Here is a 234,250-nt window from a genome sequence, read left to right as displayed (position 1 = left end):
GCACACAGTGAGCGCTCAATAAAGACCATTGAATGAATGAATGAGCCCTATGTTGGATAGGGACTGCCTCTATATGTTGCCGACTTTTACTTCCCAAGCGCTTAGTACGGTGCTCTGCACACAGTGAGCGCTCAATAAAGGTGACTGAATGAATGAATGAGCCCACTGTGGTGTCTCTATGTGTTACCATCTTGTACTTCCCAAGCGCTTAGTCCAGTGCTCTGCACACAGTGAGCGCTCAATAAATATGATTAAATGGAAATGAATGAACTTGTACTTCCCAAGCGCTTAATACAGTGCGGGCAGGCGGCCAGGGGACACCGAGGACGGCGAGTGGCCCCACCGCCGGCCTCAGCCCCGGGGTCGCCGTCCGGCCGCCTCAGGCATGAGGGAAGGCGGGAGGAAGGGGCAGGAAGGACGGGGCCGCCCCGGAGGACGAGGAGGCCGAGGCCGAGGCTGAGGAGGCGGCTCCGTCTCCCCCAATATGGCGGCGCGGCCTGATGTCACCGGAGGATGGGGCACAGGCCCGCCGGGGCGGGGACCGGAAAGAGCGGCAAGCCCTCCTCACCGACGGGAAGCCCGCCGTTGTTCCCAACTTGTCCTTCCCCAGCGCTTAGTACAGTGCTCTGCACACAGTGAGCGCTCAATAAAGACCATTGAATGAATGAATGACCCCTATGTTGGATAGGGACTGCCTCTATATGTTGCCGACTTGTACTTCCCAAGCGCTTAGTACGGTGCTCTGCACACAGTGAGCGTTCAATAAAGACCAATGAATGAATGAGCCCAATGTTGGATAGGGACTGCCTCTATATGTTGCCGACTTGTACTTCCCAAGCGCTTAGTACAGTGCTCTGCACACAGTGAGCATTCAATACAGACCATTGAATGAATGGTGAGCCTGCTGTTGGATAGGGACCGCCTCTATATGTTGCCGACTTGTACTTCCCAAGCGCTCAGTACGGTGCTCTGCACACAGTGAGCGCTCAATAAAGACGACTGAATGAATGAATGAGCCCACTGTTGGGTAGGGACTGTCTCTATGTGTTACCATCTTGTACTTCCCAAGCGCTTAGTCCAGTGCTCTGCACACGCTCAATAAATACGATTGAATGAAAATAAATGAACTTGTACTTCCCAAGCGCTTAATACAGTGCTCTGCACACAGTAAGTGCTCAATAAATACAACAATGAATGAATGAATGAATGAGCCCACTATTGGGAAGGGAGTCTATATGTTGGCAACTTGCACCACACAATGAGGGAGGGCGGGCGGCCAGGGGACGCCGAGGACAACGAGCGGCCCCACCACCGGCCTCAGCCCCGGGGTCTCCGTCCGGCCGCCTCAGGCATGAGGGAAGGCGGGAGGAAGGGGCAGGAAGGATGGGGCCGCCCCAGAGGACGAGGAGGAGGAGGCTGAGGAGGCGGCTCCGTCTCCCCCAATATGGCGGCGCGGCCTGATGTCACCGGAGGATGTGGCACAGGCCCGCCGGGGCGGGGACCGGAAAGAGCGGCAAGCCCTCCTCACCGACGGGGAGCCCGCTGTTGTTCCCAACTTGTCCTTCCCCAGCGCTTAGTACAGTCCTCTGCACACAGTGAGCGCTCAATAAAGATGATTGAATGAATGAATGAGCCCGCTGTCGGGTAGGGGCCGTCTCTATGTATTGCCTATTTGTACTTCCCAAGCGCTTAGTACAGTGCTCTGCACACAGTGAGCATTCAATACAGACCATTGAATGAATGAATGAGCCCGCTGTTGGGTAGGGACCGCCTCTATGTGTTGCCGACTTGTACTTCCCAAGCGCTTAGTACGGTCCTCTGCACACAGTGAGCACTCAATAAAGACCATTGAATGAATGAATGAGCCCGCTGTTGGATAGGGACTGTCTCTATGTGTTGCCAAATTGGACTTCCCAAGCACTTAGTACGGTGCTCTGCACACAGTGAGCATTCAATAAAGACCACTGAATGAATGAATGAGCCCGCTGTTGGGTAGGGACCACCTCTATATGTTGCCGACTTGGACTTCCCAAGCGCTTAGTACAGTGCTCTGCACACAGTCAGCGCTCCATAAAGACGATTGAATGAAAATAAATGAATGAGCTTGTACTTCCCAAGCGCTTAGGCCAGTGCTCTGCACACAGTAAGCACTCAATAAAGACGATTGAATGAATGAATGAGCCCACTGTCAGGTAGGGACTGTCTCTATATGTTGCCAAATTGTACTTCCCAAGTGCTTAGTACAGTGCTCTGCACACAGTAAGCGCTCAGTAAAGACAATTGAATGAAAATGAATGAACTTGTACTTCCCAAGGGCTTAATACAGTGCTCTGCACACAGTAAGCACTTGATAAAGACAATTGAATGAATGAATGAGCCCGCTGTTGGGCTTGAGTGTCTCTATATGTTGCCAAATTGTACTTCCCAAGCGCTTAGTACGGTGCTCTGCACACAGTAAGCGCTCGATAAAGACGATTGAATGAAAATGAATGAACTTGTACTTCCCAAGCGCTTAATACAGTGGTCTGCATACAGTAAGCGCTCAGTAAATACGACTGAATGAATGAATGAGCCCACTATTCGGTAGGGACTGTCTCTATATGTTGCCAAATTGTACTTCCCACGCGCTTAGTACAGTGCTCTAAACAGTAAGCTCTCAATAAATATGACTGAATGAATGAACGAGCCTGCTATTGGGTAGGGACTGTCTCTATATGTTACCAACTTGTACTTCCCAAGCGCTTAGTATGGTGCTCTGCACACAGTAAGCGCTCAATAAATACAACTGAATGAATGAATGAGCCCGCTGTTGGGTAGGTACTGTCTCTCTATGTTGCCAACTTGTACTTCCCAAGTGCCTTGTATGGTGCTCTGCACACAGTAAGCGCTCAATAAATACGATTGACTGAATGAATGAATGAATGAATATATACTTGGGAAGTAGAGCGAGAGTTGTAGAGACACATCATCAGTCGTATGGATTGAGCGCCTACTGGGTGCAGAGCACTGGACTAAGCGCTGGGGAAGGACAATCCGCCCTCCTCACCTTCCCCCCGGGCGCCTGGCCCTCCCCACCCCCTCGACACACCCTCTCCATGGCACTCTCCATCTCCCCGTCTCTCTCATTCATTCAGTCAAGCGTATTTATTGAGCGCTTACTGGGTGCAGAGCACTGGACTAAGCGCTTGGGAAGTACAAGTCAGCAACATGTAGAGACGGTCCCTACCCAACAACGGGCTCAAAGTCTAGAAGGGGCAGACAGACAACGAAACAAAACATGTAGACAGGTGTCAATACCATCAGAATAAATAGAATAAGAGATATATACACATCATTATTCATTCAGTCAATCATATTGATTGAGCGCTCACTGTGTGCGGAGCACTGGACTAAGCGCTGGGGTAGTACAAGTCGGCAACATGTAGAGATGGTCCCTACCCAACAGTGGGCTCACAGTCTAGAAAGGGGAGACAGACAACAAGACAAAACGTGTGGACAGGTGTCAAAACCGTCAGAATAAATAGAATTACAGCTATATGCACATCATTAACAAAATAAATAGAGTAGTAAATATGTACAAGTAAAATATGGTAATAAAGGTGTACAAGTAAGATAAATTTAGTAATAAATCTGTACAAACATTCATTCAATCGTATTGATTGAGCACCTACTGGGTGCAGAGCACTGGACTAAGTGCTGGGGTAGTACAATCAATCAATCAATCGTATTTATTGAGCGCTTACTGTGTGCAGAGCACTGTACTAAGCGCTTGGGAAGTACAAGTCGGCAACATGTAGAGACGGTCCCTACCCAACAACGGGCTCACAGTCTAAAAGGGGGAGACATGCAACGAAACAAAACAAGTAGACAGGTGTTAATACCATCAGAATAAATAGAATTAGAGATAAATACACATCATTACTCATTCATTCATTCAATCATATTGATTGAGCGCTTACTGTGGGCAGAGCACTGGACTAAGCACTGGGAAAGTACAAATCGGCAACAGAGACGGTCCCTACCCAACAATGGGATCACAGTCTAAAAGGGGGAGACATACAATGAAACAAAATAAGTAGACAGGTGTCAATACCATCAGAATAAATAGAATTAGAGAAAAAATACACATCATTATTCATTCATTCAATCATATCGATTGAGCGCTTACTGTGTGCAGAGCACTGGACTAAGCACTGGGAAAATACAAATCGGCAACAGAGACGGTCCCTACCCACCAACGGGATCACAGTCTAGAAGGGGGAGACTGACAAGAAAACAAGTAGGCAGGTGTCAATACCATCAGAATAAATAGAATTAGAAATATATACACATCATTATTCATTCATTCATTCAATCGTATTTATTGAGCGCTTACTGTGTGCAGAGCACTGTACTAAGCGCTTGGGAAGTACGCGTTGTCAACATATAGAGACGGTCCCTACCCAACAATGGGCTCACAGTCTAGAAGGGGGAGGCAGGCAAGAAAACAAGTAGACAGGTGTCAATACATAATGATAATGGTATTTATTAAGCGCTTACTATGTGCAAAGCACTGTACTAAGCGCTGGGGAGGTTACAAGGTGATCAGGTTGTCCCACGTGGGGTTCACAGTCTTAATCCTCATTTTACAGATGAGGTAACTGAGGCACAGAGAAGTGAGGTGACTTGCCCAAAGTCACGCAGCTGACAATTGGCGGAGTCGGGGTTTGAACCTCTGACTCCAAAGTCCGTGCTCTTTCCACTGAGCCCCGCTGCTTCTCAATACCATCAGAATAAATAGAATTAGAGCTATATGCACATCATTATTCATTCAATCATATTGATTGAGCGCTTACCGGTTGCAGAGCACCGGACTAAGCGCCGGGAAAGTACAAATCGGCAACAGATGGAGACGGTCCCTTCCCAGCAACGGGCTCACCGTCTAGAATGGGGAGACAGAAAACAAAACAAAACAAAACAAGACAAAACAAGTAGGCAGGTGACACCTCCGGGTGTCTAGGCTGCGGCCGACCTAGTTCACTTGGAATAATAAAAATAATGGTATTTGTTAAGCGTTTACTTTGCGCCAACCGCTGTTCATTCATTCATTCCATCGTGATGCCTGTCTACTTGTTTTGCTTTGTTTTGTTCATCATCATCATCAATCGTATTTACTGAGCGCTTACTATGTGCAGAACACTGTACTAAGTGCTTGGGACGTACAAATTGGCAACATATAGAGACAGTCCCTACCCAACATTGGGTTCAGAGTCTAAAAGTAATAATAATGGTATTTGTTAAGCGCTTACTATGTGCAAAGCACTGTTCTAAGCGCTGAGGGGGAAACAAGGTGGTCAGATTGTCCCACGGGGGGCTCACAGTCTTAATCCCCATTTTACAGATGTGGGAACTGAGGCTCAGAGAAGTTAAGTGACTTGCCCAAGGTCACACAGCGGACATGTGGCGGAGCCGGGATTCGAACCCATGTCCTCTGACTCCAAAGCCCGGGCTCTTTCCACTGATCCACGCTGCCTCAGTTTTGTTTTGTTGTCTGTCTCCCCCTTCTAGACTGGGAGCCTGTGGTTGGGTAGGGATCGTCTCTATCTGTTGCCGAATTGTACTTTCCAAGCAGTTGGTACAGTGCTTTGCACACAGCAAGTGCTCAACAACAACAACAACAATAATAATAATAATAATAATAATAATAATAATAATAATAATAATAATGGTATTTGTTAAGTGCTTACTATGTGCGAAGCACTGTTCTAAGCACTGAGCACTAAGCTCAATAAATACGACTGAATGAATGAATGAATGAATTTATTGAGCGCTTACTCTGTGCAGAGCACTGGTACTAAGCGCTTGGAACGTACAATTCAGCAATAAAGAGGGACTAAATAAATAATCCCTGCCCACACCGGGTTTAGGGTCTGTTTCTAATTGCTGGGATGAGGCAATCCCTGCCCACACCGGGTTTACGGTCTAGTTCTAAGTGCTGGGGTGAATACAAGCAAATGGGGTTGAACACAGCCCCTGTCCCACATGGGGCTCACAGGCTCAATCCCCACTTTCCAGATGAGGGAACTGAGGCACAGAGAAGTGAAGTGACTAGCCCGAGATCACACAGCAGTCAAATGGGGGAGCTGGGATTAGAACCCATGACCTTCTCACTCCCGGGCCCTTGTTCTGTCCATTACGCCATGCCCCTCCTCTAACTTGTAACTATTCCAGCGCTTAATAATAATAATAATAATGATGGCATTTATTAAGAGCTTACTATGTGCAAAGCACTGTTCTAAGCGCTGATAATCAATCAATTGTATTTATTGAGCACTTACTGTGTGCAGAGCACCGTACTAAGCGCTTAATACAGTGACTGGTACATAGTAAGCCATTAACAAAAACAATAATAATAATAACGAAATATAAAGCGGTAGGGATCTGTTGTGCGGTCAAAAGTCACAGGGAAAAAGTGTCTTTGAGGCCCAAAGGATTGACCAGAGAGGCAAGCAGGGGCTGCTGGAAGGTTATATGAGTTTTTTTGAATGGAGTTTGTTATGTTACTTGTTAAGCGCTTACTTAGAAAATATCTCCATCCAGTCGCTATGAATCGGAAACTATTTGACGGCCCTTGATAATAACAATTAGCTCTTACTGTGTGCCAGGCACTGTATGAAGCGCTGGGGTGGATACAAACAAATTGGGTTGGATGCAGTCCCTGTCCCGCCTGGGTCTCACAGTCATAATCCCCATTTTACAGATGAGGTAACTGAGGCACCAAGAGGTTAAGTGACTTGCCCAAAGCCACCCAGCAGACAAGTGTCAAAGCCGGGATTAGAACCTGTGACCTTTTGACTCCCACGCCCGCGCTCTGTCCACTATGCCACGCTGCTTCCCTTGTTAAATTCATTCAATCGCATTTATTGAGTGCTTACTGTGTGCAGAGCACTGTAATAATAGTAATAATAATAATAATGACATTTATTAAGCGCTTACTATGTGCAAAGCACTGTTCTAAGCGTTGGGGAGGTTACAAGGTGATCAGGTTGTCCCATGTGGGGCTCACAGTCTTAATTCCCCTTTTACAGATGAGGGAACTGAGGCCCAGAGAAGTGAAGTGACTTGCCCAAAGTCACACAGCTGACAGTTGGCGGAGCTGTACTAAGCGCTTGAATGCTTACTATGTGGCAGGCACTCTACCGAGCGCTGGGATAGATACCAACTCTTCAGGGTCCCAATCCCACGTGGGGCTCACAGTCTTATTCCCCATTTTTACAGATGAGGTAACAGGCACAGAGAAGTTATGCGACTTGTCCGAGGTCACACAGCGGAGAAGCGACGGAGTTGGAATTAGAACCCAGGTCCTTCTGCCTCCTAGGGCCGTGCTCTATCTAAGCCATGCTGCCTTTTGCCCCAAACAGCGTCTTCAGGGTTTTCGAGATGGAGAGGCGTCTCAGAGAGATTCGCAGTCCTGTCGGCCTTGAATTGATCGCTGAAGGCAGCAGGTCGCTACGATTCACCGCCTACCAGTTGGCAAACTTATCATCAGTGTTTCCCCTTCATCATCAGTGGTATTTATTGAGCGCTTACTGTGTGCAGAGCACTGATCAAAGCACTGGGAAGCGTACCATGCAGAGTCGGTAGACACGTTCCCTACCTTACTTGCCTTCCCAGTAAATGTCAGGGGCTCTGGACCTTCCAGAAAGTGACAGTATAAAGAATGGTTACTGTGAAGCATTTGAAGAGTCATATGGGGGATTATTTTATTCTACAAAGAATCTAAGTAAAGATAAATAAGGCAGGTCAAAGAGAAACTGAGCGTGAGGTCAACCTTTGCCCCTTGCAACATAAGCTCATTATTCGTGTGATAAAGTTTCAAAGGTAGGCTTCTTGTGTAGACAGTGTATTTGTTTGCAACACTTCATTTCTACCGTATTTGGTTTTCCGGGGCTCTGTTCATGTGTATTTCTTTCAATTCCATTAAAACCCCCTTAGCAATAAACTACCATAGGCAGTGTGCCCCACCTCCCTGGGAGGCTTTTCCCGACCGATCACCCCAATCGGTTAATCAGGGGTATTTGTTGAGCGCTCACTGGGTGCGGAGCACTCTATTAAGCAGTTGGGAGAATACACTACAACACAACTGGTAGATCATCATCAATCGTATTTATTGAGCGCTTACTGTGTGCAGAGCACTGTACTAAGCGCTTATTCAGCAGGACCTTACGGTCTAGAGGTGGGAGACAGACTTTAAAATAAATATGTACGTAAACACTGTGGGGCTAAGGGCCTCTGACACCCCATGGTTCCTGAGCTCTCCCTGGGAGGATGGGGCCCCCAAGGGTCTGGGCCCCAGGGTGTTGGAGTCCAGACAGGAAGGCAAGGGGGTACCAGTAGAGTATTGGTCATAGTTGGTGGAGGGAAAAAAGGGAAAAGATTTAACCTTTCAACTCTTTGAAACTCCCTCCTTGTGGGCAGGGAACGTGTCTGTCTACTCTGTTGTACTGAACTCTCCCAAGTGCATAGGGCAGTGCTCTGCACACAGTAAATGCTCGATAAGTACCACTGATTGATTGATTACAATAAACTACAGGCAAGGGAAGCAGCAGACAATAAGGATATGCACCTAGGGGCTGTGGGGGTGGAGTGGGGTGAGAATCAAAGTTTTTAGAGGTTACAGATCCAAGTGCAAAGGTGATTCGGAAGGGAGAGTGGGAAGCGGTCAGGTACATATTGTCCAGGTGTGGATGGTCTGGAGGTAGGGAGGGAAGAGAGGAGAGTAAGCACACAGTAAATATGATTGAATGAATGTTAGGATGGAGCTTCCACACTGTCCCCTGCTCCAAAAGGAGTCCCAGCCGAGTTACTCAGACCTGGCCTCGCCGCTCCCCTGTCCCTCACAGAGACAGCCCTGAGTAACAGCTGAAATCCTGGGGGAGGGAATGATTGAAATTGTGCTTGCCTTCCAAGTTGACCCCTCTAGACCGTAAGCTCATTGTGGGCAGGGAATGTGTGTGTTATACTGCTGTGTTATACTCGCCCAGACATTTAGTACAGTGCCCTGCACACAGTAAGCACTTGATAAATATGATTGATCGAATGCATTAAAGGTCTCAGCTTAGTCTAAACCCACCGTTTAGTGCAGTGCCCTGCACACAGTAAGCGCTTGATAAATATGATTGATCGAATGCATTACAGGTCTCAGCTTAGTCTAAACCCACCCTGTGAAAATGTCAGGGAACCTTGTTGAAATGGAAGCATTGCAAGATAGAAGGTCATTTGCTGGTTCCTGGTAAGCGGGAGAAGGAATTCCAGGAAATTACCTGTATGCCTAATGGAAGCATTGCAAGATAGAAGGTCATTTGCTGGTTCCTGGTAAGCGGGAGAAGGAATTCCAGGAAATTACCTGTATGCCTTACCATTTCCTAACTGCGGGAGGGGAAAACTGGGAATCAGCAAAAAGCCAATGGCTTTGGCTGATTGTCATCTTGTGTTTGACCCACTTGCAGGAAATGGCAAAAGAGAGAATGTAAAATAATAATTGTGGTATTAGTTAAGACCAAGCCAGTCACTACTGAGCACTGGGGTGGGTATAGGTTAAGCATATTGGACACAGACCCTGTCCCACATGGGGCTCACAATCTAAGAGCAAGGGAAAACAGGCATCACCCCCATTTTTACAGCTGAAGATACTTAAGTGACTTTCCCATAGTCAGACAGCAAAGGAGTAGAGAAGCAGTATGGCCAAGTGGATAGAGCATGGGCCTGGGACTCAGAAGGATATGCATTTTAATCCCAACTCAGCCATTTGTCTGCTGTGTGACCTACTGCAAGTCACTTAACTTCTCTGTGCCTCAGTTACCTCATCTGTAAAATGGGGGTTAAGACTGTGAGTCCCATGTGGGAGAGGGACTGTGGCCAACTTGATTAACTTGTATTTTCCCCAGCACATAGTACAGTGCCTAGCGCATAGCAACTGCTTAACAAATACCATTAAAAAAATAGAATTAGGTGACTGACCTGGGATGAGAACATAGGTCTCAATCCACCCATTATTAAGTTCTCTTGACTCAATCCCATGCTCTTTCCACCAGGTCACACTGCGTCATGCCATGACTGAAGGTCTGTGAGTATTTCAAAACCTTGTCTATAGGTACATTCCTCCCACTTCTCCCCACAATATGGAAGGAAAAAGCCACCCTCTTCCCCTCTTTCTGATCTTCTACCCCACACCCATCACTTTAGCCCTGGGTTTCCTCTTTCCTGCCTCTCCGCTTGCCATGACTCCCTTTCAGAAGTCACTGCCCTCCATGGAACAAGGGGTGGCTCTTCCCCCTCTTCCAATGTTCTCTGTTGTTCTTCAGGAAAAGCTCAGCACAGCCGCCCCAGGGCCGGGCAGCTTGCAGTAATGTGGACACCCACTCATCATCATCATCATCAATCGTATTTACTGAGCGCTTACTGTGCGCAGAGCACTGTACTAAGCGCTTGGGAAATACAAGTTGGCAACATATAGAGACAGTCCCTACCCAACAGTGGGCTCACAATCTAGAAATCTGGGTCGAGTTTGTATATATGTTTGTACATATTTATTACTCTATTATTTATTTATTTTACTTGTACGTATCTATTCTATTTATTTTATTTTGTTAGTATGTTTGGTTTTGTTCTCTGTCTCCCCCTTCTAGACTGTGAGCCCACTGTTGGGTAGGGACTGTCTCGATATGTTGCCAACTTGTACTTCCCAAGCGCCTAGTGCAGTGCTCTGCACACAGTAAGCGCTCAATAAATACGATTGATTGATTGATTGATGAGGCGTTGGATGGGCAACCATTGGAGTCTCTTGAAGCAGCATGGCTCAGTGGCAGTCTCAAAAGGTTAAGATCAAAGGCGGAATTACCTTGGTTCTGGGATAGCGGGATGGCTTGCGGACTTCCTTCATGCTCACTGTTGGACTTAGGTGGCCGGAAACTGAACAGAGGCAGAGCCAAAAGGAAGCCAGAGGTGGGAGAGGAGCAAAGGGATACAGATGGGAAGAGGGTCGGGAGGGGGAAGGGAAACTGGAAGAGGGGCAAAGGAGAGAAATGGGATGAGAGCTGCAGGTCTTCCTCTGCCATTGTCTCTTCCGCCACTTTCACTCAATCCACACTTGACCCCGGATGGGCCAATTCTCCCCGTTTTCAGCCCTGTGGTAGTCCTAGCACAAGCTTGTCAAGATGGCTCCAGGACCACGGGCCGAAAGCTTGCATAATTTGGGCCCTCAAGGATGAGGTGAGACTGCCATGGGCCTAGGGCTTATAGAAGTAGCATGGCTTAGTGGATGCTAAGAGCACAGGCCTGGGAATCAAAAGGACCTGGGTTCTAATCCCGGCTCTGCCACTTGTCTGCTGTGTGACGTTAGGCAAGTCATTTCACTTCTCTGTGCCTCAGTTACCTCATCTGGAAAGTGTGAGTCCTATGTGGGACAGGGACTTTGTACAAACCAATTACCTTGTACTTACCCAAAGCTTAGTACAGTGCCTGGCACATACGAAGCACTTAAGAAATACCACAGTTATTATTATTACATGACAAGGGTTGCCCTCCTGTCATCCTCCTCGGCCCTTCCTTCTTAAGGGATCCCTTCCATCATCTTAGACATCCAACTTCATCTCTCTCCTTTAGGTTCTTAAGGTTTAAACCCCTAGACTGTGAGCCCGTTGTTGGTTAGGGACCATCTCTATATGTTGCCAACTTGTACTCCCCAAGTGCTTAGTACAGTGCTCTGCACACAGTAAGCACTCAATAAATACAATTGAATGAATGAATGAATTCTGAGTCCATCCAACCTAAATCTTCTCACCTACTACTGAACGTCCATTCTTAGTCCTCCCCTCTCTACTACTCTGTTAATCTTTTGCCTTTTTTATAAGCAGATGCTAGTTAGGGTTATCACAAGGGAGAACTCTGGACAGCTTCAAGAGGAGGAAGTACTAGTAGATAAAAAAAGATTGATGAGAAAACCTCCAGAAAAGGCTTCTTGGTATTTTGCCATCCGTTTCCTCTCTTCTTCATTCATAAAGTTCTCATCCAGCTTTCCTAGTTCCTTAAACCTCAAGAACTCATTGCTTTCTAATCACCTGTGTATATGTTTTGTTGTCTGTCTCCCCTTTCTAGACTGTGAGCCCGTTGTTGGGTAGGGACCATCTCTATATGTTGCTGACTTGTACTTCCCAAGCGCTTAGTACAGTGCTCTGCACACAGTAAGCGCTCAATAAATACAATTGAATGAATGAATGAAAGTAAAACCCACAATTCTCTAAAATTAGAGCACAGAAGAGGAGTCGACAGAGAACAAGTAATCCATTAAATCTAATCTTCCTGAATTGACCCTTCACCTCTGAGTCTATCAAGAAGTCACATGAGAGGTCACGTTGGAATTTAATGTGCTTAGGTGCTGCTATTCACCTCCATCTACCTGGTAAGGGCCTCACTGGCTCCTCTGTCAATAATAATAAAGCCTTCGATGGGTAGAGCGCTGTTATTTTCCCAAAGGCTTTCACATTCATGATTGTATTTTTTTTCCCAACCATATCCCCGTGAGACGGAGAGAAGCGAGCATTAATTATCCCAAGGGGTGCGAAGTTTCCATTCTGAGCATGGAGAAGGCGCATCGGCAGGGTGGGTGTAGGGGTTGGGCACAACGCCTTCTGCCCAGTCCTCGAAACGCCACGAGGAAGACTCCCCATCTGATTCTCCCAGGCATCCTAGTGGGAGCACTGGGGTGGGCCAGGAGCCGGCGTTCAAGGGCTGGCACTGGCCCTCAGTGGCTTCTGGTTCGAAAGCCACAGTTCTTTGGCTGCCCCCATCATTCATTCATTCACTTACTGTATGCAGAGCTCTGTACTACGCGCTTGAGAGAGTCCACTATAAAAATAAAGACACATTCCCTGCCCTCAATGAGCTTACAGTCTAGAGGGGGAGACTAGCATTAACAAAAATACATCACAGATCTGTACATAAGTGCAGAGGGGGTAGGAGGGGGGATGAATAAAGGGGGCAAGTCAGGGCGACGCAGAAGGGAGTGGGAGAAGAGGAAAGGAGGGCTTAGTTAGGGAAGGCTTCTTGGAGGCGATTTGCCTTCAATAAGGCTTTGAAGGGAGGGAAGTGATTGTCAGATATGAAAAGAGAGGGTGTCCCAGGCCAGAGGTAGGAAAAGGGCAAGGGCTTGGTGACGAGATAGATGGGATCAAGGTACAGTGAGAAGGTTAGCATTACAGGAGCGAAGTGTGTGGGCTGGATTGGAGCCAAGTGAGGTAGGAGGGGGCAAGGTGATTGAGTGCTTTAAAGCCACTGGTGAGGAGTTTGTTTGATGAGGCACCGTACCTCGTTCTCGCCTGTCCCGCCATCGACTCCCGGCCCACGTCATCCCCCGGGCCTGGAATGCCCTCCCTCTGCCCATCCGCCAAGCTAGCTCTCTTCCTCCCTTCAAGGCCCTACTAAGAGCTCACCTCCTCCAGGAGGCCTTCCCAGACTGAGCCCCTTCCTTCCTCTCCCCCTCGTCCCTCTCCATCCCCCCATCTTACCTCCTTCCCTTCCCCACAGCACCTGTATATGTGTTTGTACATATTTATTACTCTTTCTATTTATTGATTTATTTTACTTGTACATATCTATTCTATTTATTTTATTTTGTTAGTACGTTTGGTTTTGTTCTCTGTCTCCCCCTTCTAGACTGTGAGCCCACTGTTGGGTAGGGACTGTCTCTATATGTTGCCAACTTGTACTTCCCAAGCACTTAGTACAGTGCTCTGCACACAGTAAGCGCTCAATAAATATGACATTGATTGATTGATGGATTGATGAGGCGTTGGATGGGCAACCATTGGAGTCTCTTGAAGCAGCATGGCTCAGTGGAAAGAGCCCGGGCTTTGGAGTCAGAGATCATGGGTTCAAGTCCCGGCTCTGCCACTTGTCAGCTGTATGACTTTGGGCAAGTCACTTCACTTCTCTTGGCCTCAGTTACCTCATCTGTAAAATGGGGATGAAAACTGTGAGCTTCTCGTGGGACAACCTAATCACCTTGTAACCTCCCCAGAGCTTAGAACAGTGCTTTGCACATACTAAGCGCTTAATAAATGTCATTGTTATTATTACTATCAAGGAGTGGGGAAACATGGCCTGAATGTTTTCGTAGAAAAACAATCCGGGCAGCAGAGTTAAATATGGACTAGAGTGGGGAGAGGCAGGAGGCTGGGAGGTCAGCAAGGAGGCTGATACAATAATCAAGGCTGCTACAGTAATCATCTCATCTCTGGCAGGTCCCCCAGGCTGCCTGGGTGCAGTGGGCAGGGGTGAGGTGGATAATAATAATAATAATAATAATAATAATAATGATGGCATGTCTTAAGCGCTTACTATGTGCAAAGCACTGTTCTAAGCGCTGGGGGGGATTCAAGGTGATCAAGTTGTCCCATGTGGGGCTCACAATCTTAATCCCCATTTTACAGATGAGGTAACTGTAATCTTATTTAATCTTCTTTATCTTACTTATTGATCAAATCAATCTTATTGAGCGCTTACTGTGTGCAGAGCACTGTACTAAGCGCTTGGGAAGTCCAAGTTGGCAACATATAGAGATGTACATATCTCTACACTGGGCTACAAGGAGGGGCCTCCAGGGAAAATGTGCAACCAGTCCCGGTTCCTGGTGAGGACCCCAAAATCAGCAACAGTCGTGGTGTCCCCTTCTTCCCTCTCTTGCTGGGAGCGGGCAGAAGGTGGGATCACCATCTTGGCCCTACCACCTGTCCTACTCTGACCCCAAGTAGGACCGGGCCATAGTCTGGCTTCAGCTGCCCACCTTTCCTAAAAGCTATGGGGGGGAGAAGCCGTTATCTTCACCGCTCCAGTGCCAACCCCACGGGCAATCACCCCCGTGGCCCCCACGGAGTTGGGACCTACGATTATGTTCATTCTACAGGCGAGGAAAAGGTGTCTATGTGTGTCCTCTCTCCTTTGGAGCCCCACGTGGGACAAGGACTGTGTCCAACCCAATTTGCCTGTGTCCACCCCAGCGCTTAGTACAGTGCCTGGCATATAGTAAGCACTTAATACTATTATTATTATTGTTGGGAGGCCTGTTCAGTTGGTTGAGAGAAAATCTGGTCCTCATCCATTTTAGAGTTCCCTGGAGTCATCCTATTGGGTCTGCAACAAAGCAGGGTGTCTTGATACAGGGTGGAATCCACCAAGAAAGGAATAATCTCCGTGAAACAGATAATGCTAATCGAGATCTTCCTGCACTGAGTTCCTCAGCTTTTTTTTTTTAAATCTAGTTTTTAAACGAGACCAGTGTAAAACTGCTACATGTTCTTTCATCATACCACACATGCTCATGCTCTTTTAGACTGTGAGCCCACTGTTGGGTAGGGACTGTCTCTATATGTTGCCAACTTGTGCTTCCCAAGTGCTTAGTACAGTGCTCTGCACCCAGTAAGCGCTCAATAAATACGACTGATTGATGCTCATCTTTAACTGTGCTTTAATTCCTGCACTCAAATATAGTACAGTGTGATACAAGTAAACTCCAGTTGTACATACAGTAAGAAAAAGCAAAATTTACACAGATTACTGCCCCAACAGCTTATTCCTTTAAAAAAATAACAGGCAAGTTTAGAATTCAATTAAAGCTAGTTGGTATTCAGTGTAACACCTTAGAGGTATGAACAGAAATCCAGGGTACTATATACTTTAAACCAAGGTACATTTTCAATCTTGCAGTGCAGCATAACAAAGTTTAATGGCCTCACTAACTGTTCAGGGTAAGCATTTGCCCAAGTTCCCATCCTGTATAGAAATTTCCTTTAATATATAAATCCATTTAAAAATTTTGTACACAAATACAAGGTATAGAAATCTGATTGCAAATATAAATAACATAACTGTCATGATTTAACAATAGTTTAATCCTTTTCCTTCTGGACAGCAATAAAAAAGTAGAAAACATCCCTCTGCACATAGAACTATTTCTAATACAATGGCAACAACTTTCTGACTTTAAATGGAATGATTTCTGGAGCAAAGAGCAGCAATCCAAGCATTTATGAAATTCCGGTTTATTGAAGTCCAAATGCGGTATAGGCTACTGAATAAATATTCACCCTATAATACGGTAACAAAAGCTAGCTAGCTCCATAGTGTGTCGACGGAAAAGAATGTGTGAAGATTAGTGCTGGCTTAAGAAAGCTCTTAACTGGTCTGTGAAGATAGCTGAGGAACGGGTAGATTTAAAAATAGCTACTGCAAGCATAACACTGTCTCCAATATTAAGATGCATAAGGCAGAACAAGACTTGACCTTTAGTTTGGCACCCAGCTGCGTGAATCTCATCATCCTCTCAACACAAGGTCTCTCCAACAGACTGAGAAGTCAGAGCTGGGAGACTAGCGAACAGCGTACTAAACGTTTAGAAGATGGTTCAGTGCAAATTTAGAAAGTCCTCTCAGCAACAGCTTAAACATTCCTTATGGCTGTCCTTGAGCAATTCGACTACAAGTTTTGATTAACATCGAGCATTTCGGCAGGGTCCGCACTGGCTAACGCACACAGAGAAAGATAAAATATTCAATCTGAAACCTCCTCCTAAAGTCAAAGCGCCATCTCTTCTTGTGAGAGTTTTTTGCAGGAGGAAATACTGGTCCTTACAAAGTGTGCTCTTCCACATTTTAAAAATATAGAGTTTACATAGCAGGGAGGTGGGCGGGAGGGGAGAAGTTGTCAGTCATAATACATCTCTTCTATGGCTTTTTAAAAAATCACTGAGGTACTGTATGACATTCAAACATTTGATTCTAATGTTCGGAGGTTTTCCTCATTTGCCAATGGCCACATCCTACTGTCTGTAAAAAAGACAACACCGGTAGACAATTCCAGGGTCGCCACCAAGGGTGACGCCTCTTAATGCTCTAGTAATGGAGGTCTTCGGTATCAGTGCACTCTAACTGGAAATGTTCAGCTATTGCTTCAAAGCTAGGGCCACAGAGGGGAAAATTAAACCTCACTCTACTGATGGAGGTTTTCAGGGCAAACTCCAGTTTCCCAGTCCAACAAGTAGAATTAGCAGCAAGCCACTGGGGACTGAGTGTACCAAGGCAGCACAGTGTGTGTGTGTGTGTGTGTGTGTGAGAGAAAATGGTCCTAAATGGAGTGGAGTCAAGTGGGCAAGAGTGACAGGCTTTGGCCTGGAGCCCCCCAAGCCCCTCCAAAGCGGATCTCGGAGTGCCTGTGCAGCCACCAGCTCCCCGGGGGGAGCATAAAGAAGGGATGAGGATTCAGAACACTGCAAGCTGGGTGGTGAAGACAGACAGGGATGGATACATCATGTGCTGAGGGCTCAGTACACCTTTCCATAAACGTTTTGGTCTTCCTCTCTGCCCCCAATCTAGCTCTTTCGACGCACTGCTCCCACCTCCCTCCCTCGGGATGTGTCTTGTTCCTAACTGAGGGTGGCTACACAAAACTGATCATTTTTAATGACTGGGTAATTCTCTTGGCCCAGAAGGTTTGTCTTTTTTTTTTTTTTTTGGAAGGGGACGGCATCAAGAGTAAGAATATCTTGCTCACTCCTTAGCCATAATCCAGTCATCAGTGATCTTCCCTGGAGTTGTTTTATAACACTGCCATACGCAACAGAAAAGGTGTGATCCTATTTCTACGTCAAGCTGTAAACTCTCGCAAATAACTCAGGTTCCGTTGCATAGACTTTCCCCAACCGGGTTAAAAATGAGAGCCGGGTCAGCCTGGTGTCCCGGTTTTAAAATGGAAGGGTACTAGCTAAGGAGCCCCGGCACAAAACTCACCCCCCACAGATGAAACTACAGGGGATCCATTTAGTTCAGAATTCCAACTTGTTTGACGCTCCCTGCATCTTCACCCAGACTCTCCTTCTGTACAGTTTCCGGGAAGTTGAAGGCTTTCGACTACACATCACCTAGATCGACAAACTCATCTTCTCTCTTGGCTAAATCTTCCTCATCTCCCTCATCTCCCAAAGCTTTCCGAGAACCAGTGGGCAATACAGGCTTCCAGGAATGTCTCTGGAGTAAAGCAAAGGGGAACAAAGAGGACAAGCGCGTAGACTTCCTCAGGAGTGAAACGATGTCAGTTTGAAGGGATTTTTGACTGTTGTGTTTCTCGTCTATTTTCTTCTGCAGGCTCTGAACTTCTTCCATCATTTCCAAGACTTTAGCTACTGTGGTGACCATACCACCTCCCAAAATCTGGGCCTCCGGAATCCAGCGCAGGTATCGCTGGGCCCAGACTTTGATTTCTGGTCCTTCTAGATGAGGAAGCAGGAGTCCATGGTAGTCGACGGGTTTGCCGTGCCAGGTGTCATAGAACTCTCGGAAGTTATTTGGAACCTCGTCGGAGGAATTAATTAATTTGCTAATTCTCTTGCCCAGGATGTTTTTAATAAAGTGATCTGTTTCTTCCCTGAAAAATCCTTTTTTGGGAGATGACTTGGTTTGGGTGAGTGGCAAAGAAAGCTGTCGCTGATGCTGAAAAAAAAATATACATACCTTTGGTTAACAGAGGAAGCGCAGTTGAATCTGTATTACCTATTACCTCCTGTGAAATGTGTTTGCCAAAAGTTGGAGAGTAGTGTGTGTTTCTTTTAAATCCCCACTCCTCCGCATCTCTATTGTTCTTTTCAATTCTCAGGAACTTTGGGTGGCCCTCTTCACCATCATCCTCCTCCTCCTGCAGCTCCATTTTCTCCACCCTCCCCACGCCCCCAGCCCCACACAGGGCAGAACGAAATGCTTTCACTTGTGGTCAGCTCCAAATCACAGCCCGAGAGTCTTGGAAGAGAACTCTTCACATGGATAAAAGATGAGCAAACGCTTCCTCCTCTGATGGAAACAGTAGTTATCACATTATATGTGCCTTAAACTGCCTGATTGGGAGTTGTACCTAACCAGTAGTTGCTTTCAACTGCTTGGCGGTCCCTAACCGGAGACACATTCAAACTATCTCTCTGAATAGTGAGATAAGCAGTCTCCTGAGGGTGGCATGCAGCAGGAGTAGCAGAGTGCCCTCTGACCCTCCTGACATGGCTACTCCTTGGAGCTTTCAAGATGAAGGTAGACACCCCACCTCCCCCGCAGCCTGCCCCGGCCATCAAGATAGCCACCTCACATGCAGAGTCCCCACTGCCGGCCCCATCTTCTATCATATGAGGGGCAAGCTCGTTTAATTTTCTATGGAGATCCTCTGCTTCTCCATCCTTCCCCCAACAATCCTAAAGGGCTACCCCCAGAAATAAAATGGTTTGACTTTTTTTCTTAAGCGCAGGGAAGCCTAGGCTGGTGGGAAGAGGTGGGGTACACAGAGGCAGTGCTGTTTGCTATTTGGCCTGGAGGCCACAAAAATGGGGTGATACTTGGGGACCCAGAACGGTTTTCTCTGTCGGGACTGGCTGAAAAGCACCCTCCGCCAACCACGAGCTCCTAGGCCTTGGTGAACCGGTCTGCCTCCCTCTGTCCGGGGCTAGGCTCGGCTCTCCCCATTTTTGGGGAGGCGGGCGGGTGGCCCACGGGTCGACGAGGCACCCATGCAGTGAGGGGGCATATAGGGACGGCACAGAGTCAATGGAGCACAGAGCCAAGGAGAGGGGGTGCAGATCTTTCTGATCTCCCTACCTCATGTCTCTCTCCACTTCAGCCTATACTTAACTGCTGCCCGGATTACCTTTCTACAGAAATGCTCTGGGCGTTCAATCGTATTTATTGAGCGCTTACTGTGTGCACAGCACTGTACTAAGCGCTTGGGAAGTACAAGTTGGCAACGTATAGAGACGGTCCCTACCCAACAGTGGGATCACAGTCTAGAAGGGGGAGACAGATAACACACCTGGGGGGGTGTCACACACCTCCTCAAAAATCTCCGTGGCTGCCTATCAACTTTCGTATCGAGCAAAAACTCCTCATTATTGGTTTCAAAGCTCTCCATCACCTTGCCCCCTCCTATCCCACCTCCCTTCTCTCCTTCTGCAGTCCAGCCCTCACACTCTGCTCCTCTGGTGCCGCTAACCCCTTACCGTGCCTCGTTCTCGCCCGTCCCACCATTGACCTCCGGCCCACATCCTACCTCTGGCCTGGAATGCCCTCCCTCCACACATCTGCCGGACAATCGTATTTATTTATTGAGCGCTTACTGTGTGCAGAGCACTGTACTAAGTGCTTGGGAAGTACAAGTTGGCAACATATAGAGACAGTCCCTACCCAGCAGTGGGCTCACAGTCTAGAAGGGGAGACAGAGAACAAAACCAAACATATTAACAAAATAAAATAAATAGAATATATATGTACAAGCAAAATAAATAGAGTAATGAATATGTACAAACATATATACATATATACAGGTGCTGTGGGGAAGGGAAGGAGGTAAGACCCGGGGGATGGAGAGGAGGACGAGGGGGAGAGGAAGGAGGGGACAAGCATAATTCCCCCCCTTCAAAGCCCTACTGAAAGCTCAACTCTTCCAGGAGGCCTTTCCAGACTGAGCCCCCCTTTTCCTCTGCTCCTCCTCCCCTCCCCATCGCCCAACTCCCTCCCTCTGCTCTACCCTCTTCCCAGCCCCAGAACACTTGTGTATATATCTACATATTTATTATTCTATTTTATTAATGATGTGTATGTATCTATAATTCTATGGATTTATATTGATGCCTGTCAACTTATTTTGTTTTGTTATCTGTCTCCCCCCTTCTAGACTGTGAGCCCATTGTTGGGTAGGGATTGTCTCTATGTGTTGCCGAATTGTACTTTCCAAGCGCTTAGTACGATGCTCTGCAAACATCCAACTGAATGAATGAATGAATCAGCAGCAGGCCAGGGGCTGAGATGGAAGGGATGACTGGGTGACTGGTAGCATCCAGGACCACTGCGTTTCCATGCCAAGTGAGAGCATCTCCAGAGGTCAGAGCGAGCGGACATCACAGGCCAGAGGCTCTAACCACACTGCTCCGCTGCCGCTCCCGGCTCAGTCGCAGGGAGCAGGGGAGTCTGCCGGGAGTGACTTCTCCCAGTGCCAGAGAAATTCCCCAGATCCGGGTGGCACAGCTTCTCCAAACTGGCACGAAACCCTGCGGCCTCACCAGGAGCCCTAGAGCAGTTTGGCAATGCTAAATGAACGCCACTCTCTTCTAAGTGACGAGACTTGTTCACTTAGATGCTGCAACTACAAAGGGGTTTTAAATGAGGTCGTGAATCTTGGCCTCACCCTCTCTCCACGGAGATTTGAGAAGCAGCATGGCTCAGTGGCAAGAGCCCGGGCTTAGGGGTCAGAGGTCATGGATTCTAATCCCGACTCCGCCACTTGTCTGCTGTGTGACTTTGGGAAAGTCACTTAACGTCTCTGGGCCTCAGTTACCTCATCTGTAAAATGGGGATCAATACTGTGAGCCCCCCATGGGACAACCTAATCACCTTGTATGCCCCCCAGAGCTTAGCACATAGTAAGTGCTTAACAAATGCCATCATCGTTTGGCTCTCTGGCACTGCTGCCAGTTTGGAGCCCTCCCAAACAGCAACTGTCCTCCCCAAAACAGAGTTGAATTCAGATTCATCCAGCAACGCATATGGATGGACTGCCAGACGCCTTGTGGATAAGGGAGATGCCACAGAAGTGAAAGCAACGTGCTCTGTGGATCAGGCTTCTTCCTGTATTGGACCAAGTCCTCCAATTCATTCATTCATTCACTCAACTGTATTTATTGAGTGCTTACTGTGTGCAGAGCCCACTGTTGGGTAGGGACTGTCTCTATATGTTGCCAATTTGTACTTCCCAAGCGCTTAGTACTGTGCTCTGCACATAGTAAGCGCTCAATAAATACGATTGATTGATTGATTGATTGATTGCAGAGAACTGCACCAATCTCTCGGTAGGCATTGGGCAGGTACCACCCCAACTTCAGGCCGGGAGGGCTGAGAGTTCTTTACCAGCAGGTAAAGAACTGTGTGAACCACTCGGCACTTGTGACTGCCCTTGGACGCCCCGCAATCTACTTTCTTGCATTTCAGATAGAGTTCAACTGTCTCAACAGAACTAAGCAGGCAGCAAACCAATGGCGGGAATCCTTTGGACTGGAGAACCTCTAATTTATTTACTTATTTATATGAATGTCTGTCTCCCCCTCTAGACTGTAAGCCCACTGTGGGCAGGGAATGTGTCTTTTTGTTATAGTGTACCACTCGACCTTGTATCTTCCTCTGTGCTTAGAACAGTGCTTGGCACACCTTTTAGACTGTGAGCCCACTGTTGGGTAGGGACTGTCTCTATATGTTGCCAACTTGTACTTCCCAAGAACTTAGTGCAGTGCTCTGCACACAGTAAGCGCTCAATAAATACGACTGATTGATTGATTGATAGTAAGTGCTCAACAAATACCATCATTATTATTACCAAGTGCATAGTACAGTGGCTTGCACACAGTAAGCACTCAATAAATATGACAATGAATGAATGAATGACCGTAACATGTTGCTGTAAGCTATGACTCAATGGTATTTTACAAACAAATGGCCACGGCATCCATTGTTCAATTAACCCTTTGTGGCTTTACACCAGGTATAGGTGCGTCATAGTTTCCATGACAATGCTACATGGATTTTTCACTTTTGCTGGACATCATGGCAGGCCGGACACTGGACACAACTCCTAGCCAGGTGTGTCTCACTCTTATCCTGGAGGATTGGGTGAATTGAAGTGCTCCAGACTGGAGAAGAAGGGCAGGGACGGTCATTGTCAATTTTAGGGACGAGGGGGCACTTTTCACTGTGAGGAAACCATTCATTCATTCAATTGTATTTATTGAGCGCTTACTGTGTGCACAGCACTGTACTAAGCACTTGGGAAGTACAAGTTGGCAACATATTCATTCATTAAATCGTATTTATTGAGCGCTGTCTGCAGAGCACTGTAGTAAGCACTTGGGAAAGTACAAGTTGGCAACATATTCATTCATTTAATCGTATTTATTGAGCACTTACTGTGTGCAGAGCACTGTACTAGGCGCTTGGGAAGTACAAACCAGATTCAAAGCATTAACATCACAAGGTGTCTTTCCTAGTCAGTCGTATTTATTGAGTACTTACCATGTGTAGAGTGCTGTACCAAGCGCTTAGGAGAATACACTGTAAGAATATAATGGACACATCCCCTGTCCACAATGGGTTTACAGTCTAGAGCAGGATACAGACATTATTATCAATAAATTACAGATCTATACATACGGGTTGTGGGGCTGGGAAGGGGATGAATAAAGGGAGCAAGTCAGGGCAATGCAGAAGGAAACTGAAGAAAAGGAAAAGAGGGCTTAGTCAGAGAGGGCCTCTTGGAGGAGACTGGCCTTCAATAAGGCTTTGAAGGAGGTGGGGAGAGTAATTGTCTGTCAGATATGACTGAGGGAGGGCATTCCAGGCCAGAATCAATCAATCGTATTTATTGAGCGCTTACTGTGTGCAGAGCACTGTACTAAGCGCTTGGGAAGTACAAGTTGGCAACATATAGAGACACTCCCTACCCAACAGTGGGCTCACAGTCTAGAAGGTGGGCTCACAGTCTAGAAGAAGTACAAAATGGGCAAGGGGTTTCCCAGTAAACACCAGGGTTGGGCAAAACCCTGACCCTGAGTGGTCCTGGCTGGCCACTGATACAGATCCACATACATTCATTCATTCAATCACATTTATTGAGCCCTTACAGTGCGCAGAGCACTGTACTAAGCAGTTGGGGGAGTACAATAGTACAAGGCAAATCCCTGAGCTGCTGGATGGGGTGGGAACCGAGGGGTGTATGGAGGGCAGCCTGTATGTGGTAGGTTCAACTCTTCGGAGCTCTGCTGGAAACACACTCGTTCCCACCGCTGAAAAACTTCTCTCCCCACTCTAACCTGTGGCAACAGCCCAACAAGTTTGCCAAACCAGGTAAGTGGGGAGGTAAAACTGCTCACCCCTGCAGCCCCAGGGGTTGCTCCAAGAGACTAACCAATCCAGCTCAATCTGATCTCAGCCCAGAGGACCCAGAAAACCAGGACAGTTTGGGGTTTTTTCTCCTTTTTTGGGCTTATTATATACCAGACAGTGTACTAAGTGTTGGGATAGATTCAAGTTAATCAGGTTGGACAGTCCATGTCCCACATGGGGCTCACAGTCTTAATCCCCGTTTTACAGATGAGGTGATTGAAGCACAGAGAAGTTAAGTGACTTGCCTAAAGTCACGGAGCAGACAAGTAGGGATATGATTAACTGATTGATAAATATGATTGACTCGCGCATCTGGGATTAGAACCCAAGTCCTCTGAGTCCCAGGCCCATGCTCTATCCACTCGGCCATTTTATTTACTATGGTTCCCGGGGTCTTACATTGCGGGAAGAGGGATGCCTGGATCAAACTGGATTTCTGGCCCACCCAAGAGTTTAGGGCCAAGCCGGGAGGCTGGGTTTTGGCTGGCTGCCACACGCCTCTAGGATCTCCCTAACCAGCAGAATGGCAGCTCCTGCCACTTGTAGAGCCACCATAGTTCCACCATAGACGGGCACTTGTCTCTAAGAATTAGCAGCTCTCAGGAACAGCCGAATGCATGCCGGTCACGATGCGCTGCTGAGTTCTGCCTCCTCAGAAATGAGCCAGGGGTCAAGACGGGGGTCATGGCAGGGCTAGAAAGGATCTGAAACCTCCTTTGAACAGGGTTCCCAAAGGCCTCGGGGCTAGGGCTGAGTGGGACATAGCCAGAAGCTTGGGTGGGACTGGCCTTCCCAGGAAAAGAGAGGAGGCAAGTTTTCCTGGTGGCTTCTTGGAGCAAATGTCACACCCAGAAACACCACAGGGAATGGCAATTTTAAAAACTAGGTTTACTCCTGAAGTCAGGGTAAACAAACCACCCCATGTTTGCTTTTCTTTTTAAGGCACACTCAAACTGAGGGGAAAACAACGGCCTGTGTCCCCTTCTAGACTGTGAGCCCCCCTTCTAGACTGTGAGCCCGCCTTCTAGACTGTGAGCCCCCCTTCTAGACTGTGAGCACGTTGTTGGGTAGGGACCGTCTCTGTATGTTGCCAACTTGTACTTCCCAAGCGCTTAGTACAGTGCTCTGCACACAGTAAGCGCTCTACAAACACGATTGAATGAATGAATGGGCTATAGGAATAGCAGGAAAAGGGATATAAGCCACACTTCAGGAGTTAAGAGGCATATCAATTTCAGGGTAGGTGTGAGGCCTCTCCCTGCTCTTCCTTAGGGCTGCGGCAGATTCCAGTCTTTTTAGCGGCACATTAAAATGGAGCTGATTTTCACCAGTGCAAAATGATCTTCCAGATGCAGAGTTCTAATGAGGCCCTTTAAACCCTGTTGCCGGTCTTGGCTCAAGGAATGGACAGCATTTCCTGCCAACGGTAAGATCTACAGGACCTGAGCTACATTCGGCTCTTATGATTTCTGGACAGACAAGGGGAGTTCAGAAACTTGGGCGAGCTTACCTTGAAGGGTGTTGCTTTCTTCTGGCTTCTTTCCAACTTGGGCTTCTCCACATAAAGAGGGTTGTTGAGCAGGGACAGGGCCTTGGGTTCAAACTGCACAGACCAATCCCAGACAGAGAGGAGATTCAAAGGCCTGTTTTGTGCATCCTGGCTTTCCCCAGCCTGCCAAAACAAGCACAGGTTAAGTCTGCCAAGGAGAGACAGAGAAAGGGCCTGAACAAAATTTGACTGGGCAGGAATCAGGTCAAAATTCCCTTTCCATCATGATTTTATGCATTTTACCATTTATAGAACGCTTTCACATTTGTCAGTTACTCATTGGAAGCAAGAGAGCAAGGAATGCAACTTCCCATCATTTACATCGTCCCCGTAGACAGAGGGTGTCAATGGTTGGTAACCTGGGGGATGCAATCAATCGATAAATTATTGAGTGCTTCTGTGTACAGAGCACTGTATTAAGCGGTTGGGAGAATATAATGTACAGAGTTGGTAGCATGGCATAATGGATAGCGCCGGGCCACAAGCAGCATGGCCTAGTGGACAGAGCACATGCCTGGGAGTCAGAAGGACCTGGGTTCTAATTCCAGCTCCTGTCTGCTGTGTGGCCTTGGGCAAATCACAACTTCTCTGTGCCTCAGTTACCTCATCTGTAAAACGGGGATTAAGACTGAGGGCCCCATGTGGGACAGGAACAAAATCCAACCTGTTTAGCTTCTATCTACCCCAGTCCTTAGTAAGGTGCCTAAGCACCACAGTAAGCACTTAAATACCTTTTTTTTTAAAAAAAAAAAGGAGCTACAATCTAGACAATTCACAATGGTTTTTGCATGTGGTTTTGCTTGTGCTAGTCAGCTGACCATCACACAGCTGAATTAATGAGGAAAGGCACAGAAAACTTTTGGCATGATTTCACCAAGAAAAAGCTGCTTGTGGGCAGGGAAAGTGTTTACCAACTCTGTTCTACTGTACTTTCCCAAGTGCTTAGTTTAGTGCTCCAAACACAGTAGGAGCTCAATAAATACTACTGGTTGATTCACTGATGATATCCCTTACACAAGAGTGGGGGGTAAGAGATCCGCAGGCACCTTACCCTGTGCCACAGAGCTGAGCATAGAACAGGCAGCCCTCTTGCAGGCATTTTCTTATATTTAGCCTGCTTGGGAGATTAATAGGACTCATCAAACAGTAAACAAAAGCCCAATTCCTCACTCCCCCAATCTTCCTGTTTTCTACCTCTATAAAACTCCATTTAGCAGAGTTCTGAGTTCCTTCACTGACTTATAACTTCAAGTGCAAGTCCTCAGTGAGTACAAAAAAGAGAAAAGTCTGTCGTGCCGAGAGTGTGTTTTACCACGTATTTTAAAGGGGGAAAATTTACAGACGACACATCTAGTATGCTGGATCTTATTAGCAACGCCTACCAGATTACTATCCTTTTGACAAGGCGAATTGAAGAAGAAGGTGCTAAAAATCGGTATGTACAGGCTATCCGACAGAACGGTCAAGTAAGTCTCCGTGAATTCGAACGCCGGAGGATACTGTTGTACCAACTGCCAGACACAATCCAAGAAAAGCAGGAAAACAGGAACCTAAATGGAAACAAAAGAAATCTGAAGACAGCAGGTCCATAAAGCAATCACAAGCCAGGGGAAATGGTGACATCAATAGGTGAGGAAGAATTTCTTCATGTTGTGCTTGCTGGCAAATCCAACCAGGCAGTGCTTTATCGATGTCTATCATTTTTGCAAAACACTTGCTACACACCCATTCCCAACCTGTAAACTCCTCCTCTAAACAATCAATCAATCAATCGTATTTATTGAGCGCTTACTATGTGCAGAGCACTGTACTAAGCGCTTGGGAAGTACAAATTGGCAGCACATAGAGACAGTCCCTGCCCAACAGTGGGCTCACAGTCTAAAAGGGGGAGACAGAGAACTGAACCAAACATACCAACAAAATAAAATAAGTAGGATAGAAATGTACAAGTAAAATAAATAAATAAATAAATAAATAGAGTAATAAATATGTACAACCATATATACATATATACAGGTGCTGTGGGGAAGGGAAGGAGGTAAGACGGGGGGATGGAGAGGGGGACGAGGGGGAGAGGAAAGAAGGGGCTCAGTCTGGGAAGGCCTCCTGGAGGAGGTGAGCTCTCAACAGGGCCTTGAAGGGAGGAAGAGAGCTAGCTTGGCGGATGGGCAGAGGGAGGGCATTCCAGGCCCGGGGGATGACGTGGGCCGGGGGTCAATGGCGGGACAGGCGAGAGCGAGGTACAGTGAGGAGATTAGTGGCGGAGGAGCGGAGGGTGCGGGCTGGGCTGGAGAAGGAGAGAAGGGAGGTGAGGTAGGAGGGGGCGAGGTGATGGACAGCCTTGAAGCCCAGGGTGAGGAGTTTCTGCTTGATGCGCAGATTGATCGGTAGCCATTGGAGGTTTTTGAGGAGGGGAGTAATATGTCCAGAGCGTTTCTGGACAAAGATAATCCGGGCAGCAGCATGAAGTATGGATTGAAGTGGAGAGAGACACGAGGATGGGAGATCAGAGAGAAGGCTAGTGCAGTAGTCCAGACGGGATAGGATGAGAGCTTGAATTAGCAGGGTAGCGGTTTGGATGGAGAGGAAAGGGCGGATCTTGGTAATGTTGCGGAGCTGAGACCGGCAGGTTTTGGTGACGGCTTGGATGTGAGGGGTGAATGAGAGAGCGGAGTCGAGGATGACACCAAGGTTGCGGGCTTGTGAGACGGGAAGGATGGTAGTGCCGTCAACAGAGATGGGAAAGTCAGGGAGAGGACAAGGTTTGGGAGGGAAGACAAGGAGCTCAGTCTTCGACATGTTGAGCTTTAGGTGGCGGGCGGACATCCAGATGGAGATGTCCTGAAGGCAGGAGGAGATGCGAGCCTGGAGGGAGGGGGAGAGAGCAGGGGCAGAGATGTAGATCTGGGTGTCATCAGCGTAGAGATGATAGTTGAAGCAGTGGGAGCGAATGAGGTCACCAAGGGAGTGAGTGTAGATTGAGAACAGAAGGGGACCAAGCACTGAACCTTGGGGAACCCCCACAGTAAGAGGATGGGAGGGGGAGGAGGAGCCTGCAAAAGAGACTGAGAAAGAACGACCGGAGAGATAAGAGGAGAACCAGGAGAGGACGGAGTCTGTGAAGCCAAGGTCAGATAATGTGTTGAGGAGAAGGGGGTGGTCCACAGTGTCAAAGGCAGCTGAGAGGTCGAGGAGGATTAGGACAGAGTATGAGCCGTTGGATTTGGCAAGCAGGAGGTCATTGGTGACCTTTGAGAGGGCAGTTTCCATGGAATGAAGGGGACGGAAGCCAGACTGGAGGGGGTCGAGGAGAGAGTTGTTGTTGAGGAATTCTAGGCAGCGCGTGTAGACAACTCGTTCAAGGAGTTTGGAAAGGAATGGTAGGAGGGATATGGGACGATAACTAGGAGGTGAGGTGGGGTCAAGAGAGGGTTTTTTTAGGATGGGAGAGACATGGGCATGTTTGAAGGCAGAGGGGAAGGAACCAGTGGAGAGTGAGCGGTTGAAGATGGAAGTTAAGGAGGGGAGAAGGGATGGAGCGAGAGATTTCATAAGATGAGAGGGAATGGGGTCAGAAGCACAGGTGGCCGGAGTAGCACTTGAGAGGAGGGAGGAGAGTTCCTCTGAGGATACCGCTGGGAAGGATGGGAGAGTAGCAGAGAGTGTTGAGAGCCGGGAGGTTGGAGAAAGGGGGGAAGAGACTTTGGGGAGGTCGGACCTGATGGATTTAATTTTGTTAATGAAGTAGGAGGCCAGATCGTTGGGGGTGAGGGAAGGAGGAGGGGGAGGAACCGGGGGCCTGAGAAGGGAGTTGAATGTACGGAAGAGCTGGCGGGGGTGATGGGCATGGGTGTCAATAAGGGAGGAGAAATAGTTTTGTCTGGCAGAAGAGAGGGCTGAGTTAAGGCAGGAAAGGATAAACTTGAAGTGGACGAGGTTGGCATGGTGTTTAGACTTTCGCCAGCAGCGTTCAGCAGCTCGAGCATAAGAGCGAAGGAGGCGGACAGTGGCAGTGATCCAGGGCTGTGGGTTAGTGGTGCGAGAGCGGCGAAGGGAAAGGGGAGCGAGCGAGTCTAGCTGAGTAGAAAGGGTAGAGTTGAGAGCAGTAATCTGATCATCAAGACTGGGTAGAGAGGAGAGGGCGGCGAGGTGGGGTGTGAGGCGCTCCGAAAGATGGGTGGGGTCCAGAGAGCGGAGATCTCTAGACTGTAAACCCTTTGTGGGCAGGAACTGTGTCTAACAATTCTATTATATTGTTCTCTCCCAAGCGCTTACTATAGTGCTCTGCATAAAGTGCTCAAGAAATGACTGTTTGTGCATGTGTCTGTGCGTGCTTGCACATGAACTCCCACACAAGGCTGTCTTCAGGACTTGCATATGCTCTCACATCTGTTACAGCGGGGTCTCCCCTCCCCACCTCGGATCAATCAATCAATCAATTGTATTTATTGAGCGCTTATTGTGTGCAGAGCACTGTACTAAGCGCTTGGGAAGTACAAGTTGGCAACATATAGAGACAGTCCCTACCCAACAGTGGTCTCACAGTCTAGTAGGGGGAGACAGAGAACAAAACAAAACATATTAACAAAATAAAATAAATAGAATAGATTTGTACAAGTAAAATAAATAGAGTAATAAATATGTACAAACATATATACATATATACAGGTGCTGTGGGGAAGGGAAGGAGGTAAGACGGGGGGCATGGAGAGGGGGACGAGGGGGAGAGGAAGGAGGGGGCTCAATCTGGGAAGGCCTCCTGGAGGAGGTGCGCTCTCAGTAGGGCCTTGAAGGGTCCTCAGGATTCAGCTCAAACTGTATTTTCCTTAGGCTATGAGCCCCACACGGGATAGGGACTGTGTCTGACCTGATTATCTTGTATCTATTCCCGCACTCAGTACAGTGCTTGGCAAATAGTAAGCTTTTTACAAGGAGCAACATGAGCTAATGGAAAGATTATGGGCCTAGGTTCTAATCCCAGCTCTGCCACATGTCTGCTGGGTGACCCTGGGCTAGTCACTTAACTTCTCTGTGCTTCAGTCACCTCCTCTGGAAAACAGGAATTAAGATGATGATGAGTGTGGTATCTTAACTGCTTACTTTGTGGGAGGCATGGCATGGAGAAGCAGCGTGGCTCAGTGGAAAGAGCACGGGCTTTGGAGTCAGAGGTCATAGGTTCAAATCCTGGCTCTGCCAACTGTCAGCTGTGTGACTTTGGGCAAGTCACTTAGCTTCTCTGTGCCTCAGTTACCTCATCTGTAAAATGAGAAGCAGCAGTGGCTCAATGGGAAGAGCCCGGGCTTGGGAGTCAGAGGTCATGGGTTCAAATCCCGGCTCTGCCAATTGTCAGCTGTGTGACTTCGGGCAAGTCACTTAACTTCTCTGGGCCGCAGTTACCTCATCTGTAAAATGGGGATTAAGATTGTGAGCCCCACATGGGACAACCTGATCACCTTGTATCCTCCCCAGTGCTTAGAACAGGGCTTTGCACATAGTAAGCGCTTACCAAATACCAAAATTATTATTATTATTATTAAAATGGGGATTAAGACTGTGAGCCCCCCGTGGGACAACTTGATCACCTTGTAACCTCCCCAGCACTTAGAACAGTGCTATGCACAGAGTAAGCGCTTAATAAATGCCATTATTATTAAGTGCTGGAGCAGATACAAACAGATTGGGTTAGACACAGTCCCTGTCCCATATGTGGTTCACACTCTTAATCTCCGTTTTACAAATGAGGTAACTGAGGCCCAGAGGAGTGAAGTGACTTGCCCAAGGTCACACAGCAGATGAGTGACGGAGCCAGGATTAGAACCCAGGTCCTTCTGACTCCCAGGCCTGTGTTCTAGCCACTAGGCCATGCTGCCCTAAGACTGTGTGTCCAACCTGATTACCTTGTAACTACCCCAGCTCTTCATACAATGCCTGGCACATAATAAGTACTTCATAAATACCATTAAAAAAACCCCCCAAAACCCAAGTAAACAAGTACCATTATTATCACACTAGTGGAAGTCAAACCCAGCACTGGAATTGGGGAAGGATAGAGAGGGAACAGCAAAAGACTCTCAAGCATGTGAAAATTATAACAGAACTGTTTCAGCAGCTGAACACCTCTGGAAATGGAACTAAGTGGTAATAAGAGATTTGGAAGACTGCATTCATATTAATTCAGTTACTATACTCGACATTTACTGTCTCATTTTGTCCTTAACATCCCACTGAGGAAGAAAGGAGCAGCTATGATCCCGACTAACAGAAAAAAAGTTGAGGAACAAAATGCCCCAATTCTCATCAATGGTAGAAACAGGGCAAAAATACCTATCTCCTAGTTCCCAAATCATCTGTAAACCCAAAAGCTACCATTTATCAATTATGCATTTTATTCTTACCTACAGCATTTATGAACATATGCATATTGTCATGTTCAATTATTTATTCAGTTCGTTCCTCCTGATATAGTTGTACAGTTTCCCGCTCTATCCTTGCTTCTTCCTCTCCTCCATCTATTTGTATATATATGTTTTGTTTGCCTCCTCCTTTCAGATAGCAAGATCTTTGAAGGCAGGGAATATATGTCTTGCTTGGTATGGGGCTTTGCTCTCAGGCCACTGTTTGATTGTTCTTTTCACTTGGAAGTATGGACAGCAAGTTTAAGAGTGGAGTAGCCAAGTTCATGCTCATTTTTGCTATTTTTAATACAAAAAGCCCCAATCGTCCATCTACCCCACGTGCTGACTGAATCCTTCCCCCAGTACAGGTGACCTGGATTGCCTTTGCCCCACATCTTCCTTTCCGAGGCCAGCAGACAAAAATCAGACTGGCTCCAAGATCCAAAGACCTGGCCTTGGACATAAAGGATTTTAATTACAGTTGATCATCATCATCATCATCAATCGTATTTATTGAGCGCTTACTGTGTGCAGAGCACCGTACTAAGCGCTTGGGAAGTCCAAGTTGGCAACATATAGAGACAGTCCTTACCCAACAGTGGGCTCACAGTCTAAAAAAAGTTGATGATTAGTAGCCACAAAGATGGCGGTGCTTCAACCTTAGAGTGTGAGTTTTTCTAAAAATGTACAAGCCCACAGAATTCACCATTCTTTCCCAGACATTAAGGTGAGCGTACGTTGGTTCGCACAGCCGAGTGAATCGACTGGTAATTGCAGCCTCACCTTCAGGGACGCCCTGGGCCCTGGCACTGCGGACACCTGGCCTTCTCTGCCTGCCCCCCAGCATCGTGTGCGTCGGGTCGGGTATAAGAGCTGCTGCTGTGTCTCTCTGGACACTTTTCACCTCCAACCAAGCAAAACATCTGGTAATTCTGAGCCTCTCCTCCCCGCGCATCCTGACCACAGTGATGAGGAACCCCCTGCCTGCCCCTGGCATGCTGGGTGTCAGCGAAGTACCACCTTGAGACCTGACCCTGGCTCCCCTCTGCAGCTTCAAGGAGACCCCATCCACTCTGCGTTTCACCAGCCCGGAATAAAAGGGAACATCTACAGTATACGGCCTTTTTCTTACCTCAGAAAGCCTAGTGGCCGTGGTAGCCACTTGTTTTCTAAATGGTATTTCTTAAGCGCGTACTATACGATGGGCACTGTACTAAGCACTGGGGTAGATATGAGCTAATCAGGTTGGACACAATCCATGACTCACAAGGGGCTCACAGTCTCAATCCCCGTTTTACGGATGAGGTAACTGAGGCGCAGAGAAGCGAAAGGACTTGCCCAAGATCACACAGCAGACAAGTGGCGGACCGGGATTAGAACCCAGGTCCTTAATAATAATAATAATAATAATAATAATAACGGCATTTATTAAGTGCTTACTATGTGCAAAGCCCTGTTCTAAGTGCTGGGGGGATACAAGGTGATCAGGTTGCCCCACAGGGGGCTCACAGTCAATCCCCACTTTACAGATGAGGTAACTGAAGCACAGAGAAGTTAAGTGACTTGCCCAAGGTCACACAGCTGGCAATTGGTGGAGCCAGGATTTGAACCCATGACCACTGACTCCAAAGCCCGTGCTCTTTCCACTGAGCCACACTGCTTCTCTCCTTCTGATTCCCAGGCCTGTGCTCTATCCGGTAGGCCACTCTGCTATGGCTTCACTGTATATCATGCATTCTGAATCACGAGGAGCCTGAAATTCCACATCCCCAGCCACACCTCCTTACCAACTTGTTTTCATTTTGTGTACTATTTGTCCCTTTCTCTTATACTGCTTTAATGTTCACTGTGTCTTGGCTCCTGATGTGTCCATCTCAAACGCTCTCCCCAACCTTTAATCATAAATTGTGAACCCCTTGAGGAGCAGGATCCATGTCTAATTCCCCCTTGTATACTCTTTCCCAATGCTTAGTGCAGTGATCTGCACAAAGTGAACACTTAAATACTACAGCTACTACTACTTTGAGGCTGACCAACTTTGCTGTCATTCTTACCCGGCCACTGCTAGCTTTATTAGAGGGTTTCAGACTATACTATGGATTAAAATTGTTAAAATCAAATATCATTGCAATGTCAGTGATTAATGAAATAAGGATAAGTGATATTGGCTCTCCCTGCCTCTTAGACTGTGAACCTCATGTGAGATAGGGACTGTGTCTGATCTGATTAACCTGTTCCTAACCTAGAGTTTAGCACAGTGCCTTGGCACCAAATATTTTTTTTATGGTATTTGTTCAGCGCTTATTATGTGCTAGTCACTCAACTAAGTGCTGGGTAAATACAAGACAATCAGGTTGGACATCTATGTCCCACATGGAGCTCATAGTCTAAATCCCCATTTTACATACGAAGTGAGGCACAGAGGAGTTAAGTGACTTGTCCAAGGCCACACAGAAGACAAATGAAGAGCCAGGATTAGAACTCAAGTCTTCTGGCTCCCAGGCCCACATACTCTTTCCACTAGGCACAATGCTTTTCATTATCACTATACTACCACTAGTAGAACACTTCATAGACAATTAAAAAACTTTTTTAATGAAACTGCTTGTGAGCAAGGAACATTATCTATCAACTTCATTGCACTATACTCTCCCAAGCACTTAGTACAGTGCTCTATACACAGTTAGTGCTCAATAAACACCACTGACTAATCGAATAATGAAGAGAATGTGTACAACTGTCAGGAAACTTGCTTTAAAACCACTGTACACCCTTATTTCCAGACATGATATCACTTTCCCTTCATTCATATATTTAGAATGGCTACTTTAAATGGATTCGGGGCTGAGGGGGGCGGGCGGTGAACTTGCAAAGAAAATAAAATCAAAGGAACTTTTTTCTAAATCATTCCAACCACTGAAACTATTCACACGCTGCCCAGGAATTATAGGGGAACAATTTTCCTGGAATCCAGAAGAACGAAGCTCCAGATTTGGATGAAATAAGTACTCAAGTGGCGAATGGTAAAGCCCTTAAACGGAAACTGTTCAGAGTGAAGGTAACACAACAGAGACAGTGTATGTCTTCCCATTACATACAACCTAGAACACATTACACCCAAGTGCTGGATCATGTATTCTGTAAGCTCCCTCATATATTAAGCAGGAACAGTAAACAGGGCACTTACCTCCTCTTTTTCATTCTGGCGGAGGTGGTTACAGCGATCCAAGAAAGAGTGGGCTCCCATTACCCATTCCTTCTGGATAAGGCTCTGAAAACCAAGCTTGGTTCTGCAATATGGGTCCATCATCACTTGCACCAGAGAGGATATTACGCAGCATATATCAGATGCATTCTCTTCTATGAAAAATCATGGCAAAGAGGTAAAGGCATTAAGGATGAAGCAGACAGCACTGAAAAAAAAACTTTTTTAACTTGTAATCTAGGAATTTTGGATCATCCTGATAGCTCTTAATTAAGAGCTAACAAGGCACCTCTAACCAAGAATTACTGTTGCCCGTGATCAAACAACAAGCCCTGAAAAGTAAAGGGATGCTTTTTGAAATTTCCAGATTTAGTTAGATGCGCTACCTTTTCCTACATTCCTACAAAGACAGCATTGAGGAGAGGGGGAAAAAGAGCTGGTTCCTGAAGGGAAGGACATCCGAGCTCCGAATGTGGACATTTGATTTGGTAATGTTCATGAAAGGTTCAAAGAAACCAGGGGGAGCTCAAAGGTGGTTTTGGATTTTGAAAGCTCTGTATTTTCCCAAGCCACCCTACAATAACCATTGCATAGGACTCTCCCCCTCTTATTAACAACTGCCACTCAACTGAGCAAACTGAATAAGGGAACTGAGGGTTTAATGGGTGGGGGATTTTTACTCTTGCTTTTCGCATTGTATCACAGCTTCTGGACAGGTTTTGCTTTTATAGATTCATTCATTCAATCGTATTTATTGAGCGCTTACTGTGTGCAGAGCACTGTACTAAGCGCTTGGGAAGTACAAATTGGTAACATAGAAACGGTCCCTACCCAACAGCGGGCTCACAGTCTAGAAGATGGATGTCTCTCCCAGGGACTGGTAGGACCAGACAGACTACAACCCTCCTTCTTAACGAGAGCTCACATTCCCTTGGCTGAGACAGTGAAGCAAGACATTGCGACTTTAGCTGGGGCAGAGACTTCATCAACTCAAATGGCCTAGATGGTGGGGTTACAGTCCACATCAGCCAGGAAAAATCAAAAGAGAACTTTACTGCCCTAGAGTAAAGATGCTGATTTAAATAAGAAATACCTCAGGCAGGCAGAATACAGTATGCCTTTGTAAAGCTAGATCATGTAGCCAAAACTCTAGAGAAAGAGTTTCCCTGCTCTGCCAATTGTCAGCTGTGTGACTTTGGGCAAGTCACTTCACTTCTCTGGGCCTCAGTTCCCTCATCTGTCAAATGGGGATGAAGACTGTGAGCCCCACCATGGGACAACATGATCACCTTGTAACCTCCTCAGAGCTTAGAACAGTGCTTTGCACATAGTAAAAGCTTAATAAATGCCATTGTTATTATTACAAAGAGAATCACGGGCTCTACTTACCAGAGAGCTACTACGGTAAGCAGGCCACAATCTAACTTAGGGAACCCAGGCTTTTTTTCTTTTTTTTTAGCAAAATGTCTTCAGTTGCTACAAAGCTTGGAGAATTTAGACAGAGAAAAATGCATTTCCTTCTACTTACTGCCTGAATTCCCAAGCTACTGCCTCAGACACTGCATCTCATAACCTTCAAGGGCAGGAAGTCACGGCCCTGTGAAACCGCTATGAGGAAAGCCTCAAACACAGCCTTTTCTGGTTATCAGATGACCCCGCAGCAAGATTCTTTTAAGCACGTTACTAGAAATCCTGTAGACTTCTAAGCACCATCATTTTTAGAAGCCCAGTTAAAGTTCACCCTAGAGCTTCTCCTGCCCTCTGAAAAAATTCTACCACAGGAAATCAAATCCACGACCTGCTTGGCTATCTGGCAGAGGTCAGAGGAGAAGCACCATTCTTTATAGAATGGAAAGCTCTTGAGTTAGGCAAACAGGAAAGCCCAGAAGAGTGGCAATCCTGCTACAAACAGAAAATTAGGTGAGCTAAGAGTTTGAAGAGCACATGGTAAGGGTTGCCAATGTTAGAAAACGGATTGTTCAGTAAGCCACGTATATGCAACCAGTTGGATCATCTGATAACTATGAGCTAAAGACTCCGGAAAATTATAAGCTCCTTATGGGCAGGGATCCTTTCTATCAACTCTGTTGTATTGTACTTTCCCAACTACTTAGTATGCTCTGAACACAGAAAGTGCTTAATAAATATCTTTCTTTGAAAAAAGGAAGGAAGGAAGGAAGGAAGGAAGGAAGGAAGGAAGGAAGGAAGGAAGGAAGGAAGGAAGGGAGGGAGGGAGGGAGGGAGGGAGGAAGGAAGAATGGGTGGGTGGGTGGGTGGGTGTGTGTGTGTCTTTGTGTCTGTGTCTTACACTGAGGAAAACATTAAGGATTCCCAAATCCAGATTTGTTTAGAAGTAGATTCAAACCCCGGCTCTGCCAATTATCAGCTGTGTGACTTTGGGCAAGTCCCTTCACTTCTCTGTGCTTCAGTTACCTCATCTGTAAAATGGGGATTAAGACTGTGAGCCCTCCGTCGGATAACCTGATCACCTTGTAACCTCCCCAGCGCTTAGAAGACTGCTTTGCACATAGTAAGCGCTTAATAAATGCCATCATTATTATTAGATAAGTCATAGAAACTGGATAAAATTGTGGTAACCACCCAGGTTATTTTTAAAGAAATCATACGGGCCACATGGCACCCACACAAGAGCTCTGGAAATATTTGGAGAAGACTTTACATAATTCCTAATAAGATTATATAACTTATTTCAAATGATTACTGTCCTGAAAGACTAGAAGACTTCCAGTTTAATTCCTGTTATTAGGTGGCTTCCTGAGGTGGCCCTGGAAATTATGTATTGTGATTTTTCTTATAATTGTTCTTGAATTTTTTTTACACTTGCTTTGTGATCTCTGTCAATATGTCTGATCCAATGCCCATCTACCTTTTCCTAGTGCTAAGAACAATGCTTAGCCCAGGGTGAGAATTAAACTAACCCAATGAAGAATAACAGTATGAGGAATCATGCCACACTAAGCTGCTGGCATTCTTTAAGGGGTGTGGAGAAAGGGGTACCAAAACATATTTAGATTGTCAAAATACTCTTCAATAGGGCTTCACACCAAAAGGTTTTTAAAAACTGAGGATAATCATGGGATCGGAGGGAATATTCAGTCCTGGATATGAAACTGGCTAAAAATGGAAAATTAAATGATATAAATGGCTGCTTTTCACTATGAAAAAGTGAAAAAAAAAATGAAGCCTCCAGAGAGATGGTGCTATAACAAATTCCATTTAATATCTTCACAGGTTGTCTAAAAGTAGGACTTGCAATGAAATCTGTCTGCAGATACACTAAGTCCTTTGGGGTGCTGCACCATTATGAAGACAGGAATATATTGCATTAAGACCTCACCATGTTAAGCATGTTAAGGGGCGGTGAGAGTGGTAGCTGAGAGTCAGTGGGAGCAAATGCAAAGGTGATGTACCCAGAAAAATATCATACTGAGCTAACAGTGACAATTGTTTGACAGTGATTCCAGAATCACTGTTGTCTTTCTGAAATCATTGGCAGCAGCCAAACCTTGGGCATCATCAGAAAGGGGATGGAAAAACCAATAAGACATTGCCTTCCCAATACCTAAGTCATGAATACTGGCATCTTGAGCACTTATGAGCAATTCACGTCACCACATTCTGGGAAGGAAATAATACAGCTGCTAGAAAATGTCCTTATACTATGAATTTTGGTTAGCATGCTGGTGGGAATTAAAGTCTTTTTGAGTATGGTGGACACGGTGCCATGTGAATGCTCAAGGTGTAATACACTACAAGTACTACCTGAGTTTTCCTTAACCCAGGGTGCTGTAAGAATATGACCCCTGCATTTAGAGCCCAGCTGGTGTTCACAAAAAGGCAACCCAGATGATCAGTGACTTGGAGAAACTTTTGTGAGTGGATGCGGTTTGGCTGAGTGGGTGTGAATAAGGGTATTACAGGATTGTGATTTGGTGACTGCCACAAAGCTAGTTTCTGAGAGGGCATCCACTGAACTTTAAAGGTGGAGAAAAGGAATGCTTCTTCATATGGCTGATGGTAACAAGAAACTGTAAAGGCAGAAAACATCAGTAGACTCAAGAAGAGGGTGGATAAATTCATAGGTCACTAAAATAAAAAAGCTAGGGATATACACCCTTCAACACTGGTAAGGCAGGCCGAGCAACCTATTGTCAGAGACACAGGGATGGGCTAGGTGGACCGCTGGTTAGACCTATTAATGGCATGGGTGTTTCTATGTTCTAAGAGACTGTGTTAATTCAATAAAATTACAATCAACCTTCTGCCTCTCCCTGCTCAAAGCAATTCCATCTTGGGTCTAGAACTGTCTGCCAAATTTCAGTTGGGAAGAATTTATTTTTAACTACAGCATTAAAACTCCACACAAGAGAGACTTTAGGGCCAAGACTGAGCTCAGCAGAAAGGACTATTACAACTGCATGACCTTGCCACAGTTGCTTTCTCTTTACTTAAAGCAGCACCTTAACTTTAGGAAAAGGGAAACTACACATTTTCCTTTAAAATAGGAACTTACCTAAAAGGAGGATATTTATGTTTTGTCCTTCCAGGTACTCAGCAATCTCTATTGCTTTTTTCAAGCAGCGTCTGAATTAAGAAAACAGTTGGATAAAATGCTTAGGCAAAGGCTGGGCTACTGAATGAGACATTAGCTTCTATTTTCGGAAGTTCGTTCATTCATTCATTCAATCGCATTTATTGAGCGCTTACTGTGTGCAGAGCACTGTACTAAGCGCTTGGGAAGTAAAAGTTGGCAACATATAGAGACGGTCCCTACCCAACAACAGGCTCACAGCCTAGAAGGGGCAGACAGACAACAAAATAAAACATGTAGACAGGTGTCAAAATCAGTTGGAACTGCTTTTCCTGTTACCTCCAAAGACAAATATTCTGGTAGTAAGGAATCACATACCAACACTTAAAAGGGTCACAAAGTTTCTGGAAAGGTATTTCCTAAACACTTCCATCAGATGTTTACTCTAAGAGCTTGCTCAAGATTCCCATAATTGGAATATATCTGGAGAGTTTTTTGAAAGTGCCCAGCTTTCTAAAGAACATTCAGTAGTAGTTCCCTGATTACTGTAAATGCCCTCTTGAATGAGAATATGTATAAATTTCCTAAGTAATAAAAACAGTAAAACACAATCTCTGCTCACTAGGCATTTATAATTTAATGAATAAAACAGAAATATAACATCAATTTACCACATGCCTAGTTATCACTTGTCTTTCTCTAGATTGTGAGCTCGTTGTGGGCAGGAATGTGTCTGTCGGTTGTTATACTATACTGTCCCAAGCACTCAGTACAGTGCCTTACACACATAGTGCTCAGTAAATACAACTGAATTCTTCCCCCCGCCCCCCCCCCCCCACTACTACTACCAGGGACTAAGCTTTATACAGTTCCCAGCAGTGTGGTCATGTGTGCAAAAAATAAAAAATAAAAATGCAAATAATCCCTGGATTCATGGATTCCGAGTGCTAAATTGTTATATTTAACACAAGGAAAGCCAATTAACCAAATAAATTAAAGCAAGAATGATTCTAATGAATTAGCAAACCTTATGATGTCAAGCCAGTTGCTGTTTTCCAGTAATGAAAACCATTTTACATCTGTGTCCCAGAACTCTGAAATATTGTCTGTAAAGATAGAGAAAGTCACTGGTAAGCAACATTACTAACGGTATAACTCAGGAATAGATGCACCATGCTCCCAGCAATGGGGTTTTCCCTTTAGAAAAGGCCTTTGCTCTTGGATTCTTAAGTGGTGATAAATTCCCAGCCATAGTTTTGAGTTGGGAGCTCCTTAGCAAATATACAATTTAATAACTCCCCTATCAAAAAAAGTCAAGAAGAGGAGCTCATTTACCCATGAAAAATTCATAGCACTTCCAGGTTAATTTAGCCAATTTAACCAGTTCTCTAACACTGACTTCACAGGAAAAGGCTTGTAATCATCGAATGCATCGGAAATATTTATCCAATCTCCCCGACTTGGAATGCTTTCCTAGACCCTAAACTGAAAACAGGCTCTATTTCCCCAAGTGAAGCAGAAACCTCAAGCTGCCAATTGAGAGGCACCAACCTGTCATTTTACTTTACTTTTCTGTAATGGTGGGGAGTTGAAGCAAACCTTTGTTTTAGCCTTGACTGTGGGCCATTTCTCACACCCCCATCTCATCCTCCTAACCCATTCTGCTCAGCCTTGTCTCCTCCATGCTCCCCACCAGTGTCAGCTGCTGGAGTAACACATTCTGAACAGGCAGCTCTCCAACCCAATCACAGGTTTCTGACGGGAGCCGCAGGTGGGACAGGGACTGGGACACGATTATCTTCTATCTTCCCAAGTATTTAGTACAGTGCTTGGCACATAGTAAATGCTTAACAGCCTATGAGAAGCAGCGTGACCTAGTGGAAAGAGCACGGGCCTGGGTTCTAATCGGCTCCACCACTCATCTTTGGTGTGGCAAGTCACTTCTCTGGGCCTCAGTTCCCTCATCTGCCAAATGTGGATTCAATACTTGCTCTCCCTTCTACTTAGATAATAATAATAATAATAATAATGATGGCATTTGTTAAGCGCTTACTATGTGCAGAGCACTGCTCTAAACGCTGGGGAAGATACAAGGCGATCAGGTTGTCCCAAGTGGGGCTCACAGTCTTCATCCCCATTCTACAGATGAGGTAACTGAGGCCCAGAGAAGTTAAGTGACTTGCCCAAAGTCACACAGCTGACAAGTGGCAGAGCCGGATTTTGAACCCATGACCTCTGACTCCCAAGCCTGGGCTCTTTCCACCGAGCCACTCTGCTTCCCCCTGTGGAAGAACCTGATGATCTTGTATCTACCCCAGGGCATGGTGCTTGATGACTTGACACCTGTCCACATGTTTTGTTTTGTTGTCTGTCTCCTCCCTTCTAGACTGTGAGCCCGTTGTTGGGTAGGGACCGTCTCTATATGTTGCCAACTTGTACTTCCCAAGTGCTTAGTACAGTGCTCTGCACACAGTAAGCACTCAATAAATACAATTGAATGAATTAAAATAGTAAGTACTTGACAAAACCCACAATTATTGTTATTACTGTCATTAGCAACTACCACAACTATTATTATTATTTTCTTTCCCATTCAGGAATTCACACCCAGGACTCAGCTTCTAAATTGTACACCACACATAACCTCAGCAGTGGCAATTAGGGACATCTGACTGTCCTCATAAAGATGTTCAAGAAGCACTTTCTCTTTGTTCATGCTGCATCTTTCCGCACTTCAAAGGAAAATTTTGCTCTTAATTGAGCTTACCTATCAGAAAAAGCTGTTTAAATTTGGAATATGCAGTCTGGATTTCTTGTAAGGATAGGCTGTTTGATAGGTCTTCAGTTTTCACCATTTCATAAGGTGGCTTGTGAATTGTCTTGTATATGCTGAATTACAAAAAAAAATCAAGGGATTATATCATTAGGCATGAATCACAGTAGCTGCCAAAACATAGGTCTTCCCTAGTAACAGAAATGGATGCAATTCAAAAGTTATATAGCCTCCTTAAGGAATAAAGGGAGTTTCATTCCAAAGAGTATTACTATAACTCGGAAGAAGAAAGCAAATAAAAAACAAGTCACGAAAGATAACTATTACTGACCCATCTAAGAAGGCTTTTTGTATCTGCAAAGTGCTGTCATCTGGTTCTCTGGGGAAAGCTGACATCTTCAGAAGAGCACAGCTATTATGGCAAGACCAACACCAAATCTACAAGAAACAGGAGAAAAAATTCCCAAAACAGCCAGTTTGGGAGGAGTTCATGAATCCATCACACAGTATTGCCAAATGGGTACTGCTCCCTGAGGTTCCTCTCGGAAGACCCCTTCCCACCTTCATTATGCAGGTTTGAGCATACGTTCAATGTCTATCAAGAGTGTAGTCACTTCAAATTTCTTTCCTAGGCAGAAACTCATACTACTAAATTCTTTTGGTGAGGAAAAGCATGTTATCATTTCCTTATAGAATTTAGGATTCATTAAAATTTAAAAAGCAATCAGAACAGAGTGCCAAATTAATGATCTGGGAAAGCTTGGCCCCCCCCTTTTCCAGACGAAGCCCCCCTTTCCCTCTGCTCCTCCTCCTCTGCTCTACCCCCTCCCCGCCCCACTTGTATGTAAATATGTACATATTTATTATTCTATTTATTTTATTAATGACGTGTATGTATCTATAACTCTATTTATATTGATGCAATAGATGCCTGTTTACTTGTTTTGATATCTGTCTCCCTGCCTTCTAGACTGTGAGCCCATTGCTGGGCAGGGATTGTCTCAGTTGTTGAACTGTACTTCCCAAGCACTTAGTATAGTGCTCTGCACACAGTAAGCACTCAATAAATATGACTGAATGAATGAATAATACTCAAATCCCCAAACTGAGGCAATAGAGGCAAAGGCCACAGAAAGGCTGTGTGATTAATTGTGTGCGCATACATTCTAAATACATCTCTGGTTCTCCTATAAATGGGAATTGCATTTTTACAAAACCCCAAGTTATGGAAGGTTTGTTTTGCAGTACTCAATGGGTCATCTACTACGCGTAACACATTCTTTCTTTCAACACCCTGGCTCACTGTATCCAACAGACTCCATTTGTCAAATCAACATTCCCTAAATTTTCTAACAGCTTTCTAGCCAAAACACACACTAAGGTAGGTAGACCAAAGTTTTTGTGGGTTTTTTTTTTAATGATACTTTTAAGCATTTACTATTGTTCAATTTGTCAAATCAGCATTCCCTAAATTATCTAACAGCTTTCTAGCCAAAACACACATTATGGTAGATAAACCTAAGTTTTTTGGGGGGGGGGTTTTAATGATACTTTTAAGCATTTACTATGTGCTGGGCACTGTTCTATGTACTGGGGTAGATACAAGATTTTCAGGTTGGACCCAGTCCATGTTCCACACTGGGCTCACAGTCTCAATCCCCATTTTACATTTTACGGATGAGGTAACTGAGGCACAGAGAAGTTAAGTGACTTGTCCAAGGGGACACAGCAGGCAAATGACAGAGCCAGCATTAGAACTCAGGTCCTTCAGACTCCCAGGCCTGTGTTTTAACCACTAAGCCATGCTGCTTCTCTGAGTGCACCAGAGATGGGTTTTCTGTTGGTTTCGGCAAAATTACTCTATAGACTTCTGATTCAAATCTTCTTTTGCTAACTTCAGTTTTTACCACCACAAAACCTAGAACGTGAAGAGTTTTTTCAGGATGTCTTCTTCAGAGAAGCAAAGTTTTAAGATTGACAAGGACAGTTTTCATAGCTAGTCTGTTGGGCCTTACTGCCCCTGGGGAGAGCTTCTACGTTAATTTCGGATTCCAGTTGGAATAAGGCCAAACTACTGAGCTTGAGAGAGACAATTCAAAGTCCTAAAGGAAAAGCTAAGGAAAAGCCAAAATGTGGTGACATTTTCCATCCTGGCATTTCCTGAAACAATCCCTACTTTCTCAGCTTCTTGAGGTTTCTTTGTTTGCTTACCGGTACGCCTTTTCCTTGGAAGCGTGAGATGTCCTCTTCAGGAAGAGAGATCGGAACAACGAAGTATGCTGGCAACCTAGTGGATGAAACAGACAGCCTGTTGCAACCCAAAGTGCAACCCAAATCCTCAACGCCATCTGCCAAGACAGGGTAAGTTTTCTATGAGTACCTCAGACCTGGGTTCTAATCCTGCTGGGTGACCTTGGGCAAGTTCTGGGCCTCATTTGCAAAATGGAAATTCAAACACTGGGCTCCTTTCCCTACTTAGAATGCAAGCCCCACATGGGATCTGATTATCTTATATCTACCACAGCACTTTGTACATTGTTTGGCACGGACAAAGCGCTCAACAAATACCACAATTTTTATTATCTTACCCTGCATCTGTGTTGAAAGGTAGCATAAGTGCCAAAACCGTCAGTCATTGGGGAATATCACCCTCTCTCTCTCTCTCCCTACCTCCAAATCCTCATGCCCTCAATATACAAAATACTTGCACAACTGGTTGTAACTAAACAATATGAAAAGAACTTAATAATATGCATTGAATCTGCAGAGTTCTCTGTGTTCTTTGAAGTCCGCACCCCCGTTAACGTCATTTCAGACTACTCAGAAGGCAGGGAAGAGATCTATTAACTGATATTGTGCAGTAGTGTATGTACTTATTATACACCATTAAGTAGTAACTATTTTAGGAAAATCTGCTAGCAGGAATCAGAAAGACATACTCCAGGCCACCCTAAGGATTAGTTTACAAATGTTGAGCTTTGTAGAGGAAAAAGATTACATAATTATTCAAACAAACAGTACCTATGGCTGAAGTTGGCAATTTCATCTAGTCTAACATCCAAGGGAGGCACGATTTAAACTTGATTTTTCTGTAGTGAGATAAAGTTCACTCTATTTGCACTTATTTCAAGGCTCTAGAAACTTAGAAAAACACTGTAGGTGCTTACTTTTCACAGATTTTGTAGCCTTCATTGGCACTCACTGCTTTATACTTCATATTTCCTCTGGTGCGCTCCAACTCCTGACGCCAGTCCTTAATTGAGTCAAACATCACAGTTTGATTTCTCTTATCTGTGACTAACACACACAGAAAAATTAAAAACACAACATTAATAGAAGATCTCCCTGAATCACTGATAACTTATTTCATGAAGGTCATGGAATCTTAAGGGCTTTTTCCACATCACGTGAAATGCTTCAGGAAACCAAATTAAATAATTTCTGTTTATGCAGAACAGATTCAGCACTACTTCCTAGCCTTGTCCCATTTTCTTTTCTAATAATACTAATAATTTTTTAAAAAGACTGGAAATTGTTCTTTTAACATGCCAAGAAAGACATTCTAGTTCCAAATCTTAGCAGTCCTATTTACACACAGTCTAAATGATAATTCATGCGATTCAAAACAAATCCCACTGACACCGATGCTAAATTATTAAATCTGATATTTTTAGCAATACCAACAGAAGAGTGATTTAGGACAGTGTGTTCCTTCGATGAAACACTCACAAAACAATGATAATAACAATTGTGGTATTTTTTTAAGCACTTACTAATGTGTCAAGAACTGTTCTAAGCTCCCATTTTTCCAACTGGGAGCTGTTTACGTAAACACCCCATTTTAGGGCTCCAACTAAGCTGGCCAAAACATTTCCTGTCATAAGTTTTTTTTTAATAACTGGAAAGACAGAGTGATCTCCACTGACCAGCAGATAACCTAACTGCCTCTTCTGCCGTTCTGTAAACCGCCCAGGAAGGATCTGAAATCTTAAAGGATCTGTGCTTAGAAGCAACATGGCTTACTGGAAAGGGCTTGGGAGTTGGAGGTCCTGGGTTCTAACCCCGGCTTTGCCTCTTTCCTGATTTGTAACCTTGGACAAGTCCTTAATGTCCCCGAATTTCTCAATTTCCTCTCCTTTTAAATGGGGGTTCATTCACTCATTCATTCAATTGTATTTATTGAGCACTTACTGTGTGCAGAGCACTGTACTAAGCGCTTGGGAAGTATACCTATTCTCCTTCCCCATCACTCAGACAGTGAGCTCCAGGTGGGAGACAGGAACTGTGTCTGATTCACCTACCACAGTGTTTAAATAGAATGCCTAATGCATAGTAAGCACTTAATATATTTTTTATTATTATTATTTCTTCTTCCCTCTCCTCCTAGTGATTCCAGGCAGATAACTGCATTTCCACAATCATCCTGCGTGCCTGCTTGCTAGTGATGAGTTCTACTTTTGGTAGACAGCTGGAAGTCAAAAGTGCAGGACACCATATTAAGCACTGGAGGGTAAATTAATCATGGTCCCTGGTCCACACAAGGGCTCACAGTCTAAAAACTGTCGGGGAGGGAAGAGAAGACAGACACACAGCGAAACTGAAATGACAAAATAGCAAAATGGCAAAAGAGAACAAATAATAATAATAATAATAATGACATTTATTAAGCACTTACTATGTGTAAAGCACTGTTCTAAGCGCTGGGGGGTATAAGGTAATCAGGTTGTCCCAAGAGGGGGGCTCACAGGCTTCATCCCCATTTTACAGATGAGGGAACTGAGGCCCGGAGAAGTGAAGCGACTTGTCCAAAGTCACACAGCTAACAACTGGCGGAGCCGGGATTCAGACCCATGACCTCTGACTCCAAAGCCCAGGCTCTTTCCACTGAGCCATGCTGCATCTCCAAAGACCCAACACTGAGACCTAACAAAGACCCAAAACACTGAGAATGACCCTAAGTTATGGGCAAGAGGAGGTTTTCAGGTTTTTCATGGCCGAAGCAGACCAATTCAGAGTCTGACAGGTTCAACTGTTGCGACATTCTTAATATTTGTACAATTCCTCATCTTCTCCATTCAGTGGTGTCCAGGGTAGTGGGGAGGGAAAGTATCACTCAGGTCTCGGCACTCCACCGGAGTTGGAGCAGGAAAGAATGAATGGTGCTTCTCTTCTCTGCCCAGGCAGACAGGAAGCATCCTGACTGGATTGATGAAAATAGCTACCTGAGAAAGACCAGGGGATCCAAACACTGACCTATTCTCTGCATCAGGCAGAAACTCCTCACCCTCAGCTTCAAGGCTGTCCATCACCTCGCCCCCTCCTACCTCACCTCCCTTCTCTCTACAGCCCAGCCCGCACCCTCCATTCCTCTGACACTAATCTCCTCACCGTGCCTCGTTCTCGCCTGTCCCGCTGTTGACCCCTGGCCCATGTTATCCCTCTGGCCTGGAATTCCCTCCCTCCGCACATCCGCCAAGCTAGCTCTCCTCCTCCCTTCAAGGCCCTACTGAGAGCTCACCTCCTCCAGGAGGCCTTCCCAGACTGAGCCCCCTCCTTCCTCTCCCCCTTCTTCCCCTCTTCATCCCCCCCGCCTTACCTCCTTCCCTTCCCCACAGCACCTGTATATATGTATATATGTTTGTACGTATTTATTACTCTATCTATTTTACTTGTACATATCTATTCTATTTATTTTATTTTGTTAGTATGTTTTGTTCTCTGTCTCCCCCTTCTAGACTGTGAGCCCATTGTTGGGTAGGGACCGTCTCTATATGCTGCCAACTTGTACTTCCCAAGCGCTTAGTACAGTGCTCTGCACACAGTAAGCGCTCAATAAATACGACTGATTGATTGATTTAATGCCTGGCAAAGTGATAGAAACTCAAAGCAAGCAAAGAAGATAATAACTAAAGCCAAGACTGAAGTTCAGAGAAGAACTTCGAAGTTCAAAGAAGAACTCAGAACCTGTTAACTAAATGGTGGAAAGACATTCAAAACTGACGGCGTTTGCCCATTCTGGCAGGGAGTCACTTGGCAGGTGCTGAGCAACCTTGTGCGCTTCCTCGGACTTGCGTGCCACAGGAGGGTTTGGGCGAGCCCTGTGCAGCAACAAGGCCTAGCTGGAGCACGGGCCTCGGAGTCGGAAGGTCATGGGTCCTATTCCCGGCTCCGCCACTTGTCTGCCCTGTGACCTTGGGCAAGTCACTTCTCTGTGCTTCAGGTCCCTCACCTGAAAATGGGGATTAAGACTGTGAGCCCTGTGTGGGACAGGGGCTGTGTCCAACCCGATTACCTTTTATCTATCCCTGTGCTTAGACCAGTGCCTGGCACATAAATTAACAAATATCTTAATTGTTATTTTTCTTACTCCCCTTTAGACTGTAAGCTCCTTGAAGGCAAGGAAGATGTCTATTGACTCTGCTGTACTCTCTCAAGCATTTAATACAGTGCTCTGCACACAGAAAGCACTCAACACCACTGATTGACTATAATAATAATAATAATGATGGCATTTATTAAGCGCTTACTATGTACAAAGCACTGTTCTAAGCGCTGGGGAGGTTACAAGGTGATCAAGTTGTCCCACAGGGGGCTCACAGTCTTAATCCCCATTTTACAGATGAGGTAACTGAGGCACAGAGAAGTGAAGTGACTTGCCCAAAGTCACGCAGCTGACAACTGGCGGAGCCAGGATTTGAACCCATGACCTCTGACGCCAAAGCCTGTCCTCTTACCACTGAGCCATGCTGCTTCCCCACAAGAAGTGACTTAGTGACTATCTCACTAAAACTTCCAAGTATGTATGGTGTCTTTTACACCTCAATAGTCCCAGCACCCCAGTATCACCCCAAGAAACATAAATTAGAGATGGTAGGCTAAATTGTCTCTGGGGTAATAACTTCAGAAGTATCACTTCACTTTCCACCAAAAGAGGTCACTGAAATTATCACCTTTACTTGACTCCTCATTACTGAGGTGCCTTTCCTAGATAGTATGGGTTTCAACTATTCTGGGACCCAAATGATAAATCCTCACTGTCTAGATTCTGTAAAAAGCACCAAGATCAAAATACATCTCTTTTATATGGGATTCCAATGAGGAGCAGCGTGGCCTAGTGGAAAGAACATGGGCCCTTCTCTGAGCCTCAGTTACCTCACCTATAAAATGCAGATTAAGACTGTGAGTCCCATGTGGAACAGGGACTGTATCCAACCCAGTTTGTCTGTATCCACCCCAGCGATTAGAACAGTGCCTGGCACATAGTAAGCATTTAAGAAATATCACAAGTATTATCATTATTAATAATTAATAATTATTAAGCTGTGACTGTCAGAAATATTACGGAAGATTCTTCTGTAGTGTGATTGATAGAATTACAGCTGTCCATCAACATTTAACACTAATTCTTGATGGGAGGGTGGCCCTCAATAATGGATCCTTTTGAGGTTCAAAGACAGCATTCAAACACTTTCCAAATATTTCTATATAGTTACATCAGACCACCAATAATGTACTTGGAAAAAAAAGTAGATGAAAATCTATTTCATCTTAGGTTTCAGGATACAAATAAGACCTCTTCAGCCACAATCATCAATATATTGGCATTCAGTGGGCACATGGCAAGAGTAGCCCAAGTGAAAAATAAAACTGTTGCTTAATTTGCAAACAATTCAAACATTTTCCATACTCACTCATTGCCAGGTTGTACTATGGGGTTAAAGGCCCTCTTTTTACAGACTCAGACTGTAAGCTCATTGTGGGCAGGGAATGTGTCTGTTTATTATTGTATTGTACTCTCCTAAGCACTTAGCAAAATTCCCCACATACAGTTAAGCGCTCAATAAATAAGAAAGAAGGAAAGAAAGAAAGAAAGAAAGAAAGAAAGAATGAATGAATGAATGAATGAATGAATGAATGAATGAATCCAGGAAAAGGGAGAACAGCAAAATGGCATGGTTATTTCTCGGTCTACTTTCTGGGCTTACATCTTTGGCTCCGAAGGGGTAAAGGAGAAGGAAAATCACACTTCAATCACTAAGACAGCAAATAGGCAGTTCTCTGTGATACTGTCTTCTAGGCAACTGTTGATATATTGGGCACAGCCAAAATAATAATAATAATAATAATGGCATTTATTAAGCACTTACTATGTGCAAAGCACTGTTCTAAGCGCTGGGGAGGTTACAAGGTGATCAGGTTGTCCCATAGGGGGCTCACAATCTTAATCCCCATTTTACAGATGAGGTAACTGAGGCACAGAGAAGTTAAGTGACTTGCCCAAAGTCACACAGCTGACAATTGGCAGAGTCGGAATTTGAACCCATGACCTCTGACTCCAAAGCCCGTGCTCTTTCCACTGAGCCACGCTGCTTCTCTAAGGCAGCACCAAGAGTGATTCAATGCCAAGGACTCCGAAATTGAGTGCTTACTGTGTGCAGAGTACTGTATAAGTGCTCGGGAGACTAAACCATAGTTGGTGGACGTGATCCCCATCCTCTAGTAGCTTAAATCCAGTGGGGAGCACTAGCACAATCATCTCTTCCTCAACATACGGAACACTGATGAAATACCACAGGATCTCAAAGATGCCACCATCTTCTTCAAGAAGAAAGGCAAAACGTCCAGATACTTCAGTTACACTGCTCTCCATTAAGAGCCGATCCTAGACAGAGGACTCCGGAACAGGCTACGGCAGAATTTAATCCATCACACACTCTTGGAATCATAATGCGGCTACAGACCAGAGAGTGGCAAAGTGCACATGAACTTAGATGCGCGTTAGATACAGGAAAGTACAAGAGACAGTAACTTCTAAATTGTACCAATAGAACATACCAAGATTTTTGATACTGTCAGTCAACCTGAGGTCTCGAAAGCACTAAACAAATCTGGCTGCCCTGAAAAAGTTCTAACACTACTGTATGACCCTATGGGTGGATTAGGGGTCAGGACCGAGGATGCACCTCAAACATATTCACGCACGAACAATCTCAAGAAAGATGACTTCTTGAGAAGCCATGTCTACCAACTCTCTTACATTGAATTCTCTCAAGCGCTTAGTACAGTGCTCTGCACTCTGGAAATGCTCAATAAATGCGATTGACTGATTGACTGAGAGCCCTTAGTTCAAGATCACTCCACTTCGAGATGGAATTTTACCCAAGCAGCCTCAAGCTTTGAAAGGGTGAAGTGCAGCATTGAAACCTTAGAATCACTTCTGCATAGAAATGTTTACTCAAGTTGAAGCAAACTTTGTGTATTACCTATATGTGAGTATATGAACAGCTGCCTGGAAGATAAAATATTCTCAGCCCCATATTACATCATGAACTACAGGGGAAGTGGGAAGGAGAAACATGGACGCAGGGTAAGGTGAAAATCCCAGGTAAGCAATGAAGAATGAAAAGCTGAGCTCCTTCGATTTTAACGTTTCTCCCAGCTCATGAATCACAGATGAAAAACCACAAGGCTTTTTTTTTAACCAAAGCCATTCTCCAGATATCTTTTCTCCCTACTTTCCCAGAATTTTCTGATTATCCAAATGTTTGCATTCTAGGAGACTTCTTAAGGTTCTACAGAAACTTCTACAACCACATTGAAAAGGGAGAAATAATCCCAATAATGACACTGAGCACTATGGAATAAAAAGCTACGATCTATTCTTTTATGCTTTTTTCTAAATCAATAACAATCTGCTAGAAGCTAAAGATTAAGACAACACACATTTGGGAACTGAGGAGACACCTACTTGCTCTTGGATTTATGCTGCTGCTTGGGACCAGAAACTGAGCTTTCAAATCCAAAAAGAGCCAGACACAAAAGCTCAAGATGACAAAGAGGTAGGAAAGAGTAGCATTTTCTCACTCACTTCCAAAAATAGAAACCAAAAGATGCTTACCTGCATTGCTTGGTGCGGCAGTTGCATAGGAAAATAGAAACAACCGTTTAAGTAATTTAGGAGCCTGGGTATGATGAATTATGCCACTGACAATCTAGGAAAAAACCAAATAAACACAGTTATTAAACTGAAGAGTACACAGAATTGACATTTGAAAAGGAGAGACTAGAAGAGGCAAGCTCAGAACTCTGAACTGACAGCATGATTAATTTTTTGCAAATACAGCATAGGAGTCCTACAGAAAGTTAGTTTGCTATATATGCACAAATATCAATAGCACCCAACTTTCCCAACCATTACTCAAATATCAGATTTCTAGGTATCTGGTCAAAGATTTCTGAGACCAGCAATTTGTGGGCACATTTTTAAAGTCTAGGAAGATGTACAACTCTTAAGCCTGCAGAATGCAAATAAAAAAGGAATGACCTCTTTTGGTAAGATTTTCTCAGCAGTTGGCTATTGCAGAAGAGACACCTAATCAATCAATCAATCAATAACACTCATATCTCAGGATACTATTTAACAATGCTTAAACCAAAGTTTTTAGAACAATTAACCATAACACAGAGTTCAGAGTCCCAGACTATGAATGATTTGCACCCCAGATCTGATGTCTTTAGAGAAAAGAATATTGGAAATGGCATGAGGAGATAAAAGATGCTTGACCCGCTCTGCCACGAAGTACCTGGGTAACTTCAGACAAAATACAACCTCTGGACCTCAATTCTCCCATTTGTAAAAAATGGGGATTGAATATTTTGCTGTTTTCCTGAGATGAGTAGATGAAGCAAAGTGCTTTGAGCTCCAAAGTGCTAATATATTAAAATGTATTTACAGCTCTAATATTAGCAAAATGGAGATATGGATTAACTTTTTCTTTCAGTGAATCTCAACCTAATCCTAGTGTACATTTTCTTGGCTCAGGTGCAACAGTCTGCCAACCTATTACAAACTCCTCGCAGGCAGGGAATATGTCTCGCCTCCGTTGTACTTTCCCAAACACACAGGATAGTGCCTTGCCCTCAAAGGTGCTCAAAAATCATTACTATCAACAAATTGGTATCTCAAGTAAATTTAGATCTATATTAAGTTAAATTCATTCAATCAGCAGTATTATTGAGCACTTATTGCATGCAGAGCACTATTCTAGACATTTGTGAAAGTACGACACAATAGGGTTGGTAGACATGATCACTCCCCCAGGAGATTACAGTCTACAAATGAACAAACTTACAGGTCATGGTAATATTCATTCTTGGGGATTTTCCAGGCCGGAAATTATACCCCCTGACCGGTTCTCCTGAAGGACTAATGACTTTGTTGTTGGACTGCTTTTTGCTGTCCTCCCTGCAGAGGTTCAACTTCTGGAAAGCTAGGGACAGTGGTAGAAACGGGAGCAGTGTCTCATCTGCCCCTCCAGTTATTGCTTCTCCACTTCAGTTGAACTCTTGGCACATCTCACCAGGCATCCTTGTACCCCTGGTGGGAAAATCTGATTGAAGTCCTAGGCATTTTATCTTCTCTTCCACTGCCCCAACTCTACAGGTTGTTATTAAATAGGGAGAGGCGAGGAAACCTAAGTCTCTGTGTTTTGACCCTTGCTAGCAATTCCCTCAAAATGATAAGAGCTATTGGTTTAAACAGGTTTGGGGGTCTACTCTGGATTATTGTTATCCATCCTACACGTCTCCCATTAGTATACCAAACTAAAACTTGGCTATAGAATGTATCAGTTCACCCTCCTCCTACCCAGACACACCTGCAGAACACAAACATGACAGCATGTGCATAATGCACATCATCAAAATAACTCAGAGGAACTTGACTCACTTGTACTTAGAGAGTCCCATACACAGGCTCAGCATGTGAGCAGTGAAACGCTGCGGGGAAATGTTCTCAAATTTCCCTAACGATTCAACACAAAGAACATAGTGAAATCGACTCTGATTCATTGTTTGCCCCAAATTACAATACCTTAATTTTCTCTGAGAATATGAAGGCATTTGATCTCAAGAAGCCCTAGTCACCAAATGTGTAGCTTCAAAATGCATCTGACCTCTACACTGTAAGCTCATTTTGGGCAGGAAACATGTCTGCCAACTCTGTTGTATTGTACTCTCCCAAGTGCTTACTACAGTGGTTCACACATAGTAAGCATTCAATAAAAACCACTGATGATGATGATGATGTGTACCGCCTCCAACATTTCTTGCCCTAAACCTTTGCGTCTTCTCACTGGACTCTTAAGAAGTCCTTTACTTCAGCCTCTTGATGCAGTGGGAGCAAATTGTTGAAGGGCTGATTCTGACCCTTTCCACACTCAGCAACCTTCTCTATTCCATCGTCATTCTCACTCTGCCTGGTCACTTGCCTATGTACTCTGAGGTTCGAGAAAGCACACAACATAGGAGAGACTCACACTTCATGCTAATTTAGCGAAGTTCTATTTGCTACCTGGGATCTCCCTCCTCCCCCTTCCCTTTCCTTTCCTTCCTTTGAAGCCCACATTATTCGCCTCTACCACCCCCTCCAGATTCTTGTAGCCATCATCTACCACCCCCCCGGCCCCACCTCCAACTTCTTCAATGATTTTGACCCCTTCCTTCTCTCCTTTTCCATACCCACTCTGATCCTCGGAGACTTCAACATCCACATGGATATCCCTGGTGACTCCTCTTCTATCTCTCCTTGATGCTGCCAACCTCCTGCTCCACCCCACCTCACCCACTCACCAACTTGGTCACACCCTCGACCTCATCATCTCCCACCGGTGCACTATCTCCACCCTCACCAACTTTGAAATCCCTCTCTGATCATAACCTTCTCACCTGCCTCCTCACTCACACTCCTCTCCCCTGTAAATCTATATTACTACCTCACAGAGACCTCCACTCTCTCGACCCCATCCATCCTCCTGAGCACATCACACCCCACCTCACCTCCCTTTCGTCTCTACCCAATCTTGATGATCAGATTACTGCTCTCAACTCTACCCTCTCTACTAAGCTTGACTCCCTCACTCCCCTTTTCCTTCGCCGCTCTCGTACCACTAACCCACAGCCCTGGATCACTGCCACTGTCCGCCTCCTTCGCTCTTATGTTCGAGCTGCTGAACGCTGCTGGCTAAAGTCTAAACACCAAGCCAACCTCGTTCACTTCAGATTTATCCTTTCCTGCCTTAACTCTGCCCTCTCCTCTGCCAGACAAAACTATTTCTCCTCCCTTATTGACACCCATGCCCATCATCCCCATCAGCTCTTCCGTACATTTAACTCCCTTCTCAGGCTCCCTGTTCCTCCCCCTCCTCCTTCCCGCACCCACAACGATCTGGCTTTCTACTTCATTAGTAAAATTAACTCCATCAGGTCTGAGCTCCCTAAAGTCACTCCTCCCCCTTCTCCAACCCCCCGGCTCTCAACCCTCTCCGCTACTCTACCATCCTTCCCAGCAGTATCCTCGGATGAGATCTCCTCCCTCAAGTGCTACTCCGGCCACCAGTGCTTCTGACCCCATTCCCTCTCATCTTATGAAATCTCTCGCCCCGTCTCTCCTCCCCTCCTTAACTTCCATCTTCAACCACTCACTCTCCACTGGTTCCTTCCCCTCTGCCTTCAAACATGCCCACGTCTCCCCCATCCTAAAAAAAACTCTCTCTTGACCCCACCTCCCCTTCTAGTTATCACCCTATCTCCCTCCTACCGTTCCTTTCCAAACTCCTCAAACGAGTCGTCTACACCCGCTGCCTCTAATTCCTCAACGCCAACTCTCTCCTCAACCCCTTCCAATCTGGCTTCCGTCCCCTACATTCCATGGAAACTGCCCTCTCAAATGTCACCAATGACCTCCTGCTTGCCAAATCCAACGGCTCCTACTCTATCCTAATCCTCCTCGACCTCTCAGCTGCCTTCGACACTGTGGACCATCCCCTTCTCCTCAACACGCTATCCAACCTTGGCTTCACAGACTCTGTCCTCTCCTGATTCTCCTTATCTCTCTGGCCGTTCATTCTCAGTCTCTTTTGCGGGCTCCTCCTCCCCCTCCCATCCCCTTACTGTAGGGTTTCCTCAAGGGTCAGTTCTTGGTCCCCTTCTGTTCTCTATCTACACTCACTCCCTTGGTGACCTCATTCGGTCCCACAGCTTCAATTATCATCTCTAGGCTGATGACACTCAAATCTACATCTCTGCCCCTGCTCTCTCTCCCTCCCTTCAGGTTCGGGTCTCCTCCTGCCTTCAAGACATCTCCATCTGGATGTCTGCCTGCCATCTAAAACTCAATATGTCCAAAACTGAACTCCGTATCTTCCCTCCCAAACCCTGCTCTCTCCCTGACTTTCCCATCACTGTTGACGGCACTACCATCATTCCCATCTCACAAGCCCGTAACCTTGGTGTCATCCTCGACTCTGCTCTCTCGTTCACCCCTCACATCCAATCCGTCATCAAAAACTACTGGTCTCACCTCCACAACATCGCCAAGATCCGCCCCTTCCTATCCATCCAAACCACTACCCTGCTGGTTCAATCTCTCATTCTATCCCGACTGGATTACTGCATCAGCCTCCTCTCTGATCTCCCCTCCTCCTGCCTCTCCCCACTTCAATTTATACTTCACGCTGCTGCCCGGATCACCTTTGTGCAGAAACACTCTGGGCATGTTACTCCCCTCCTCAAAAATCTCCCGTGGCTACCAATCAACATATGCATCAGGCAAAAACTCCTCACTCTTGGCTTCAAGGCTCTTCATCACCTCGCCCCCTCCCATCTCACCTCCCTTCTTTCCTTCTACAGCCCAGCCCGCACCCTCCACTCCTCTGCCGCTAACCTCCTCACTGTACCTCGTTCGCGCCTGTCCCGCCGTCGACCCCCGGCCCACATCCTCCCCCTGGCCTGGAATGCCCACCCTCCGCACATCCGCCAAGCTAGCTCTCTTCCTCCCTTCAAAGCCCTACTGAGAGCTCATCCCCTCCTTCCTCTCCTCTCCATTCCCCTGCCCTACCTCCTTCCCCTCCCCACAGAACCTGTATATACGTTTGTACAGATTTATTACTCTATTTATTTTATTTGTTAATAGGTTTTGTTTTGTTGTCTGTCTCCCCCTTCTAGACTGTGAGCCCGCTGTTGGGTAGGGCCCGTCTCTATATGTTGCCAACTTGTACCTCCCAAGCACTTAGTACAGTGCTCTGCACACAGTAAGTGCTCAATAAGTACGATCGAATGAATGAATGAATGAATCTAGAGTGACATCACATCTTCTAGAGCCTTTTATGGTTTTTCTTCTGCAATTACCACACAACAGTGAAAGCTAAGCACAGAAGAAAGGGGAAAATCTGAAGAGGAAAAAAAAAAGGGGGGGTATAGTAAGATGAGGACAACAACCCATTACTAGTTACCCTTTTAACTTCCTCTTCCTTCGTGTACCTCAAACAAAAGTGAAACACTCGGAGATCTTTACAGTGGATTATGAGTTTCTCTGGGTATTTCTTCAGTTGTCCCAACAAAGATTTCTTTTTCTCGTCAAACACTACAAAAATAAGAATCTATGTCAGAGAAGCAGTTAGAGGACTGGGGTTAGGCCTGCAGTGGACTCAGATGAGGGGCTCCGCCTTGTCAGAATCAGTGGAGGCTTGGGTGGGGGGTGGGGAGGGGGAAGCGGCATAATGTCCCTGGGAACCATCTTCAAAAGTGAGTGCAGGAAAAGCATCTATTTTCAGAATCACCATAGGCAAAAAATTTTCAACTAGGAGAAGAAACCTCATTGCCGAAACTAAATGGCCTAGTAGGAAAAAGCATGAGCCTGGGATCTAATCCAGGCTCTGCCCCTGGACTGATGGGTGGCTTTGGGCAAGTCAATTCTCCTCTCTGGGCCTCAATTTATTCATCTGTAAAATGGGGACAAAATAACTGCTCTTCCTCATTTTGACATTGTGAGTCCTTTGTGGAATGGGGGGATTGGGTCAGATTTTACCCCATCTCTAAGCACAGTGCTTGGCATCCAGTAAGTGAAAAATCTAACAATAATAATAACAATAACAAAAGGGGAAAAGGAGTCCTCTTGGTGTCCCAGGGAATAAGTTTCCATTGGCTGAGGGCCTTCAGAGTGAGGGTCTGGCCTGGCCTGAAGATGGCTGACCTTCCTCAAAAGGCAGAAAAAGATGGATGGGGACAGGGTAATCAGTCCAAAGGTTCAGCCACAGAAAATTCAAATCGAGACTACTCAAAAGTCACAACATCTGGACAGACTAGTTAACGTCACTCAAGAATGAATGTTCAGTAGCATTTGTGCTGGATACCACACCGAAGAGCAGGTCTTAAATGATATTCACGTGAAGACTCAAAACCTCATAGAAAATAGACACTTACCTCCATAGATCTGGTCGACACAGTGGAGAGTAATATCATTTTCCCCTAAAACTTTATTTTTAAATTGGAGTTCCTGAAAGCAAAACACCCAAAAACAAACAAAAATCAAGTTATGAGTTCCCTGCTTTAACATTGAGAGATTTACAAAGTAGAACTCAGTTCAATCCTTCATCTTCTCTTTCAGATTAAGAATGATGATGAGAAATGGCCAAGGTAAATGGCCTTACCTCCTTCCCTTCCCCACAGCACCTGTATATATGTATATATGTTTGTACGTATTTATTACTCTATTTATTTATTTTACTTGTAAATATCTATTCTATTTATTTTATTTTGTTAATATGTTTTGTTTTGTTCTCTGTCTCCCCCTTCTAGACTGTGAGCCCACTGTTGGGTAGGGACCGTCTCTATGTGTTGCCAACTTGTACTTCCCAAGCGCTTAGTACAGTGCTCTGCACACAGTAAGCGCTCAATAAATACGATTGATTGATTGATATCCTTTAATAAGGCATTCTAAACCAGAATATTGCTGCAAATTTTAATACAGTCTAAGTTAATGTACATAGCCAGAAATTCTAACAGAGTCTAAGTTAATGTACACTGCTAGATCTCGTACTAGGTGCCAAGCTAACAAGACACCTGTTGGCACACTGCCTCCTTTTTCAGAAAACAACAATGTCAGAGGAAACACAAACCGGTCTGTAGTACAGAAAGTGAAATGGAGGCTAGTGTTTTTCTGGAACGCCAGCATTTGATGATTCATCCCATAGCTATTGTCTTAGGAACATGTCTACCAACTCTGCTGTGTTGTACTTTCCCAAGCACTTAGTTCTACGCTCCACACCCGATAAGTGCTAAATAAATACCACTGATTGATTAAGGGAGAATATATTGATAATCCAAGCTTCTGGGGCAGGCCTCCTGTGTTAGACCTGATACTTCTGAACAAACTTGGTGAGATGGTGCACTCTGAGCAAGCCCCAGAGAAAGAATTGCCGCTAATAATAATAATGCTAATTGTGCTGTTTATTAAATGGCTTACTTCGTGCCAAGCATTGTGCTAATCAATCCATCAGTGGTGTTTATTGAGTGCTTACTATGTGCAGAGCACTGTACTAAGCGCTTGGGAGAGTACAATGAATAATAAGAATAATGATGGTATTTGTTAAGCGCTTACTATATGCCAAGCACTGTTCTAAGCGCTGCATGAATGAACGTGCATGTTCCCTATCCATAACGAGTTTATAGTCTAGAAGGGGAGAGAGACATTAATATGAATAAATGTCATTAACAATACCCCTTCCTTCCTCTCCCCCTCGTCCCCCTCTCCATCCCCCCATCTTACCTCCTTCCCTTCCCCACAGTACCTGCATGTATGTATATGTTTGTACATATTTATTACTCTATTTATTTATCTTGTACATATCTATTCTATTTATTTTATTTTGTTAGTATGTTTGGTTTTGTTCTCTGTCTCCCCCTTCTTGACTGTGAGCCCGCTGTTGGGTAGGGCCTGTCTCTATGTGTTGCCGACTTGTACTCCCCAAGCGCTTAGGACAGTGCTCTGCACACAGTAAGCGCTCAATAAATATGATTGATTGATTGATTGATCGGGGAGCATGTGGGAGCTGTCAGATTGGTGATTCCTCCAGGAGCCCTGGCCTTTAGAAGGTCTATTTAAGACCCTCAGCCCCACACCAAGATACTTAAGTTAAAACGAGGAAGAGAAGCTGTCTGCCTTTACATGCTGTTCTACAGTTTGGCCGCAGAATCAAAGCAACAGAGGTACCCCTGGATCCCATTTCTGATCAGGAAGTGCCCCTCATTCTTATGCAACTTCAGAGTGTCCCTGTTTTCTGACCCTTGAGTGGACTTGGGGAAGTCCCCTCCACCCTCAAACGCAGGGTCAGAAAACAGGATCTGGGCATTCCTGTAGTTTAAAAACAACTCCAAACTCCAGCATGATATGGAGAAGTGAAATGTTCAGTACACGGTAACTGCTAGGCAACCTTCCTGATACACTTAACATTTACATGTTTAGATACCAGGGTACGAAAACTAAATGTGACTACAAATGAAAAAAAGAGTCAAAAAGGATGACTGACGCCTCAGCGCATTGGCCAATTTCCCGGGGCCAACCTCCATGAGATTAAACTCTTATAACTACCACAATTCATACTACTCCAAGTTTTACCTGCCATTACCTGACTGTTCTGACAAATAATAAAGATGCCTCAGTTTACCTGACTGATCCATCTCATTACTTGTCTCATTTCTGAAGCTAGTGATTACATCGCAAGGCTGCTGTAAGCAACTGGGGCTGAGTCACGAGAGGTGAATTTCATGTCAGATGGTAGAAGCTGTTCAAAAAAGCTGAGAATTATGGCACCAACGTGTACTGCCAACACTACCCAGCTTGAGATCCAGTGCTTAGTAACAGGGAAAGAACTTTCTCCTAAAAGGGAAAGCACGGGTGGGGGTGGAGAGGGGAGGAGGAAAAGGAGAAGCTATCTGTGCACTTATATAAGACAGGGTGAGGAAAAAGGAGGAAGGACCCAAGAAGGATACTTTCAAGAATGAGACATCAAGTCCTCTCGCCCACCTAGCCAGACCCAGAAATATTCGTACATTTTCCTCTGACGCCGACTCATCGCCCAGGAAAGCAATTTTGAAGTCTGTACAAACTAGTCTCCCGCAGATTCCGTGTTGGCAAGAATCTTCCTGTATGACCTTCACCACCGTATTGGCTTCACAAAGCACCTGTTCTCCTAAATGAAACAAAAATAAGGTCTCACGATCCTCAGGGAAGACTTGGACCATCAGACAACAGAACACGATTTAAACCATCCGACCATTAAGTTTGCAATACCCACCCATCACCTCATCCAGTCGCTATGTCCTGAGCAACTGATCTGTGGTTTTGGTTGACTGGGATGAGGTCTGGAGGGACTGAGCAGAGCACCTTAGTACAGAATAATCAGAGAGAATAATCTGGGAGAGGCTGTGTTTCCAATCAGCAATGGCCAAACACTTTGGGACTTTCGTCATCAGCATTCCCCACCTACACTCCCACCTTTGGATCTTGTACGCTTAGCTCTGAACCATGGACTCTTAGTTGAATCTGCTTTCATAACAAGTGAGAGAACAAGATAACCAGTCATTCCTCGTTTCCCAGCAGAGGGATGTTTCACAGGAATGGCTGCACACTTTCCACTCCCTAGGTAGTGGTAAGCAGAAAAGTGCTTGCAAATATTTTCCGTACTCTTAATATTTCAAAGCCATATGTCCATCATTTCGTACATGACTGTTAAATCCTTGCAGCTAATAAAGATAAGGGGCCCTGAAACTTCTTGCAGAATAACCACAGGCACTTTTCGGGCAGCTCCCAGCACGAGCAACAAAATGCATTCCTAGAATAGAGAGCTAAAACACTGCCCAGGAAGCAGAAGAGCTCATATGCTTTCTGGGTGCTTGCATGTGGTGCAGGAAAAAGGAAGGATGCAAAAGATCTGGAGGGTGGGAGGAAATACAATGCAACTGGGGAAGTGAGAAGATGAGAGGGAACAGAGGGAACGACAAGGCGGCCAGGAAGCCACAGATGGGGAAACGGGGAGTCTTGGATGGTTCTTATCTCCTGTGCAAAAGCAAATGAAAGGCAGCAAATGCACAGTTCCCTCTGGTGAACTGGGTTGAGACACAGAGGAATAAAATGATGTTTAAACCAGCAGGTATATTTCTGGCGACTACAGGATTTGAAAAAAAAACCAACAACAGTGAGATCATAGCTTAATTCTGGATTCAAAACAACTTCGGATAGAGCTCTTGAACAAAGCCGACGGTGGAAGCCACGTGAACAAGACTTCCTGCGTTCCACTCTGTCAAAATGAAGCAGTTTTTCTAAAGTCACCAGAGGGGCACTTCCTCAGGATCAGACAGGTCGCATCCTGTTGGTTTAAATCTTTGAGATTAACAGGAATATAAAATCAGCATTGTGAAACAGCCAATTCTGCATTTCTCTGTGGGAAGAATTTCTAAGCACAGCCTGGAGTTATGGATCATCGCTCATTTAATGGGAGTGGGGGTGGGGGGATAGGGGAAAAAAGGGACAGGCAAGGAGAGGAAAAGAAGAAACAGTGATTTGCGAGGAACATCTATGGGGTGTGAGCTACTTTCAGATTTCAAGCTTCTTAAAACTGGGCTTTACTTGGGTGAAAAACAAATATCTACAATGTAAGCTCCTTGTTGGCAGGTAGCCCATCTACCAAATCTGTTGTGTTGTACTTTCCCAAGTGCTTAAGTACCGTGCCCTGCGCACAGTAAACTCTCAATAAATACCTTTTTTACTGATGGAAGAAAGGATCAGGCACCCTCAAGTCAGTCAGAGAAGAAGAGAGACTCAAGGGATGCAAAGGCCAATGAATGGTTCAGAAATGGAAGTACTTCTCTCTCTCCGAGACAGCCAGAATCAGAGGGGTGAGGGGAAAAGTTCACCTCCAAGTGTGGACAGGACAAAGACACAACAAATTAACTGGTTCGTGGCCCTTGATTCTGAACTTGATGATGGGTTTGGAGAAAGAGGCCCTTTTCCTTAAAAGTAAGTTATACACACATAACGAGTGGCATCGGAACAGGCAAGAAGAACGTGGTTATTGATGAAAAAGGGAGGCCAACCTTATGCTGCAAAGGAGGTGCTTTCAGGCTCCCAATATTGGTCAAGTGCAATTCATCTTCAAATTCTATCAGTTAATGCTGTCCCATTGCTCAGAAAAGCAGGAAGGCTAGACACCTTCACTGAGTTGGGGAATATGCACACTGTCTCTCATCAGTAAAGGCTTTTTGTGCAGCCTCCACAAAATAAATGTAGACTCTTGGGAAGAAGGCAGGTGTGGGGGCTACCGGGACTGTAGCTCTGACTATTCAACTGAGCTGTAAGAGGCCAGATGCCTCTCCTTTACCCACAGCATCCTACTGCTTTTTTGGGTGGTTTTCATTTTTGCATGTATCCCTGTCCCTTTTATACTGTTTGAGTGTCTCTGTTGTTTCACCTTTCCTTATTTCTGCCATCAGTTACCTCTCCCACTCTAGATTGAGCCTGTGAGCCCCATGAAGGCCAGGGAGCTGGCCTATTCTCACAACATATTCTTTCCCAGCATTGACTGCCTTGCACAAAGAAGGCAGTCAATCACTACTAATACTAGTAAACATTAAGTATGGCATGAAGAAACTGGCATCTAGAGAATGCCTGCTAAGGCCAGGCAAAAGCAGTAAAGCAGGCAGTTTGGCGAGGGAAATGTGTCCACTTCCATATGTACTGCAGCTTATTTTGCTGCTTTTCAAACTTGAAGTACTATGGTATTCACAGTTGAAATATAAAGAATACGGAAACTTTCTAAAATGCTTTCTGAAATGCAGAATCTCCCTAAACTTTTAAACTCATATGAAAGTGAAAAAGGAAGTAGAAGCGAAGCAGCATGGCCTAGTGGATGGAGCTTGGGTTTAGGAGTCAGAAGGACCTGGGTTACCATCCCAGTTCTGCCACTTGTCTGCTGTGAGATATTGGAAAAGTCACTTAACTTGTCTGTGACTCAGTTACCCCATTTGCACAATGGGAATTAAGAGTGGGATCCCCATGTGGGACATGGACTGTGTCCAACTTGATTTGCTTGTATCAACCCCAGCACTTAATACAGTGACTGGCACATAGTATGTGCTTAACAAATACTTTTTTAAAAAAAGTGTTCCTTCAGGACATGGCGTTGCACTAATAAGCAAAGATAATTCCTCCTTTAAGTTATAAATATCCTGTGTGGTCACCACCATTTAATGTTATATAACAAAGAACCCCACTCAGATGTGCACAAGAGGTTAAATTTTCTGGAAATGTTGCCCATATCTAGGCCTTGATTTGTGATTACTAGACACATTGGTATTTACTTCCCAAATCTTTGAAAGCCAGAGGCTTTCGGCAGCAAATAAAAGTTATATTTAGCAACAGTAGAGATGCTGGAGTTTACTGTTGGCTTTGAGTTGTACAGGAATGCCGCGTTACCTGGTAGCAAACGAAGATTTACTTCCTTCTCTGCCGTTTCCTTCTCGCTGGTGTGCATTTCCTACAAAAGAGGAAAAAGTCAAAGGCTTGTAATGAGCGTTACCAGTCCATACTACTAAGAACCTGTATATTTTCACCCTAAAACGTCTGAGAAGTAGCCTGCTGGCTTTCAGTCAGCTCTGCAAACCGATTTTCACCCTGAGCAGCCAGGCAGCAGAGAAAGGGGTGGTTGCAATTAGAGTTACATTGGAAAGGTTCCGAACTTGGGTCCCTTTATGATTTGAGTTGACTAAAAGCAAAAACCCCAGCCTTCTCTATCCCAATCCACATCCGTGTTCTCTTTCTCTAGGAGGAAAAAAATGGGAACCCAGTCAATCAGCCAATGGTATTTATTGAGCACTTACTGTGCACAGAGCACTCTATTAATTCCTTCCATCAAGGAGCTGCAGACAAATAATAAAATAGCTCTTCTGGCAAGGCTTCCAAAATGCCAATATCAAGGCAACAGAAAGGGAGACTAAAGAACCATGTTGCAACACAGGTTTTGATTTAAGGCCTTCTTCCAATGATAGTCAATGTTGTGGAATCGGACCAGCAAACTTCACATCAAAACATGTTTTCCAACACAGAAGTAATTTAGATGTTTCCTCCCATCTACCTCCCAGTTCATATTAAGCTTGCTGTGGGCAAGGAACGTGTCTACCAACTCTGCTATATTGTACTCTCCCAAGTGCTTAGCTCAGTGCTCTGTGCACAGTAAGCACTCAATAAGTACTATCAATTAATCGATGAAGATTTTATGCCAGCGACTTTAACTAAATAGGGCACAAATTGGTCCAAGAAGTCCCACTCCCAACCAGATTGGGAGGACAAGGTCAGAACGTGACAGGATATTTAGAGCAGAGCAACTTACTAAAGGCCAGAGAAACAGCATTTCTTTCCAAGTATTTATTGAGGACCCGTGTGCATAGTACTATACTAGGCACCTGGGAGAGTACAACAGAAGTCCAAGACACGGTCTCTGCTCTTAGGCAGTTTACAATCTAATGGGTGAGGCAGGCAGACTTACATTTTAAACATGCAGTGGGAGGAAGAAAAGAAAATTCAACTGGTAATAAAGTATGGAAAAATAAACAGATGAAAGAAAAAATAGCATAAGTAAATGAATATTATACACACGTGCCAAGGGTGGCTGTTAAAATGAGAGCATCAGAGTGGAGGTAATTAGCTGGGGAAGGCCTCCTGGAGGAGGTGAATTTCTAGGAAGGCTGTGGTCTGGATGATTTAAATGGAGACAGGATTCCAAGAGATGTAAGATGGCTTAATTGTTTAAACAGTTAAGGATTGTTTAATCCCAAGCGACAAGCTAGGGTCTTGGAGTCAGTAGGTCATGGGTTCTACTCCCAGCTTTGCCACTTGTCTGCCGTGTGGACTCGGACAAGCCACTTCACTTCTCTGTGCCTCACTTACCTCACCTACAAAATGGGAATTAAGATTGTGAGCCCTATGTGCGACAGAGACTGTGTCCAGCCCAACGTGCTTGTATCCACCCCAGTGCTTAGTACAGTGCCTGGTACATAGTAAGCACTTAACAAATACAATAATAATAATAATGCTATTTAAGTGCTTCCTATGTACCAAGCACCATATCAAGCGCTGGGGTGGATACATGATAATCAGGTTGGATGCATTCCCTGTCCCACATGGGGCTCGCTAAGTGGGACAGAGAATAGTTACCAAATTCCCATTGTGTAGATGAGGAAACTGAGGCCTAGAGAAGCTAAGTAACTTGGCCAAGGTCACAGAGCCGTTGAGTGGTGGAGCTGCGACTATTAGAACTATCGATGGGCCTGTGCTCTTTTCACTAGACCACACTACTTCCCTAATTCAGAATGTGAGCAAAGTCAATGAGGCAAGACAAATACAGGAAGTTTAATAGAAAAAGGCTAGTTGGGCTGGAGCCAGGGAAAGTTGGTACCTAGTGGATATTCTAACCCAGTGACTAAACTGTTTCCCCAGGACTTCACCCAGAGACCAGGATCAAGTGCTGAAATTTAGGAAGCAGAATTTAAAATCCTCAACCTCCTGAGTGTTTGTCTGGTCTTTCAGTACTGCTGGGCAAGGTGAGAAGGAAAAAAAAAGTAAAATTCACAAGCTATGCAACTTCTATCTTATTGAGATTATTCATTCATTCACTCATTCATTCAATCGTATTTATTGAGTGCTTACTGTGTGCAGAGCACTGTACTAAGCGCTTGGGAAGTACAAGTTGGCAACATGTAGAGATGGTCCCTACCCACAGTGGGCTCACAGTCTCGAAGGGGGAGACAGAGAACAAAACAAAACATATTAACAAAATAAAATAAATAGAATAAACATGTACAAATAAAATAAATAAATAGAGTAATAAATAGGTACAAACATATATACAGGTGCCGTGGGGAGGGGAAGGAGGTAAGGCGGGGGGGAGGGGGAGAGGGAGGGGGGGGCTCAGTTTGGGAAGGCCTCATCATCATCATCATTAATCGTATTTATTGAGCGCTTACTGTGTGCAGAGCACTGTACTAAGCGCTTGGGAATTACAAGTTGGCAACATATAGAGACAGTCCCTCTATATGGAGGGCATTCCAGGCCAGGGGGATGACATGGGCCCGGGATTAGCCAGTGAGAAGTCTTTTCTACCAGCACTTCTTAAAGTAACATTTTTATGGCATTTGTTAAGCATTTGATTATGCAACAAGCACTGTACTAAGCACCGATGCAGACACAAGAAAATCCGGTTGGACACAGTCCCTGTCCCACGTGGGGCTCACAGTCTTAATCCCCATTTTACATTCAATCATATTTCTTGAGCATTTACTGTGTGCAAAGCACTGAATTAAGCGCTTCAGCACTGTACTAAGCGCTTCACAGATGAGGCAACTGAAGCCTAGAGAAATGGAGTGACTTGCCTAAAGTCACACAGCAGACAAGTGGTGAAGCCAGAATTAGAACCCAGGTCCTTCTCACTCCCAGGCCCATGCTCTATCCACTAGCCCACACTGCTTCTCATTTTTCTCAGCTAGAGGCTTGCTGAACAAACTGTTTCTTGACTACAAAGCAATACACTATTATAAGTAACAACTACGTAACCCGTCAGAGAGTACAAGAATTAAATGGGCTCCACATCCATCTGTTCCAAAAGCCTGGCATCACGCCTACCGATCAACTCACCAAGCCATTCAGCATCCTCCTGCCTCTAACCACTATGCCTAGAGGGTCTGTTTGTTCTGCTCTCTCACGTCTGGGGCCCATTCATTTAGAAACAAAGTCTTAAGAAATAAGGCAAAAATTGCTTTATCAGAATTGGGAGCTTATTGGCCAGACCAGCTGGGAGATCAGGCACTACCCACTTCCTCATCCCTCACTGAGGCAATCCTGCTGGACTTGAATCCACAATGCACATTTCTCCTACTCCTCAGTCCTTCGGTGCGGACTACGCCACAGTAGAAGGATTCATGCTCAAAAGAAGCAGTGTGGCCTAGTGAAAAGAGCATAGCCCTGGGAGTCAGAGGACTTGGGTTCAAATCTCAGTTCCGCCACTTGCCTGCTGTGAGACCTCAATTGCCTTATCTGTTAAATGGTAATTCAATAACCATTCTCCCTCCCCACTGTAAACGCCACGTCTGGCCAAGACTGTATTTTCCAACCTAATTATCCTGTATACATCCCAACACTTGGTACAGTACTTGGTATACAGTATTTAACAAATACCTCAATTATTATTAACTGTAGACCAAACACTACAAGGCAGGCATGTTGGGGAGGTGGGGCGGGGAGGTCAAATGTATTATACTTTGTGTTAATATTTCTGAAATGTTTTGTAAAATTTAAGTTAGAGTGTTAAACGATACTTGCTAATGACAAGACTGGGGAAGTGGGAGGAGAGCAAAAGGCCGCTTGCAAATTTATAAATTCCAAGTGTCTGACTGATTTAAAACAATCCACAGGAAATTTACAACAAAAAGGATTCAGCAGCTCTCCTTCCTTTCCACTTCCTGCATAAAGAACACCCAGAGTCCTCACACCTACGGACAAGGCTAGAGTCTAAGCCAATAATTCACCACTTGGGTCTTGGACTGGAAAAATGACTAAATGGAAGGGAGACTGAAGTAAGATCAGTTATTTACTGGGCATTCATTAAAATTAAAGAGCCACTAAGGTCTCACACAGTACAGCTGGAGTGAAGAATGACGGTGTGGGAGAAGGAGGTTTTAACCCAGAAACCCCCTGGAATACAACCCAGACCATCGCGTAACTAAAGATAACAGTTGTGGTACACGATTGCAGGCAGAGCATTTAAGTAATTCTCCCTTTGCAACTTGCCACAGCTCCTTATAATGTGCCCTTCATACACTATGAGTCCTCAAATACTGCTGGATAATTTACAAAGAAGATGGTGATGAATCTGCACACATAAAGAGGTAAGAAGTGTCAAAGAATTGTAGCTAGGCCTCATTCCAAACTTCATCTGCCAAGGCCTTGAAGATAAATATCAGCAAGGAAAAAAAAAGGCTCGAAAGTCTGGAAGCAATTTGGCTGTGATTTGTAAAATGCTGTCGAGTTGCAGGCAGCTGAGCTAACACAGACCAAAGTGGAGAAAGAAGTATAAAATGGGTAACGTGGTTTACCATGGGTAATGTGGTTTACGCGGAGTTGGTGGGATACGGACAGGAGGGTCTTGAAATCGGATTCTATTCCATGAGGTGCCCCTGCCATATTCTGGGACCATGAACAAGGCACAACCAAGATCAAAACAAACAAAACCACACACCAGAGTCTCAGACATAGACCGCGGAAGGAAACAGGTAATATACAGGACCACCCAAATGATAGCATATACTTGAATGCCTCCCAGGAGTACGTAATGTAATGTGTCAGGAAGAGAGAGTAAAACGATCCCCCAAATTTTAAAGTAAATCCATCCACACCTACGTCTACAATCTAAGACGATCCGCAAAGTAACCAAGGGTAAATGGGGGAGATAAAAAAAAAAAAACCAAAGAAAGGGAACAGAGGCTACAAATACCGAGTGAGATCCTTTAATGTGTCCCCTGAAGCTACAATTTAGCAATATGTGTCAGCAATACATAATGCATGCACAAGGGTACTGAGCCAACTTTCTTATTTCAAAGCCTAAAAGGAAAGTACCTTTGATTCAAATAGTACAATGTTTTACCAGTCCTGAGATGGAACACAGCTAGAGACCAGCCTCTGAGATGGTTGAACAAAAACTCATGATTTAAGATGTTTCCATCAGAGGGGGAGGGGCAAATGTCTAATTTTCAGCTCTACAGATGGAAGAAGCTCCCAAGGAGGGGATCCTTCTACCATTTCAGGGCAAGGGTGGTAACTGACCTACACTCTAAGACCCCTGGGGTTGTGAAGGTGAAAAAACCAACAGGTGAATTTGTGATTCAATCATCCAACGATCCCTGTCAAAGGTTTATAAAACCAGGAGAACTTTTCGTCACCCATCCCAGCGCTTAGCCTTCCTCTTCCCCTCGTCCCGCTCTCCACCCCCGCCATCTTACCTCCTTCCCTTCCCCACAGCACCTGTATATATGTATATATGTTTGTACATATTTATTACTCTATTTATTTATCTTACTTGTACATATCTATTCTATTTATTTTATTTTGTTAGTATGTTTGGTTTTGTTCTCTGTCTCCCCCTTCTAGACTGTGAGCCCACTGTTGGGTAGGGACTGTCTCTATATGTTGCCAACTTGTACTTCCCAAGCGCTTAGTACAGTGCTCTGCACACAGTAAGCGCTCAATAAATACAATTGATTGACTGATTGCTTTGCAAATAGTAAGCGCTTAACAAATGCCATCATTATTATCCTAGATCATCACAGTAAGCCTTCTGGAAGCACTCGTAATGATGCTACTAAGTTTGGCAACTAGAACCTGTCTAAATTGTAAACTCGTTATGGGAGGGAACAAACGTATCCACCTACTCATAGTGTACTCTCCCAAGCACTTAGTACAGTGCTCTGTACACAGTAATCGTTTAAATACCACTGATTGATTGGCACTTCCAAAGAAAAAAGTAGGTTGTGGAAAACCCCTGTTGGTAATGTGGAGTAGACACTAAAGTTAAATGCACAGAGAAGTTACTTGCCCAAAGTCACACAGCTGACAAGTGGCGGAGCTAGGATTCGAACCCACGACCTCTGACTCCCAAGCCCGGGCTCCACGGAGCCGGGATTAGATCCCATGACCTTCGGATTCCCAGGTCCGTGCTCCATCCACTAAACATTGCTGCTTCTCTAATTGCACTAACTGACTGATTGGATCAGATTGTCCAGGGAAGCAGCGTGGCTCAGTGGAAAGAGCCTGGGCTTTGGAGTCAGAGGCCATGGGTTCAAATCCCGGCTCTGCCACTTGTCAGCTGGGTGACTCTGGGCAAGTCACTTCACTTCTCTGGGCCTCAGTTACCTCATCTGTCAAATGGGGATGAAGACTGTGAGCCCCCCATGGGACAACCTGATCACCTTGTAACCTCCCCAGCGCTTAGAACAGTGCTTTGCACATAGTAAGCGCTTAATAAATGCCATCATTATTATTATTATTATTATTGTCAAAGGTGCAGCAGTCTTCTCAACCACCTCCAAACACACAGTTTGGGTCTCACTCTCAGCGGTGCCACCTCTGAATGCTGGAAGACCTATTTACCGTGGGTTCAAATCCCGGCTCTGCCAATTGTCAGCTGTGTGACTTTGGGCAAGTCACTTAACTTCTCTGTGCCTCAGTGACCTCATCTGTAAAACGGGGATTAAGACTGTGAGCCCCCAATGGGACAACCTGATCACCCTGTAACCTCCCCAGCGCTTAGAACAGTGCTTTGCATATAGTAAGCGCTTAATAAATGCCATCATCATTATTACTGTTGATGGTGGCAGGCGGGGAGCCAACTCAGCACCAGATCACATTCATTACCAGCAATTAATTATTGACACGGCTAGTGAGACACAAACCAGAACAACTGTAGTAGGAACTGCAAAGCACAATGCATGCAGAATTCACCCGGCTCCTTTGGAATCACTTTGCCAAGTTTCTCTAAACTTTCGTAGAAGGGATCAGTATCTTCGGAAAGAGTCCACTACAAGGTTTAGCCTTGTGGTTAATCAGAGGGGAAAGTACAAGATGAATCAGCTAGGAATTTAACGATAGGTCGCTCACCCTTTTTGGTAATCCTTACTTTTATCTCCTGCCCTGGACCCTCACTGTTCATTGTTGTATTGTACTTTCCTGAGTGCTTAGTACAGTGCTCTGCACACACTAAACGCTCAATAAATATGACTGAATGAATGGAGATAGTACACATTATGAAGTAGTCAGCTGTTATTTTTGACAAAGAATTGAAAACACACCCTGCAATTGTCCTCAAGCTGTTAGAACAGATGATCTTCGGGCTGCAAAGGGAAAGCAATGGCTAAGCCAGTCAAAAGCCCCGTGCTTCTCCAGTTTGTGGTGGCTTTCAACCGCAGATAAGGAGGACAGAAAGGCTGACAAGTTTCCTGCAGCTGCTAACTTCCTATTGTAATTGCAGGGATTTATCACATTTCCCTCAGTGATAGGGCTAAGGAAAGGGAGAGTTCAAGAGAACAAATTCCATCTGGGTTAAAAAAAATCAATGCAAAGAAATGGAATGTAAAGCTGAAGAAAATGTATTTGAGGTCCAGAGTGCTACTGTGAAAAACACAAGGATTCTGCTTCATTTGTTCTGAGGTGAGATCACATAAAAGTTTCAGAATAAGGTCAGCCGATACTGGTAGATAGCAGGAAGTACACCATATTCATTCCAGTGGATGCCTGGTTGTCAATCACTGGGTTGAATGGTATCCCAAACTACTCTGCAATATTGCCAGATTCATTCATTCAATCGTATTTATTGAGCGCTTACTGTGTGCAGAGCACTGTACTAAGAGCTTGGGAAGTACAACGGAGGATTTTCCAGGCCAGATGAAAAACATGGATAAGGGAGAGGTGATGAAATAGATGACACCAAGGTACAGTGAGCAGGTTGACATTAGAGGAGCAAGGTGTGCAGGTTGGGTTGTAGTAGGAGATTGGCTCTATCTCAATCTCATCTATCTCACCACTGACCACTCCCCCCCATCCTACCTCTGTCCTGAAATGCCTTTCCTCTTCATACCTGACAGATGATCACTATCCCCAACTTCAAAACGTATTACTAATGTATCAGTACTTTACTAGTTGATACCTGACAATCACTCCCCTCACCTTCAAACCCTTATTAAGAGTCCATCTCCTTCAAGAAGCCTAGCCTGACTAAGCCCTATTTCCTCTTCACCCACTCCCTTCTGCGTCACTCTTGCCCTTGGATTTGCACCCTTTAAGTCATCCCCCCTCAGCCCCACAGCACTTATTTACATAGCCATAATTTATTTATATTAATGTCTGTCTCCCCCTCTAGACTGTAAATTCGTTTCGGGAAGGACCATGTCTACCAACTACGTTATACTGTACTCTCCAAGCAGTTAGTACTATTGCTATTACAGAGACCTGGTAGGAGAGCAGGCATTTCAGCCCTGCTCAGGTCTAGACTGGTGCCATAACAAGAGTGCGGGTTTGAATTAGGGGTGGGAAAGGTCAGGAGGAAAGGCACATCTCCTCCAAGAGGCCTTCCCTGACTAAGCCCTCCTTTCCTCTTCTTCCACTCCCTTCTGTGTACTCTGACTTGCTCCCTTGTACCCCTCCCAGCCCCACCACACTTATTTCTAGACTGTGAGCCCGTTGTTGGGTAGGGACCGTCTCTGTATGTTGCCGATTTGTACTTTCCAAGTGCTTAGTACAGTGCTCTGCACATAGATACGACTGAATGAATGAATGAATGTACCGATCTCTAATTTATGTATATTAATGTCTGTCTCCCCTTTTAGACGGATAGCTCCTTCTGGCCAGGGAATGTGTCTGTTTACTGTTACATTGTACTCTCCCAAGCATTTAATAAGAGTGCTCTGCAAACAGTAAGTGCTCAAAAAATATGACTGACTGACAGAATAACACCTATCATTACACCTCCACAAAATCCCTTACACATACACCCCGCCAGCACCAGTCCCAAAGATGTGATCCAGTCCCGGGCAAACCTCCAATGTGCCCCACAGCTATTAAACTGGGTCAGTTTCGGGGCTACCACTGAAGTTTAGATTAGCTTGAGGGGCAAGAAGAGTTGGGAGACAAAGCATAGAGTATTTTTGATGTGATGATATTCAATCCTGAGACTTAGATTTTGTAGCTTCCAGAAATCTTACTATCTTTGTAAATAAGTTGGCTGCCGAAGGAGAAAAAAAAAAGCAAAAACAAAACAAAAGAACCCTATGAGAATAGGCTCCTTAATGTGCACAATTTACCTCCCAGATTTCAGAAGCAGAAACCACCCCAAGCCATCAAATGGGATATGCCATCTTGGTAGAGATGGGGTCCCTCTGCTCCAGCCTCTGACCAAAATGAGACAAAGGAAGCAAGCAGACATAGCCTACTCAGTTATTTTATTTACAAAGTGACTTTGACCTTCTGGGATTCCATCAATTTAAAACACATTCCCAAAGCCATTAAAAATGATGCTTTGGCTAAAAATGGAACAATTTCAATGGTAAGCTATAGGGAAACCAAAATAAAGGGTACGCTGGGATGAATAAATGCAGATTATAGAAAGAGGAAAATTTGGAAATTATTTTGAGTGATTCTCCCAAGTGCTTAGTACAGGGTTCTGCACACAGAAAGCACTTAGTTCAACTGACTAGCTGATTGGCTGGATAAGTCTGTGGCTATGAATACTACTATAAGCATGCAATTTACTGAAAAATAAAAAACCCAAATATCACCAAAGAGTTTGAAAAGACATTTGCAGTTTACTAGCAGATTCTGGTCTTGAAACATGGAAGTTTTCTGTAATCCTTCTCGCTTTCTAGTTTAGGCCAGCAGATTTGAAATGATTTCCTTTAAATTTCCACTAGAAAGGAGTGTGGTCAAAGGTGGCATTAATAGATATCAATCTTAGGCAAACATTCCCTTTGATACGAGGGCCTAAGAAAGTTTGAAACTACATTTGTTTAGAAGCAGTTTATATTTCTAGACTTTAATTTTGGACACTGGCATCACGCATTAAAATCAATACTGTACTGCAAATGGCATGACTGGTCACTCCTTAGAACCCCCATTTGAACATTCAAAGGCCTTAATATCACTGCACAAGTCTTTGGCAAATTCTGTGGATCTACTGTACTTTGGACAGACTTTCTGAAACAAATGAAACTATTGAGGAAAATGAAACTTACACGACTGAGGCTAGTACTTAAGAGTGCCTTAACAGAGCAAAGATTTTACACATAATAATAGGTCAACCCAACAGTCTCCCTTGGCATTTATATTTATACCAGGATCCCTAGAACTTATGTATACCCTCCATTCTGCCATAATGCATGTATTCAATTCATATTTTGGCTAGAAAGTGGTTTTGAGAATCAAGGGAACATACTTTGGACAATACAAAAGCAGCGTGGCTTAGTGGAAAGAGCACGGGCTTGGGAGTCAAAAGTCCTGGGTTCTAATCCCAGCTCTGCTGCTTGTCAGTTGTGTGACTTTGGGCAAGCCACTTAACTTCTCTGGGCCTCAGTTCCCTCATCTGGAAAATGGGGATTAAGACTGTGAGTCCCACGTGGGACAACCTGATCACTTTGTATCCTCCCCAGCGCTTAAAACAGTGCTCTGCACATAGTAAGCACTTAACAAATGCTATCATTATTATTATTATTACAAATCTGTTTGGGCTCAACATGTCCTATCAAAAGAACTACTTGCATGCATGACACTGGAATGGGTGACTATTACAGTGTGAGTTTTTCTTAATATGAGCTTTCACAATCTATCAAGCGTATTTACTGATCACCTGCTTTGTGCAGGGCACTGTACTAAGTGTTTGGAAGAGTACAATATACCAGAGTTGGTAGACATGTTACCTGCCCATTAGGAGCTTACCGTCTAGAAAGGGAGACAGACATTAAAATAAATTATGGATAATAATAATAATTAATAATTACGGTATTTAAGTCCTTACTATGTGCCAAGCACCGGGGTAGATACAAGGTAATCAGGTTGGCCCACGTGGGACTTACCCTCACTCCCCATTTTACAGATGAGGTAACTGAGGCACAGAAAAAATTAAGCAGCTTGCCCAAGGTTACACAGTAGACAAGTGCCGGAGCCGGGATTAGAACCCACGTCTTCTGACTCTCGAGCCCGTGCTCTTGCCACTAAGCCATTATGCTTCTCCAACGGCTGTGGGGCTGAGGGTGGGGTGAATAACAGTACAAATCCCAGTGTAATGGTGATGAAGAAGGGAGAGGGAATAGGAGAATAGAACAGAATAGAATAGAAATAGGAGAAATTAATAGGCTTAATCAGGGAAGGCCTCTTGGACGAGATGTGAAGACAACCCTCATGTTAGAAACTCAATAAATTTTAATGTACCCATTTTTATTTCATTTATTTTTTCGTTTAATGAATCTTTTCCCACTCCTGCTGTTACCAGGAGTAAGCTTAGTTGTTTTCCTGCCCCCGTAAATAATTTGTATTTACCTGTCTCCCCAATTAGACTGTAAACTCAAGGGTGAGAACAATGATTTTTGATTTTTATTTACCCTCCCAACTGCTTAGTACAACCTTGTTGCATTACACTGTACCAACAGTCTAACAGATTTGAAATCAAGCATCTGCCTGAATTAGGAGAGCTGGACAATTAACTGTTCACCTCTTCAGGGAGTAAAACAAACAAACCCATAGTTGCTTCATCCGTAAAAAAAATTTATGGAACATTTTTAAGAATACATACACTGGTTGACAACTTACATTTCTTGGGGTAAAATCTGTGCTTCTCACTCTGTTTTTTTTTTCCAAGAAGTCTCATTCTGTGCTTTAAGGTGGCCGCTTGTCCACTTTTACATTGGACAGACTACTTTTCAGCTGGCCTAACCTTTGTCGGGTTTTGATATGGAACCTGACATTTGTATCTTTGAAAATTTTCAGTGCTGCACCTTTCTCCAGTGCTCCTCCCACCAAGTTCCAGGGATAGACTCTGTATCAGACTTCCCACTGGCCTGGGAGGGGAGAGCAAAGGCTCTGGAACAAGTGATATAGTGTCCCCCTTCCCCCCAGCCCCAACAAAAATACTCTATGAACACACAAAATGTACATAGTTCTGGAAAACAGTGACAACACCATGTTATACTGCCTGTCAAATGCTGATGATATCATGTGCATTTTTATAGCATCTCTAGAATCCACCCTTTCCTTTCCATCCTAAATACTACAACACTAATCCAAGCACTTATCTCGCCTTGATTTGTTCATCAGCCTCCTACCAGCTTCCAGTCTCCTCCCTCTCCAGTCCATATTTTGCTCTGCTCCCAGATCATTCTTCTGGCTAACTGTTCAGTTCATATTTCCCCACTCCTCAAGAACCTCCAGTGGCTGCTTATTCACTTCCACAACAAACAGAAACTCCTTACCATCGGCTTCAAGGCACTCATTCAGCTTCTCCCTCATACCTTACCTCGCTGATCTCCTATTACAACCAAATTCCCACATTTTAATGTCAACCCAAATGAGATGTAACTCCATCTCATTTATTCCGCTGTCCACCCCTTGCCCAAGTCCTCCCCCTAGCCTGGAATTCCCTCCTGCTTCATATCTGACAGTCCACCACTCTCCCCACCTTCAAAACCCTCCTAAAATCACATCTCCTCCAAAAGGCCTTCGCTGATTAAGCCCTTATTTCCTCATCCTACTCGCCCCTCTGCATCACCTACGCACTTGGCCGTGAACCCCTTAAGCACTGATACTCACCCCAGACCCACAGTACTCATGTACATATCTTTGTATTCTACTTCCTCTATCCGTACTTTATTTCAATGCCTGTCTTCACCTGCAGACTGTAAGCTCTGTGTGGGCAGAAATCACATCTGCCAACTACTGTGCTTTCCCAAGTACTTAGTACAGTGCTCTGCTTACAGTAAACACTCAAATACAACTGCTTTATCTCCTAGTCTGGCATAAAGGAAGGCCACCAGTGCCATCCTGGCTCCAGGTGATTTCTGGATCGTACAATGAACTGTCCCTAAATTGCAGTGATGACCTGAAGCATGCAAAGGTAAAGGCCACTTTCCTAGCCATCACCATCACAACACCAACTTACAATGGGGCCACAAAATGTACTGCTGAACCACATTCAAATTTAGAGAAGTTAAGGACAAAGGGCCTTTACTCTCCTTACCAAGCAGAGATCACAGAGACTCCTCTGATTCCTTTACCAAAGCCCTGCAAATTCTTCCTCTATAAAATTTCACAGATCTGCCCTTTTCTCTCCCCCTTTACAAAAACTACCTTGATAAAAGCCCACACTACTTCCTTTCCTGTGTCTTTGCTTCTAGCCTCCCTCCTCTTCAACCAAGCAATCAATATTTATTGAGCACCTGTGTTCAGAAACCAACAATGATAGTAACAACTGTGATATGTTAAACACTTACTACGGGCCAATCACTGAAGCTACAAGGTTTTCAGGTAGAACAAGGTCTCTGTCCCATGTGATACTCACAGTCTAAAACTGTAATAATAATAATAATTGTGGTATTTGTTAAGCGCTTGCTATGCGCCAGGCACTGTACTAAGCTCTGGGGGGATACAAGCTATTCAGGTTGGACACAGTCTTAAAGACTGTAAGATAGCGCTGTGGGCAGGGAACGTGTCTGTCTATTGCTATATTGTATTCTCCCAAGTGTTTAGTACAGTGCTCTGCACACAGTAAGTGCTCAATGAATACAACTGAATTCATTCAATCGTATTTATTGAGCATTTACTGCGTGCAGAGCACTGTACTAATGAATGAATGAGTTAACTAAAGCACAGAGAAGTGAACTTGCCCAGGGTCACACAGCAGACAAATGGCAGAGTCGAGATTAGAACCCATGTCCTTCTGATTCCCAGGCCTGTGTTCTATCCATTAGGCAATTAAGCTTCACACGTACTAAGCACATGGGGGAGTACAAAAGAATTAGCAGACATGGTCCTTGCTCTTAGGGAGTTTATAATTTAGCAGGTGTGGCAGATGCTAAAAGAAATTAAGGAAAGGAGGAAGAAGAGGGCATGAGTTAGTGCTTAATTAAGAGGGTGTGTAAGATACGCAATTTTAACCTTCCCTAGCATTTAAGTGCTTAGGTGTAATGAAAGTGCTGAAGAGGCAACTGAGGAGATATAAGCCGGAGTAATTAGAATTTAATTGGAGAAGGCCTTCTGGAGGAGAAGTGATTTCAGAAGGGCTTTGAAGATGGGGAGAGCTGTGGTTTGGTGAATATGAAAAGGGAAAGAGTTCCAGGCAGGGGACAAGATGTGAGCAAGGGGATGAAGGCAGAAATAATACCCAGTGAGTAGGCTAGTTTAAGAGGAATGAAGTGTGCAAACTGGGGAGTAGTGGGAGAAGAGAATGGATAAGAAAGAGGGAGTTGGAGTAGCTTAAAGGAACGGTCAGGAGTTTTCCCTTGAGGCCGAGTGGAATGGGCAACCACTGAAGGGCAGAACATATCAGAAAAATGATCTGGTGTGATGTGATGGAGTGATGTATGGACTGCAGAGGAGAGAGACTGGAGGCAGGGAGATCAATGAGGAGGCTGATGCAATAGTCAAGGTGGGATATGGCAAGTATCTGCACCAGCAAGGTGGCCATTTAGATGGAGAGGAGGGGGTGAATCCTGGAAATGCTGTCAAGGAAAAACCAACAGGATTTGGCAACAGACAAAATATGGGAGCTGAAAAACAGGAAGGCGTTGAGTATAATGTCAAGGCTGAACGTTTTGGAAACAGGGAGGATGGTGCTGGTATCAATTGTGATAGGAGAATTATTCATTCATTCACTCAAACGTATTTATTGAGCGCTCACAGTGTGCAGAACATTGTACTAAGTGCTTGGAAAGTACAATTTGGCAAATAGAGACAATCCCTACCCAACAATGGGCTAACAGTCTAAAAGGGGGGAGACAGACAACAAAACAAGTAGACAGGCATCAATATATACAGAATTATAGACATATACACATCATTAGTAAAATAGAATAATAAACATGTACATATATACACAAGGGCTGTGGGGCGGGGCGGGAGGTAGAGCAGAGGGAGGGAGTCGGGGCGATAGGGAGGGGAGGAGGAGCAGGGGAAAAAGGGGGCTCAGTCTGGGGTAGATTGGTAGATGAGAGGATGTGGGAGGGAAGAGTAGTTCAGTTTTTGACATACTGAGCTTGAGGCATTAGTATAAATCTACAGAGGAACCAACGGCTCAGCCCAAACCATCACCACTACTGTAAAACCATTTCAAGAGCAAGCCCTGTGGGAAGCAAGGCCATGCCAACAGGCACAAATGATTTACAGGAGTAAATACAATATTTGAAGGAGTAAGAAGAAGCGTGGCTGCTGGCAATCCACTGTTACTATTATTTTCATGGCTCTACCCCTTTTCTAGATTGTGAGCCCCATTTTGGAAAGAGCCAGTGTCTGATCTACTACATTTGTTATTTCCCCCAGGACTTAGCAAAGTGTTTGGCCCGTAGAAAGTGTTTAATAAATACCATAATTAACTTTTCCCCTCTTAACCACTGGTGTCAAGGCAAGGCTCACCAGAATGGCAAGAGGCCACAAACTACGTGCTACTGTATTTTCAAATGACAACTCTAGGCCATTTTTTCAGGGTCAGGCAGTCAGTGATGACTAATCATTTCCAGTTGCTGCTACCGATATAAAATTTCATTCTGTTGTCAACCATCGGGGCCAATATGAAAAGCAGGCTACAAAGGCAACACACTGTAGGAGAGATGTAATCGACTAGCTGGTGACTGCTCTTTAAATCTCCAAGCAAAACTGGTCTGACTAGTTGTGACACATCTATTCCACTTTTTGTAGCACACTGAATGTGTGCTAATTTCAGACAATTATGTAAAGTGTCTATAAATGCACCGGTTGTAATTTATCAAAGTATTTTAGAGAGTACTTGTTACTGTCACAGCTAAGTGTTTTGACTACGACACCATATCCTGTTTTTCATGTGTGTGGTGAAGGGTGGAAATCTACCTATTCATCTATCAAATCCCTAATTTCAAAAGACTGAAATTTAATTAGGATGGCGACAGGAACACGAGTCAACCAATAACTCAGGCTGACATTCCACGGATCAGAGTGGGGGGGATCCATTCATTCGAAATCCCAGCTTAATTTTATAAAGACTCTTGGAACACAAACCCTATGATTCCCATCCCATCTAAAAGCAACAATGAGAAATGCAGAGCCAGAAACAATCCCTCAGGGATGAGCAGCTCGGCCAGACTGGACAGGGAAAGGAATGTCCAGCCATGAACAAGCTTATGATGGGAAAGAGGTGGACGCTACAGAATGAGTGAAAGTCAGCATGGCCCACAACATGGCACAAATCCCATTCATCTTTCAAGATCTCTCCTCAGCACTGTTTTTTATCCTTTAGAGAACAGTTGTGGAACCACTGAGGCCTCTGAAGAAACTGAGGTTCATCATCATCATCAATTGTAATTATTGAGCGCTTACTGTGTGCAGAGCACTGTACTAAGCGCTTGGGAAGTACAAGTTGGCAACATACAGAGACAGTCCCTACCCAACAGTGGGCTCACAGTCTAAAAGGGGGAGACAGAGAACAAAACCAAACATACTAACAAAATAAATAGAATAGATATGGACAAGTAAAATAAATAGAGTAATAAATATGTACAAACATATATACAGAGGTTGAAAGGCACAAGCCTGGGAGCCTAAAATGAAGACATTGACACACCCCAAACTAGACCAACCAAGGGCAATACAACTATCCATCATCAGGATTTTCATTTACTTTGAAGATACGACCTAATTGTCTGCCATCTGAATTCCCTACCCTCAGGTGGAGCACTACTGAAGGACTCTACTACATCAGCAATTGAATTTGATGTTAATAGTGATCCATATTCCGCCCCCTCTCTCAAAGCTGATCGAGAAGAGCTCTCTGACCTGAGAGCCTGAAGAATTCAAGCCCCAGCAATCCCTACTCTAGGAAGATTTCCTGAGACGGGATTCCCATTCCTCCAGCAGCATGCTACGGATGCATAAAGTAGGAAGGATGGCTTTTAGGAGGCACACTCGGTGAAATTTCAGCCATCACCCGGCTGGCTCTCCAGAGTGAAGCCATTTCAACAGCACTGAGAAAACATAAGCCACTGGGTGGAAAAGGGATGGACCTTCTATAAATGGAAGCAAAGACTTCAAATGCCTAACATTTCCAATTTAAAAATCTCATCACTACAACCATCAGCAAAGGGTGGGATGTAAAGATAAGCGGCATGGCCTAGTGAAAAAGAGAACAGGCCTCGGAGTCAGAAAGACCTGGGTTCTAATCCAGCCCCATAACCTGTCTGCTGTGACCCCAGGTAAATCATTTAACATCTCTGTGCCTCACTTACCTCATCTGCAAAATGGGGATTAAGGCTGATTCCCATGTGGGACATGGACTGTCTCCAACCTGATTAACTTGCATGTACCCCAGCACTTAGTACAGCGCCTGGCACATAGTAAGTGCTTAAATATCATTTTAAAAAAGGGGTTTCCTCTCGATACATTTGGTTGGGACACGTTACATGCTTTCAATACATGTTGTGGTTCGAACTCTCATGGAATGTTGTTCTGACAGCATGGGTCTGTTTTGCAAACAGCACATTGAAATACAGGTGTATAGTAGAAGTGACAGGTGACTTCCTAGGGTATGAGTTATCCTTAACACAGCATTTTGCAAGAAGGTAATCCTTGCATTATAGGAGAACTGGGTGAACTGGGAAGAAAACTGGCTGGGCAGCCCAAGGGAACCTAATTACAGCTCAACCTGATATCCCTTAAACAACCTGTCTCAGATTTGTTCACAAAATGGTTTGGAATCTTCAAACCACGAACACTTTTGATACCCAACAGAACCCAGAACATACTTGAAAATTATACCATATTTTGAAAGACTGCTCTGTCAAAAAAACTAAGGCACTGCCTCAGGACACGTTATGGGCATGGAATGTGTCTGTTTATTGTTGCATTGCACTCTCCCAGGAGCTTAGTACAGTGCTCTGCACACACTAAGTGCTCAATAAATACGACTGAATGAAAGACTGACATCCGAGGAGCAAGCATACGAATAAAAAACCCCCGAATATCACACTCTAGTCTAAACAAGGCATATCAATTTCCTGGTGGTGGAAGGTCACAAGATCAAATCAAATGTGTCTGGTCTTTAAGTTCCTCTCTTTAGACTCCCTGCTAGTCCTCTTTCCATAATGGTACTATTTCCAACTGCATATACATCCACAGTAGCAACACTCAGTAACCTCAAAGGGTCATCTAATCTATTCCCCTGCCTCCAGCGTATATGCAACTGACACATAACTGTCTAAACTTTACTTTAAATCTCCAGAGAAGGACATACTACATTCTCTCTGCAAAAGCTGTCCGACTGCTACAGTGAAGAGTTAATGTTTAGCCAAGAATAAGCAAAAAAAAAAGGGTGCCATACAGTGAATGAATTCACCTGCACTGAATGAGCATGAGAAAGCTCAAACGTTGAGTATGTAGAATTGGTGAGCAAGAGTTACCTGCTCTGCTCTTAGGGCAATGCAAAAACCAAAAGTCTAGCACAGTATATGTGTCTTGCATTCCCAGTAATAATAATAACAATAGTGGCATTTGTTAAGTATTTACTATGTGTCAGGCACTGTACTAAGAGCTGGGATGGATACAAGCAAAATGGGTTGGACAGTCCCTGTCCCACATGGGCCTCACAGTCTTAATAATCCCCATTTTACAGGTGAAGTAACTGAGGCACAGAGAAGTGAAGTGACTTGCCCAAGGTCACACAGCAGAAACAAAGAGGAGAGGTCCTTCTAACTCCTAGGCCCATACTCTATCCACTAGGCCACACTGCTTCTCCCGTCATTCATTCATTCAATCGTATTTATTGAGTGCTTACTGTGTACAGAGCAATGTACTAAGCGCTTGGGAAGTACAAGTGGGCAACAGAGAGAGACGGTCCCTACCCAACAACGGGCTCACAGTCTAGAAGGGGGAGACAGACAACAGAACATGTAGATGGGTGTCAAAATCGTCAGAACAAAGTCCATGACACATCACTGAGACAACTGGAGAGATTTATTTACAGGAAAAGTTCATCGGTCATCATCATCATCAATTGTATTTATTGAGCGCTTACTGTGTGCAGAGCACTGTACTAAGCGCTTGGGAAGTACAAGTTGGCAACATATAGAGACAGTCCCTACCCAACAGTGGGCTCACAGTCTAAAAGTTCAGTACACAGTAAGGTCTCAATAAATACAACTGCTTGACTGATTGAGGACAGAGTGCTTATGTGGTCCCCGAGGGCATAAACCCCAACATTTAAGAGGGTTCTCGCTCTGTCCTCCTTCCTGCCCACCTCCCCAAGGGCGGCAGCCCCCCTCAAATCCGGCCCAGCACGTCCGGGGTTCGCTTCCTGCCCAACTGGGGCTGGTCATAACTTTCTGCTGGAGCACGCCGAAACTGAGAGCTAGTCAGCATTTGTATAACACTCCATATAACCTGCTTCAGGAAGACCCAAATATTTTAGTATTAAACCAGAAACCCAGACAGCACTGTAGTCAGTGTCCCCATCATCAATGATACTCACTGAGCGCTTACTGTGAGCAGAGCACTGGACTAGGCCTTCGAGAACTCATTCACACACATGGCTTATTCTATTACCTCTACGTAGAGGATATCCATATCTACATCTCCAGCCCGTATCTCTCTCTTCCCTCTCGGCAGTCTTGCATTTCCTCCTGCCTTCAAGGCACCTGTACTTGGATGTGCTCCCATCAGCTCAAACTTAACATATCTAAAACAGAGCTTCTTATCTTCCCACCCAAACCCTGTCCTCCCCTTGACTTTCCCATCACTATAGATGGCACCACTATCCTTCCTGTCTCACAGGCCTGTACCCTTGGCTTTATCCTTGACTCTGCTCTCTCATTCAACCCACATATTCAATTCGTCACTAAATCCTGTTGGTTCCAACTTCAGAACATTGCTAAAATCCGCCCTGTCCTCTCCATCCAAACTGTTACCACATTAATCCAAGACAATATCCCGCCTTGATTACTTTACCAGCCTCCTTGCTGACCTCCCAGCCCCGTCTCTCTACACTCCAGTCCATACTTCACTCTGCTGTCTGGACCGCACTGTTTCTCTTCTTCTCAAGAACCTCCAGCGGTTGCCCATCCACCTCCGCATCAAACAGAAACTTCTCGCCATTAGCTTTAAAGCACTCAATCACTTTGTCCCCTCCTATGTCACCTCAATACTCTCCTACTGCAACCCAGCCCGCACACTTCGCTCCTCCAATGCTAACCTTCTCACTGTACCTCAATCTTGTCTATCTCACCACGGACCTCTCGCCCACGTCCTGTCTCTGGGCTGTAACGTTCTCCCTCCTCATATCTGTCAGACAATTATTCTCCCCCTCCCTTCAAAGCCTTATTGAAGGCACATCTCCTCCAAGAGGTCTTCCTTGACTGAGCCCTCCTTTCCTCTTCTCCCACTCCCTTCTGCATTGCCCTGACTTGCGCCCTTAATTTATTGTCCCCTCCCAGCCCCAAAGCACTTACTGATGTCTGTCTCCCCTTCTAGACTTTAAGTTCATTGTGGGCAGGGAATGTGTCTGTTTACTGTTATATTGTAATCTCCCAAGCACTTAGTACAGTGCTTTGCACACAGCACTCAGTAAGTACAACTGACTGACTGAGCACTTGGGAGAGTACAATATGACAGAGTTGGTAGATTCTTTCCCTGCTCACAATGAGCACCCCTGTAGGAAATTCAGACTGATGCCAGAGTCCAGCATTCCTAATTTCAAGTTGGTCTGCACTGTGCTGAGGGCTTCCTGTGCCGTACTGGGCAAAGGGGGTGCTAGTCTGGGCCCCATAATCATGAAATGGATCCTGAAGACCAATTCAATAAAGTAAGCCTCGAGTTTCTGTCCAAGGTATAACAAAACTAGGGTCGACTCCATTCTGCTGCCAAACCTAGGGAGAAGAAAATAAGAGGGGACCACAGGAAAGTTCCTTAACTCACTGCTGAGCCCCATTCATTTCTTGTCTTGGTAGACAGAACCCCAGGGCAACATGTGTGGACAGCAAAAATATTACCTCTCATATCAATCAATGACATTTACCGAGTGCTTACCGGGTGCAGAACTACAGAAGCACCCCAGAAAGAACAATACAGTAGAGTTGGTAGCTACAATCCCTGTCCCTGTTCACAGGGTGCTTACAGTCTACAAGAGGGAACAGATACTAAAATAAATTACAGTTAGGGGAGACCGGTATAAGGATATGTCATAGGTGCTGTGGGGCTGGAGTGAGTATGAAAGTACTTATGGGAAATGCAGCCAAGAGAATAAGCAATGCAGGGGGGAGGGCAGGATGGGGAAATGAGGGCTTAGGGAAGACTTTTTGGAGATGTGATTTTAGGAGGATTTCGAAGGTGGGGAGAGTGGTGGACTGCTGGATATGACGGGGGAGGGAGTTTCAACCTAGAGAGAGGATGTGGCCAAGGGCAGCAGCAGTATAGATGAGATCAAAAACCAAGAGTAGGTTTATGCTAGAAGAGTGAAGTGTGCACAGTGGGTTGTAGTAGTTCAGTAAGGTAACAAGGAGTTGGGGAGAGAGGAGGAAGATTTTTTTTGATGGTATTTCTTAAGTGTTTACTATGCAACAGGTGCTGTACTAAGCACTGGGGTAGACACAAACTAATCAGATTGGACACAGTCCCTGTCCCATATAGGGCTCACAGTCTTAATCCCCATTTCACAGATAAGGCAACTGAGGTACAGAGAAGTGAAGTGACTTGCCCAAGGTCATGAAGCAGAGAAGTGGCGAAGCCAGGATTAGAACCCAGGTCCTTTTGACTCCCTGGCTCTATCCATTAGGCCACTCTGCTTCTTGCCTGAGTGCGTTAATGCCTAAGGCAAGGAGTTTCTGTTTGATGAAGAGGTGGATGAGCTATGGTGTTTGAGGAGTGGGGAGATGTGAACTGAACAGTTTTTCAGAAAAATTATTCTGAGCAGCAGAGTGAAGAAGAGTGGGGCAGGAGGCAGGGAAGTCAGCAAGGAGGCTGATGCGCTAGTCGAAGCGGGATTATGATAAATACTGGGACCAGCACGATTGGACTTTGGATGGTGAGGAAAGACAGGATTCGAGAGATGTTGTGAAGCTAGAACTGACAGGATTTCATGACAGACTGAACGTGAGTTGAATGAGTGACATGAGAAAAGGAAAATGCCAAGGCTATGGGCTTGTGAGTCAGGGAGGATGGGGACTCTGTCTACAATGTCACGGGGAGGACAGGGCTCGCGTGGGAAGACTGATTTCTGATTTGGACATGTTAATTGGAGGTATTGGTGGGACATCCAAGTACAAATGTTTCAGACCTGCTTGTTGAGATTGGATGGGACTCCCCAGGGTAAAGGAGAGGGAGCGGCTAAAAACGAGGAGGGGGAAATCCAGGGACACCAATATTTCATGCTGTATAATTCTTGGGGCTCAAAATTATAATCTAACCCCACAAATTTAAGAGCAAATTTCTTAACCGCTCTATGCCTCAGTTCTTCCATCTGTAAACTAGGGATAATTATAAGTGCCTTTTCCGACAGATGAAAGATGTTATGAAGACAAATAGGAGCATATCAAAATATTTTGAGCACTCTGAAGGGAATCCAAGATGGTACAGTTAAATCGATTCTGCTGGATCATTTAAACAGCTGAAAAAGTGCTTGGGTAGAACATTTTTTTCATCTCTCCTCCCCAACCCCCACTGTATTCACCTATGATACGGCAAAGGTACGGCACAGAAAGCAAGGGGACGGGGTGAGTTCTAAATATGGTAAGGCCTCTAGAAAAAAACGAAAGAACGAGGGGAGTAAAGTCTGCATCAACTGTATAGAACTCCAACTAAAGAAAACATAGATTCACACACAGTCCACTGGGAAAATTATTTTGGCATTATGAGCCTGCTTTTCTCAAGGTGAGAAACTACCTACAGAGATTTCAGCGAAGAAACAAGTTCTGGAAGGGATTTGAGAAACACAAAGAGCCAAACAATGCCTGTTCCGAAGCAAGGTTTGGGGCAGTCTAGAAAAGGTAGTGAGAAAAGGTAACTCCAACAGAGAACTGAAAACTGAGAGAGGAAGGAACGGCAGAGTAGTCAAGACATTACTTTAGAACCAAAGTACTCATGGTCACACTAACACAGCTTGGCACAACCCAGAAGTTTCTGTAAGGTGAAATCCTGGTGCTTCCTGTGACCAAAGAACTGTTAGCCCCATTTACAGGGTCTTCGACTTACTAAAGCTTTGACACTAAGGGCAAAAATAAGTAGCCAATTCCACAAAGGCTTACAATTACATTCAATCAATCATATTTATTGAGCACTTACTGTGTGCAAAGCACTGTAGTTAATGTTTCCAGCTCCTTCGTTCTCAATTGTGGATGGGCAATCAGTATATTATATATGCAATATTTTAGGGTCAGGATGACCCTGATCTCAAGGAAAAAAAAAAAGAAGATTACAGTCTGCATTTTCCTTTGGGCCTCCTGATTGGCCCTGTATCAACTTGGAATGCTTGGAGCATTTTTGGAAATAAGCAGTACTCCTTTTACTGAAGGGCCAGCAGACTGTCTGGACTCTGGGAGGTCCAGAGCTAAAGGCTCCCCAAGCTAAAAATACTGGTTTTCAATACTAACTGGATGAGTTGCTGGCACTATTCCTAACACTTCCTCTGTGGGGATGAAGTGATATGAGAGCTCCAACTGCAAGCTTTGTAAAAGTTTTAATTAAGTCTTGGTGTAAGAATCACCAATTAAATTACTTGGAGGTAGCAAGTTTTCCTCTAAGTCAGCAGTAAGAAATGCTACAGAAATGTCAAAGGCCAGACTCTAATGAAGGGGGGGTGAGAGAGAACAAACCATAAACATTTTCATGAAATTACAAATCCAAGTATTAGATCAACATATTCCTACATGCACAAAGTTATAAAGAATGGAAAATGAACAATTATAGAAAGACAAATAAAACTTTTTTAAAAAAATCAGAACAGGGAAACCACTTTAGATTGAAAAGAATCTCTCACAAAAACTGACAAAGCAAAGCACGCCAATTTCCTTACTTTTTTTCATTCATTCATTCAATCGTATTTATTGAGTGCTTACTGTGTGCAGAGCACTGTACTAAGCGCTTGGGAAGTACAAGTTGGCAACATTGCCAACTGCATTTGAGATTTACAGAATAAGGGCCTTGTGTCAGTGATGAGAGATATTAATAGATATTAGTTTTCCCCTAGAAGAAAAACTATACCATAAAATCTTAAAATAATAGTTATGTGGAAAATTATCCCCCTTTCCCTATCATAAATATGCCCCAACCATTTACTACTAAGTAAAATTAATGGCACTTACTGAGCACTTGGAAAAGTCTAACAAAAGCAAAGAGTTTTATAATTACCTTCAAAATATTGTACTTTTTTCCTTTTTTTAATGGCACTTGTTAATTCCTTACTATGTGCCAGGCACTGTGCTAAACACTCAGATAGATTCAAGATAGGCAGGTTGGACACAGTCCTTGTCCCATATGCAGCTCACAGTCTTAATCCCCATTTTATGGATGAGATAAAAGGCACAGTGCAGTTAAGTAATTTGCCCAGGGTCACATAGCCAACAAGTGGCACAGCTGGTATTAAAACCCAGGTCCTTCAGAGTTCTAGGCCCATGCTCTATCCACTAGTCCATGCTGCTTCTCTTGTAAGATTTTTTTTTATTTTTGTTTAATGATATTGCTTTCATTACAATTGTCCCTTACCAATTACGGTTTTGCCTACTTCAATTCTGAACAACCATGCTCCATATTTTGTATAATATTTTGGTTACCACAGTAAAACTGCAATTGTGACCTTGGAAAACTGCAGTTACTTATCAATCGACTACTAGCCTTTTCAGTTTATCCACTCACTCCCTCACCAAGGCTTTTGAGACCCAGTTGTAGTGAATCTCAACTATTCTCTTTCTTATTTTTCCTTTCTATTTCACTACCTTTAATTATTACCTCTAAGCAAAAATTAGTGAGCAATTAATGAAGACAGCAAGGAAAGTGTTGTCTCAAAAACTTCCCAAGCACTTAGTACAGTACTCTGCACAAAGTAAGTGCTCAATAAATAGGATTGAATGAATGAATGAAAAAAAAAGGAGTTGTTGGGTCATTTAGCATCCATCTGAATGGGTTTTGATATGTACAAAGCCACCATCAGAATCACTAAGAAAAGTGAAGCTGTCTAGTGTGAAACAAAGCTATGGACCACCAAATTTCACTTGCCCAAAGTCTTTTGTCTCACCAACCAGTTTTGCCGGTCACCAGATGCTAACCCCAGAAGTTACTGAGGTAAAGCTGTAGTTCAATCAATCAATAGCACTTACTGTGGTATTTGTTAAGTGTTTACTATGTGCCAGGCACTATACTAAGCACTGGGGTGGACACAAGCAAATAGGGTTGGCCACAGTCCCTGTCCCAGGTGGGACTCACAGTCTCAATCCCCATTTTACAGATGAGGGAACTGAGGCACAGAGAAGGAAAGTGACTTGACCGAAGTCACACAGTAGTCAAGTGTCAGAGCTGGAATTAGAACTGTACTAAGTGCTGGGGTAGATACAAGATAATGAGGTCCCCCATGGGGCTCAAAGTCTAAGTGGGAGGGCGAACAGGAATTGAATCCCTATTACGCAGATGAAGGAACTGAAGCCCAGAGAAAAGTGATTTGCCCAAGGTCTCACAGCAGACAACTGGTAGAGCTGGGATTAAAACTCTAGGATTAGCTCCCAGGCCCATGATTTTTCCACTAGGCCATGCTGCTTTGCATTGTGTGCTTATAGTGTGCAGAGCACTGTACTAAGTGCTTGGAAAAGTACAATAAAATATCAATTAATCAATGGTATTTATTGAGGACATACTGTGTGAACAGCATTCATCCATTCAACTGTATTTATTGAGCACTCACTGTGTGCAAAACACTGTATTAAGCATACTAAGCACTTGGGAGAGTGTGATATGACAAAGTTGGTAGACGTTCCCAGCCCACATGGAATTTACAGACTACAAGGTGAGGGAGATATTAAAAGAAGCATTCTGTTCTGTGCTGTTACCTCCTTTTTTGTGCCCATCCCAGTTTGATCCCAATAGGCTTGCATGGAATTCAGAATTGTTCCTTTCAGAAGTCTTCTTGAGAAGAGTCTAAGGACTCTCGAGAAGCACTGGACTAACAAGTTCAAAGTTAATAAATTGCATCGTTTTCACCTTCTGGATTTGGCTCTAGTTTCATCACAACTGTGAATTTGGCTTCCAGAAAACGACTGGAAGTAGTTCTCAGGTTTTGAGATGGAGAGTAGTCTTTGAAGTAATTAGCTGACAAGTTCTGCAGAAGGGTCACTGGGCATCAAAAGGTTCAATGTGTACTCTAGTTTGGGGGCAATTTCAAGGAAATAGCCCCTAGAAAATATGCTGAGCAAAACAAAGACAAACAAAAGGGAGTTGGAGACACATCAAGCTCAAAGCCTCAGATAAAGGGTAAAAATCATCTCTATAGAAACAAGACGGTGTTAGGGTAAGCCATCAGTGCTGATTACAAAATTATCAGCGATCTTCAAAGGCAGAAAAAAGGTCAATGCACTTTATTGCCAGGAGGAAAAAAAAAATGGGTGAGGGAAAGTTGAATGCAGAATGCTTAAGTCAGGGGAGAAACTAGTCCCTTGGCCAGGACAGCAAAAGCCCGTTTCTAGATAGGCTGCTCTCCCCAAGGGCACACACACACAAACTTGCCACAAACCTGTTACTTGCTTTTACTGCCATACACTGAACTATGCTGAAACACTGTCATTTACTAAAGGAAAAGGAGCAGTCTTCAGAAAGGAACAGTATCTAAAAAACGATAATGAAGTGGTTCTTGTGCAGTTACACCCCCACACAGTCTGGCTGACAGCATTAAAAAAGCAACAGAATTTGTTACAAAAGAGTTTAAAGTAGCTTAGCCCCGTACATTCAGTTGTTTTCTTCTTATCCCAGAGTATTTATTTCTAATTGTACTTGGCTGCATGCGGTCAAATCCCTAGAAAAAAAAATGCGTGGTTCCCCTCCTTAATCTTTTATTGTTTCTTTTACACCAGTCTAAGCATCTCCCAAGTCAAACTCAGCCCTATCACTTACTTCAGCTCTAACTTTAATATGATGGGGCAGTTGCTCTCTCTCAGATAAGCAGAGATTCTGAGACTTCAGGCACTGTCCAGCCCTAGCTGGACTTTGACGGCATTTCACTACTGACATTACAGCCCCCAAAAGCAGAGGCCAAGAATCTATATCTCCTGGTTTCCATGCTCATTCCTCTACACCCATGGCACTCCCAATTTGTCCAGGTTTTCGGAGCAGATTCAAGAACTACTCATATAGTTACTCTCATCATTTTGCCCTCAGAACAAGGGTCTTAGATCTTTTTCTTGGGACCTTTTTTTTTTTAATTACCCAGTCTTGACAGGAGCTCATCTGGCATCTTGACTCACTGTTGTAATAGCCTAAACCAGAGCACAACTGAGCTATGAATGCAATTTCTGAGAAATTTCCATTTCATTCGTACCTGGAACAAATGACCAGGCTTGGGTGAATTGAAATCTCCTCAGCTTTGTTCTTATTTTTTCTTCTCCTTGTCTTCACCCCCACCCCATGAAATTAGCTCCTTTTGGATGGGAGATGCCTTTATTTCACTTTTGTACATTCCCAAGCACCTCGTTCAGAATTACATACATTCTAGACACACTTCTGATGATGAAGCCCCCTCTTTTGCTCCTGGAACTTTGGGCTCCTCACTCTCCAGCAGACCCTTGTGTGGTTAAGAAGCATGGATTCATGGGACTCTCATTTTCTCGGCACTTCCCAAGTCCTCAAATCGCCTCACAGGAGCAAATGAAAAGCAGTGTGGCCTAATGGATACACCACAGGCCTGGGAATCAGAAGGTCCTGGGCTCTAATCCCATCTCCATCACTTGTTTGCTGTGAGACCTTGGACAAGTCACTTCACTTCTCTGTGCCTCAGTTACCTCACCTGTAAAATGGGGATTAAGACTGCGAGCCCCATTTGGGACAGGGGACTGTGCACAACCTGATAACCTTGCATCTACCCCAGGACTTCGTACACTGTCCGGCACATAGTAAGCACTTAACATATACCATAAGCAACAAACAAAAATGGGACAAGCCCTGAGCAGCTGCTGGTGAAGTGGTCACACCACAAATGCAAGAAGTGCTTGCAGCCATAGCAAAAAGCAACAGGGATCTGGAGGGGAACACGCAGACTTCTCCCTGTTCCCACATCCCAGTCACCCTCAGCCTGAAAAGTCTTTAAGTTGCCTTCCCACCACTCCCCAGGCATTAATCAGCGCTTAAAACAGTGCCTTGCTCATAGTCAGCGCTTAATAAATGCCATTATTATTATTATTATTATTATTATTAATCGGAGAAATTCCTCCACCGCAATACCACTCTCCCACCTGCCATCTGCCTTCCCCTTTACTGTACCACTGTATCTGCACTCCACGACTTTTTCCAAACATGCCCAAAGATGAAAATTATATAAGGACTCTTTAACTTCCGTATTCACGGATTGGAAAAGGAGGGCGGGATGATGGTGAGGAAAGAAGACACAAGAGTAAGTCATTTAGACTGCCTATCATTTGGTAGGAAAAAACCCAATAAATCAATTCATCTTTCCCATTCACAACTTTGAGGGTTTAAAAGAACAACAACAACAAAAAACCAAAATCAAGACGCAGCAGATTTAAAACTTCTCATTCCTGAGAACTTCCAACTGGTACACCAGGTTAAAAGGGAGTGGTGCTAGAAGACCTATAAGAGGGGTCATTCAAAATTGCACATCCAACTCTGAAGAATATCAGTGGCACCCCAAGCATACCAAAAGGCAACCTTTAAGTCTGACCGACATCAATTATCTCACCGTTAAGAGAGGCACCGTCTCGTCTAAAAACACCAATGCTTGTATGAGCAGCCCTGTGGTTTACCGACAAAGATATTTCAGAGCAACACTGCAATTCCCCCACAGAAATTAAGCACATTTAATGGGATGGTGGCAACACAGGCTCAAAGGGCAGCTTCGGGAGAAGGCCATGGGTGTTAGTCTCAAAGCTTATTAGAAAAAAAATGATCCTTATAAGCAGTGACTTCAGGTCCTGGGCAGGCTGCAAAGAGAAAACAGCATCACCTGGGAGCCACTAATGCAGCATTTAAATGTAGCTCAGAGAGCACTGCTTAGCTAAAATTGCCTGTTTTCCCCCTGATCAATTGCCCTCTTGCCTTTTGGAAGTCAGTAATTGGGTCGGTGAAAGAATTTAGTACACCAGCTCATAGCCACTGTAATATTTTAGAGAAATCAGCACAGTTTGAAGTGAGCACAGTTAGAAAATATGAAAAGACAAACCTACCCAGGCAATGTATAAGGAGCAAATTTTAATTAAGTTCAGGATTAACAAGAGTACTCATGCATGGAGGACCCAGGCATTCCTGGCTTCCTGCCACCTCACAACTGGCCTTCCACTCAAATTTACACTCTTCTGAAAAGAAAATTATCGGCCAATGGACCCGAAAGTAGCGCTTCACAAAAACCAATGAAAGGCAGAAACCATTAAATGTATTTTACTTCAACATCTCGTTGCTTGGGTGCTTTGGTTCAAAGTCCAAAATGAAATGGCCCAGGTTAAGTGTTTAGAGAGAAAGTGGGTTTTTTTTTTTTTGTTTTTTGCAGCGTGGCTACAGAGAAGCAGCGTGGCTCAGTGGCAAGAGCAGAGGCTTTGGAGTCAGAGGTCATGGGTTCAAATCCCAGCTCGGCCAATTGTCAGCTGTGTGACTTTGGGCAAGTCACTTAACTTCTCTGTGCCTCAGTTACCTCATCTGTAAAATGTGGATTAAGACTGTGAACCCCTGGGGGATACCTGATCACCTGGTATCTACCCCAGCGCTTATAACAGTGCCTTGCACATAGTAAGTGCTTAATAAATGCCATCATTATTATTATTATTATTATATAACCTTAAGAATACATAACTAGAGCTCTTTGGGGAGAAACTGCAGCACACCCAGTTTGTGAATGACCTGATGGAAAGAATAAAGGCCTGAGAGAGAGATGACCTGGGTTCTAATTCAGGTTCTGCCACTTGCTGCTTTGGGACCATGAGAATGTCACACCTCCAGTGTGCCTCAGTTTCCTCATCTGTAAAACGGGGATTAAATATTTGTCCTTCCTCTTACATACACCGTGAGCCCCGGGATGGGACAGGGACTGTGTTAATTCTGATTATATCCTAGCTATCCCAGTCCTCAGTACAGCGCTCGATACACACAGTAAGTACTTAACAAATACTTCAGTTTTTTATTATAATTATTATTACTGCTATTATTCTGCGGACTCTGTGGGTGGGTCCCCGTAATAATAATAATGGTATTTGTTAAGCGCTTATTATGTGTCAAGCATTGACCTTGCTTAGCACCAGAAACGGACACCTAGCCAGAACCTATTCTTTTCCGATCCATCCCCTGCTTCGGGCGGGTGGCGATACTTCCTGGAAGCCAAAACATTTACACAACACACATCCGCTGCAGAGCGGCACGTACCGGACGGAATGAGGGAAAGGTTTTAAAGCGGAGAGATCAGAGAACAGGAGGAGGGAAAAAAAAGAAGCGGAAGAGTTGGACTGGAAGGGAGGAACTTAACCAACTACCCCAGCCCCTTTAGTTTATTGTCCAAATTACCCAGATGGCGCATTCCCACGACCTCGTGGGAAAGGTCTTTCCGCAGATTTCATGCTATTTGCCGGGGAGGGGGAAGAGAGAGGGGAGAATTGGGGGAGGGGTTCAGGGGCACCCAGAACAGTTTGGGAATCACGCGGGAAGAAATAAATAGGATAATCATTCAATTCATTCAATCGCATTTACTGAGCGCTTACTGTGTGCGGAGCACTGTACTATGCGCTTGCAGAGAACAATTCGATACAGTTAGATAGGATAGAGTTAGCTGCTCCCGCAAGGGAAGCGCCCCTGAAAACCCACTCGGGTCAGGGGTGATGATGATGATGATGGTATTTGTTAAGCGCTTACTATGTGCCAAGCACTGTTCACTCACCCACTGGTATTTCAAAAACTCCTCACTCTTGGCTTCAAGGCTGTCCATCACCTCGCCCCCTCCTACCTCTCCTCCCTTCTCTCCTTCTCCAGCCCAGCCCGCACCCTCTGCTTCTCTGCCGCTAATCTCCTCACCGTACCTCGCTCTCGCCTGTCCCGCCATCGACCCCCGGCCCACGTCCTCCCCCGGGCCTGGAATGCCCTCCCTCTGCCCATCCGCCAAGCTAGCTCTCTTCCTCCCTTCAAGGCCCTGCTGAGAGCTCACCTCCTCCAGGAGGCCTTCCCAGACTGAGCCCCTTCCTTCCTCTCCCCCTCGTCTCCCTCTCCATCCCCCCATCTTACCTCCTTCCCTTCCCCACAGCACCTGTATCTATGTATATATGTCTGTACATGTTTATTACTCTATTTATTTATTTATTTTACTTGTACCTATCTATTCTATTTATTTCATCTCTGTCTCTGCTTCTCTGCCCTCTCTCTCTCTCTCTCCATTCCTTTATTTCTTCCTCTCTCTATCTCTGTTTCTCTGCCCCCTGTTTCTCTCTCTCTCTCCATTTCCTATTTCTTCCTCTCTTTCTGTTTCTCTGCCCCCTCTCTGTTTCTCTCTCTCCATTTCTATTTTGTTGATAAGTTTGGTTTTGTTGTCCGTCTCCCCCTTCTAGACTGTGAGCCCGCTGTTGGGTAGGGACCGTCTCTACATGTTGCCAACTTGTCCTTCCCAAGCGCTTAGCCCAGTGCTCTGCACACAGTAAGCGCTCAATAAATAGGATTGATTGATTTTGTTAGTATGTTTGGTTTTGTTGTCCATCTCCCCCTTCTAGACTGTGAGCCCGCTGTTGGGTAGGGACTGTCTCTACATGTTGCCAACTTGTCCTTCCCAAGCGCTTAGCACAGTGCTGCGCACACAGTAAGCGCTCAATAAATACGATTGATTGATTGATTTTGTTAGTATGTTTGGTTTTGTTCTCCGTCTCCCCCTTCTAGACTGTGAGCCCACTGTTGGGTAGGGACTGTGTCTATGTGTTGCCAACTTGTCCTTCCCAAGCGCTTAGCCCAGTGCTCTGCACACAGTAAGCGCTCAATAAATAGGATTGATTGATTTTGTTAGTATGTTTGGTTTTGTTGTCCATCTCCCCCTTCTAGACTGTGAGCCCGCTGTTGGGTAGGGACTGTCTCTACATGTTGCCAACTTGTCCTTCCCAAGCGCTTAGCCCAGTGCTCTGCACACAGTAAGCGCTCAATAAATAGGATTGATTGATTTTGTTAGTATGTTTGGTTTTGTTGTCCATCTCCCCCTTCTAGACTGTGAGCCCGCTGTTGGGTAGGGACTGTCTCTACATGTTGCCAACTTGTCCTTCCCAAGCGCTTAGCACAGTGCTGCGCACACAGTAAGCGCTCAATAAATACGATTGATTGATTTTGTTAGTATGTTTGGTTTTGTTGTCCGTCTCCCCCTTCTAGACTGTGAGCCCAATGTGGGGTAGGGACCGTCTCTAGATGTTGCCAACTTGGACTTCCCAAGCGCTTAGCCCAGTGCTCTGCACACAGTAAGCGCTCAATAAATAGGGTTGATTGATGTTGTTAGTATGTTTGGTTTTGTTGTCCGTCTCCCCCTTCTAGACTGTGAGCCCAATGTGGGGTAGGGACCGTCTCTAGATGTTGCCAACTTGGACTTCCCAAGCGCTTAGTCCAGTGCTCTGCACACAGTAAGCGCTCAATAAGCACGATTGATTGATTTTGTTAGTATGTTTGGTTTTGTTCTCCGTCTCCCCCTTCTAGACTGTGAGCCCACTGTTGGGTAGGGACCGTCTCCATATGTTGCCAACTTGGGCTTCCCAAGCGCTTAGCACAGTGCTGCGCACACAGTAAGCGCTCCATAAATCCGATTGATTGATGGATGGGGGGGGGGGGGGTGCTCCCGTCCCGCCGTCCCGCGGCGGGCTCTGGGCCTCTGGGCTCACCTCGGGCCGCACGTAGGACACGAAGGACGGCTTGGCCGCCCGGATTCCCGCCGCCGCCGCCGCTCCCGCCGCCGCTCCCGCCGCTCCTACCGCTCCTCCTCCGGCCCCCTTCCCCAGCATGGCTCCCCGCCGGACGGACGCTCCTGCGCCGAGACACCGCTCCCGCTCCGGCTCCCCGCCGCCGGGCCCCGCCCCCCACGCCCTCCCTCCTCCAATCGCCGCCCGCCGGACGCCCGGGCCCTGGCTGCGATTGGCCGCCCGCCCCGTCCGTCAGACCCCCGCCCCGCCCCGCCCCGGGGCCCCTTTCCCATTGGCCCAGACACGCTCCTCCCTCCGCCTTCGCGCCGGCTCGCCCCGCTTCGGAATTAGGAGAGGGAAAGAGAGCGATGTCCGCTCCACCCAATCAGCGCGGAGCCCGCTCCACCAGGCCGCCTCTGATTGGCTGGCGGAAACGGCCCCTGCTTTCTACGGGGAAGGCGTTGCGGTGACGGGTGAGGAGGGAGGGGTTGTTTTTTCATTCATTCATTCATTCATTCATTCATTCATTCATTCATTCATTCATTCATTCATTCATTCATTCATTCATTCAAGCCTCCTCTAATTGGCTGGCGGAGACGTTCCTTGGTTTCTAAGAGGAAGGCGTTGGAGTTGTGGGGGGATTGGTTTTCTTTTTTTCTTTTCTTTTTCTTTCTTCTTTCTCTCCTTTCTTTCTTTCTTTCTTTCTTTCTTTCTTTCTTTCTTTCTTTCTTTCTTTCTTTCTCCCTCTCTCCTTTCCTTCTCTCTTTCCTTCTTTCTCTCTCTCCTTTCTTTCTTCCTCTCTCTCTCCTTGTTTCTTTCTTTCTTTTTCTTTCTTTCTTTCTTTCTTTCTTTCTTTCTTTCTTTCTTTTTCTTTCTTTCTCTCACTCTCTTTTTCTTCCTTTCTTTCTTACTCTCTCTTCTTTCTTTCTTCTTTCTTTCTTCCTTTCTTTCTTTCTTTCTTTCTTTTTCTTTCTTTCTTTCTTTCTCTCTCTCTTTCTCTCATTCTTTCTTTCTCTCTTCCTTCCTTCCTTCCTTCCTTCCTTCCTTCCTTCCTTCCTTCCTTCCTTCCTTCCTTCCTTCCTTTCTCCCTTTCGTTCTTTCTCTCTTTCTTTCTTTCTTTCATTCTTTCTTTCTCTGTCTCTTTCTTTCTGTTTCTTTTTCATTCTTTCTTTCTCTCTCTCTTTCTCTCAATCGTTCTTTCTCTCTTCCTTCCTTCCTTCCTTCCTTCCTTCCTTCCTTCCTTCCTTCCTTTCATTCTTTCATTCTTTCTTTATTTCTTTCTTTCATTCTTTCTCTCTTTCTTTCATTCAATCATATTGATTGAGCGCTGACTGTGTGCGGAGAACAGTACTTAGTGCTTAGGAAGTACAAGAGAAGCAGCGTGGCTCAGTGGAAAGAGCCCGGGCTTTGGAGTCAGAGGTCATGGGTTCAAATCCCGGCTCCACCACTTGTCAGCTGTGTGACTTTGGGCAAGTCACTTCACTTCTCTGGGCCTCAGTTCCCTCATCTGTAAAATGGGGATTAAGACTGTGAGCCCCCCTTGGCCTGGGCTCTATCTACTGCACCATGCAGCAATAAAGAGTAACAATCCCTGCATGCAACCACAGCCTGATAACCTTGTATCTCCCTCAGCATTAAGTACAGTGCTCTGCACACAGTAAGAGCTCAATAAATACCACTGGGTGAGTGAACAGTGCTTGGCACATAGTAAGCACTAAACAAATAGACTGTGAGGCCGTTTTTGCATAGGGACCCTTTCTATATGTTGCCGACTTGTACTTCCCAAGCGCTTAGTACAGTGCTATGCACACAGTAAGTGCTCAATCAATATGATTGAATGAATGAATGATGGTATTTGTTAAGCACTTACTATGTGCCAAGCACTGTTCTAAGCGCTGGAGTAATAATAATGATGATGGTATCTGTTAAGCGCTTACTATGTGAAGCTCTGGGGTAATAATAATAATGGTATTTTTTAAGCGCTTGCAATGTGCCAAGCACTTTTCTAAGCACTGGGTAATAATAATGATGACAGTATCAGTTAAGCACTTACTATGTGCCAAGCACTGTTCTAAGCACTGGGGGAGCTACAAGATAATCAGGTTGTCCCACGTGCGGCTCACAGTCTCCTTCGACACTATAATCATTTATTCACAACATCTAAAGAGTTTATTTTAAAAAGGGACAGGATGACCCTTGCTGCTTCCCCTCGGCTGTAAAAGGACAAAAACAAAACCCGCCCAGGTTTCACTCCCTCCTAATGGTTGGCCCGTAGTGAGCGCTTAACAAATACCATCATTATTACTTATTATGTGCATGTGTGATTCACATGATGATGGTTATTTGTAAAGCTCTTACTATAATAATAATAATAATCACATTTGTTAAGTGCTTACTATAATAATAATAATAATAATGACATTTGTTAAGTGCTTACTATGTCCCGAGCACTGATCTAAGCACTGGGGTAGATACAAGGTAATCAGGTTGTCCCACGTGGGGCTCACAGTCTTAATCCCCATTTTACAGATGAGGGAACTGAGTCACGGAGAAGTCAAGTGACTTGCCCAAAGTCACACAGCTGGTCAGTGGTGGAGTCGGGATTAGAACCCATGACCTCTGACTCCCAAGCCCGGGTTCTTTCCACTATGCCACGCTGCTTCTATGTGCCAAGCACTGTTCTAAGCGCTGGGGGAGATACAAGGTAATCGGTTGTCCCACGTTGGGCTCACTGCCTTAATCCCCATTTTATAGATGAGGTAACTGAGGCACGGAGAAGTGAAGTGACATGCCCAAAGTCACACAGCTGACAAGTGGCAGAGCTGGGATTAGAACTCACGACCTCTGACTCCCAAGCCCGTGCTCTTCCCACTGAGCCACGCTGCTTCTCATGGGTTGTATACCTCTTTTCACAGGCAAAGATAGGAAAATGCACTTTTCTAAAAGTTATTGACTGGTAAGTAATTTAAAAGGGAATGTCCAAGAGCAAAAAAAAAAACCCAAAACAAAACTCAACAACAATACCAAAAAGCTTATTCATTTGAAAGCTTTGCCTTAAGCAGGAGTGAGAACCTTCAACTATGAAGAAGAACTTCAACCTTCATCCCGTCTGGACTACTGCATCAGCCTTCTCTCTGATCTCCCATCCTCGTGTCTCTCTCCACTTCAATCCATACTTCATGCTGCTGCCCGGATTGTCTTTGTCCAGAAACGCTCTGGGCATATTACTCCCCTCCTCAAAAACCTCCAGTGGCTACCGATCAATCTGTGCATCAGGCAGAAACTCCTCACCCTGGGCTTCAAGGCTGTCCATCCCCTCGCCCCCTCCTACCTCACCTCCCTTCTCTCCTTCTCCAGCCCAGCCCGCACCCTCCGCTCCTCCGCCGCTAATCTCCTCACCGTACCTCGTTCTCGCCTGTCCCGCCATCGACCCCCGGCCCACGTCACCCCCCGGGCCTGGAATGCCCTCCCTCTGCCCATCCGCCAAGCTAGCTCTCTTCCTCCCTTCAAGGCCCTACTGAGAGCTCCCCTCCTCCAGGAGGCCTTCCCAGACTGAGCCCCTCCCTTCTTCTCCCCCTCGTCCCCCTCTCCATTCCCCCCATCTTAACTCCTTCCCGTCCCCACAGCACTTGTTTATATGTATATATGTTTGTACATATTTATTACTCTATTTATTTATTTATTTATTTTACTTGTGCATATCCATTCTATTTATTGTATTTTGTTAGTATGTTTGGTTTTGTTCTCTGTCTCCCCCTTTTAGACTGTGAGCCCACTGTTGGGTAGGGACTGTCTCTAGATGTTGCCAACTTGGACTTCCCAAGTGCTTAGTACAGTGCTCTGCACACAGTAAGCGCTCAATAAATACGATTGATTGATTGATTGATTCAACACTATATAATCGATTCAGAACATCTAAAGATCTTATTTTAAAATAGGGACAGGATGACCCTTGGGGCTTCCCTTCGGCTGAAAAGGGACAAAAACAAAACCCACCCAGGTTTCACTCCCTCCTAGTGCTTGGCACATAATAAGCTGCACAGAGAAGCAGCGTGGCTCAGTGGAAAGAGCCCAGGCTTTGGAGTCAGAGGTCACGGGTTCAAATCCCGGCTCTGCCACTTGTCAGCTGTGTGACTTTGGGCGAGTCACTTAACTTCTCTGTGCCTCAGTTACCTCATCTGTAAAACAGGGATTAAGACCGTGAGCCCCACGTGGGACAACCTGATCACCTTGTATCCCCCAGTGCATGGAACAGTGCTTTGCCCATAGTACGCACTTAACAAATACCATCATCATTATTATTATTATTCACAAATACCATTATTATCGCCTTCCCCTTCACCCCCAAAAAAGACAGACACAGAATCTGGCAACCTTCCTCCACCCTATCCCGTGTAAAATTCAGTAAAATGAGGGAATATTAAAATATCATCCTAACGATGGCCTCGGTTCAACTGAAAGATCACATATTTCAGCGTGGGCTCCAAAGCCTGGGCTTTGGAGTCAGAGGTCACGGGTTCAAATCCCGGCTCCGCCACTTGTCAGCTGTGTGACTTTGGGCAAGTCACTTTACTTCTCTGGGCCTCAGTTCCCTCATCTGTAAAATGGGGATTAAGACTGTGAGCCCCCAGTGGGACAACCTCACCACCTTGTAACCTCCCCAGCGCTTAGAACAGTGCTTTGCACATAGTAAGTGCTTAATAAATGCTATCATTATTATTATTATTATTATTATTATTATTATTATTATTATTATTATATTTCATGAAGGCAGAATCTAATACTGTAATACAGTTGATCACCTAGGAAGGTTTAAACCAGCTGCTTCAATGGGCAGCTGGACACAGTGGGATTATTCATTCTCCAGATACACACATTTCACTTTGGGAACTAAATATGGTTTCTGGAGGTGGTGGATTGAATTGGATTACAGCCTATTCTCAAAAATATGCCCTGCAAATGCTTGCTGGGTGTGGAGGGATAAGGAGGGTGGCAGGAGTCAAGTTTTCTGGAGAAAGTAATTTCCCCCAGCTGCTTGTAAACATTTCAGTTATCCTGAGATCGGATAACTCACCCAGTATTAACAGGCACAAATGTGAGATCCTTCAGTGACCGGATATTTCAATTCATATATGAAATACACAATATTCTCAGGTCATTCTACAGTATCTGCTGCGTGCTGCGATAGGACTTAAGGGGTTTTTTTAATGGTATTTGTTAAGAGCGTACTGTACTAAACGCCAGGTAGATACCAGCTAAGCAAGTTGGGCACAGTGCCTGTCCCGCATGGGACTCACAGTCTTAATTCCCATTTTACAGAAGGGGTAACTGAGGCACAGAGAAGCCAAGTTAAACTGCCCAAGGTTGTACAACAGACAAGTGGCAGAACTGGAATTAGAACTCAAGTCCTTCTGATTCCCAGATCCATGCTCTATCCATTAAGTGAAACTGCTTCTCAGCTTGGTTGGCAAATTGAAAATTCAAAAGTAGAAACGATGTTTTCCCATGAATAACTGACAGTAAGAGCAAGGAGGTTCAGGGCTAGGGATGGTTGAAAGTGACAGAAAAGAAACAACAGATATCAATCCTTTTTTCTTTCCATTGCAACACTTCCTTTGTCTATGGGTGTTTCTTAATAAATAGTGATTTAATGAGGTGAGAGGAAGGAGCAGCAGGGAGAGCAGAGGAGTACATGTGAGAACATAAAGGAATTGTCACCCACATTAAAATTTAGGAGAAGCAGTGTGGGCCAGTGAAAAGAGCATGGGCCTGGGTGTTAGAGGGACCTGGGTTCTAATCTTGACTCTGCCACTTGTTTGCTGTGTGACCTCGGGCATGTCACTTCACTTCTCTGTGCCTCAGTTATCTCATCTGTAAAATGGGGATTAAGACCGTGAACCCCACGTGGGACATGGACTGTGTCCAACCTGATTTCGTTCTGACGACTTGACACCTGTCCACGTATTTTGTTTTGTTGTCTGTCTCCCCCTTCTAGACTGTGAGCCCGTTGTTGGGTAGGGACCGTCTCTATATGTTGCCAACTTGTATTTCCCGAGCGCTTAGTACAGTGCTCTGCACACAGTAAGCGCTCAATAAATACAATTGAATGAATGAATGATTAGCTCATACCTACCCCAGGGCTGTGTAGGGTGCCTGGTACGTAAATAAGCACTAAAATGCCATTTAAAAAACAACTGTCCAGGCCATTAGCCTATTCCAAAAGAGACTTAGAGCAGTAGCATATGCCAAACCGTGGAACATAATGGACAATATTTTGATAGGAGCTGGTGGGGAGAGAGATCTGTTCCCAGTGGCCTTCAGATCTGGGAATGGAGAGAAAGTTTCTCTTTTAGCTCTTGGTGGGTTCCAGTAGATACCAGCGCTTAGAACAGTTCTCTGCACATAATAAGCGCTTAACAAATGCCATCATTATTATTATTATCTCTGGGTGGGGAGGAGATGGCCTGAAGCTCCGAGCTCCAGATGCATTTCCTAGTGCCAGTTTTTTGAGAGAAGATGTGAGCACGCAGCCCAAGAGAAGCAGCGTGGCTCAGTGGAAAGAGCACGGCTCCGGAGTCAGAGGTCATCGGTTTGAATCCTGGCTCCGCTACATGTCTGCTGTGTGACCTTGGGCAAGTCACTTAACTTCTCTGAGCCTCAGTTCCCTCATCTGTAAAATAGGGATGAAGACTGTGAGCCCCACGTGGGACCACCTGATCACCTTGTCTCCCCCCCAGCGCTTAGAACAGTGCTTTCCACTGTTGTGTCAGACACCCTGCCGGCTTGCTTGACACGCCTTTAGGATGGCCGTGCAATGTTCCCGTGTGAGAGCAGCCATCCTAAAGGGGTGTCAAGCAAGCCGGCGGGGTGTCTGACACAACAGCACATAGTAAACGCTTAACAAATGCCATCGTTATTATTATTATCCGAAAACCGGCCCTAGGGAAGGCATCTTCCTTCCACTCCCTTCACCAGAATGGAATTGGGAGTGACCCGGAAGAAAGGCGGGGTAGAAGTGCTCAGTCATAGAAGGGGCCAATTTGGGGGATTCAAAGTCCGGCCCAAAAGACTCACTGGCCCGGGTGCAGCTGTCAAACCAGGGGTTCGGACAAGCGTATTTAACGGCAACTCAAAGTCAGCACATGTACCAGCTCAATTCATCAAAGTACTGTGGCTGACCAGAAGATGTACTTTTTCTGCGAAGGAAAAGGAGTTCCAAGGTGCCAACTTTCACTTGAATGTGAAATGGATGAAGGGTATGTATATGGGGACAGGGGGTGGGGGTAAAAGTCCTCATTAATATTGGAGCTTGAGGCTGGGAGATACTAGGCAGTGGTTTGTGCGTACCAGGGCGTCTTTTTGAATATTCCTCTATCGGCTTGTCCTTTCCTGGTGTAAGTATTTGCTCTCCTGCCATCTCCTTTGGTTGCTGATTACGTATGTGATACTTCAACAAAGAATAATAATAATGATGATGGCATTTACTAAGCGCTTACTATGTGTAAAGCACTGTTCAGGTTCCAAGGTGATCAGGTTGTCCCATGGGGGGCTCACAGTATTCACTCCCTTTTTACAGATGAGGGCACTGAGGCCAAGAGAAGTTAAGTGACTTGTCCAAAGTCACACAGCTGACAATTGGCGGAGCTGGGATTTGAACCCATGACCTCTGACTCCAAAGCCCAGGCTCTTTCCACTTAGCCATGCTGCTTCTCCTGGACAAGCCTGGAGAGAAATGTTTCTCTTGACTTAGTTGACTTAGTAAGGAGTCAGTAACGCTCCTACGTGGTGGCCCCACTACAATGTCAGTGAACAGACTCTATTTGTTTTCCGTTTAAACCAGGCTTCCTCAATAAGCATCCCTTCTCTCTTTATTCAAACATCCACCTTCCCTGGGGTTGAAACTGAGACTTGGTCTTATCCTGAGCCTGGGCTGTAAATCAATCTGCTTGATTTCTGACCAATATTGACCATGAAGCAGTGTATTCATCGTCTATGATTTTTCTGTTAAAACAAAATTCAGTGACGGCATTCCCCTGAGAAAAACCAAAACACAAATCATGTCATCATCCCTCGGGAATTTGATCTTTGCACTGAATAGAGTCAGACCTGTTTTAAGATCAGCTTACCCTGTACTAAGAGCCTCTGAAAGGCTCATTGTTCAGAATGCTGGAAAAGAATATGGAGAGTATAAAATTCCTGCTGGTGTACAGTATGGTTGAAACTATAAATAAGGATGGTATTTTTAAGCGCTTACTATGTGCCAAGCACTGTCTGGTGCCCAAAGGCTAGATTTGTGTCTGGATGGAGAAAAAAAAAATGATTCAAGGAGAAATCTGAGAACATCACGAAATTATTAAGAAGTTACCTATCTAATAATTATAATAATTGTGGTATTTGTTAATCAATCAGTAGTGTTCATTGAGTGCTTTGTGTCTGGATGGAGAAAAAAAATGTTCCAAGGAGAAATCTCAGAACATCACAAAATTATTAAGAAGTTACCTATCTAGTAACAATAATAATTGTGGTATTTGTTCATCAGTCAATGGTATTTATTGAGTGCTTACTATATGCAGAGCACTGTTCTAAGTGCTTGGGCGACTACAAGAGGATTAGCAGATGCATTCCCTGCCTATTTGTTAAGCACTACTCTGTGTCAGGCACTGTACTAAGCACTGGGGAAGATCAAAGCAAATTGGGTTGGCCACAGTCCCTGTCCCATGTCATCATCATCATCATCAATCATCATCAATCGTATTTATTGAGCGCTTACTATGTGAGCTCCATGTGGGGCTCACAGTCTTAGTCCCCAGTTTACAGATGAGATAACTGAGGCAGAGAAAACTGAACTGACTTGTCTATGGTCACACAGCAGACAAGAGGCAGAGCAGGGATTGGAACCCAGGTCCTTCTTACTCTCAGGCCCGTGTTCTATCCCCAATCAATCAATCAATCAATCAATCGTATTTATTGAGCGCTTACTGTGTGCAGAGCACTGTACTAAGCGCTTGGGAAGTACAAGTTGGCAACATATAGAGACAGTCCCTACCCAACAGTGGGCTCACAGTCACCATGCTACTTCGCACTCTGTTAACGATCATCCATTTCTAAGCTTCCTTATTTATTTCAGAAGGCCAGAGTGTCTGCTCATTAACCTGGTTTCATCATCATCATCATCAATCGTATTTATTGAGCGCTTACTATGTGCAGAGCACTGTACTAAGCGCTTGGGAAGTACAAATTGGCAACATATAGAGACAGTCCCTACCCAACAGTGGGCTCACAGTCTAAAAGGGGGAGACAGAGAACAAAACCAAACATACTAACAAAATAAAATAAATAGAATAGATATGTACAAATAAAATAAATAAATAAATAGAGTAATAAATATGTACAAACATATAGAAGCACACATCTGCTGCAAAATCAACAACCAAGCTCAATCAATCAGTGGTATTTACTGAGAGCTTATTGTGTGCGTAGCACTGAATTAAGTGTTTTGGAGGGTGTAGTGGGTGGGACAGGATTGGGAGACAAGTTTCCCTGCCTATTGGAGCTTACAGTCTAGGGAACAAAAGCACAGGCATTCCGCAAATGTCATCAGGAATCTTTACAAAACCTAGAAAGGGACCCTGAACATTCATTTTAGAAGAAAAGCCAAATCAGCAGGAAGCACACCATTTTCTCCATCATTACCGTCATCGATCAGTATTTGCTAAATGCCATCACTGAGGCAGGCGCCATTGATATTGGAACTGTTTTTTTCATTTCAAAGATAATGCTGCCAAGGGTGAGATTGTATTCACCATTGATTGATTAAGAAATACCACAATTATTATAATTATTAGATAGGTAACTTAATAATTTTGTGATGTTCTCAGATTTCTCCTTGAAACATTTTTTTTTCTCCATCCAGACTGAGGTGTGATGAGGTTCTGTTTTCTTCTTAAAAGGATTGAAATAAAGCTTTCTCCCGGCCGGTATAATTTATTTTCTTATCCTCGAAGTGAGGGAGGAGGAATAATAATAATAATGGCATTTATTAAGGGATTACTATGTGCAAAGCACTGTTCTAAGCGCTGGGGAGGGTACATGGTGATCAGGTTGTCCCACTGGGGTCTCACAGTCTTCATCTCCATTTTACAGATGAGGGAACTGAGGCCCAGAGAAGTTAAGTGACTTGCCCAAAGTCACACAGCTGACAGTTGGCAGAGCCGGGATTTGAACCCATGACCTCTGACTCCAAAGCCCGGGCTTTTTCCACTGAGCCACGCTGCTTCGTTTGGATGGGAGTCAGGTCGAGGAGGTGGGAGATAAGCCACGGCCAAGTGGAAAGAACCTGGGTCTGAAGTCAGGAGATCTAAGTCTCAGCTTGCCAGTAGCCTGCTGTGCAACCTCGGGCAAGTGACCTAACTTCTCTGGGCCTGTTTCTTCCCTTGCGAAAGGAGAAAATAGTTGCTTCTCCCTCCCCCCACCAGATGTTACAACGACCAAATGAGAATGCACTGGGGGGAAATAAAAGTGTCTGCTAATTGGGGGCATTATTATGAGCCTTCAACTGGCAGAAGGAGGAAGAGAAGCTTTCACTCTGGAGAGCATTTTAGTTATTTATGGCTTTCAGAACAGTCCACATTAGGCTCTCAACAAATAGTATTGATTGAAATGAGTGCAATCGGGAGAATTGAGCTTGGCGTGGCCCGCCACTTGTTTGCTGTATGATCTTGGGCAAGTCACTTCCTTTCTCTGGGCCTCAGTTACCTCAACTGTAAAACGGAGATTAAGAACGTGAGCCCCATATGTTGCCGACTTGTACTTCCCTAACACTTAGTACAGTGCTCTGCACACAGTAAGCGCTCAATAAATACGACTGAATGAATGAATGTGGGATAATAATAATAATGGTGTTTGTTAAGCACTTACTATGTGCTCTGCACACAGTAAGCGCTCAATAAATATGATTGAATGAATGAATGAATGTGGGATAATAATAATAATGGTGTTTGTTAAGCGCTTACTATGTGCCACGCACTGTTCTAAGCGCTGGGGTCGATACAAGGTCATCGGGGTGTCCCACGTGGGGCTCACAGCCTTCATCCCCATTTTACAGATGAGATAGCTGAGGCACAGAGAAGTTAAGTGACTGGCCCAAAGTCACCCAGCTGACAAGTGGCGGAGCCAGGATTAGAACCCACGACCTCTGACTCCCAAGCCCTGGCCCTTTCCACTGAGCCATGCTGCTTCATGTGTCTATTTATTTATTTATTTTACTTGTACTTATCTATTCTATTTATTTTATTTTGTTAGTATGTTTGGTTTTGTTCTCTGTCTCCCCCTTTTAGACTGTGAGCCCACTGTTGGGTAGTCTCTATATGTTGCCAACTTGTACTTCCCAAGCGCTTAGTACAGTGCTCTGCACACAGTAAGCGCTCAATAAATACGATTGATGATGATGATGAGGCACAGAGAAGTTGTGATCTGCCCAGGGTCATACAGCGGACAAGCGGTGGAGCCGAGATTAGGAAGGGCACATTGATCAAACCAATGCGCCCGCGTTACTAAAGACCAGAAACGCCAGTATTCACTCCTATTTTTTAGGTTTGGCAGTGCCCAGATTGCTTAACAAATAACAGCCTGCCCTGGGAGTTCTCTTGGCAGGCAACCAAGCGTGCAACTGCCCCTGACCTGGGGCCTTACGAGACTTTATTTCATTGGGTTAAAATCTTTGAACTTCGTCTTTTTCCATGGAGAAAAGTTGGCTTCTAAGAGACTCCCAGGCCACTTTTCTTTCTCCCTTCTCTTTCTTGCTCCATTTCAGGAAAATAAATATCACTGACCGATTGTTGTTTGTCTCCCTCTTCTAGATTGTGAGCCCGCTGTTGGGTAGGGACCGTCTCTATTTATTACTCTATTTATTTATTTTACTTGTACATATCTATTCTATTTAATTTTGTTAGTATGTTTGGTTTTGTTCTCTGTCTCCCCCTTTTAGACTGTGAGCCCACTGTTGGGTAGGGACTGTCTCTATATGTTGCCAACTTGTACTTCCCAAGCGCTTAGTACAGTGCTCTGCACATAGTAAGCGCTCCATAAATACGATTGATGATGATGAACAGCCTGCCCTGGGAGTTCGCTTGGCAGGCAACCAAGCGTGCAACTGCCCCCGACCTGGGGCCTTACGAGACTTCATTTCATTGGGTTAAAATCTTTGAACTTTGTCTTTTTCCATGGAGAAAAGTTGGCTTCTAAGAGACTCCCAGGCCACTTTTCTTTCTCCCTTCTCTTTCTTGCTCCATTTCAGGAAAATAAATATCACTGACCGATTGTTGTTTGTTTCCCTCTTCTAGACTGTGAGCCCGCTGTTGGGTAGGGACCGTCTCTATTTATTACTCTATTTTACTTGTACATATCTATTCTATTTATTTTATTTTGTTAGTATGTTTGGTTTTGTTCTCTCTCTCCCCCTTTTAGACTGTGAGCCCACTGTTGGGTAGGGACTGTCTCTATATGTTGCCAATTTGTACTTCCCAAGCGCTTAGTACAGTGCTCTGCACATAGTAAGCGCTCAATAAATGCGATTGATGATGATGAACAGCCTGCCCTGGGAGTTCTCTTGGCAGGCAACCAAGCGTGCAACTGCCCCCGACCTGGGGCCTTATGAGACTTCATTTCATTGGGTTAAAATCTTTGAACTTTGTCTTTTTCTATGGAGAAAAGTTGGCTTCAAAGAGACTCCCAGGCCACTTTTCTTTCTCCCTTCTCTTTCTTGCTCCATTTCAGGAAAATAAATATCACTGACCGATTGTTGTTTGTCTCCCTCTTCTAGACTGCGAGCTCGCTGTTGGGTAGGGACCGTCTCTATTTATTACTCTATTTATTTATTTTACTTGTACATATCTATTCATTTTATTTTGTTAGTATGTTTGGTTTTGTTCTCTGTCTCCCCCTTTTAGACTGTGAGCCCACTGTTGGGTAGGGACTGTCTCTATATGTTGCCAATTTGTACTTCCCAAGCGCTTAGTACAGTGCTCTGCACATAGTAAGTGCTCAATAAATACGATTGATGATGATGAACAGCCTGCCCTGGGAGTTCTCTTGGCAGGCAACCAAGCGTGCAACTGCCCCTGACCTGGGGCCTTACGAGACTTTATTTCATTGGGTTAAAATCTTTGAACTTTGTCTTTTTCCATGGAGAAAAGTTGGCTTCTAAGAGACTCCCAGGCCACTTTTCTTTCTCCCTTCTTTCTTGCTCCATTTCAGGAAAATAAATACCACTGACTGATTGTTGTTTGTCTCCCTCTTCTAGATTGTGAGCCCGCTGTTGGGTAGGGATCGTCTCTATTACTCTATTTATTTTACTTGTACATATCTATTCTATTTATTTTGTTAGTATGTTTGGTTTTGTTCTCTCTCTCCCCCTTTTAGACTGTGAGCCCACCGTTGGGTAGGGACTGCCTCTATATGTTGCCAACTTGTACTTCCCAAGCGCTTAGTCCAGTGCTCTGCACACAGTAAGCGCTCAATAAATACGATTGATTGATTGTACTTCCCAAGCGCTTAGTACAGTGCTCAATAAATACGATTGATTGATTGATTCAGTCTGCCACAATGGGATTACATGATGGAGACTATTTGGTGAGGTGTAGCCTTCAATACGTCTCCTTCTCTCCCTCGGCAACAAAACTAATGTCTTGGGTGGCTGGGAAAGGTGTTGGCTGTAGTGTTATACAGAAGGCTTTTATTCTCTCTTCCCTAGCTCATCCTATTTACTCTACCTCATCGTCCGGACAGTTAACAGTAAAATGATCTGCTTACAGCATCTCCCACATCCTGCATTTATAGACAGCAACGGACAAAGACTGAGGTGTGATGAGGTTCTGTTTCCTTCTTAAAAAGGATTGAAATAAAGCTGTCTCCCGGCCGGTATAATTTATTTTCTTATTCTCCAGCACCCTCCGGGCCTTTTCTCCATATTCCCTCCGGTCCTGTTGCCCCAGAAGACACTCTGGTTCCTCCAGTTGACTTTTCCTCTGTTTTCTCTCCAATTGTCTTCTACCCTGCCTCAGCCCCTGTAAGACAGGAAGGATCTTTCTGTGCTATTGTCAATGAACAGATTGTGGCTGTGGCTCCTGCAATCAATCAATCATATTTATTGAGCGCTTACTGTGTGCAGAGCACTGTACTAAGCGCTTGGGAAGTACAAGTTAGCAACATATAGAGACGGTCCCTACCCAACAGTGGGCTCACAGTCTAGAGGGAACTGCCTGGCCTACAAACAGCCTGGTTTGGATGGAGGAGAGAGGAGAGAATTGCTATAAAAGGAGAAGGAAACCGGTCTCTCTATAGTATTAACCCTATTATTGTGAATAAGGAAGGCCAGCAGCCAGATCCACTGGAGGGAACAGAAGTAACACGATAAGCATTCAATTAGTGCCACTGATTGATCGACCACCATGGAGAAAACAGTTAAGGACGGGAAGCTTAAATGCCAGGGTTAAATTGAGTTTGTTACCTCGTATACTGGATAGAGCATGGGCCCCGGAGTCAGAAGGTCATGGGTTCTAATCCTGGCTTTGCCACTTTTCATTCATTCATTCATTCAATCGTATTTACTGAGCGCTTACTGTGTGCAGAACACTGTACTAAGCGCTTGGGAAGTATAAGTGGGCAACATGTAGAGACGGTCCCTACCCAACAGCAGGCTCACAGTCTAGAAGGGGGAGACAGACAACAAAATATGTAGACAGGTGTCAAAATCGTCAGATTAAATGATCCGTGTCCAACCTGGTGAGATTGTATCTACCCCAGTACTTAGTACAGTACCCGGCACATAGTAAATGCTTAACAAAAACCATTCAAGGAAAAAAAAAAAAAGGTGGGGGTGGATGGGATCCAGAAGGGAAACCCTGGGAGAAAGTACATTTCCTCATGATCTAAATAGAAGTTTGACTGAAAACCAAAGGGGCAAGGACTGCCTCTGTCTGCTGTGTGACCTTGAGCAAGTCACTTCACTCCTCTGTGCCTCAGCTACCTCATCTGTAAAATGGGGATGGAGACTATGAGCCCCACGTGGGACAGGGACTGTATCCAACCCGATTTGCTGGTATCCACCCCAGCACTTAGAACAGTGCCTGGCACATAGTAAGCACTTAAATACCGTAATTATTATTATTATTAGCTCCACTCTCAGGAGCTGCCCTGATGGCACTCTCACTGGCTAAGAGTAACCAAAAGGTCTAACGCTGAATCAATTAGATTGACGGCTTGGGGATCTTTCCTTAGTTTTCAGACCTCCAACAAGGTTGCAGTGAGCGGAAGAGGGCCTGTTGTCTCGCTGCCCATAGACCTTGGTTCAGATCTCAGTTATGATTTGTGGCCTGCATATTGAGGCTCAGCTCCTTTGAGGGCAGGGATTGTGGCTACTAACTATTGGACTCTCCCAAGTGCTTGGTACAGAGTTCTGCACACGGTAAATATTCAAATACTACTGATTAATTTGTGCTGTCAGGATTCTCTGCAGAGCCTATCGGTCCCTTCTACATACTACATACTGCACAGACTACATACGTGGCCTCACTGCAGGCTCACCGGGCATTCTCCATGAAACTGTGAAGTTATCTTCTTTTTTATGGTAGTTAAGTGCTTCCTATGTGTCAGACACTGTATTAAGAGAGATAGAAGAGAATCAGGTTGGATAAAGTCCATATCCCACATGGGGCTGTCTTAATCCTTGTTTCAGAGATGAGGTAACCGAGGCACAGAGAAGTTAAATGACTTGCTCAAGGCCACACACGAGACCAGTGACAGAGAAGGATCCTCTGACTGCCAGGGCCACACTGCTTCTCTTTTGTTCACCTTCCTTCCCTCTCTCTGCTCCCTTTTGTCCATATTTAGTTCAACTATAACGAAAGGCCTTTCTGCTAGTTCTTTGCGTCAATTTGCTTGGCTTTGGGCTCAACTGTCCGAACAGCTTGATTGAAATGCTTCTGAACAGCCTCATTCTGCACCTTGATTTTCCTCCGGGGAAAATTTTCTTTTTTGGTGGCACCTTTTCTAGCTCGTCCCAGCACAAAAATACCTGGGCAGGCAATAAGTGCCTTTGGGGCAGGGAACAGGTCTACCAACTTTGTTATAAGTGTACTCTCCCAATCGCTTAATACAGTGCTCCGCACACAGTAAGCATTCAGTAAAGACAACTGACTGTTTTGTGCTGCAGTGTCCCAATGACGGAATAAGTTCCATCATCATCATCAATTGTATTTATTGAGCGCTTACTATGTGCAGATCACTGTACTAAGCGCTTGGGAAGTACAAATTGGCAACATATAGAGACAGTCCCTACCCAACAGTGGGCTCACAGTCTAAAAGACTGTGTTCCATAGTTTGAAAGCTTCATTTCTGCCATGTCGAGAAGGGAGTTTGCAGACCAGGCCTTCTGATGGTTTTTAATCACTGCAGATTTTGATTTCTCCGTCACCTAAAATGGAGCAGTCCGGGCTCTCCAGCCTACTGCAGGGACTCTCCAGATCGCTGAGGTGTGTGCACAGCCTTGATACTCAGACTTTGATTCCCAGCATTCCAGGATGTTACCTAGAATTTGAAATAACCAGGGATCAGAAATCCCAGTTGTGTTTGCTCCCACACCATCTTCACATGGACCTGAAGTCACTCAAGTGGCCTCCACCCAGTTTCGAGGCTCAAACGTGCAAATACTTGGCAACCTTATTCCCGCCGGGGCTTCTAGGATGATCCACCTTCTTTGGCGTCCACAAGTTGTTTGGATCCTGGTACTAAAATCAAAACCACTAAGGTCCAATGTACAACATGAGCCCTTAACTCCCAGGGACAAATGGAACTTGTAAAATGTCAGTTCTGGCACGGAATAAAGTTAACTCATCAAATGAATTTAACTTTTTATTTGCGTATTTCACTGTAGTGCTGTGACAACAAAATGACACCTGTGTACCAGAGCATACATCAACTGGACGATGTAACTCATTTACACCACTGCTAGAATATTTAGCTTTCGGAAGGAGACATAAGCATTCAAAACGGCCACCTCAAATAAATTTCTGGGTTTTTTCTTTGACAACTTTATTTTTGTTAGTGATACTTTGCTGTTAGACTGCCTGCAACTAATTAAGACCATTGTTACAGTGCTAGAGTAACCTCCTGCTCATCATCATGGGCTAATACAACAGTTTCAGTGCCACACAGATCATTCTTTTTTGAAAATAACGTTAGCCCACCCAAATGCGATGTGACCTTTCCTCTGCCCGCAAGAAAAAATATTCAGAAAATTATTTTTGGCCTTGCTATGTCAGAATCAATTGTACAAAGACCTATGCCTTAAACCTAAAATGAAAGTTTTAAAAGTCTGTCTATTAAAAACAAAAATGTCATGCAATTTTTATTATCCATTCTGCAGATGCTTTAAAACTGTTGCAAGACCATACTGTATATATTAGCTTTTATACCGCTAATGCACAACTAACAGCAAACTTGATTAGAGTAACAGAAATCTGTCTTAATTACACCTTTATGTCACACTAAAGGAACAAATGCCACCAGATCTGCAGAAATTCAATTCTGAGAATTCCAATGGCAGGATAACTTTTTGCATTGTAACCCTTCACGTACAGAACAACAACAACAAAACAAAACTTAACAAAAAAAAAGCCTGCGGTCTCACTTTACAAAAAGAAGTTTCGTAAAATATTAAGGGAAGGGGGCTCCATATCATCTATAACACAAAGTAACTTACAGCTAGTGTCAAAGAGCAAACAAAACCTCTAAATAAAAATATCAAATACATGTAGCAACTGAAGCACAAATGCTGCATTAAATACAGTTAAAATTTAAGGAGACAATGCACGGGTTAATAAAAGACAGAAATGGGGGAGGTTACAACAATTAACAAATGAAGTAGGACTAAAAGAATGGGAAAAGCTTGAACTAATTTTTTTTTTGTAAGTGGAGCACTTTTTTTTTTTAGTCTTGACTATTCATAAAATACCTAACACTGTACAGTTTGTTAAAAGTTTTTTTTTAATTTCACAGAAGACCCCCCTCTGCAAAATTAACCTTCCAACTTTTTCCATAAGCATTTCAAAGTAGACATTACTATGAATGAAAAACAACTAACAACGGGGAATCTCTTGCATTTAACACTGACATTTCTACAGAAACTTTTTAAAAGTTATCGTAATCTTTTTTGTCCTTTTTCCCCTCGGCTTCAAATCCATCAACTCCATCACTGTCCCTTCTTCTTTTCCGGTTGTTATGGATGTTAAAGCGTTGGTTCATTTGGGGTAGCGGATCCATGCCTAGGACTTTGTGTATCTGACGGAATGCAAGGAGTCTCAACGCAAACTGTTGACAGGAGAGATCCACAATTAGGAGTGATTTCACTCGAGACAAACCCTAAGATGTACGTTGTTATAGGAGGGCGACCGACGTTTAATAAATACAAAACCCACGGAAATTCACCCGCCAGCGACGACTCTTAAGGCGATTAGATACCGCAGCCTGGAGAGGGGGAGGAAAGTCACGAAAGCCGACTCCAAAAGCGAACCCCAGAAAGCACGGCCGGGGCCGGCCCCACGGGGGGGGAAACTGAGGCTGCCCGGCCCCCTGCCCCGAGAATGCCGCCAGGAAGGGGGAGGAAATCCCTGAAGCCTGAGGCCTCCATTTTCAGGACATCAGGAAGGCCAAGGCTGAAGCCGTGGCAGTTGGGACGGAGCTGTGAGGGGCCTGAAACTCTGCTCTCCATCTTCAATGCCGTGCTCCGCCTGTACTTCTCAATCAATCATATTTATTGAGTGCTTACTATGTGCAGAGCACTGTACTAAGCGCTTGGGAAGTACAAATTGGCAACATATAGAGACAGTCCCTACCCAACAGTGGGCTCACTGTCCTCGTCTCTCATACTGACGTATTTTCATGGCTTCCAGTTTAACCTGCGTCTGCTGCCAATCTCCCTGCTTCAAGCAGCATGGTGCAGTGGATAGCGCACAGGCCTGGAAGTTGGAAGGTCAAGGGTTCGAATCCTGGCCCTGCCACTTATCAGCTGGGTGCCCGTGGGCAAGTCACTTCACTTCCCTGTGCCTCAGTTACCTCATCTGTAAAATGGGGATTAAGACTGTGAGCCCCATGGGGGATGGGGACTGGGTCCAACTCAATTTTCTTGTGTCCACTCCAGCACTCAGTACAGTGCCTGGCACATAGTATGTGTTGAACAATTCAAACGCCGGCTCCACCAACTGTCAGCTGTGTGACTTTGGGCAAGTCGCTTCATTTCTCTGTGCCTCAGTTGCCTCATCTGGAATATGGGGATTAAGACTGAGCGCCTCACGTGGGACACGTGATCACCTTGTAACCTCCCCAGCGATTAGAACAGTGCTTTGCACATAGTAAGTGCTTAATAAATGCCATTATTATTAAATACCATAATTATTATTACCCCACGTCTTAGATTATGAGCCCCTTTGGGTCCAGAGACTACATCTAATTCTTACCATCTCTTCTAGACTGTGAGCCCGCTGTTGGGTAGGGACTGTCTCTATGTATTGCCGACTTGTACTTCCCAAGCGCTTAGTACAGTGCTCTGCACACAGTAAAAGCTCAATAAATGCGATTGATTGATTGATTGATATTTCCCCCCCACTGCTCAGGACAGCACTTGGCACACAGTCAGAGCTTAATAAATCTACCAATTCCAAGCCTGTAAGCAACCACCATCAGTGATTTCACAACTGGCAAGTAACAGGAACAAAAAGAAACATAGTTTACGTCCCCATGCCAATAGTGCCATCCAAAAGATCACACGGTGGGGAACTAGTTTGTGCAGGATCAATGCTGTTTATGAGGGATTAGTGCTCGGCATGAATGCTAATGTTGTAATCAACCAACAGGCATTTACTCACTTTTACACTGTAAAAACCCCCCCAAAAAACCGAGTCACACATTGCTAAAAAGGTGGTCATCACTTCAGAGTAAAACTGTGGTGGGAAAACTCATAGATGACTAAAATTTGGCTATAGGTATTGCTCTAAAAAACTTCACAGTATGACTTCATTTTTAGACTGTGAGCCCGCTGTTGGGTAGGGACCGTCTCTTGAACTTCCCAAGAGCTTAGTAACAGTGCTCTGCACACAGAAAGCGCTCAATAAATACGATTGATTGAATGAATTCTTGCATAAAAAAACCCATTTTCCCAGGGACTCCCACTTTTCCCTACTCCCACTTCAGCTCCTAGGGATGAAGATGTGTTTCCCCAGATGGCGGGAGGGTGGGGAGAATGGGCCACACCTACATTCTTCAAGCAAAAGCCGAGCCCCGTGAGACAACTGTCGCGAAGGCAGTGACTACTCATCACCTTCTCCTACACAGGAGGCATCTCTGAATAATAATAATGATGATGGCATTTATTAAGCGCTTACAATGTGCAAAGCACTGTTCTAAGCGCTGGGGTAGATACAAGGTAATCAAGTTGTCCCACGTGGGGCTCACACGCTTAATCCCCATTTTCCAGATGAGGTAACTGAGGCCCAGAGAAGTGAAGTGACTTGCCCGAAGTCACACAGCTGACAAGTGGAGGAGCCGGGATTAGAACCCACGACCTCTGACTCCAAAGCCCGGGCTCTTTCCACTGAGCCACGCTGCTTCTCTGAAGGAGTGGAGTGGAGACTGTGGTGCCTTTGGAAGACTTGTTTGGGATGCAAGAGCACTATTGGACTCCCTTCACTCCCCTCTACATAGGACATTGCTGGACTGAGCGCCTGCAGTTATCCCGGGCCCATGAGACCGTGTTCTTTGGCTGTGGAACATTTTCACACCTACTGTAAACTCTCTGGGGAAATGCCTTCGCTGGTTTACTCCCCAAGGCCGTTACCCTGTTCCACAAGAAGCGGGCTTATCTTTCTCCTGTGGGGATGCAGTCAGTTTAAGGCTCTGCTTCAGGTGTACGATGAAAGATTGCCCCACATTTTAATCAAGGAATTGAAGGAAATTTGATTCCCAGTGATGGAAAGGTGGGTTCATGTTCCTAGAATCTTGGGCAGGAAGAGACCACGAGTAGCTAGTACGATTTTCAGGCAGGACTTTATCTGGGCCAGACAGATAATAATAATAATATTTGTTAAGTGCTTACTATGTGCTAAGCACTAGGGTAGATACCAGGTAATCAGGTTGGACACAATCCCTGCCCCACATGGGGCTCACAGTTTCAATCCTCACTTTACGGATGAGGTAAGTGAGGCACAGAGAAGTGAAGTGACTTGCCCAAGGTCACACAGCAGACAAGTGGTGGAGCCAGGATTAGAACCCACGACCTGACTCCCAAGCTCGTGCTCTTGCCAATAGGCCAGGCTGCTGCTTAGATGAGAGTGAATCCTACTTTTAAAGGCCAATAGGCCAGGCTGCTGCTTAGATGGGAATGAATCCTACTTTTAAAGGTTTCCCCGCTCCCTCCATCTGTCTCTTTCAGTAAACAATCAAATTCACTGAGTGCATACTATATGCACAGCACTGTATTAGGCGCTTGGGAGACTGCAATACAACAGAATTAGCAGACACGTTCCCTACCAATACTGAGCTTAAAGTAAGCTTTCTGATGTTTCAATAACCATCCTTCTGGGATGAAATCATGCCATGTACGGAATCTAAATTCCACGTCCTACAATTGAATTCCATCTCCTGGGTGCCTACTCTTCAAAACTATTGCTTGAGGAACATTTCTAAATAGTCTTTCCTCCTTGACTTGTCTTTACTGCCAAAACGGGGTCTCCAATGGGCACTGGGCCAGAGTTTGAGACTGTCTGATCTGTGTCTGGTCTCTGGGCTTGAGACCTATAGCCTGAGCCCACTTTTAGACTGTGAGCCCACTGCTGGGTAGGGACTGTCTCTATATGTTGCCAATTTGCACTTCCCAAGCGCTTAGTACAGTGCTCTGCACATAGTAAGCGCTCAATAAATACAATTGATGATGATGATGAGCCAACACACAGTCCTATCACAGCAGGCACAACACTGTAACTCCCAAAAGATCACAGTGGATAATGGTTGACTTCTGAGTCAGCAGTGAAGCACTGGACCATTTGTTCCTTATATTTCCTTTTCATGGAGCCACTACCAGTAGCTCCCTAGGGCTGCTGGAATCTGCTCTTTGAAAAATTCTTTTTTTTAAAAAATTGTACCTTTCCTTTCCTTCCTTTACTTTCTCCAAGGTTGCCTTCTATCTTTAGAGCCTCAACTAACTCCACTCTGTAATTGCCATATGAAGGAAAACAACCCTCTAATATCTTCCTTCAGAACTAAAACTTGTCCTTAATGCGCTCCAAGTTTTGCAATAGCAATCTACACCAGGGATAGGCAAAACACTTTTTGGGGTTCAAACAATGATCTAGTCCAACACCACAATCTGCAGAAGTAAACCAGTCGATAGGTGGGAATATCTGTATCAAGTTAATCGGTATGTTTATGCAAATCGCCAACCAGCTTAGAAAGAAAGGGTAGGTTCTCTATGCAATAAAGGTCATAATTTTGTTGATTAACACTGTGAAGGCCACAGAATAGTATTTTTATGTATGAGGCCCTCAACAGTTACAAAAAACTTACAGGGTTCTGCTGCCCAGATGATTACCCACCTCTCAACAATCACAACATTTCTTGAAATTTTGAGAGTAATCAAAGTCTTCACACAGGAGCAATCATCAAAGATTAAAAACCCAAATCACTTTGCTAATGTACGTGACCTGTGTGTCTTCACTTCCGAGAGAAAAATAACGGGATACTGGCCCCCCATCCACGGTTCGAGGTTCAGTTTTACCTAGCTTGACTCTGATTCCAAAGTTACTGAATAATGGTTTCGATTACCTGGGCGCTAGAAGTAATATCTTCCCTTTGTTGATCAGTCATTGTAGCCAGTGTATCAAAGGGGTCCTTTTCACAAGGATCCAGAAGGCCAGGGCCACCTTAAACAACCAACGTTAAATAAGATCAGTAACGCGACATTAAACAGTCCTATTTTTACGATGATTCTGGTCTTCTCCAGGACTGCTTTAAAAGGAAAAATGCCAAACAAGTGTCACTTGCCTTTAAGGATGATGCCTGAAGAAATGCACTCAAAAACTCTCCTTAGTGCATCCCCGGGACTCTGGGGCCCAGAAGCACTGCTGATTGCTTTCTCTACCAGTAACTCCATAGCCTAAAAGAAGAAGAGTGAAAAAGTTTTACCAAATGGTAAGTTCTTCGAGATGGTATTGGGAGCAAAAGTAAACGGGAACGGTATAAAGTGGTGTGCACGCGTAAGAAAACATGTGCAGGGGACGGAAGAATTGACAGGGAGCTAGTCATTTCTGCTAGAGCACGTTTTCTTTCATTTCAGGATTGGAGAGAACACAGTGGAAGTTCGGGGAAACAATCTCCCCTCGGCACAAGTGTGTTTGGGATACACAATGCGATCTATGAATTGGTGCAAGTAGAACTGGCTTAGAAGACATGGTTGGGCACGTGGGCGTTACGCTGTTGCGTTTTCCCAATCTTTGCCTCGGCCGAACTGTGCCACACAGTAAAATAACCCTCAATGGCAAGGGGATAAATCATTCCAAGAGTGGTGGCTATAGTAAGAGAACTGGTATCAAAAATTGTTAGTCATGGTGATGGCTTCATTAGCAAGCCCAAGAGGCACAATGTAGGTCCTCCTGGGCTTTACACAACATGGCCTAGTGGAAACAGGGAAGGGCTGGAAGTCTGGAAACCTGGGATCTAATCCCAGCTCTGCCACTTGCTTGTTGTGTGACTATGGGAAAAATCACTTATCTAAGCTTCCACTGCTTCACCAGTAAGTTGGGAACTTAATACCTCTTCCCTTTCCCCTTAGACTGTGCGTCCCATGCAGGACAGGTACTGGGTCTGATCTGATTGTACTGTATAACAATGTTGGCATTTGTTAAGTGCTTACTATGTGCAAAGCACTGTTCTAAGCACTGGGGGGATACAAGGTGATCAGGTTGTCCCACGTGGGGCTCACAGTCTTAATCCCCATTTTACAGATGAGGGAACTGAGGCTCAGAGAAGTTAAGTGACTTGCCCAAGGTTACACAGCAGACGTGTGGCGGAGCCGGGATTCGAACCCATGACCTCTGACTCCAAAGCCCGTGCTCTTTCCACTGAGCCACGCTGCTTCCTGTACTTACCCTAGGACTAAGCACCAGGCTTGGCACCTACTAAGTAGTTAACAAATACTACAATTATTATTACTGGACTTGCGTTCTAAAAGAAATGCAAACCCAATCACTGTAAAACAAATCCATTTTTACAGAGGAAAGGAATGGACTAGGTTCCCTGGACATACCTAAGCTAACTCCACGCATATACAACCACAAACATCTTTGTCTGTACGCCCCGATACCCTCTGATATAGCGCTAACCCACTTCACTAAGAGCTTTAACCAGTGTTCGGTCTGAGGAGTCGCTGACAAATATAATGGCGGAGAAAGGAGCGTTCCATTTTAGGTGGTCCAGAGAGGGAGAAGGCCACCCCCAATTTTAGATTTGGTGTGACTTGGAGGGGACAGCCGGATGGCCACGCAGCTCTAGTCTGGAGGTGAGAGGAGGTGGGAGAGGGAACGTGGCAGCTAGCAGCGGCCCGCCTCCACCCACCCGGTGTGGAACATGGCAGACGGGGGTGGGAGGACACCAATAAAGGTTGGAGAATAGCCTCCGCCTCATCTCTCTTTACTGACTGCCATAAGACGACCATGTGTGGGTGTGTAGCTGCTGCACAAATACGGCTCCATGCACACACAGGTAGCTGTTTCTACCTGTGATGGTCCACTTCTTTCCTTTTTTGCCCTTTCTCCCCACTAATCTAGGGCCACTATTCCCAGACCCAAGGAAGCCCTGTAAGGCAGACATACCTCAAAAATAGAAGAGAACCATTTGCACTTTTGAAAAAAGAAATCATTCATTCAATCGTATTTATTGAGCGCTTACTGTGTGCAGAGCACTGTACTAAGCGCTTGGGAAGTACAAGTCGGCAACGTATAGAGACAGTCCCTACCCAACAGCGGGCTCACAGTCTAGAAGGGGGAGGCGGACAACAAAACACTGAGTTGACACTGAGTTGAATAGACATTGATCCTGTACATCTCCAGATAGCACTACATCTGCTATCTGAAAATTATTTAATAATAGTGCCTTAGATGGCTAATAATTTTACAGAAACAATTAGCAGTTTGCCTCTTAAAAAGACTGGCTCACAGGTGAATCATCATCAATCGTATTTATTGCGCGCTTACTGTGTGCAGAGCACTGTACTAAGCGCTTGGGAAGTACAACCTGGCAACATACAGAGACAGTCCCTGCCCAACAGTGGGCTCACAGTCTAAAAGTGAATGTATAACTATTAAAGTAATTACAAGAACAACAACAATAATAATTAGAGTATTTGTTGAGCACTTACAATGTGTCAAGCACTGTCCTGAGAGCAGGGGTAGATACAAGTGAATTAGTTCAGACGGAGTCCCTGTCCCATTTGGGATTCACACTTTAAGTCATGTATTGCATTCCCATTTCATAGTTGAGGAAACTGAGGCACAGAGTTGTTTTCTTGCCCCATATTCATTCTTTCATTCCATCGTATTTACTGAGCACTTAACTGTGTGCAGAGCACGGTACTGGGCACTTGGGAAGTTCAAGTTGGCAACATATAGAGACGGTCCCTATCCAACAGCGGGCTCACAGTCTATATGTTACCAACTTGGACTTCCCAAGCGCTTAGTACAGTGCTCTGCACACAGTAAGCGCTCAATAAATATGATTGATGATGATGATAGAAGGGGGAGACAGACAACAAAACAAACCACGTGGCAGAGCCGGTATTAGAACCCAGGTCCTCTGACTTCCAGGCGCTTGCTTTTTCCACTAGGCCAAACTACTTTATAAATGATCCCCTGTCAAGAATCAACACGACATACCTGCTTTAAGTCCTTATAACTGATAAGGAGAACCCACCTTGACTGCGTTGGAATAAGCAGTGAATTGCATTTAAAATAACTTCTAAGCAGCTGCAACACCAAATTCAAAGCATCTATCAGGCAACCATAAATATTTGGCATTAAGCAAAAAGCTCTCTAAGCGCAGAGCTGCTGTGAAGTCATCTAAGTCCATAGACTCAAATCTAAATGTGGGAGACAATCTATACATTATACAGATACTGGAAAAACTGATAAGTTAAAAAAAAAAAGGATCAATTACCTCACATATTATGACTGAATTAGTACAAGGCCAAGCTCTAGAGCCAATGTGCAACTCTTGGAAAAATTCATATAATATAGCTTTCTGTGTTTAGCCAATGCAACTCACCCAACCATACCTCCAAAATGTCAAGCATTGTTTAGAAACATTATATTCACTTTGCAGAGGTACAGGGCCTGTGGTTGAGGAAAAAGAACTTGAACTCTGTGGCCTCTAGCTTAGTACACTCTAAGACAATACGGCCACTCAGAGCTTTTAAGGGAGGGTGGTCATGAGAAGAGCAAGCAAGACAGACAGCCGAGTATGTCCATTTTCTGGAACTCTTTTGAAAGCAGTATTACCAGCCACTTAGACAACTGTCATTAAATTTAGGATGAATTTTTAGGAGCATCTCACACTGAAACCAGAACATCCATACCAGGACATGACTTTCCAAATCAAGAGATTAATATTTCAGGATTGGAACCTTTATCCTTAGAGCGAATTCACAATCTTTAAGGGGCAACTGTAAGTCCGTCTTTCTCTGGCTGCCTCTTTTGCTGGGGATCACCAGTCAATGGTATTTACTGAGCACTAACTGGGTGCAGAGCACAGCACTTGGGAGAGTACAATACAGCAATGTTGGTAGACATGTTCCCTGCCCACAAGAAGCTTGCAGTATAGAGGGGGATAGAGATATTTGAACATTATGGACAGGGCTATCAGTGCTGTGGGGCTGAAGATGGGGTGAATATCAACTGCTTAAAGGGTACAGATCCAATGTACAGGTGATGCAGAAGGGAGAGGGAGTAGGGGAGAAGAGGGTTAACTGGGCAAAGCCTCTTGGAGATGTGATTTTAATTACCCTCCGAAAGATAATAGGGGCAATCTGCTACTTGTTGGAATCCCTATTAAGAGGTGGAGAGGAGGCTGGAACTGATGGATAAGGTGAAATTTTATGACCAATTAATTTAAATTACCCATCCTCTCTCAGATAGCAAATCTGTGGTATTCCAAGTCCTGGAGCCATCTTGCGACTCCAGTTGTCGGCCCCGATCTCCAGCCCCAAAAGTTAAGGGGTGAAACTAACCACTGCAATGTTATGCAAGTGAAAGTTCATGTTGTTCCCACCTCTGTCCTCCTCCCCCGCTGAAAGCAGTGTTCCTGGTTCGTAGGTCGTTTGGACAGGTTGTTGGGGGTCTCTAACTCATTAAATATCGTTTTTTGAATGTGTACTGTGATCAGAACAAAGAGACGAGGACTGTGAGCTCGTTGTACGCAGGGACTATGTCTAATGTTATACTGTACTTTCCCATGCGCTTAGTACAGTGCTTTGCACACAGTACGTGCTCGATAAATATGATTATTATTAATAACAACAACAAAGTATGCTCAGTTCTGCCAGAATGCATGTTTTCGTGACATTTTTTAGTTAGAATGGAATGGCAGAATTAAAGAACGTTCTTCCAAAACTCAACCCTGTTTGGATACGGTGCAACTCACTATTGGAGGAAATGGTCATGTGCATGTATCTGGCATCAGTCATGCTAATCTACAGCATTAGACTTCCTGAACATGGGTTTCTGCAAGAAGGCTACCCCCGTTATGAGACAGATGGATGCAGGTGTCCTGGAGGAGTTTAAAGCCACGGGCGTTCAAATCCACTGGGGCAACAGGAGTGATCATCCCACAGCTTCTAGAGCTCAACCCAGGTATCTATCAAGACCTGAGAGAGTTCGTCGGGACTGAAAAGACCTAAATGGTGGCTAAAACCCCAGTCCCTTTTAGCCCCCGCTCTCAAAATGAAAAATTTGGAGCTTGGCTTACAATGGCATTAAAGCAAAGGACAGGCAATGCTTGGTGCCCTGCTGGGAACCGGGATATAGGGTGAATTAAAAAAAAAAACACACAAAAAAACCTACCGCTCAGATAACCCAAAAAACTTAATGAGATTTAAATTTAAATACTCTGCCTCCACACGAGACCTTTACCAGAAATGCTAAATAGGGAATTCCATTTTAAATTCCACCTCCTGTCTGTCCTTTTCCTTGAACAACCTTGGTAGAAGGGCTATTAAGATGGATAACCTGAAGATGAAGATAAGCAAGAGGTATGGCTAATTAGGTTCCAAATCGAGTTTCAACTGCTTTTGTTCAAAGTTTTTCTACTGCCAAAATGAAAAGTCACATTAATGGCTCTGAATTCACAGGTGATTTACGAAGAATAATCATGGAATATAGCAGGAATATTTTTTCACAAAATTAAGTTTGCTGTCCACTTGTTTGAACCTGGATTTAAGTTTTCACTTGCATTTGGCCTCCACAGCTGAAGAACCAGAACATGCCTCATCGAGGGTGACGGAGTGGAAGCAATCAATTAATCGTATTTTAGTGTTTACTACGTGCAGGGCACTGTACTAAGTGCTTGGGAAAGCACAATACAACCAAATTAGACATGTTCCCTGTCATAACGAGCTTACAGTTTATAGAGGGGGAGGCAGACATTAATAATAATTTATAATATATCATTTCAAACTATGTACAGAAGTACGTACATAAGCGCCGTGGGGTTGGAGGTGGGACGAATAACAAGAGTCCAAAAGCCACAGATGGAAGTGCATAGAGGATGCAGAAGGAAGAGTGAGCAGGGGAAGAGGGCTTCGTTGGAGAAGGTCTCTCGGAGATGAATCAGAGTGGCTTAATGGATAGAGCATGGGCCTGGGCGTCAGAAGGACCTGGGTTCTGATCCCAGCTCTGCCACTTGTCTACTGGGTGACCTTGGGTAAGTCATTTAACTTCTCTGTACCTCAGTCACCTCATCTATAAAATGGGGGTGAAGACTGTGAGCTCTTTGAAGGTGTAGAGAGTGGTGGTCTGGCTTATGGATGAGGAGGGAGTTTCAGGCTAGGGGGAGATCATGGGAAAGGGGTCAGCAGAGAGATAGACAGGATTGGGGTACAGTGAGTAAGCTGGCACCAGAGAGGCAGAGTGGCGGGGGGAGCTGGGCTGTTGTAGGAGATTAGTTGGCGAGGTAGGAGGGGGTGAGCTGATTGAGTGTTTTAAAGCCAATAGTAAAGGGCTTCTGTTTGATGCAGAGTGGGATGGGCAGCCATTGGAAGTTCTTGAGGAGTGGGGAGACCAACTGAATGTTTCTGTTGATAAATGATTCGTGCTGCGGAGTGAAGTGTGGTTTAGAGTGGAGAGAGACAGGAGGCTGGGAGGTCAGCGAGGAGGCAGATGCGGGACAAGCTAAGTGCTTGGATCGGCATAGCAAGTTTGGACAGAGAGAACAGGGTGGATTTTAGTGACGTTGTGAAAGTAGAACTGACTGGATTTGGTGGCAGACTGACTATGTGGGTGGAATGAATAAGATGAGTCTAGGACAAGGCCAAGATTATGGGCTTGTGAGGTAGGGACAATAGTGGTGTTGTCTACAGTAATGGGAGAGACGGGTTTGGGTTCAGGAGGTCAGTTTTCCACATGCTTAATTTGAGCAGTTGGCGGGACATCCCCGTAGATATGTCTTGAAGGCAGGAGGAGATGCGAGACTGCAGGGACGTAAAATTAATTCTCCAAGGGAGGGGGCATAGATGGAGAACAGAAGGGGACCTAGAGCTGAGCCTTGAGGGACCCCTACACTCAGAGGGTGGGAGGCAGAGGAACAGCCAGCAAAAGAGACTGAGAAGGAGCTGTCGGAGAGATAGGAGGAGAACCAAGAGGACAGTCTTGGTGAATCCAAGATTGGATCAAGTTATAAGGAGGAGGGGGTGGTCTACAGAGCCAAAGGCATCTGAGAGGCCTAGGAAGATTAGGTTGGAGTAGAGGCCACCAGATTTGGAGAGAAGATGAATATTGGCTACCTCTGAGAGGGCAGTTTCTGCACAGTGAAGGAGGCAGAAGCCAGACTGGAGGGGATCTGGGAGAGAACTGGAGAATAAGAAATGGAGACGGCAGATTTAAACAATTCCCTCAAGAAGTTTGGACGGAAATGGTAGGAAAAGAGGTAATCCAATGCCATACATCAAGAAGGGAACTCTGGCTACAAAGCAACCTTGGAAATTAAGTTCAAAACTATTTAGTCCCAAAATGTAATAACCCCAACTTCTCCACACGAGTAGAGAGTATCATTAGCTGTTAGGACTGGGCACAGGCTAATCTATACAGAACAATTCCAAGAATTCTATTATGGAATTTTGGGACCTGTTATAGAGGGAAAAAAAAAACATTTGAAAGGGATATTTGGACTGCCTAAAGAGGTGGTCAGAAGCCGTCATGGGTAAGCTTTGTCAAAAAACTGAAGTTATAAATAGCCACTGAGTCCCAGAATAGCTAGTACACTTGGCTCTTACACAATGTGAATTTTCACTACATTTTGGGGACGGAGGCAGTTGAAGCATTAGAGAGTGTTCTTTGAAAGAGTTGGGTGCATCTGTGAGGTAGTCAAGGAGCTATACTACAAAACAAGCTTTCTTCAACGGTAGGGTTTATTAAGAATGTAACTCTACAGGAAAATTGTGTATATATTCCTCCACTGGTCTCAATGGTCCTCAGAGAACCCCTCAATATTGAATGAAACTTCAATTCTGAAAGGACCTTGGCATTTCTCAAACCTCTCCAAGCTGGATAAGGTAACTGAAAGATATCTGATGGGAGCAATGAATGGATAACAAAGCAAGTTCTGACTGAAAAAAGTCAGTCTGAACACTTGCCAGTTACACCAGCAGTAATTCATGACAGAGAACAGTTGAACTCCGGGAACAATGTTACCACGAAGAGTTGACCAAAGATGATATCACAGTTTCTTCCAGAGAACAAGAAAAGGGAGAAATTTAAGGAAAGGTGTTTTTTTTTTTGGGGGGGGGGGGGGGGGGGGCACGCAAGGAAGGAGGATAGGGGCTCATTTCTCCGTTCCTCAGGTGGCAAATTCTCGGGAAACAAATAACTGATGCCAACTTCACATTCGAAAACACCCGCATCATCGTATTTTTTGCTTACAACTTTCATAAAATGCAGTTATAGGACACTCACCCAGCTTGGGAAATCAGACCAAGTCGGAACTCGCTGACAGAGGTCACGAAGAATACGTATGATAATCACACAGGACTGCAGACCGTTAGCTCTGGCCTTGAGAGCAACACAAAAATCAAGTCAATGAAGCCAAACAACTATTGAAAACAGGTTTTGATGAAAAAAGCTAAAACATCACTGTTCAATGGAAGCTCAGCTATAATGATGTAAAAAAGAAAAAGAAAAATAATCACAGACTTCAGTTAATGAGCTGCCATTTACAGCAATATTTTATGCCGGGGTTAGTACTTAAAGCTGGTACTTTAAGTCAAAGTGCACAGATTATACAAGAATAATATTTCTTGATCCCCTGTGAACTTTAACCTATGTTCATTTAAGACAGGAAATTTTTTAAAAATCTGCCTATATTAGAAATAAAAGGAATAAAGTAAAGAGCTAAAAGGTATGTCTAGGGACTGAAAGGTTGAGGGAATCTGTTTGGTTTCCTCGCCGTGCCTTTGCAAGAATGCAAAGTCACTAAACCAAACAGCGGCTTCCTCACCTTTCACTCCCTACACTTATTAAACTTAAGGAAACAGGAAAAAAAAAAATCTTAAAACTAAAGACAAAGCTTTAAACACAGTCAGTAAAGCAAAGTTACTCTGCAGCCTTATGGAATAAAATACGAGTACACGGTATGTGGTCACCCAGAACGAGTCATGTTTTCAACATCGTTACTCTCAATGAGCACAAAAACCAAAAACCAAACAGAAAAACCCCACCGCCCCCCTCACCAAAAAGTAAGTGGATCGTTGTCAAATCAGCGATGACTGCATAAAGCAGAATTTCCATACTGAACTTTCTAGGTTAACATTTTTCTGGTCAATTAAAGTACCATTGCCACGGGCAACCTTTGAGTGTTTACACACAGTTAAACATTCATATTGCAACTGAACTACTCTCTCATAAGGCTACAAGGAAAAAGTAAAATGATGTTCCGAACCTGGAACCACTTAGCGTGGCGTAGAGCAGCCAGAGCGTCAAGGCATTTTTGCCTGTCCAAGACGTCCGGTGGGTCTTTCACCATACCCGAGGTTACATCTAAAATGGATTGAATTGGCAAAATGCAGTGAGGAATGGGTGTTTGACCAGGTGAGCAAGACACTTCCTTAAAGTAGCTTCAATGTCACACATGCCATTTGAGAGGATATGAGGATTTTAATGCACCCAACTACAGATTCACATTTAGCGGGACCCCGTCCGTGGCATTAGAACGTCAGCCCAATGGACTGATTGAAAGCAGGAAAAATACCTCCTCCCCTGAGTAGTCATGTTTTAAACTGCACCAGAGACTACAACAGGGTAATTAGACTTGGAATAAAGGACCTCTGGAAAAACAAATTCCCATCAAAATTAAATACTAAGGAAGGACGTTTGGATACAATACCCCAGCACAAGGAACAGAAGACAGAGGGAACACAAAAATCCACTTTAATGGAGGAGAATTTACAACCAACTTATGGAGTTTGTTCGACACCTTAAATGGTCTCAGGCTACTTTGGGTCTGGTTCCAGAAAGGGATCCACAACAAACGTAATTTTGAAGGATTGAGTTGGAAGTAAGATTTTAAGTACCCCCAAATTGGCAAGACATAAGGCCTTAAAATCGAGTTTTCCTTGAGAAAATGTGCCTTTATGGGAATGTTCATGCCATCTATAATTCCCAACGAGACTCCCAGGAAACATAAAATAGAACAGTTGGAGAAGTACACTCGGAAAAGCAGAAAAAGGTCAACAAGAGCCAGTGTGGTTACGTAGAGTAAGTAGCAGAAGAGGTGACAGGCAGTATAGTTGGTTGCCAAAAGGGAAGTCGTGTACTATCATATCCTTGGGTTTGTTTGGCCATATTACTCTACCAAAGACGGTAATAAAGGATCCTTAAATGCTTTTTGGAAAGAAAAGTCACTTTTTCCAACTGGGTTTATCTAGTAACTTAGCCAAGTAATTCCGTACTGCTTTGCAAGTCGAAACGACACCCAGTGGGCATTTCTCATATAATCTTCTATCCACAGAATGCAAAAATAATATGGAAATGGGAGATTGTAAATGCTTTCTGATAAAATAATTGCTAACTCGGCGGGCTGTGAGGAATAATAGTACTTGACTCACAGATCTGGTATTCTGCCAAAGGTGTCATTTGTATAAAAAATGCAAAATGAGGCTGTGTCAATAGATCTGAATGACAGCTACCCAACAGGGGAAGGAACGGGGCGACGGAGTGGGGGGGATAGAAAGATAAGATGCTCTGACAAAGCAAAGATCCCAGGGAATACTTTCTCTATATAGATTTTTTTTAGATTACTTTCTATTGCTTTGTAAGATTTTTGTCTTCTGAGAAATCAATCAAGGTATGGGATATATTTTTAGGCTTTAAAAGACCTATAGTCCAGTTTGGGTTTTCTTTTCAAGGGTCTTAATGTCCTACACAACGTAAAACTCCAGATGACTGATTTTTTTTTTTACTGAAAAAGGCTTAAAGGTGACCCAGAAAGTGTATGGCACCCTAAAATAAGGTGGTAGACAGTGTACACTAAAACGGGATGTTCAGGAAGCAAATTAAAAAGAAAATTAAGAGGTTCTGGTAAAATTATTAGGAATGTACACAAAAAAAAGGGTCACCAAGACCAACTATCAAAGGCGGAAATATACAGCTTGAGTTTGACAACAGCTGGGACAGTTTTGGAGAAGAATAGGAGTCTACGTGAAAGCACACTAAAGTTATGAGAGAAAATAGAAAACTGAAAAGAGCAAGGGGAGTAATGAGCCGTAAGGCTTTTTCACAGGAGGCTGTATTATACATTTGGGAAAACTAGGCTGCAAATAGGTGACACCATGCAATTTTTCCAAAAGTAGTTTACACAGTTCATTTATACACAGATTCATTTATAGTTTTGCAGGATTTCTATTTTTCCAATTCATAAAGGAACATTTGTTTACTACTGCACAAGAGAAATCCTGCTTCGTATTGTGGTTCAGAAATACTTCACGTCATCGGCACTGAGATCAAAATCATCCTTGCAACACCCAGCAAGGGTATGCGTCCAAAGATGCAAGGCACCTATTGCAATTTTAAAATAAATGTGGCCTCTCTCTGCCTACGGTTATATATCGGGGAAGCTTTTGCAAAATTTCATACGTGGATTTTTGTACCCTTTTTACGTTTAATCCTTTGGATTAACCCCTTAAGGATTGTATGCTAAAAGTTAGACTCATTGCCTACCACCCTGTTAACCTAACAAAAACAGGCTAGGTTAATTTATAAAAAAAAAACCAAAAATGCAAATTCTTGACTTGCATGAATGTATTCTCCAAAAAGCCTCTAGTAAGGGGTTAATCGTCCGTTAGAAGACATGCCGTGTCCACACTATTTCCTATTAAAAGTTAACAGGTATATGAATTTCAGAATCGATGGTTATGTGAAATATATATAATCCAGTCAACCGTTTTAAAACTAGTGTGAACACCGCTTCATTCTAGGAAAGAGACAAAGACAAAAAACAAAAACAAAAAACAAAACAAAAAGAAACACACATAGTGACAGTAAATGCTAGGACTATGCAACCAACAGCCCTCCTTATTCAACATGGCAGGTGTGACACTGAGCTTATGAAAACCTTGGTCAAAAATCCTTCCGATGTCTTGGCAGCAACCCCTGACAGGAATCAATCCCCTCTCCTAGAAGGCTTTGGACCGGGGCTGATAAGCTAAGGATGGAAAAAACACACATACAAACATACACACGCGCACATACACACACACACACACACACGCACACACACACAGCTTGCTGAAGAGAAGGTTCCCCAGCAAGGGTTAGAGCATATCAATTTAAAGTCAATTCAGTTATACTTGATAGATAACTGTCAAACGCACACTGCTGCGGAACAGAATTGCCATGTGGTTAACAGCTATTTATATAATTCAAAATGTGTCCTTTGCTTTTTTAATTTTTTTGCCGATAAATGGGCGCCTTTTGCATTAAATAGAGTTCCATGCTCTGTGCAAGTTACCATCTTTTCATTCACAACTTGTCTGCCGGCAAAGCCTTCCTTTTTACCACTTGAACTAGCTCCCCAAAGCAAGCTACAGGCTTTACACCACTTTAAGATACAGAATTAAGAGCTGCAGTAGGAAAAAAAAACACACATACCGTTATTCTGCAGCATGTAACAAGCAATCTTCATAATTAAGATGAAGACATGACTTACTGCAGTCTTTTGCTGTTAGGTACAGCGGTCATACGCTCTCAAGTGTGTCCATTTTTCAGCTCAGTGTCTTGGTGGCATCTACTTATCTTTTGTTTGACCATTTCTCAGTAATATTTAGATAAATGAAACTCGGAACAGTATTCTACCTCAAATTTGGGTCAGACAAAAATATAGTTTTGTTTCCTTTGGGAAGGATAAGATAGCAAACATCTATTGCAAACACCTGTGATGCATTACTTTAGATTTTTGACACTAAAATAGTTTGAAAATATGGCACAATTTAACTCAAATTTAGCAGGAGGGTGTGGACTCACACTGTAATTTGTTGCACTGTGTTCTGGAATAAGAGTTGATACTTAAAATACCACTTCACATTACAGTGTCAGATGAAGGTTTCTCAATTCTTCAGAAAAAGTCATACGCTATATATGACTCAATAAGATTAAAGTTGAGAAGAGTGTGTTTTTTGGCACTACCCATTGTCAGAAGATGGAAACTGCCAATCGTGTAAAATAGCTCTTCTCACCCAAAACATTTAACTTTCAGGACAGTAAATCAAAGTGAAATGCACAGACCAGCAATCAGCATACACCAAATAATGCCTGTGATGAGAGAGGAGCAAAGTTTTCTAATGACCATATTTTGTAAGGCTTTGTTCTCTGGGTTACGGAAAGGTTCAATCAAGCACGAGCACTGGGCTCGGCCTTCACGAATGAAATACCAAAGTAACTAAACTGCTGATAACATTTTACATACCTACTTTTAATGTAGTGCTATTGTAATTCTGGTCCCCCCCGGCCGCCCATCAAACCACATCATGAAGGATTAGCATTGCCTTATACTGTCTGTTTATAGCTTCACATTCAACGATAAGGTTAGAGATATTCATTTTCCAGGATGAAATCAAGAAAGGAAACAAAGTAAATTTTATCTGACCCATAGAACCAATGTATCGCAGACACCGATCATGCTTGTTGGCTTAAAAGCTTTTGAAGCTTCGAGAGGGTTACAGATCCCTAAAGCAACACTGCTGGCACCAATAAGATTCCATATTCTGTGGATATAAATTGGTTTTAAAAGCTCCAATGCCTACTTTAACTCACTAACCAAAACTTTTATCTTTATAGTATTTCAAATATAGGGTCTGGGTCAATGCTCAATGTCAGGAGGCGGTGTGTACTTACAAGAGCCCTCCAAACTGAACAGCCACCTCAGAAAACTGGGAAAAACGCCCATCTTATTGCAAGCCAAAGCCTTCGCTCCACAATAACTCAAAGAGATACTACAGAGAAAACACATGGTCTAATGATTTCATTTTTAAAATTTGTCACGGAATGAGGGGGAACAAAAAGTAGGCCACTTAAACTTGCGGCCCTGTGGAATCAACATGGTTTCTTTAAAATTTCCAATTATTTCTATCGAAGGTGGCTAAAAATAATTTTGTACCTTTTCCAGAATTCTGAGGTTGGCGATTAATGTTAAAAAAAGGAAAATAAGTCACGCCATGAGTTTGACCGAAAAAATACAGCCTTAGGTAGAGCATTATATTCAGCAAAACTGGTTTCTAAATGTCTGATTCCTTCAAACAGGTAAGTAATGCCAGCATGTTGCCTTCTAGGGCTTCATGCCATTGTAAACAGAATAGGTATATACAGAGGAAACAATGAAAGGCAAAGTAGAATCTTGAACTGCTTTCCAACCTCCATCCCTCATGTTTTCCTCCCGGATGATTGGTGACGTCAGGGTGATAGTAACTTGCATCTTGGGCTCCACACAGGAATTCAAAACTATCGAAGCTTCCGACAGAGCACATTTTATATCATATTTCTCAGGACTTATTACCTGCGAGAGAAAAAGTGCAAGATATTCATTTGGAAACTCTCTCAGATCTGCCATACGAGACTCAGGCTTCCTCTTTGTGTGTTTTATTTTCCATGATGAATATGATTTGGAATCTGTGGCTTTTCAATTCCCTTTAAAAGCTTTAAGACACATTCCTTTCCACCGACATAAGGGTGTCAATCTATTATACTTGGTGCCAGGGGCTGTTCAATACCATACAAATAATGGAACTTGAATAAATACTTGCCGATGGTGATATGCTTAAACATAAGTTAACCCAAAATGTATAAGTACTGCCAGTACATTAGTTTTCTTTTGACATCGAAACAGAAATTGTCAAGAGTCTTAAGCACTGCAATGATTTTTCTCCTAAGGGACTTCTTGTGGCACTGGTCCCCAAAAGCCAGAAAGAGCCCAGGAAGGATTTACATTTTGCATTTGCCAAATTAAATCAGGGAAAGGGACTTTATGAGGACAGTTCCAGATTTAGGCCTGACAACAGAAGATGGGTGTTCACTTGTGCGCTTTCTCCCGCTCCCTGTCGTCGCATGTTGTTGATTGAAGGGGGACTGAAGGAGAAACAGACCCAGATAATGGAAATAACTGAGGTCATTAAAGTCCAGTCAGAGAGCTGTGTGGTGTGGGGTGACTGTCCAAAGCCACTAAGTATCAGATAAAGATAAAGCTCAGTGCTAAGCCGCATTCTCCTGGCCTATGCCTGAGAAAAGTGAGAAGGAAGCCAGCAGTTTGAAGTTAGTCTTGTCCAGGAGGAGCGATATCTGAACAGGATACAATATTCAGGGCTGATGTGTGAGTTCGGGTTTTATTTTCACACAAAGAACCTATTTCATTCAATCATATTTACTGAGCGCAAAGCATTGTACAAAGCACTTGGGAGTGTACAATATAGCCTCTGTTTTGAGGACTGGGGGGGAAAAACAGGCTAACACAAAAAGCATTTTTGCACCTACTTGATGATCGGGTCTACAACACTTCTGGGGATACATTAATTAATATAATCCAGGACTGTGTGGGCCAGCCAGGGGAAATTTTCCTGAGTGAAAATTTTAACAGTTTTAATCTGAACTTTCAGGTTCATTTTGGACAACTTAATTGAAAATTTGCACAACTGATTACAATTGTTTGGAGCAAGTGGAATCTAAAAGTCAATACCGCAAAAATTCTGATAAAATGACCTTACTCTAAATTTAAATGTAAAATCTTGAAGCATTTACAAGTACCAAACTGCCACAGGAATAGCATAGGAATAGCTCAAAAATTCTCTCTGTTGTTGAATTTAAGCCCTTTAAATTCTTTCAGATCCTGGTGGGAGAGCGGCTGCCCTTTCCAAGCCAACAGAAGTTGTGTACCTCTACTCTGGCCAGGTGTCACAAAGAAGGAGTAAGGAACTGACTTAACCCAAAATAATCATGCATTGTATTTAAAACAGACAAGAGGTAAAATTCAAATTAAGACCTTGGAATTTTAGCCTAAAACACTTCAAGTTGTAGTGGGGGTTTTTTGTTTTATCTTTATCTGTTCTTCACCAACTGTATTTCTCTGCCTGTAATTCAAACTTTCCAAAGAGACTGAGCTAAGCAAAACATGTGTTACGGTTTAAATAAGTTGACATAGTTGTTCAGTGATGCTGCCACTACCATAATACACACTAAAGACATAAAAACTGTGCCTAATAGCCCAACATATCCATCTGAGAAAGCACAAATCAATAATTATCAAGAATAGCATAGATTTAAGTTAAAGCACAGTTACATCTTTCAAAAGTTGCAAACAAAAGAAAACGTGGGGGGGGGGGGAGAAAAGAGGGAGGCAAAAAATTTAAATTCTACTTACAGCAAGTTGTTTAGGAAGATTTTCAGAAATACGACTCAGTAATGTCTTTGATGGTTTCTCTGAGCACAGTAAAACAAGACTGACATTTCTATCTCCTCGAAGAAGCAATCCTTTTGCCAAAACTCCTACTCGCAAGACTCCTTTCAAGGCTCTATCGTGAAATGAAGTTATATGGCAATGTGACATTTTCTTTTAACTAAAACATATCAACTCCAGAGAAAAGAATAAATAAGGTGCGAACTCTTAATTTTACTATATTCTTTAGCAAAGTAGGGGAAACGCTTCCAGAATTTTAAGAACTATATTCCATCTAGCTAAGAAGCATGGCACCTCAATGAATTAAAAGCATCCTAGAAATTTTGGAGGTTTACGGTGCCTTGACCACTGGCGCCTAGGACCTCCTTAATATGAATTTACTTCACGAGGATGTTCTTAGTCAAATCAAGACATCTTTTAGCCATATAACAGTTGAGATCTAGACCTTAATCCTGTTTTGAAACACAATATATTTAGAACGCTACTGTTCCACTTGTGTAAAACTGAGATAGACTGGACACAGTTCCTGCCCCGGGCGATGAGGAGCGGGCCCCTCTCTCTCTTAATAGACTGTCTCTATATGTTGCCAACTTGTACTTCCCATGCGCTTAGTACAGTGCTCTGCACACAGTAAGCACTCAATAAATACAATTGATTGATTGATTAATAATGATGACCCTACTGAGAGCTCACCTCCTCCAGGAGGCCTTCCCAGACTGAGCCCCTTCCTTCCTCTCCCCCTCACCCCCCCTCCATCCCCCCTCATCTTACTTCCTTCCCTTCCCCACAGCACCTGTATATATGTATATATGTCTGTACATATTTATTCCTCTTTTTATTTATTTCTTTTACTTGTACATATCTATTCTATTTATTTTATTTTGTTAGTATGTTTGGTTTTGTTCTCTGTCTCCCCCTTTTAGACTGTGAGCCCACTGTTGGGTAGGGACTGTCTCTATATGTTGCCAACTTGTACTTCCCAAGTGCTTAGTCCAGTGCTCTGCACACAGTAAGCGCTCAATATGATTGATTGATTGATTGATTGCCCCACATAGGGCTTACAATCTAAGAGATAGAGAGACAGAGGTATCTTACCCCCATTCTTCGGATGAGGCACAGGGAAGTTAAGTGACGTGTCCAAGGTAACACATCAGGCCAGGAGGATAGTAGAGATTGGGGCTTGTAGGTATGGTTTGGGAGTGTCCAAGGCTTTGTCAAATGCCAGGGCAGGGATTAGTGGTGAAAAGAGATGAGGCAGGAAGCTGAGTGAAAGATTTAACTGAGAGGAACCCAGCTTCTGCCAGGCACTACTACACTCTCTCACCACTACTCCCTGGAGCTTCAGAAGGCTGCTTTTCTCACCCACACAGAGGGACAGGCATAGGGGCCAACTCCAGAGGGACGACTGACCCCACAGGTTTTAGAGATGGGCTTTCCAGGTGCCTGAAAATCTCATCAGAAAAAAGGCTTTCTGGACTTAGAGCTTTTTGAAGCTTGTCCCAGCCTGGCCTTCACCTCCCCCGACCTCTAAAATATTTGAGCCCACTCAAAACATGAAATGCTGACACCTACGGTGGCAGAATGGATGGTAACTGATAATCCTGGCACACGTGTAATCATTTCTGGTGATCTGGCTGCATTAATATAGTGGACAGTGCCTTTCAGCGCTCTGCCACATAAAACACAGTCAACTTATTTGTAAAACTGCAGGTTGAAAAACCCACGAAAATATTGAGATGTGAAGGAATTTCCACTAAAAATGAGGGTAGAATGGGCCTCTGTATTTTAATTTTGTGGATACAAATTTCAGGCAGGGAACTCTGGGATGCTATGGTAGGGTAGGCTTTCTTTGACAACGGGTGATTTCTGGCATTTGAAAATTATATCCATGTATAATAGTACTGGAGTATGAATATTAGGAAGGCCCGCCCAATTTTCACCTATTTCTATTTCCACTGTCTCCCGACTTCAGATTTTCAAAATCCATGGAAGTGAGATTTTACCCAACGGAAATAATCCACTGAAGTGCCCTGATTCTTAATTTTCCCCTTTGGTGTAACCTGGCCCCTCTTTTCTTGCTCCCTCTTTCCTTTTCCTTGGACCTTGGAGACAAACAGTATGAGCAGCCTCTCGGAGTGGGAACCAGAAGACTCACTTCCTTCTGTGACTTGTGTTTATTTATCTCACAGCACAGACTGCAGAAGCTCCTGCCACTTCCACTAGCCGGTAAGCTCCCTGTGGGCGGTGGATCACATCAACCAACTCTGTACTTTTCCCTGTGCTCTGCTCACAGTACGTGTTCAATAAACACCACTGATTAACTGACTGATTCCAACGGCACCAATAACAGCATTTCACTCATCGCCAAAAAAATGAATAAATAAAATTAAAAATTGAATTCCTTGTTTTTCCAAGGGGAGGAAATATACATATGGATCTATCTCCTAAATAAACGACAGTCATTCCACCTTAGTTTTCTGGCAGGGTAATTCTGGCAAAGGCAATAAACACACGTATAACATTAGGTCATGAATTGATAAACACACCTGTCTTTACCCCCTTCTTTCTTGTCATCTCCTTCTTTGCTCTTGCTTTTCTCATGATCGGACATGTTGTCAGAAACTAATTTCAGGGCACGTTCGGTGATAGAAACAATTTTCTGAACTGCCTGTAGCTCTTCCTCAGTCGGATAAATGGCTGCATGCTTTGTCATGACGTATCGGTCATCAGATGAGTCAGGGCGACGAAGGGGCTATGATGAAAGAAGAATGTTATTACTTTGGCCAAAAAGAAAACACTTTCCAAATGCAAATGCATTGTTCATTTCAAACGACATCTTATTTTATTTCAAGCACCTAACAAGCCTCTTTCAATTTCAGGCCTGAAATACAAATTTTGGGGGATTGTGCAGCTACACTTTCAAAGAACTTGAAGGATTTTTGCACTCTTTCCTCTTTTACAGAGCTGGTACCCCAAATCTGCTTCCTGCTTCAGCATTTCCCCTGTTGACTAAAGGTTTTTCCAACCTCATAAAGTCCCCCCCACCTGCTTGTTTAGCTCTTGTTAAGGTCTTTTCTCTCCTTGCCACAGCACTTATGTAATCTATAAATTATTATACATTTGTAATAATAATAATAATGGTTTTGTTAAGTGCTTACTATATGTTGAGCACTGTTACACGTGCTGGGGAAGACACAAATTAATCAGGTCGGACAAAGTCACTGTCCCACACAGGGCTCACAATCTAAGTAGGAGGGAGAACAGGTATTGAATTCCCATTTTGTAGATGAGGTAACTGAGGAACACACAGGTGGAGTGACTTCCCCGAAGTCACACAGCAGGCAAGCAGTGGAGGCGGGATTAGAACTCAGGGCCTCTAAGTTCCAGGCCCATGCTCTACCCACTAGAACATGCTGCTTTATATTAATGTCTTCCCCTCTAGACTGTAAGCTCATTATGGTCAGGGGGCATACCTACCACCTCTGTTGTACTAAACACCCCCAGTGCTTAGTACAGTGCTCTGCACGCAGTAAACCCTCAATAAAAACCACTGATTGATTCCCTTCTCGAAGTGTGTTTCAAAAGCTTCTGTATGACTGAGCCCCTTCCTTCCTCTCCCCCTCATCCCCCTCTCCATCCCCCCATCTTACCTCCTTCCCTTCCCCATGGCACCTGTATATATGTATATATGTTTGTACATATTTATTACTCTACTTATTTATTTATTTTACTTGTACATATCTATTCTATTTATTTTGTTAGTATGTTTGGTTTTGTTCTCTGTCTCCCCCTTCTAGACTGTGAGCCCACTGTTGGGTAGGGACTGTCTCTATATGTTGCCAACTTGTACTTCCCAAGCGCTTAGTACAGTGCTCTGCACACAGTAAGCGCTCAATAAATACAATTGATTGATTGACTGATACAATATTTCAAGTGTATTTAAAGTCAATTTCTCTAAAAGCATCTCTTTGGTCAGCAGAGGGAACTATTCTCCACTCAGCTGTCCAACTTAGTGGTTGCCAATTTTTTGTTCTCTTAGGATGCCCGCAGAAGTTCTGCAAGACTCATCAGCACCCTTTTTACATGGTGAAGTAAAGCGCTACTTGGGAGAAAGGGATGAGCTGTACCCTCTGTTTGAGTGAGCCATTACATCTGTGCCTGGGAACTTCTCCCAGTTCCCCAGTCCAGCTAATTGCCCCACCAGTGTTGGGAAAGAGAGCTCCACAGTGACAGTACCAAATCCAAAAATGAGACTAGAGATGGCACACCAGCTTGTTCATCATGAGGCCAGGGGCTGGTATGCCACCTTTTGGAGCCCAGGTCAGCAGTTGGCAGCTCCGGCTCAATTTTTTCCAAGCCCCACTTCCACTCCACCCAAAGCGAGGGACGTGTAACTGATGGCGTTGGCAGTCTCCCATTAAAAATGACAGGTGAGCCCCGAGCCCATCGGTGCTGATGTGCTGTCAGAAATGCAGAGGCCAAGGCATGAAGCACATGGCCGACTTCGGAGCACGTGACGTTACCGGTGGTTGCTGTGCAGTGCTTAAAATAAATGCAAGCAACATGCAAGAGGAAGGGGAAGATGACTACACAAAAACGTTCACTTTCACTCAAACCACTATTCCTTCGCCAGTACAAGCAGACGTACAAGAGAAGCAGCAGGGCTTAGTGGAAACAGCACGGGCTTGAGGGTCAGAAGTCATGTCTTGTCAGCTGTGTGACTTCAGTCAAGTCACAACTTCTCTGTGCCTCAATTCCCTCATCTGAAAAAGGGGGATTAAGACTGAGCCCCATGTGGGTCAACCTGATTACCCTGCATCTACCCGAGTGCTGTGAACAGTGCTTAGCACCCAGTAAGTGCTTAACATATACTATTATTATTAATACAACACGGTGTATTCCTTTTTGAGGGAGATGGGCAAAGTAGACTGTGAGCCCACTGTTGGGTAGGGACAGTATCTTTATGTTGCCAGCTTGTACTTCCCAAGCGCTTAGTACAGTGCTCTGCACAGAGTAAGCGCTCAATAAATACGATTGAATGAATGAATAGTTCTTAATTGCAGGTGTTTTCTTCTTGGCTCGAGTCCCTTCATGGCCTTACATAGTCCTGAAGCTACCTGCTTGGCAGCTGCAATCCACCCCCTTTTTCTTCCCAATGAGCAATAAAAAGAAAGAGGGTTAGATGAGGACAGAGAAAGTGAGAGGCAAGGCAGCTGGGATCCAGGGGCTTCCCACACAGGGAGGGGAAAGGAACCGGAGTGAAGAACTTTGCTTTTAAGTCAGCAAAGACGGGTGTGAGTTCTGTGGAATTGTTGCACCTGAGGGGGAGAGTAGATTAGGGAAAAATGCATCGGAATGTAGCGGCTCCATTTCCCTCCAGAGTTGGGAGGGCACTAACGGATCCTCTCTCTTAATAAGTGGAAAAGCTTTTACAAGAAGTCCCCATATGTCTGTGCTATGGTTGGCTTTGAAGCTCTTCGTTAGAGGATCGTCAGAGGGAAAATTAATCATGTCCCCTGCTATTAACAGCTCTGGCTAGGAGCGAAGGAGATGTCAGCCTTTTCACATTCCAAATTTGCAACGAGCAGAAACTCACTGCTGGCCCCTGAGGCTGAGGCGGCATTCCCGGCCGAACCCCCAGGAGACCTAGTGGACCTGGGGGGCCGTGAGGGTACCCGCCATCAGGCATCCGGCGGCGGTCATCCCAGTGGTGCTGTTCTTCCTCCATCCTCCTCCAGTACATGTCTTCTTCGTAGCGTCTGAAATGTTTTAATGAGTTCTTCATTAAAAACCTCATCAGAAAGAGCTGCGTGATGCTCAAAGACACTTCTCTAAGTCATGCACTCAATTCTCAAGGTTCCAAAGGGCAATGGGAGGGAAATAAACATTTTGCCGAGGGAAGCTGCCAAACACACTATCACTTGGCTTTTATATATATGCATGTATGTGTGTGTGTATATATATTTAAATATATACACACACGTACACACACACATACACGCACACACATATACACACACATACACATATACGCGCACACACATATACACACACATACACACACACACACATATACACACATATATATACATACACACGCATATATACATACACATATATACACACATATACATACATGCACACACATATATATATGCATACACACATATATATATACACACACATACATACACACATATACACACATATACACACACACATATATACACACACACACATACATACATACACACACATATACACACACATATACACACACATACACACATATATACACACACACACATATACATACATACACACATACATACACACACATATATACATACACACACATATACACACACATACACACACATACACACATACATACACACATATATACACATACACACACATATATACACACACACATATACACACACATACACACACATATACACACACATATACACACACATACACACATACATACACACACATATACATACACACACATACATACACACACATATACACACACACACATATACATACACACACATATACATACACACACACACACACACACATATATATATAGATATATATATACACACACACACACACACACACACACCTTTTTCATGGTATTTGTTTAGCACCTGCTATACGCCAGGCATTGCATTAAATACTGGGGTAAATACAAGACAATCGGGTTGGACACAGTCCCTGTCATCATCATCATCAATCGTATTTATTGAGCGCTTACTGTGTGCAGAGCACTGTACTAAGCGCTTGGGAAGTACAAACTGGCAACATATAGAGACGGTCCCTACCCAACAGTGGGCTCAAAAAGGGCTCACGGTCTTAATCCCCATTTCACACATGAGGTAACTGGGGCACAGAGAGGGTAAGTGACACAGCAGACAGTGATGGAGCCGGGATTAAAACCCAGGCCTCTGACGCCTAGGCCCGGGGCCCTTTCCATCAGGCCACACTGCTTATTACATTTGCCCTGAAAGGTCGTTTTGAGCTCTTTAAATATGTACCAAAAGAAAAGTTAAGGCAGCAAGGAGGTAAACAGGGCATGAGTTAGATGCCTGGGGTCTATCCTTCTCTTTGCACGACTGCCTTACTTTTCCAAATTTAGTCCCTTGTTAACCAGGTACTCTTTTTCCCACTGGTCCTCCCTATTCTCAACTTTGAGCCACAAATTTGACCGCAGTGGTCACTGGTGGAAAGAGCACAGGCCTGGGCATCAGACGACGTGGGTTCTAATCCCGGCTCCGCCACTTGTCTGCTGTGTGACCTTGGGGAAGCCATTTAATTTCTCTGTGCCTCAGTTACCTCATCTGTAAAGTGTGAGACACCCTGATTACCCTGTATCCATCCCAGTGCTTAGAACAGTGCTTGGCACATAGTAAGTGCATAATACCATTATTATTATTATCCTCAGTAGCAATACGTTTCTTCCCAACAATTTAACATCCAGAATGTTTATAAATTTAGGTACCCTTTTCTTGATCCACTATTCCCTACTCTGGACCACAAACTTCACTGTGGTGAAACCCCTGGACTCCGTTACATACCCACTCGATTTTATCCAAAAACAGAGCATTTCTTGAATCCCAATACTGCCTATGCGCCTCAACTTCTTATTTTAAATCAAACACCATAGGGCTAGAAAGTCTTAAGACTATCCTCCTGAACACTAGGGTATTTTCCTTATGGAATGCACGCCTGTTTATTAGGAAAGTAAAAAACTAAAGACAGGTGTTAAATAAAAAAAGTCAACCACAGGAAAGCAAATCCTTGGTCTACAAAAAGGCAAGGGGAAGGAGTTAGACTGTGAGCCCACTGTAGGGTAGGGACTGTATATGTTGCCAACTTGTACTTCCCAAGCGCTTAGTACAGTGCTCTGCACACAGTAAGCGCTCAATAAATACGATTGATTACTTTTTTAAAGGGAGTACTCTGCCCCTGCTATTCCAGCTACACGATCCACATTACCCTCTTTCTCCAACCCACTCCACTACTGCTCAGTTCAGATACTAAAGTCAAGTGTTTCAAGATTGTTTTTCCAGGGGGGGAAAGACCAACCTAAACCATCCCAGAGCAGTCTACCCTTTTCTGAGCTTCAGAAAGGATCCGAGACAGACATCGGTAATAACCCACTTCCAAATGGAGACATCCACCAAGTTACTGATCCAAATATTTAGAACTGATGAGAAATTAAGTTGAATGCACTCCTTCCCTTCTGGAGTTTGAAAAACCAAGATTGAACTATTTAGTCCTATCAGTCTTTCATTCATTCAATCGTATTTATTGCGCGCTTATTATACGTGTGCTACTTCAGCGTGATCCAACAGCGTGGAAAGAGCATGGGCTTGGGAGTCAGAAGTCATGGGTTCTAATCCCCGCTCCCCCACGTCTGCTGTGTGACCTTGGGCAAGTCACTTAACTTCTCTGAGCCTCAGTTACCTCATCTGTAAAATGGGGATTAAGACTGTGAGCCCCATGTGGGACAATGTGATCACCTTGTAACCCTCCCGCCAGCGCTTAGAACAGTGCTTTGTACAAAGTGCTTAACAAATGCCATCATTATCATTATTATTATTAATATTGTACACATGATTCCTCAACCTTTGGAGGCATCGGCGTGGAACTCCCTGTTCCTGCAGTACTAGATTAGGTCTAGAAATAGTGCTAGTAGCTTTGTACAAAGTGCTTAAATGCCATCATTATCATTATTATTATTAATATTGTATACCTGATTTCTCAACCTTTGGAGGCATCGGCATGCAACTCCCTGTTCCTGCAGTACTAGATTAGGTCTAGAAATAGTGCTAGTAGCACACATGAGTCCTCCTTCCTTTCCAGTATGGGAAAAGTGAGTGGGGCACATAAACGGGCTTCTGGTAGTGATTTTCGACCTGTCTGGAATGCCAAAGCTGGCAGTCAAACAGCTGGGAATGAAAGGATGTGTTTGGAGACGGTACAGTTTTGGAAGTAAAAGAGTTGGTGAAGGGTGAGAGGCTCGTTCTAGAGAAGAGCCAGGAAAGAAGAATCAATCCCTTCTTTCTGTGCAGGCCACGGTGTTGCCCCCAACCCAAAAGAGGCCTCAACTAAGTTTACCTCATCTCCATTCTCCAGCGTTCTTCCTCCTCACGTCTCCTCCAGTACTCCTCCTTTTGCATCTGTTTCCTCATTTTTTCTTCTTGAATCTTTCTTGCTCGAATACTGGGCTTTACTTCCACTTGTAAATCTGGATTCACTTTTTTCTGTTTTCACAAATCAGGAACTTAGTTCTATTTTATTATCAGCATTCTCTTTCATCTCCGCAGATTTTTGGTAAATTCTAATTTGCAGACATACAGCCAAGACCGTCACGCATGCTCGGTTGAGGGACTACTCTCTTCCCAGGCCGCCTACGGTAGCTGTTGTCGTTTCCACTTGGGAGTTCTGGACTCACAAATTTTGGGCCTGAGAGGCAAGGGCAATAATGGCAAGGCAGGGTTTTGGATCTAAATGGTGGCCTTGTGTTACAGGCACATTTCAGCCCTCCCCCTCAGCCAACTGTGTTATTTGGAAGGCACTTGAGCTAACTGGAATACTTAAAGATGGTGATCCAGGTGGTTGGTCTTACAGAACTCAGCTGTGTCAAATGAAATGAAGTGTTCTGAAGAAAACCTCTGCACACTGAGGCAACTGGAACTAACCTGAAAATTACACTATGCTAGTCGTTTCCCACATTTCACGGCATGGAGGGACTCTAAGGCGAATGTTGTTTTTACCAAGATGACATGCATGGCTTGCTTGGAATTTAGGGAAAACAGGATTGAAACTAGTTTGTTGTTTCCAATGGGAACCTAACTGGATCACAGAGGTCTATGAAGCATGCTTCTTTTAGCATGGTTCCTGGTTGACCAGGGAAGCTACGCGATTGACATCAGATGTCAAGGTGTCCCACCAGCAGCCTGTCTGGATTCTGAGGATTTCCCTAGAAACCACCCGCCGCTAGCAGGGAATGTGAAACCTTCAAAGCTTCTCTATAAATTATGGTGATGAGAACACTTATGTACAATGCCTGTACGTTTCAATGTGAAAGTCTTCTTTTTAATGGCTTTAGGATCATTTTGTCTATTAATCATGACGCTCTAGGATGGCAGATTGTGAAGGCATCGTAATTCAAACTCCCACTCACTTTATACTGGAGTCTGTGTCTTCGTCCTTTTAAATGCATCTCCTTGGCATTGGGGTCATTAAAGCTGCACTCGCAAAGCTTGCAGTGGAACCGGATTACTTTTCCTTCGTCATTTCGAACCTTCAGAGTAAGATACAGAGCACAGAAACGATGAAAAAAATATTTGGTGCTTAATTATGATATGCAGGTAAATACCCCAAACAGATACCACTAAGTCTTTTAATCCCACTGTACCTTTTAAACTCCAATTAAGAGGGAAAAAATTGGCTTGTGATTTTAGAAGAAACCATCTTCAAGGAAGACCAAGACTCAGATTCTCTGATTCTCACTCATCTCCAAACATGCTGATGCATGACTACACTAACACACCTACTGCCTTTTGTAGACACAATCCCTGCTCTCAAGGAGCTTACCATCTAGTGGGGGAAAACACATTAAAATAAATTACATTTAACGGGAAAGGGATCGACTATAAGGATCTGCATATAAGAGCTGTGGGGGGGAGGGAGCAGGGGGAGGTGTACCTAGTTGCTTGAAGGTTACAGATTCAAGTGCATAGGTGGGGCATGAAGGAAAACAGGGTGGGGAGATGAGAGATTAGCCTGGGAACACTTCCCCAAGGAGATATAACTTTAGTAGGGCTTGCAAGAAGGAAAGAGTGGTGGTTTGCTGGGGGTGAGAGTGCCAGGCAAGAGGGAGGATGTGATCATGGAGTAGATGATGACAGACAGGAACGAGGCAGTGAGTAGGTTGGTGTTAGAGGAGTGATGTGTGTTGGGCTGTGTTTTAGTGGGAGAAGAGCAAGGATAAGTAGTGGGAGAAAACTGATGCTTTAAAGTCAATAATACAGAGTTTCTGCTTGATGTGGAGGGGATGGGCAAACATTGGAGGCTTTTGAGTAGAGAGATGTGATCAAAACAAGTTTGTGGATAAATGATATGGGCAGACTGAAGAGAGAGGAGAGGCTGGAGGTGAGAGAGGAAGTTGACAGTAACTGAGATGGGAAACAGTGCTTGGATCAGTGGTAGCAGCTTGGATGGAGAGGAAGGGGTGGACTCCAGATAGAGTCTGCAAGATGTGGTGACACTAAATGTGCAGACTGAAGAACATGAGTCGGGGATAGTGCCATGGTTGTGAGCTTGTGACAGAAAAGCTGGATCCATTTGTTGGCAGTATATAAAGATAAAGCAGAGTTGGTTGTGGGCACGGGGGAGGGGGCATGCTTAAGGAACTAGATCCCTCTGTTATGGTAAAATGGGGATGCTTTGCTCCTATTTTATGAGCCTGGTATACATCTAGGGGTCTTCTGAATCCCTCCCCTAGGTCAACAAATAAGACAGTCATGGACTCTTTATGTCAGCTCAATTTCTGTCACTTCCCTTCAGTTACTCTTAGTTACACATTTACAGAGCTTTAGTCTATACTGAACCTACAGATGCTTTCCCCCTAAGGCCACATCTTGGAGTAAGGAAGAGTTCTGCAGATCACGGGTATCTTAATAGGCTGTTTCATAATCTTACTTTATCTTTCTCCTCTCTCCTACTCATTGTTTGACTAAATCCCCAAAATGAAAAGTGCGCATTAGAGATTGGAGAAGGACAATCAGGGAAAATGCAGAGGACTGAGGAAAGGGATGAGACTCTCCTCTGTTCATTAAGTTAGAGAAATCTGATTTAGAAATGTACGACAGAGCTTCAGGCTTAACTTGAATTAGCTAATAAAGAATGAAACTACCTATCTGCAAACTGGAAAAGTGACGTTTTGCTTAAACTGCATACTTTTTTTTTTTACACCTTTATTTATCTTCTTTTCAAAAGTAATACCTCCTCTACGTAGTCATGGCCCACTGGCTGTACATCACTCTGCAAAGCCGCAAGCGTTGAGGGTGTAACCGATTCTGGTGCTGTCTCTTGTTTTACTTCCTGGGTCTGTACAGTAGTAGTAGATGATGTAGTCTTAGTATTTTCAGCTCCTTTTAAATCTTCTGACTTATTTCCTGTTGTTTGTAGTTTATTACCACCTAAAAATTAAAAAAAACAAGTGAGCGGTCAATTGTGAGAGAAATAGTATTCTGAAACTAATAACACTGCCCAGGTACATAAAATGAACATTTAATTTTTTGTTGCTATTGTTTTCTTCTACCAACCTGATTTTTACTTGGCAGATATTAAACCAGTAATTTAGTAATACAGGTTTAGCTACTAAATTATCTGGCTTTCAGGACAAATGATTAAACTTACTTAAAAGGAAAATATAAGAATTCGCACTATATGGTACTTTCTCTTTACAAGGTATGTGGCAAATTAACATTCTTATTTTATCAACCAATAAGCCTGAAGCACAATGATCCAGTGAGTAGCAAAACTTATTGAACAGTTCTTGAGATAAGACGAAAGAAAAACACGCACATACATGGAGCCATCTTGAAGGTACCCTGTGATACTTGGAAAATAAAATTTAACCAAATTAACTAAAAAAAATCCTACTCCTAGCACTCAATCTATGAAAAATAGATAAAACTTATTGTAGTGCAAGGAAATTATAAATAGAAATCTGGCAATCTAATTTTAGCTTTTGTTTCCTGAAACTGCTGTCATCTGAAATTCTAATTTACGCTTTACAAAAATAGGTGAATGGGAGGTTTACTGAAAGTTGCTTTAATTTTTACCAGAATGGAACACATCATGAAACCACCCAGGTTTTTGATTAAATGGTACTTGTTACGCACTTACTATGTGCCGGGCACTGTACTAAACACTGGGGTAGATACAAACTTATCAGGTTGGACACAGTCCCTGTCCGACGTGGGGCTCACCGTCTTAATCCCCATTTTACAAATAAAGTAACTGAAGCACAAACGTGAAGTGACTCGCTCAAGGTCACACAGGACATGTGGCGGAGCTGGCATTGAACATCCAGTCTCATGGAATGGTGTAAAAATAGCAGAAATATATGTGGATCAGTCCTACTCAACAACACTTATATTTTCTGTGGGGTCTTTATCAAGCTTGAATTGATTAATCAACCTACGCATCCGTGGTATTTATTGAGTACTTACTGTGTGCGGAGCATGCTACCAGGTACTCAAGAGGGAACACAGAGTTGGTAGACACAATCCCTGACCACAAGGAGCTTACAGTCTACTCAAAATAAAGAAAACGTCTATACTTGCCGACAAAAGTTATTTTGGGTGTAGACGTTTTCTTGGCAGCTACATTAGCAGGCCCTGCTGACGCTTTATTGTTCGCCGCTGTGTTGAGTGGTGTGTTTGCAGTCGGAGTAAGAACTTTCACTGCAGACGAAGCAACAGAGGAGTTCACAGTATTGTTGCCACTTGAGATACTTGAAGTAGAGGCAGTGGGTTTAGAAGCAGATGCGGATGTTGAGGTTGACTGGCTAACAACATTTGGTTCGGTTGAAGGAATTGGTTTACCGAGTTTTGTGTGTAATTTGACCACCTACGAAAGAAACACCAACACTTCATCAATTTCAAAAAAAAAAAAATAAAAATCCAGTTCCCAAAACATGTAACCAAATACAACCACTCCCACCTTCCTCATTCATCTGTTACCCCGAAATATAGATGTCAGGGTTCCCCCCGACAAAGGGGTTAACGCTAAAGCACTCCGGGTGGGGAGGTTGGCCCTAGCATGCTAATCTGCTCCCTGAGATATCAGCAGTCGGGTAATTTTGTTGTATCGTACTCTCCCAAGTGCTTAGTACAGTGTTCTGCACATAGCAAGCGCTCAATAAATACGAATGAAAGTGGATTATATGCAAAATGTTATGAAGGCAGGGAGCTACTACGTGGCACCAGCTAGAAGCTGTCTGGAAGACTGGGGGAAAGGAAAAGCTGATCTGTAGCCTCACCCTGAGGACCAAACAGGCATGTTGCAAGAGCCTCATGTGCCAAATATGTCATCAACCAATGCCATCCCTAAAGGGCTTACTGTGTGCAGAACACTGTACTGCCTGCTTCACAATACAACAGACTTGGTAGACAAAATCCCTGCCCACAAAGAGCTTTAAATGAACTACCCGTGGCGAGGCTGGGAAATCAACTCCCCCTGCTTAAAAATGGAAAAAATACATAGTCTGACTACTGTCATAGCCAGGTTCCATTGTAATATGCAATTTTTACATGACAAGCATGCCCAGGATGAGCTGTTTATTGTACTAGCAGGCCCTTATGTTTTGGCTTCCATAGTTTTTGGACTGTTTCCTGCTAGAAATCATACATTTATATAATCTCCTCTAAACTTTAATTCTTGGTTCACATTATTTTATCTACCTAATGATATTTTATAAAAATACCTAGCATGGTCAAAACAATACCCCAAAAAGAAAATTTAATTAATTCATTCCAAAAGAAGAGACATTACTATTTTAGGAATTTGGGCGAGTTGCTCAATGTCACAAATTTGATGAAAACAAATTACCACTGCATGATAGATTTCTGACAGGTAAGCTAGCTAATGGGCTGCGAATCAATCAATGGTATTTATTGAGCACTTACTATGTGCAGAGCACTGTTCTAAGCACTTGGGAGAGCACAATACACGAGAATAAGCAGAAACGTTCCCTGCCCAGAATGAGTTTATAACCTGTTATTTTACGTCTGCGATTTAGCATCAAGGGATCTGAAGAACAATATTCGCACTGAAGTACACCAACAGGACAGTAAAAGGGTTGTGAGCCCTTTCAATTAAGGGGCTTCCCTCCAGGTACTACTCCATCATTTTAAGGAATACCAGGGAATCAATCAATGGTATTTATTAATCCCATACCAACACCGGGTCCCTGCCTTCAAGAAGCTTATAATTTTTAATGGGGGAGGTGTAGTTTGAGCATGCTACTTTACTCCCCTGAGCACTTTGTACAGAGGTCTGCACATAATAAGCAATCAATAAATACCAATGACTGACATGCCAAAATCCCAACCAATATGATGAGCACGAGATAAAGTGATTCTATCTCAGTGACTTAAATTTTGGTGCTGCCTTTTTTTTTAAAAGTATATTCATTCAATCATATTTATTGAGCACTTATTGTGTTCAGGGCATTGTATTAAGCGCTTGGGAGAGTACAATATAACAATACACAGATACATTCCTTGGCCTCAACAAGCTTGCAGCCTTTTTTTAAAAAAAGAATACTGTTTTGGGATGGAGGCTTTCCCCAGGCTGGAACTCTTACCATCACCTAAAATAATCTGAGACACTGGGGAAATACCCTGAAGTATGAGAGATTGGGTCGACAGATTCATCAGGAGGAAACTGGACTGGGCCGGGCTTCTTAGTTTCCTGCCAAGACCTCTTCGTTGAGGGAGCAGGGATACTAAGCGCTTAGTACACTGCTCTGCACACAGTTAAGCGCTCAATAAATACGATTGATTGATTGATTGACTGGGGAGGAAAGGGAAGTGAGAGGAGATAGGAGTCTGTGCCCTTGTACGCAGTTCACAGACATCCAACGCGAGAGACCTTAAAGCCCCTAATTGATAACAAACCTTGAGACACCTGGAGCCTAAACTGTACTGGTAACCTGGTGGGCTTTCGAAAACTAAACATTCTTAAAAATTGAAACCAAATTCGACCCCCTATTCAAGTCCCCAGCGAAAAATGTCAGCAGAAAACCGAGACATAAGGACGGGTGGGAAAGACACCTACTTTCTGATGCTTAGCGCCCCGAATGTGGGCAGCATATGCATCTGCTCCTGTACAGGACACATCACAGAGCTCACATCGCAACTGATTCTGAGTGCCACGAGCGGTGCTGCTGCTGCTGCTGCTGCTGGTACTCTGAGACGCTTTCAAGGCAGCCTCTTTCTTCTTGTGTTTCTGCCCTTCCAAATGTTCTTTATATGTCTGTTGAACAGAGAACCATCCTTTTTCAAACATTTCCTTTCTATATATTAAATTCAGAAGCTTATATTTCATAAACACTTAACACGCACGCTTCTTAACCAAGAGAGTCGGAGGCACTAAAGCGACTCGACTCTTCTCTCACTTGCTCCGATAGAGGATTACATAAATGTTAGAGACAATATTGGATGGGGAGGAAAAATGGTTACGAGCTGTTTCCTCTACAATATGGCATGCCTAATAGTATTCTATCCCAAACACGTGTTGAAAATATGTATTATGCAGACCTGAGTGCACTTCCAATCTTCCCAGAAGTGCCGTACTCAACTGGTTTTTCTTTCTAGTTGCCAAACTATCCATCTAGCACTGCATGCACATCACCTTAGTCTTAACCGCTTTTCTAAAAACGGAGTGATATTGAAGGGATGAGAAGAAGCAAGTCTACTATATTCATTCAATTGTATTTATTGAGCGCTATATGCACAGCACTGTATTAAATGCTTCGTAGAGTACCATGCTGACTGAACTAAGCGCTTGGGAGAGTACAATGCTGACAGGCACATGTACAACGGGCATAACTAAAGACAAAGGACAGAAGGTGAAAGGGGAGGGCAGTTAAGATCTCACTCGAATTTTAAGTGTTCTTATCTGTACTGGTGAAATTTCTGCATCTACACTCTAAATTTCTAAATATGTCTACAACAATCCTTCTTCCCTTACTGCAATCTGAATTTTTTTTTTAAAAAAAGAACTGCTCCATGGGCTTGGAAAGGAGCACAATCAGAAAGAGTCCAACAACTTCAAACATAACTGACAGCAGAGGATTAAGGACTCTACAATGCTCCAAAAACTCTTCTCATCTTTATTTACAGGCTCTGAAATACCACACCCAACCGTTTAACAGAAAGACCTAATAGTCCCTGAAAAAAGAAGAGTGCCGGAGACAGCATTCATCTCCCCAGACTGCACAGGGCTCCCACAAAAGCTACACGAAGCAAACACGTGCAGTTGAGAAACACCAAGTGGAGTGTGTAAAATGTACACTTTAAACGGTTTTTCTTCCAAAGCAAAATGCCCCCGATGCAAAAATCTTTGTTTTGCAGACCACACATCCAATTCCCCATTCATTTCTGTAGTTCTGTAAGTTACAGTTTTCAAAAAGGTCTGAAGAATAACAACTCCTTTTCCATACAAACGCAGACTTTAGTCGGAAGCTAAACTCTTCCTCTGCAGAAAGCCCCGCCACACTTAACGACAGAATAGATCAGTACAACGTGCACAGACGTATCACGCGATGCAAATACCTGCGGTCCGGCACAGCTGATTTTACACACGTCACAATAGTGGATCTGGGGAGGTTTGGGAGGCTGTTTTGGTTTCAGTTGCTTATTTTGGAATGGTGTCTTTTTAGTGAAGGTGGTCCCCGTCCAGGCGGCCGTTGCGGCGGCAGCGGCGGCTGCGGCTGCTGCTTGCTTCTGTTGCTGCTGCTGCTGTTGGTAGTAGGAGGAGGCAGCTGAATACACTGCTGCTTCATAGCCGGAATAAGAGGTCCCTTGTAAATCAAAACAGGTTTCACGTTAAATATAGGAAGTCAAGTGACAAGGCTTAGCTCCAAATGCCCTGACTTGGATCCTCTCTTTCTATATCCAAGAGGGCAAGGATCTTGGGTGGGATGTCCACCTCTCTGCAGCCAGACTGTCCAAAGAGCTGATGCCCGAGATGAAAAACCACCGCCCCAAGCCGAAAGAGGCATTTTTCGGCTTTCCATTCTTTCTGGTTTACCAGAGTCAGAGGTTAGGCTGGTAAAATTGGGAGCATATTTACTGAAAACACAAGACAAAAGTGTGTGTGATTTTGGGTTTGGTTTTTTTTTTTTTTTTGAATGGCGCTCGGTGGCTGAATCACAATGGAATTGCAACAGAGGACTGGTTTCGACATTTTATACTTAGCCCTGGCCTACCTACATAAAAAAGCAGCCCTGGCAAGAACACTCCCTAGATTAGCACTTTCCACTAGGGGGGAAAAATCAATAACTGCTTCTACATCTAAAAAGAGGCAAAGCTGATTGAATTTACTACTACTATACTAAATAGCACTTATTCTATAAAATTTACATTAAAAATTTAACCAAACCAAGCGAGATGAGTCAGAAATAGTTTAGAAGTTTTACATCACACACATTTTCATGGGTTTCAAAATCCTAGTTTTCCGAACTCCTCCCCGAAGAGTCATTTTATTAACATTGTTAGTACATTGTTTCCTGGCAAATTACATTTTTGTCAGATACACAACAGACGACTCTGCCTTTTGCCTGTTGTGTGACCTCAGGCAAATCATTTAACTACTGGGTGTCTTAGTTTCCTCATCCGTAAAATGGGGAATAAATACCTGGTCTCTTTCCTACTTAAACTGTGGGACAGGTACTGTATCTCAAAAGATTAATGCGCATCTACCCCAGCACTTAGCATAGAGTGCTCAGAACATACTATGTGCTTAACAAACAGCAAGAGTATTATTCAATGCCATCCACACACCAAAACCCAACATTAGACTTTGAGAGAACTGTGGTTCATTTTATTAAGTCCTAAAAATCAAAGCATCCATGAGAGGATGATTCAGATACACTTTTAGAATGAATAACGCATTCTCTAAAATGTTTACAGAGGCAGAGGCAAAGGATAGGTCTTCTACAAAGTTAAGAAATCAAAAGATCAAGGATTGGGTGTGTGGCATTTCTAAGTTCCTTGGAAAATAAGCTTTGAATTAAAAAACAAAACAAAACAAAAAAACAAAAACCAGCCCTACCCCACAGTCACTGCTTCCTTATTGTCTATGAACTATCCTAACGGTCTGACTGATTAAACAGGAAGCATACTGTATTTGTGGAACATAAAATTTGAAATTACTCAAGGCCAACAAACTCCCTTTCTATCCAACTATTAACTGGGGATCAGTAATGTAAGGTTTGCTAAATTCAAACTGCAGCAGCAGACTACAATACGGCGTGACATCAGGACAGAGAAAAACGGCACACTCCAGTTAATTAGAGCTGGCAGTACTGGAGTGCCTTAGATAACCAGATAGCTGAGAAATGGATGATCGCCTGAATTGCATTCCGGAACAAAGAGGGCAGCCAAAGAGTAAAGTTTCTTCATTCAATTGTATTTACTAAGTGCTTACTGTGTGCAGAACACTGTACCACGCACTTGGGAAAGTAAAATACAACGATAAACAGTAACAATCTCCGCCCACAGCGAGCTCACAGTCTGAAAACTTAATGGCCCATTGAATCTTCAGGCTTGAAACAAGCACAGGTGCTCCTTTTTTTGTGAACTGAATCTTTCCAGCAGTTAGTCAATCGTTTTTATTGAGCTCTTTGTGCAGAACACTGCACTAAGTGCTTGGAAGAGTAAGATATAACAATAACTATTACTACTATCATCATCAATCGTATTGAGCGCTTACTATGTGCAGAGCACCGTACTAAGCGCTTGGGAAGTACAAATTGGCAACATATAGAGACAGTCCCTACCCAACAGTGGGCTCACAGTCTAAAAGGGGGAGACAGAGAACAAAACCAAACATACTAACAAAATAAAATAAAATAGAATAGATTACTAATAATGTACTAATAATAGTACAAGTTCAGCATTTACTATGAGTCAAGTACTGTTCTAAGCGCTGGGGAAGGTACAAGATAACCAGGTCAGACAGTCCCTGTCCCACAAAGGACTCACAATCGACGTGAGAACAGCTATTGAATCCCCATTTTATAGATGAGGTAACTGAGGCACAGAGAAGTTAAGCAGCTTGCCCAGGATCACAGCAGGCACTTGGCAGAGCCGGGATTAGAAACATGGGCCTTTGACTCCCAGGGCTGTGCCCTTTCCACTAGGCCACCCTGAGTACTTTACATCCTGAAGAGAAATTATCCCAACATGGAAAACGAAGCAAAACCTATCAAAGTTCTACTGCTAATTATGGCTGAGAATATAAGGCCACCATTTATTGTCAGGAAAGAACTTTGTAAATCTGGGTTGCCCTCTGCACCCAAATCATTTGGTACAATTGGGAAAAGTGGAAAAAGAGATGGCCATTACCCAAATGTGATGAATGGGTGACTTTTTTTTTTTTTTTTTTTTTTACCATTTCTGTGACCTAATTCTTATTTTTTATTTAAAATGAATTTCAAGTTTAGTTAGGTTTACTCAGCACACAATGCTGTCATGAAAGGAAAACACACACATAAACCTTGTGGAGATTAATGGAAAAAAAAAAAAAGGATTTTTAAAGTTCTACTGCTAATTATGGCTGAGAATATAGGGCCACCATTCATTGTCAGGAAAGAACTTTGTAAATCTGGGTTGCCCTCTGCACCCAAATCATTTGGTACAATTGGGAAAAGTGGAAAAAGAGATGGCCATTACCCAAATGTGATGAATGGGTGACTTTTTTTTTTTTTTTTACCATTTCTGTGACCTAATTCTTATTTTGATTTAAAATGAATTTCAAGTTAAGTTTACTCAGCACACAATGCTGTCATGAAAGGAAAAACACACACATAAACCTTGTGGAGATTAATGGGAAAAAAAAGGATTTTTTTTTTAAATGACTCCTGAGATAGGATGATTCCACATCTTTGTAGCAGAGATGGTCAGACCTGCAATGATTTCTAGTGGGGGTCACTGGGGTCTAGTAGACGTTCCCTTTCAATTGCATGTACAACAAAAGAACACAAATTAATTCTCACCAGAATAAGTAACTGCTGTAGTACTGTAAGTAGCACTCTGGGTGTAGGATGGCACTACAGTAGCAGCAGCTGCTACGGGCTGTACAGTCGAAGATACAGGATAAATGGAGAAAGTCGTCGTAGCTGGACTTGGTGTAGCTGGTTTTATGGCTGTCACTTGTCGAGTTTGCTGGGCTTGAGTGTACTGAGTCGCACCTTGGCTATAGCCTGCTTTTGGAGCTAAAAGAGGAAAATGTAGAATTTGAAATTCGGCAGGGATGAGCATTAGCATTAATTCACTGATACTATTAAATACAAATGAGCAAAGATCGCTAATATTTAACTACACCTTTTTGGGTGGTATTTCTTCTCTGGTCAAGAACACAACCTACCTACCTTCCTTAATTAAAAATACCACACAAGTGTGCATTTCCTAATCATAATAAAGGGTTTTCAGAACAATGAAAAGTTCATGGGTCTCTCAGCTGTAATGGTAGTTCTCGGAAAGTGTCTTTTTCAGAGAAGCACTACCACTCAAACCTGTCAGAAGTTCCAGTAGATTTTAAATAGCAGACTTCCGATACCCAACAGCAGACTTCTGATACCGCACCACATACATTTTACGCGAGGTTTTCTGGTCCTTGTATTATTGACTTGGAGAGCTACGTTCGAGTCTGCTGCGGTGCAGGTCAATTCAAACCTGAACTTAGCAGGGTAAGACTAAGTTTAAATGGCTCTCTCTGGTGCCCTCAGAGCCCCCCCCCCCCATTCCTTTATATTGAAATAGGGGGGAGCCACAGGAGACTGAGTCCTACAGGACCAGATGGGAGCCCAGGTCTCAGGAGAAATGGCCAGAGGCTTCAATGGCACACTTGAAAAGTAGTTCTTTACACGCAAGGTTAGCTCCCTTGCTGCTAGGACTGGAACTCAGAAGTTACCACACATGGACAACAACCCTTCAGAAGGGAGTCCCGAGTCACTTCACATTCAGCCCAGGCTCGCTTCCCAATCGGGTCTCAGAATCGGTAGCCTGAGGCTCCAAGTCCCCGGAGCCAGCCCACGGATTTTTCACTCCTACAGGGCTCTGCTCTGGAGATAGGAAAAATACTGCTCACAGGCCACCTCTACCCGTTGACTGGCTCTAATTTGGCTCCACGGGCCATGATGGCATCTACCTGCTCAGACCCATGTTGACTCGCAACATCTTCCCGGTGGTTCTACTCGAAGAAGAGTGGCATGCCAGGGTTACTCGCTATCTCCCGCTGGTTTGGAGCCAAGTAGGAACTGCCAAAGGTGGAAGTTGCCACAGACTCATTTCAGCTGTTTCAAATCCCCTTCCCTCCCCCGAAACCGTCAACTCTCAAAATTAAAAAAAAAAACAACCACTGAGAACCCTAGGCACTTTTTACAAATGACTTACATAATACTGATGTTTGGGTGCTTATTCGGTCATTACAGCCCACCCTAACTCTTTCATCACTGCTATGAAGACCACAGCTCTGCTTTCCTTATATTAACAAATGTAGCTTTTTAGGCCTTTAATTATGCTTTGTTGCTGCTGTCTTATGCTTTACAAGTGCAATTTTTCAGAAAGCACACCCATGTCGATTTCCCAGAAAGGTGCAGGTGACTGTAAAGCAGTGCTAAACACAATTTCAGCATAAAAATTTAGCAAAAGCGAAACATTCCGGCTCCAGACGGGCAGGGAATGTGTCTGCTAATTCTGTTGCACTGTGCTCTCCCAAGCGCTTAGTACAGTGCTTGGGACATAGTAAGTGCTCAATAAACAGAACTGATTGACTGCAGGTGCTTTCAAAACTAAGTTCAGTAAAAGGTTGGTAATTAGCAAGAAATTCCATTCGATTAAACTTGATATACATCAGGAGTGGAGAGCTCAAAATTGTTGCAAAAGGGATAAAATATCTTTTTTCTGAGAGTTTCTAGTAAATATGCTGTAGTTCTAAAATGCCATCTGAAACACTGAATGGTAGTCAAGGAGCATAAGTTTGCTCAAAATTGGGTATTATTTTAGGGGTCATTTATCCTTTTAGATCACTGAAGTGAGAAGTACAGATGGAACTGGGGCTCTGGGTTGGGCTGGGCCTGAAGGAGCGATGCACCACCCACAGCTGAAGCAGAGGTGAGGTGCGGGGGGGGGGGGACAACGCCTGTCTTCACAGAACTTCGAAAGTAGGATGATTAAAGCAGCTTCTCAGTGGGCTATTCTAGTTCACTACTGCATTTTCATGGTCAAACTGTGCGAGTGTGCGCAAGATTCACTGTTGAAGACACTTACATAGCTCCCCTTTCAGGGTAGCACCTGGAGTTTCCAGTACTCTACCAGTCTTGCTACAGGAGGGAGAGTCAAGCAGAGGCCTACCCATTCCGTTTCTAGCTTGGGCAGTGGCTAGTGAGTGGAAGGCAACCGGCTACAAGTCAAAACTCCTCTGTGCTGGGCAGAGAGGGGTGGGAGAGAGTAGAGGGTGGAGACTCCAGTTTACTGCGCGGAAGGAGGCGATGGTAAACCATTTCCATACTTTTACCAAAAACACTCTGTGGATACACTACCGGAACGATTGCCGATGGAGGTGGGGCGTCCTGGAAGAGTTGTGTCCACGGCGTCGCTTTGGGTCGCAGATGACTCGACATAAGATGAGATACACGTAGATGCAGTCTCATCAGCCACAATGCCATCTTTGAACGAAAGGACTACGCTATACCTATGGTGAATGGTGAGATGACCAAAAACTGTCCCATCCATGTAGTGTTTAATGCCCGTATAGCGCTGCTGACATTATTTTTCCTCATCACTGACTGAATTATGTTCTGATTATTCTACATGCCTGTCCTCCCCACTCTGACAGCGAGTCCCTGGTGGATCAGGGAGTATGTCTGAATTGAATTTTGATTCGTTTGATACAGCACCTTGTGTGGTATATGGGAATAAATATTTGTAATAACCCTGATAAAAACAACAACAATAACATGTTAAGCGGTATATACTTCGCACTGACAATGGCTATTCAAATAAAAACGCACCTGTCTGGTAGTAGGATTCGGCAACTGAAGGCTGAGGCTGGGCAGCAGCAGCTACGGCAGCCGCTGTTGCTGTCGGTTGTTGGTAATACTGCTTACTGTCGTAAGCAACAGCCGGGGCAGTGGACCGCACGTATGAATAAGAATCCTAAGAACATTAATACAGGAAAGCATTTGTGTGATCAAGCTGCCAGAAATTTTAAAGCTTTTTCCCCCCTTCAAAAGTCAGTGAAAGGAAACAAAATCACATCCATTACGAACAGTTCTCATCCAGCATTAGATCCAAAAACTTCATGAACTCACTGACATTTCTGACTTCGTAACTTCTTGTAGAAATTATTTCCAAATGCCCACCTTTCTCTCACTATTCAAAGTACGTTCCTTTAGCTCGTTTTGTAAGCTGTCCCTACCATTTTAGGGGCGCTAGATATTTTCAACTTGCTTCCCATGATCGTATTCTTCTTACCATAAATTTTACTCATTTCTGGAGCCTCCTCTACCTTAATCGCAACCTTAATGTATCACAACATCAAAAGCATTAACTGGTTCTCAATTCTGAAACATCACATCATTATACAGAAGCGGCGTGGCTCAGTGGGAAGATCATGGGGTTGGAAGTCAGAGGTTATGGGTTCTAATCCCGACACTGCCGTTTGTCAGCTGTGTGACTTTGGGCTAGTCACAACTTCTCTGTGCCTCAGTTCCCTCATCTGTAAAATGCGATTAAGACTGTAAGCCCCACGTGGACAACCTGATTACACTGTATCCCCCCAGTGCTTAGAACAGTGCTTGGCACACAGTAAGTGCTTAATACTATTATTATTATTATTATCTTCCACAGTAATATTTCCCCAAAAGGGGAACTGGGATTAAACTCTGTCCATTTTCCCCTGATGAGTAATGGTTACTTCATTAAATCATTCAATCATATTTATTGAGCGCTTACTGTGTGCAGAGCACTGTACTAAGCACTTGGGAAGTACAAGTCGGCAACATATAGAGACAGTCAATAATTTACTATTCACGCTTCCAAATAAAGACTTCTGACAGGGTGCTACAAAATTAACCACTTTTGGGCAGTGCTACACTTTGCTTTTTAGGGAGCTTTTCCATCCCCTCGGATAGAGTCATAAACCCTAATAACCTCGCTCCTCTGCCTTATGGTTCGCAATCTGTGAAGAGGCTATAAAAGCTTCCTATTACTTTAATAACCTGTCGTGTGTGTGTGTGTACATATATATTCATATATACACACACGCACATAACAAATGACACATATATACGTGTATATATACACATGCATATATACACACACGTATATATACTATATATATGTAAACATACACACATGTATATATATATGTATATACACACACATATACGTATATATACATATGTACACACACACACATACACGTATATATACATATATACACACCCACACACATATACACCCACACCCACACCCACACACACACACACATATGGAAAGGATATCTGTACCCCCCGTGTGCAGAACATGGGGCACAGGACGGCCAAGTAGGAAGATCCAGTCCCTGTCTTTCATTCAGTGGTATTTTACTGAGCCACTAAATAAATAAATAAACCTATTTATTTCTAGACTGTGAGCCCGCTGTTGGGTAGGGACCCTCTCTATATGTTTTACTTGTACATATCTATTCTATTTATTTTATTTTGTTAACGTGTTTGGTTTTGTTCTCTGTCTCCCCCTTCTAGACTGTGAGCCCACTGTTGGGTAGGGACGGTCTCTATATGTTGCCAACTTGTACTTCCCAAGTGCTTAGTACAGTGCTCTGCACACAGTAAGCGCTCAATAAATACGATTGATTGATTGATTGAGCCCACTGTTGGGTAGGGACTGTCTTTATATGTTGCCAACTTGTACTTCCCAAGCGCTTAGTACAGTGCTCTGCACACAGTAAGCGCTCAATAAATACGATTGATTGATTGATTGAGCCCACTGTTGGGTAGGGACCGTCTCAATATGTTGCCAACTTGTACTTCCCAAGCGCTTAGTACAGTGCTCTGCACACAGTAAGCGCTCGATAAATACGATTGATTGATTGATTGATTGAGCCCACTGTTGGGTAGAGACCGCCTCTATATGTTGCCAACTTGTACTTCCCAAGCGCCTAGTACAGTGTTCCGCACACAGTAAGCACTCAATAAATATGACAATGAATGAATGAATGAATGAATGAATGAAAGGATAGGAGGGTTATGCCTGACACGGGCAGAGAAAGCAATTGAGACGTCAGCACTTACCTGGTAGTTTTGTGTAGTGGCTGGAGGAGGGGGTGGCGGCGCTTCCTGCTGTCTCTGGGTGTACCCGTAGTCGGTCGCCGTGTGTGCCGTCGGGTAGCCCCCATAGGCAGCGGCCGTGGCGGCAGCCGCGACCGCTACCGGAGCCGGCCTGGCCACCGCAACCGTGGCGGCGGCTGGGGCGTAGGCAGCGGTGACTGTGTGAGCGGCTACCGGGGCCTGGTGGACGGTGTAGCTGGCGACTGTGGTTGGGTGAGAATAGGCTACACCCGACGCTGGCTGCTGGCTATAGGGCAGACAAAAACCGCCGTCAATACAGTGCCGTTCAACAACCTTAACCAACAGACAGGCGGGGGCATGCGTTTCGGCGGCTCGCTGACTATAGGCAAGTATTCAAATTGGTCGCCGACTACCTATTGTGGATTCCTTATGCGTTCTTTTCCCGAGTCTTTCACCTCAGACCCTCAAAGCACACTTTACAAATCACTGATATTAAATTAAGCCCTATTCATCGTCAAGCAGCCGTACCGAGGGTACAGAGCTGTTCAAAAGCACCTAACAAAAAAAACTACACAGGCAATACAATCAATCAATCAATCTCATTTATTGAGCGCTTACTGTGTGCAGAGCACTGTACAAGGAAAAAGAACATTAAAACCAAATGAAAATAGTGGAGGAAATTTAAGGGTATTAAATTTTAAGGGTATTATTCTACTTAAGATGGCTCACGGAATATCAGATGAGATATACATCAGGTTTACAAGTGGCACCTCATTTGGACAAATACTTTAAATTTTCTTGGAACAATTTCATGGCCTATCGCTTGTGAAATAGGGTTCCAAAAGGTAGGAATCCTACTTTTAAAGAAAATCATTTGACTGGGTGACCACAAAAGTCTCTCCAAATTTATTCACTCATTCAATCGTTTTTATTGAGCGATTACTGTGTACAGGACAGGACTGTACTAAGCGCTTGGAAAGTACAATTCGGCGACAGAGACAGTCCCTACCCAACAACGGGCTCACAGTCTAGAAGTTATTGTTATTACCAGGGTGTTCGTTAAGTACTTACTATGTTCCAGGTAATAATAATTATGATGGCATTTTTTAAGCGCTTACTATGTGCAAAGCACTGTTCTAAGCACTGGGAAGTTACAAGGTGATCAGGTTGTCCCACTGGGGGTTCACAGTCTTAATCCCCATTTTACAGATGAGATAACTGAGGCATAGAGAAGTTAAGTGACTTGCCCAAAGTCACACAGCTGACAATTGGCGGAGTAGGGATTTGAACCCATGACCTCTGACTCCAAAGCCTGGGCTCTTTCCACTGAGCCACGCTGCTTCTTTTAAATTAGGTACTGTACTAAGCGCTGGGGTAGATACAAGTACCTACTTTTACAATTGGATCGGACAGTCCCCGTCCAACGTGGGGCTCACAATCTCATTCTCCATTTTACAGATGAGGGAACTGAGGCACAGAAAAGTAAAGTGACTTGCCTAAGGTCACACAGCAGACAAGTGGCAGAGCCAGGATTAGAACCCCTGACCTTCTGACTCTCAGGCTCAAGCTCTATTCACTACGCCATGCCGCTTCTCCATTCAGTAGTACCAATTTAAGGCAGTACTCCTTCAGAGTATTATATTTTGAATTCCTTGGGTAAATATATGCTGTTTCCCAACTAAGGTGGACACTAGCATTTTAATGGAAAATTTTCATCTTGCTGCCTTCAGTAAGTACATGTCACCAATGGTAGTCAAAAGACACCTCACAGAAATGGTGCTCAAGATTAACATACATCTCAGGCCCATCACCTCCACTGCATTACCAGGAGTGTAGAGAGCAACTGTGTTACACGGCTGAACAAATAACTGTGTTATATGAAGATTAGCACTGCTTCTTTTGCATACTGGTAACTTTCAGGGCCTCTTTGTATCCTCTCTGGGGGATGCGCCCATGCTGAACTCCCCAGACAAGACCCTGGGAAACTTTTTAAATCGGCTCATTCATACCGGATGACTGCCCCGCTGCAACTGACCTCTGTCACTGGTGCCCGTGACCCCACAGGGTTGCAAGATATCTTTGACTATTGTTATTCAGACGTGGGGGGAGAATTTCTTTTTCTATTTCACTAGAGGCAATGAGAGGGAGGGTAAGTGAATCCAGGAATTTTACAAGAGATTGCTGCAAAAAATGAATCCTAATGAATTTTTAAAAACTCTATTAAGCCGACATGCTGTGCACCTTCAAAATGAGAAGCCAGCACATTATATACATTAAGCACGAACATGGTGAGTAAAATGTGGCATCGAAAAGGGAGGTGCATAGAATACTACTCAATTCAATAGAATCAAGAACACCTCAGCATTACAAAATGCTAAAAGACAAACTACCCTATTGCCCTAGTTTATTTTTCTTTGCTTAGAACACGATCTTTAAGCTTACAGACTACTGCACTAGGATTATCCTAGTAGAAAACTGATGTTACTGTTTAGTACTGTATTTGTGCACAGCATATATCAGTTGAACATCAATTCCAATCCATTAATAAATGACATTGTTGATTCTGGTAGCTGAAGGGAATACGTAAAGGAACAATAACCCAAACCAGCAACTTTGACAGTCCACTCTCAGCCTTATTCCTGCCTAACCCCTAATCAACTCCAAAGGACAGCTCCACTAACAGCATTTAATCACATTATTTTGTTACTATGTTTTGTTTTGTTGTCTGTCTCCCCCTTCTAGACTGTGAGCCCACTGTTGGGTAGGGACCGTCTCTAGATGTTGCCAACTTGTACTTCCCAAGCGCTTAGTACAGTGCTCTGCACACAGTAAGCGCTCAATAAATACGATTGAATGAATTTATCAAGGGCTTACTGTGTGCTGAGCACTCTAAGCCCATGGGAAAGTACAATATAATGTAGCCACATTCCCTGCCCACAATGGGATCAACACTACAAGACATAACTCCCAAATTTCTAAACTTTTTAGGGAGATTAGGAAGCATAAATAGCAACCAATATTCTAGATACAGTACACGTAATAATTTGCCAAAGGTTTTCACCCATATTTTATAACTTTTAAAAGTGGATATACGTTGGAATCACTAAAGGAATACTATGAAATCCAAAGGTAATTGTGGAGTAGCAAAGCAATTTAAAAGTCAGTTAAGTACATATTAAAAATATCTGCACTGCTAAGTTTGAGGAAGACAGCCCACTGTTGGGTAGGGACTGTCTCTATATGTTGCCAACTTGTACTTCCCAAGTGCTTAGTACAGTGCTCTGCACACAGTAAGCGCTCAATAAATACGATTGAAGGAAAAGATTCAGAGAAAAAAATGGGCAAAGCAATTTAAAAGTACATATTAAAAATATCTGCACTGCTAAGTTTCAGGAAGAAAAAGATTCAGAGGAAAAAATGGGCAAAGCAATTTAAAAGTTAAGTACATATTAAAAATATCTGCACTGCTAAGTTTGAGGAAGAAAAAGATTCAGAGAAAAAAACGGGCTCAAAAAATTGATAAATATTTTTATAGAGTATCACAACTCCTACCCTCTGGAGTTTACCCACCACACACTTCACCATGATGAGGGAGGGAAGAGGGAAACGGTTGAAGTACGCTAGTATGTACTGAGCAACTGATCGATATTTACGGAGTGTGCGGAGCACTGCAGAGGGAGGGGTTTGCAGCCTAGAGGGCCATGTCACCAATAGTTAGGGCTTCGGACCGAAAGACCACGCAGGGAGTCTCGAGCTGTGGACAAGTTCAGCAGGAATCCTGAAAATGGCCGGTGGTGTGGGCAGTGAAGACCACATTGGCTCTCAAGGTACTTCTCCTGGTAACAGCCTACTGGTCTTCTACTGGTGTTATCATCATCATCAATCGTATTTATTGAGCACTTACTATGTGCAGAGCACTGTACTAAGCGCTTGGGAAGTACAAATTGGCAACAGATAGAGACAGTCCCTATCCAACAGTGGGCTACAGCATGGGTACTCTGCTGTAGTAGCTCTGGCTATGAACAGGTCCCGTATGCAAAGATATCACTGTGGGCACCTTGTAATGCACCACACCTCTATTTGTGTGTAACACCCACTGCTGCAGCCAGCGGAAACACAACTGGCAAGGATGAGAGAACATGCGCGGTGCTGTGAAAAATCACTAGCCCTATAATCGGCTGCTTAGTGCGGGACCTGGGTCCTTAAGTCTTCATCAGTGGACTGAGACTCATCTGTTTTATGACGAAGGACTATTATAAGGAGCATCACAAGAATAATCAGCCTTGTTTTCCCAACCAAACTTCAAAATATATATTTACTCATCTGTTTTATGACGAATGACTATTATAATGGGCATCACAAGAATAATCAGCCTTGTTTTCCCGACCAAACTTCCAAATATATATTTACTTTAGATGGTAAACTAATCAATCAAAACCAGTAATTGCTCAAATAATACCAGTGACTGACTGATAAATGATTTCTTTTTCGATATGACAGGTGGCATGGAAGTAGTATGGAAGGTGGGGAAAGCAGCGTGGCTCAGTGTAAAGAGCCCGGGCTTTGGAGTCAGAGGTCAGGGGTTCAAATCCCGGCTCCGCCAGTTGTCAGCTGTGTGACTTCAGGCAACTCAGTTACCTTCTCTGTGCCTCAGTTACCTCATCTGTAAAATGGGGATTAAGACTGTGAGCCCCCCGTGGGACACCCTGATCACCTTGTAACCTCCCCAGTGCTTAGAATAGTGCTTTGCACATAGTAAGCGCTAATAAATGCCATCATTATTATTAGTAGTAGTAGTAGTAATAATAATGGCAATGGAGACGCAGTGTGGCCGAGTGGAAAGAGCACGGGTTTGAAAGTCACAGGATCTGGGTTCTAATCTCAGCTCTACCACTTTTCTACTGTGTGACTCTGGGCAAGTTATTTAACTTCTCTGTCCGTTTCCTCATTTGTAAAATGGGGATTTACCACCTGTCCTCCACCTTACTTAGAATGTGAGCCCTATGTGGGACAGGGACAGTGCCCAAGCTGATTATCTTGTATCTACCCCAGGGTTTTAGTACAGTGCCTGGCACAAACTTAAATACCATAGTTGTCACTATGAATGAATTATAATAATAGTATTGGTAATTTTTAGCATCAACCGAGTGCCATCCATGGTATTAAGAGTTTGGGAAAGTGCATAAAAAGCACGAGACATTCCCTGCCAACGAAACTAATACTTTACTGTATCAATAAATAATTGAATGCACACATAAATAAAATTGTTGAATAAATAACCAAGTAGGGGACCCTTGAGTTGATACGACTCTACCCTGATTTTCCGGGAGAATACTTCTGTATAGATTTAATTTTAAAACACAAAATATTAAACAGTGCTTGATACACATGAATCTATATGCATCTATAAAAGTATTAATTCACCTCAAAGTTTTGCTACTCTATCAATCACTTTTTCAAAGTACAACTCTATTAACTTTGAAAACATCACTTCTTTCCCACTCTAGAATTCAGAATTCGCATCTAACTTCTGGTTCAATTTAGAATCAGCTCAAAACTGGCCCCCATACTTCATCATATTAATTCACAGATGATGTCTCGATAATCCCCTTTTCCACTCCCTATGTGTCAGGCACTGTAGTGAGTGCTCCCAGTCTGATTCCCCATTTTACCGATGAGGTAACTGAGGCACAGAGAAGTGACTTGTCCAAGGTCACATGGCAGATAAGTGGCAGAACCAGCACTGCAACCCAAGCCTTCTGATTCCCAGGCCCGTGCTTTATCTCCCCTTTTCCCTCGTCTTATAGAGGACTGGCATCATTAGTCCTCGACAATTTTTGGTTGAAGAACTTTCATCTCTATAATCCCTGCTCAATGTGAGGCCATTCATTTCTCTACTTGCTTCAAAACGTCAACTCAACCTCCTTCCCACCCTGACTGTATTTCTCTAACTTCAGAGCTAAAAGCAACTTTTGGTTTCACGCGTGCAGTGTGTACAAATGCTTTTAACTGATTTTGGTGAAGGAGATATGAAGCAAGACTGCTGTGCTTCCATTGAAATGTTTAGGAATTTTGCCTTCTGACCATCTTAGTGGGGTAAGAAAGCAGGGCGAGGAGCTAGTCCTCTGACTTTATGAAAATATCTCACCGAAAATACAGACCGTAAAGGAACTGGTAATCCAACATCGAAACTGAGATTCATGCATCTCTAAGACCAAATAATTTTTAGTGTTTTGTGCAATCTAAAGTGCTTTTCTAACCTTAACTGAAGAGTTAAGACACTGCGGGATGCTTGGATAACTAGTCAACATTCCACCTTTTAGACTGTGAGCCCACTGTTGGGTAGGGACTGTCTCTATATGTTGCCAATTTGTACTTCCCAAGCGCTTAGTACAGTAATCTGCACATAGTAAGCGCTCAATAAATATGACTGATGATGATGATGATGGGTGGTATTGGTTGGCCTAGCTTGGAATGACCTTCAACATCCTACACTCTCCTTCCTGTTTGTTCTTTTTGTTAAGACTTCCCCCCCTCAAATACATTAAAATACACATCAATTTAGAAACATAATAGTTTTAAAATTGCACTGCAGGTGCATTTATGTACAATGATGAACATATGAAATCCTTTGAGAAAGGTAGGAGGATCTATACACCGAGCAAATAATAACCTCATAAAACTAACAGAGTGCCATTTCTAAAGCCAGTAAATTTCCACCACCTCATTAAGAAACCTGTTCTTCACCTTTGTGGATCGTTTACAAAACTGCCCATCTAACTCGTGTTATTTAATCTTACTTTTTTAAAAAAATCCCTCATTAATACCTGAAAAAGAGAATAAGGAACTTCATTCATTAGCTAGTCTCTACGAAATCCTTGGACTGAAGAAGTTTGATTGGAAATACCAACCGAACTGAGAACACCATTCTTTCAATGATACCTGAGGAATCATCAGATGACAGCTATCTTAGCTTGGGATATAACCTGGTAAACAAAGTGAAGGGGGAATGGTTCTAGGTCCAGAGAGAAACCTAATCCATTTGAAGCATTTGGCGGGCAAAATGTGGTCCGCCAAGTGATTCAATCCAGCTCGTGAGCTGTAACCAAATGCCCCAGACAAATGTGACTTCACTTCTGTGGTTCAAGCTCCCACCTTACTCTTCCCGGGCAAACTAGCATGCTAAGTGGCCCACAAGACAAAGTAATTACCCTTACCTGAGTTGGAATTAAGTACTTTTGATTATTGCTAAGCACCGTTAAGGACCTTTTATGTCCTACACTGTTTTTAGCAGAATTAAAATGTCTACAAAATTGAACATCTCTGATAATTATAACAACTGTAATATTTGTTATGTGCCTACGGTGTGCCAAGCACTGGGTTAGATACACGATAATCAGATTGGGCACAGTCCCAGCATCTCATGGAGCTGGCAGTCTACAAATTTGGGGCAGCATGCATTTTAGTCCCACTCTCCAGATACTCATTCAATCGCATTTACTGAGCCCTTGGGAAGTACAAATGGGCAACGTATAGAGAGGTCCCTACCCCACAACGGGCTCACAGTCTACAAGACGGGATCATAGTCTAGAATCTTCAGTGGGGGAAACTAAAAGTTCTTTAAAAAAAAAAAATTACCACCTGTCCTGAATGATTTTGGCTAGGCATCTCCCAAGCAAATCTTCTCACTGGTCTACGCTCCCACCTCTGACACTTTATTTATGCCTTTCCTCTTGCCTGGAAATACAGATCATAAACTCACATCTTGAAAGTCCATGTCCTCCGGTTGGCCTTCCCTGATGAATTTTTCTTCCCACTAGGTCATTTTCTGCCAACTACCACTTCTGTACCATGTTGGCACTGATGTATTCACGGCCACCCAAAGACGTTTTCTACAGGTAATTTTACAAATTTACCTACGCACTTACATAACTGCAAATCCATATCGCTAATCTCTTCCTTTCTCCTGAAAATTATTTTGTCTCAGACTGTAAGGCTGAGGACAGACACAATGCCTTTTCATCATATTCTCCTAAGTGCTCAATACAGTGCTCCACATTCATTCAATCGTATTTATTGAGCGCTTACTGTGTGCAGAGCACTGTACTAAGCGCTTGGGAAGTACAAGTTGGCAACATATGGAGACAGTCCCTACCCAACAGCGGGATCATAGTCTAGAAGCACAAAGCAGGCAGTCAAATACTGCTGATTCAAACGTTGCTGAAGGCTGTGGCATTTTGAGGATCGTGGGAGAAGCGAATGGATTAGGCTCTTCCCTCATATTTTTTCCACTATCTAAGCTCCTCTTCTCCCTCCAGGATTACTGCTCCAGGCCCCATGATTCTGCTCCTTTTAAGACTGAGCCCTGTGAGAGACCTGGACTGTGTTCAATCTAATTATCTCTCATCTACCCCAGCAGTTAGCACAGCTTTGTGGCACATAGTAAGCACTTATAATTATCAATAACAAAAAGCACAGGAAGGCAGGGTCTTGGAAGTTATTTGGGGCTTCATAACTAGGAGGTAAGGGGCAAGATAGCCAGAGAATGGGGTGCCAGAAGGCTAGACTGGTATGCTACGCACCGAGCGTTATACTAGACGATTGGGAGAATATAGTAGAGTTGAGATATCCTACCCACAAGAACTTTCAGTCTAGACGGGGAGACAAACATTAAAATAAATTACAGATAGGGAAAGCCACAAAGTATGAAGATGTACACAAAAGTACTGTGGGGTGTAGAAACATGATTGAGAAAATCAGCCCCTTTCATACCACCAAGGAATGAGAGAAGTTGTGAAAGAACTTACTCTGGGGGTTATTATAATGGAAATTGTTTTAGGTGCTACATGCAGAAGCTACATTCAATCCAAGTGCTAATCATATTTTTAGGAGAAAAGGTCACCATGAGAAACAGCACGACCTAAGAGTCAGGAGCCCTGGATTCTAATCCCAGCTCCACTGACTAGGTAATTCAACTTCTCTGTGCCTCATTTTCTTCACCTGTAAAAGGGGGATCCACTACCTGTTCTCCTCCCATTGTCAGCTCCATGTGGGACAAGGACTGGGTTCAACCTGAATGTCTTGTCCCTACCCCAGGGCTTAGTACAGTATTTGGGACAGAGTAAGTGCTAAAATACTACTATTATTATTATTATTATATCTGTGTGTCTCAGTGTGACCTAGTGAAAAGAGCACAGGATGGTGGGTCAGGAGACACAGGCTCAAATCTCAGCTTCCCCATTTACCTACTGGATCACCATGAGTAAGTCACTTGATTTCTCTGGGTCTCCATTTCCTCATCTGTAAAACGGAGATGAAGTGCATGTTCTCCTTCCCCACCTTAGTTTGTGAGCTGCATATGGAGCAAGGTCATGTCCGATCTGACTGTACTAACTGCACTGCTTAGCCCAGTCCTTGACACAGAGTAAGCCCTTAAGAACCATAATTATTGTTACTGGCTTGAGTGTTTGAGATGATGGCACAGAGTACGCCCTTAAGAACCACAATTATTGTTACTGCCTTGAGGGTTTAAGATGATGGCATTTAAAAAGATTAGCCCTTCAAATGAACTTAAATTAATAAAGGAGTAGCCAACCGTGCCTTCGTACGGCATTTAGCGAGTCTGCCTGGAAAGCCTAAATTTCCTAAATCGATGGCAAAATAAAGAGTATGCATTAATCTAGATGCTTATAGATTTAATTTTTAAAAATATAGAACTAAAAAACACAATACTGGGTGTAGGGGAAGCCATGGAAAGCTGTGTCACTCTGACTTCTGATTCACTGGCCTTCTCTAAGGACGTCTTGCCGTGCCATATGAATGGGGGGCGGGAGGGAGGGGTGTCTGAAGCCCTGTATGCGTAGCCTGGTGAGTCACCTCAACATCAAGGCTTCCAGGAGAATAAAGCAAAGGGCCTTCACTGTGCAGGGACTCCCTCCCCACTCTACTTTCCAGGCCGTCAGAGAATCAATCAACGGAATTTACTGAGCACTTACTGTGCGCAGGGTACTGTACTAAGTGCTTGCTCCTTCTAAATTCCCTGAGGGCAGGTAATAGGTCTACCAACTCTGCCACATTATACTCTCCCAAACACTCGATTACAAGCAGAAATACAATACGAGTTGGCAGACATGCTCCTGGCAGAGAATATGGGGAGAAGGGAAAGAAAGGGGAGAGATTCTGAGTGAGAGAAATAGGAAGCTTGAGACAAGGGAGACGAAGGAGGAAAGAGTAACTATAGAAGGGGAAGAGTGGGGAGAGGGAAAGAAAAGAGGAAAAGGGAAGAATAACAGCTGAGAAAGGAAAAAAAGTGACAAGAAAAGGAGCAGAAAAAGTGGGCAAAGGAAAGTGAAAGGTACAGGGGGAAGAGAAAGCCTGCAAGTGAATTAGGAGAAAGGAACAATGGAAAGAACAAAGGAATACAGGGAAAAGAAAGTAAATACAAGGGGAACCATGAAAGATGGAGGGAAAGGCACCAAGAAGGCTTGGTGTGAGAAATTAGAGGAAGAGTAATACAAGACAGAGAGAAGGACAAATGAGGATGGTCTGGGTAAACGGAGATGAAGAAATAGGGCGAAAGAAGACATCAAGCTCAAAGGGAAGGGGATGGTTGTTACAAGAAAGACAGGAAGAGAAAATGCAGAAAGGAAGAGTAGTACAGCCTCTCTCTCTCTCTCATGGTAAAAATCAGACAGGTATTTCAGCCATTGCAAGCATCACATAGCCCTTACTGTGGTTAGGATTACTTCCTATCATAGGACCCTTGCTAGGACACATCAAACTTTTAATATACACTTTTCAAGCAATAATAAAAGCCATTAAAAAGGACAAAATATACAAGCTGGTAAAAAGTAGCATTTTTAGGGCAAGTGCTCCTATTACAAATTACAGGCTTGTAATTTAAATGAGGATTTGTGAGAATTTAAAAAATCAGAACCTCAAGTATTTCATCAGTATGCAATTGGGAAAGCTAGGAAAGTCACTCCCAAAATACACACATGCATACACTCTCTCTCTCCCTCCCTCCCACCTCCTTCCGATTGTATTATTTCCCTAGATTGGATTTAAATGAATAACTGAATGTTGGCATGAGCCTGGCCCTACAGAGTTAGAAACAACATGTGACTAAGTCGTTCTGTTAAAGAAGCTAGGCATCCATGGACTTTTCAATCATTAGCCTTTTCTAACAAATTCCTTCCTAACAAATCCCCAAGCCTAACATTTGTTTGCAGAATAGTGTCAAAACTAGGATGGCCAAATTTAACTAAACCTGGGACCTACCTAAGTTTATCATCATAAGCGCAAGAGTTTTACAAGCAGAAAGACGAGGAGGGAGGGAAGAGGAGTGAGGCGTTCCACATGTTTAAAACCCTCCTAAAAATTACAACTCCTCCAAGAGGCCTTCCCTAAGTCATTTCCCCTACCTGCCCTCCCCTTTATGTTTAGGCACTTGGCTGTGTACCCCTTAAGCAGTCAGTATTTGGACATTTACTCGTCCTCTCTTATTTCCCCTAACCAACCGCAATTTATTTTAATGCCCGTCTTCCCCCTGTAGACTGTACACTCCTTGTGAGCAGGGATCGCATCTAGCAATTCCATTATATAGTACTTTCTCAGACACTCTACACTCAGTAAGTGCTCAGTAAATACCACTGATTGATGGGAGAGAGGAGAGGGCCACAGCAGGGGCGTGCCTCCGTACTTATCTCTCTAGAACAAGTTGCTTCTGCTCCCCAAGTTCAGATTTTACAGGGTGGAGTATTTGCATTCAAGAGTTCAGATTTTTTAAAATTGCCAAAACATCACTGTTTCACCTTTAAAATGAGGAGTGGTCAGCACCTGGTTCCCGAGAAAAGGAGTGAGGAGACAAAGCAGTCCCGCAGGGCTTCTTGTCATGGGTGAGAGGTTTTTGGCTGGGCACTTCTGCAGGGGGCTGCAAAATGTGTACATTCTTCAAAAACCCCACCGCTAATATCAAAGCAGTTGCAAAGCTTCAGAGCCAGTGTGGCCAACACTGCCTCAGGGTCCTGAATTCATCATACTGTACTCTGCCAAGCGCTCAGTACAGTGCTCTGCACATAGTAAACACTCAATAAATACCATTGATTGATAAAGCAGCGTCCAGGCAAGAACAGATATACTTGAGGCAGAGATTTAGGACTCTCTACATATCTACAATGTGATGTATGGTGTCTCTACAATTCTTCTATTTAGTGGCATTTATAAGTGCTTAGTACAGTGTTTTGCGCACAGTAAGCACTCAAGAAGTACAACTGAATGAATTTATGGGCACAAGAAACGTAAATCTACTGACTTTTTTTATCAAGAGGACAGATTTTAAAAAAGACATTAGCATCTGATAAATAAAACATGCTGTGATTAATGGCAGCCAATGACACTGGACTTGCTATTAACAGAAATTTTTTTCCCCCGAAAATGGTTTTCAAGAGCATCACTTTGAAAGGTTCTTATGAACACTTTTCTGTTTACATGTGCCAAAGAATATGAAAACTCCACCCCTGTCTGAAACTTGAGGAACCAACTCCAAAACTTGTCTCTATTTGCTGCTGAACTGTACTTTCCAAGCAGCTACTACAGTGCTCTGAACACGGTAAGTGCTCAATAAATACGACTGAATGAATGAACTGACTGGGGTTAGTTCCAAAACTAATACCGCTGAAATATTTTTCACGGCTCCAATGAACAAAAACTAGAACAGAATAGGATTAAATGGCTTAACTCTATTATACAGAAATTCCTTGTTGGTAAACAGTTGCTGCCTTCCTTCCAGAGATGGTTTAATTTCAGCATTGGACAATAAGAATCAGGTACATCTTCCTTCTGTACATATTTATGTACATGTATTTTTGTACGTACAAATACATACATCCCTCTAAATTGCAAGCTCACTATGGGCAGTGAATGTATCTAATTCTGTTGTATTGTACTCTCCCAAGTGCTCAGTACAGTGCTCTGCACATAGTAAGCACTCAAATACCATTGATCGACAACATTGTTAAATACTTTCAGGATCCTTCAGGATTAAAACTTTCTAGAAACAAGGATGTCCACTGTATTCTGTACGAGACAGGCAAATGATAGCAAGATTTGAAAATCCTTCTTTTGGCCAACTCAAGTTATACTTTCAACTCATTTTTTTAAACTACACTTATACAAACCATGTAATTTCTCCCTTGGGATACAACACGATCTAGGATCTGATCTTTTTCCCATAGGCAATCTCTAATATTAATGGTATTTATAGGCATGCAAATGGAGAACATTCTTAGACATAAGCTGGAATACTAAAAATACATTATTAATACACTGCTTCAAAAATGAAACCTTCTGATGAAAAAATGTAATTAAAATTCTCCCTATGAAACTGAATGGGGGTAGAGAACAATTCACACCATCCCAAAAGTAGAAGGAAGGTCTCATAAGAAGCAGCATGGCCTAGTGGATAGAGTACGAGCTTGGGAGTCAGAAGGTCATGGGTTCTAATCCTGGCTCCGCCAACTGCCTGCTGTGTGGCCATGGGCAAGTCACTTCACTGTGCCTCAGTTCCCTCATCTGTAAAATGGGGATTGCGACTGTGAAAGAAGCAGAGAGCGCGAGTGGGGCAGAAAGAAATAGAGAAGGGAGGGGGGTCGGAAGAAAAAGACAGTGAAGGGGACAAAAAGAAACAGAGCGGGAAGGGGGTAGGGAGTCCATGTTGGACAAGGACTGCGTCCAATTCAATTTGCTTGTAACCGCACCAGTGCTTCGTACAGCGTCTAGCACATAGTAAGCGCTTAAATACCAACCATAATTATTATTATAATGTTTTCTGAAACTGGCCTTCGGATGGGCCAGAGTAGCACCTAAGGGCAGTGAAGAGGTAGATTCTCAGGTTAAAGTCATTACATCACCTATTTCCAGCCAACTCCCCCACCCCGATCCATTAATTGATCAATGGTATTTAATGAGTGCTTACTGTACTAAGTGCATGGGAGAGTACAATATAACAGAGTTGGTAGACTCATTCCCTACCCATGAGGAGCTTACAGTCTAGAGGGGGAAGACAGACATTAAAATAAGTTATGGATAGGTACCTAAGTACTGACGGTGAAGTGAATAAAGGGTACAAATCCAAGTGCAAAGGCGAGGCAGAAGGGGAAATGGAGGCTTAGTTGGGAAGGCCTCTTGAAGGAAATGTGCTTTTAATAAGGCTTTGAGGGAGGGGAGAATGACCACCTGTCAGGTATGAAGCGGGAGGGACTTCCAGGCTAGAGGCAGGACACGGGAGAGAAGTCAGTGGAGAGATAGAACAGACTTAGGTCCAATGAGTAGGCTGGTGTTAGGGGAGCCAAGTGAACGTGCTGGGTTGTACTAGGAAATCAGCAAGGTAAGACAGGAGGGAACAAAGTGATTGTTTTAAAGCCAATGGTAAGTACCTTTGTTTGACAAAGATGTGGATGGGCAAGAACTGGAGATTCCTGGAGTGGGCAGACATGGACTGAACGGTTTTTTTTAGAAAAATGATTCGGACAGCAGAGTGAAGTATGGGTTGGAGTGAGGAGAGACAGGAGGCAGGGAAGTCAACAAGGGGGCACATGCCATAGCTAGGGTGGGATACGCTAAGTACTCGGAGCAGCGCGACAGCCGTTTGGATGGAGAGGACTGGGTAGATTTGAGCAGTGTCGTGAAGATAGAACGGTGGGTTTGGTGACAGACTGAATATGTGGGTTGAGTGAGAGATGAATCAAGGATGGGGACAAGGATGATATACAGGCTTGTGAGACAGCGAGGATGGTGGTGCTGTCCAGTGACGGGAAAGTCGTCTGCCCTTCGAAATTGTCTGCTTCCAGTTTCTCTTTACCACATGCTTCACTCAGCTGCCTGGATCAACTTCTTAAAATGTTATTTTGCCCACCTCTTGCCACTCCTCTCTGAAACTCTCATCCTCCTAATGATCCACGGTTCTCTGACGAAACTCCAGGTTATCACCTTCATTCCTCTCAAACTGCTAAATTCACCGCTACCTCTCCCTCCACCAACCTCTTGCCCTTCCCCTTCAGCAATCCCCACCTTCAAAGCCCCTCGGAAATTACATCTCCTCTAGGCCTTCCCCAATGTATTTCTAATCTCCCCAGCTTATCTTTCCCACCAGCAATTTCTCACCACCTAAGCACTCAAGTACTTACAATCCCTCTGTGTAACAAATCCATATTTTACAAGCTCTATTACTTCCCCCTACCTGTAATTTACGTTAGTCCATCTCCCCTGATAGACTGTAAGCTACTCAAGGGGTGGGCCCAAGTCTATTTCTACTGTACTCTCCCAAGTGCTCAGTACTTAGAGATTGTTTTTACCTCTCCTTCATAATCCCCTAGTAACTAGCACCTTGCTCCACTTACAGTAAGTACTCAGTACTGGTGTTGATGGGGATGCTGCAGCAGTTCTAAGGCCCACGAAGCTACCCCTGCCTTGCTTTTGTGGCAGGCACAAGAATGGGCAGCAAAACTAGAAGTCATTACATGTTGCCTCTTTGTCCAGCAAGGGCTAGACCGAAACTGCCACCCAGGGCTCAATGGAGTGTTGTTAATCGAGAAGTAAAACGGGCTCCTCAGGACCTCCAAGTAGCTGCACTCCATTTCCAACTCTCTTGCTACGATGCCTCATGGAAGTGGCAGAGAGAACAGAGGGCACCGACGGATGGTTGGGTCCTTGGCCCCAACCCACCTCCCCCGCAAAAAACTTCTGGTTTTGGGGGCCTCCAAGAGCCCCCCGGACAAGTTAAATTCTGGTGAACCATGCCAATGACTCGGGTAAATGGGTCTCTCCCAACTTTCTACAATGCAGGATGCAGTGAATCCAAAGTTGATTTAAGGTCCTGCTCTGGTATTACTTTTGGAGTTCAACAATCCCTCAATATTTGCGGCAGACTATAGAAACCCTGGCGAAGCAGGTGAAATCACAAATCCCAGCTATACTCAGCAGCAGTGGCAATCGTCATTGCATTTGCTGAGCATTTGCACTGTGCTAAGTGCTGGGGAAAAGACAACTGGATCAGACGTATTCCATCCCACATGTAGCTCAGAGTCTACGTGGAAAGGAGAGTGGGTATTTCATCTCCCTTTTACAGATGAAGAAACTGAGGTACACCAACGTGACTTGCTCAAGGTCACAGTAGGCAAATGGCACAGCCAGGATTAGAGGTCCTTTGACTCACAGGTCCACGATCTTTCCACTAGACCACACTGCTTTAAAAACATTAAAAGACAGAGACAGCAGGGGCTAGGGTGAGGGGATGCTAGGGACAGGGCTGGAGTTCCCTTCAAGGCAGTCGGCATGGGTACAACCGACCACTAACAGAAAAAAGCACAAATAAAAAATTAGTGAGTGCCATGGGATTACGGAACACTAAAAAAGCAGTGTGATGTTTTCAGAAGTCTTCAGAAAAATTCCATCCGTGAAAAAAAAATCACAAAACACTGAATGGTTTCAGCAAGCCACACCTGACTGCTTTCTGAGAATTTTTCACTCTATGACAAGCCAAAAAAATTTTAGTGCCTATTTCTCTTACCCTCACTTTTACTGGTGGTAAAACTCTAAGGTGATAAAGTCCACTGAAGTTTATTTTTGGCACAACAATTTCATACATAGTCATCAACAAATGTTCCTTGGGTCTTAAAGATACTCCTGTGGCAAGACTAGTGAAAAATGCCACAGGACCTTGGATTCTCATATCAATTCTTTAGAAGTTTAAAAAATATTCATAAATGTTCAAAATCCCATTTTTGAACATCTAACTGTACTCCCTAGACCCTTGGGAGGAAAGGAGGAGGATGGGGAGATTGAGATAAGGAAATACTTTAGATAATTCCACTGGGGAGAAGGGAGGGATAGAAAGTGTCTGCTCTCAGACCAGCAAGAGATTCAGGTGCCTTTCTTCTTCCCTCTGCTGGCACAGCGTGTTTTTCCAGTGGCAGGGGTGATAGCCAAGGGCGAGGAGCGGAGAAACAGACCTGAATGGGATTTTACCATCGTCATTATTGTTAATAATCATATTTACTGAGCACTTACGGTGTGCAAAGCATTGTACTAAGCACCTGGGAGAGTACAACATCAAACACATTCCCGGCCTACAACGAGCTCACAGTCTAGCGGATGAGATTATAAATGCCTGACTGTGGTCAGATGCAACAGATAGGTGACTTCAAGAAATAAATAAATTTAGCCAGTGTGTTTTTCTAGTGGCAAGGGTGATAGCCAAGGGCGAGGAGGGGAGAAACAGACCTGAATGGGATTTTACCATCGTCATTATTGTTAATAATCATATTTACTGAGCACTTACGGTGTGCAAAGCATTGTACTAAGCACCTGGGAGAGTACAACATCAAACACATTCCCAGCCTACAACGAGCTCACAGTCTAGCGGATGAGATTATAAATGCCTGACTGTGGTCAGATGCAACAGATAGGTGACTTCAAGAAATAAATAAATTTAGCCAGTGTGTTTTTCCAGTGGCAAGGGTGATAGCCAAGGGCGAGGAGGGGAGAAACAGACCTGAATGGGATTTTATCATCATCATTATTGTTAATAATCATATTTATTAAGCACTTACTGTGTGCAAAGCATTGTACTAAGCACCAGGGAGAGTACAACATCAAACACATTCCCGGCCCACAACGAGCTCACAGGCTAGAGGATGAGATTATAAATGCCTGGCCGTGGTCAGATGCAACGGATAGGTGACTTCAAGAGCCAAATAAATTTAGCCAGGCCTGACTTACAAATTTCAAGCTTGCATCCTAGCAGGACTAGAGTTTGCAGTTCCATAACACAATTACATTTAAATACCCTAGCCTCTCTGAAATTTGGCATTATTAGTCCACTGCTCCGCACTGCACTCAGTAGGATGGCGCTTACTGCGTGCAGAGCACTGTACTGGGCGCTTGGGAAGTACAAGTTGGCAACAAATAGCGAATGAGTGAGCGTCCCCCAACCCCCCTGACTTTGGGGGTCGGGTGGAGGGGAAGTGGGGGCGAGGAGGCAGGGAAAGAGTTGGGAGGGCCCGGCCAGCCTGGCCTCCCTCCCTGTCTACATGTTTTGTCACCTGTCTACATGTTTTGTTTTGTTGTCTGTCTCCCCCATCTAGACTGTGAGCCTGTTGTTGGGGAGGGACAGTCTCTATCTGTTGCGCTTAGTCCAGTGCTCTGCACCCAGTAAGCGCTCAACCAATACGACTGAATGAATGTTTGTAAACATTTATTACTCTATTTTACTTGAACATATTTTTTACTCTATTTTGTTAATGATGTGCCTATAGCTGTGATTCTATTTATTCTGATGGTTTTGAGACCCGTCTACAAGTTTTGTTTTGTTGTCTGTCTCCCCCTTCTAGACTGGGGGCCCGTTATTGGGTAGGGACCGTCTCTGTTGCCGACTTGTACTTCCCAAGTGCTTAGTCCAGTGCTCTGCACCCAGTAAGCGCTCAATCAATACGACTGAATGAATGTTTATACAGATTTATTACTCTATTTTACTTGTACATATTTACTACTCTATTTTGTTACTAATGTGCATATAGCTGTAATTCTATTTATTCTGATGGTTTTGACACCTGTCTACACGTTTTGTTTTGTTGTCCGTCTCCTCCTAGACTGCGAGCCCGTTACTGGGTAGGGACCGTCTCTATCTGTTGCCGACTTGTCCTCTCACAAGCGCTTAGTGCAGTGCTCTGCACACGGTCAGTGTTCAATTAGTACGACTGAATGAATGATGCGCATATAGCTATAATTCTATTTGTTCTGACGATTTTGACACCTGTCTACATGTTTTATTTTGTTGTCTGTCTCCCCCTTCTAGACTGTGAGCCCGCTGTTGGGGAGGAACCATCTCTACGTGTTGCTGACTTGTACTTCCCAGCTCTTAGTCCAGTGCTCTGCACCCAGCGCTTAATCAAGACGATGGAAAGAATGAATAACGATGTACATATAGCTATAATTCTATTTATTCTGATGGTTTTGACACCTGTTTACATGTTTGGTTTTGTTGTCTGTCTCCCCTTCTAGACTGTGAGCCTGTTACTGGGTAGGGACCGTCTCTATATGTTACCGACTTGTACTTCCCAAGCGCTCAGTCCGGTGCTCTGCACCCAGTCAGCGCTTAATCAATATGATGGAAAGAATGAATAACGATGTGCATATAGCTATAATTCTATTTATTCTGATGGTTCTGACACCTGTTTACACGTTTGGTTTTGTTGTCTGTCTCCCCTTCTAGACTGTGAGCCTGTTACTGGGTAGGGATCATCTCTTGTATGTTGCCAACTTGTACTTCGCAAGCGCTCAGTCCAGTGCTCTGCACCCAGTCAGCGCTCAATCAATACGATTGAACGAATGAATAATGATGTGCATAAAGCTATAATTCTATTTGTTCTGACTGTTTTGACGCCTGTCTACGCGTTTTATTTTGTTGTCTGTCTCCCCCTTCTACTGGGTAGGGACGGTATCTCTCTGTTGCCGACTTGAACTTCCCAAGCGCTTAGTCCAGTATTCTGCACACAGTCGGCACTCAATCAATATGACTGAACAAATGAATAACGATGTGCATATAGCTATAATGCTATTTGTTCTGACGATTTTGACACCTGTCTACACGTTTTATTTTGTTGTCTGTCTCCCCCTTTCATTCATTCACAGTCGTATTGAGCGCTTACTGTGTGCAGAGTACTTTACAACTACTACTACTACTACTACTGATGGCATTTGTTAATCGCTTACTATGTGCAAATACACACCTTGATACAAGGTGATCAAGTTGTCCCACGTGGGGCTCACAATCTTAATCCCCATTTTACAGATGAGGTAACTGAGGCTCAGAGAATCAATCAATCGTATTTCTTGAGCGCTGTGTGCAGAGCACTGTACTAAGCGCTTGGGAAGTACAAGTTGGCAACATATAGAGATGGTCCCTACCCAACAGTGGGCTCACAGTCTAGAAGGGAGGATTGCTAGGAGCTAGGAAACACATGCAATAGAAGGTCTTAGAAAGATGATCTCGTTCTCGCCTGTCCCGCTGTCGACCCCGGCCCATGTCCTCCCCCTGGCCTGGAACGCCCTCCCTCTGCCCATCCGCCAAGCTAGCTCTCTTCCTCCCTTCAAGTCCCTGCTGAGAGCTCACCTCCTCCAAGAGGCCTTCCCAGACTGAGCCCCTTCCTTCCTCTCCCCCTCGTCTCCCTCTCCATCCCCCCGTCTTACCTCCTTCCCTTCCCCACAGCACCTGTATATACGTATATATGTTTGTACATATTTATTACTCTATTTATTTTACTTGTACATACCTATTCTATTTATTTTATTTTGTTAATATGTTTGGTTTTGTTCTCTGTCTCCCCCTTCTAGACTGTGAGCCCACTGTTGGGGAGGGACTGTCTCTATATGTTGCCAACTTGCACTTCCCAAGCGCTTAGTACAGTGCTCTGCACATAGTAAGTGCTCAATAAATACGATTGATTGATTGATAGAAGTTGTTAAGTGACTTGCCCAAGGTCATACAGCAGACATGTGGCAGTCAGGATTCGAACCCATGACCTCTGACTTCCAGTGCTCTTTCCCGCTGTTGGGTAGGGACTGTCTCTACGTGTTGCCGACTTGTACTTCCCAAGCGCTTAGTACAGTGCTCTGCACACAGTAAGCGCTCAATAAATACGATTGATTGATTGATTGACTGATTTCCACAGAGCCACGCCGCTTCTCTAGGTGCTTGGAAAGCACAGTTGGGCAACGTATAGAGGCGGTCGCTACGCAGCAACAGGCTCACAGTCTAGAAGTCCCGCCTCTACCCGTTACCGACTTGTCCTTCCCCAGCGCTTCGCCCAGTGCTGTGCACCCAGTCATCCATAGGACTGGATAATAATAATAATGGCACTTATTAAGCGCTTACTATGTGCAAAGCACTGTTCTAAGCGCTGGGGAGGTTACAAGGTGATCAGGTTGTCCCACGGGGGGCTCACAGTCTTAGTCCCCATTTTACAGATGAGGGAGAATAACAATAATAATAATAATGTTGGCATTTGTTAAGCGCTTACTATCATCATCATCAATCGTACTTATTGAGCGCTTACTATGTGCAGAGCACTGTACTAAGCGCTTGGGAAGTACAAATTGGCAACATATAGAGACAGTCCCTACCCAACAGTGGGCTCACAGTCTAAAAGACTTCCTAAAAGACAGTCTAAAAGACTCGCTTACTATGTGCAAAGCACTATTCTAAGCGCTGGGGGGGGGGGATACAAAGTGATCAGGTTGTCCCATGCGGGGTTCACAGTCTTAATCCCCATTTTACAGATGAGGGAACTGAGGGCCCGGAGAAGTGACTTGCCCACAGTCACACGGCTGACAAGCGGCGGAGCCGGAATTCGAACCCACGACCTCTGGCTCCCAAGCCCGGGCTCTTTCCACTGAGCCACGCTGCTTCTCCAAGCAGACTTGGTGAGTGACGGGATGAGTGAGGGGGCGAGGCGGGCCGCCTCTACGCGCTGCCACCTTGTACTCCCCGAGCGCTTAGTACAGTGTAAGCAGGACTGAATGAATGAATGCAGGAGGCCATTTTAATTCGCGGGCCTAGGGAAGTGGAGGGGGGGTGGGTGGGGGGGGGATCCCGCCTCCGGCCCGCGGGGCTCACGGCGAGGAGGAGGAGGAGGAGGAGGAGGAAAACGGGGAGGAGGGGGAGGAGGAGGAAGAGGAGGAGGAGGAGGAGGAGGAGGAGGAGGGGAAGGCGCCGTTACCTATACTGGGCCGCAGCCGCCGCCGCCGCCGCCCCGCTGTGGGTGAATCCAAAGTAGTTGCCGGTCGCCATTTTGGCATCTTCCCCCAGCCGGCTGGGCACTGCGGAGGACGCCGACACACACACACACACACACACACACAGAGACACACACAGAGACACACAGACACACACAACACAACGTGAGAAACGCGGCACTCGCGGGTCCTGGGTTCCAATCCCGCCTCCCCCACGGCCGGGTGGGACCCTCACTGCGAGACGGGGGTGAAGACTGGGCCCCCCACGTGGACCCCCCTCAGCGCTCACAACAGCGCTGGGCGCCTACTGAGCGCCTCCCCAAAACCATCGTTATTGTTATTTCCGCCCCCCCCCCCCCCATTCACTTCTCCGGGCCTCAGTTTCCTCACCTAGAAAATGGGGAGGAAGGCTGGGGGCCCCACGGGGGACAACCTCATCACTTTGCATCTACCCAGCGTCAACCTCATCACTTTGTATCCTCCCCGGCGCTTACAACAGTGCTGGGCACCTAATAAACGCCTCCCCAAAACCATCGTTATTGTTATTTCCGCCATCCCCTTCGCTTCTCCGGGCCTCAGTTCCCTCACCTAGAAAATGGGGAGGAAGACTGGGGGCCCCACGGGGGGCCACCTCATCACTTTGTACCTACCCAGCGCTTTCCCGGGGACAACCTCATCACTCTGTACCCTCCCTGGCGCTTAGAACAGTCCTGGGCACCTAATAAACGCCCCACAAAAACCACCGTTATTGTTATTTCCGCCCCCCATCACTTCTCTGGGCCTCAGATCCCTCACCTAGAAAATGGGGATGAAGACTGTGAGCCCCACGGGGGGAGAGCGGACAACCTCACCACCTTGTATCCCCCCTCAGCGCTTAGAACAGTGCTGGGCACCTACTAAACGCCTCACAAAAAACCACCGTTATTGTTATTTCCGCCCCCCATCACTTCTCTGGGCCTCAGCTCCCTCACCTAAAAAATGGGGATGAAGACTGGGAGCCCCACGGGGGGGGGGGGCAACCTCACCACCCTGTATCCCCCCTCAGCGCTTAGAACAGTGCTGGGCACCTACTAAACGCCTCACAAAAACCATCGTTATTGTTATTTCCTCCCCCCTTCAGTTCTCTGGGCCTCAGCTCCCTCACCTAGAAAATGGGGAAGAAGACTGGGAGCCCCACGGGGGCCAACCTCACCACCCTGTATCCTCTCTAGCGCTTAGAACAGTGCTGGGCACCTACTAAGCGCCTCACAAAAACCATCGTTATTGTTATTTCCTCCCCCCTTCAGTTCTCTGGGCCTCAGCTCCCTCACCTAGAAAATGGGGCTGAAGACTGGGAGCCCCACGGGGGCCAACCTCACCACCCTGTATCCTCCCTAGCGCTTAGAACAGTGCTGGGCACATACTAAGCGCCTCACAAAAACCATCGTTATTGTTATTTCCGCCCCCCATCACTTCTCTGGGCCTCAGCTCCCTCACCTAGAAAATGGGGCTGAAGACTGGGAGCCCCACAGGGGCCAACCTCACCACCTTGTACCCCCCTCCCCAGCGCTTAGAACAGTGCTGGGCACCTACTAAGCGCCTCACAAAAACCATCGTTATTATTTCCGCCCTCCCCCCTTCACTTCTCTAGGCCTCAGCTCCCTCACCTAGAAAATGGGGCTGAAGACTGGGAGCCCCACGGGGGGCAACCTCACCACCTTGTATCCCCCCCTAGCGCTTAGAACAGTGCTGGGCACATACTAGGCGCCTCACAAAAACGACCGTTATTGTTATTCCCGCCCCCCCCCCCTTCACTCCTCTAGGCCTCAGCTCCCTCACCTAGAAAATGAAGCCTGCGGGCCCCACGGGGGCCAACCTCACCACCTTGCACCCCCCCCCCCCAGCGCTTAGAACAGTGCTGGGCACATACTAAGCGCCTCCCAAATATCGTCCATCCATACTGACTGGGCGCTGTGTGCTGGGCACTGTACTGAGCGCTTGGGAGAGGCCAAGCCGGCGACAGTTAGGGCCGGTCCTTACCCAACAACGGCCTCGCAGGCTGCAAGGGGGCGGGGGCAATTGGTCATTTATTCGTACTGACTGAGCGCTTAGTGGGTGCGCAGCACTGTACTAAGCGCCGGGGAGGGACAAGGGGGCAACAGATTCCCCCACAACGGACTCCTAGAATAGAAAATGATCATTATTTTCGTGAGAGGCCTACCCCCCCACCGCCTCAAGACTCACCATAGGTGAAGGAAACTACAGGGCATATGGGAATCATGGGCTCGGGCTGCCGCGGCTCCCGCTGCTCAGCTGTGAAGTCCGGGCCGGGCCGCGACGCCTCCCCGCCTCTGGCCGCCTGCTCCTCGGCGGAGAACACAGCCGCCGCTGCCGCCCTCGGCCGCACTGCGCAGGCGCCCCAGCGCCCGGGGCACCCTGGGACTTGTAGTTTCCCCCGCCGCCTGAACGCAGCCGCCACCGACCTCGTCCGCACTACGCAGGCGCACCGCCCCGGGGCACCCTGGGACTTGTAGTTCTCCCCCCCCCGCCTGCGGCCGCCTGCTCACCGGCGGAGGACACACGTCCGCACTGCGCAGGCGCCTCCGCCCCGGTGCACCCTGGGACTTGTAGTTCTCCGCGGCGGCCGGCTCACCGACGGAATACACGCGTCCGCACTGCGCAGGCGCCCCCGCCCCGGGGCACCCTGGGACTTGTGGTTTTCCCCCCGCCCTAGAATCATTCAGTCATCATCATCATCATCATCATCATCATCATCATCATCATCATCATCATCATCATCATCATCATCATCATCATCATCATCATCATCATCATCATCATCATCATCATCATCATCATCATCATCATCAATCATTCGTATTTATTGAGCGCTTACTGTGTGCAGAGCACTGTACTAAGCGCTTGGGAAGTACAAATTGGCAACATATAGAGACAGTCCCTGCCCAACAGTGAGCTCACAGTCTAAAAGGGGGAGACAGAGAACAAAACCAAACATACTAACAAAATAAAATAAATAGAATAGATATCATCATCAATCGTATTTATTGAGCGCTTACTATGTGCAGAGCACTGGACTAAGCGCTTGGGAAGTACAAATTGGCAACATATAGAGGCGGTCCCTGCCCAACAGTGGGCTCACAGTCTAAAAGGGGGAGACAGAGAACAAAACCAAACCTACTAACAAAATAAAATAAATAGAATAGATATGTACAAGTAAAATAAATAAATAAATGAATAGAGTAATAAATATGTACAAACATATATACAGGTGCTGTGGGGAAGGGAAGGAGGTAAGATGGGGGGATGGAGAGGGGGACGAGGGGGAGAGGAGGGAAGGGGAAGTCATTCATCCAATCGTATTTATTCATTCATTCATTCATTCATTCATTCAATCGTATTTATTCATTCATTCATTCAATCGTATTTATTCATTCATTCATTCGTATTTATTTATTTATTTATTCATTCATTCATTCAATCGTATTTATTGAGGGCTGACGGGGTGCAGAGCACTGTCCAACGGCGGGCTCACAGTCTAGAAGGGGGAGACAGACAACAAAAGAAAACATATTAACAAAATAAACAGAATAAATCTGTACAAATAAAATAAATTGAGTAATAAATACGTACAAACCGTATTTATTGAGCACTTACGGTATGCAGAGCACTGTTCTAAGCGCTTGGGAAGTACAAGTTGGCAACATATAGAGACGGCCCCTACCCAACAGCGGGCTTACAGTCTAGAAGGGGGAGATGGAGAACAAAACAAAACATATTAATCAATCAGTCAATCAATCGTATTTATTGAGCGCTTACTGTGTGCAGAGCACTGTGCTAAGCGCTTGGGAAGTACAAGTTGGCAACATCTAGAGACGGCCTCTACCCAACAGCGGGTTCACAGTCTAGAAAGGGGGAGACAGACAACAAAACAAAACATATAAACCAAATAAAATAAAAAGAATAAATATGTACAAATAAAATAGAGTAATAAACACGTACAAACCGTATTTATTGAGCGCTTACGGTGTGCAGAGCACTGTCCTAAGCGCTTGGGAAGTACAAGTAGGCAACATATAGAGACGGCCCCTACCCAACCACGGGCTCACAGACTAGAAGGAGGAGACAGACGACAAAACAAAACATATTAACAAAATAAATAGAATAAATCTGTACAAATAAAATAGAGTAATAAACATATACAAACTGTATTTATTGAGCGCTTACTGTGTGCAGAGCACTGTCCCAAGAGCTTGGGAAGTACAAGTTGGCAGCATATAGAGACGGCCTCTACCCAACAGCAGGCTCACAGTCTAGAAGGGGGAGACAGACAACAAAACAAAACATATTAACAAAATAAATAGAATAAATCTGTACAAATAAAATAGAGTAATAAATACCTGCAAGCCGTATTTTTTGAGCAATTACTGTGTGCAGAGCACTGTCCCAAGCGCTTGGGAAGTACAAGTTGGCAGCATCTAGAGACGGCCTCTACCCAACAGCGGGCTCACAGTCTAGAAGGGGGAGACAGACAACAAAAGAAAACATATAAACCAAATGAAATAAATAGAATAAATATGTACAAATAAAATAGAGTAATAAATACGTACAAACTGTATTTATTGAGCGCTTACGGTGTGCAGAGCACTGTCCTAAGCTCTTGGGAAGTACAAGTTGGCGACATATAGATACAGTCCCTACCCAACAGCGGGCTCACAGACTAGAAGGAGAAGACAGAGAACAAAACAAAACATATTAACAAAATAAATAGAATAAATCTGTACAAATAGATAGAGTAATAAACACATACAAACCGTATTTATTGAGCGCTTACGGTGTGCAGAGCACTGTCCTAAGCACTTGGGAAGTACAAGTTGGCAAAATATAGAGACGGCCTCTACCCAACAGCGGGCTCACAGTCTAGAAAGGGGAGACAGACAATAAAACAAAACATATTAACAAAATAAAATAAATAGAATAAATATGTACAAATAAAGTAAATAGAGTAATAAATACGTACAAACCGTATTTATTGAGCGCTTACTGTGTGCAGAGCACTGTCCTAAGTGCTTGGGAAGTACAAGTTGGCAACATATAGAGACGGACTCTACCCAACAGTGGGCTCACAGTCTAGAAGGGGGAGACAGACAACAAAACAAAACATATAAACCAAATGAAATAAATAGAATAAATATGTACAAGTAAAATAGAGTAATAAACACGTATAAACCGTATTTATTGAGTGCTTACGGTGTGCAGAGCACTGTCCTAAGCGCTTGGGAAGTACAAGTTGGCGACATATAGACACGGCCCCTACCCAACAGCGAGCTCACAGTCTAGAAGGGGGAGACAGACAACAAAACAAAACATATTAACAAAATAAATAGAATAAATATGTACAAATGAAATAAATAGAGTAACAAAATGCGTACAAAGTATTTATTGAGCGCTTACTGTGTGCAGAGCACTGTCCTAAGGGCTTGGGAAGTACAAGTTGGCAATGTATAGAGATGGCCTCTACGCAACAGCGGGCTCACAGTCTAGAAGGGGGAGACAGACAACAAAACAAAACATATTAACAAAATAAAATAAATAGAATAAATATGTACAAATAAAATGGGGTAATAAATACATACAAACCATATTTATTGAGCACTTACTGTGTGCAGAGCACTGTCCTAAGCGCTTGGGAAGTACAAGTTGGTGACATATAGAGACGGCCCCTACCCAACAGTGGGCTCACAGTCTAGAAAGAGACAGACAATAAAACAAGACATATTAACAAAATAAAATAAATAGAATAAATATGTACAAATAGAATAAATAGAGTAATAAATACGTACAAACTGTATTTATTGCATGCTTACTGTGTGCAGAGCACTGTCCTAAGCGCTTGGGAAGTACAAGTTGGTGACATATAGAGACGGCCCCTACCCAACAGTGGGCTCACAGTCTAGAAAGAGGAGACAGACAGTAAAACAAGACATATTAACAAAATAAAATAAATAGAATAAATATGTACAAATAGAATAAATAGAGTAATAAATATGTACAAACTGTATTTATTGCGCGCTTACTGTGTGCAGAGCACTGTCCTAAGCGCTTGGGAAGTACAAGTTGGCAACATATAGAGACGGTCCCTACCCAACAGCGGGCTCACAGTCTAGAAAGGGGAGACAGACAATGAAACAAGACATATTAACAAAATAAAATAAATAGAATAAATTTGTACAAATAGAATAAATAAATAGAGTAATAAATACGTACAAACTGTATTTATTGCACGCTTACTGTGTGCAGAGCACTGTCCTAAGCGCTTGGGAAGTACAAGTTGGCAACATATAGAGACGGTCCCTACCCAACAGTGGGCTCACAGTCTAGAAGGGGGAGACAGAGAACAAAACAAAACATATTAACAAAATAAATAGAATAAATCTGTACAAATAAAATAGAGTAATAAACACGTACAAACCGTATTTATTGAGCACTTACGGTGTGCAGAGCACTGTCCTAAGCGCTTGGGAAGTACAAGTTGGCGACACATAGAGACGATCCCCTACCCAACAGCGGGCTCATAGTCTAGAAGGGGGAGACGGACAACAAAACAAAACATATTAGCAAAATAAAATAAATAGAATTAATATGTACAAATAAAATAGAGTAATAAATACGTACAAACCGTATTTATTGAGGGCTTACTGTGTGCAGAGCACTGTCCTAAATGCTTGGGAAGTACAATAATAATAATGATGGCATTTATTAAGTGCTTACTATGTGCAAAGCACTGTTCTAAGTGCTGGGGAGGTTACAAAATGATCAGGTTGTCCCACTGGGGGGCTCACAGTCTTAATTCCCATTTTACAGATGAGGTAACTGAGGCCCAGAGAAGTTAAGTGACTTGCCCAAAGTCACACAGCTGACAAGTGGCAGAGCAGGGATTTGAACCCATGACCTCTGACTCCAAAGCCCGGGCTCTTTCTACTGAGCCACGATTCATTCATTCATTCAATCGCATTTATTGAGGGCTTACTGTGTGCAGAGCACTGTCCTAAGTGCTTGGGAAGTATAATAATAATAATGATGGCATTTATTAAGTGCTTACCATGTGCAAAGCACTGTTCTAAGTGCTGGGGAGGTTACAAGGTGATCAGGTTGCCCCACGGGGGGCTCGCAATCTTCATCCCCATTTTACAGATGAGGTAACTGAGGCCCAGAGAAGTGACGTGACTTGCCCAAAGTCACACAGCTGACAATTAGCAGAGTTGGGATTAGAACCCATGACCTCTGACTCTAAAGCCCATGCTCTTTCCACTGAGCCATGTTGCTTCCCAGGGGCCAAGCGCTGTTCCAAGCGCTGGCATAGATACAAGGTCATCAGGTAGTGCCACCTGGGGCTCACAGTCTTCATTCCCATTTTACAGCTGAGGGAACTGAGGCCCAGAGAAGTGAAGTGACTGGCCCAAAGTCACACAGCTGACAAGTGGCAGAGCTGGGATTAGAACCCATGACCTCTGACTCCCAAGCCTGGTGTCTTTCCATGCATGCTGCTTCTATCTTCTTTGCCTGCCCTTGCCCTGCTGGTACTTAATAATAACAATAATAATAATAATGATGGTACTTGTTAAGCACTTCTAAGTGCCAAGCATTGTTCTAAGCGCTGGCATAGATACAAGGTGATCAGGTTGTCCCACGTGGGGCTCACAGTCTTCATCCCCCTTTTGCAGATGAGGGAACTGAGGCCCAGAGAAGTCACACAGCTGACAAGTGGTGGAGTCGGAATTAGAACCCAGGACCTCTGACTCCCAAGCCTGGGCTCTTTCCACTAAGCTATGCTGCTTCTATCTTCTCTCCCTGCCCCTTCTTAGCTGGTACTTAATAATAATAATAATGATGCTGGTACTTGTTAAGTGCTTACTATGTGCCAAGCACTGTGCTAAGCACTGGGGTAGATACAAGGTAATCGGGTTATCCCACGTGGGGCTCACAGTCTTAATCCCCATTTTACAGATGAGGGAACTGAGGCCCAGAGAAGTGAAGTGACTCACCCAAAGTCACACCGCTGACAAGTGGCGGAGCCGGGATTAGAACCCATGACCCCAAGATCCCAAGCCCAGCTCTGGCCACTAAACCTCGCTTACTTCCCTCCTACCACTCCTTGGCCTTTTTATCCCCTCCCTCTTCTCCACCCCTTTTAACTTTTCCACCCTAATCACTTTTTTGGGGGCCCTCCTTTTGCAGATGAGGCAACTGAGGCCCAGAGAAGGTAAACGACTTGCCCAAGGTCCTACCAGCAGGTAAGTGGTGGAGCTGTGACTCCGGGGCCCCTGTCGTTCCAGTAGGCCGTGCTTCTTCTGACCACCCTCTCCAACTATTCACTCTCCAGTGACTTTTCAAGCAGCGTGGCTCAGTGGAAAGAGCCCAGGCTTTGGAGTCAGAGGTCATGGGTTCAAATCCTGGCTCCGCCAACTGTCAGCTGTGTGACTTTGGGCAAGTCACTTAACTTCTCTGGGCCTCAGTTACCTCATCTGGAAAATGGGGATTAAGACTGTGAGCCCCCTGTGGGACAACCTGATCACCTTGTAATTTCCCCAGCGCTTAGAACAGTGCTTTGCACATAGTAAGCGCTTAATAAATGCCATTATTATTATTATTATTATTTTTCCACCTTTATCAGCTGCGTGACTTTGGGAAAGTCACTTGACTTCTCTGTGCCTCGGTTCCCTCATCTGTAAAATGAGGATTAAGGCTTTGAGCCCCACATGGGACAACCTGATTACCTTGTATCTCCCCCAACAATTAGAACAGTGCTTGACACATAGTAAGCATTTAACAAATACCATCAGTATTATTATTATTATCATTCAATGACTTGCCCAAATAATAATAATTTTGGTATTTGTTAAGCGCTTACTATGTGCCGAGCACTGTTCTAAGTGCTGGGGGGGACACAAGGTGAAAAGGTTGTCCCATGTGGGGCTCACAATCTTAATCCCCATTTTACAGATGAGGTAACTGAGGCACGGAGAAGTGAAGTGACTCGCCCAAAGTCACACAGCTGACAAATGGCAGAGCCGGGATTCGAACCCATGACCTCTGACTCCAAAGCCCGGGCTCTTTCCACTGAGCCATGCTGCTTCTCTAAATCATACCATAGGTAAGTGGTGGGGCTGGGATTAGAATTCAGGTCCTCTGACTAAGCCATGCTACTTCTGACCACCCTCTCCAACTATTCATTCTCCGGTGGCTTTTTCCCAACTGTTTTCCAACATGTTTCTGTTCTCCCAACACTTAAAAAAAACCCTTCGTGTCCTTCCTCCGTGCATCTCCAGCTCTCCAGCCTGCTCTCTTTGAGATTGACTAAGAAGGGGAAAGTTCTTTTCCCCCAGGATATTCTGGGATTTATCTCTGCCCCAAGTCCGTCTATAATAATAATAATAATGGTATTTGTTAAGCGCTTACTATGTGTCAAGCACTCTTCTAAGCGCTGGGATTGATACAAGGTAATCAGGTTGTCCCACATGGGGCTCACAGCCTTCATCCCCATTTTACAGATGAGGCAACTGAGGCACAGAGAAGTGAAGTGACTTTCCCAAAGTCACCCAGCTGACAAGTGGCGGAGCTGGAATTAGAACCCATGACCTCCGACTCCCAAGCCAATGCTCTTTCCACTGAGCCACGCTGCTTCTTTATCTGTTGTCCTTTAGCCAAGTGGGAATTTCCAATCCCCTTTTGTCTGTTTTCCCACCCCAGTTTTGAGATTCTGCTCAATTTAAACCCAGAAGATGCTTCTTGGTTCTTGTTAGTTTTAAAAAATTCATTCATTCAATCGTATTTGTTCATTCATTCATTCAATCGTATTTATTAAGTGCTTACTGTGTGCAGAGCTCTGTACTAAGCACTTGGGAAGTGCAAATCGGCAACATATAGAGAGGTTCCCTACTCAACAACGGGCTCATGATTTTATTGAGTAGTGCTAGTAATAATAATAATGATAGGGGTGATATGTAAGTGCTTAGTACAGTGCTCTGCACATAGTAAGTGCTCAATAAATATGATTGATGATGATGTATTGACCACCCACTTGATGTAAATAAACTACCAAGAGCTTGGGAAAATACAAAAGAAGCATGAGCTCTGGTCCCTGACAACAAGGATCTCACTTGGAGTAGCTGTTGACATCTTGGAGGGTAATACAGTAATAATAATAATAATTTTGGTATTTGTTAAGCGCTTACTATGAGCAAAGCACTGTTCTAAGCGCTGGACACACCATTATCATTGGATTTTTTGAGGTTTCCAAAAAAACGTTATCAAAGTTCTGGGGCAAGTTTACCGCTGTTATTCTTGGTCATTTTCATGGTATTTATTCAGCTCTTAATTGGGGCAGAGCAATCAATATTTCTTGAACACCTACCTTGTGAAATCAATCGATCAATGGGATTCATTGAGCATTTACTAAGTGCAAAATTCTGGGATAATAATTGGGGTATTGAGCACTGTACTAAGTGCTGGGGTAGATATAAGATAATCATGTCCCACCCGGGGCTCACAGTCTAAGTGGGAGGGAGAACAGGTATTGAATCCTCATTTTGCAGATGAGGGGACTGAGGCCCAGAGAAGTTAAATGACTTGCCCAAGGTCATACAGCAGATAAGGGGTGGAGCTGGGGTTAGAATTCAGGTCCTCTGACTCCCGGGCACCTGTCGTTCCACTAGGCCAAGCTACTTCTGACCACCCTCTCCAACTACTCACTCTCCAGTGGCTTTTCCCCCACTGTTTTCAAACAGGTTGATGTTTTTTCAACACTTAAAAAACGCTTCATTTGGCCCCATAGCTCATTCCAGTTATCGCCCCCATCTCCCCCCTACCATTCCCCTCTAAACTCCTCGAGTGAGTTGTCTAAAACCGGTTGTCTCCACTTCCTCTCCTCCAACTCTGTTTTTGGCCCCCCTCCAATCTAGCTTCTGCCCCTTTCACTGCCTTCTGTAAGATCAGCAATTTATCGCGGGCAGGGAATGTGTCTGTCAACTCTGTTAAACTGTAATCTCCAAAGCTCTTAGTAATGATGGCATTTGTTTAGCGCTTACTATGTGCAAAGCACCGTTCCAAGTGCTGGGAGGATACAAGGTGATCAGGTTGTCCCGTGTGGGGCTCACAGTCTTCATCCCCACTTTACAGATGAGGGAACTGAGGCACAGAGAAGTGAAGCGACTTGCCCAAAGTCACACAGCTGACAATTGGCGGAGCCGGGATTTGAACCCATGACCTCTGACTCCAAAGCCCGGGCCCTTTCCATTGAGCCACGCTGCTTCATCATCATCATCAATCTTCTTTACTGAGCGCTTACTGTGTGCAGAGCACTGTACTAAGTGCTTGGGAAGTACAAGTTGGCAACATATAGAGACAGTCCCTACCCAACAGTGGGCTCACAGTCTAAAAGACTGTGCTTCTCTTAGTACAGTGCTCAACACACAGTGAACTCTCAATAAATACAATTAATGAACTGATTAATCTGCTTCTTACCGAATCCAACGGCTTCTACTCCATCCCAGTCCTCTCCCACCTCTCAGCTGCGTTTGACACTGTGGACCACCCTCTAACTGTCGGAGTCTCTCAAGGCTAGTACTCAAAGTCCAAATACTCTGGACTTTGAATCCAACGGCCCGAGTTCAGGTCTCAGTAGGACCTCTCTACTTCAAGGAAAGCAGTGCAGCCCAGTGGATAAAGCATGGACCTGGGGTTCTCTTCCTGACTCTGCCACTCGTCTGCTGTGTGACCTCGGCCAAGCCACTTAACTTCCCTGTGCCTCAGTTACCTCATCTGTAAAGTGGAGATTAAGACTGTGAGCCCCATGTGGGACATGGACCACGTCCATCCTGATCAAGCGCTTAGTACAGTGGTCTGCACGCAGTAAGTCCTCAATAAATACGATTGAATGAATTACCTTGTATCTTCCCCAGTGCTTAGGACAGTGCCTGACACACGGCAAGCGCTTAACAGATACCATAAAAATAAAAGGCCCAGTTCTGGGTCCCCTTCTATTCTCCATCTACACCCGCTTCCTCGGCGAACTCATTCGCTCCCCTGGTTTCAACTACCATGTCTGTGTGGATGATACCCAAATCTACATCTCCGGCCTCGATCTTTCTCTTTCTTTGCAGTTTCGTATTTCCTCCTGCCTTCAGCTCATCTTTATTTGGATGTCCTGCCGACACCGCAAACTTAGCGCGTCCGAACAGAACTCCTTACCTTCCTTCCCAAACCCTGTCTTCCCCCTGTCTCCATCCTCCCTGTCTCAGAAGCACATAATAAGGTTGGCATTATCCTGTAAGCATCTCTCTCATTCAACCCACATATACGATTGAATGAATGAACGAATCTACTAAGTACTGTGTGCTAGGCACTGAAGTGAATAATTACACCAGGCGCAGTCTCTGTCCTTCACAGTGGTCTCTTAATGTAAGAAACAGGGAGAGAGAGAAGGTACCAGAATCGTCTGTTTTAGAATTACAAATCATTTGTGGGCAGAGAACGTGATCCTAATGTAGGACATGGACTATGTCCAACCTGAGCAACTCTTATCTACCCCAGCACTTAGTACAGTGCCTGGCACAGGGTAAACATACAGAAACAGCGAGGCTCAGTGGAAAGAGCCTGGGCTTGGGAGTCAGAGGTCATGGGTTCTAATCATGGCTCCATCACTTGTCAGCTGTGTGACCTTGGGCAAATCATTTAACTTCTTTGTGCCTCGGTTACCTCATTTGTAAAATAGGGATTAAGACTGTGAGCCCCACATGGGACAACCTAATTACCTTGTATCTTTCCCAGTGCTTAGAACAGTGCTTGGCACTCAGTTACCTCATCTGGAAAATGGGGATTAAGACTGTGAGCCCCACGTGGGACAACCTAATTACCTTGTATCTTTCCCAGTGCTTAGAACAGTGCTTGGCACATAGTAAGCGCTTAACAAATACCATTATTATTATTATTACTCAGTGTTACTAAATCCTGTCATTTCAACCTTCGCAACATCGCTAATATCCACCCTTTCTTCTACCACCAAATTTGCACACTTAAGGTACCACGTTAATCCAAGTACTTATCCTTTCCCGCTTTGATTGCTGAATCGGTCTCCTTGGTGACCTCCCTGCCTCCTATCTCTCCCCAGTCCAGTCCAAACTTCACCCTGCTGCCCGCTTCAGTTTTTACAAAAATATTCAGTCCATGTTTCCCCACTCCTCAAAAACCTCCAGGGGTTACCCACGTACCTCTGCATCGAACAGACACTCCTTGTCAAAGGCTTTAAAGCTCTCAATCACCTTGTTCCCTCATTCATTCAAGTCTTTCATTCAGTCGTATTTATTGAGCGCGTACTGTAGTACGCGCTCAATAAATTCGATTGAATGAATGAATGAATGTGCAGAGCACTGGACTGGACTGTAAGCACTTGGGAGACCTACCTAACCTCTCTGATTTCCTGTTATAATCCAGCCCACACACCTCAATCCTCTAATGGCAACTTACTCTTTGTATCTCAATCTTGCCTATCCCTCAGCCGACCTCTCGCCCACTTTCTTCTTCTGGCCTGGAACGCCCTACCTCTTTATATCCATGAGACAATTACTCTCCCCGCCTTCGAAGCCTTATTAAAAGCATATTTCCTTCAGGAGACCTTCCCTGATTTAAGCCCTCATCTCCTCTTTTCCCACTCCAGTCTATGCTGCCCTCACGTTTGGATTTGCACCCTTTATTCACCCCTCTCTCAGCCCCACAGCACTTACATAAATATCTGTAATGTATTTATCTGTATTAATGTCGGTATCCCCCTCTAGACTCTAAACTCATTATGGACAGGGAACAGGTCTACCAGTTATACTAGTTATATTGTACTCTCCTGAACGTTTAGTAATAATAATAATGATGATGGGTATTTGTTAAGCACTTACTATGTGTGAAACACTGTTCTAAGCACGGGTGGGGTGGGGTACAAGGTGATCAGGTTGTCCCACGTGGGGCTCACAGTCTTAATCTCCATTTTACAGATGAGGTAACTGAGGCCCAGAGAAGTGAAATGACTAGCCCAAAGTCACACAGCTGACAATTGGCAGAGCCGGAATTTGAACCCATGACCTCTGACTCCCAAGCCCGTGCTCTTTCCAGTGAGCCACGCTGCTTCTCATGTTCTGCACACAGTATGCGCTTCTTAAATGGGATTGATTGCTTTTATACTGAGCCCTTGGGAAAGGACAATATAATTATAGATGCAATCCCTGCCCACAGGGAATTTACGGTGTACAAGGGGAGACCTTTAAAATAGACTATGGATAGGGGAAATGGTAGGATGGTGTTGGGATGAATCTCAAATTCATTCATTTATTCAATCGCATTTATTGAGCACTTACTGTGGGCAGAGCACTGTACTAAGCGCTTGGAAAGTACAATTCAGCAACATATAGAGACAGTCCCTACCCAACAATGGGCTCACAGTCTGGAATGGGGAGAGTATTTGGGGAGTACACAGCCAAGTTCATGGTCAATGTAGAGGGGAGGGCACATGGGGGAAATAAAGGGCTTAGTCTGGGAAGGCCTCTTGGAGGAGGTGTGATTTTTAGGAGAGTTGTAAAAGTTCCAGGAGAGTTGGACTGTAGAACACTGTCCTAAGCCCTTGGGAGATTGCAGTAGAATTAGTAGCCATGACACCTGCCCTCAAAGAGTTTGGGTGTATGAGAGGGAGGAGCCAAGAGAAATGACAAGGTTATGAGTTTCAGACAGAGAAGAGGGTAGTTATCACGGTTATCAACCGTGATAGCAAAGTGAGATGGAGGAGAAGATTTGGGAGGGAAGATGAGGAGTTCAGTTTTGTACACGTTGAACTCAAAGTGCTAGTGGGACAACCAGTTGTGTTGGAGGCTCTGCACACAGTAAGTGCTCAATAAACACGATTGTACGAATGAATGAATTCATCCCAGCGCTTAGTACAATGCCTGGTACATAGTAAGTGCTTAACACATACCATTATTATTATTTTTATATCTGGAATTATATTTATGTTTATTGATGTCTGTTTCCTCCCCTCTAGACTGTGAGCTCGTCGTGGGCAGGGAATGTCACTGCTTATTGTTGTGTTGTATTTTCCCAAGCGCTTAGTCTTTAGACTGTGAGCCCACTGTTGGGTAAGGACTGTCTCTATATGTTGCCAACTTGGACTTCCCAAGTGCTTAGTACAGTGCTCTGCACACAGTAAACGCTCAATAAATATGATGGATTGATTGATTACAGTGTTCTGCACACAGTAAGTGCTTAATGAAGACGGTTGAATGACTGGGTGAATGAACCTGACCTGCCAAAGTTGGGGTCTCTTTTAGACTGTGAGCCCACTTTTGGGTAGGGAACCGTCTCTATATGTTGCCAACTTGGACTTCCCAAGCGCTTAGTACAGTGCTCTGCACACAGTAAGGGCTCAATAAATACGATGGATTGATTGATTACAGTGTTCTGCACACAGTAAGCGCATAATGAAGACGGTTGAATGACCGGGTGAATGAACCAGACGTGCCAAAGTTGGGGTCTCTTTTAGACTGTGAGCCCACTGTTGGGTAGGGACTGCCTCTATATGTTGCCAACTTGGACTTCCCAAGCGCTTAGTACAGTGCTCTGCACACAGTAAACACTCAATAAATACGATGGATTGATTGATTACAGTGTTCTGCACACAGTAAGCGCTTAGTGAAGACGGTTGAATGGGTGAATGAACCAGACCTGCCAAAGTTGGGGTCTCTTTTCGACTGTGAGCCCACTGTTGGGTAGGGACTGTCTCTATATGTTGCCAACTTGGACTTCCCAAGCGCTTAGTCCAGTGCTCTGCACACAGTAAGCGCTCAATAAATACGATGAATTGATTGATTACAGTGTTCTGCACACAGTAAGCGCTTAATGAAGACGGTTGAATGGGTGAATGAACCAGACCTGCCAAAGTTGAGGTCTCTTTTAGACTGTGAGCCCACTGTTGGGTAGGGACTGCCTCTATATGTTGCCAACGTGGACTTCCCAAGCGCTTAGTCCAGTGCTCTGCACGCAGTAAGCGCTCAATAAATATGATTGATTGATTTTTTTCTTTTCTGTGGTCGAAAACAGCCGCTACTGGAGCAGGAAACACCAGAGGGCAGACGGAGTCAAAAACCTCTCATTTATCCTGTCAATTTTGGTTCCTTCCTTTGTCAAGGTTGAGCCTTTTTCCCCATTTCTTTACAAATGTACTCTTTGGGATGCCAAGCATCTTTAGGTGCTCTGGCCATGGGGGACTCAAGCAATGGCAGTACCATAGCTCAATGGAAAGAGCACGGGCTTTGGAGTCAGAGGCTGTGGGTTCAAGTCCCGGCTCTGCCAAGCGTCGGCTGTGTGACTCTGGGCAAGTCACTTAACTTCTCTGAGTTGTTTTTTTCTTATCAATCAATCAATCGTATTTATTGAGTGCTTACTGTGTGCAGAGCACTGTACTAAGTGCTTGGGAAGTACAAGTTGGCAACATATAGAGACGGTCCCTACCCAACAGTGGGCTCACAGTCTAGAATGTCCGTTGGAAGCAGCAGTGTGGCTCAATGGAAAGAGCCCGGGCTTGGGAGTCAGAGGTCATGGGTTCAAATCCCAGCTCCGCCAATTGTCAGCTGAGTGACTTTGGGCAAGTCACTTAACTTCTCTGTGCCTCAGTTACCTCATCTGTAAAATGGGGATGAAGACTGTGAGCCCCACGTGGGACAATCTGATCACCTTGCATCCTCCCCAGCCCTTTTCTTATGAAGACGGAGAGCCCCACATGGGACAACCTGATCACCTTGTATCCCCCCAGTGCTTAGAACCGTGCTTCGCACTTAGTAAGCACTTAACAAATGCTATTATTATTATTATTATTATTATTATTACACATTCTCGGCCTCTTTTACTCCTGGAGTGGCCGATCCCACCAGAGACCCCTGCTGCCTTTTGTTTTTTAAATAATACTTGTTAAGCACTTACTATTCATTCAGTCAATCAATCAATCAATCAATCTTATTTATTGAGCGCTTACTGTGTGCAGAGCACTGTACTAAGCGCTTGGGAAGTACACATTGGCAACATATAGAGACAGTCCCTACCCAACAGTGGGCTCACAGTCTAGAAGGGGGAGACAGAGAACAAAACCAAACATATACAAAATAAAATAAATAGAATAGATATGTACAAGTAAAATAAATAAATAGAGTAATAAATATGTATAAACATTCAGTCGTATTTATTGAGCACTTACTGTGTTCAGAGCACTGTACTAAGCGCTTGGGAAGTACAGTTCAGCAACAGAGCCAATCCCAGCCAGCAACAGGCTCACAGTCTAGAAGGGGAAATCATCATCATCATCAATCGTATTTATTGAGCGCTTACTGTGTGCAGAGCACTGTACTAAGCACTTGGGAAGTACAAGTTGGCAACATATAGAGACAGTCCCTACGTGCCGGGCACTGTTCTAAGCTCTGGGGTAGGTAATAATAATGATCGTATTTGTTAAGCACTTTCTATGTGCAAAGCACGGTTTTAAGCGCTGGGGTAGATACAAGGTGATCAGGTTGTCCCACGGGGGGCTCACAGTCTTAATCCCCATTTTACAGATGAGGTAACTGAGGCACAGAGAAGAATAATAATAATGATGGTTTTGTTAAGCGCTTACTATGTGCCAAATACTGTTCTAAGTGCTGGGTTAGATACAAGGTGATCAGATTGTCCCACATGGAGCTCACAGTCTTAATCCCCATTTTGCAGATGAGGTCACTGAGGCCCAGAGAGGTGAAGTGACTTGCCCAAAGTCACACAGCTGACAAGTGGCAGAGGTGGGATTAGAACCCATGACCTCTGCCTCCCAAGCCCGGGCTCTTTCCAGTAAGCCATGCTGCCTCGGGATTGCAAGGGAAGATGCACAGGAATCAGGCTGGACACAGTCCTTGTCCCTCACAGGGCTCACAGTCTCAATCCCCATTTTACAGTTGAGAGAACTGAGGCCCAGAGAAGGGAAGTGACTTGTTCAAGGTCACCCGGCAGACAAGCGGCGGAGCCAGGATTAGAACCCAGGTCCTTCTGACTCCCAGGCTGATGCTCTAACCATTAGGCAATGCTACTTCCCTCCATTCTCACCAGGGACGAGACCTGTTCGGTGTGAACTGAGCTGGGAGGGACTCAAGCTGTGACAGTGTGCAGTCGTGAGCCGCCAGGCGATCAGTCAGTCAATCATGATATTTCTTAAGTGCTTACTATGTTCCCGCAGTGTATTAAGCGCTGGGATCGATACAAGGTCCTTGTCCCATATGGGCTCCCAATCTGTGCCTTCCAACCTAGTATATTTACTAGGAGCATCTCAGGGTCCTGGCAGAGCGTGCCAGCCCGGATGGGCGCCAGCTCAGCCCCGGGGGCCGCGCCGGCCGCGAGGACGCCGGGGGACGGGGGCTTCCCGCCACCAGTGCAGCCTCAGCCTCTAGTCCTCCTCTTCCCACCTCTTTCCCCCCTTCTCCTCCTCTCATCTCCTCCTCTCTCCTCCTCCTCACACCTCCTCCTCCCTCCTCTCATCTCCTCCTCCCTCCTCTCATCTCCTCTTCCTCTCTCCTCTCATCTCCTCCTTCCTCTCATCTCCTCCTCCTTCCTCTCATCTCCTCCTCTCATCTCCTCCTCTCTCCTCCTCCTCTCTCCTCCTCCTCTCTCCTCTCATCTCCTCCTCTCATCTCCTCCTCCTTCCTCTCATCTCCTCCTCTCATCTCCTCCTCTCTCCTCCTCCTCTCTCCTCTCATCTCCTCCTCCTCTCTTTCCTCGGCCATCCGCCAAGCTAGCTCTCTTCCTCCCTTCAAGTCCCTGCTGAGAGCTCACCTCCTCCAAGAGGCCTTCCCAGACTGAGCCCCTTCCTTCCTCTCCCCCTCGTCCCCCTCTCCATCCCCCCTTCTTACCTCCTTCCCTTCCCCACAGCACCTGTATATATGTTTGTACATATTTATTACTCTATTTATTAATTTATTTTATTTGTACATATCTATTCTATTTATTTTATTTTGTTAGTATGTTTGGTTTTGTTCTCCGTCTCCTCCTTTTAGACTGTGAGCCCACTGTTGGGTAGGGACTGTCTCTATATGTTGCCAATTTGTGCTTCCCAAGCACTTAGTACAGTGCTCTGCACATAGTAAGCGCTCAATAAATACGATTGATTGATTGATTGATTGATATATTAGCCAAAAAATTCAACGCTTGATTATCCATAGGCTGGTCTTTCAGGTTATGTATGCATTATCCAGAACTCCAGCTGCTTCTATTTCCTCTTTAAGCTTAATTTTTGGCTCTTTCAATGATCCTTTATTTCATTGCCTCGGTTGGTTGGTGCACTGTAGGGTAATGGGGCAAGGACGTATTTATGTGTGTGTGTGTGTGTGTGTGTGTGTGTGTGTGTGTGTGTGTGTGTACTTCCCAAGCGCTTAGTACAGTGCTCTGCACACAGTAAGCACTCAATAAATACGATTGAATGAATGAATGAATACACTTGTGTGTGTATATGGGTACATGTGTGCCCACTCTACAGAGATGATAGGGCGATGACTTCCACAAGTTTTTGAGCTACACTCCCCAGCTTGCCACTCCAAGTCTCAGACAAGACCTAAGAGTTTCCACTCAGGGCTGAAAAGTCCTCACATGGTGACTTTTTGGCCTACTAGCATTTTGAAGACTGTTAATAAATGTGGTATTTATAAGCGCTTATCGTGTGCCAGGCACTGTATTAAGGGCTGGGATGTTCACAGGCACATAGGATCTGTTGTCTCCCAGTTCTCTCACCACCAAAATCCCTGCACCCTATTTGTTCCTGGATTCAAAATGAAAAATTGACACCCTAGTGTTTGCAGGGGAACAGCTCGCTCTTTTGTCTCAGAAGAAGAGGAGAAAACAGACTGGACCCAAATACCCAGAAAAATACCTACCATCATCATCATCATCAACAATCGTATTTATTGAGTGCTTACTATGTGCAGAGCACTGTACTAAGCGCTTGGGAAGTACAAATTGGCAACATATAGAGACAGTCCCTACCCAACAGTGGGCTCACAGTCTAAAAGGGGGAGACAGAGAACAAAACCAAACATACTAACAAAATAAAATAAATAGAATAGATATGTACAAATAAAATAAATAGAGTAAAAAATATGTACAAACATATATACATATATACAGGTGCTGTGGGGAAGGGAAGGAGGTAAGATGGGGGAGATGGAGAGGGGGACGAGGGGGAGAGGAAGGAAGGGGCTCAATCTGGGAAGGCCTCCTGGAGGAGGTGAGCTCTCAGCAGGGCCTTGAGAAAGGCCAACTGAGAAAGCCCTTCCAGGACCACTCAGAGCCCCAGGGAGGGTCCTGAGAGACATCAATCACCTTTATTCATTCATTCAATGGTATTTATTGAGCATTTACTGTGTGCAGAGCACTGTACTAAGTGATTGGGAAGTACAAATTGGCAACATATAGAGACGGTCCCTACCAGCATAATAATAACAATAATAATGACATTTATTAAGCACTTACTATGTGCAAAGCACTGTTCTAAGCACTGGGGGGATACGAGGTAATCAGATTGTACCATGAGGGGCTCACAGTCTTAATACCCATTTTTCAGATGAGGGCTCATGGCCCGTGCTCTTTCCACCGAGTCATGCTGCTTCATGCTGCTTTATCTGTCCTTTGCAGATTTTCTGCATTTATTCCAGCTTCCCAACCTATATTTACTTTTCCCTACTGGCCTGGCTCTTTCCTTAGCACTTTTGAACCCCATCATATTCTCACTTGGGGAAAGTAAAAGAGAGCTGGGAGAAGAGCAGGTAATCCCAGATGGGGCCTGGGCTGAACTATGGGCTGAACAATGGGCCCCGCTGTATTTTAATTTTACTGAAAATAACTAGGAATAGTATTTATTGAATGTCCATTGAATGCAGCACACTGTACTGAGTGCTTAGGAAAGTAAGAGAAGCAGCGTGGCTCAGTGGAAAGAGCCCGGGCTTGGGAGTCAGAGGTCATGGGTTCAAATCCCACTCCTCCGCTTGTCATCTGTGTGACTTTGGCCAAGTCACTCAACTTCTCTGTGCCTCAGTTACCTCATCTGTAAAATGGGGATTAAGATTGTGAGCCCCACATGGGACAACCTGATCACCTTGTATCCTCCCCAGTGCTAAGAACAGTGCTTTGCACATAGTAAGTGCTTAACAAATATCAAAATTATTATTATTACAACCCAAAGAACTTTATATTCTCTGCCCACAAGAAGCCTAAACTCCCATGGGGAGGCAGATATATATATATATATATATATATATATATATATATATATATATAAATTTACAAGCAACACAATTAACAAGAATAATCATAATAATCATAATTGTGGCATTTGCTTAGAGCTTACTATGTGCTAAGCACCAGGGTAATAATAATAATAATTGAGGTACTGGTTAAGTGCTTACTATGTGTCATGCACTGTACTAAGTGCTGGGTGGTTACAAGCACATCATTTTGGACCCAATACCTTCCCCAATGGGGCTCACAGTCTTAATCCCCATTTTACAGACGAGGGAACTGAGGCACAGAGAAGTGAAGTGACATGCCCAAGGCCACAAAGCAGACAAGTGGCAGAGCCAGGATTAGAACCGATGACCTCTATCCACTATGCCATTCTGCTTAATCAGATCCAACTCAGTCCCTGTCCCATGTAGGGTTCACAATCTACAGTGGGAAAGAGAACAGGTATTTAATCCCCATATTACTCATCCCTAATTGACTGAGTACACAATTCTATGGAATTTTTGGAAAGTATGGGGTCTGATTTTGGTTCAGAAATGAATCCCTTATCATTATTATTATGATTAATAATCTGTATTTATTGAGTGCTTCCTGTGTGCAAAGCACACAGAGAGCTTGGAAGCATACAGTACAACATCAGACACATTCCCTACCCACAGTGAGCTCACAGTCTAGAGGGGAAGGCAGACATTAATATAAATAAATAAATAGATAAATAAATAACTTTTCAGATATATACATATGTGCTGTGGGGAAGAGGATGAATGAAGGAGCAAGTAGGAGCGGCACAGGAGGGAGTGGGAGAAGAGGAGAGGGAAGGCTTCCTGGAGGAGATGTGCCTTCAATAAGGCTTTGAAGTGGGGAATAATAATAATAATAATAATAATAATAATAATAATAATAATAATAATGGCATTTATTAAGCGCTTACTATGTGCAGAGCACTGTTCTAAGTGCCGTGGAATTTACAAGGTGATCAGGTTGTCCCACGTGGGGCTCACAGTCTTCATCCCCATTTTACAGATGAGGGAACTGAGGCCCAGAGAAGTGAAGTGACTTGCCCAAATTCACACAGTTGACAAGTGGTGAAGCCGGGATTTGAACCCATGACCTCTGACTCCAAAGCCCGTGCTTTTCCCACTGAGCCAGAAAAGCAATTAACCTTGTTTCTTTGAGAAAGTCTGAGGACTGGCTACATTTTACATTCATTAATTTATGTCGCCTGTCTCTCTTGTTAGGTGATAGGTTCCCTGAGGCAAGGGATGACATCTTTGATTCCTTTCTCATGTTTCCCAGGCATTTGGTTCAGTGTTCGGCACCAGCAGATTTCCAAATGATATTGATTCTAAAACCTAAAACCCAGATTAATTAATTAATTCATTCATTCAATCGTATTTATTGAGCGCTTACTGTGTGCAGAGCACTGTACTAAGCGCTTGGGAAGTGCAAGTTGGCAACATATAGAGACGGTCCCTACCCAACAGCGGGCTCTCAGTCTAGAAGGGGGAGACAGACAACAAGACAAAACATATTAACAAAATAAAATAAATAGAATAAATATGTACAAATAAAATAATAGAGTAATAAATAAGTACAAACATATATACATATATGCAGGTGCTGTGGGGAGGGGAAGGAGGTAAGGCGGGGGGGAGGGGGAGAGGAAGGAGGGGGCTCAGTCTGGGAAGGCCTCCTGGAGGAGGTGAGCTCTCAGTAGGGCTTTGAAGGGAGGAAGAGAGTTAGCTTGGCGGATGGGCAGAGGGAGGGCATTCCAGGCCAGGGGGATGACATGGGACGGGGATCGACGGCGGGACAGGTGAGAACGAGGCATGATGAGGAGGTTGGCGGCAGAGGAGCGGAGGGTGTGGGCTGGGCTGGAGAAGGAGAGAAGGGAGATGAGGTAGGAGGGGGAGAGGTGATGGACAGCCTCGAAGCCCAGGGTGAGGAGTTTATGTGTGAAGGAGAGTGAGTTCTAACGGGGTTAATAGCAAGGCAGATTTATTTGAGGGCAAGCCAAAATGGAGGTCTTGGTCTTCACGGGATATTTACTTTTTGGCTTTGGATAATTTACTTTCCCATTGCAAACCAGGGCTTTCCACTCACTGGGCTGGGCATAACAGCCCATATTTGCCCTTTAGCTTTGTCTTGCTGCTGCTTTGAATTTCGTGATGGACGAGCCCCTGTAGCAGTTCCTTGAGGGCAGGATTCATGTCTACCAACCAAAAATAATGATGATGATAATAATAATAATAATAATAATGGTATTTGTTAAGCACTTACTAGATGCCAAGCACTGTTCTGAGCGCTTCAGTAGATTCAAGCTAATCAGGTTGTCCCACGTGGGACTCACAATCTTAATCCCCATTTTACAGATGAGGGAACTGAGGCACAGAGAAATTGTGACTTACCCAAGGTCACATAGCAGACAAGTGGCAGAGCCAGGATTAGAACCCACAACCACCGACTCCCAGCCCCGGGCTCTTTCCACTAGGCCATGCTGCTCTGTTGTAGTGTATTTTCAGTGTTTAATTCAGTGCTTTTCACACAGTAAGCGCTCACTGACTACCATTGATGGACTGATTGATTGATTGATTCATTCATTCATTTCAATCACATTAACTGCGTGCTTACGATGTGCATAGCACTGTACTAAGTGCTTGGAGAGTACAATTCGGCAACAAACAGTGACAACCCCTACCTCAGCAGTGTCCTAAACTCAGGAATAAGCCTGGGCTTGGGTGGTGATAGCCAAGACAGCAGCCTCTCAGCATCCAGAACTGGTGGTCTCTGCACTGAAAAATGTTAGGAAATCTCTACGGGCCTTTTAATCTGTGCTGCGCTTCAAGTTTGTTTTCAGTGATGGATGCCGGCTAAATCACAGGGGGCATTCCTTCTGCGGCCTTGCCAGAAGAATTTCAGGAGCAGCCAGATGCAGTGCATGGGTCCAAATACAGAGTGAATCTTCCTCTCCTTTCCCCCTCTTTCCACCGCTCCCCACCTATCCCCGCAGGCCCGAACAGCTCTTACTGCACACCTGGGAACCATTTCCTACCTATCTGCCAGTGACTCCTCATTTTTCATCCTTTAATTCAAGCCTCTGCCATTTCTGGGTTAGGGAAAATCACCACTGAGCTCTAGATCTTTTTGGCTATCTCTTTATGAGTTTTTACACGGAGAAGAAACTGACACAGTGGATAACAGCATCCTGTGGGCACTGGTTGTGGGCAGGGCATGTGTCTGTTTGTTATATTCTCCCAAGCGCTTAGTACAGTGCTTTGTATACAGTAAATGCTCATTAGATATGACTGAATGAATGAATAGCCCATCTGGCCATTGAATTAGGCTGTAGAGCATGGGTGTGAGTTCTGTTCTCATCTTCGGTGCTTCTGAGTGGGCTGCGTGGGGTTCACCATTTTCATGTTTTAATTCAAGCTGCAACAATGGCCTCAAGCACACAGCTGCTTCTGCAAATGATTGCCAGATCGGGAGCAAACAGAATCAGAATTCAGCCAAGTTACTAATAAATACAACGCTACCATCCGACAGGGTACTTGCCATTTCTCCCTTGGAAAACGGGCATCAGCAGGGCTTCAGGAGTCAGACGGAAAGCGAGTAGCTAGCCAAATGTCTCGCTAGCCAATTATAGAAAATGGAGTTATCAGGCGAGGAGGAGGAGGTGGGCTTCTTGCCGACTTTCACGAGTTCTTCCTTGGATGGGGAGGAGTTTGTGGGGATGTGTGAGGGAAAGAGAGACTCCACTTGCCCCTTCTTCCAGTATCTATGCGGTGACCCTGCCGTCCACGCTAGCCCTGCTGGCCTCTCCTCGAGTAGGTGGGCGCCTTCAGAGCGGAGTGACAGGAAGGGGGTTGGCCCAAGAGGAGTGAAGAAGGGGAGGGGAAGAGGTTAAAATGGTGGAGAGGGGAAGGGTGACCTCAAGACTGACCATGTCGCCGTCCCAGCCATGACTCACCCCAGGGATTCTGATGGAGCTCAGGATTCTTACCAACTCCTGACTGCCAACCAGTTACTCTCCCTCCCTTCAAAGCCTTATTGAAGGTGCATCTCCTCCAAGAGGCCTTCCCAAACTAAGCCTCGCTTTTCCTCATTTCCCACTCCCTTCTGGGTCGCCCCAACATGCCCCCTTTGCTCTCTCCGTCCTGCCAGCCCCACAGCACTTATATATATATGTGGAATTATGTTTATTTGTATTGATGTCTGTCTCCCCTCCTCTAGACAGTGAGCTTCAAGGCCCTACTGAGAGCTCACCTCCTCCAGGCGGCCTTCCCAGACTGAGCCCCTTCCTTCCTCTCCCCTTCATCCCCCTCTCCATCCCCCCCATCTTACCTCCTTCCTTTCCCCACAGCACCTGTATATATGTATATATGTTTGCACATATTTATTACTCTATTTATTTATTTATCTTACTTGTACATATCTATTCTATTTATTTTATTTTGTTAGTATGTTTGGTTTTGTTCTCTGTCTCCCCCTTCTAGACTGTGAGCCCACTGTTGGGTAGGGACTGTCTCTATGTGTTGCCGACTTATACTTCCCAAGCGCTTAGTACAGTGCTCTGCACACAGTAAGCGCTCAATAAATACGATGATTGATTGATTGATTGTTGTGGGCAGGGAATGTCACTGTTACAGTGCTCTGCACACAGTAAGCGCCTAATAAATACGATTGAATGAATGAATGAATGAATGGGCCTCAGTTTTCTCACCTGTAAAGTGGGAATTAGGACTGTGAGCCCCTTGTGGGACATGGACTGTGTCCAACCCACTTTCCTTGTATCTACCCCTGTGCTTAGTACAGCGTCTCAATCAGTCACATTTATTGAATGCTTACTGTGTGCAGAGCACTGTACTAAGGGCTTGGGAGAGTACAATATAACAGTTGGTAGACACGTCCCCTGTGAGTTTATAGGCTAGTCTAGCACCCAGTAGTATGAGCCCACTGTTGGGTAGGGACCGTCTCTATATGTTGCCAACTAGTACTTCCCGAATGCTTAGTACAGTGCTCTGCACACAGTAAGCTCTCAATAAATACAATTGATTGATTGATGTAACGAATACCATAAAAAAGCAAGAAAAAAAACCAGTTTCCTTGTCCCCATACTAAGGAGAGGGAGGAGAAAGCCATCAGAGTCATTCTGTGACTCCCTCTCTGATTAAAGTGTAAAGACTTAGCCAAGCCAATCAAAGAGAAGGACTGGGGAGAAAAGAGAGGGGCCAGATAGTTGAGGAAGAAGACCCTCAGCCATCTTGAGGTAAAATTTAGGGAGCAATGTTCCAGATTCTCCAGGCATTTTTTTTTATGGTATTGGTTAAGTGCTTACTATGTGTCGGTCATTGTACTAAACCCTGGAGTGGATACAAGATAATCAAGTTGGACACGTTCCACCCGGGGCTCACAATCTTAATCCCCATTTTACAAATGAGGTAACTGAGGCCCAGAGAAGTGAAGTGACTTGTCCAAGATCACACCGCCAGCAAGTGGTGGAGCCAGAATTAGAACTCAGGTCTCCGACTCCCAAGCCTGTGGTATATCGACTAGGCCACGCTTCTTCCCCGTTAGCAAGAAATTGGGTTATAGTAAATCCAGAGGGTTCAAATGTCTCCAGAACAGTTTAGCATCAGTGTTGGATGAGTTTAGCAGGCAGGGCTATTGGGCATTCCTGGTAATTCTGTCAGAAGCCCACTGGAGTCACTGCTTTAACCTAACAGCACCTTTACTGCTCATCTAACAATAATAATAATAATGATAGCATTTAGTAAGTGCTTACTATATGCAAAGCACTGTTCTAAGCACTGGGGACGTTACAAGGTGATCAGGTTGTCCCACGGGGTGGTCACCATCTTAATCCCCATTTTACAGGAGAAGCAGCGTGGCTCAGTGGAAGGAGCCCAGGCTTTGGAGTCAGAGGTCATGGGTTCAAACCCCGGCTCTGCCAAATGTCAGCTGTGTGACTTTGGTCAAGTCACTTAACTTCTCTGTGCCTCAGTTACTTCATCTGTAAAATGGGGATTAAGACTGTGAGCCCCCGTGGGACAACCTGATCACCTTGTAACCTCCCCAGCTCTTAGAACAGTGCTTTGCACATAGTAAGAGCTTAATGAATGTTTTTATAATAATAATTATTATATAATAATATATACTATATATTATTATATAACAATGTATAATACATATATTATATATTATATAATATACTATATACTATATATTATTATATAATAATTATTATCTGTTTAAATGGGCTGGTCAGCTGGAAGTCTTGGAGGCCACTGGTTTTTTTAATGGTTTTTTTTTTAGCACTTACTATGTTGCAGGTCCTGTGCTAAGCTCTGGGGTAGATACAAGCTATACAGGTTGGACACAGTCACTGTCCCATATGGGGCTCATAGTATTAATCCTCATTTTACAGATTAGGTAGCTGAGGCCCAGAGAAGGGAAGCGACTTGCCCAAGGTCACACAGAAAAGTGGAGGAGCCGGGATTAGAACCAGGTTCTTCGGACTCCCAGGACCAAGCTCTATCTACTAGGCAACACTGCTTCTGTGGTTCCCAGGAAGGGATTCTCTGTTTGATTTGGGCATTTTTCAGGGAATAAATCATGAGCAGAATGAAGAGTAAGGAAATGTTTCTATGTTTAGTCAGTCAGTAAGTCAATGGTATTTATTGAGCACTTACTTTGTGCAGAACACTGTACTAAGCACTTGGGAGAGTGTAATATGACAATATAAGCAGAGAAGCAGCTTGGCTCAGTGGAAAGAGCCCGGGCTTTGGAGTCAGAGGTCAAGGGTTCAAATCCCGTCTCTGCCAATTATCAGCTGTGTGACTTTGGGCAAGCCACTTCACTTCTCTGGGCCTCAGTTACCTCATCTGTAAAATGGGGGTGAAGACTGTGAGCCCCCCGTGGGACAACCTGATCACCTTGTAACCTCCCCAGTGCTTAGAACAGTGCTTTGCACATAGTAAGCGCTTAATAAATGCCATTATTATTATTTATTATTATTATAACAGGCGCTTTCCCTGCCCACAAAGAGTTTAGGTTGTGAGCCCCTTGAGGACCAGGGAAAGGGTCCAATTCCCACCACTGAGTACTTTTCCAGTGCTTAGTGCAATGCTCTGCACACATTAAGTGCCTATTTAATCCTATTACTAATTATTTAATGTTGTTGTTGTTCTCTTATGCTGTTGAGTCATGTCCGACCCATAGCAACGCCATAGACACATCTCTCCCAGAACACCCCACCTCCATCTGGAATCGTTCTGGTAGCATATGCATAGAGTTTTCTTGGTAAAAATACATAAATGGTTTACCATTGCCTGCTTCCGTGCTGTAAATGAATCTTTGCCCTTGATTCTCTCCCATGTTGCTGCTGCCAAGCATGGGTGAGTTTTGACTTGTGGCAGATTGCCTTCCACTTGCCAGCCACTGCCCAAACTAGGAATGCAATGGGCAGACCTCTGCTTGACTCTCCTTCCTATAACTGTGACTGGTAGAGTACCGGAAACTCTCCACGTGTGACCCTGAGAGGTGAATTATTTAAAACTATCAATAATAACAATTTTGGTACTGTTAAGCATTTGATATGTACCACAAACACAATAATTTTGGTACTGTTAAGCATTTAATATGTACCACAAACACTGTACCAACCACTGAGATAGATACAAGATAATCAGGTCAGACATAGTCCCTGTCCAACATAGGGCTCACAGTCTATTCATTCAATTCAATCGTATTTACTGAGCGCTTACTGTGTGCAAAGCACTGTACTAAGTGCTTGGCTAAGTATTAATCCATCAGCTGTATTTATTGAGCACTTACTTGGTGCAGAAACCTGTACTCTTACCTCCTTCCCTTCCCCACAGCACCTGTATATATGTATATATGTTTGTACATATTTATTACTCTATTTATTTATTTGTCTTACTTGTACATATCTATTCTATTTATTTTATTTTGTTAGTATGTTTGGTTTTGTTCTCTGTCTCCCCCTTCTAGACTGTGAGCCCGCTGTTGGGTAGGGACTGTCTCTATGTGTTGCCGACTTGTACTTCCCAAGCGCTCAGTACAGTGCTCTGCACACAGTAAGCGCTCAATAAATAAGATTGATTGATTGATATAATACTACAAAATTCAACGTTGAATTTCCATTTTATAGATGAGGAAACTGAGGCAGAGAGAAGCTAAGTGACATGCCCAGGCTCATACAGCAGGTAAGTGACCGAGGCAGGATTAGAATCCAGGTCCACGCTCTTTCCACTAGGCAATGTTCTGTCTCAACTACTACAAAGATTGGTGTTGCCTAGCAGAGAGAGCATGGGCCTGGGAACCAGGAGACCTGGATTCTAGTCCCGGTTCTTCCATTTGCCTGTTGGATAATCTTGAGCAAGTTCATTCATTCATTCATTCAATTGTATTTACTGAGCACTTACTGTGTGCAAAGCACTGTACTGAGCACTTGGAAAGTACAATTCAGCAACAAATAGAGACAATCCCTGCCCACAGTGGGCTCACAGTCTAGAAGGAGGGAGACAGACATCAAAATGAGTTAGCAGGTATCAATAGCATCAACAAAAATACATAGAATTGTACATATATACACATCAATAATAAAATAAGTAGGATTATAAATATGTACATTTATATACACATAAGTGCTGTGGGCTGGGGAGGGGGGTAGAGCAGAGGGAGCCAGTGGGGTTGATGGGGATGGAAGGGGGACCAGAGGAAAAGGGGCAAGATGCTTGACTTCTCTGTGCCTCAATTTTTTCATTTGAAAAATGGGAATACAATACCTGTTCTCCCTCCCTCAGACTGTGAGCCCCATGTGGGGCAGGGACTGTATCTGATCTGATTTTCTTCTATCTACATCAGCGTTTAATGCATGCTATTATGATTGCTAGTTCACGATTCTGAGGTTCCTCTGTTGCAACCTCTAGAGCCGGAAGGAGAGAAGCAGGGTGTTCGAGTCCTAAGGGATATGCTTAGTCAGAGGCAAATCTTTTCAAAACCGAATGGATTCCTAAGATGTGCGGCTGCTCGATAAAGTCTTGTATAAGAAGAATGTGCTCACTTCCCTTAAACTTTCTGGAGCATCAAGGGGGGACGTTTATTCTAGGCTTCCTACTTCTGGATGTCTTTTCTGAGTTAAATTAAAAACATAATTGATGCTTTCATCTCGTTTGGATTGCATCTGTCAGACTTTGGAAAGGAGGAAAGGTTCACTGATACTTTTCAGAACGCTGAACCTGCCGTCATTTGAAAGGAAGGTATTTTAAGGAATGGATTGAACTAGTTTGTTTCTGTCTAATATGACACAGTGGAACAGCCCTAGGGAAAAATGGAGATCCAGTTCAGGACAGGTAGAGCATTGAAAAGAATGACAACTATGAGGGAAATTCTTGTGCCTCACTCTTTTCTCCCCCCTCCTATCTCTCCCTCAGCCCTATTACCAGAGCTCAGTTTATATACCAAATACACAGAAGTCCGTAAAAGCACAATGAGTAACTCCAGCCATTTTAATTGTTTTATGTGGCTTGTGGCCCCTGTTGACACTAGGTATTTTTAATGAAATATTATTAGAGGTCAGAAAATACACGAATGGGGAAATTTGTGTAGCATTAGAGTTACTGAATACCTCCGGTTACTTGAGGCCTGATCAGTTCACTCCACTTTTCTGTGTTATGAAAGAATAATCTGTGCTGCAACAAACTTCCCCCAAAGCCCCCACCTCCAAAAAAAAGAACAAACCCAAAACCCATATGAGGTAGGTAATAACCATCTCTGAACAGCCTCTCTAATTATCTTTAGAAAATTATCCGACCCAAGTTAGCTAGAACTCCCAGGAAAGGGGTTAATTACTTATCGTCTTCCTAAGTGTGGTATTTGTTAAGTGCTACCTATGTGTCATTCATTCATTCATTCAATCATATTTATTGAGCGCTTACTGTGTGCAGAGCACTGTACTAAGCGCTTGGGAAGTACAAGTCGGCAACATCTAGAGAAGCAGTGTGGCTCAGTGGAAAGAGCCTGTGCTTTGGAGTCAGAGGTCATGGGTTCAAATCCCGGCTCTGCCAATTGTCAGCTGTGTGATTTTGGGCAAGTCACTTAACTTCTCTGTGCCTCAGTTCCCTCATCTGTAAAATGGGGATTAAGACTGTGAGTCCCCTGTGGGACAACCTGATCGCCTTGTAACCGCCCCAGTGCTTAGAACAGTGCTTTGCACATAGTAAGCGCTTAATAAATGCCATCATCATTATTATAATTATAGAGACAGTCCTTACCCAACAACGGGCTCACAGTCTAGAAGGGGGAGACAGACAACAAAACAAAACAGCCCTGAGAAAGAAACAGGATAATCAGGTCAGAAACAGTTCCTTTCCCACACAGGGTTCACAATCTAAGTAGGAGGGGGAACAGGTATTGAACCCCTATTTTACAGATGAGGTAACTGAAGCCCCAAGAAGTGAAGTGACTGGCCCAAGGTCTCACAGCAGGCATGTGGAGGAGCCAGAATTAGAACCCAAGTCCCCTGACTCCCAGCCCTGTGCTCTTTCCACTCGGCAACACTGCTCCTCACCTCCTGACCCTCTTGGTGCTTTTAGGAGAGTTGTGACTGGTTTAATAATGCTTGTAGCAACTTATAAAATTTTTTTCCACAGTATATTTTCTTTAGTGATTTCAGAAAGAAACACCAACGTCCTTATTCTTTCTCTTCCTAAAAAAGTTCCCTTGCTCATTTCTTTGAGGTTAGCTTGTTCATTGTCTTGGGGAAAACTGCAAAGAGCCTATTGATTACGTATCAAATGGAATCTAAGATTTTGGAGAGTGAAACAAGGTCTGCAAGATTGATGCTGCAGAAAGTAGAGAGGGTTCATCAGATTTCTGAGGGATTAATCCTTGCAAGATACTGTATTTTAAATTATCTATTATTATTATTATTGTTGTAATGGCAACAATAATAACGATGGTATTTGTTAAGCGCTTACTGTGTGCCAAGCACTGTTCTAAGTGCTGGGGTAGATACAAGGTAATCAGGTTGTCCCATGTGGGGCTCACAGTCTTAATCTCCATTTTAAAGATGAGGTGACTGAGGCACAGAGAAGTGACTTGCCCAAAGTCACACAGTTGACAAGTGGCGGAGCCGGGATTAGAACCCAAGACCTCTGACTCCGAAGCCTGTGCTCTTTCCACTAAGCCGCGCATTGTTACCATCATTGTATTAAGCACTTAATATGTGCTTAGCACTCTTCTAAACACTGGGATAGATACAAGATACAAGGTTTGGCACGGTCCCTGTCCCCCACGGGGCTCACTGTCTAAATAGGAGGGAGAAAAGGTATTTAATTCATGCATCCTTATCAATCAATCGTATTTATTGAGCGCTTACTGTGTGCAGAGCACCGTGCTAAGCGCTTGGGAAGTACAAGTTGGCAACATATAGAGACAGTCCCTACCCAACAGTGGGCTCACAGTCCTTACTGATTTAAACGGCTGCAGAAGGAACTTTCTTTTTATAACTGGAGCTGGTTTTCTGTTCTGAGACCTTTAGTTTAACGACAAAATAGCTAGTCAAAGTGAAAATGGGAGGTGGCCCAAATGAAGTGATCACAACTTCATACTCCCTGGGAACACGGTCTCCTTTCCACCTCAGGATGCCGTTTTCAACATCTGCAGGTTTCAACAGGGTGAGGGAGGGTGGAGTGCATTTGAGACAGTTGAGAATCACATCTGCAGGTGCAGAAGGGCTTGCCTGCTGCACGTTCTCCCTGAAAACACAATAGCATCTTGGAACTGTGAAATTACTATGCATCTTTATTGATTTAAACATATTGAGAAGGAACTGTGTTTTTTAAACATTCTTTGCCCGAGAATTAAAAAGATAACTTTTTAAGAAGCAGCACAGCTTAGTGGAAAAAGCACGGGCTTGGAAGTCAGAGGCCGTGGGTTCTAATCCCGCCTCTGCCACCTGTCAGCTGTGTGACTTTGGACAAGTCAATTAACTGAGTGCCTCAGTTACCTCATCTGTAATATGGGGATTAAAACTGTCAGCCCCATGTGGGACAACATGATAATCTTGTATCTACCCCAGCACTTAGAACAGTGCTTGGCACGTAGTAAGCGCTTAACAAATACCATCGTTATTATTATCACTTCCCCTCCTCCCCGCCACTGTGTCTGATGAGTGATTTTTCTCTGGTGCTCTGAGAGGAGCCATTAGCTTGGTGGGAAGGCAGACCATTATGGTCAGACCAGAATATTTGACTAGAATGGACCACCTGGAGTGACCCCATATACTTGGAAATGGATGTTCTGGTCCTGCAAAATAGTGAATACATAAAGATCAGGCCCGAAGACCATCGACTTCAAGACTGTCCACCACCTCTCTCCTCCTTGCATATCTACTTGCTTTACCTTCTGCTTTCCAGCTCTTGCTCGTTGCTTCCCCTAAACTCACTTTTTAAAAAATGGTATTTATTAAGCACGGACTATGTGTCAGGAACTGTACTAAGTGCTGTAGTAGATACAAGCTAATCAGGTTGGACACAGTCCATGTCCCACATGAGGCTCACAGTCCTAATCCCCATTTTGCAGATGAGGTAACTGAGGCACAGAGAAGTGAAATGACTTGCCCAAGTCACCCAGCAGACAAGCAGAGGAGTCAGGATTTGAACCCAGGTCCTTTGGACTCCCAGGCCTGTGCTCTAGCTATCAGACCATTTCTCTCTGTGCCTTGCTCTGGCCTCTCCCTATCCAACCCCTTGCTCATTATGTCCTATCATAGAGCACGAGCTCTGGAGTCAGAGATCATGGGTTCAAATCCCAGCTCCACCAGTTGCCAGCTGTGTGACTTTGGGCAAGTCACTTCACTTCAATGTGCCTCAATTACCTCACCTGTAGGATGGGGATTAAGACTGTGAGCTCCTGTGGGACAACCTGATCACCTTGTAACCTCCCCAGTGCTTAGAACAGTGCTTTGAACATAGTAAGCGCTTGAAAGAAGCCATCGTTATTATTATTATCCTCTGTTAGTAACTCCCTCCCCTTCAAATCTGCCAGATTGCAATTCTCCCCAGATTCAAAGTCTGCCTGAAAATCCACCCCTCCCAGGAGCATTCCCTGATTGAATGTCATCACCATGTTCATTGTCATCCTAACATCCTTCTCAGTACTTGTGAACATATCAATCTACATTGAGTACTTATTTACTCCCTCATATATCTTTTTCTTCCTTTCCTGGTTGTATCTTTATCCTTCCTCCTCTTCATCCCACCAGCTGTAAATAATTTGTGTCTACACGTCTTCCCTTTTAGATTGTAAATTTCTTCTAGACTGTAAGCTCATTGTGGGCAGGCAATGTGTCTGTTTATTGTTGTATTGTACTCCTCCAAGTACTTAGAATGGTGCTCTGCACACAGTAAGTGTTCAATAAATATGGTTGAATGGAATGCGCTTAGTACAGTGCTCTGCACACAGTAAGTGCTCAATAAATACGACTGATGATGAATGAATAGGCCATGCATCTTTCCGGTTCCCTATCCTTGATTAAACAAGGGGAAGGGACTCAAAAATCTAAGCTTTCAGCAAGTGGTCAATAAGTACTAATGAATGAGTGATCACTGTAACTGTCAAGGACAAAATAATGGGTCTGAGCAAGGTATACTTTCATCCCTACTGAAAGCTCACTTCTTCCAGGTGGCCTTCCCAGGATGAGCCCCCCTTTTATTTTGTTAATACGTTTTGTATTTTGTTAATATGTTTTGTATTTTGTTAATATGTTTTGTTTTGTTCTCTGTCTCCCCCTTCTAGACTGTGAGCCCACTGTTGGGTAAGGACCGTCTCTATATGTTTCCAACTTGTACTTCCCAAGTGCTTAATAGAGTGCTCTGCACACAGTAAGTGCTCAATAAATATGATTGATTGATTGATTTTCTCCTCCTCCTCCCCCTCGCCCCTACCCATTCCTTCTTCTATACCCCCTCCCTGCCCCAAAGCACTTGTGTATAAAAGTACTTATTTATTATTCTATTTATTTTATTAATAATCTGTATAGATCTATAATTCTATTTATTTTGATGCTATTGATGACTGTCTACTTGCTTCGATTTGCTGTCTGTCTCCTCCCCTTCTAGACCGTGAGCACACTGTTGCCGAATTGTACTTTCCAAGTGCTTAGTACAGTGCTCTGCACACGGTAACCGCTCAATAAGTACTAAATGAATGAATGAAAGGCAGGCCAGAGATCAACTCTATGAGTAATTGGAGAGAGGGAGAGGCTGTGTGAACCTGTGGTCCATTATTAGTTGGGTTCCTCCTCCTTTCTATTTCTAATTGGCCCATCGGGGCTGGGATCTTGCAGCGATGTCAGGTGCATCCTGGCATTACCTCTTCTCTGTTTTAGCCTCACTAATGGCTCTGGCTCTTCCCTGAAACTGCCTGTTTTGTCTTTAAAGCACTCAATCACCTTGCCCCCTCCTGCTTCACCTTGCTACTCTCCTACTATAAACCAGCCCTCACACTTCACTCCTCTAACATCAACCTACTTACTGTACTTTAATCTCGGCTATCTCGCTACTGTCCTCTCACCCACATCCCACCTCTGGCCTGGAATACCCCTCCTTCATTCATTCAATCACATTTATTGAGTGCTTACTGTGTGCAGAGCTCTGTACTAAGTGCTTAACTCTTCATATCCGACAGACAAATACTCTTCCCACCTTCAAAACCTTATAAAAGACACATCGCCATGAGGCCTTCCCTGACTAAGTCCTCTTTTCCTTTTCTTCTATCCCCTTCTGTGTCACCCTGACTTACTCCCTTTATTCCTCCCCCGTCCTGGCCCCACAGCCCCACATATCTATAATTTCATTTATTTATATTAATATCTGTCTCCCCCTCTAGACTGTAAATTCACTGCGGGCAGGGAAAATGTCTTTATATTTTCTCTCCACCCTGACTTACTCCCTTTATTCCTCCCCAGTCCTGTCCCGATAGCCCCACATATCTATAATTTCATTTATTTATATTAATATCTGTCTCCCCCTCTAGACTGTATGTTCACTGCGGGCAGGGAAAATGTCTTTATATTTTCTCTCCACCCTCACTTACTCCCTTTATTCCTTCCCCGTCCTGGCCCCACAGCCCCACATATCTATAATTTCATTTATTTATATTAATATCTGTCTCCCCCTCTAGACTGTAAGTTCACTGCGGGCAGGGAAAGTGTCTTTATATTTTCTCTCCCAAGTGCTTAATACAGTGCTCTGCACACATTAAGTACTCAATAAATATTATTGACTGACTCACTGACTGACTGACTGATTAGAAACAGGAAGTGGGAAATCAGTGACCAAGAAGTGGCAAGTTCTTGGCCAGGATGAGGGCAGGAATTGTGTCTCTGTATATGCAAGTATTCCCCTTTCTCCCCCAAGCACTTGGCATAGTGGTCTGTATGCAGTAAATGTTCAGTAAGTACCACTAATTAATGATTAATGTAGGTAAAGGTAAGGTGTCCAGATTGTTTTAATCGTAATAATAATAATGGCATTTGTTAAGCACTATGTGCAAAGAACTGTTCTAAGCACTGGGGGTGGGGGGGGGGTACAAGGTAATCAGGTTGTCCCACATGGGGCTCACGATCTTAATCCCCATTTTACAGATGAGGGAACTGAGGCACGGAGAAGTTAAGTGACTTGCCCAAAGTCACACAGCTGACAAGTGGCAGAGTCAGGATTAGAACCCATGACCTCTGACTCCCAAGCCCAGGCTCTTTCCACGGAGCCATGCTGCTTCTCTAAATCTACTGAATCTATTATCGGGAGAGAGGGAGCTTCTTGGGCAGGAATTCATGGACTGGGCCAGTACCAGGATAAGTAAGGATTTAGGAGTTTTTATTGTTACTAGCAGAGTCAGTCTCTCTCTCTCTCTCTCACACACACAAACACAAAATTCTGGCTCTAAACTCCTGAACTTAAAAAAAATATTCAGCAACAAAGGAAAGAGAGGGGCATGCTTGCTCCACTCCCATCTGTCTGTCCAGTGAGACTCCTTAGGGATTCAGGAAACCTGGAAGAGACAGTCAAGAACTTCACAACCCCAGAGCTTAGAACAGTGCTTTGCACATAAGTAAGCGCTTAACAAATACCATAATTATTATTATTATAAAAGGGCTCTGGGAAAATTGACACATAACTCTGATGTAAAATAGCTGCACAACAGTAAAACCTGAATGATTCATTGCAGGAGTAGACCCTAGAGAAAGCCTTGTTCTCAAATTTATGGAGGAAATCTCTAGTAGGTAAAATAGACCCAGATGCAATAAACAAAGAGATGCCTATTCTTAAAGAAGATAGCACTAAAACCTGCTATGAAAAGCATTCTCTGGAATTTTCCTTCAGGAAGAATTGTGAGCAACAGCTGAAAAGCAAGGAAGAAAAATTAAATCCTGATGTAATGATGTAGAAGAGCCCCCTTCTAGACTGTGAGCCCATTGTTGGGTAGGGACCGTCTCTATATGTTGCCGATTTGTACTTCCCAAGCGCTTAGTACAGTGCTCTGCACACAGTAAGGGCTCAATAAATACGAGTGAATGAATGAATGAATGAATGAAAAAAGAATTTTGGAACATTTAAATTCCTCTTAAAAGAAGAATGCAGATTTCAAGGAGAATCTTTCCCCCTGACTTTACAGTTGGAGTAATAATAATAATTATGATGGCATTTATTAAGCACTTACTACGTGCAAAGCACTGTTCTAAGCACTGGGGAGGTTACGAGGTGATCAGGTTGTCCCACGGGGGGCTCACTGTCTTCATGCCCATTTTACAGATGAGGCAACTGAGGCACAGAGAAGTGAAGATCTGGGATTTGAACCCACGACCTCTGACTCTAAAGCCCGTGCTCTTTCCACTGAGCCACACTGCTTCTCAGAAAGGGGAAACGCCAGAGCCTCAGACAGGTAAGATCTAGCTGGCCATTTTACCTTGTCAAAATTGAGGTTCTCTTCCCCCTATCTCTAGGAGGGCACTAGCATAGATATGCCCAAAGGCACTGGAGAATAATCAGAGCATTGTCTGGGCAAACCTTGCGAGCTGGTCACGGTGCCCTGGAAAAATGTTTGGAAATCTCTTTCTTATCTGCTTCCCCATCTTGCCTGAGGCTGGTGCGGGCCTCAGCTTGGGAAGTTTAAGAACAGGCTGGCTATCTGCTACCATGTATGGCAGCTTGGACCACAGCCAAGGGAATAATAATAATAATGGCATTTATTAAGTGCTTACTATGTGCAAAGCACTGTCCTAAACGCTGGGGAGGTTACATGGTGATCAAGTTGCCCCACGGGGGGCTCACAGTCTTAATCCCCATTTTACAGATGAGGTAACTGAGGCTCAGAGAAGTTAAGTGACTTGCCCAAGGTCACACAGCAGACATGCGGTGAAGTCGGGATTCGAACCCATGGCCTCTGACTCCAAAGCCCGTGCTCTTTTCACTGAGCTACGCTGCTTCGAATCTTTGGTTAACCCTCCTCCAAAGGACCCACTGGCTTTATGCCAAGGCTTGCTACTGTAGATACCAGCCAGGAATGTCCCCAACCCAAACCATCAGGGCTGGGCATGTGTCTGTTTATTGCTACATTGTACTCTCCCAAGCGCTTAGTACAGTGCTGTACACACAGTGAGCGTTCAATAAATACAATTGAATGAATGAATGAATTAATCAAAGTTTGTTGTAATCTCAAGGTTCCGGAGCTTCCACACTCCTGCAAGAACATTTCCCAGCTAGAGTACCCTAGTGGAATGAGTACGGTTCTGGGACTCGGAGGTCATGGGTTCTAATCCCAGCTCTGCCACACGTCTGCTGTGTGACCTTGGGTAAGTCACTTAACTTCTCTATGCCTCCTCAGTTACCTCAGCTGTGAAATAGGGATCAAGATTGTGAGCACCACGGGGGACACGGGCTGTGCCCAACCTGAATACCTTGTATCTACCCCAGTGCATAGAACAATGCATAGAACAATACCATTATTATTATTATTATTAATAATAATATATATATTATATATAATAATAATAATAAATGCTTGGAGAGTACAGTATAATAAAGTTGGTAGGCACATTCCCTGGTAGACAGAAATTAATATAAATAACCATGGCAATCTTTCCAGCCTTCTGCTACGAAGGGTGAAAATCATGAAGGTAATAGGAAGTAATAAATTCTTATTTCAAGAAGTCTGCTTTGTCTGACAGTTCTCTAACATTTCTCTAATTCATTTGGCTGGCAACAGAAACCAGTCTGCAACAGCATGAAGTTCAGTTTTCAGTAAACAGAGGTAACAATGTTTATTATTATACTATTATTAATAGTATGTTATTAATAATATACTATTATTATATTATATGGGCACCAGCTTTCATCATCATCACCTGCTTTCAGAGAAGCAGCATGGCTCAGTGGAAAGAGCACGGGTTTAGGAGTCAGAGGTCATGGGTTCTAATCCTGCCTCCGCCACTTGTCAGCTGTGTGACTTTGGGCACGTCGCTTAACTTCTCTGTGCCTCAGTTCCTTCATCTGTAAAATGGGGATTAAGACTGTGAGCCCTGCGTGGGACAACCTGATCACCTCGTATCCACCCCAGTCCTTAGAACAGTGCTTTGCACATAGTAAGCGCTTAACAAATGCCATCATTATTATTATCATTCTGTGACTTCTGTCATTTAGGGTTCTGCTATCCAGGCTGATCTATGCCGGCCTCAGAGCTGTGCTTGGAGTGGGGTTTCTGAAACCTAACCCCTCCTTCAATAGTGTCATCCCAATATCATTCTGGGTGTCCGGAACAAGGCACTCAGTATTTCCCTCATTATTAGAAAAGAAATTAAAAGTATTTTAGCAAAACTAAAGACAGGTAGTTCACTAATCAAAATCATAAACATTGGACCAGTTTTTAGTAGGTAACAGGTTGCGGTAGTGTGGCATTCTGACATTTTAGAGTTCCATTTAGATACAATGTGATGGAAGAATTTGGGAACACTGACATAATGTGGTTATGATTTAGCTTGTGGGGATGCTTGTTTCAGGCAATATCAAAGTATCACTGGACAACAGTGTTGCCTGTAGTTCATTAGCACAGCACAGGTTATCAAATGCAACATTGTTACGGCTGTTTACTGAAAACTGAACTTCATGCTGTTGCATATTGGTTTCTGTTGCCAGCCAAATGAATTAGAGAAATGTTAGAGAACTGTCGGACAAAGCAGACTTCTTGAAATAAGAATTTATTACTTCCTATTACCTTTTTGATTTTCACCCTTTATATCAGAAGACTGGAAAGATTGCCATGGTTATTTATATTAATTTCTGTCTACCAGGGAATGTGTCTATCAACTTAATTATACTGTACTCTCCAAGCATTTAATAATAATAATAATAATAATAATAATAATAATAATGATGGTATTTGTTAAGCACTTACTATGTGCCAAGCACTGTTCTAAGCACTGGGGTAGATACAGGGTGATCAGGTTGTCCCACATGGGGCTCACACTTTTTATCCCCATTTTACAGATGAGGGAACTGAGGCACAGAGAAGTTAAGTGACTTGCCCAAGGACACACAGCAAAGTGGCAGAGGCTGGATTAGAACCCATGTCCTCTGACTCCCAAGCCCGCTCTCTTTCCACCAAGCCACGCTACTTCCGGCCACCTGTGCTTCTGACCCCATTCCCTCTCATCTCATGATATCTCTCGCTCCGTCCCTTCTCCCCTCCTTAACTTTCATCTTCAACCGCTCACTCTCCACTGGTTCCTTCCCCTCTGCCTTCAAACATGCCCATGTCCCTCCCATCCTAAAAAAACCCTCTCTTGACCCCACCTCACCTTCTAGTTATCGCCCCATCTCCCTCCTACCATTCCAACCTTGGCTTCACAGACTCCGTCCTCTCCTGGTTCTCCTCTTATCTCTCCGGTCGTTCTTTCTCAGTCTCTTTTGTGGGCTCCTCCTCCCCCTCCCATCCTCTTACGGTGGGGGTTCCCCAAGGTTCAGTTCTTGGTCCCCTTCTGCTCTCGATCTACACTCACTCCCTTGGTGACCTCATTCGCTCCCACGGCTTCAACTATCATCTCTACGCTGATGACACCCAGATCTACATCTCTGCCCCTGCTCTCTCCCCCTCCCTCCAGGCTCGCATCTCCTCCTGCCTTCAGGACATCTCCATCTGGATGTCTGCCCACCACCTAAAACTCAACATGTCCAAGACTGAACTCCTTGTCTTCCCTCCCAAACCCTGCCCTCTCCCTGACTTTCCCATCACTGTTGACAGCACTACCATCCTTCCCGTCTCACAAGCCCGCAAACTTGGTGTCATCCTCGACTCCGCTCTCTCATTCACCCCTCACATCCAAGCCGTCACCAAAACCTGCCGGTCTCAGCTCCGCAACATTGCCAAGATCCGCCCTTTCCTCTCCATCCAAACCGCTACCCTGCTCGTTCAAGCTCTCATCCTATCCCGTCTGGACTACTGCACCAGCCTTCTCTCTGATCTCCCATCCTCGTGTCTCTCCCCACTTCAATCCATACTTCACGCTGCTGCCCGGATTGTCTTTGTCCAGAGACGCTCTGGACATATTACTCCCCTCCTCAAAAACCTCCAATGGCTACCGATCAATCTGCGCATCAGTCAGAAACTCCTCACCCTGGGCTTCAAGGCTGTCCATCACCTCTCCCCCTCCAACCTCACCTCCCTTCTCTCCTTCTACAGCCCAGCCCGCACCCTCTGCTCCTCTGCCGCTAACCTCCTCACTGGGCCTCGTTCTCACCTGTCCCGCCACCGACCCCCGGCCCATGTCATCCCCCGGGCCTGGAATGCCCTCCCTCTGCCCATCCGCCAAGCTAGCTCTCTTCCTCCCTTCAAGGCCCTACTGAGAGCTCACCTCCTCCAGGAGGCCTTCCCAGACTGAGCCCCTTCCTTCCTCTCTCCCTCTTCCCCCTCTCCAGCCCCCGTCTTACCTCCTTCCCTTCCCCACAGCACCTGTATATATGTATATATGTTTGTATATATTTATTACTCTATTTATTTATTTATTTATTTTACTTGTACGTATCTATTCTATTTATTTTATTCTGTTAAAATGTTTGGTTTTGTTCTCTGTCTCCCCCTTCTAGACTGTGAGCCCACTGTTGGGTAGGGACTGTCTCTATATGTTGCCAACTTGTACTTCCCAAGCGCTTAGTACAGTGCTCTGCACACAGTAAGCGCTCAATAAATACGATTGATTGATTGATTGATTGAGTATGGGCTTTGGAGTCAGAGGTCATGGGTTCAAATCCCGGTTCCACCAATTGTCAGCTGTGTGACTTTGGGCAAGTCACTTAACTTCTCTGGGCCTCAGTTCCCTCATCTGTAAAATGGGGATTAAGACTGTGAGCCCCACGTCGGTTAACCTGATCATCTTGTATCCCCCCAGTGCTTAGAACAATGCTTTGCACATAGTAAGCACTTAACAAATGCCATCATTATTATTGCCCAAGCAATTTTACGGTCTAGAAGGGGAGACAGACGTTAATATAAGTAAATAATGTGATTAATCAACCACATCTATTGAGTACTTACTATGTGCAGGGCACTGTATTAAACGCTTGGAAGAGGACAACACAACAGCGTAACAGACACATTCCCTGGCCACAATGATAAATTATGGACATGTACATATTTGCTGCGGGGCTGAAGGGGATGTGATTCACGGGAACCAATTCAAGGGCAAGAGTGAAACAGCCTTATGATAAAAAGCCCTTCACTTGTCTTCATTTTTGACCTGACAATAGTGGGAAGAGACTGCTCCTAGGATTCCTGGAACAAGCAGGGATCAAAAAAGGGAGAAAGGGTGTTTTCTCCACCCTCCTTCCCATAGCCCCTTGTCCTTATTCCCAAATGGGCATTGGCTCCAATGGGCATTTTGTCAACCCCAGTGAGATCATGAGGATCCCCACTCCCCAGACCCCCAAGCTGTAAATATGTAAATAGATCTTCAAATGGCCCTCTCTGTCATTCAAGCATTCTTAGTAGTTAGCTGGTCCTAGAAGCTGTTGTTGGGCTATCAAAAAGTTGGGTCTGGCTCTTTTTGTTCTAGTTTTTTGGAGACATCAGCCGGAATTTTACCTCTGGAGGCTTGGCCAGACCACCATTTGTTTCCATTAGGTCTACTGCCTTATTTCCTTTAGGTTAACTATGATTTATTCCTTCCTTCCTCTCCCCCTCATCCCCCTCTCCATCCCCCCATCTTACCTCCTTCCCTTCTCCACAGCACCTGTATATATGTATATATGTTTGTACGTATTTATTACTCTATTTATTTATTTATCTATTTTACTTGTACATATCTATTCTATTTATTTTATTTTGTTAGTATGTTTGGTTTTGTTCTCTGTCTCCCCCTTTTAGACTGTGAGCCCACTGTTGGGTAGGGACTCTCTATATGTTGCCACTTTGTACTTCCCAAGCGCTTAGTACAGTGCTCTGCACATAGTAAGCACTCAATAAATACAATTGATGATGATGATGATGATAATTTATTTTAGATTTTGGGAACCTGGGCCATTGCTTATTTTCAAAGCTGCTTGGAAAATTATCATTAGGCTCTGCACGGTTAAATTTTGGGACAACTGTTTCCCAAGATGGAGCGTAGGGTTTAACATGAGGTAGGTGGAACTTGGCAGCAGGCTTGGACAGGTTTAGCTGCCAGCCTAAGGGATATCCTTTTTTGACCTCCGCTGCTTCCAGGAATCCTAGGAGCCCTCTGTTCCCACTGCGGTCAGGTCAAAAGTGAAGGCAGGTTTTTATTTCAGATGCTAAAGCCTTTGGGCATCTGAGTCCTTCAGAGTGGATTAGGGAATGCTCCATCCTCGGCTTTGCCCTTGAAAAGGGCTTAGAAATTTTGGCCGAAGGGGTCCCTGGAGAAAGCTGTGGTTGATAAGCGCTTGGTACAATGCTCTGCACACAGTAAGCACTCAATCAGTCAATCAATCAATCGTATTTATTGAGTGCTTACTGTGTGCAGAACATTGTACTAAGCGCTTGGGAAGTACAAGTTGGCAACATATAGAGACAGTCCCTACCCAACAGTGGGCTCACAGTCTAAAAGTCAATAAATGCAATTGAATGAGTGAATGAATGTGAAGCCTGAGGCTGCAAAATTCCTTGACTATTGGGTCTTAAAAAAAAAAAAAAGCTCCGGATCTGCTTGCCTCTGGGACCTGGGGAAAAGTATAGTAATTTATTTAATTTTATGGCCCCATTAAGATTGTAATTGAAGGGAGGTATACTTCAAAGGGTGTATCTTATGCATCAGAGTTTATGATGATAGTGGTGATCACTGATGGAGAAATAAGAGGATTTTAGCCTGCATCAACTAGCCCTCTAAACTGTGAGCTCAGTGTGGGCAGGGAATGTGTCTCTTTATCGATATATTGTAATAATAATAATGATGGCATTTGTTAAGTGCTTACTATGTGCCAAGCACTCTTCTAAGAGCAGGTGTAGATACAGGGTAATCAGGTTGTCCCACGTGGGGCTCCCAGTCTTAATCCCCATTTTCCAGATAAAGTAATTGATGCACAGAGAAGTGAAGTGACTTGCCCGAGGTCACACAGCTGACAAGTGAGCACTTAGTACAGTGCTCTGCACACAGTAAGTGCTCAATAAATACAATTGAATAATAAGAATAATAATGATGACATTTGTTAAGCACTTACTATGTGCAAAGCACTGTTCTAAGCACTGAGGGGGGGGGGAACACAAGGTGATCAGGTTGTCCCAGCTGGGGCTCACAGCCTTAATCCCCATTTTATAGATGAGGTAACTGAGGCTCAGAGAAGTTAAGTGACTTGCGCAAGGTCACCCAGCAGACATGGCTCAGAAGCAGCGTGGCTCAGTGGAAAGAGCCCGGGCTTTGGAGTCAGAGGTCATGGGTTCAAATCCAGGCTCCGCCACTTGTCAGCTGTGTGACTTTGGGCAAGTCACTTCACTTCTCTGGGCCTCAGTTACCTCATCTGTCAAATGGGGATTAAGACTGTGAGCCCCCTGTGGGACAACCTGATCACCTTGTAACCTCCCCAGTGCTAAGAACAGTGCTTTGCACATAGTAAGCACTTAATAAATGCCATTATTATTATTATTATTATTATTATTATTATTATGTGGCAGAGCAGGGATTAGAACCCACGACCTCTGACTCTCAAGCCCGTGCTCTTTCCCCTGAGCTATGCTGCTTCTCTGAATAGAATGAATAAATAGACCTCAACTGTGGTCACTGTGTAGCTGCATTTGAGCTTAATCTCTCATTTCCCTCACTTGTCTTCCTCCTTCATATTGTTTTCTTAAGGCGCAAGTATAAAAAATAGTTAATGTGGACTTAGTTTCGGTGGATGGATTCAAATCCTCAGGGCCCGAGGAGAGGCACTCTCCCAACTCTCTCCCCTCCCAAGGAAGGAACTGCTGGATCAATCAATCAATCTGTCCTATTTATTGAGCACTTACAGTATGCAGAGCACTGTACTAAGCATTTGGGAGAGTATAATAGGAGTTTACAATTTAGAGATGTTACTGGATGTTAAAGCAGAGACATTGCTTTTGAGAAGTCATGGTATCACTCAATCAATGGCATTTATTGAGCATTTACTGTGTGCAGAGCATTTAGGAAAGTACAATTAGAGAAGCTTTAGAGAAGCAGCGTGGCTCAATGGAAAGAGCACAGGCTTTGGAGTCAGAGGTCATGGGTTCAAATCCCAGCTCAGCCACTTGTCAGCTGTGTGACTTTGGGCACGTCACTTAACTTCTCTGGGCCTCAGTTACCCCATCTGTAAAAATGGGGATTAAGACTGTGAGCCCCCCGTGGGACAACCTGATCACCTTGTAACCTCCCCAGTGCTTAGAACAGTGTTTAATAAATGCCATTATTATTATTATTACAATAAAATTGATTTGGTAGATGTGATACTGTGACATTAAGAGCTTACAGTCTGGAGATAGACAATAAAAATAAATTACAGATAGGGGAGATAAGTAGTAGGGCATAATAAAAATAGTAATAATAATAATGACATTTGTTAAGTGCTTACTATGTGTCAAGCATTATTCTAAGCGCTGGGGGGGATACAAGGAAATCAGGTTGTCCCACGGGGGGGCTCACAGTCTTAATCCCCATTTTACAGATGAGGTAATTGAGGCATAAAGAAGTGAAGTTACTTGCCCAAAGTCACACAGCTGACAAGTGGCAGAGCTGGGGTTAGAACCCATGACCTCCGACTCCCAAGCCCATGCTCTTTCCACTGAGCCACGCTACTTCTGCATAAGGATAAGTACACTTCAGTACTCTGTGCTTCAGTTTCCTAATCTGTCAAATGGAGGCTAATAATAATAATGGCATTTATTAAGTGCTTACTATGTGCAAAGCACTGTTCTAAGCACTGGGGAGAATACAAGATTATCAGGTGTCCCACCTGGGGCTCACAGTCTTAATCCCCATTTTCCAGGTGAGGGACTGAGGCCTAGAGAAGTCAAGTGACTTACCCAAGGTCACACAGCTGACAAGCAGCGGAGTGGGGATTAGAACCCGTGACCTCTGACTCTCAAGCCCGGGATCTTTCTGTTGAGCCACGCTGCTTCTCTGTGAGCCCCATGTGGGACAGGTTCTGTGTCCAACCGGATCACCCAGGCACATAGTAAGCGCTAAACAGATGCCACTGTTATTATTATTATTTTGGTTGGCCTTCTCCAGCTTTAGGTTGTTCTTTTTAAATTGTAGAGACTAGAATTGTACATAGAATTCCAGCTGTTGTTCCTGCATGATCTTCTATGGTGGCAAACAGTGCCTTGGGTTTTGTTTTCTATCCATTCCCTGAGGAGGCCTGTTATTCAGCTGCTGCACATTAGGCCAGTGATTTAAAGGAACAGAATCAATTAACCAATCGATTTTACTTATTGAGTGCTGACTGTGTGCAGATCACCAGACTAAGCGCTTGGGAGAGTACAATATAAGAGTTGGAAGACACCCTGCCCACGGAGAGCGTACAGTTTAGATGGGGAGACAGAGATTAATATAAAGAAATACATTACAAACGTATACATAAATGTCTCGGGCTTGGCAAAACAATTCAAGTGCAAGCGTGACGCAGAAGGGAGAGGGAGTGGAGGAAATGGAGGATCAGTTGGTGAGGCCTCTTGGAGGAGCGAGTGATGGTCTGTCAGATACGAAGAGGGTGTTCCAGGCAAGAGGCAGGAAACGGGCGAGGGGTTGGTGGCAAGATGGATGAGATAGATATGCAGTGAATGGGTTGGCATTAGAGGAGCAAAGTGAGCACGCTGGGTTCAGTAGGAAATTCATGAGGTAAAATAGGAGGGCATGAGGGGATTGAGTGCTTTAAAGTCTATGCTAAGGATTCCTGTTCGATGCGGAGGTGGATGGGCTACCGCCGGAGGTTATTGAAGAATGGGTAGACGTGGACTGAGAGGTCTTGTAGAAAAATGATGTGGGCAGCAGAGTGATGTAAGGACTGGAGTGGGTAGAGACAGGAGGCAGGGAGGTCAGCAAGGAGACTGATGCAGTAACCCAGGCTGGAAAGGATAAATGCTTGAATTAATGTGGTAGCAGTTTGGGTGTACAGGGAAGGGTGGATTTAGGTAGTGTTGTCAAGGTAGAACCTGTAGGATTTGGTGACATGTTGACTACGTAGGTTGAATTCATTCAATTGTATTTATTGAGCGCTTACTGTGTGCAGAGCACTGCACTAAGCGCTTGGGAAGTACAACTTGGCAACATATAGAGCCGGTTCCTACCCAACAGTGGGCTCACAGTCTAGAAGGGGGAGACAGAGAACAAAACATATTAAGAAAATAAAATAAATAGAATAAAGATGTACAAATAAAATAGAGTAATGAATACGTACAAACATATAGATATATACAGGTGCTGTGGGGAAGGGAAGGAGGTAAGGTGGGGGGTGGGGAGGGGGAGGAAGGGTCTCAGTCTGGGAAGGCCTCCTGGAGGAGGTGAGCTCTCAGTAGGGCTTTGAAGGGGGAAGAGAGCTAGCTTGGCGGATATGGGGAGGGAGGGCATTCCAGGCCAGGGGGAGGACATGGGCCGGGGGTCGACGGCGGGACTGGCGAGAACGAGGCACAGTGAGGAGATTAGCGGCAGAGGAGCAGAGGGTGCAGGCTGGGCTTGTGAACACAGCACCTCAGGATTGTCACTTTCCTAATTCAGCAGAATTATAGAATTCAGCAGAATTATAGATCTATATAAACACCTAAGCCGCGAGAAGCAGCGTGGCTTAGTGGAAAGAGCCCGGGCTTGGGAATCAGAAGTCATGGGTTCAAATCTCGACTCTGCCGCTTGTCAGCTGCGTGACCTTGGGCGAATCACTTAACTTCTCCGGGCCTCAATTCCCTCATCTGTAAAATGGGGATGAAGACTGAGAGCCCCACGTGGGACAACTGGAGTACCGCTGGATAGGATACAAGGTAACCAGGTTGATCCCATGTACGGTTCACAGTCTTAATCCCCATTTTACAGATGAGGTAACTGAGGCACAGAGAAGTGAAGTGACTTGCCTAAAGT

The 234,250-nt window shown here is 44.3% G+C and overlaps 2 protein-coding genes across 3 annotated transcripts; both read right to left on the bottom strand.

Moving 5' to 3' along the window:
• Positions 1-15,485: 15,485 nt before the first annotated feature.
• MTMR12 (myotubularin related protein 12) lies at positions 15,486-98,183 on the bottom strand. 2 transcript variants are annotated; one of them, XM_038743911.1, is made up of 16 exons: positions 98,133-98,183; positions 64,771-64,831; positions 61,350-61,489; positions 58,722-58,794; positions 57,752-57,882; positions 52,360-52,453; positions 45,629-45,758; positions 44,673-44,748; positions 42,793-42,899; positions 42,456-42,577; positions 40,716-40,794; positions 39,671-39,741; positions 35,119-35,291; positions 26,919-27,086; positions 25,498-25,659; positions 15,486-18,518 (listed from the first exon to the last, which is right to left on the bottom strand). In XM_038743911.1, exons 2-16 carry the CDS (start codon positions 64,826-64,828, stop codon positions 17,940-17,942), a joined length of 2,163 nt encoding a protein of 720 aa, XP_038599839.1. In that variant the 5' UTR covers positions 64,829-64,831; positions 98,133-98,183; the 3' UTR covers positions 15,486-17,939. The 2 variants fall into 2 exon arrangements, with proteins under 2 accessions (XP_038599839.1, XP_038599840.1); XM_038743912.1 differs by lacking the exons at positions 64,771-64,831; positions 98,133-98,183 and adding an exon at positions 61,595-61,621.
• Positions 98,184-115,045: 16,862 nt separating this feature from the next.
• On the bottom strand, positions 115,046-187,641 carry ZFR (zinc finger RNA binding protein). The gene is made up of 20 exons (XM_038744429.1): positions 187,522-187,641; positions 185,283-185,382; positions 163,510-163,792; positions 161,227-161,371; positions 158,209-158,427; positions 154,763-155,010; positions 153,264-153,461; positions 150,767-151,052; positions 149,418-149,614; positions 147,595-147,714; positions 146,526-146,671; positions 142,984-143,146; positions 139,934-140,139; positions 137,352-137,502; positions 135,356-135,497; positions 130,392-130,489; positions 129,410-129,505; positions 121,239-121,350; positions 121,020-121,117; positions 115,046-116,516 (listed from the first exon to the last, which is right to left on the bottom strand). The coding sequence occupies exons 1-20, from the start codon at positions 187,556-187,558 to the stop codon at positions 116,337-116,339; spliced, it is 3,225 nt and encodes a 1,074-aa protein (XP_038600357.1). The 5' UTR covers positions 187,559-187,641; the 3' UTR covers positions 115,046-116,336.
• Positions 187,642-234,250: the final 46,609 nt, after the last annotated feature.

This window comes from Tachyglossus aculeatus, chromosome 3, assembly GCF_015852505.1.
Source record: "Tachyglossus aculeatus isolate mTacAcu1 chromosome 3, mTacAcu1.pri, whole genome shotgun sequence".
Lineage (NCBI taxonomy): Eukaryota > Metazoa > Chordata > Mammalia > Monotremata > Tachyglossidae > Tachyglossus > Tachyglossus aculeatus.
Note: the sequence above shows the minus strand (reverse complement) of the source record. Positions and strands in the feature narration are given on the sequence as shown.

Excerpts from the sequence above, each read along its gene's own strand:
- MTMR12 (XM_038743911.1), bottom strand. The coding sequence starts at position 64,828 with ATGCACACCAGCGAGAAGGAAACGGCAGAGAAGGAAGTAAATCTTCGT. Across the intron at positions 42,900-44,672 it reads TCCAAGGAAAAGGCGTACCG|ATTTGGTGTTGGTCTTGCCA; the intron begins GTAAGCAAACAA and ends TGTTTCTTGTAG. Across the intron at positions 18,519-25,497 it reads AGAAAGCAACACCCTTCAAG|CATCAGCGACAGCTTTCTTT; the intron begins GTAAGCTCGCCC and ends TTTTTTTTTCAG.
- ZFR (XM_038744429.1), bottom strand. The coding sequence starts at position 187,558 with ATGATTCCCATATGCCCTGTAGTTTCCTTCACCTATG. Across the intron at positions 158,428-161,226 it reads CGAATCCTACTACCAGACAG|CTCCAAAAGCAGGCTATAGC; the intron begins GTGCGTTTTTAT and ends TTCCTCTTTTAG. Across the intron at positions 130,490-135,355 it reads GGAAAACATGAGGGATGGAG|ATGTAACCTCGGGTATGGTG; the intron begins GTTGGAAAGCAG and ends AATCCATTTTAG.